The sequence below is a fragment of the Neoarius graeffei genome, chromosome 26, assembly GCF_027579695.1.
Source record: "Neoarius graeffei isolate fNeoGra1 chromosome 26, fNeoGra1.pri, whole genome shotgun sequence".
Classification (NCBI taxonomy): Eukaryota; Metazoa; Chordata; class Actinopteri; order Siluriformes; family Ariidae; genus Neoarius; species Neoarius graeffei.
In genome coordinates, this window is record NC_083594.1 from 2,417,484 (window position 1) to 2,652,337 (window position 234,854).

The 234,854-nt window shown below is 41.6% G+C and overlaps 11 protein-coding genes and 1 pseudogene across 19 annotated transcripts; 6 read left to right on the forward strand and 6 right to left on the reverse strand.

The window, feature by feature from the left end:
- Window positions 1-6,859: 6,859 nt before the first annotated feature.
- Window positions 6,860-17,608, reverse strand: LOC132873921 (uncharacterized; annotated as a pseudogene).
- Window positions 17,609-47,372: 29,764 nt separating this feature from the next.
- Window positions 47,373-55,731, reverse strand: LOC132874471 (nuclear receptor subfamily 4 group A member 1-like). Its single transcript, XM_060910670.1, has 7 exons — window positions 55,629-55,731; window positions 52,075-52,916; window positions 51,727-51,856; window positions 50,206-50,360; window positions 49,890-50,092; window positions 49,608-49,786; window positions 47,373-48,049 (listed from the first exon to the last, which is right to left on the reverse strand). Exons 2-7 carry the CDS (start codon window positions 52,906-52,908, stop codon window positions 47,790-47,792), a joined length of 1,761 nt encoding a protein of 586 aa, XP_060766653.1. The 5' UTR covers window positions 52,909-52,916; window positions 55,629-55,731; the 3' UTR covers window positions 47,373-47,789.
- A 15,789-nt stretch (window positions 55,732-71,520) lies between these two features.
- On the forward strand, window positions 71,521-76,021 carry nabp2 (nucleic acid binding protein 2). Its single transcript, XM_060909895.1, has 6 exons — window positions 71,521-71,945; window positions 72,308-72,446; window positions 72,704-72,775; window positions 73,659-73,734; window positions 73,817-73,874; window positions 73,982-76,021. The coding sequence occupies exons 1-6, from the start codon at window positions 71,867-71,869 to the stop codon at window positions 74,134-74,136; spliced, it is 579 nt and encodes a 192-aa protein (XP_060765878.1). The 5' UTR covers window positions 71,521-71,866; the 3' UTR covers window positions 74,137-76,021.
- A 1,125-nt stretch (window positions 76,022-77,146) lies between these two features.
- ankrd52b (ankyrin repeat domain 52b) lies at window positions 77,147-115,567 on the reverse strand. 3 transcript variants are annotated; one of them, XM_060910052.1, is made up of 29 exons: window positions 115,134-115,567; window positions 114,066-114,149; window positions 113,837-113,915; window positions 111,245-111,315; window positions 110,964-111,167; window positions 110,794-110,881; window positions 110,192-110,334; window positions 109,272-109,484; window positions 108,712-108,790; window positions 107,330-107,444; window positions 107,132-107,214; window positions 104,575-104,692; window positions 104,393-104,461; window positions 102,755-102,895; window positions 102,133-102,192; window positions 101,985-102,035; window positions 101,756-101,867; window positions 100,644-100,715; window positions 100,238-100,439; window positions 98,196-98,283; window positions 97,963-98,080; window positions 97,334-97,553; window positions 93,650-93,737; window positions 93,462-93,545; window positions 92,984-93,129; window positions 92,770-92,852; window positions 86,951-87,033; window positions 86,775-86,866; window positions 77,147-86,594 (listed from the first exon to the last, which is right to left on the reverse strand). In XM_060910052.1, the coding sequence occupies exons 1-29, from the start codon at window positions 115,158-115,160 to the stop codon at window positions 86,395-86,397; spliced, it is 3,213 nt and encodes a 1,070-aa protein (XP_060766035.1). In that variant the 5' UTR covers window positions 115,161-115,567; the 3' UTR covers window positions 77,147-86,394. The 3 variants fall into 3 exon arrangements, with proteins under 3 accessions (XP_060766035.1, XP_060766036.1, XP_060766037.1); XM_060910053.1 differs by lacking the exon at window positions 102,133-102,192; XM_060910054.1 differs by lacking the exon at window positions 100,644-100,715.
- Window positions 115,568-116,911: 1,344 nt separating this feature from the next.
- Window positions 116,912-125,210, forward strand: LOC132874123 (coenzyme Q-binding protein COQ10 homolog B, mitochondrial-like). The gene is made up of 5 exons (XM_060910055.1): window positions 116,912-118,287; window positions 118,937-119,083; window positions 122,073-122,265; window positions 122,825-122,926; window positions 124,461-125,210. Exons 1-5 carry the CDS (start codon window positions 118,199-118,201, stop codon window positions 124,626-124,628), a joined length of 699 nt encoding a protein of 232 aa, XP_060766038.1. The 5' UTR covers window positions 116,912-118,198; the 3' UTR covers window positions 124,629-125,210.
- A 756-nt stretch (window positions 125,211-125,966) lies between these two features.
- Window positions 125,967-132,493, reverse strand: cnpy2 (canopy FGF signaling regulator 2). Of its 2 annotated transcripts, XM_060910571.1 has the most exons (6): window positions 132,390-132,493; window positions 132,125-132,233; window positions 128,955-129,070; window positions 128,646-128,843; window positions 128,320-128,416; window positions 125,967-126,574 (listed from the first exon to the last, which is right to left on the reverse strand). In XM_060910571.1, exons 1-6 carry the CDS (start codon window positions 132,462-132,464, stop codon window positions 126,531-126,533), a joined length of 639 nt encoding a protein of 212 aa, XP_060766554.1. In that variant the 5' UTR covers window positions 132,465-132,493; the 3' UTR covers window positions 125,967-126,530. The 2 variants fall into 2 exon arrangements, with proteins under 2 accessions (XP_060766554.1, XP_060766555.1); XM_060910572.1 differs by lacking the exons at window positions 132,125-132,233; window positions 132,390-132,493 and adding an exon at window positions 129,269-132,116.
- Window positions 132,494-138,912: 6,419 nt separating this feature from the next.
- On the forward strand, window positions 138,913-155,059 carry LOC132874421 (LETM1 domain-containing protein 1-like). The gene is made up of 9 exons (XM_060910593.1): window positions 138,913-139,310; window positions 140,000-140,118; window positions 140,738-140,853; window positions 142,657-142,739; window positions 147,081-147,264; window positions 148,216-148,317; window positions 151,580-151,732; window positions 152,169-152,265; window positions 154,273-155,059. Exons 1-9 carry the CDS (start codon window positions 139,240-139,242, stop codon window positions 154,341-154,343), a joined length of 996 nt encoding a protein of 331 aa, XP_060766576.1. The 5' UTR covers window positions 138,913-139,239; the 3' UTR covers window positions 154,344-155,059.
- Window positions 155,060-157,786: 2,727 nt separating this feature from the next.
- Window positions 157,787-164,971, forward strand: zgc:113184 (uncharacterized protein LOC553745 homolog). 4 transcript variants are annotated; one of them, XM_060910765.1, is made up of 6 exons: window positions 157,789-157,923; window positions 161,766-161,853; window positions 162,023-162,230; window positions 162,821-162,985; window positions 163,622-163,812; window positions 164,269-164,971. In XM_060910765.1, exons 3-6 carry the CDS (start codon window positions 162,119-162,121, stop codon window positions 164,440-164,442), a joined length of 642 nt encoding a protein of 213 aa, XP_060766748.1. In that variant the 5' UTR covers window positions 157,789-157,923; window positions 161,766-161,853; window positions 162,023-162,118; the 3' UTR covers window positions 164,443-164,971. The 4 variants fall into 4 exon arrangements, with proteins under 4 accessions (XP_060766750.1, XP_060766748.1, XP_060766747.1 ...); XM_060910766.1 differs by lacking the exon at window positions 157,789-157,923 and adding an exon at window positions 157,948-158,185; XM_060910767.1 differs by lacking the exon at window positions 161,766-161,853 and having other exon boundaries at window positions 157,787-157,923; window positions 162,821-162,976.
- A 6,174-nt stretch (window positions 164,972-171,145) lies between these two features.
- nab2 (NGFI-A binding protein 2 (EGR1 binding protein 2)) lies at window positions 171,146-186,924 on the reverse strand. Its single transcript, XM_060909902.1, has 7 exons — window positions 186,552-186,924; window positions 182,818-183,717; window positions 181,489-181,622; window positions 181,001-181,070; window positions 180,611-180,740; window positions 178,863-179,048; window positions 171,146-171,995 (listed from the first exon to the last, which is right to left on the reverse strand). Exons 2-7 carry the CDS (start codon window positions 183,694-183,696, stop codon window positions 171,910-171,912), a joined length of 1,485 nt encoding a protein of 494 aa, XP_060765885.1. The 5' UTR covers window positions 183,697-183,717; window positions 186,552-186,924; the 3' UTR covers window positions 171,146-171,909.
- A 5,041-nt stretch (window positions 186,925-191,965) lies between these two features.
- dnajc14 (DnaJ (Hsp40) homolog, subfamily C, member 14) lies at window positions 191,966-202,393 on the forward strand. Of its 3 annotated transcripts, none has more exons than XM_060909809.1 (8): window positions 191,966-192,021; window positions 194,606-195,905; window positions 195,995-196,093; window positions 196,364-196,470; window positions 196,557-196,676; window positions 196,876-197,036; window positions 197,206-197,308; window positions 199,174-202,393. In XM_060909809.1, exons 2-8 carry the CDS (start codon window positions 194,847-194,849, stop codon window positions 199,445-199,447), a joined length of 1,923 nt encoding a protein of 640 aa, XP_060765792.1. In that variant the 5' UTR covers window positions 191,966-192,021; window positions 194,606-194,846; the 3' UTR covers window positions 199,448-202,393. The 3 variants fall into 3 exon arrangements, with proteins under 3 accessions (XP_060765792.1, XP_060765794.1, XP_060765793.1); XM_060909811.1 differs by having other exon boundaries at window positions 191,987-192,037; XM_060909810.1 differs by having other exon boundaries at window positions 192,000-192,129.
- A 4,373-nt stretch (window positions 202,394-206,766) lies between these two features.
- Window positions 206,767-212,613, forward strand: mrto4 (MRT4 homolog, ribosome maturation factor). The gene is made up of 8 exons (XM_060910451.1): window positions 206,767-206,830; window positions 207,202-207,260; window positions 207,801-207,904; window positions 208,006-208,087; window positions 208,176-208,243; window positions 209,700-209,851; window positions 210,317-210,393; window positions 212,120-212,613. Exons 1-8 carry the CDS (start codon window positions 206,803-206,805, stop codon window positions 212,267-212,269), a joined length of 720 nt encoding a protein of 239 aa, XP_060766434.1. The 5' UTR covers window positions 206,767-206,802; the 3' UTR covers window positions 212,270-212,613.
- Window positions 212,335-222,383, reverse strand: LOC132874342 (aflatoxin B1 aldehyde reductase member 2-like). The gene is made up of 7 exons (XM_060910450.1): window positions 222,083-222,383; window positions 218,217-218,404; window positions 217,657-217,761; window positions 217,462-217,558; window positions 217,071-217,170; window positions 213,878-214,007; window positions 212,335-212,917 (listed from the first exon to the last, which is right to left on the reverse strand). The coding sequence occupies exons 1-7, from the start codon at window positions 222,282-222,284 to the stop codon at window positions 212,756-212,758; spliced, it is 984 nt and encodes a 327-aa protein (XP_060766433.1). The 5' UTR covers window positions 222,285-222,383; the 3' UTR covers window positions 212,335-212,755.
- Between the last annotated feature and the right edge of the window lie 12,471 nt (window positions 222,384-234,854).

Consider the following 234,854-nt stretch of genomic DNA (forward strand, 5'->3'; position numbering starts at 1 on the left):
CAAAGCAATAAAAAAGGCCCACAGCTCCAGATCACTGAATCAAATGGGAAGGTCTTTGTATCAGGGATCACTTCTGAAAGTCACTTAGATTTAAAAAATAATGAAATTCTCCTGCATGTCTTTGGACTGTGGGGGAAACCGGAGCACCCGGAGGAAACCCACGGGGAGAACATGCAAACTCCGCACAGAAAGGCCCTCGCCGGCCACGGGGCTCGAACCCGGACCTTCTTGCTGTGAGGCGACAGCGCTAACCACTACACCGCCCCAAAATAATTAAATTATCTAAAAAAAAAATCCAACAATTTTTTTAAAGTGAGCTTGCAGGTCTTTCTGCTTTGTTCGAACCCAACTGTATGTTTGCTCTCATTTAAAAAAAAAAAACTTAAAGGGTTCTCTGGTGTGTCTGTATGAGGGAACCCTTAAAGGTTCAGCCGAGAACTCTTTGTTCTTTTTTTTTATTATTATTAAGTTAAGAACCGGTGGCACGGTGGTGTAGTGGTTAGCGCTGTCGCCTCACAGCAAGAAGGTCCTGAGTTCGAGCCCCGGGGCCGGCGAGGGCCTTTCTGTGCGGAGTTTGCATGTTCTCCCCGTGTCCGCGTGGGTTTCCTCCGGGTGCTCCGGTTTCCCCCACAGTCCAAAGACATGCAGGTTAGGTTAACTGGTGACTCTAAATTGAGCGTAGGTGTGAATGTGAGTGTGAATGGTTGTCTGTGTCTATGTGTCAGCCCTGTGATGACCTGGCGACTTGTCCAGGGTGAACCCCGCCTTTCACCCGTAGTCAGCTGGGATAGGCTCCAGCTTGCCTGCGACCCTGTAGAAGGATAAAGCGGCTAGAGATAATGAGATGAGATGAGAAGTTAAGAACCTTAACGGGCACATCTTGGGTAAATTCAGGAGCAAGATCAATGTAATTCTCCTATTTTATATTAAACTTTGGTCAAATATCTGTCACATTTTGCATTTTGTGCAATTTTTTTTTACCTTGAGCAATACCAGAAAAATTCAGTTGAAATCAAGCCATTTGAGGCGAATTGGTCCGCCTCTGAAAAAACTTGCCATTTGGATTTCCCGGTAAACATTGATTTTCGTGACGTCACGTGCGGGACGCCTCCTTCTGAATCCTACGTCAGCGCTGGTTTGTTTATGAGAATACAAACCTGGTGATTTTCTGCAAATTTCTTCAACGTTATCACGTAATTATTAAAATGGTTAACAGATGTATGGTAGGAGGGTGTAGCAACACCAATCTTGATGGGATTAGTACTCATCGTTTTCCAAAAAACCGGACAATGAGAGAGAAATGGGAACGTTTCGTGCGAGGCACGTGGAAAAACTGGCAGCATGCAACAGGCCACAGCATCATATGTGGGGCTCACTTCATAAAGCCTGATGACTTTGAGAATTATTTGCAGTGGGAAATGGGATTCAAGAAGCAACTTGATCTGAAAAAAGACACAGTTCCATCTGTTAGAATGCCCAAAGCAGCACCGTCTCCATTTGTGTCAACGTCACCAAAGGAGCCAGCCATGTTCGTCTCCCCTGACAGAAGGGGAAGTGCCACATCCACTGAGGCCCTCGAAGCTAAGGACCAAGCAGGGATCAAGGACCAAGGTTCTTCAAACTTTTAGAGCTGAGAAAAAGACCAAGAAAATCGGCAATTCACAAGTCGACTGTTGCCAGGGTAAGAAATAAGAGAGACTATACTCTAAATTAGGTGTTCCTGTGTTTGTCTCTCAGCCTGCTGGTGCTTCCGCACGTGACGTCACAAATCTGGCTCCAGACTCCCTTGGGATTTTTCCAAACGTGTTTTGTTATTTTATTTTTTTCTGCTGTAGACAGATGGCCTTGTGCAAAATTACCCTTCTGGATGAGTGTGTAAAGGGACATACTTTCATATAAAAAAAAACCCCACAAAATTGGTCCAGAATATGCACTTTAAACTAAAGAACCAAAAGCCCCCTGAAGAACCTTTTATTTAAAATGATGATGATGTCTAACTGAAAAAGATTTTCTCTCCAGAAAATGATCTAAATGTTTACAAATTTAAAGCAACACTAAGAGACCAAAAATTAAATGTACCTCATGTTAAAGTGTAAATAAAACCTGCGTCTGGAGGCTACAAGAACAATATCATCGCTGTTTTGAACATTTAACGCACTTCGACTGAAAATTTAAAGTCTTTTTTTGGAACTAAACTGCAGTGGGGTTTCAGTGGTTGAGGTTTGTGTGGATGTAAATAGAAACTTTAACCCTCAGCTGCTCGGTTCATTTGGATTTCTGTTCCAACATGTGCTGAATTTCAGCCCTGAGTCACCAGCAGTCACTTTTCTGATTAAAGTTATGTTTAACATTAACAAAATGCTAAATCACTGATTTTGCTGTAAATTCAGCTGAACGTTAAGCTTGCTGTAAATAAGAATTCTTGGCCTAATGGTTTCCATGAAGCTTGAAAATCAATAGATACCGATGAAATTATTTATGGACATCCTGATAGAGATCCCGATGGTGATGATGTCCCGATGGAGATCCCGATGGAGAGGGAGATCCCGATGGAGAGGGCCTCCCAATGGAGATCTCGATGGTGAGGGTGTCCCGATGGAGATCCCGATGGCGAGGGCATCCTGAAGGAGATCCCGATGGCAAGGGCGTCCCGATGGAGATCCCAATGGCGAGGGCGTCCCGAAGGAGATCCGGATGGCAAGGGCGTCCCAAAGGAGATCCCGATGGCGAGGGCGTCCTGATGGAGATCCTGATGACGAGGGTGTCCCGATGGAGAACCCAATGGTGAGGGCATCCTGACGGAGATCCCGATGGAGAGGGCCTACTGACGGAGATCCCGATGGCGAGGGCGTCCCGATGGAGATCCCGATGGCGAGGGCATCCTGATGGAGAACCCAATGGTGAGGGCGTCCTGATGGAGATCCTGATGGAGAGGGCCTACTGATGGAGATCCCGATGATGAAGGCATCCCGATGGAGAGCCCGATGGCAAGGGCATCCCGATGGAGATCCCGATGACAAGGGCGTCCCGATGGAGATCCTGATAGCGAGGGCCTCCCGATGGTGAGGGCCTCCTGATGGAGCTCTTGATGGTGATGGCCTCCCGATGGTGAGGGCCTCCCGATGGAGATCCCGATGGTGATGGCGTCCCGATGGAGATCCCGATGGTGATGGCATCCCGATGGTGAGGGCATTCCAATGGAGATCCCAATGGTGAGGGCGTCCCAACGGAGATCCCAATGGTGAGGTCATCCCGATGGTGAGGGCAACCCGACGGAGAGCCAGATGGAGAGGGCCTACTGATGAACAGATGAACAAGCTAAACCAACTGTCTGCTAGCTGCACAGAATTTTCACTCAGGGTCCACTACATCGAGACTATGTCTGTTCCCCGAGCTCAACAAAAAAGTAGAAATATTCAGAGAGTTTGTTCCAGTAACCTAATCAATATAAAATTAGATCATACGGACTGTACAGCCGCTGCTAGCACCTTTGATCTAAAGGTGGGGCTATTAATTATTAGATCTCTTACATCTAAAGCGCTAATGGTTAATGAACTCATTACTGATCAGGAGTTTAATGTACTGTGTTTAACTGAAACATGGATTAAGCCAAATTAATATATACATATATATATTAAATGAAGCGAGTCCTCCTGGATACAGTTATATACACCAGCCTCGTCAAACTGGCAGAGGAGGAGGCGTTGCGGTTATTTATAATGATTATCTAGGTGTAACACAAAAACCTGGTTATAAATTTAATACATTTGAAGTTCTTCATACTAAAATAATGTATGTAGCCTCGAAAAATAGGTCTACCCAGTTAATTCCGTTACTTATTATTTACAGGCCCCCGGGGCCATATTCTGAGTTTCTTTCTGAATTTGCAGATTTTATCTCAGATAAGAAAAGACCTCGGAGTGATTATTGACCCCAGTCTTTCATTCAAAACTCACATTGATAACATCACCTGGATAGTTTTCTTTCATCTCATAAATATTGCTAAGATAAGAAATGTAATGTCACTACATGACGCAGAAAAACTAGTTCATGCTTTCGTTACCTCCAGGTTGGATTATTGTAATGCCTTACTGTCTGGATGTTCCAATAAGTGCATAAACAAGCTCCAGTTAGTTCAAAATGCAGCAGCAAGAGTCCTTACTAGAACTAGAAAATATGACCCCATCACCCCTGTCTTATCCACACTGCATTGGCTCCCAATCAAATTTCATACTGATTATAAAATACTACTATTGACCTTTAAAGCACTGAATGGTCTCGCACCACAGTACCTGAGTGAACTTCTGGTCCTCTATGACCTGCCATGCCTACTTAGATCAAAAGGTGCAGGCTATCTGCTGGTACCTCATATAGTGAAGGCTACATCAGAGGGCGGAGCCTTTTCTTACAAAACCTCACAGTTATGGAACAGCCTTCCAAGTAATGTTCGGGAATCAGACACAGTCTCAGAGTTTAAGTCTCGGCTGAAAACATATCTGTTTAGTCAAGCCTTGTGTTAATGGTGTTTATGAGGTAAAGGTGTAGATCTGGAGGATCCTCAGACAGAGTGTTTTGGTAAACTGGGATGAATGGATGCTGTCAGTCCCCACTCGCTTGCTCACTCGAGTTTGTTGACGGTGTAGTGGCTGCTGCTTTATGTCCCGGGGCCCCTCATGCCTGTGTTACCTTCTGGCTCTCCCCTTTTAGTTATGCTGTCATAGTTAGTTGCCGGAGTCCCTGCTTGTACTCAGTGCAATATGTATACTGTTCCTACTTATTGAGGTGACATGGGGCATACCTAACAACCTGTGTTTTCTCTCTCTCTCTCTCTCTCTCTCTCTCTCTCTCTCCCCCCCCAAATCTGTCCCTCTGAGTTACATGTCGGTCCTGGGATCGAGATGCTGAACCTCTTCTGCTCCTCGAACCTGCCTGATCCATCCTGGTGCCCTGTGTCTGGTTGGAGCCTCATCACATCGCTCCTGTGGAGGATGGCTCCATGTGGACAGTTGAAAGTCACACCTGGAGGACGCTCTGGACTCTTACAGTAATGCTTTTATGGCTAAGGACTACAGTTGACTTGCTAACTTTAGGACTGCAGTTGTCATGAACAGTTTTGCTTCAAGTTTCCATCAATGAAGTTTTATAACATCAATTAAACTGATTTCATGTTAAAACTGTTAATGTTATAGTCATGTTGTCTGTTGTTGCCCAAAGGAGGATGGGTTCCCTTTTGAGTCTGGTTCCTCTTGAGGTTTCTTCCTCATGTCGTCTGAGGGAGTTTTTCCTTGCCACCATCGCCACAGGCGTGCTCATTGAAGATAGATTAGGGATAAAATTAGCTCATGTTTTAAGTCATTCAAATTCTGTTAAGCTGCTTTGCAACAATGTTTATTGTTAAAAGCACTATACAAATAAACTTGACTTGACTTGACTGACGGATGGTGAGGGCATCCCGATGGAGATCCCAATGGTGAGGGCGTCCCGATGGAGATCCCGATGGAGATCCCGATGGTGAGGGTGTCCCGACGGAGATCCCAATGGTGAGGGCATCCCGATGGAGATCCTGATGGCAAGGGCGTCCCGATGGAGAGCCCAATGGCGAGGGCGTCCCGATGGCGAATCCGATGCCGAGGGCGTCCTGATGGAGATACTGATGGCGAGGGCATCCTGATGGCGAGGGCCTCCTGATGGAGATCTTGATGGCGATGGCCTCCTGACAGAGAGCCCGATGGTGAGGGCATCCTGATGGAGATCCCGATGGAGAGGGCATCCTGGCAGAGATACTGATGGAGAGGGCCTACTGAAGGAGATCCCGATGGTGAAGGCGTCCCGATGGAGATCCTGATGGTGAGGGCATCCCAAGGGAGATCCCAATGGCGAGGGCGTCCCGATGGAGATCCCGATGGTGAGGGCATCCTGATGGAGATCTTGATAGTGAGGGCATCCCGATGGAGAGCCCGATGGCGAGGGCATCCTGATGGAGAGCCCGATGGAGAGGGCATCCTGATGGAGATCCTGATGGAGAGGTCGTCCTGGCGGAGATCCTGATGGAGAGGGCCTACTGATGGAGATCCCGATGGTGAAGGCGTCCCAATGGAGATCCCGATGGTGAAGGCATCCCGATGGTGAGGGCATCCTGATGGAGATCCCGATGGCGAGGGCATCCCAATGGAGAGGGCGTCTCGATGGAGATCCCGATGGCGAGGGTGTCCCGGTGGAGAGGGCATCCCAATGGTGATCCTGATGGTGAGGGCGTCCCGATGGTGATCCCGATGGCAAGGGCGTCTCGATGGAGATCTTGATGGCGAGGGCCTCCTGATGGAGTGCCCGATGGCGAGGGTCTCCCAATGGAGAGCCCGATGGCGAGGGCGTCCTGATGGAAATCCTGATGGAGATCCCGACGGTGAGGGTGTCCTGATGGAGAGGGTGTCCCAATGGCGAGGGCATCCCGATGGAGAGCCTGATGGCGAGGGCGTCCCAATGCAGAGGGCGTCCCAATGCAGAGGGTGTCCCGATGGAGAGGGCTTCCTGATGGAGATCCCAATAGTGAGGGCATCCCGATGGAGAGGGCATCCTGATGGTGAGGGCCTCCTGATGGAGATCCTGATGGTGAGGGCGTCCTGATGGAGATCCCGATGGTGAGAGCCTCCCAATGGAGATCCTGATGGAGAGTGGTTATCATTAGCCCCATTTCAAAGTGGATTTTTTTATCCCTTCTTCTTGGTGTTGTGGTTTCTTGAATAAAATGGTTCAGGATTGAATTGTTGTGATCTTTGTTCCTGAAACCTGAATTCTTCTTCATGGTGTGATTTTGCTCTGAAAAAGACATGTATGATGCTCAGCGTGGTTTGGAGTGTGACTACAGTGCCAGTTTCCCAGAGGCGTCCAGAGAGTGTGTCCGTAAGTGCTGGGAATATGACTGGGAGGACAAGATTTAAAATTCCTAAAAAAAAAATTGTTAATGCTTTAATTGCCTAAACTCACAGGGCAAACCGTGCTTGGCTATGAACACTTGGGCGTGAGGTACGAGGAGGGTCAGATGTTCATGCCCTCGTGCAGGTAGCTGTGCCGCTGTGTGGACAGCGGTGTCCCCTGTGTCCCTCTGTGCCTCAAGGATCTGAATACACCAAACTGCCAACACCCGAGACTGGTGCACATGCTGGGTCACTGCTGCCGAGAGTGGGTGTGTGACGGCACTGAGAATGACATCATGCTGAGAAACACTGCAGGTATTCAAACACATGAAATACTGCATGCATGAAATAACCCCTGTGCTCTCAGGTGGTCGAACGGCACGGCCCTGAAGAGCGCTAATAAACCAAAAGAGGATCGTTATCTTTTCCTTGTTGACTTGTGGCTTTGTTTGAGTAATAAATCTTTTGAGAGAAGCACCCTGGCTTCAAGCCACAGGAATCCACACAGAGTCACAAACTGTTTAATTCTCCTGTCATGTTCATTCTTTAGCCAGAAGTGTCACATTGACCAGGTTGACTCTTCAGCAAAATATAATTTAAAGCAATAGTTTGTGCAAAAATCAGCCAAATGTAGTGAAGGCGTGATCAGTTTGTAGTGAATATTTCTTCAGGCTAATGTAGCTAATAACATGAACTAAATTTAGTTAAAAGTTGAATTCTGCTGCAGCGTCTCTATATGATGAGTCCTGACACTTGCTTTGTCCTCGATCTAAAACCAAAGCTGCTGTCCACATGATTAAACATAGAAAATGACATACTTTCATTTCCTTAAAGTTTGCGATACAGAGTGCACTGTGGTCTCTGCAACCTCCTTTGTGCTCGTTTGTAAGGGGAAAGAAGCATGGCCAGTTTATTTAGTTAATAAATTTAACAATCTAACAGCCATATGTAGATGAGGCGTTTTAGCATAAAGGTGTGCTGTTAAATATTATGCAAACTAAAATAAAAGTCGGGCGGCATGGTGGTGTAGTGGTTAGCGCTGTCGCCTCACAGCAAGAAGGTCCGGGTTCGAGCCCCGTGGCCGGCGAGGGCCTTTCTGTGCGGAGTTTGCATGTTCTCCCCGTGTCCGCGTGGGTTTCCTCCGGGTGCTCCGGTTTCCCCCACAGTCCAAAGACATGCAGGTTAGGTTAACTGGTGACTCTAAATTGAGCGTAGGTGTGAATGTGAGTGTGAATGGTTGTCTGTGTCTATGTGTCAGCCCTGTGATGACCTGGCGACTTGTCCAGGGTGAACCCCGCCTTTCGCCCGTAGTCAGCTGGGATAGGCTCCAGCTTGCCTGCGACCCTGTAGAACAGGATAAAGCGGCTACAGATAATGAGATGAGATGAAAATAAAAGTCTGACTTCTTTTTAACAGATAAATATCTGCTATAGACATAAAGTTTTCTGTAAGGAGATGTTTATGGAATAATAATGGAAGGAGTTGCCAGTGTCAGCCAGGGCTGGAGTCAAGACCATCGAAACCGAGACCAAGCCAAGACCAAGACCAGAGTATGCCAAAATTGAGACAAGATCAAGACTTTTAGGGATTGAGATCAAGTTAAGACCAAGAGCAAGACAGAACTCAATTTCAGACATATTGTATTTTGTGAGTATTATACAGGGGAATGGTGAGTAATTTATTAGCTGAGAATGCACCAGAAGCCACCAGAAAGCATGTAAATTTAAAAATTTCGGGGGGGGGGGGACGCTCCCAGACTCCCCTGGCATCTTTAGGACGTCTTTGGTGTGCCGTGGTGGTTTTGCTGCCACAAATTCCAGAGCCACCTACTACTTTTTTTTTAGCCGTTACTTCAGATTTTCTGGAGAACCCTGCTTCATGGAGCTCAGCATTGTCATGCTGGAACATGAATTTCCATGGAAATCCTGGAAGAGTATGGAGGAGAACAACTTTTTATATGTTAAAAGTTAAAGTCCTTCCCGCACCATGTGGCGCATCGGGCGGCGCCAATCTCCGTTTCCGCAGCCCTCGGCCTCTCGCCTATTACATAGCTAGGGTTACAGCGGGGGACTAGTCCTCTGGTAACCATGAGAGTTTAACTCCCCACTTGCATTTGTATTGCAGCGTGCCATGGTAGTAGGTACCATTTTTATGATGGTCTTTGGTATGACCCAACCATGAATAGAACTCACGATCTCCCGATCAAGAGGCGGACACGCTACCACTAGGCCACTAGTCGGTGACTTTTTATATGTGTCTGGGCTAAAGATCTGGGGATCAGAACACTGCAAAGTAGATGGCGGTAGACGGATCTAAGTGCTGGAAGAGTGTTTATTAGCAGGCGTGATATTTACAAAAACAAAACAGAAAGCAGAATCATAAAGTAGAGTATTTAAACAGTGTTATAAACATGGCTCGAAACAAACGTGACAGTGATAATGATGATACTTCGCAACGCCTCTGTGAAAACAGCGTCCATATCTATCCGTATTTTCTGATCTCGCTCAAGTCAGTATCAGGTGTTTCCCATAATGACTGGGTCCCAAGAGTGTGCACCACACGCTCTGTGAATGAGCACAGCTGCTCGAGCTGCACCAGACTCAAGCGTGCAAAGGCGTGACAGTCAAGTGTTGACCTGCTATGTGACCACAACTTTTAGGTCACGTGTATATTGCCATGCATCACCACCAAAATGCCTCAATTTATCGATAACCCATCGCAAAGCCTCGCGAGCTGTAGTGTGACTGTAGCTTAAAGACGTGGATGTGACGTCGGATGCAATCAAGCAATTGTACCCTATAAGAAGTAAAAATTTGCTTCAACTTGGAAAAAAAATTCATGGCTCACTAGATGGCACTTTATGACCCATTAATGGGATGTGGCCCAGTGGTTGAGAAACACTGGACACATACTGGCATATTGGGGCACAACATTAATATATAATGGGACACGTCCATGCTGAAAAGTACGTGGTGTTAGTGTGGCCTGTGTAGGGAACAGTGTGAGGTTTGTGATGGTGTAATGAGCGCAAGATGGCGGCGCGTCAGGACGCAGCGGCTTACAGCTCTCCTTTCAAGTGCACGTTTTTGTATTTTTTGTGTGTTATAACTGTTTGTTTCGCGTCACCTACGGACTTCAACACAAGATACACCCATATGGATCTGATAGACATCGGCATTCGGCAAGAAATGATCATTTCAAACGACTTTCATCGCGCTTACAACATTCCGGAGGAGATAGCGAGGGCACCGGGGTCTCCGTGGATTGTTATCGGGTCTGGCAGACGAAAGAGGTGGAGACGCGAGAGGAAGCAAAAACGGGGCTGCAGAGCGGGCCTGCTGAACAAGCTCAGGAAACAGCCACTCAAACCTCCGCTACCAAGCCTCTATCTTTCCAATGCTAGATCCCTGGTACACAAAACGGACGACTTGGAATTACAGCTTGCTGGTAACCGCTACATTCGTGAATGCTGTGCAATCATTATAACGGAGACATGGCTACAACCGCTGATCCCCGATGCTTCGGTGCAGCTAGCAGGCCGCACGCTACACAGATGGGACAGGAATAGCGACTCCGGGAAAAACAGAGGAGGGGGGCTCTGCGTTTACGTGAATGAAGGTTGGTGCAACAACAGTACAATCTTAGACAAGCATTGTTCTCCTGACCTAGAGTTCATGTCTGTAAGATGCCGACCCTTCTTTCTGCCGAGGGAGCTAGCAGCTGTTATCATCACTGCAGTCTACATACCACCGGACGCTAACGTCAAAACCGCTCTCTCTCTGCTCGCAAACAACGTTAACAACCACCAGCGAGCCTACCCAAACGGCGCGCACATCATTGCAGGAGACTTCAATAAGGCAAACCTCAAAACGGTGTTGCCTAAATTTTACCAACATGTGAAGTGTGCAACGAGGGGAGTAAATACTCTGGACCATGTTTATTCCAACCTTAAACATGCCTACAGAGCTATTCCCCTCCCCCACCTCGGACAGTCTGACCATCTCTCCCTGTTCCTACCCCCCGCATACACCCCCCTCAGCCGGCAATCAAAGCCACAAAGATGGACAATTACCACCTGGCCTGATGACGCCCTCCCCCGACTCCAGGACTGCTTTGAACGAACACAGTGGGAAGTTTTCCATCATGACGACCTGGCCACATACACGGATGCAGTGCTAGCTTACATCAAGCACTGCATTGACACGGTCACCGTGGTAAAGACCATTCGGGTGTTCCCGAATGAGAAACCATGGATGACTGGCCAGGTCCGTGCACTCCTACGTGCCCGGGATGCAGCCTTCAGATCCGGCGACTGAGCGCTATACAGTAGGACTCGGGCCGACCTGAAGAAAGGCATCAGCGCAGCCAAAGTGGACCACAGGAGAAGGATTGAGGAGCAGCTGACAAGCCCCAGGCAGCTGTGGCAGGGCATTCAGGCAATAACAAACTACAGGGGCTGTGCTGTGTCAGCCGGGGACTCAGATGCGGCACTTGCGGAGGAGCTGAACAGCTTCTTCGCCCGCTTTGAAGCTCAGGCGCAGCACACAGCCAAACCACCCCCTGGACCATCTCCCCAGCTCCCACTACAGCTCACACTTCCCCCCAGCACTCCACCCCAACCCCCACTTCAACCGACAGCAATCACTGGCACTCCCCCGCTCACTCTGAAGGTCGAGCCTGAGGATGTGAGACGGGTGCTCCGGGCCGTAAACCCCAGGAAGGCAACTGGCCCGGATGGCGTACCAGGGAAGGTGCTCAAGGCCTGTACTGACCAACTTGCACAGGTCTTCACAGACATCTTCAACAGGTCACTGGAACAAGCCATCATCCCGACCTGTTTGAAGTCTGCCACCATCATCCCGGTCCCCAAAAAGTCACCCACAGCCAGCCTCAACGACTACCGCCCCATAGCACTCACCCCCGTCATAACGAAGTGCTTTGAGAAACTGGTCTTGCACCACATAAAAACCTGTCTCCCCCCCACCCTGGACCCCCACCAGTTTGCATACAGGCCTAACAGATCGACTGAGGATGCAATAGCCACTGCTCTCCACTCTGTGCTGAGCCATCTGGAGAGACAAGGGAGCTATGTCAGAATGCTCTTCATCGACTACAGCTCAGCTTTCAACACCATAATACCAGACATCCTGATCCCCAAGCTAACCAGCCTGGGGCTCCCATCATCCACCTGCTCCTGGATCAAAGACTTTCTAATCAACCGACCCCAACAGGTGAAGCTGGGCCGCCACCTTTCATCTGCCCGCACCCTCAGCACTGGCTCACCGCAGGGCTGCGTGCTGAGCCCACTCCTGTACTCGCTCTACACATACGACTGCAGCGCAACCCACCCAGAGAACATCATCGTCAAATTCGCTGACGACACAACAGTGGTGGGGATGATAACAGGGGGGAACGAGGAGGTCTACAGAGATGAGGTCCTGAACCTGGAGAGGTGGTGTGCAACCAACAACTTAGCACTGAACATCTCTAAGACAAAGGAACTCATCCTGGACTTCCGGCGGAACAGCGCTACCCCTGCCCCCCTGTATATCAATGGCGAGTGTGTTGAGCGAGTGCAGACCTTCAAATTCCTGGGTGTCCACATCTCTGCTGACCTCTCCTGGTCAACCAACACGTCAGCCCTGGTCAAGAAGGCCCAGCAGCGGCTACACTACCTCAGAGTGCTCAAGAGGGAGCAACTGAGCACAAGCCTGCTGGTGACCTTCTACCGCTCCACCATAGAGAGTCTGCTGACCTACGCAGTGTCAGTGTGACACTCTAGCTGCACAGTGGCTGACAGGAAGAGGCTGCAGAGGGTGACCAACACTGCACAAAGGATCATCGGCAGCCTTCTGCCTTCCTTAACTGACATCTACAACTCTAGATGTCTGAACAGAGCAAAAAACATCATAAGGGACATCACCCACCCTGGCTTCCATCTGTTCAACCTGCTACCCTCTGGCAGGCGATACAGGTCCATACCGGCCAGAACAAACAGACTCAGGGACAGCTTCTTTCCTAAAGCAGTCACCATACTCAACTCCAGTCTGCACTGAGGAACTGGTGCTTTGAGAACTGGCCTACCTGTGAACTGTTCAAAAGGTAACTTTGTGTATGCGTGTGTGTGTGTGTGTGTGTGTGTGTGTGTGTGTGTGTGTGTTGCATCATGTCTTTTTGCACTGTCAATACAAATGTCACCTTATCACTGAATGCTGCTATCACTAGCCACTTTACTTATACTACTGGAGTATTGATGCCAATATACTTAAACTGTATATATATATATATATATATATATATATATATATATATATATATATATATATATATATAAAATCTCCTTCTCACCCCCGGCGGGGGGGTGGTATCCATGTCATCCTCAAGCTCGGGTCCTCTACCAGAGGCCTGGGAGTTTGAGGGTTCTGCGCAGTATCTTCGATGTTCCTAGGACTGCGCTCTTCTGGACTGAGGCTTCAGATGTTGTTCCTGGGATTTGCTGGAGCCACTCTCCCAGTTTGGGGGTTACTGCCCCAAGTGCCCCCACTACCACGGGGACCACGCAACCCTTGACCTTCCACATCCGTTCCAGCTGCTCTTTCAACCCTTGATACTTCTCAAGTTTCTCATGTTCCTTCTTCCTGATGTTGGCGTCAGCTGGGATCGCCACATCTATCACCACCACCCTCTTCTGCTCTTTGTCCACCACCACTATGTCCGGTTGGTTAGCCAGGATCTGTTTGTCAGTCTGGAAGCTGAAGTCCCACAGAACCTTGGCCCTGTTGTTCTCAGCCACCTTCTGTGGTATGGCCCATTGGGACTTGGGTACTTCTATTCCATACTGGTTGCAGATGTTCCTGTATACTATCCCAGCCACTTGGTTGTGCCTCTCCATGTACGCTGATCCAGCTAGCATCTTACACCCTGCTACTATGTGCTGGACTGTTTCAGGGGCTTCTTTGCACAGTCTGCATCTTGGGTCTGATCTACTCTGGTAGATCCTGGCCTCTATGGCTCTTGTGCTTATGGCCTGTTCTTGTGCTGCCATGATTAGTGCCTCTGTGCTGTCTGTCAGTCCTGCATTATCCAGCCACTGGTAGGATTTCCTGATATCAGCCACTTCCTCTATCTGACGGTGGTACATGCCATGTAGGGGTTTGTCTCTCCAGGTTGTCTGTTCCTCCTCCTCCTCTGCACTCTCATCAGGGTTCTGCTGCCTGAGACATTCACTTAGCAGTTCATCCTTTGGGACCATCTTTCTGATGTATTCTCGGATTTTCGATGTTTCATCCTGGACCGTGGTCTTGATGCTCACTAGCCCTCGGCCTCCCTCTTTCCGCTTAGTGTATAGTCTCATATATATATGTATGTATATATGAATGTATATATATATATATATATATATATATATATATATATATATATATATATATATATATATATATATATATATATATATACTGTAATTATAATGCCAATATACTTGAACTGTAATTATAATGTTACACATGGTTGCACACCACTGGATGCTGCTACTATCAGCCACTTTACTTGCCCTTAAGGTTTTATCTACTGTGCTTTCTCTTGGGTGTATTCTCCATGCAGGACCTATACAAATGTGTCTGTATATAGTAGCTAGTAGTTCAATAGTAGTTTTTGTATTTTGTATATTGTACATACCTTTTCTTTTTATTCTATGTGTGTGCACTTTATGGAGCAGCTCTGAATCTCGTCATACTTTGTGTGATGACAATAAAGGCTTTCTATTCTATTCTATTCTATTCTATTCTATTCTATTCTATTCTATTCTAATGAGCCAGTGTGAGTTCGCATGTTCGATTTGATAGCAGTGATTAGTCATACTTCTCAGGTCAGAGTGAAGAATAAATAAATAAATAAATAACTGTAGGATATATAACTCTACGTTGGTGTGTGGTGAGGTGGTTGTGAGGATGATTATGTCGTTCCAGAACCCATAAACCCGACCAGCGATGTCTGATGATGTCTTCACACTGAACTCGTAGCTGTGGTCTGGCCCCAGGTTGGTGAGTTTAATAGCGTAACTTGAGCAGGTCAGGGAGATGATCTCTCTGGCTTCAGTTTCATTTGTCATATTGATGAGTTTCTCACAAACCTCAGATTCCTGATCCAGTTTATGCTGCTCCTGTCCAGCAATGTACCAATGAGGAACCACTGAATCACAAAAGGCTCAGGTTTGCTCTCTGATAAACATCACCAGGCTTCTTGGCCTTCAGTCCCAGCTAAAACTTTGCAACCTTTTCCTTTCCAGCTCGGGGATCAGGCTGTGTTTGACATGGAGCTTCCTGGGAATCAGTGCTGCATTATAGTCTTCAGCCACATGGTGGAGCTTGAGGATCTTCTCCAAGCATGAAGGACATACCAACTTTTTGATCCAAGAGTTCCTCTTGGGGGCGGCACGGTGGTGTAGTGGTTAGCGCTGTCGCCTAAACAGCAAGAAGGTCCGGGTTCGAGCCCCGTGGCCGGCGAGGGCCTTTCTGTGCGGAGTTTGCATGTTCTCCCCGTGTCCGCGTGGGTTTCCTCCGGGTGCTCCGGTTTCCCCCACAGTCCAAAGACATGCAGGTTAGGTTAACTGGTGACTCTAAATTGACCGTAGGTGTGAATGTGAGTGTGAATGGTTGTCTGTGTCTATGTGTCAGCCCTGTGATGACCTGGCAACTTGTCCAGGGTGTACCCCGCCTTTCGTCCGTAGTCAGCTGGGATAGGCTCCAGCTTGCCTGCGACCCTGTAGAAGGATAAAGCGGCTACAGATAATGAGATGAGATGAGATGAGATGAGATGAGATGAGATGAATTCCTCTTGTCCCTGATTAGCTCAGCATACAGCATCTCAAGCAGCTCCAGCTGGACCTTCACCTGGCTGCTGCTGTCCCTCTTGACATGCTGGAACCTTGATACATTAATAAAGAGTATAACAGTGGAGTTGGTGGTTGCTGAGCTGAGGGATGTCCTGCTAAATCACCATGATGGAGGAGGAAGACTTCTTGAGGAGCCCCAGCTTTTAGTAGTTGGTCTGGAGCTGATCAGGATTCAGTCTTGTGCTGAGAAGATTGATTATATTGCTCTCAGGGCTGAAAGGAGCATGTCTTATCAACACTTTGACTGCAACAAGGACTAGTCATTAGTGTCTCCTGTTCTGTCTGATCTACAGCTCTTTGTCAAAGATGTTGAGACATCTGTGGTATCTGTGCTGATGTTTCTTTTCCTATCTGCAGGTAACAGTGCAGTCGGGCTCTAACGCCATCACACTGCTGTAAAGAAAAAAAAGTAAAGGTTTATTGGGGAAAAAAGTGTTAATTTATATTCTACCACAGTGCTGCTGAATTTTGGATTGTGTTTGGTCAGAAGGTGTTGATTTATTTTCTATAAGAGTAGCTCTGACAGTAGTTCTGGTTGTTATTATTTCTATAGTAACAGCTCATTCATAGGGACTTGTGCAGGACATGCCACATAAAAGGGTTAAAAACCATGTAAACACTGATGTGGTGAAGTTTTCTGTAAGAAATGTTTATTTAACATTGATGGAAGGAGTCTCCAGTGTCAGTGCTGTGAAAAATCTGATGTAAAGCTGTAAGTTTTCTGTCTTGCACTTTCTATAACATGATAAACTGCATTCTTTCTTTTTTCTTTTTCTTTGTCTTATTACCCTCCTAAGAGGGGAAAATGAGAGGCTGATCGAGGGAGTGATTGTTTCTAGGTGCTGTGAGCGAGAACAGGAACTTGCTTTGCTGATGTTCCGTAATATTACATGTAGTTATAAACAACTAAAAAAGTATAATGTGTCGTTGTTCTGGAGAAAATTAACATTACTGTTCTGTGAGCATCGCACTTCATATCTGAGCAAGAACAGATTACAATGAGAAATGGAGAAATGGAAATTATGATCTCAAGAAACTATATTTTTGGAAAAAAGCTTTTGGAAACTATTTTTTTTTCTTTTGAAGGACTACTTCCCTGTTTGGTGAAACAACCCAGATTGTCAGGGGCAAGGGATCCTAAATGTGTTGTGGTGTGAGCAGAGCCGGTTCAGACCTCCATGGGGCCCTAGGCAAAATTCTGCTAAGGGGCCCTCTTAACTGAACCCCAAAATGTTCAACAGTCGCACCTGACACTCAGTGCTTCCACTCATCCCCCCTTTAAACATATTGCACTAGTGTCGCCACCTGTTGGTCTAACTCAAAATAAATACAGACCAAATCAAATCAAACTAAATGTGTAACAAATTACTCACCATTAAAAATGTCCCTTTCTGCACTTTCTGGATGCAAAATCATCAATAATGTCGTCATATGATATTTGCTTCCCCACATCATGGTTGATGCTCATGATGGCCAAACCACTCAGACGTTCCTGGGACATGGAAGATCTCAGATAGTTTTTGATCATTTTTAACTTGCTGAAGCTCCTCTCAGCTGAGGCAACTGTCACAGGCAGAGTGACAGCAATTCTCAGGGCTATCCAAAGGTTAGGATAGAGTTCCTCCAGATTTTTCTCACAAAGGAAAGAAAGCAGCTCAAAGGCAGTCATATTAGCTGATGGTAGGTCAGGTAAATTCTTGATTTCGTTTGCCAGATCAACTCCACTGATGTCACAGTCTTGGTTGAAGGTCAGAGTTTTCTCAAGTTCCATACACTGAGCCTTTAAGGAGTCACTGGACATCTGACATGCAGTGCTGAAGTTCAGCACTACTCCGTATTTAGTCTTCACCTCAGAGCATTTTTTAAGGATTTTCCACTAGGAGACCAACTGGTCTGGGCAATACAATCACAGGCCCCAGAGTCCATGCGGCTGCACCGCTGCGGCATATTCTGTGATGCAAAATGGTTCACCAATCACCATACAGACAAACACACTACAGTGACTACACAGCTATCAAGAGCAATTACCAAGCACAAATGTTATGTCAAAGACACTCAAAGTTACACAGTAATGACATCGGATTCTGACATCAGCCGTCTCAGTGACCAAATTTTAGTTTTGTTTTTCTTCACCAACATGATCTTGTGTGTGTATCTTATAACATAGATCTTCGTTTTCCTTGTTAAATGTATACTTACATGGTACTTGGTTAATTAATTGCAACTGATTGAACCAAATGATAAGACATAACTTGGTTTAAAATTTGGTCTCCCAGTGAAGCTGGTCTGGCCACTGGGAGACCATTTGGACTTCACAATAGCATCCATTGATGAACGATTTGAAACTCTGAACCAGGTGAAGCAGAGCATTTTTTAACATAGTTACTGGGAGACCATTTGGTCTCCCAGTAACTATGTTAAAAAATGCTCTGCTTCACCTGGTTCAGAGTTTCAAATCATTCATCAATGGATGCTATTGTGGAGTCAACCACAATGTTGAAGAGGTAAAATATAGATAAGGCTACTATTAATTCAGCTCCATCAAATTGGCTGCACTTGTTTTACCTTCAGATACTGTACTTAAAATGTAGGTGATTTAGATTATTATTTAGCCTATTTAGCACCATTGTCATATTTCACGAGTTTTATTTATTCACTAATATATCTGCATCTATATTTGCCTGTGGGCTATCCAAACAAACAAAATTCAATCTTAGTAAATATTTATCCATTACTTTCCATTTTGTATAAGTGCAGGTGTAACTACACTCAGAACGATTGATATAACACTTAAATTGTAGAAGCCAGCAAGACGCACACGGAGACCGTCCGGGGTTCACCCAGGGCTCACCGCCCTGTTATGTAGGTCAAACACCGACTAGCCCCGTCCCTCCCACCCGGAGAGGAGAGTTACCTGACTGCTGTTCCCGCTGTTCATTTCCATGCAGTTTCTTTTTCCTTTTTTCACTCCCCGAGGGATAACTCCGCTTCATCTTGCTAGGTTGATGCACATGCACTGGGAATCTGACGTGCGCGAGCAGCGCAACGGACGGTCACGTCGTCACGTTTTTTTTTTTTTCCCCATGGGGCCTCTATGAGTTTGCGGGGCCCTACGCAACGTGCGTAGTGTGCGTATTGGGTGAACTGGTACTGGGTGTGAGGTTTTATGACCCAGAGAACTTTTTCGTCTTCTTGCAGCTGTCCCCATTAGGGGCTGCCACAGCAGATAATGTCCCTCCACCTCCTCCTGTCCTCTGTATCTTTTTCTGTCGCACCAGCTGTCCTCATGTGCTCCTTCACCACATCCATAAATCTCATCTTTGGTCTTCTTTTTTTTTTTCTTCTACCTGGCAACTCCCTTTCCAGCATATCTCCCAGACAAATAAGTGGATAAGATAAGATACGCGATGGGAAGATGATGGTGAACAAAATGAATAAGAAGTCTGTTTTCACTTCATCCTTTCTTTACTTTTAAAAGAGGTCATGTGATTCTTTATGTTTTCAGATTAATTTATATTTTGAGTCCCTCAGTGATTCAGTGCTTGATTGACGATGTGTTAAGGGATATGCTCGGGCACTTTGTGATCAATGACATTTTCAGTTTTTTCTCCTGGATGCTATCCCCTGCTGAGCAGAAATATGATATGGGTGATCCTGAGTGATTGACTGTGAAACTGGCATTGGCTAGAGGGCGCCACATATTCATTTGTGGTCTTCACAGATCACAAGAACCTGGAGTAGCTCAGAACAGCTAAACACCTAAACCCCAAACAAGCTCACTGGTCCTGGTTTTTCCACAAGATTCCTTGACATAACACCCTGGATCCAGAACCTATTCTGCTTCCCTCATGCTTTATTCAAGCCATCATTACATTACAGGCATTTAGCAGGCACTCTTATCCAGAGCAATGTACAACATACCCAGAGCAGCCCGAAGACCAGTTGGGGGTTAAGTGCTTTATTCAAGTGCACTTCAGCCATTCCTGCTGGTCCAGGGAATCGAACCAGCGACCTTTTGGTCCCAAAGCTGCTTGTCTAACCTTTAGGCTTCTCCATGGGAGATTGATCAAGAAATTGCTAACACCTCCAAATGCAGACTGCCAACTGCATTCTCCTCTAATTGCACTTTCGGGCCTTCTCATCTTCATGCCAATCTCCTCACCTGGCTGTACACCATGTTACTTATCAGCTATGCCAGGACCTAACCTACATACCATCTTCTCAGAAGTAAGTACTTTTAGCCAAGCATGCTGACTGATATCCACTGCTACATAGCTTCCTGTACAGATGGTGCCCAAGCTAAGGTGGCACGCGCTTTCCCCATAGGGAAACTCACACTGCTACCTCCTCCACAGCACCCCACTCACACCCACCACTAGATCTTCACCGATCTCTCAAAATATCAGGGTAACACCGTTATTCAAGTTATCATTGATTGATAGGTTCTCATGGTTTCTACAGCTGATCAATTGCTAATGTTAATTTGCATTAATTTGAATAAACTTGAGCAAAAAAAAAGTCACAATAACGTCCGTAAAGTGAACAGTGTACATAAATAATAAAATATAAGCCATAAATAGTCATAAGCAATGTGGGTTTTTTTTAAATGAACTGTCTCTCACGGAATAACGTTAATAAATAGCCGTGTTGCTGTTGATATATTACCCTTAGGAAGAGTTCTTGAAAATCCCATTCTGCTCTTCTAGGTCACGGTGACCTGAAATAATATCAGCAGCACAATGTGTTAATCCAAAGATGGACACACACTCCAACTCCAGCACTTGCAAATGGCTTTATTGATTTCATGTGATGGTGACTATTTCTGTCTGCTGGCTAATGGATGTGGTTAACAGACTAATAGTGGATGGAGACACACTTATATCCTCAGGCCTGTCCTTCTGACTGCAATGATTAAATATGAGACCTTGAAGGAACACAGTGCACTTATAGGAGAGTCCTTCTGGAAAACTGGGGTGGAGATATGGGCTGGAACATGGCTACAGAGGGTCATGGGGACATGGGGATATGGGGTAGAGTGTGTGAGTGTCCCAAGTATTTTAGCATGTGCCAAGTGGATCATAAAATCATAATAATGAGTGCATTCATTCAGAACGTGTTGAGTCCGTCTCCAAAGCTAAAAGTTTCTTCATACCGGTAGTTTTTGTGCATTTTTTTGCTCTGGATACAAACAAATTTATTCCTTTCAATGAGTTTCTGCGATTTTATCTACGGATTATGCCGTAAAATCACTTTCTTATTTCAATTTCACACCAATTTAATGGATATTTTGTATTGAAGGACAGCGATCTGAGACATCCATAAATTCGCACAAATAAGACTAGCCAATCAATGAGAACAAAAGTAATGGTGCCCTATAAAAGGAAAGAGAGGTTGTGTGTGTGTTAGCTGACACACTACAATGGCTGAGCTGATTCCTGGAAGATTTTAGCACTTGCCACTCTTTAGTCATCATTTTGTCATTCTTCAGCTCTCTTTGCCTTTTATGGAGTTTTGTGAGTGTGGTTAAATGTAAATCAGCTGTGCTGTGTTGGTAATTCACTCCTGAATGGTTTTTATCATCGAATGCACAAAGAAAATCAGAGAAGCAGTAAATCTGGCAGAAATTATTTGGTTTGGCCTATGAAAACTTTTATACACCTTTTATTCTGATTTAAGATAACTATAAATGGTTTGGTAAATGTTTGGAAAACATCACTGAGTGAGCTGACCCAAACCAGACTACAATCTCTACTAAGTCTGCTAATCCAATTCATCATTCCCTCGTAGATTAATTATTTCATAAAAGCGGCTAATATAACAATAAGGTCACAATATAGCAGCAATATACTCACCGGGCACTTTATTAGGAACACCCATACATACACTTGCTGTTTTCTGCAGTTCTTTAATCAGCCAATCCCTTGACAGCAGCACAATGCATAAAATCATGCAGATACAAATCAAGAGCTTCAGTTAATCCATCCATCCATTATCCATAGCCACTTATCCTGTTCAAGGTCGCAGGCAAGCTGGAGCCTATCCCAGCTGACTATGGGGTGAAAGGCGGGGTACACCCTGGACAAGTTGCCAGGTCATCACAGGGCTGACACATAGACACAGACAACCATTCACACTCACATTCACACCTCATAGAGCACCACATAGAGATGCCCCCGGGGGTGGTAGTGCGTAGCCACCCTTACAGGCTACCCAAACACAAAAAAAAGGTGGTTCGGGAAGAACTTGAGACCATGCTCGAAATGGGCATCGTCAAGGAGTCCCACAGTGACTGGAGCAGCCCAGTGGTCTTGGTACCCAAGGCCGACGGGTCGGTCCGGTTCTGTGTGGACTATAGAAAAGTCAACGCGGTGTCTAAATTCAACGTGTACCCAATGCCTCGTATTGATGAGCTGCTCGATCGACTCGGCACTGCTCGCTTTTATTCGACACTGGATTTGACGAAGGGATATTGGCAGATCCCCTTGACTCCACTATCCCGAGAGAAAACGGCCTTTTCCACACCGTTTGGTTTACACCAATTCGTCACACTTCCGTTTGAGCTGTTTGGGGCACCCGCTACGTTTCAGCGGCTGATGGACAGGGTCCTCCGCCCCCACGCCACCTATGCGGCCACTTATCTTGACGACATTATCGTCTATAGCAATGACTGGCTGAGGCACCTCGAACATCTAAGGGCCGTCCTTAGGTCGCTGAGGCAAGCAGGGCTCACAGCCAACCCGAAGAAGTGTGCGATTGGGCGGGTGGAAGTACGGTATCTGGGCTTCCACTTGGGCAACGGGCAGGTGCGTCCCCAAATTAACAAGACAGCAGCAATTGCGGCCTGCCCGAGGCCCAAGACCAAAAAGGGGGTGAGACAGTTCCTGGGGCTGGCTGGCTATTATCGTAGGTTTATACCTAATTATTCGGACATCACCAGCCCGCTGACTGATCTCACTAAAAAGGGGGCACCAGATCCGGTCCAGTGGACGGAGCAATGCCAGCGGACTTTTTCTGAGGTAAAGGCTGTACTGTGTGGGGGGCCACTTTTACACTCCCCTGACTTTTCTCTCCCCTTTATGTTGCAGACCGATGCATCGGACAGAGGGCTGGGGGCAGTTTTGTCCCAGGAGGTGGAGGGGGAGGACCGCCCCGTCCTGTACATCAGCAGGAAGTTGTCGGTGCGTGAGGGGCGCTACAACACCATAGAGAAGGAGTGTCTGGCCATCAAGTGGGCGGTCCTCGCCCTCCGTTACTACTCCGCTGGGGCGCCCTTTCACCCTCTGTTCGGACCATGCGCCCCTCCAGTGGCTCCACCACATGAAGGATGCCAACGCGCGGATCACCCATTAGTATCTGGCACTCCAACCCTTTAATTTCAAGGTGGTCCACAGGCCAGGGGCGCAGATGGTCGTGGCAGACTTCCTCTCCCGTCAAGGGGGGGGGAGTCGGCTGCAGGCCGGACGGCCGCCCGGCCTGAGTCGGGCGGTGGGGGCATGTGGCAGCGGGGGCGTGGTCAAGCGCCAGTCTGTGACAGGAGGGTGGAGTCAGGGAAAGTAAGTGGCAGAGTCACTACACCTGACATCAATTAACCTGTGTTTGTGTGTGTCTTCCCAGTGACCGCGCCCTATTTAAAGAGGGAGAGCAGAGAGCAGAGGAGAGCTCATCCCCGAACAAGACGCCAGTCGTGTGTGCGTCTGTGTGAAAGGAGTGTTAGACTGAAAAGTATAGCAATAAAAGCGCTTGTTGAACCTGATCTCTGTCCTGCCGTCCTCTGTGCTCCACCCACCAACACTGAACCGCTACAATATCAAATGTTGAAACTGAGAAATTTATTGTTTTTTGAAAAATTTACGCTCATTTTGAATTTGATGTCAGCAACACATTTCAAAAAAGTTGGGACGGGGCAACAAAAGACTGGAAAAGTTGTTCAATGCTAAAAAAAACTAATTAGGTTCATTGGCAACAGGTCAGTAAGATGATTAGGTACAAAAAGAGCATCCCAGAGAGGCGGAGTCTCTCAGAAGTAAAGATGGGGCGGGGTTCACTGCTCTGTGAAAGACTGCATGGGCAAACAGTGCAACAATTAAAGAATAATGAAACATTCTCAGTGTAAAATTGCAAAGAATTTGTGGATCACATCATCTATGGTCCATAATATCATTAAAAGATTCAGAGAATCTGGAGAAATCTCTGTATGCAAGAGACAAGGCTGAAAATTGACATTGGGTGCCTGTGATCTTCAGGCCCTCAGGAGACACTGCATTAAAAGCAGACATGTGTCTGTAGTGGAAATCACTGTATGGGCTCAGGAACACTTCAGAAAACCATCGTCTGTGAAAACACTTCATTACTGCATCCACAAATGCAAGTTAAAACCAGATATAAATGTAGCGGTTCTCATAGAAGGGGGGAGCACAGAAGATGGCAGGACAGAGTTCAGGTTGGTACAGCGTTTTTTTATTGCCACACTTTTCAGTGAAACAACTGTTTTAAATCCACCAACACACAATCAGCGTCTCGTTGGGGGAAGAACTCCCTCTGCTCTTGCTCTCCCTCCTTAAGTAGGGCGCGGTCACTGGGAAGACAGCCCCCGCTGCCACATACCCCCACCGCCCGACTCAGGCCGGGCGGCCATCTGGCCTGCAGCCAACTCCCCTCCCCCCCTGATGGGAGAGGAAGTCTGCCATGACCATCTGCGCCCCCGGCCTGTGGATCACCTTGAAATTGAAGGGTTGGAGTGCCAGATACCAACGGGTGATCCGCGCGTTGGCATCCTTCATGCGGTGGAGCCACTGGAGGGGCGCGTGGTCCGAACAGAGGGTGAAAGGGCGCCCCAGCAGGTAGTAACAGAGGGCGAGGACCGCCCACTTGATTGCTAAGCACTCTTTTTCAATGGTGCTGTAGCGCCCCTCACACACCAACAGCTTCCTGCTGATGTACAAGACTGGGCGGTCCTCCCCCTCCACTTCCTGGGAAAGAACAGCCCCCAGCCCTCTGTCTGACGCATCCGTCTGTAACATAAAGGGGAGAGAAAAGTCAGGGGAGTGTAAAAGTGGCCCCCCACACAGTGCAGCCTTTACCTCAGAAAAAGCCCGCTGGCATTGCTCCGTCCACTGGACCGGATCTGGTGCCCCCTTTTTAGTCAGATCAGTCAGCGGGCTGGTGACATCCAAATAATTAGGTATAAACCTATGATAATAGCCAGCCAGCCCCAGGAACTGTCTCACCCCCTTTTTAGTCTTGGGCCTCGGGCAGGCCGCAATTGCTGCTGTCTTGTTAATTTGGGGACGCACCTGCCCATTGCCCAAGTGGAAGCCCAGATACCGTACTTCCACCCGCCCAATCACACACTTCTTCAGGTTGGCTGTGAGACCTGCTCGCCTCAGCGACCTAAGGACGGCCCTCAGACGTTCGAGGTGCCTCAGCCAGTCATTACTATAGACAATAATGTCGTCGAGGTAGGTGGCCGCATAGGTGGCATGGGGGAGGAGGACCCTGTCCATCAGCCACTGAAACGTAGCGGGAAGTCATGGCCTAATGGTTAGAGAAACAGCTTTGGGACCAAAAGGTTGCTGGTTCAATTCCCCAGACAAGCAGGATTGACTTAAGTGCCCTTGAGCAAGGCACCTAACCCCCAACTGCTCTGGCAAGAGTGGTGGCGTACCTTGTGTCTGATTAGCCAAAGAAAAACTGATGATGTGATCATCAGTTCGGGCATTGAACCCGACCAACTGAAGCAGGCACCCCAAACAGCCCAAAAGGAAGTGTGACAAATTGGTGTAAGCCAAACGGTGTGGAAAAGGCCGTTTTTTCTCAGGATAGTGGAGTCAAGGGGATCTGCCAATATCCCTTTGCTAAATCCAGTGTCGAATAAAAGCAAGCCGTGCCTAGTCGATCGAGCAGCTCATCAATACGAGGCATTGGGTACGCGTCGAATTTAGACACCGCGTTGACTTTTCTATAGTCCACACAGAACCGGACCGACCCGTCGGCCTTGGGTACCAAGACCACCGGGCTGCTCCAATCACTGTGGGACTCCTCGATGATGCCCATTTTGAGCATGGCCTCGAGTTCTTCCCGAACCACTTTTTTCTTGTGTTCGGGTAGCCTGTAAGGGCGGCTACGCACTACCACCCCCGGGGGCATCTCAATGTGGTGCTCTATGAGGTTGGTGTGGCCGGGCAGGGGTGAGAACACGTCCGAAAACTCGGTCTGCAACTGGGCAACCTCCGTGAGTTGGGTCAGGGAGAGGTGGTCTCCACAGGGGACCGGAGAGGTATGTGATGCTAATGTTCCCTTTTGAACCTCCGGCCCCAGCTCCGCCTTCTCCAGAACCACTGACACCAATGTCATGGGGACCTCCTCATTCCAGAGTTTGAGCAGATTGAGGTGGTAAATCTGTAGCGCCCCACCACTGTCCGTTCGCCTCACCTCATAGTCAATGTCCCCGACTCGCCGTGTGACCTCAAAGGGTCCTTGCCACTTGGTGACTAATTTGGAGCTCGATGTGGGCAACAGTACGAGTACTTTATCTCCTGGTGCGAACTCTCTAAGGTGCGTACCCTTGTCGTACAGGCGGGTTTGCCGTTCTTGGGCCTGCCGCAAATTCTCCTGGGTTAGGTGTGTGAGTGTGTGGAGTTTTGCATGCAGGTCAATAATGTACTGAACTTCATTTTTACTTGGTGAAGGTCCCTCCTCCCAATTTTCTCGCAGCACATCTAAAATGCCACTCGGCTTATGCCCATATAATAATTCAAACGGGGAGAACCCCGTGGAGGCTTGGGGGACCTCTCGCACTGAAAACAGCAAGGGTTCGAGCCATTTATCCCAGTTATGTGCCTCCTCACTTACAAATTTTCTAATTATATTTTTGAGGGTGCGATTGAACCATTCAACTAAACCGTCCGTTTGTGGGTGATACACGCTGGTGCGGATCGGCTTAATACCTAATAATCCATACAGTTTGTTCAGTGTTCGTGACATAAACGAGGTGCCTTGATCAGTCAGAATCTCTTTCGGGATTCCCACTCGGGAGATGACGCGGAAGAGCGCCTCCACAATACTGCATGCTGAGATATTGCGGAGAGGCACTGCTTCCGGGTGACGCGTTGCATAGTCCACCAGAACTAATATAAAGCGGTACCCTCGTGCTGACCGATCTAATGGCCCAATGAGATCCATCCCAATTCTTTCGAACGGGGTCTCGATTAATGGTAGCGGCGCAAAAGCGCTTTTGGAATGTCCGCTGGATTTACTAACTGGCATTCGCGGCACGCCATACACCACCTAGGGACATCACCGCGAATCCCCGGCCAATAGAATCGGGCCATTATTCGGGCTAGTGTCTTATCCTGCCCCAAGTGTCCAGCCATGGGATTAAATTGAGCCACCTGGAATACCAATTCCCAGCGGCTTTTTGGAATCAAAAGCTGTGTGATTTGCTCTTTTGTCTGAGTGTCCTGCATCACTCGGTATAATCTATCTTTCATAATAGAAAAATAGGGGAAGGACGGGGTGGCATTCGGCGGGAGCATTTGACCATCGTTTACTCTCACTTGGTCAAACGCATGCCGCAGAGTCTTGTCTCGCGACTGCTCTAACAGGAAATCCACCAGGGATTCCTCGAAAGAGGGAGGAGGAGTCTGTGGCTCCTCACTCTGATGCAGGGATGACGTAGATGGCTCTGTGACAGCTGCTCCCGCCAAGGCGACACCAGGACCTCCCCCTGCTGAATTATGGCAGGACCCACTCCTCGCTAAATGACTCATCAACTCCCCGAATCCCGGCCAATCAGTCCCCAAAATTATCGAGTGGGTGAGGCGAGGATTAACCGCCGCCTTTACTATAAATTTTTCCCCTCGGAAAAAAATGTGGACCGACACCAAAGGGTAGCTGTGAACATCCCCGTGCACACACAACACCTTCACCCCCTGTGCTCCCCCCAGTGCCTCGTCTTGCACCAGGCTTTGGTGAATTGAGGTTTGATTACAACCAGAATCCACCAATGCCTGATATGTATGCCCTTGAATACTCACCGGTATGCGATACGCTCCAGCCCGATCGAGGGTGGCTCCTGGCGTGTCGGGGATCCGAACCACCGCGCCCACCTCCATTACCGTGCACTGCTGTTGGAGGTGGCCCGGCTCCCCGCAGCGCCAGCAAACCGGCCCGGGCTTCCTCTCCGCACCGGTGTTCTGAGGCTCACTCACCTGAGGGGGGGAGAGACAGACACAGAATGGAGAAACGGGAGGGCACCGCGGGTGCGGCGGGCCAGCTGGGGTGGTGCCGGCCCCCGCCTCCGCGGTGGGGGAATGGGGCGAGGATGGGACACAGGAGGAGAGGGAGAGAGAGAGAGAGGAGAGAAGAGAAGAGAAGAGAAGAGAAGAGAAGAGAAGAGAAGAGAAGAGAAGAGAAGAGAAGAGGCTGTCTGCTGTCCTGCCGCTGGGACAGCCGCCAAATGGTTCTCCACCAGCTCGATGGCCTGATCCAGCGATGCCGGGCAGTGGCACTGGACCCACTCTGCAGTTCCTGCTGGCAAGCGTGCGATGAACTGTTCCAGTACCACCTGGTCGATGATCCCCTCGGCGTCGCAGTTGTCGGCCCTCAACTACCGCCAGCAGGCATCCCGGAGTTGCTGGCCAAATGCGAACAGCCGGCTGACTTCCTCCAAGCGCAAAGCGCGGAAGCGCTGACGCTGCTGCTTGGGGGTGCGCCCCACACGCTGGAGGATGGCCCGGCGAAGGTCCGCATAGGCCAGCTGGCGGTCGGCGGGGAGCTGTAGCACGGCCAGCTGCGCCTCTCCCATTAGTAGGGGGAGGAGGCGCGCTGCGCGCTGATCCATCTGCCACCCCGAGGTCTCCTCGACTTGCTCAAAGAGTGTGATGAATGCCTCAGAGTCGTCCTGCGGGCCCATCTTTGTTAGGGTGAGGGGGGACGGGCCCGTGGTGGGAGCATTGGTAGACCCCGCCGATGCAAGGAGGTGCCGGAACGCCTGACGATCTTCTTGCTGGGCCAACACCAGGGCCTCGAACCGCTGTTCCTGCTCCTTACGGAGGGTGACTAGCGCCTGGTGCTGGCTTTGCTGGGCCGTGGCGAGGGCGTGGACCAGGTCGGCGAATGGGGAGGACTCCATGGGGCTGTTCGGCTTCTGCGCTCCAGATATTCCCAGGTTTCAGCACCACTGTAGTGGTTCTCATAGAAGGGGGGAGCACAGAAGACGGCAGGACAGAGTTCAGGTTGGTACAGCGTTTTTTTATTGCCACACTTTTCAGTGAAACAACTGTTTTAAATCCACCGACACACACAATCGGCGTCTCGTTGGGGGAACAGTTCCCTCTGCTCTCGCTCTCCCTCCTTAAGTAGGGCACAATCACTGGGAAGACACACAAACACAGGTTATTTGACCTCAGGTGTAGTGATTCTGCCACTTACCTTCCCTGACTCCGCCCTCCTGTCACAGACCGGCGCTTGACCATGCCCCCGCTGCCACAATAAACAATGTCCAGAAACCCCGCCCCCTTCTCTGGGCCCAAGCTCTTTTACAATGGACTGAGGCGAAGTGGAAAACTGTCTCGAGGTCTGACAAATCAAAAGTAGAAATTCTTTTTAGAAATCATGGACACCACGTCCTCCAGGCTAAAGAGGAGAGGGACCATCCGGCTTGTTATCAGTGCACAGCTCAAAAGCCAGCATCTGTGATGGTATGAGGGGGCATTAGTGCACATGACATGGGTAGCTTGTACATCTGGGAAGGCATCATTAATGCTGAATGATATTTTTTTTCTCTCCGTGCTTCCATGGAAGGCGGTCGCATTTTCTGCTCTCTCTCTCCCTCCTTTTTTCCCTGCTTGTGCTTCTGTGTCTTGTCTCGTCTACTGTACTTTTTGAAGAGACTCTCCCTGCATTACTTTCTAAACTAAAAAAAGCATGGAATTGATCAACTGGTCTCCTAACGAAATTGACACAGTTTTCTTGACGAGAAGCCTGGGTTCGGGGGAACCTGTCTGTCCTGCCGGAACGTTTACGGCTGGTTACACGATGGACGCATGGGAGCGGTGGCGGGTCGTGTGCCTGGCGATTCTTTCTGTGGAGGACATTGAAGATATCTACCTATTCGGAACCATGATTACAGGACTTTTGCTGATTGGATTAGGCATTGCCCTGGTATATCGAGGAAATCAGACAACGGTGACAGCTGTTCAAAGCCCCACAAAGCTGCCCGATATGATTGGAGTGGTGGGCAAAGCTGTTGGCACATGGACTGTGGACATTCAGAACTTTAACCACAAAATGGTTGTTATCTCGGAGCAGCTTTCAGCTTTGCAAGGAATACGTTTTTCGGAGATCAATTTGAATTTGAATAGAATGGACGGAATGGACAGATATGGACGAGCAGTGTGTACGTGCAAAGACTGCGTCTGGAAAGACCAAACAATTTATATCTTATCGACATTCGGCTCCCTGAGACAGCACTGGCCTTGGTTCAGGCCGTTGCTAAGGCAACATTTCCCCCTGAAGGTCACTGCTGGGAGACACTCTCGCATTCCTTCTCTAATTTTCCGTGGTCGCCATTTTTACCCCCAGTGTGACAAGCGGGTGCGTGACCAGCACCTTCATGGCTGCAGGAGCGGACGGCTGCTTGGTTGCGCTGGATTACCTCCTCCCCCCTCAAGTCCCGTGTTTAAAGTGTACTTGTGTTGTTGTGTGCTTATGTGCAAAGGTTTTTTAAATGTTCCCACACTGTCCTTCTGACAGGAGCATAGTGGGGGGTGTTCTTTTTTTCCTTATCTCTCCTCATGTTGTGTTTCCTTTTTATCTTCATTCCTGTCTTCCTGTCCTGTCTACCCTATGTCAATTGTATGTTGTATATGTACGGACAGGTTGACGGCTAATTTCGCTGGTACATGTGACTAGTGACAATAAAGAGCATCATCATCATCATTATCAAACACATTGCAGAGCAATATGCTGCCATCCAGACTAAATCTTTTTTTATGGAAGGCCTTCCTTCTTTCAGCAGGACAACGCCAAACCACTTTCTGCACTTATTAAAACTGCATGGCTCCATAGTAAAAGAGTCTGGGTGCTAAACTGGCCTGCTGCAGTCCAGACCTGTCTCCCATTTAAAACATTTGGTGCATTATGAACCGCAAAATATGACAAAGGAAACCTCAAACTGTTGAGCAACTGAAATTATATGTCAGGGAAGAATGGGACAACATTTCTCTTTCAAAACTACAGCAATTGGTCTACTCAGGTCCCAAACATTTATAGTGTTGTTAAAAGTAGAGGTGATGCAGCACAGTGGTAAACATGCCCCGTCCCAACTTTTCTGAAACATTTTTGAAGGCACCAAATTCAAAATGAGCATATATTTTTCAAAAAGCAATAACATTTCTCAGTTTCAACATTTGATATGTTGTCTTTGTACTATTTTCAATGAAATATAGGGTTTCCATAATTTGCAAATTATTGCAATCTTTTTCATTTACAGTTTACACAGCGTCCCAACTTTTTTTTGAATTGAGGTAGTAATTATAATTAATAAGAATAAAGAACAAACACTGAATTAGAAGGGATGTCCAAACTTTTGATGGGAATTGTACAGTGGTGCTTGAAAGTTTGTGAACCCTTTAGAATTTTCTGTTTCTGCATAAATATGACCTAAAACATCATCAGATTTTCACACAAGTCCTAAAAAGTAGATAAAGAGAACCCAGTTAAACAAATGAGACAAAAATATTATACTCGGTCATTTATTTATTGAGGAAAATGATCCAATATTACATATCTGTGAGTGGCAAAAGTATGTGAACCTTTGCTTTCAGTATCTGGTGTGACCCTCTTGTGCAGCAATAACTGCAACTAAACATTTCCGGTAACTGTTGATCAGTCCTGCACATCGGCTTGGAGGAATTTTAGCCCATTCCTCCGTACAGAACAGCTTCAACTCTGGGATGTTGGTGGGTTTCCTCACATGAACTGATCGCTTCAGATCCTTCCACAACATTTCCATTGGATTAAGGTCAGGACTTTGACTTGGCCATTCCGAAACATTAACTTTATTCTTCTTTAACCATTCTTTGGTAGAACGACTTGTGTGCTTAGGGTCATTGTCTTGCTGCGTGACCCACCTTCAGAGCCGGTTCAGACCTCCATGGGGCCCTAGGCAAAATTCTGCTAAGGGGCCCTCTTAACTGAACCCCAAAATGTTCAACAGTCGCACCTGACACCCAGTGCTTCCACTTATCCCCCTTTAAACATATTGCACTAGTGTCGCCACCTGTTGGTCTAACTCAAAATAAATATAGACGAAATCAGACCAAATCAAATCGAACTAAATGTGTAACAAATTACTCACCATTAAAAATGTCCCTTTCTGCACTTTCTGGATGCAAAATCATCAATAATGTCGTCATATGATATTTGCTTCCCCACATCATGGTTGATGCTCATGATGGCCAAACCACTCAGACGTTCCTGGGACATGGAAGATCTCAGATAGTTTTTGATCATTTTTAACTTGCTGAAGCTCCTCTCAGCTGAGGCAACTGTCACAGGCAGAGTGACAGCAATTCTCAGGGCTATCCAAAGGTTAGGATAGAGTTCCTCCAGATTTTTCTCACAAAGGAAAGAAAGCAGCTCAAAGGCAGTCATATTAGCTGATGGTAGGTCAGGTAAATTCTTGATTTCGTTTGCCAGATCAACTCCACTGATGTCACAGTCTTGGTTGAAGGTCAGAGTTTTCTCAAGTTCCATACACTGAGCCTTTAAGGAGTCACTGGACATCTGACATGCAGTGCTAAAGTTCAGCACTACTCCATATTTAGTCTTCACCTCAGAGCATTTTTTAAGGATTTTCCACTAGGAGACCAACTGGTCCGGGCAATACAATCACAGGCCCCAGAGTCCATGCGGCTGCACCGCTGCGGCATATTCTGTGATGCAAAATGGTTCACCAATCACCATACAGACAAACACACTACAGTGACTACACAGCTATCAAGAGCAATTACCAAGCACAAATGTTATGTCAAAGACACTCAAAGTTGCACAGTAATGACATCGGATTCTGACATCAGCCATCTCGGAAACCAAATTTTAGTTTTGTTTTTCTTCACCAACATGATCTTGTGTGTATATCTTATAACATAGATCTTCATTTTCCTTGTTAAATGTATACTTACATGGTACTTGGTTAATTAATTGCAACTGATTGAACCAAATGATAAGACATAACTTGGTTTAAAATTTGGTCTCCCAGTGAAGCTGGTTTGGCATTGACTAGGAGACCAAATCTGGCCACTGGGAGACCATTTGGTCTCCCAGTAACTATGTTAAAAATGCTCTGCTTCACCTGGTTCAGAGTTTCAAATCATTCATCAATGGATGCTATTGTGGAGTCAACCACAATGTTGAAGAAGTAAAATATAGATAAGGCTACTATTAATTCAGCTCCATCAAATTGGCTGCACTTGTTTTACCTTCAGATACTGTACTTAAAATGTAGGTGATTTAGATTATTCAGAAACAGTCCAAAGGACTGTTTCTGAAGAAGGCGGGAGATTCTCGTCGAAACTGTTAACGAGGTAACAAGCTTAAAAAAAAAAATCCTTGTCTAAGAAATAAACTTAAAATATCTGATTTAGATTATTATTTAGCCTATTTAGCACCATTGTCATATTTCACGAGTTTTATTTATTCACTAATATATCTGCATCTATATTTGCCTGTGGGCTATCCAAGCAAACAAAATTCAATCTTAGTAAATATTTATCCATTACTTTCCATTTTGTATAAGTGCAGTTGTAACTACACTCAGAACGATTGATATAACACTTAAATTGTAGAAGCCAGCAAGACGCACACGGAGACCGTCCGGGGTTCACCCAGGGCTCACTGCCCTGTTATGTAGGTCAAACACCGACTAGCCCCGTCCCTCCCACCCGGAGAGGAGAGTTACCTGACTGCTGTTCCTGCTGTTCATTTTCATGCAGTTTCTTTTTCCTTTTTTCACTCCCCAAGGGATAACTCCGCTTCATCTTGCTAGGTTGATGCACATGCACTGGGAATCTGACGTGCGCGAGCAGTGCAACGGATGGTCACGTCGTCACGTTTTTTTTTTTCCCCACGGGGCCTCTATGAGTTTGCAGGGCCCTACACAACATGCGTAGTGTGCGTATTGGGTGAACCGGTACTGCCCACCTTCTCTTGAGATTCAGTTCATGGACAGATGTCCTGACATTTTCCTTTAGAATTCGCCGCTATAATTCACAATTCATTGTTCCATCAGTGATGGCAAGCCGTCCTGGCCCAGATGCAGCAAAACAGGCCCAAACCATGATACTACCACCACCATGTTTCACAGATGGGATATGGTTCTTATGCTGGAATGCAGTGTTTTCCTTTCTCCAAACATAAGGCTTCTCATTTAAACCAAAAAGTTCTAGTTTGGTCTCATCCGTTCATAAAACATTTTTCCAATAGCCTTCTGGCTCGTCCACGTGATCTTTAGCAAACTGCAGACGAGCAGCAATGTTCTTTTTGGAGAGCAGTGGCTTTCTCCTTGCAACTCTGCCATGCATACCATTGTTGTTCAGTGTTCTCCTGATGGTGGACTCATGAACATTAACATAATGTGAGAGAGGCCTTCAGTTGCTTAGAAGTTACCCTGGGGTCCTTTGTGACCTCGCCGACTATTACACGCCTTGCTCTTGGAGTGATCTTTGTTGGTCGACCACTCCTGGGGAGGGTAACAATAGTCTTGAATTTCCTCCATTTGTACACAATCTGTCTGACTGTGGATTGGTGGAGTCCAAACTCTTTAGAGATGGTTTTGTAACCTTTTCCAGCCTGAAGAGCATCAACAACGCTTTTTTTTTTAGGTCCTCAGAAATCTCCTTTGTTCGTGCCATGATACATTTCCACAAACATGTGTTGTGAAGATCAGACTTTGATAGATCCCTGTTCTTTAAATAAAACAGGGTGCCCACTCACACCTGATTGTCATCCCATTGATTGAAAACACCTGACTCTAATTTCACCTTCAAATTAACTGCTAATCCTAGAGGTTCACATACTTTTGCCACTCACAGATATGTAATATTGGATCATTTTCCACAATAAATAAATGACCAAGTATAATACTTTTGTCTCATTAGTTTAACTGGGTTCTCTTTATCTACTTTTAGGACTTGTGTGAAAATCTGATGTTGTTTTAGGTCATATTTATGCAGAAATATAGAAAATTCTAAAGGGTTCACAAACTTTCAAGCACCACTGTATATCATCATCACCATCCTCATTATCATCACACAAACCCCTGGCTATGATTCAAAGACTGCACTTTGAGAATCAACACTTGAGAACAGGGCCGCTGACAGCTTTGGCTGGGCCAGGGACAAAATGCTCTGAATGGGCCCCCCCAACAACCCCCCCACCCCCGGGCCAACCCACACACACACCCACCTCTCTTATCCCAGTCTCTACTCACTCCAACCCTTAAATGACAGGTATTCAAAAACCATTCAACCGGTCAACAACCATTTCATTTTAGCATTTCAACATTTTTACAGTTTTAACATTTTAACATTTCCTTAGTCTGCAACTATTCAGGTGCGAAGTGCAATGCGCCGGACTTTTGTTGTGCGTGCGTGCGTACTGTCCAGTGTGAAAAGCAGAGAAGAACACACCGCTCGAGAAACGGCGGGATATGATTGCGGGCTAATGTGAATATTCTTAGCTTCAATCAGATATATGAAACACAATGTTATTAAGCCGTTGTGGTTATGAAATGATTCAATGCCCTGTGCGTTTGATATGGTGTTCAGTGTGACTTGCTCTCCCCTCGTTTGTAACATGAATTGCGTGCCACGCGTGCCTTGGTTGGGGTTACTTTACGGGGCTGGAAAAAGTTGTCTGTGTCTTCAGCTGCCCCACTGCCTTTGCTAGTACCTGCTGCATCATCCAAATCTTTTTTAAAATATTTATGCAGTGAGCCCCTGAGTCTCTTGGTTTCTTCCTCGCTTTTCTTTTCTTTTCTGTGCTCCTGACTTGTGCATGTTGGCAAATGGCACACACGCTGATTGTCGAAGCGCTATGATCGAACGATGTCATTTTTTTCCCCTTAATCAGAGTCAGACCAAACCATTTTTGCATTAGGGGTGGTAGGGGTTCTTGACGCCTTTTTCAAAGACAATAAAGGCAAAAGATCTAGAAATAATTTATTGAATGCAAATATAGCACATTTCTCCCCCAAATCAACACATTTTGAAATGAAATAAAATAATCGCAACTTCATGAGAGCCCAGTTCTGGGCCCCCCCCCCCATTCCCATACCGTTTGTGTCCCCCCCCCCCCCCCCCCCGTCGGCGGCGGGCCTGCTTGAGAACACCACAGAGTCTCTTTAGTCCTGTACAGCAATATTACTTTTTTTTTTCAAAAAATTATGATAAATGTCTCACCTTTCCAGGTTGTTGATTTTATCTGCATGAATAAGTCATGTCATTTTTTTATGACAAGGTAACAAAAAAAAATTTTCCTTCTAATCAATACAGCCAACTGCTGGCTTTAAGCTTCAGTGTGGCTTGTTTTTTTCTGGAGAAATGCATATTAAATATAGAAGATATAACATTTCTCATGTTTGTTTTGGTTGTGAAACTGGCACAAAGAGTTGCATTTTTTGGAATACTATTTTTTGTTGTATAATTCTCGTAAGTAAAAATAATCAGAAGTTTTTTGAATCTGAATTTCTGGGGGGGTTGTGTGGTTTTGGATCTGCTGTGTTGATGTTTGATGACGTTGTACCATGGAATAAAAAAGATACCAGACACTGGCATGGTAAACATTTTTAAAGGTTTTCTATTACAACAAAATCAAAAGGGAAAAAAAAAATCCAAACTAGCCATAGCCTTCAAAGAGTTAATGCATGCCATATTTTCCATACTTTAGAATCTTTCTTGAATGTTCTCAAGTGGAATTCAAGAACTGGATGTTTTCCCATGAGGGGGTTTGGGGCTGGTGAGAAAGTCTTTGGGCTGGACGCCTGGCTGTTTGCTGAAACCCAATCTATCCCTTCACTAGCCTTAGAAATGTCCCACTCTCATCTTCTCTGTCTGAACAGGAGGGAAGTTTCCAATACAGCCACGGTTGGGCGAGTGTGTGTCGTCTCGGTATTGTTCCTGAGGGTATACAGAGGAAATTAGTGTAATATTATCTCGCATCATGATGCAGCTTGATGTGAGAAGCCATAATGGCACGCATGACACCTGGAATGTTTACTTTATTCCAATTTTACATGAGATTTGTAGATACCCATTTCATGCCAAAGTGAAGAAGGTCACCATTTCCGCCATGAAAACGTCACACTGTCTTTTGGCATGGATTGCTACTTCATGTGTGGTCTCCTGACTGAAGAAAATGAACAGCCGATTTGGTATATAGTGCACTGGTGGGTCAGGCAGCTGGTGAAGGTGTGTGCCAACTAATTTATCAACCGAACTGTGAGAGCAGCGCTCAGGTTACAGAGGTTTCCAGGCTGTGACAATAGCCAGGGCTAAAAATATCCATCCAGACATAGGGTTTTCCACTTGCCTCCTCTTCTGCCTTCTACAATGTAGCCGGAGCGATCAAGCACACAAAAATGCATGCCAGCATGCACGTATGAATGTAATGTCAAGGATTACGTGACCACAGAAACCCATGCAGTCACGTTGTGTATAATAAAACACGTTATCATGTGTACGTGTCACACACACTTATACACCAACATCAAACAAGACCAATTCTTTTCTTTCAGCTGTACGTGACAAGCCTTCAGAAATGAAAACCAGGCATTAGGTATGCATGAGACGAAACAAATAGGTGATACGAGGTGCAATAATATAAATATTGTAACTTTAGTTTGATTTTAGAGACAGCTAATTGTGCGCTGGTGTCGAGGAGCTGAGGATGGATGGGACAGAAAGTGGTGTTTTGATTTTTAGATGATAGATTTAGCAAGTTTTCAATTGTAATTGGAGTTTTAGGCCAATTTTAGTCATGAAACACCAAGAATAGCTTTTTCTAGTGACAATCATGTAACACGGGCCAGGTTTACATCACATCAGTGTTTCATGGTAATGCAAAGTCAGAGCTGACATTATTTGTGATGCTCAGGCCAACATGTCTACCTTGATGAACCTTTCAGCCAGTTTGCTATGACATACTTCCTGCTCGCCTCTGAGCTCCTAGTATTATAGACTCAACTCTGTCCTAATTTACCTCGTACCTTGTTGACAGACAGCATTACACTATGACTCAAAACCACAAACTCTCCACTAATCCTGTTGCTTGGGGTATCCCTCAGGGCTCTCCTCTGAGTCTGATCCTTTTCATAATTGACAGAGTTCATGTCAAGGCCTTGGTTCTTAATTACATCATGTATTTGTTGTCTAATTTTCTGGGGTGAAGCTAGTGTTCTTTTTTTTTTGTCCTTTTCAGAAAAAAAAACCCAGACATAGACGCAGCACAAAATGAGTTCCTGTAATCCTTACAGTCATTACCATCTTCTTTCACAATGGAAATATTTTGCATGTCATCTTTGTTAACATGACTGAGACTGTTAAGATTTGAGTCCAGAATTGTTACAAAACGCTGCAATGAAAGATCCCACACTACAGGATGTAAATTCTTCATGGAATTCATTTCTGTCTAAGATTTAATGCTAACTGATGATCAGTTGCAAGATGTGGAGTTCATTGATAGTGTACTATATCATGTATGTATTGTTTTATTTTTACCATATTTCAGTTCCATGAAGCTCTTTACAAAATAAAAATATTGTGGATGAATGAACGTTAGTAAAACATATCACTGACAGTATCATATTGCTAATGTTAGTGAGCCATATTTCCAGTTTATTGAGAGTGGAGTGAGAATGACGGGTGTTTTTATTTTTTTCATCAGAGCGAGAAGCTGCTGGTCGAAGAGAAGGAATAAAAAGCCATGCAAATGTGAAGTTAAACACGAGAGTCTGTCAAATTAGCTTTGATTGCATAGTGAATATAGTTTGTTTGATTCCACTGCAGTTCAGTTTTTTAGAACATACAAAGGTTCTCATAAACAATGTTCAGCTTGGCCACTTTTGTTGTTGTTGTTGTTGTTGTTGTAAAGTTAATCTGAAAATGCTACACCTGGAAACACCTGGAAGTATGAAAAGAGTCCATTCATGTATGTTTATTCATGCCAGTAGAATTCTACTGAATCTCTCTCGAACCTTTCTGGCCTTGGTTTTATTAAAATGTTTTAATTGTTGATTCATCTTAGAAAGTTGTAACCAAACTAAATAAAAACAGAATTTGACTATTTGCAAATCATGGAAACTCTATATTTCATTGTAAATATTACTATGACAGCATATCAAATGTTGAAACTGCGAAATTTTATTGTGTTTTGAAAAATATCTGCTCATTTTGAATTTATTGCCAGCAACACATTTAAAAAAAGTTTTGATGGGGCAACAAAAGACTGTAAAAGTTGTACAATATTTTTAAAAAAACAACAGCAACTAATTAGGTTAATTGACAACAGGTCAGTAAGATGATTGGGTATAAAAAGAGCATCCCAGAGAGGCAGAGTCTCTCAGAAGTAAAGATGGGGCGGGGTTCACCACTCTGTGAAAGACTGCGTGGGCAAACAGTGCAATAATTTAAGAATAACATTCCTCAATGTAAAACTGCAAAGAATTCTGGAATCACATCATCTCTGGTCCATAATATTAAAAGATTCAGAGAATCTGGAGAAATCTCTGTATGCGAGAGACAAGGCTGAAAACTGACATTGGATGCCTGTGATCTTCAGGCCCTCAGGAGACACTGCATTAAAAGCAGACATGTGTCTGTAGTGGAAATCACTGTACGGGCTCAGGAACACTTCAGAAAACCATCGTCTGTGAAAACACTTCATTACTGCATCCACAAACGCAAGTTAAAACCAGATATAAACAACATCCAGAAACCCCGCCCCTTTCTCTGGGCCTGAGCTCTTTTACGATGGACTGAGGCGAAGTGGAAAACTGTCCCGAGGTCTGACGAATCAAAAGTAGAAATTCTTTTTAGAAATCATGGACTCCACGTCCTCCAGGCTAAAGAGGAGAGGGACCATCCGGCTTGTTATCAGTGCACAGTTCAAAAGCCAGCATCTGTGATGGTATGAGGGGGCGTTAGTGCACATGACATGGGTAGCTTGTACATCTGGGAAGGCATCATTAATGCTGAATGATATAAACACGTTTCAGAGCAATATGCTGCCATCCAGACTAAATCTTTTTCAGGGAAGGCCTTCCTTCTTTCAGCAAGACAACGCCAAACCGCTTTCTACACATATTACAACTGCATGGCTCCATAGTAAAAGAGTCTGGGTGCTAAACTGGCTTGCTGCAGTCCAGACCTATCTCCCATCTAAAACATTTGGCATGGGGGTGTCGCGACTCAGGTGGATAAGGCGCCATACCATAAATCCGGGGACCTGGGTTTGATTCCGACCTGAGGTCATTTCCCGATCTCTCCCACTCATTTCCTGTCTCTACGCTGTCCTATCCAATAAAGGTGAAAAAAGCCCCCAAAAAAACTTTTAAAAAAAAATTTGGCGCATTAAGAAGCGCAAAATACAACAAAGGAAACCTCGAACTGTTGAGCAACTGAAATTGTATATCAGGCAAGAATGGGGCAACATTTCTCTTTCAGAACTACAGCAACTGGTCTCCTCAGGTCCCAAATGTTTACAGAGTGTTGTTAAAAGTAGAGGTGATGCAACACAGTGGTAAACACGCCCCGTCCCAACTTTTCTGAAACATGTTGATGGTATCGAATTCAAAATGAGCATATATTTTTCAAAAAACAATAAAATTTCTCACTTTGAACATTTGATATGTTGCCTTTGTGTTATTTTCAATGAAATACTGGATTTCTCATCTCATCTCATTATCTCTAGCCGCTTTATCCTGTTCTACAGGGTCGCAGGCGAGCTGGAGCCTATCCCAGCTGACTACGGGCGAAAGGCGGGGTTCACCCTGGACAAGTCGCCAGGTCATCACAGGGCTGACACATAGACACAGACAACCATTCACACTCACATTCACACCTACGGTCAATTTAGAGTCACCAGTTAACCTAACCTGCATGTCTTTGGACTGTGGGGGAAACCGGAGCACCCGGAGGAAACCCACGCGGACACGGGGAGAACATGCAAACTCCACACAGAAAGGCCCTCGCCGGCCACGGGGCTCGAACCCGGACCTTCTTGCTGTGAGGTGACAGCGCTAACCACTACACCACTGTGTCGCCAAGTGTCCATCATTGGAATACAAATTGTTTTGAGGAGATTTGTGGCCTTCTTGCCTTGAGATGATCATTATTTCCCATGCTTGTCCTTGTGTACTTCTGTTTCTGTCATGTTACCCGATGTTTACACTACCAAGTAATAAGTTGCTTGTTTCACTTGAAGTTTGTCTTGTGTATGTGTGTGTGTGTGTGGGGGGGGGAGCAACAGCTATTTTTGTCACTTGTAGGCGTGGCCTGTCCAGATATAGAAGCTATATATAACTTCTGAAGTAGTTAAACACAAATGTAATCAGTGTGGATTTGTTAATCAGTTTGAAAATTGTTTGATTTGCTTGACTTTGGACGAGCTTTGTTCTCAAATTAGCAAAGCAATGATAATGTGTCTCTTTGTATATACATTTAACAAATGGCAGGGTAAGATGAAACCATGATTTGTTTTTCTTCCATTGTTTTTGGGGTCAAACAGTAAATGATGTCCCGTGAAGGACTCATGTCCCATCAGCAGTGAATTTCTCCTACTTTGGGCCCAGTGTTACTGGAGTCCACTGTAAACCTGATGAGAATACACAAAAGGCCCTACTGAAGATGAATGAAACAGTAAATGAGACTCTAATTGCATATAGAAAATAAAGTTGTGAGTGGGGAGCTGACAAAAAGTCTGACCTCACACACCATTCAATTGATTCGAGAAACCATTCAAGCCAGTCATTTGGATTGTAACTAATTTGCACAGAGTTGAGAAAATATAATTTTTTAAAAAATGTTGCTAAAATCGGCGGCACGGTGGTGTAGTGGTTAGCGCTGTCGCCTCACAGCAAGAAGGTCCTGGGTTCGAGCCCCGGGGCCGGCGAGGGCCTTTCTGTGTGGAGTTTGCATGTTCTCCCCGTGTCCGCGTGGGTTTCCTCCGGGTGCTCCGGTTTCCCCCACAGTCCAAAGACATGCAGGTTAGGTTAACTGGTGACTCTAAATTGAGCGTAGGTGTGAATGTGAGTGTGAATGGTTGTCTGTGTCTATGTGTCAGCCCTGTGATGACCTGGTGACTTGTCCAGGGTGTACCCCGCCTTTCGCCCGTAGTCAGCTGGGATAGGATCCAGCTCGCCCGCGACCCTGTAGAAGGATAAAGCGGCTAGAGATAATGAGATGAGATGTTGCTAAAATCAAGTCATAGTGTTGTGCAAATATATAGAAAATGAATGTCAGTTGCTGGTAGGAACACCTGGGGTTATTTGTCCTGCTGGTTGAATGGAACAGTAAAGCAACCTTGAGTTTGAAAGGAAAATTGGATTAGGTATTTCAACGCTGTCCAAATAAAGATACTATCCAGGCACTTTTTTGTTTTCCAAAATACAAGTGATGTCGATGACATCTAAAAGGTCCAAGCTGTCTTTGGGGCCCAATCATATATCCTAATGATGTTCCTGTAAAATTGTGTTCTTCTAAGTAAAGGTAAAAAGGTGCACTCATGATCCTACCACCCTAGCACAAGCCTCAGGGTAAGCCATAACCTAATGGTTAGAGAAGCAGCTTTGGAACCAAAAGGTTGCCAGCTCGATTCCCTTGACCAGCAGGAATGACTAAAGTGTGCTTGAGCAAGGCACCTAACCCCCAACTGCTCTGGTTATGTTGTACGTTGCTCTGGATAAGAATGTCTGCTATTAATGTAATCAGTACCTTATAACCCTAGGGTTTGTTTGTTTGTTTTGGGGGGGTTCACATTCTGAGAGTGAATAAACTCCTCTTCCTTCCAAGCCCTGGATGAATCAGACTTGACTTGATATCCAACCAAACATGTGAATATATCAGAACATCTTGCTTAATTTGGTCACGCTTATAATTCTATTTAATCAAGACAAGCTTTCAGTCTGTACACCCTGTAGACAGAGGATTTGAGATACAGTCTGATAATGTTCCTGTTTTTTGTGCTTAACAGATTTGTTTTAATCTCACTGATGTCATGTCCATCTAATATCCATGCACTTGCTTGCTATCAGGTTCTGGGTGGAGTCATGGCCAGACATTTAAGCACTAAGGTGTGAGGGAATTAAAGTCATGAACTCCATCACCCAAAACCCCAGAAGACTCCATAATCATCATCTAGTTGTCAGATTGCTGACTGAACCATCTATTGCATAGCCATCACTATTCCACACCTTCGTGCCTTTGCCACATCTTGAACCAAGTCCATAACTAGGACTAAGATCTGGACTACATCATAAGTATTTGTTATAGGTAGGGTACTGAGAAGACATGAGAAGCCACAACACCACCTGGACCTGGAAAAAAATCGCTTGTTTTCTCCATGTTCTACTACATGGGTGACATCTGGAAATATGTGCCTCCAAAACACCATCTTAGAAGCAGAACCTCAATCAGCTGATGCACTATTGACCTCACCAGAGTTACAGGATCCTTGCAGCTTGTCTAGAGTTGCCAGCTGTGGAAGGCCATGGGAAACAAATCGCAAGTCATTTTGACGCTTAGCTAGCCTGGACAGCCTGCGAGACCAAATGCTACAGATTTTAGAATTTTCAACTGATACTAAAAACTTTAATGCACTTTGTTCAGTGACATATTTGCATAATGTGGTCAGTAACCAAGTCAGTCTAATTATATAACAGGAGTCTTATACTTCACCATAGCATAGTGTCATGCTATTAGGTTAAGTGTTTATTAAGTGTGCAAAGTATTGTGTTTCTGAGATCGGCTGTTACGGTAATTATATACAGCTTCTTGACATTCTGTCTCTGCTAAGAGAATTATGTGAGAAGGTATTCTTGCAGAGCTTTTGCTTGGTTTATCTTCATCAAATGAATCTGTTTTCATGACTAATGTACAGAAATGTAAGATTGCTATGCAGCAATAATACACCAGAAAATATATAAAATGGTGAGTAAGATGCTCATTAGAAGATTGCTAGAACTCTTGGAAAGACTTGGGAAGATTTGTGAAGATGGGAAAATTAGTGAGCTATTAACTTTTCCTTCTCTTCTGCATTGGTACCATCTAAGGCAGAAATAAGTGATAGGGACTAAGTGCCTTGACTTTTAAGATGCTTGACTATTCTGGGACATGACATGGATAGTGGAGATCAGGACTGGTCAGTGTCAGAATGGTTCCAGGGTGGTACAGTACCTTGATCTGTTGCTAACCATTGATACTGTTTCTCGCCCCACTGTAGCCAAATATAATGCAATAAATGCAAAATAACGAACACCCTGCAGTACTATAAGGTTTCAGGAACAACAGTCATCTGAGATGATCATCGTTCCAGGGATGATTCCTAACCGGTTGGACCTGAGATTAGAAAATTGTCTAAACAGTTCCCTGTTTCAATACTCTTCATCCTTGTTCACTGTTAGAAATAGGGGTACAATAGGAGTCCATTTCTGTCCCCCAAGGTACAATCTACACTAATGTACCCCCTTGGGCTCATTATTTAGAGCCAAAAAGGGACATATATGGTCCCAAGCAATATATAAAGGGTACAGTACAAATAAGTACCTTAGAGGGTACTGATCCAGTGACAAGCCATTGTACCCCTAAAGGTACAATAATGTACTTTATTTTCTGAGAGTGTTCTTGTGTTCTGTAGAAAAGAAAAAAGGGTTCCTCATGGGTTCTTTGAATACTTAAGGATACTTATCATCATTGATCTGATCGGATTTGACTTAGTTTCTAAGAGCAATGTTCGTTTCCGGAGCATATATCCAAAACTATTCATAATACAGATTTGAAACTTGGTATACATGTTAACAAGGTGATGTAGATGTGCCTTTTCATACTAAGAAATTTGAGAAATTTTAATTTTTTATGTTTCCATGGAAACAATTTCAGACTTAGTCTCTCAGGTTAGTCTTAGGGGTCGGTTTTGTTTCTGGAGCAGAACTTGAAAACTATGAGTGGTATGGTCTTGAAAGTTGGTATATGTGTTGATTAAGTAATGTATATGTGCCCTTTGATACTAAGAAATGTGAGAAATGTTCATTTTTAGCTCACCTGGACCAAAGGTCTGGTGGTCTTATGCCATGGGCTGCTGAGGTCAGTGTAAAGAGGTTGGGTTGGTTTCCTGCAATGTGACAAATAATATCTTGAAACTTGGTATATAGTTGGTATATAGGGTGGGGGATATAGATGACTCTGTCTTTTTGTTTTTCTTTTTATAGCAGCCACATGCTAATTTGCCCTAATTACTATATCTCACCCTAAGAGTCATAACTTTTCAAACACCCCTTAGTTTGAGATTAAATCTAGTTCCTGTACCCAATTTGTCATAGATTTTTATGCATCCTGACTTGTGTGAATTCTGATTTTGACATGTCGTAGGGATGAAATTTACCATCCGTTCCCACATCAACAAAACACCCAGCGTTGAATTAACACCTGCCCAATTGATTTAACTGTTAATTTTGTGTCCAGGAGCATGAATATAAACACTCTGGGTGTTAATGGAACATTGCTCTGTTCCCTGTGAGGCTGTATGAGGCAGTGCTGGAACGCTGCATGATAAAGCCTAACTCAGCAAAGCACATTGCCAGAGCTGGTTCAGCTGTTCAGGAACTAATATCAAATTTTATTTCTGAGTGTTCTTCCAAGTTTACAGCTTATGCGGTGCACATGAGCAAGGGGATCGTTTACCACAGAGCTCACACTTGCTTGGATAACTCCGGCTCACTGCTCCTGGCCCCAGAACCCCTGCTCCGGTGGTTTTTTTTCCATTGTGCCTGCCAAAGATCAAAAAATAAATGTGGATAACTCCAATGTGTTCTGGCTGGCAATGTGGTTTTGATCAGATTTACTCTCAGCATTGCAATTTATTGACGTCAGCCAAAGCCTGTTTAATGTTGTATTTAGGACCTTACCAGTAACATAAAACATAAATATTCCTTTTATTAAAAATTACAAAATTAATAACAAACAGGCCTTTTCTTAACAAGACCGTCAATGAGGGCATATTCTCACTCCAGCCCCGTCTAGTCCAGAAGAAACAATCTAAAGTGGGCCACCTTGCACAATAAATGTTGTAAGCTACGGTACAGTATATACACTATATACAAGCTATATATAGAAGCGATATCCACCCTAGGAATACCAACCTATTTACCAGAAAGAATCCAAAACAGCGAGGAATTGACCGAGAAGAAGCAATTTTTGTTGAACTGCTCATTAAGGCTTAATTAGTCCATAACTTCATTAATAATTGTAATGAAGCAAATCTGGGTAGAAGTTATATGCACCCTAGGTTCCCCTACCTTCATGCCAGAAAGAATCAAAATTAGTGAAGAATTGAAGGAGAAGAAGCGATTTGTGTGGAAACTGCTCATTAGGGCTTAATTACTCCATATCTTCATTATTAATTGCCATTATGCAAATTTGTGTAGAAGCTTATGCAACCCAGGCAGACCTCCCTTCCTGCCAAAAAGAATAAAAATCCATGAAGAATTGAGAGACAAGCAATTTTTGTGAAATGTGGATAACGCTGGATGGACGACGGACAAAACATGAGGGCATAAACTCATTGCTTGTCAGCCGGATGAGATAATAAACTTTTATGAACATTTGTTCCGCCTCCATTTGCTTCTCTTTTCTTTATCTTTCAGCATTCTGTAAAAAGAGAGTTTCGATTTCTTGTTAAATCTATTTGTACAGTCACTCATCCAACAACTTTAACATTTTAGATGTTTGTTTGTGTGGTATTAGAGCTGTTACTTCTGCCTACGGTGAAGTCACATGTATTCCTGCTATTGTTTATTATTATTATTGCACATTTTTGCTATTGTACTGTCTAAACAACGCAATCATAGCTAAGAAAAACTAAAAGATTACGCAGCCTGATAATCGCAATCCATTTATTTCGATTCAATTTGTCATAAATTTGTCGCACGATTTATCATCACTCAATATATTGCCCCATACCTACAACTGTTACAAAGCACTGACACTGGAGAATCTTTCCAAAAATGTTATGTAAATATCTCTATGTATCAATGATTTTACAAGTTTTTTAAATCTGTTTACAATTATTAGTGATAGAGAAGCGTCCACTGTACACGTCCCTGTGAATGAGCTGTTACTATAGAAATGATAACGCATTAATTAGAATGAGAGCATTAATATAAACCAGTTATAGTGCTAAACAGAACAGTGCTTTTGAAGCAATCGTTGTCTCAACATTTAATCTAAAATAAATTTCAGTCGTTTGACAACAGCTGTAAAAAAAGGCTTTTACTTTTTTGCTTTCTGGGAAAATAATCAATAATAACAAATATAAAATCAACATCATGTGTTGACAAAGAAACTTTGTATAAAATCCTGCTGATGCTAAAATCTACATCAAAATCATTCACCAAATATCAAGATATTTGCATAGAAATAACGTCAAAGCATAAACACACACACACACACACACACACACACACTAATTAAAGTATAGAAAATGCCCTCTGATGTTCTCCAACATATAAAAATATTTCATATATGATATAAGGAACGGAGTGTTTTCCTTGCAGTTCTCAGGAGAACACTATTAGAAAAAGTCACATCGATAAGAACGGCAGTCTGTAAGTGTTCACTGAAAAACGTTTATCTTCCAGAAATGTTGTGGATTTCTGTCTTGTCAAGTATTGCTGTTTTGCCCATGAGTTCTCACAGGGTTTCTTTCGCCACTCAGAATGGAAGCGCATCCATGAAGATTTTCTCCACGATGGGTGGAGGAGGAACCAGGTCCTCCAGCTTCAAGTAAAAGATCCGCTGCAGACCCTGTGTGCACAAAGTCCTCAGTTCTGGCAGTTTGCTCAGCAAACGAGACATGCACGGCTGAGATCTGCTCTGGTCTGTGCTGCTGCTGGTGATGTGGGTTCTTAGGCAGGAGATCAAGCAGTTTTGAAGCTCTTCCACACGTTTGGGTTCCTTTAGACCATGGCGATCTGGAGAGATCATGAGAGAGTGTTAAAACATGTCAAAGATGAAGATTGAATAAAGATTTATGGTTTTTAAAAAAAAAAAAAAAGTTCCTCAAAAGTTCTTTAGAAGGTTCTCATGTGAAAAGGTTCTGCCTGGAACACTTTCTGACAGAGAAACCTGATGTTGTAAGCCGGGTAACCTTAAGGCCAATTTATGCTGACAACGCAGTCCTCGCAGATGGCGTTGCAGATGGCGTCTGCGTAGCCCCCCCCTTCACAGACGCTCTGCGCGCACCTCCCAAAAATTGTGACCACCGCAGAAGCCTCGCAGACAAGAGAGCTCCGATTGGTCCACTCTACATCCGCTGTACACGCACTTCCGCTTCCCTACTTTCCTGGTTTGGTTTGTTTTCACTACCGCCATTTTTAAAAACACGAGCGAAGATGGAGCAGCACAAAGAGCGGTTGATCGAGGAAGTACGTACATCTATACGACTCCAGTTCTAGTCATTATAAGTAACTGGAGGATAAACACTCCACTAACCACACCCACCAACTACTCCTAGCGATTTCGTGACTTCGCGCTCCCTTGCGTTGTGGCGGTGAATAACATCGCGCACGCCTATTACTCCCCGCTCAACGATAAATTACAACTGTCTGCGAAAAGCTATCTGCGAAAGCCTTGTCGCAAGAGCATGAAGAGGCCCTTATATTTGGGTTCCCTCATAGGATCAAACCAAAGAACACTTTAGAGTCCCAGATGGAACTTTTTTTTTTTTTTTTAACAGTACACACTATAAATTAGTTCTAGCCTTCTAAAGGGCCTTTATTTGGAACCCTTTATTCTGAGTGTTGCATAGAACTTATAAGGGTACTCTCAATGAGCAAAGCAGAGAACCCTTTAATGTGCCAGATAGAAGATAATTTTTGTTCCGAGAGTGTACATTATGGTTGGTTCTAGATTTCTAAAGATGCTCTATCTTGGAATCACTTCCAAAAATAGAAATCCTCTTTTCCAGATGCTGGATAGAACCTATAACTGTTTTACTGATGGGCAAACTGAAAAACCCTTTTGGACACCAGAAGGAACCTTTTATTTTGCTAGATGTGTATCATTGCTTGCAGGTTTCTAAAGAGGTTCTATTTGGAATTTTTCTGAAAGGAAACCCTTGTTCTGGGTTTTAGAAAGAACCCATAAGAGTTCTTGCACAAGGAGAAGAATCCTTTAGGGTGCCAGATGGAACCTTTTTAAGAATGTACATTATGGGTTGGTTTTAGCTTTCTAAAGGGCTTTTTTGTTGGAAACTTCTCTGAAGGAGAAACCCTCTATTGGGTTTTGCATAGAACTTAAAGGTTCCCCTAATGGGTAAAGCAAAGAACCCTTTAAAGTGCCAGAGGAAGCCTTTTTTCTTATACACCATGATTAGGTTTAACTTTCTAAAATGAGCTGTTTTGGAACCTTTTAAAAAGCTAGGAACTGATTATCCAAGGAACCCATGAGGAACCCATTTGAGTGTGTATTTTGGTAAAATATGTGACCAAACAAGTTTTATGGTGATTTTTTTCATCATATTTTTCTCACCTGTGATGATGATGAGTGCTGCTAAGCAGGAGAATGATGTTATGTCCAGGCTCATGCGATGAAGACTCTGGGAGAAGTCCATGATAGAATCAATCCAATCTCCAAAAGCTCGCACACACTGTGAGCGGTGCAGCACTACACCATTACAGAATATCAGTTTGTGTTCCCTGGGATTCGATCTGCAAGAACACAATGAGAAGAGAACATCATATACAGTCCAGATCTCTGCTCACAAGCCAAAAAAAAAAAAACGCTTCAGGGTATCCTTGTGGAGATCCTTACCTGTACGCTAGTCTCAGTATGAAGAGCTCAACAAATGCAGCTTCCAGAAGGAGCTCCTGGTCCTCACGGCAGAAGGTGTGGAACCCAGGAATAGCCTCAGCCCATTTCTGGATAACCTCCATGGTCCCGGTGAGGAGATCATAAAACTGCTTGATGTCATTGGCATCCACCTTTGCAGATAGGTTCTTCACATCTTCCTGGTACTGAATATTGAAAAGAAACAAATGTGTGTGAGTTATTTAATAGTGGAACCATTGCTTTAGAGTATGGAGGAGTTTCTCATGTTCTTGAAGAATGGGATGTTCAGTTTCCTTACTTTGGAGTAATCCAGTTTTGCCAGCGCAGGATTGGAATCGATATGAGCCCTTACAAGCGAGGTGGTAATATTCACAGGAGTCACATTATCCGGAAGGTTCTTGGGCTTTGATGGAAGACGTCCTCTTCGACCTTTAAGACTGTCTGTTCTCACCACTAAGAACATGGACGAGACAGAAGGTTATCAGCATGATATCCTCCATGTGTTCAAGTGCTAAAACATTTTATTATCAAACAGAATAGTTCTTAAAACATTTTAGGAGTGTAAACTATGTTTGGTTCTATGCATTCTCAAAGAACTAGATTTGTAACCTTTTCTGAAGACCCCCTTATGGTGCCAGATCTCCCCCCCCCCCCCCAAGAGTGTACATCATGTTTGGTTCTAGCTTTCTAAACAGGCTCTGTTCTCAAAGCAGAACTTTCTGTCCTAGGTTCTTTGTAGACCCTATAAGAGCTTTCTTGATGGACAGGGAACAGAAACTTTTCAACAGGCAAGAACGTTGTTTTAATAGAGTGCATTATAGTTGAGTTCTAATTTTCTTACAGAGGTCTCTTTGGAATTGAAAGGGATCTGAAAGGGGTTCAGGGCTGTGCATAGAATCAATATGGTTCTACAGCTGGGCAAAGGTAAGAACCATTTAAGGTGCTGAATAAACTTTTTTCTGAGAACATACATTATGGTTGGTTCTAATTTTCTAAACAGGCTCCATTTCAAACTTTTCCTGAGAAAGAAACCCAGTCTTCTGAGTTCTGTATAGAACATATGTGGTTTCTCCTGATGATGAAAGTGAATGATTGTTTAGTTTTGGAATTATTTATTTCTCTTAACGTACATTGTCATTGGTTCTACTTTTTTTAAAATGACTATTTAGAACATATAAAGGTTCCCAAGTTTACTGCAAGCTGGCCTAATGGTTAGCGTGTCCGTCTCTTGATCAGGAGATCATGAGTTGTACTCGCCATTGGGTCATACCAAAGACCATCATAAAAATGGTACATACTGTCATCTGGTGAGGTGCCACAATACAGATGTGAGTAGGGAGTCAAACTCTCATGGTTACCAGAGGACCAGCCCCCCACTATAACCCTAGCTGTACAGGTGAGAGGCTGAGGGCTATGGAAGCGGAGATCGGTGCCACCCTATACGCTTCAAGGGCCTGGTTAGTGCTGGGATGGGAGACTGCCTGGGAAGACCAGGTCCTGCATGGGAGGGACTTATGACTGCCATCTGGTGAGGCACCGCAATACAGATGTGTGTTGGGAGTTAAACTCTCGAGGTTACCAGAGGACCAGCCCCGCACTGTAACCCTAGCTATGTAATAGGCGAAAGGCTGAGGGCTACTGAAACAGAGATCGGCACTGCCCGATGTCCCTTGTGGCATGGGAAGGACTTAAAGGTTCCCATAATGGACAAAGCCAAAAATCAAGAGTATACATTATGGTTGGTTGTAACTTTCTCAAGAGGCTATATTTGAAACATTTTGTGAAAGGTGATTAGCTGGCATGCTTAATCCATATTTACCTTCTTTGACCATTCCTACTGCGAGACACTTCTGAAAACGGCAAAACTGGCATCGGTTCCGCCGTCGCTTGTCAACCGGACAGTCCTTATTAGCGAGGCAGACATATTTTGCATTCTTCTGAACAGTGCGCTGTAAAAGAACCCACAATCAAAAAAAACCTTATAGGTACTTCTTAGGAGCAGATAAACCTTACAGGACAAACAGAACCAAGAGTGCAAGAAGGAATCTTGGACAACTTCTAAAAAACGTATTCAGAGTCTTTGGAGTCATCCACAACCCCTCCCCCTTCTTTTTTCCATGGTACCCCTGGTTAGAAGAATATTTTGGTGATTCATTAAGCAACTCACCTTGAAGAACCCTTTGCATCCTTCACAGGTACGAACTCCGTAGTGCTGACAGGAAGCACTGTCCCCGCACACTGCACAGTGTCCTTCATTGGGATTTCGTGGTTTTGAAGATGGGTGAGCCGCGACCCTTTCGACCTGGAGTACTCGATTGTCCAAGCACCCATGCTCAAGGTCCAGGGATGGGAAATGCAATGGAGAAGGTTGATGAAGTTGACCAAAAGTGTCCTTGTCGCCAAGTTGTAGTTGGTGATCCTGGATCGGGGACGGCTGCTCAACTGGAGTGTTGAATGTAAAGAAAGAAGCCTGCTGGTGTAGAGTTGTGACATCGGATGGCCAAGACATGGAAGAAAATGAACTGAAGGCGCTTTCCCAGGTTGAAACGGGATGGTTTTGGAAGCCTGGGGTGGAAGGTGAGGAAGTTGCTGAAAGCGGGCTTCCGTAATAGTCAGATCCACATGAGGACAAACTTTCATCCAGACTACTGAAGGTGAAGGCTCCTGGGTAGCAGCCATACACCTGGATATCATCAAGCTTGAAAGGAGACTGAAAACCACATGGGTTTGAACTTTCAACTAATGCATTGTGGATGTCGCTGTGTGCATTTGTGTTCATGTCGGCCGAGACAGAAGCGGTGAACTGGCAAGAAAAGGTGTCGATCTCACCAGAATGGCCCACTAGAGTGTTGATGCTGGGCAGGGACGGTGGGGAAAGCTGCTCCCTTGGGATGCTGAGGGCCATGCCTGACTTGTTGGAGAGTCCTGAATTGAGAAAATCAGGGCTGAAGTGGTTGCTTTCATAAGACAGGGGTCCACACTGGGTCTCAACGCAAGGCATCGCTGTGGCTGCAAATAGAGAGTGATCATTAGGATCAACTGTCATAATAATGAACCTATCCAAACATTTGCTTACATGATCTGTCAGCACATCCCCATTTCATATGTGCGAGTTCTGCTTCAAAGGTGTCTTAGCACCTCGAAGTGGCAGTGAGCCCAAATCCCTGACTCCCAAGCTACCACTGTAGTGAAACACTGCACCTGAATTTCCAAGGAAGTTCTGCGTAATCAATATTCTTGCTGAAAGAAGGTTCATTACCAAGCCATTAATGCACACACTCCTGGTCATGTACAACTCGCAGCATTTGGGAGTTTGTGAGAATTGGGTTTCAGATACAGACAGCATGTAAGCCAGCAGAGAGAAGGTGCGAAGGCCAACGTAGGCTGTTGGAGCCCGGGTAAATGTCCACTGGGACATCGCAGTTTTGTTTATCTGTGAATGGTTGATGCTTTATAACTGAGTAATACATTAGAGGGCTTTATTTTTATTCTAGCTGTGTTAAAGCATAGAGTCGAATGAAATATGGTTGTCCACGGCCTTGGTGCAATACGTATATTTTAACATTAACATGTAACAGTATAGTTACTATAAAAACACTACGACTACAACATGTTAGGAAACAAAAACAAAAAAAACCATAGATGATATTTTTTACAGTGACAATAATAGAAACACAAACACCTGTTGTCATACTGTATGTATATTCATATGTACTATACAGTACGTCAAAAGTTTGTACAACCCTACTCGACTCATTCATCTGTGTTTCAGTATTGTGACTATTCTCTATATTGTAGAACACTACTGAAAACATCAAAACTATGAAATAACATCTGGAGCATATATGGAATTATGTGGTAAACAAAAAAAAAAAGTGTTAAAAACAAACAAAAAAAATGTTTGATATTTTAGATTCTTCAGCGTATCCAGCATTTCCCCTGATGATGCTTTGTACACTATTGGCATTATCTAACCAGCTTTGTGAGGGACTCCCCTGGAATGCTTTTCAATTAACAGGTGTGTCTCTTCAAAAGTTAATTAGTGGACAAGTTTCTTACCTCTTAATGCATTTGAGATCAAACAGTGAACAGTAAATAATAAAAATAAAAATAATAAAATAGCCCTATTCCATCCACAACTGTCATAATCCATACATATTCTATCAAGAACTGAACAATTAAGTAAAGAGAAATGACATCCATCATTATTTTAAGACAGGAAGTTACTTTAAGTGAATAAAAATAAAGAATTAGAAGGCGTGTCCAAACTTTTGACTGATACTGTATATAATGTAACAAAATATTGCAAATAAATGCATCACTGTTCTTTTTTTTAAGTATCACAAGTATTGTTACTCATTGAATTATTTATTTATTTCTCATGGATTAATTTTTCTTCCTGGCTCTTAAATATTCAAATACTTGACTTTTATGAAAAGCTAATATTGAATGAAAGGGTTTTTGATACAATGCAAATATATCTCCTTTTTGCATTAACTAGCAACTGATCAATAAGGAAACTAATAAACTCTATTCAGAAGTAAAGTAAAAACAGAGACCAGTGGGTTATCATAAGAATATACTACGTTATAGTTTATCTAATTAATATCAATAGAGTTTCTTTAACCCTATATGTTTGCTATTTTAGGCCACCAATGTAAATGTTCTGACCTCTAAGGAGGGCACTCACATCACATGGCTGTGAACTTGTATGGAATGTTAAGTGTCTGATACTTAAACACATAATAAATTGTGCACAAGCATGAAGCTGTAAAGGCATGCAGTACCCCTTTGCTGCCATCTTTAGGGCCAGTGATCATCATCATCATAAAGCCCTGGAGGGGGGATGAAACATTTTCTCCTGTGAATCTGGGAGGCTAATTAATCACAGGATTCGATATCAACTTGCATGATTTGCTTCCACATTCATAAAGTACATAAATATTCATTTAGCTGAAGTCAGAACTGCACTATAAGTCAACAGTTAATGTTTGATGCTGAGATATAAATAATAATAGGAGGAATATTCTCAAGAGAGTTTAGTTTTGTGTCAGAAGGCACTAATTTGTTAGTGAGGTAAAGTGTTCAGTTTGGTTTAATAACTGCTAGAAAATAAAGAAACATTTATATAATAATAATAATAATAATAATAATAATAATAATAATAAATTTTAGATTTATTGGTTTCAGCATCAGAAGCACTTTTTCTTGCAGAGAGGAAGGACTTCTGTCCTCCAAAGCGTCCTGTTTTTCTGGAAACTTTTTACGCTGTTTACCTTTTACTACATCTGCTCTGTGCAGATATAACTACTAAACTATATACTGTATATAAAATATACTTTTGAAGAAGAATCCAGAAGTGAACCGAAGTGTCATACCTTCATGAAACAAAGTCTATAAAGTTTCCAGAGAGAGGTTTAACAAGTTTCCCTTTTGGATAGGATTTTTTTTTTTAAGTATGATTTGTTTTTACATATATTATGCATATTGGCAGCAATCTGATCATGTAACTGATCAGATGAGCTAAAAATAGTCATATGAATGCAATAAATTAGAAATAAATTAGATGAAATACAAATACATGATTTGTACAAGTACAAATAATGATTACTAGATAGTTTTGTCCAAACTAAGAGACAGAGAGAGAGGTAAACCTCTAACAAAAACTGACACGCCTACTCCAGTCTGCAATAATAATAATAATAATAATAATAAACCTACCTTGATAAATATACCCGTACAGTATGTGTATAAATCAGTGTTTATTCCCACACAGAGCCGGAGAAGTCAGTGCGCTCCACACTCCTGTCTCCTCTCCCCTCTCTCTCTGTCTCTCTCTCCGCGCTTCTCCTGCACACCTGACCAATATATTTTGCCGTGACGTCGCCCCGGAGGCGTGGCACCACCATATAAGGAATGTAAGCTCAACGGGGTTTCCGGATAAAGAGCCAATCCGGTGCGTCGCGCCGTGCGTAGGCCCACGCGCTCTTTGACGCAAACGCGTTACCGGGATTCCATTGACGCAATTGCAGAGAGCGGAACCGCGCGCGAGCTAAAAATAGACACTCGAGCCGCCGCTTTTCAGTGGCTCTGAAAACAACAAAGGCGCAGTGACGTCATCACGCAAAGACGAGCCGGAAATAGAGGACTTGGGCGCTTTTAAACACATTCACGATTTACATTTATATGTATAGCAGCACCGTTTACGTCTTATAAAAAAAGTTTTTTTATTATCATTTGTTTGTTTGTTTGTTTGTTTGTTTGTTTTTAGTAAGATGAGTTTGAAATTTTATATCCAGTGTTATATATTTTATGTTTATATTTTATTATGAGTTGTCGAATCAGAAAACTGAAGAAATATTTACAAAGCAATATTTATACAACAAATTTATAATGCAATAATATTTAGATAGCATTATAAATAAATTATATACATATATACACACAGTCTATAGTATTGATTTATTCATTATTAAAATGGCATTGTATAAAAATGATCTCATCTCATTATCTCTAGCCGCTTTATCCTTCTACAGGGTCGCAGGCGAGCTGGAGCCTATCCCAGCTGACTACGGGCGAAAGGCGGGGTACACCCTGGACAAGTCGCCAGGTCATCACAGGGCTGACACATAGACACAGACAACCATTCACACTCACATTCACACCTACGCTCAATTTAGAGTCACCAGTTAACCTAACCTGCATGTCTTTGGACTGTGGGGGAAACCGGAGCACCCGGAGGAAACCCACGCGGACACGGGGAGAACATGCAAACTCCACACAGAAAGGCCCTCGCCGGCCACGGGGCTCGAACCCGGACCTTCTTGCTGTGAGGCGACAGCGCTAACCACTACACCACCGCGCCGCCCATGTATAAAAATGATATAATAACATAATAATAAATGAATAACAAGACGAGGGCCTTTCTGTGTGGAGTTTGCATGTTCTCCCCGTGTCCGCGTGGGTTTCCTCCGGGTGCTCCGGTTTCCCCCACAGTCCAAAGACATGCAGGTTAGGTTAACTGGTGACTCTAAATTGAGCGTAGGTGTGAGTGTGAATGGTTGTCTGTGTCTATGTGTCAGCCCTGTGATGACCTGGCGACTTGTCCAGGGTGAACCCCGCCTTTCGCCCGTAGTCAGCTGGGATAGGATCCAGCTTGCCTGCGACCCTGCACAGGATAAGTCAAGTCAAGTCAACTTTATTGTCAAATATGCTATACATGCTCGACATACAGCACAGATGAAATTTCAGTCCTCTCTGACCCATGGTGCAAACAGGCAATGCAATAAATAAAAAATAGAATAATTGAAATAAACAATATAAACAGTATAAACACTCTAGATAAGAAATAGACATAGACTAAACACTCATACACACACACACACACACACACACACACACACACACACACACACACATAAATTGGAGCAAAAGGACATAAAATAAACAGTCAAGGGCACTTGAGGTATAGCAGGTAAACATGAAATAAGCAGTATAAACAATAAACTAATAGCTGTTAAGGTGAGGTAGTGCGGAATAGTGCAAATAAGCGAGGTAAAGTGAAATGTTCAGTCCCTGAGTTCAGTGTGTGAATGAATGTTGAGAGTGTGTGTGTTGGAGGGGGGACTGTGAGGGTGACATGTCAGATGCTGAAGGGGGGGCAGGGGGGTGTGCGGGCAGAATCTGTGGCAGGGGGCAGAGGGGGGAGGAGGGGCAGAACAGGGAGGGAGTTGAGCCTCCTGACCGCCTGGTGAAAGAATAAGCGGTTACGGATAATGGATGGATAAAGTACAAGCACTTATTTCCACTGTGATCCAAAAGGAGTTACACGATCAACATGGGCACAAAACTTAGAGTATAACAAGTGGGGTTAAAAATTATATAGTCAACAAAATAAAAATAAAAGTACAATAAGTAAATGCAGAAGACTCCTGAGAACAATAACTATTGATTAACAATTCTTTAGCCTATTACATTCTTTAACTCTATTATTGTCTGCAGCTGATTTTCAATCCAATTTCTCTATTGAAGTGGCTGTTTCAGATGAACACAAACCCTCTTTGAGTTATACACTAGTAAAGCTCATAAGACGCTGAAATTTGTATTTCGACCTGAGTTCATTCAAAGGTAAAGATGGTTGAGTCGGTGTGAACTGGTTGAGTGAAGTAGAGACTCAGTGATTAAGGCTTTGAGCTACAGATCAGAAGCTCATGAGTTCAAATCCTAACACTGCCAAGCTGTCATGGTTAAGTGTCACACTAAACCTTTGAATGCTCACGTGTCGCCTGGATAAAGACGTCAGTCACATGACCAAATGTAGTGGATTATATTTTATTTTAAATGTACAGTTTATTTCTGGGAACATTATAAAGTGATACAGTGTTACAGTACAGTACTTATACTACAAATATATTACAGAATTTTACTGTGAATATCTTTTATCCCTTCTCTTATGGAAATCTATGACTCCCGCCTCACCCGCAAAGCCATCAGGATTGCAGGTGACCCCACCCACCCATCTCACAGCCTCTTCCGTCTGCTGCCGTCGGGGAGGAGACTGCGGAGTCTCTGGGCCAAAACCAGTAGGCTCAAGGACAATTTCTTTCACCAGGCAGTCAGGAGGCTCAACTCCCTCCCTGTTCTGCCCCTCCTCCCCCCTCTGCCCCCTAGCTGCCCCAGATTCTGCCCGCACACCCCCCTGCCCCCCCTTCAGCATCTGACATCATGTCACCCTCATAGTCCCCCCCCAACACACACACACACACACACACACACACACACACACACACACACTCTCTCTCTCTCAACATTCATTCACACACTGAACTCAGGGACTGCACATTTCACTTTACCTCGCTCATTTGCACTATTCTGCACTACCTCACCTTAACAGCTATTAGTTTATTGTTTATACTGCTCATTTCATGTTTACCTGCTATACCTCAAGTGCCCTTGACTGTTTATGTCCTTTTGCTCCAATTTATGTGTGTGTGTGTGTGTGTGTGTATGAGTAGTTTAGTCTATGTCTATTTCTTATCTAGTGTCATGGTCCTACCTGTGGTTTTCCTCTCTTCAGGTAACAATTCCACTCCTCTCCACTCAGTATTACCTGCCACGCCTGCATACTCCTCCTCTTATTAACTTTCAGTAGCTGTCATTGGCTGTTGCCTATCACCTGCTCCTCCTCTGTGGGTATTTAAACTGCAGTCCTCCCAAGCTTCAGTGTCAGATTGTCTTCAAGGCATCGACTCCGTCAACTCTTCAGTCCTGGTAACCTGACCCTGCATTTCTGTCCCTAATCTTGCTACCTGATCTGTGACTCTGTGTTCCAGCCTGTTCCCTAACTCCTGCCCGTTGTGCTGTCCTGTCTGTCTGCTGAGGGACTGCTTGCTGGGAGACTGCCTGAAACCCAAGTGCTGTCAGCTTACAGCCATGCTACTCTGACAATGCCTGATCCTATCTGATCTCAGCTGCTAAGCAGGGTTGAGCCTGGTTAGTACTTGGATGGGAGACTGCAGACATCACCACCATGCTCCCACCAGTCATTCCTGCCTCTCTGGCCACTGAACTTCACACATGCACATCTTCCCAACTCCCTTTCCCCTGCTATCAATAAAACTCAACATTTAACTTGCGCTCTTGGGTCCTTGTCTGTTTATCCTGACAGAACGATCTGACCATCATGGACCCAGTGCCCTCCCTGACCAGCATGGTGATTGAGCCTGAAATGACTGCCCTGCAGCGACTGGAACAGACAGAGGGAGACATAAACTGGATGTCCAGCGACATTGCATCTCTGCTCCAGCTTAACCAGCAGCAACAACTGTTTCAGCAGCAGCTAACCCAGGTCCTGCAAGTACTCACCAACTTCACCACTCCATCTGCTCATGTTCCTCCTGCTCTGGGACCAGGAACTGAAGATCGGTAATCTGGAACATTTCAGTGGTGACCCAAACCAGGTCTGGCCATTCCTGACCAGCTGCTGTATCCAGTTCTCTCTGCAGCCCAGGACCTTCTTGATGGAGGGAGCCAAGGTGGGGTACGTCATCACTCACCTGACTGGCTGGGCTCGGCTGTGGGGGACAGCAGAATTCGACCGGCAGACCCCGGCCTTCGCCGAGGAGATGTTAAAGGTGTTCGACCTGGGCTTGTCAAAAACAGAGGCATCACAAGCACTGATGAGTATCCGTCAGGGCAACCGGATGGTGGTGGACTACTCCATCGACTTTCGTACCCTGGCAAGGCGCAGTTTGTGGAACATGGTGGCGCTAGTGGATGCCTTCCTCCACAGTTTGGCGGACTACGTCAAGGACGAGCTCGTTTCCCATGAGCAACACTCGATGAGGCCATTGCCCTTGCTGTGCGCATCGATCATCGTATCCAGATCTGTAGACGAGAGAAGGGGCGTCCTAGTCAACCTGCCACCCGCACTCGGGGGGGAGTCTTCCGCTGCCCAGTTCCTGCCTGTCATGCCCCAAAGCTGACATAATCAGTCTGAGCCCATGGAGATCGGCTGTGCCTCCCTCTCCCCTGAGGAATGACAGCGCCGCCTAACCTCCATCCGTAAACCCCTGCTTCAGCTCCGCCTTCAGCTTCCCGACACCACTTGTGCCCTGACCGCCCTGGTGGACTCTGGAGCCGAAGCCAACATCATGGATACAGAGTTCGCACGGCAGCTGGGTGTGGGACTCCACCCGTTCCTGTACGAGCGCTGGGTGGACATCGTCTCGGCACAGTTACACACATCACAGCCCCCCGTGACCATGCTGCTGTCAGGAAACCACCAGGAGTCCATCCAGTTCCACCTCCTACACTCACCCAGCCAACCACTCATCCTAGGGTACGCATGGCTCCGTCTACACAACCCCCAACTTGACTGGGAGACTGGCACCATACGAGAGTGGGGAAGGGGCTGCCATCAGACCTGCTTGAAGGGAGCTGTCCTGCCAGCCAACCAGGAGACCACCAGCTCCACCCCCAACATATCCAAGGTTCCTGTCTGCTATCACCACCTGAGAGAGGTGTTCAACAAGTCCAAGGCCACGTCGTTGCCCCCACACTGACCATACGACTGCACCATCGACCTCCTGCCAGGCACCGCACCCCCTAAGGGCCGTCTCTACTCCCTGTCAGCCCCGGAAAGAAAGGCCATGGAGGACTACATAAACGACTCTCTGGCCGCTGGCCTAATCCGTCCATCGTCCTCTCCTGCCGGAGCTGGATTTTTCTTCGTGGGAAAGAAGGATGGTTCTCTTCGCCCATGCATAGATTACCGGGGCTTGAACGACATTACGGTTAAGAACCGCTACCCTCTGCCACTACTCTCCTCCGCCTTTGAACTGCTGCAAGGGGCCACAGTGTTCACCAAGCTAGATCTCCGGAACACTTACTATCTGGTGCGAGTGAGAGAAGGCGACGAGTGGAAGACTGCGTTCAACACCCTGATGGGACATTATGAATATCTGGTCATGCCATTCGGTCTCACCAATGCCCCCGCAGTGTTCCAGGTGCTGGTAAACGACATCCTTAGAGACATGCTCAATAAGTTCATTTTCGTTTACTTGGACGATATTTTGATCTTCTCAAAAACCCTGTCTGAACACACCCACCACATCCAGTTGGTTCTGTGCTGCCTGCTTGAAAATTCATTGTTTGTGAAAGCAGAGAAGTGCGAGTTCCACGGTCAGTCTGTCTCGTTCCTGGGATATGTGGTGACCGAGGGCAGCATTCAAATGGACCCTGCGAAGGTGTCGGCAGTGACGTCGTGGCTGGTTCCAGAGAGGCGTAAGAAACTGCAGCAGTTCCTGGGGTTCGCCAACTTCTATAGGAGGTTCATCCGGGGCTACAGCACCGTGGCAGCCCCACTCACCGCACTGACCAGCATCAAACAGCCCTTCCAATGGACTGCAGCAGCTGACAAAGCCTTTGAAACCCTCAAGGCCCATTTCACTTCAGCTCCCATCCTCCGGATGCCTGACGCCGAGCGGCAGTTTGTGGTGGAGGTAGATGCTTCAGATGTGGGAGTTGGGGCAGTGCTTTCCCAGCGAGCAGCAGAGGATGGAAAAATGCACCCCTGTGCCTTCTACTCCCAAAGACTGACCCCAGCAGAAAGCAACTACAACATCGGCAATTGTGAGCTACTGGCTGTCAAGCTCGCCCTCGAGGAGTGGTGCCACTGGTTGGAGGGGTCCAAGGTTCCATTTGTGGTCTGGACAGACCACAAAAACCTGGAATATATCCGGACAGCCAGGAGGCTAAACTCCCGCCAGCGCCGGTGGTCACTATTCTTCACCCGATTCAACTTTGTCCTTTCCTACTGTCCTGGCTCCCGCAACATCAAGCCCGATGCACTCTCCCAGATGTTTCAGAGGGATGAGGCATCCAAGGAGGAATTAACACCCATCCTCCCAAGCCCCTGTGTCATTGCTGCCCTGACCTGGGAGGAGCAGGTTCGAGAGGCCATCAGGGACCAGCCAGGCCCCAGCGCTTGCCCCTCCAACCGTCTCTATGTCCCAGCCAACCTGAGGTCTCAGGTGATTCAATGGGGACATGACTCCCGCCTGGCCTGTCATCCCGGGGTCACACGCTCCCTCCATCTGCTGTCTCAGCGATTCTGGTGGCTGTCGATGAGGAAGGACATCCAGGACTTTGTGAGAGCCTGCCCCACTTGCAACCAGCACAAGTCCCCTAGTCAGCCCCCAGCCGGGTTACTCCAGCCCCTGCCAGTACCCATGCGTCCCTGGTCCCATGTCTCCCTGGACTTTGTTACTGGTCTTCCTCCATCGGAAGGTAATATGATCATCCTCACCATTGTGGACCGCTTCAGTAAGATGACCCACTTTGTGCCTCTCCCAAAACTGCCAACTGTGAAGGAGACTGCCCAGGTCGTCTTAGAACATGTCTTTCGGGTCCACGGCCTGCCCAGGGATATCGTTTCTGACCGGGGACTGCAGTTCTCCGCCAGTTTCTGGAGGGAATTCTGCCACCTCCTCGGGGCCACTGCCAGTCTGTCATCCAGGTTTCACCCACAGTCAAATGGCCAAACGGAGCACATGAATCAGGAACTGGAGAAGGCACTTAGGTGTGTGGCTTCATGCAACCCCCACACCTGGGCTCAACATCTGCTCTGGGTGGAATATGCCCACAACTCCCTCACCAGCTCTGCCACCGGACTCTCCCCCTTCCAGTGTGTGTATGGCTATCAACCACCTCTGTTTGCCAGCCAGGAGGGAGAAGCCACCTGCCCGTCTGCTCTCGCCTACGCCCGGCGCTGCCGCCACACATGGGCCCAGGCCCGCACCGCACTCCTGAAGTCCAGTACCAGCTATGCTATTGGGGTTAACCGGCGGAGGACCCCTGCACCCGTTTACCATGTCGGCCAGAAGGTATGGTTGTCTGCTCGAGACCTACCACTACGGGTGGAGTCATGCAAATTGGCGCCTTGCTACATCGGACCCTTTCCCGTACAGAAGGTCATCAGTCCCACGGCAGTTCGGCTGCTGCTGCCCAAGACCATGAGGATACATCCCACCTTCCACGTCTCCAAACTCAAACCGGTACACGAGAGCCCCCTGGTCCCGGCAACACCGCCGCCTCCTCCTCCATGCTTCATTGATGGTGGACCAGTCTACATGGTCCGGCAACTGCTCCGCTCTCGACGAAGGGGTAGGGGCATCCAATACTTGGTAGACTGGGAGGGTTATGGTCCTGAGGAGAGGGCATGGGTCCCCGCTGGAAGGATTTTGGATCCGGCCCTCATCGCCGACTTCTATCGCCTACACCCTGACCAGCCCTCCATCCGATGGGGTCGACGTAGGGGTTCTTACCATACGGAGCCACTTCCGGACCCTGCCACCACCCCTGCTCCAGCATCTGAGTCTTCCGACAGTGAAGATGGTGTGGAGGCTATGGACACTGACTGGTCAGAGGAATTCTGACCCTCCACCGGTATTCCCCCTCCTCCCGCCTGTCTTGGTGGGTCTGCGCCTAGGGACTTCCGGAGCCGTCCCTTGAGGGGGGGGGGTTCCTGTCATGGTCCTACCTGTGGTTTTCCTCTCTTCAGGTAACAATTCCACTCCTCTCCACTCAGTATTACCTGCCACGCCCGCATACTCCTCCTCTTATTAACTTTCAGTAGCTGTCATTGGCTGTTGCCTATCACCTGCTCCTCCTCTGTGGGTATTTAAACTGCAGTCCTCCCAAGCTTCAGTGTCAGATCGTCTTCAAGGCATCGACTCGTCAACTCTTCAGTCCTGGTAACCTGACCCTGCATTTCTGTCCCTAATCTTGCTACCTGATCTGTGACTCTGTGTTCCAGCCTGTTCCCTAACTCCTGCCTGTTGTGCTGTCCTGTCTGTCTGCTGAGGGACTGCTTGCTGGGAGACTGCCTGAAACCCAAGTGCTGTCAGCTTACAGCCATGCTACTCTGACAACGCCTGATCCTGTCTGATCTCAGCTGCTAAGCAGGTTTGAGCCTGGTTAGTACTTGGATGGGAGACTGCAGACATCTGCAGACATCACCAGCCATCCCTGCCTCTTAGTCCTCCGACCACTGAACTTCACACACGCACATCCTCCCTTTCCCCTGCTGTCAATAAAGCTCAACATTTAACTTGCACTCTTGGGTCCTCGTCTGTTTATCCCGACATCTGGAGTGTTAAAACTGTTTATATTGTTTATTTCAGTTATTCTGTTTTTATTTATTGCATTGCCTGTTTGCACCGTGGGTCAGAGAGGACTGAAATTTCATCTGTGCTGTATGTCGAGCATGTATAGCATATTTGACAATAAAGTTGACTTGACTTACTGTAAATGTGCTCAGTTTGTAACTCTGCTGTCAATAAATTACTGTAAATTTTACAATTTTTCCAAACTCTTTTTTTCCCTTATAAAATTTACAAATGTTTCAGGTGTTTATAAACAAACATATGCTCTTAGATAATGTAGCTCCTTTAAGGGGTCCTCATTTATCCCTTCTTTCTTTATCAGAAAGTCTTCCAAGGACAAAAGTCTCATAGAAACATTCATAAACATTTTTACTACTTGTTTTACTCATACTAAATTGAAGCATTTATTTCTAAAGAAATTGATTTATTTTTCTGCCAGTAAGCCAATTTCAAGTAGGAAATACTACAAATAACAAAGACATTAGATTCATCACTGATTCATAATTTATAAATTGTTGAATACTCTCATGAAGGTTATTCTTTTTTTCAAGACTTAAGGAATCCAAGCGGAGATCCAGATTTTATTTGCCCCACAGCACTGCTGAATTCTGGATTCTGATTGGTCAGAAGGTGTTGATTAATTGATTAATTAAAGTTGTTGAGAGAAGCTGGTGAAGGAATGACTGTTTAATGTAAGTGAGAAAAGGAATGAACTCACTCATTGGCATGAGAGGGATACAAGACTTTGTGGAGTGCTGTTATAGGACAATCATCAACTCCAGGATGGTAATAGGCTAACTCTTCACAGCCATGTGACCATATGAGCTATTCACTCAGAGATATTTTTGGTGTTTGTTCCTTCAGGAGTGATGTTTTCATTCAGGATCCTGACAGAGCTCGTGGTCTGCAGCCAGTTTCAGGCATCATCTGTTCTCCCGAGCATTTTGGAGTTCTTCTCCAGGCAGCTCTACCCAGATCCTGTATCCATGAACTAATTACCCCCCCAATTCTTCACAGGGCATCTCCACACTGGGAAACAGAAGATGGGGGGGGGAGGTGGTGGTATGGAGTTATTTTTAAAGCGCAGTGAGAAAACCCAGGAGAGATTCCATGTAATCGCACTTTACAAACATACATACACACGTTTCCTTGGTGGCGCGCGGGTTTAAGGTTGTCTTCTAAACAGAGCTGGTCAGCTGCTTGATCTCTGAACAGCCATTACACTGACAAGCTCCAGATATCCAGAGATGAGCTGCTCTCCATGACTTGATCTCATCAGGGCTGCGTGGTATTGTTTGCATTGAGCTGTCAGCACTTTCCTAAGCAAGCAGGCCAACATGAGTGTGTGTGAGTGAGTGTTTGAGTGAGTGTGTGTGTGTGTGTGTGTGGGGGGGGGGGGGGGGGGGGAGGAGGAATGGCACAGCAGCTGTCTTGTCCTCAGAGAGCTGCAAGGTTGCATATACATGCTTCAGACAACTGCAAAGTCAAACGTTCAATATTTTTAGTCTTTTACTGTACTACCATATTGCCTGGACTATAAAACACTTTTAATTCTTTTTCATTTCTTTATTATATTTCCCTCAGCATGACATTGTGATCTGCTTATTTTTACAACACATTCATACAAACAAACAGTAAACTTTAATGGTTAAAGAAAATAAAATCACATGAGTCAAATCAAACCTAACCATATTGTCATGGTTATAAGAAATTTTTTTTGTGAATACATGATACAGTAACATGGATAAAATGCATTAGTGTTCTGCTCTCAAGTTTATTTAAAGTGATGTGCATAAGTGCATAAGTTTTCTCCCTTTCCACATTTTGTAGTGCTACAACCTGGAAATGAAATGGACTTAACTGGGATTTTATGTCATAAATCTATAGAAAATATTTCATAATATTATAATGGCAGAAAATTGATATGGGCTGCAATTTTTTTTTTCCAAATACACAAAGTAAAAGTGATGATTGCATAAATATCCCCCCCCCCCCCCCCCCCCCCCCCCCCCCCCCCCCCGCTGAGAAAGATGCTAAGGCACCTTTTCTTTTAAGTCAGATGAATTTCTAGTCATATGGAAAGTGGATTTATTCCATTAACTGCTAGTTGAAATGACAATTTTTTTTGTTCATCACTTCTGTTTCTTCTTTATTACTCATAATGGCATACAAAATGATTTTCAGAATGAAAAAAGTTTCAGACTTTTCTGCATATGTGTATGAAATTACAGTACAGGTATTACATTGCAGTAGTTACAGTTGTGGTATTATTAAAGCTCTTATTCTGCTGCTTTTCAGCTTTACAGAGACAATGCAGGTGTCACATGCAGTATTCACATCCACCATTGGTTTACAGTGACACAATCTGATCTACACAAAGGGACATGCTGAGTGGTGTAAATAATTACGTGCAATAGTCAGTACAATGACACTGAAAGATGAGACATTCAGCAAATATATGAGAATACTGAAGCAGAAATGCAAGTCAGGAAATTATATTTTGAATTAAATTTGCTCTCAGAAATGTGTTTATTCTGTTTTCTTTTTTTTTTAGTTAACAAAGTATATATTGCTCACGCTGATTATTGGGACAGAGTTCAGAGGAGACTCTGAGGACATCACTCAAATATTCGTATTTTCTGTGTTATTATATACTTTTTTAAAATTAAATCCATTTGCACTGCAATTTTAACATTGAACACTGTCACAAAGCAGCTTTACAGAAATCCAGATTTAGATCCTTCATTAGCAAATCAAACTTTGCACTTTTTGACATCTCATGGATGCTGTAAGTAAAAAAAAAGAAAAAAAAGTAAATTATTGTCACCAATTTTAAACAGCTAAAAAACTGAAGATAACTAATTTTGAACTAATTTAAATTGAAACTAATTTAAGTAGACATAGCCAAAACTTAAGCAAACATCAGTAGTTTTAGTTTCACTTGTAAAACTATATATATATATATAAAAGAAAATGCTAAATATACAGTATGTAAAAATTATTTGACATATTCTCACTGTCTAATTAAGATGTTTACAGAAATATATATATATATATATATATATATATATATATATATATATATATATATATATATATATATATATATATATATAAAATCTTTGAACCACATGTAAAAATCACCTAACAGAATTGAATAGAATATCACTCTCATGTCCAGCTGTATTTGGGGTGACTTCAGAAACCTGTTTCAGTGAATAACATACAGTCTGACATTCATTTTAAAACATATTGGTCAGTTGAGATTTTATAGGTTTTATAGATTCGAAGCTCTCTTCATAATCAACAGCTCCATTTCAGTGTTCAGGGTGTGGCATGGAAATAAGTCTACCGTTGCTCTTGTCTATGCTGAAATATGCAAAACAAGAAGACTTTCCACAAAGCTGATGTAGAAGGATTTTCCCCTTTTACTTTTATAAATACTTATATTTTAGTAAATTTAACTGAGCATCTGCTGGCTTGTTCCAAACGATATCTCACTATACTTGTACTGTGACAGTAAAGGCGTCTTTTATCTTGTATCTTGAAATGTGTTATGCCAAGCATGTTAGCTTCTGAAGTCGATGCTAGTCTAATCTGGCATTAGCAAAGAAATCAGGCCAACTTAGTCGTTAATGTTAATGTATTCGTGAAAATTAATTCAAAATGCTTTTTCAAATGAATGCTTACTTATTGAAACATTTTACTGTGGTAGGGCCCAGAGCGCTCATCTTCATAGTTTAACACTGCAGTATGTTGGATTATCTATATTCAAACACACACACAGCTAGCTGTTTCATCACATCACTCCTGTGGAGGACAGCTCCATACAGACAATCAAAAGACACACTTAGAAGATGGCTCTGGACACTTACAGTTTTGATACAATGGTTTCAGACTACAATCACCATGATAACTTTAGGACTGCAGTTGGCATGAACAGTTTTGCACTCAAGTCTCCATCAGTTGATGAACAGTTGATAACTTCAACAAAACAGACTGTTAAACTATCATGAATTTCCTGGTTACACAGTTGTACTTTGTGACGCTGTAGGACACAGTTATAGAAGTGAGTTACAGTGGTGCTTGAAAGTTTGTGAACCCTTTAGGATTTTCTATATTTCTGCATAAATATGACCTAAAACATCATCAGATTTTCACACAAGTCCTAAAAGTAAATAAAGAGAACCCAGTTAAACAAATGAGACAAAAATATTATACTTGGTCATTTATTTATTGAGGAAAATGATCCAATATTACATATCTGTCAGTGGCAAAAGTATGTGAACCTTTGCTTTCAGTATCTGATGTGACCCCCTTGTGCAGCAATAACTGCAACTAAATGCTTCCAGTAACTGTTGATCAGTCCTGCACACCGGCTTGGAGGAATTTTAGTCCATTCCTCCATACAGAACAGCTTCAACTCTGGGATGTTGGTGGGTTTCCTCACATGAACTGCTCGCTTCAGGTCCTTCTGCAACATTTCGATTGGCTTAAGGTCAGGACTTTGACTTGGCCATTCTAAAACATTAACTTTATTCTTCTTTAACCATTCTTTGGTAGAACAACTTGTGTGCTTAGGGTCGTTGTCTTGCTGCATGACCCACCTTCTCTTGAGATTCAGTTCATGGACAGATGTCCTGACATTTTCCTTTAGAATTCGCTGGTATAATTCAGAATTCATTGTTCCATCAATGATGACAAGCCGTCCTGGCCCAGATGCAGCAAAACAGGCCCAAACCATGATACTACCACCACTATGTTTCACAGATGGGATAAGGTTCTTATGCTGGAATGCAGTGTTTTCCTTTCTCCAAACATAACGCTTCTCGTTTAAACCAAAAAGTTCTAGTTTGGTCTCATCCGTCCACAAAACATTTTTCCAATAGCCTTCTGGCTTGTCCACATGATCTTTAGCAAACTGCAGATGAGCAGCAATGTTCTTTTTGGAGAGCAGTGGCTTTCTCCTTGCAACCCTGCCATGCACACCATTGTTGTTCAGTGTTCTCCTGATGGTGGACTCATGAACATTAACATTAGCCAATGTGAGAGAGGCCTTCAGTTGCTTAGAAGTTACCCTGGGGTCCTTTGTGACCTCGCTGACTATTGCACGCCTTGCTCTTGGAGTGATCTTTGTTGGTCAACCACTCCTGGAGAGGGTATCAATGGTCTTGAATTTCCTCCATTTGTACACAATCTGTCTGACTGTGGATTGGTGGAGTCCAAACTCTTTAGAGATGGTTTTGTAACCTTTTCCAGCCTGATGAGCATCAACAACGCTTTTTCTGAGGTCCTCAGAAATCTCCTTTGTTCGTGCCATGATACACTTCCACAAACATGTGTTGTGAAGATCAGACTTTGATAGATCCCTGTTCTTTAAATAAAACAGGGTGCCCACTCACATGTGATTGTCATCCCATTGATTGAAAACACCTGACTCTAATTTCACCTTCAAATTAACTGCTAATCCTAGAGGTTCACATACTTTTGCCACTGACAGATATGTAACATTGGATCATTTTCCTCAACAAATAAATGACCAAGTATAATATTTTTGTCTCATTTGTTTAACTGGGTTCTCTTTATCTACTTTTAGGACTTGTGTGAAAATCTGATGATGTTTTAAGTCATATTTATGCAGAAATATAGAAAACTCTAAAGGGTTCACAAACTTTCAAGCACCACTGTATATATAATCACCCTATCTGTTATCACCCAGATGAGGATGGGTTCCCTTTTGAGTCTGGTTCCTCTCAAGGTTTCTTCCTCTTGTCATCTGAAAGAGTTTTTCCTCAACACCATCACCTCAGGCTTGCTCATCAGGGATAAATAATTTATTAGGGATAATATTAGCTCGTGTTTAAAGTCTTTAATTTTCTGTAAAGCTGCTTTGTGGCAATGTCTCTTGTTAAACGCACTATACAAATAAACTGACTTGACTTGTAGTGCTAAGAACACTATGTAGCATGTGAAGGTCATGTCCAGTGACAAAGTGGCATGATTCTTGACAGTTGTTTCATTGATGAACCTGACTAGGTGCTAAACTAAACCCTTAATATCTGGATGAGAGAAGAAATGACCTTCAAGATTTGTACTCTGAAGGTCTGAATAAAAGGGGGAAAAGTAATTTTTTCTGGTTGGGAAATGTAATTCAGTAAGAGTACAAGCATTCAGTTTAAATAATACTAAAGTATAAATGCACCAAAATAACATGATGAAGGAGGGGGGCACGGTGATGTAGTGGTTAGCACTATCACCTCACAGCAAGAAGGTTCTAGGTTTGAGCCCAGCGGCCGATGGAGATCTTTCTGTGTGGAGTTTGCATGTTCTCTCCGTGTCTGCGTGGGTTTACTCCAGGTGCTCTGGTTTATCCCACAGTTCAAAGACATGCAGTTAGGTTGTACTTTGGCTACTGTAAATTGCCCATAGGTGTGAATGTGTGTGTGTGAGTGTGCGGAAAGGAACCAGCCACCCTACTGCTGTAATTCTGGCCAAGTCAACCAAACATGGTTCGCCTCAAGCCTGGATCGGGTTCGGCAGTTACGACAATAGTGATGAAGAGCTTTTAGTTCAGTACTGTCCGTCCCTATATATGCGTAACTTTGTCTCTCACACACACCACCATGTCAGTGTCACTACTACACTCAGAATAAACCGTGACCAGCAGCATCATATCTGCTCACTGAGGCTCATTAGTATGGTAGATGGGAGCCAATACTTTGTGCATAACATAAAGGCTTGCAGTCAGTAAATGAACACACAGGAAGTGTCCTATATGGTGTATACTGTGATTCAGATATTCTTTAACATATATTTATATAAGTTAAAGTAGCCTATATGCAGTATACAGTGTGTCAAAGGCAATGTTTGTGGACTTTATTAGCGAGTCGCGTCATTTCCTCCTTTCAGAACCGAACGTCAGAGAACGTGACGTTGACGTAAGCGCGTCGCGTTATGATTGCGTCATCACGTACGGAAGAGGTGCAAAACAAAATGTTAGCCGTTAGCCTAGAGCTGTGCTACTTAACTCTCTTCGCCTTATTATGAATTTATCACACAAAAATTCACTGTGAATAACTTGGCTTTATCTAGCATCAACAGGATAAATAAACCGATTTTTGTTTATTTTGAATTAGCTAGTTATGGAGAAGGTAGCCTAGTTTATCCGAGCCTAGCCGTGGTGGTGGCCATAAGTTTGTGTGTGTGTGTGTGTGAGAGAGAGAGAGAGAGAGAGAGACATGTCTGTTTTCACGGCCAGGGATTTTAATTAAATTTCTATTAAAACTTTGAGAAATGACCACAGAGACGTTTGTGAAGGACATCAAACCCGGACTGAAGAATTTAAATGTCATCTTCATCGTCCTGGAGACAGGTTTATATCAATCACAGTGTATTTACTTTATATTTAATAGGAATTGTGTGATTAAATATGAATAATATGCTTGTACATGTTATAGTAGGGCCTAGAACTTATAATAAATTCATTAATTCATTCATGAATGTATTTAGCATACAATTGTAGGTGTTATTGAGCTCATCACTGCTATAAATGTCTTTGACAGCTCATAAATGTCTAATTGCTTAATAAACAGGTTTTATTACATTATTAAGAGATTTATTTGATTAAAATAATGGCACTAAAGGTGAAATAATATAGTGCTCATTTTTAAGTGCACATCTATCTATTTATCTGTCTGTCTGTCTGTCTGTCTGTCTATCTATCTATCTATCTAGGAAGGGTCACCAAAACCAAAGATGGCCATGAGGTACGCACCTGTAAGGTAGCTGATAAGACGGGCAGCATCAGCATATCAGTGTGGGATGAAGTCGGAGCTCTCATTCAGACCGGAGACATCCTCCGACTGACCAAAGGGTGAGATTTCTCTTCAAACGCTTTCAGTGTTCCCCAGTGACGTCAGCACAACACACAACCACTCACACGTTCTTACAAGAATAAACAGCAACCAACAAATTGGCACCACAATCAAATACCAAACACATCACAGATATTTGAGTGTAAACGTGTCAAATGTGTTTCAATGTGGTGCTTGTCTTTAATGTAATTCAGCAAGTTCTGTTTGTCTGCACTGATTAATCACCAGTTTGTCTCTGTGTGTGTTTTCCTTACAGCTATGCGTCAGTTTTTAAAGGCTGTCTCACTCTGTACACAGGAAGAGGAGGAGAGCTGCAGAAGATTGGAGAGTAAGACTTGCATGTGATTCAATAAAGCACTCGGTATTTGGACATCTCATTAGAGACGCTGCTTTACTTTTCAGTGCTGCTGATGTCTTAGTACAGTTTAATATTATAATATCAGTTTACTTATTTTGGATTGCTGTATAAATGTTATATAATAACAGTAATAATACCTCAAGTAGAAGCTCATTATGTAAGGAATAAAACATTCCATATGGTGCTGTTACAGGAAAATAATCAGCGTGATGAAGCAGAGTTACTGTCACCAAGCTGCAGTTGATTATGTTCCTATAACACCACATCCCCAAGTGTTTATTCCTCTTATACTGCAGCACTTTTCCAATAATTAACTTTTTTTTAAATTAAAGAACGTGATAGTTTTTATCCAGTTAGAGTTACGTTTAATGTCAGTGAAACAGTCATTCCCTCACCATCCTCCTTCTCTCTCTTCAAGTTAATACTTTAAAAAAATGCAGCTTGTTGTATTTTGTTACCAAAAAAACTGTAAAGAAGTGTAAACTCTTCCGTGGAGCGTCTGCTGTGTAAGTCCCTATGAATGAACCGTTACTATAGAAACGATAACATATTAGAGTGAGCGCATTAACATAAATCTGTGACGCTGTCAGAGTGACGATATTAATCAACACCTTGTGACCAATCAAAATCCAGAATTCAGCAAATACAAATTGTAACATGAACAGGACAAACACTAAACTATCGCAGCCCTACCACACCAGTAGAGGGCACTGAAGGGACATTCCACCAGAGACAGCGCTAGCTTGATGAGAGAGAAAGAAATCGACATTAATGTGTGATTATTTTTGGAGGGGAGTGTGCTGTTATTATTCATGTTGTGTAAATTTCCAAAGTTGTGTTTTTAATTTTCCAGATTTTGCATGGTGTATTCCGAAGTGCCAAACTTTAGTGAGCCGAACCCAGAATATTTGGCCCTGATGAACAAGACGGTATGTTTGATTTGTCCCTTTAAATGCTAAGTACTGTGTTATAACATTGTTGTAGTAATGAAGTGTTAATGTTGCATCATAGGGACTTAATGAGCAAGGAAACAACACAAACAACAACAACGGTTCCTCGAGTGCTGCAGGTGAGTTTCTCTTCTTCTGTCTTTACTCCAATTAGCGTGAGTTTATTGGACGAAATCTAATTTTAAAAAAAAAGTGTTAACAACTCAGAAATGCGAAATGTATTCAGGTGCTGATGCCACTAACGGTAACGGAGTGACATGTCCAAGCTCAGCGAGCGCGCAGCCGAGCGGCCGAGGGAATGTCGGGAACGCCAACAGAAACTCCGCCTCTGGAAGTGCAGTGAGTAACGGGAAGGAGACACGACGTTCTGCTAAAAGATGATCGCAGCTGTATGTGTGTCCAAGTGGGATTTAATTCTCTTCATCAGCCAAGAGTGAATTGATTCATGAGATGATTCTTCAGCATGTATCTGTGCCGTGAATGTGTCCTAAACAGCATATGATCTTTATCTGTTTCCGCTAAAAGACAGGGTTTTTTTCTGTAATATTTTTTGGTCCGATACGAGATGGCTGACTGGACCTGGAGAACACAATGAGCGTTCTGAAAGTTATTTGGATTTCAGATTTCAAACTTGCATTGATATCTCCAACCATAAATCTGTGTATTAGGGCTGCAAACACTAATCTCTCTCTCTCACACACACACACACACATTTTTCTTCATCTGAACACTTTTACATATGTATTTTTTTTAAGTATTAGTTTTTTAAATTAATACATCCTGTTCTTAATTATGATTTTTTTTTTGCAAATAATTTTTTTTTGTTTAAACACTTTTTTTGAAAAATATTTTTAACAGAATGTTTTTTTTTTTTTATACAACATCTGACTTGTACTTATTTTTAGGGTTTTTTTTTCAAATACAGAAACGTTTTTCTTTAACACTTTTACCAAACTATATTGATTAGAATTCAAGGTATTTTTAATTAATATAAATTCAGTTATCTTTCATACGATGCATCGTTTTATATTGGGGTTTTTTTAGTAAATAATTATTTCCCCTCATTTTTAACACTATTTTCCAAACAAATGCGACAAAATTAAAGATATTTTAATTAACACATTTTTTTTGCAAATAAAATAATTGCACTTGGTCATTTTTAACACGTATATTAAGTGTTAAAATCAATTATTTTGTTTTATTACTATACTAACAGAATTAGAGATATTTAATCATTAAAACATCTGCTTTAATAATAATAATAATAATAATGTTCGCCCGTAGTCAGCTGGGATAGGCTCCAGCTTGCCTGCGACCCTGTAGAACAGGATAAAGCGGCTACAGATAATGAGATGAGATGATAATAATAATAATAATGCATCGGGGGTTTTTTTCCAAATAAGTTTTCCTTCATTTTAACACTAGTGTCTGTAACAGCATTTAATTAATAAAACTTACTTTATTAGAGCTATAATTAAAGTCTTTCCTGTTTTCGTGTCCTCGTTCCTCTTGCAGCGTGTTTCATGAATTCGCCGACTTTCTTCCTTAACTGTGATGAAAGTAAACGTTTATATGGAAACTCAGTGGGGTTTTTTGTTGTTTTTTTGGGCGACGGGGGTCATTTTGTTCATGTTCTGATGTGTAAAACTCCTAATATGACTGATTTAAGAGAACTTTATTCCAGCACTGTTCTCTCTCTCTCTCTCTCTCTCTCACACACACACACACACACACACACACACACACAGACAGAGTGAAGCGACGTTAATAAAATCAGAACCATGCTGTTATGAAGGAAAAGAGAATTTTATATTTCAGGCTGTTCTACATTTAATGACAATTTTATTCTGTAACTTGTTTAGCTTTTTAAGATATAATTATATTAATGTGCTGTTTGTTTGTTTACATTATGTACACTTCAGCACAGTTACATTATGTTTCTCACGCACAGGCTGCCGGATTGGATCAACTCAAACTGAATCATAACTTGAAACAGAAATATCTGTAATATTCACTGTTCCTGTGTGTGATTATAATAGAGAATATACACATAATTCTCAGATGTAGTTATGATTAAAAAACAGCAAATGTGTTGGTGGCTCCAGTCTGCCAACTCTGAGCTTAAAAACCACAACTGTTTTTTTAATATTCCCTATGTTGTTTTTTTGTTTTGTTTTTTTCCAGTTCATGTTAAAAATGTCAAAGCAGCGTCCTGAGAACTGCAGGAGATGTTCATGGTGAATAAAAAAAGAAAATATATTTTTAACATTTTATGAATCTTGTCTTTTTTTATTAATGTGTGTGAAATTATGACATGATATAAACAAGTGAAGTATTTGAAAAAATAAATATATTTTTAAATTTAAATTTTTTTTTTTTTACATCAGAAAATCAAACACATCATGGAGAAATCCAGATTATATGAATATGCAAATTGTAAAGGCACACCCCACCCCTTCACACAATATTTAATGACCTGTATTTGCATACTTGGCCATGATTGGCTCTTATATTTTGTGATGCAACAACATTCCAGTGTCACATGTTCATGATTAAATATTTAAAAGCTGTACAGAATTGTTTTGTACCAAAAAGAGAATAACCTCATCAGACGTTGGTGAAGTGATGAGAATAAACCACGAGGACTTGGAGTTGATTAAGCACCAACGCTTTATTTAAATCGATTCCAAGCCACAGGACAAAACTCATCATCTGCATGACATGGTATAAAAACACACATTAATGCTGCTGTAAGAAACACTGCAGTGTGCAGTTAATAACAGGGTTACTTCACTTATTAAACACGTCTGAGTTTCTGCGATCAGCACACCACACCAATCAACAAGTTTCATTTTGTAGAAAGTTCACTCTTAAAGAAAAATGAACTGGTGCGTGTGTGTAAGGCTGCAGTGTAAAATTAAAGCTTACATTAAAAGGTTTTTCCAAGTGAACAAGCGAGACATCATCAGGAGCTGAATTTGCTTTTACAGAATCGTTTCGTGTGAAGTGAATCAGTGTGTTTTCACTCACGCAGTGTTCCGTGGGTTTGACGACCTGAACCCTGGTGTGTTCTCCTCCTCTATGCGCTTCTTTAATCGGGTTTGAGGAGGGTGATTTGGATCTGGGGCGGCACGGTGGTGTAGTGGTTAGCGCTGTCGCCTCACAGCAAGAAGGTCCGGGTTCGAGCCCCGTGGCCGGCGAGGGCCTTTCTGTGTGGAGTTTGCATGTTCTCCCCGTGTCCGCGTGGGTTTCCTCCGGGTGCTCCGGTTTCCCCCACAGTCCAAAGACATGCAGGTTAGGTTAACTGGTGACTCTAAATTGAGCGTAGGTGTGAATGTGAGTGTGAATGGTTGTCTGTGTCTATGTGTCAGCCCTGTGATGACCTGGCGACTTGTCCAGGGTGTACCCCGCCTTTCGCCCGTAGTCAGCTGGGATAGGCTCCAGCTTGCCTGCGACCCTGTAGAACAGGATAAAGCGGCTACAGATAATGAGATGAGAATGAGAGATGAGATTTGGATCTGCTTCTGAATGAATCCTAGTGAGAAAACGATTCGACTCTGAATCGACTCACCTGCAGGAAGTGAATCAAACATGCAGTGTGTTGTGGAGATTTTGACGGATGAACAAAACAAAGACAATAAACACCGCAGATGTGACACACACAATGTTTGAAACTTGGGTGAATTTTGTGATTTCGACACACACACACTTCATTTTGTTTGCTTCTATTTTTCCATCGCTGAATTTCTGACTAAAGAAGGAAAGAATTTTAACAAGGCCATTCTCAGCCCTTCACTAAACGGCTAGTTAAAGTAACCTGACTAGCAAACGAATCAAAAGCACCGACTCAGACTCTATAATCTGATGTCTTTATTTGATTAGCTGTGTTCCCTTGGGGGTGGTACCGAGCCTTACGATTGGCTGTGCGCCCTTGGGGGCGGTGCTTGGCTCTTCTCGGTCCCTCCTCTCTCACTCTGCGCGTTCACGCTACACGTTTAAGGCAAATTCCTTAAAAATAAATCTCATCCAAAATACAAAACAAAGCATTTTATTGCCGTAAACTAATTCTTCAAGTAAAGAGGGACACAAAACATGCACGGAGGTAAACGCGGGATTTTAACCTTCAGAAATCAAGTGTTTAAGGGACACGTTTTCATTTGTAAACTTTTTCTGTCCTTAAAGCCGCATGCGCATCAGATTTTTATTTTCCAAACTTTTTAAATCTAAACAGAGGAGCTGTGTTTCTTCTTCTCTTTGAAATGTTTCTGATGTGAAACACTCAGGAAACTGAAGTAGCTGCTGAAATAAATTTCTCTATTTACTTGCTCGTGTGTTTAGAAAAAAATGCAAAAAAAAGTCCATGCTGGATTAAATAAATGAATAAATCAATAATAAATCCTGCATGTTATTCCTAATGCATGTAGCACAATGTCTCTTCTTCACCCATTTTTTTAAAACTTTTATCTCAGTAATTAATTAACAATGCCCATCCATTGAACGCTGGATGAATTTCCACCAGAAGCTCAGTGATTGGCGCATCGATTTAAAAAAAAAATCTCCACCAATCAGAAACAGAGCTCAGTAAAGCCCCGCCTTCAGCTCCATAGATGAAGAAACAGGCAGTGTGAGATGTTGCCATAGCAACAACAAGCACTATGAGTTTTCTATTGATACAGAATAGGCATAAAAATGTTGCTAAATTAATTTGCTCTTTTTTCCCTGGATATTCATGTAAGATTGCACAAACTGTATTAAAGAATCCAGCAGCTGCGTTATTTTCTGTTTTTGGAACATATATAATTAATGTCTTACTAATTATCGACACATTCCTACATTACACTACTACACTGGGAATAATTGAGAATAAAGAGAGGAAATAATTCCTGAGCTTGACTTTTAAACATGTCCCACTGTGCACAGAGGGGAAAAAACAAATCGAACAGAAACTCACACATTTTATTAACCGTTTCCTGTTCTAGTGCAAATTTCAGCCGGGTAAGTGTGGCACTTTTTAGCTTCATGTCAGACGTTTCTGTTTGAATGTGGCTCAGTGGAGACGTCTAGACGTTTACAAGTCCCATCCTACACACACCTGCTGCTTTTTAATCCATCACTACACCTTTGCTTTTTTTTGGCAACTCGTTAAAGGCAGTGCAAAGTCATGTGTACGTCGTGCAACCACACCGCCGACTACACCGCTACATCGGACTACACCTAATTATTCACACACACACACACACACACACACCCATCCACACCCAGAGTGAAACACACACGGTGAAGATCCAGGTCCTCTCTGAACTCTTACAACAATCCAACACACGCACTGATATAGCGATTACAGACCCATGGATAAAAGTGCGCAAAAAGAAATGACTGTTTTAGGAATCAAAGTGGAATTTATTTTCAGTTAGTTTACCTATTTATATGACTTATTTTTTTTTTAAATTGAAAATCAGCTCCTCACACTCGCCTCTTCGTCAGGACCGTCAAACGTTTGACATCGGTTATTTGTTATTCTTTATTTTAATTATGTTTATTTTCATTCTACTTTTATATTTTGCATTGCATATGCACTTTATATTTTATTTCGTATTTTACATATATTTCTTTTTATATTAGTAAGCATAGTTTGGTCGGGTATACAAAATAAGAATTTCATTACCCAATAATAACCGCTGTGTCTGTTATTGTGTATATGACAAATAAACATCTTGAATCATTTAAGTGCTTTTCTGACAAGTTAATTTTTTTTTAATTTGGAAGAAAAAGCATTTTTTAAAAAAGACAGGAAACTTTTTAAAAGCAGTCACTTCCTGTCTGATTGTAGAAAACTTATAACATCAGTCTCTGGGGTGAGTGTGAAAGCAGCCTTACGGATGTCACTAATCCCCTTTTCAGTGATTCCATCATTATTTGTTCTTCAGATTTGTAATATTTGTCTGTTTTAATCATCTCTGTTGGACGATAACAACATGCTGCTTATGAACTCTAAAGCAGTACACCAGGACCTGACTTTATAGTTTGTTAGAAAAAATTAGACAATTTTCAAACTTGTAAGTTTTTAATTTGTAAACTTAAAATGAGGGGCTGAGCCCAGGAGCTGTGATGGATCCAAATCCGACGTCTTTCAGAAGATCAACAGACGTGCTAATCTTTTCTTTTTTTCAATATCACAAGATAATAACTTTTATCATTCAAATTATTTTTATGCCATTTTGATTGGCTGAGCGAACTGCAAATAACTGCCTACAAATAATACGCACAAATAATACCTGCTAACACGGCTCAATTTCTTTATCATTTGACTCATTGCGTGAACTTTATAATCAGTATTTCAAAAAAATTTGAATGATAAAACAATTATTGAACTCGGTTTTCACAAAATATCATGATTTGTTAGTATCTGCCTTCGGCATCAGTAAATAATTAATTGCTTGCTTGCCAATAATAAATTACGATATTTTATTCAACCTCGTCCAATAATTGCTTAGGAGCCTTCATCATCATCGGGTGGAAAAACAGCTTCAGTATCTTGCTGGTGAACAGAATGATCTGATGTCCTTGATCGAGGATCTCAAATTTGACTAAGAATAAATAAATTGTTCTTTACGCTGCCTACCCAGGTGACTTCCTGCTAAATAAAATGGCACGTCAGCACGTATCTGTGTGTGGACTTAAAAACATGAAATATCTAATTGAAACTGGTATCTCTGACAGTTTCAGGTCGCTACCTGGCTTGTTGATGAGTTTTACTCAGACATCGATCATATAAAAGGCTTGATGCTGAGTTCCTCATGTCGGGGAATCAATTTGACCACGAAGCATGCAACATTTTACTCTAATCCATCTCTACTTTCACATTAACACGTTCACACTCAACAAACTCTCACATCACTGTTCATTTCTTACAAAAGTGCACCAACATTCTCATTTTCCAATGATGTGCTGGAGTAAACGCTTGAGGCTGGGCGATACGATACAATGATATGATACTGATCTTGTGATACAATAACATCTCAGTGACTAAGTATCGTTATTATCATCATCAGGTGTCTGTGACTTTATAGACCTTTTGTGATTTGCTGTAAAACCTAACTGGACATTAAAGACAGTTTCATTTCCTGAAATATTTAAATTTATAAAAATTCTGGACAAAAATATCTCAACCCTACAGTTAGCAAAACCTGCGCAAAACTCTTCATCGCAATACACACTGTGTATCATGAACCTGTCCTGAAGTATTGTGGTGTAATATTTTTAACCGTATCACCTGCCTTTAGTCCTCAGTTTACCAACATTCAGCTTAATTGTTTATTAAATATGCGCAAAATAGGCCTTAAAATGATCTTACTAGTTTTGGATAATTATAGAAACTCAGTGTAAAAAATAATAATAACACTTAAAGCAACAGAAACTAAAACACATTACAAAATGACAGTGATACTTATAGACGATACAGCAGCTTTTAGCTATTTTTAACTTTAATCCGAAGCTCAGAAAGCTGGACAGGCCACGCCCACTCGTTTCATCCTGACTCATTTCGACGCAGTGTAAATCTGTGACCCTGTGCCATTTTAGCATTCTACAGAGCATTGATACTATCGATACAATGTAAGTACTGATTATTTCTCCTTCGTACGTGTGAAGTTGAGGTATAATGAGCTGAGAAATATCAAGCAGTAAAAATAGTGCAGTAGTGTATCGTGTAGTAAATAGTGCACCAAAAATACAATACACCAAAAAATAAAGCATAGAAGGCTTTTGTGTAACTTGATGTAGAAGGGAAAGGGTCAGAGCCAGCAGAGGGCGCTATATTTTTATGCAAATAAGAAAAAAATGAAATCTGCGCTCCTTTTGTTTACTTCAAATGCCGTTTCTTGCGATAAACACTCACTTAGGGCTCCAAGATCGACAAGGGGGTGCCATAAGTTTTTAAAATTGATATGCGGGGGGGGGAGCACACTTGTCATCCATTTGGTGAAACGGTTTACATATCTGGCAGTTGTAGGGCGCCCCCTTGTGGTGTGGCAAAATTAGTTAACGCAAATGATGAACAGCAAACGAGGACAAACATGAAAAAAATGATTTAAAAAAATTAATGCTTAAAAATGTAATTGAATTTGTTGCATTTCTTGAAATGGGAAAAGCTACTGGCGAGCGAGCTTGTAGCTACGGTGAGCTAGTTTTTAGCATCCTGTTCAGCTGATGTTTTACTGTTTACTAAAATGTGCTTTTTTTCTTTTCCCAAAGTTAAAATTTTTAAAGCAAGTTCTGTTTAGTGCAAAACGTCAGAGTTTGGTTTGAGATGTGTTGACTCCAAAGTGTAGTGTGTACCATGCAGTGTGTGTGTATTTGAAAAACAACGAAAGAAAAGAAAAGGAAAGATGGAGTTGGTTTTGGAGAAGCCCTTGAGTAGATAAATGAGTGCAGTATGTTGTCAGAGCATTCAGTCGTACTGTAATGAGAGGAAAAACACCCAAGCACACACACTCGAACACGCTAATGCATACTTATAACGTTTATATTAAAAGCCCTTTAAATGCCGATTGTCAAGGATTCAATTAAAAAGTCATTTTAAAGCAAAACAATATGGAGGCAAATGAACTAAGGAACTCTTACTGACTGATAATTTAAAAAAAAATGTGTAATTGAGCATGGTTCTCATGCTTGTCTGAAATTTGGTGGAAAACTTGAACATGTCGTGTTTCTTGAAACTTGCTGAGTGAAATATTCTGTAGTGATGTTTAGTGCAAAAACGTCTCTTAATGCACAAAATCAGTGTGAGAATCCGTGCTACTGGGAATTTTCATCTTTCAGGAATTTATTTGAGACTCCTGATGTTGAGATACATGTTTGTGTACGCATTTACACACTACACAATAACTAACACACACAAATACTGGGTTTGCTACCTTTACGAGGTACAGTATTTATATAAATATGTGTGTTATTGCACATAGCTGAATATAAATAACAGTATTCCTAACTCTAATGAAAGACAAATAAAATGAGTCCCAGGAACTTTAGAGAATTAAAAAACGTGAACGTAAACAGTGCATTTTCGATATATATTATAGTATTTTCACCAATCACTTGTGTCATGTGCCTTGTTGAAACACACGTTTGCACACATGCAGACAGTTTGCACTGCTGTTTAATCAACATTTCCAGCCTTTATCCTCTTGAAATATTTTTGGACAAAATTCTGGTATCACCCCGAATAAATGGGTCGTTCTAGAATTCGGGGTACATTTCATGTCTCCGAGATAAACCTTTTGTTATTTTCCACAAAAGAAATCTTTAATGAATCAGTTTTTAACAATAATGTAAATTATGACAAAGTTTCACCAACAGTGATGTTTGTTGTACATTTTAGACTCAATCTATCCATAAAACATTAACTAAATGACTCCCACCCCTCCCCCGACATTACTGGCTGTCTTCGACTCCTGATTCATTCATTCAACTCCAATAAACAGGAAGTGATTCAGTCAAACAGTCTGGTTTTTTGGGGTTTATTCTATTAACTGTTATAAAATCAATTGCAGTTTTAACAGAAAGCCTATTTTCTGTATCATGTGAAATTTCAGTCATAAAAAATATTTTTTATCCGTCCCAATGTTCTTGTCAACTCTATTACAAAGCTGCATAAAATCCACAAAGACTTTTAATCTACAAAGATGCATGACATCTGCATCGAGTGATGCCACTTTCTGTGGCGGGAAGCTTCAGAAAGGCAGTGAGGTACGTTCTGTTTCTTCTCTCATTAATTTGAACAAAATGTTGAAGATACACGAACAGGAGATTAATGATTCGTCAACTCTGTTATTGTGATACTGGAGTGAATCTCTCACTCTTTTTTTTAAACAATAACATGATTAAAATGCATACAATTCTGTTTTTATACATGCTGTGTGGTAGCTAGTTTGAGATTAGAAATGTGGAGTTAAGACACAAAATGGTGGAAGATGTCAACTCTGTTACCATCAGTTCTATTAATGGATAACCCAGGTTAACAATAAATTTTTTGAATACTTAAAGTCTTACAGGTTAAAATTTCCCCACCAAAGGATGAATAAAATTTGTCTTATCTTAAGGTTTGAAAATACTTGTAATGTTAAATTTGAAATGTGTTCTATGACAATAAAAAATTTAGTGGAAAAAATATGATTCAAATTTTTTTGTTTTCTTTCAACATTTGAAATGTACCCACAATTATAGAATGGGCCAAATATGTGTAAATGATGTTCGCTATTAACTTGTTTAATGTTCACCGAGTCGATCAGACTGACTGATAGATTTTATTTCACATCGGTGAACTCAAAACATGGTCCGTTTACCCAAGGACGCCACATTAGCAAAACTTCCAAGCGGGAAGGTCGAGTGGAGACGAGATCGCCGGCTGAAACATTACTAATGTGAGATAAGGAAAGGGGCGGGGCTTCCAAAGGGGTGTTAGAATAACTAGACAACTGTCAGTCATTCCAGATTCACGTCAAACGGCTCACTGTTGTGTCCAGGATTTGATTTGAGCTGAGAAAGGACTCACTGAATGTGGCTCAGTGAATCGGTGTGCGTGTGTGTGTGTAAGAGTCATGATTCAAGGCGTGTCTCAGGTGATGTTCACCTTTAAGTAAGCTCACTCCTCTGCAGATCGCAGAAAAGTTCATCATTTATACTGTTAGCATGGACTCAGCATGCTCACAGAGACACACTCGGGGTTTTGTGGTCAAATTTTCTTTTCGTTCTCATGACCAGTGTTGGCACTTCTGTTATAGAATGACAGCACACACACTTTTCTTCACGATTTTTCTGATTTTTCGAAACACTATAAACACTGCTGCTGTGTGCAAACGTTTTCTCTGTCGTCTGTGCAAATATCCCAGTTTTTCTGATCTCAGAAAAACTGTTCAGAAATTCGAGGTAATGTGTCATCTTTTGGACAATTATTGCTCATAAACAAACAAAATTAAAACAAAACAAAACAAAAAAATACAAATCAAGAAAGGCAGCATGATTATAGCAGCGAACCTGAAACACAAAAAATCATTTAGTGTCTTGTTTTAGCAAGTCACAATTTACCGAAAACCTTCACACCAGGGCTGGCCCGAAGAACCCAACACTCGAATATTCATTCGTTACGTTTTTACGTTATTAGTTTCTCTATTTAGCGCTACTTAGACATCAGACACAGGTGTGTTCAGATGCATCCCTGAATTAATCCCTCAGTTAATCTATGACAAACGAATAAAATACGGCGAATAAACATTTTTTTCAACCAAATCAAGTGTTATTGCTTTAAAAAGCTGCAGGACAGAAAACATGGTGTGGCGCGCAGAGCCCTGAAAATGTACGGCTCTCATGAAGTAGGATATTTTTAAGTTTGCTGAAAGTAAACAGGTGATATGTTTTTAGTTAAACGACAGCTTATACGGAATTTTGCAACATCAGACGCAACATCTCGCTTATTTGTTTAGGATCACGTTATTGATGTTGTTTGTGCAATAATAAACAATAAATAAATAAATAGAATCTCAGTTCATTTGTGCTATCACACGCACACACATCATATACGCCCCCTAATGGATATATTTTGAACTGCAGTAAGAAAGCTCTATATCTATTATATTAAATTGTATTAAATAGCACATAAATACTTGTGAGACTTTTGAGTATGAAACCTGTAAAATGCTGTTCGGGTCAGCCCGACTTCACAAACACGTCAGGTATCTCCTGGAGGAAAAGAAGTGCAAAGCATGGCATTAACCAGTAAATAAATAAAGAATGAGGCCATTTGAACCTAATGAACTGTGTGTGTGTGTGTGTGTGTGTGTGTGTGTGTGTGTGTGTGTGTGTGTGTGTGTGTGTGTGTATGGACGTTTTCCTCTCATTTCATTACAAAAATCTCAGGAGATTAAAATTAAAGAGGTTAAAACAGTGTAACAGACAGTAAGGGCACACTCATCACAAGCAGAGGCACTGGACATCGCTAAAACATCTGGAGATATTTCAAGAAATTTAAAAAGAAATTAAACAGTCACGGTTAACCTTCTGAAGTTGCAGTTATCAGCGTCTCAGTCAGACGTCAAACATCAAATAATAAGGAATAAATGATCTCTGGAGAAAACGTGACTTCAGTGGGCATCTTGGATGTGTGAGCCAATAGAAAACAAGAGGGCGGAGTTATGGTCTCTTTAAATGTTAGCTCGTCCTCACAGCAGACTTTTCCCTTGCGATTTTTTTTATCGCTTGATTTTTATTCAGAGAAAATATCTGAGACGATGCAGAGAGACTCTGTGCTACAGCGAGTGATTAGTGATGACTGCGACTTCAGAATTATTGTGTTTGTAGAAATGTTTAGACAACCTTCAGCCTTCCATCTCAGGTAAAAAAAAAAAAAATATCTCAGATTAAATGCTGTTTTCAGTGTGCTGAGGTGAGAAAGAGCAAATATTTGCATATGCACAGGTCTGTTTGTTGAAATGTACTCCCCCGACACACACACACACACACACACACACACACACACACACACACACACACACACACACACACAGGTACATTCCTGGCTTTCGAACATGGCTGTAGGTTGTATAGATGGTATACAGGTGTGAGAAATGTGTGTGTGTGTGTGTCTCAGCTGTCGAGCCCTACGGTGCCGTGGCGCTCCTTGCTGTAGCCGTTTGGTAAAGGATGATGGTTGGCAGCGATGCTGCAGTGCTTTAACATGCTGATGCCGGCGTCTTTAAGAGGAAAAGGCTTCATGGTGGAGAGGATCAGCGCCAGACACTCGGCCACATCTTTGTTCGGGGCGCACGCCAACGCCGGGGTGCAACCTAACACAGTTACACAATACATTAATAATTAAAAAAAAAAGAAACACAGCTTGTCAGTGTTACAGAAAAATGTCCTGAAGATTCCAGAAAACTGAAAGTCACAGCTTTCCCTCTAATTATTATTATTATTACTCATGTAATCAGAATCAGGCTGAAGCACTTCTTGTCAGGAGTACTAACCTTCTTCATCTACAGCCAGTACTGTAGCACCTCGACTCAGGAGCACCTCCACCACGGTGGCCAGACCATTCCGCGCTGCGATATGGAGCGGCCTAGCACAAGAGGTAAAAGTGAGAAGGAATCGCTCAGGTCACAACGCTGCTCAATATGCGCCGGATGTGTTTGTGAGCGCTTACATCTGCAGTGCGCTGTTCGTCGCATTGATGAGGGAAGGATCTTCGATTTCAGCCAGAATCAGCAGTGCACACATCTCATGACTCTGCAGTAAGAAAGAAAATAAATATCATTATTATATTTTATCCACAGTCACTGGATATGAGCAATTGCACGCTCAGATTGGCTACTCTACTACTAGGATATCAGCTCATATACTGTGAGTAGAGAAAAGCAAAAAGGCAGCCCGTGTTGCTGAACCAACTGAGGACGAAATAAAAACTCTACTCGAAAACAAAACCCCAAAAAATAAAAAGCAACAAAATATGGAATAAAAGTATTTGATGGTAAGAATTTATCTTTTTTATTTTTCAAGAATTATTATTATCGCATTTTTCACAAATTGCTCCTGCCATTTCACTGGTTTGTTTACATTCTAAGCGGAAATGATTTTGTCGGATGTTTTGTATAAAGTATTTATTTATTGAATTTGCAAAAAATACAAATAAAAATGCTCTGTTTCTCAAAATCCAGTGAATGTGGAGAGAATAAAACAGTTATTCCACTCAATCTCATCGTACATGGATTATAGACAACTCAGAGCTACGCGCCTCGTCGCCTGTCAGCTCATGTACGACTTCATTTTGTGGAATAACTGTTCAATATTTAACCACACAGGATTCTTCCACAAAACACCCAAAGCATCTAATATATGACCTTAACAAATAAAAAAGAGGCTCAGTTCAGACGAGTCGTCAGTTAGTTAATAAATTAGTTTTTGTATTGAAGGGAAAGCAGCAGCAGCTCAAACTTCTCAGGATTCTCAGATCTCAGATTCTACTGGGCAAAATAAAAGTAAATAAATAAAGACTGTCAGGTTTTTCTACCGATCTTTCAATTCATCTGAAAGGGTCAGGAGGAAGGAGGAAGTGAAAGAACAGAAAAGCAATAAATAAAAAGCAGTGCCGGAAAAAAAACTTTAATATAAAATATTAAAACATAACAATTTAACAAATAATAAAATGTCTAAAAAATAAGGAATGTAAAAATAACATGGAAAATAATAAAAGCGATTGAGTTACTTAAGTGATGGAACCTGATGAATATTTGATGGCTGTCTTTCGCATTTTTAGAGCATGTAAACAAAATCTGCTTCACCACAGCACTCGTTAATAATTCTGTCTGTCTCTCAGTCCGTCTTTGTCTTCTGTCTTTCTCTCACCGTATGCTTTTCTGTCTGTCTCTCTGTCTACATACAGTGGGGCAAAAAAGTATTTAGTCAGTCACCAATTGTGCAAGTTCTCCCACTTAAAAAGATGAGAGAGGCCTGTAATTTTCATCATAGGTACACTTCAACTATGAGAGACAAAATGAGAAAAAAAAAATCCAGGAAAATCACATTGTCTGATTTTTAAAGAATTTATTTGCAAATTATGGTGGAAAATAAGTATTTGGTCAATAACAAAAGTTCATCTCAATACTTTGTTATAGAGATCTTGCAGTCACGTGACCGGAAAGTACACAACCGCCATCGTGTCGGTCAAAAACACCGCTGAATACTGCTGCACTCGTGTACAGAATGGATCGATTTCAACCGACGGACTACACGGCTCATTTTTCTAATGAACAGATAACTAGATATATGTCTAAAATAAACGACCTACAGATTTGTGACCCTTATGGCTTTCCGGACGGAGTTTTCACGACCGGATTTTGAACTGCCAGCGGAATACCCAGACGTGTATAATGATCTCATTAACTTTCCCTCGCTGTTCAGTGGTGAAGCACTGCGTGCTTATAAATCTCTGGACAGTTACAGTGGGGAAAACAAGTATTTGATCCCTTGCTGATTTTGTTGGTTTACCCACTAAGAAAGACTTGATCAGTCTGTAATTTTAATGGTAGGTGTATTCTAACATGTGGAGACAGAATATCAAAAAGAAAATCCAGAAAATAACTTTTAAATATCTATATTAATTTATTTGTATTTTATTGAGAAAAAGAAGTATTTGATCCCCTAGTAACCATCAAGAGTTCTTGTTAATACAGACAAGTTAGACTCTCCAAATTACCTTGTCACCTAAACTGAAGACACCTGATATCACTAATGACTTGTATAAAAGCCACCTGGCCACAGAATCAATCAGTTTGTCAGACTCCAAACTCTCCAACATGGGAAAGACTAAAGAGCTTTCTGTGGATTTAAGGGAGAAGATTGTAGACCTGCACAAGACCGGTATGGGCTACAAAACCATTAGCAAGAAGCTGGTCGTTAAGGTGACAACTGTTGGTGCAATTGTACGCAAGTACAAGACTCACAACATGATCATCAATCGATCTAGGTCTGGGGCTCCAAACAAGATCTCACCTCGTGGGGTTTCCAGGATCATGAGAATGGTGAGAAATAGACCTAATACAACACGGGCAGAGTTAGTGGATGATCTTAAAGCAGCTGGGATCACAGTCACCAAGCAAACAGTTGGTAAAACTTTACACTGCAATGGTCTAACATCTTGCAGTGCTCGCAAAGTACCCCTGCTTAAGAAAGCACATGTGCAGGCCCGCCTGAACTTTGCCAATGAACATCTGAATGACTTGGAGAGTGACTGGGAGAAGGTGTTATGGTCAGATGAGACCAAAATTGAGCTCTTTGGCATCAATTCAACCCGTCGTGTCTGGAGGGAGAGACATGCTGCTTATGACCCCAAGAACACCATCCCCACTGTCAAGCATGGAGGTGGTAACATTATGCTTTGGGGGTGTTTTTCTGCACAGGGCACAGGGCTACTTCACCGTATCAATGGGAGGATGGACGGAGCCATGTACCGTAAAATCCTAAGTGAAAACCTCCTTCCCTCTGCCAGGAAGCTTAAAATGGGTCGTGGATGGGTCTTCCAGCAGGATAATGACCCAAAGCATACAGCCAAGGCAACCAAGGAATGGCTGAAGAAGAAATATATCAAGGTCATGGAGTGGCCCAGCCAGTCTCCGGACCTGAATCCTATAGAAAATCTATGGAGAGAGCTGAAGCTCAGAGTTGCCAAGCGACTGCCCGGGCAACGAAGGAGTGGCTTCGTAAGAAGCATTTCAAGGTCCTGGAGTGGCCTAGCCAGTCTCCAGATCTCAACCCCATAGAAAATCTTTGGAGGGAGTTGAAAGTCCGTGTTGCCCAACAATCTTGATGATTTAGAGGTCATTTGCAAAGAAGAGTGGACCAAAATTCCTCCTAATATGTGCAGAAACCTGGTCATCAACTACAAAAAACGTCTGACCTCTGTGCTTGCTAATAAGGGGTTTGCCACAAAGTACTAAGTCCTTTTGGCAAGAGGGTTCAAATACTTATTTTCCTCAATAAAATGCAAATAAATTAATACAAATTCTTTAAAGTCGATTTCTTGATTTTCTTTGTGATATTCTGTCTCAGCATGTTAGACTACACCTACCATTAATATTACAGACTGATCGAGTCTTTATTAGTGGCCAAACCAACAAAATCAGCAAGGGATCAAATACTTGTTTTCCCCACTGTATCTTTACAGAAATTCAGGATTTGTCAGCGACTCAGATGTGGCATCTTGTAAACAAGAAAATTATCCTCACTGGATGGGTAAGTCACCTTAAGTATTGAGTATAGCACTGACCAGCCGATTATAGAATAAGGTAATTCCAAATCGTCCGTGTTGTTTACATGGATCTGGCGTTGGAGAGGTAGAGGCTTGGCAGTGGAGGTTTGAGTAGCTGTTTTCTGAGCTTAGTCAACAGGCCGGCTCTGCCTGTAGCCTCGCTTTTGCTTCGGCTCCCGGCGCTGCCTCCTTCGCTTTGCTTCCGATAACAATCCACGGAGACCCCGCTGGTCTCGCAATCTGGTCTCGTCCGGAATGGGGTTTTTTTTGTTTTTTTTCTCGTCCGGAATGTTGTGCATGCGATGGAAATCGCTACAAACCGTCATTTTCTGCTGGAAACCAATGTCCAGTAAGTCCATACGGTTGTAGTGGATATTGAAGTCCGGTACAGACGAACAACACGCAAAAATACACACAAAAAACATAAAAAACGTGCACAGGTAGGGAGAGCTTGTAGCCGCAGCCGTTGTAGTAGAATTGTATATAGTAGGGTTTTCCAGAAGAAAAGGTAGAAGTAAAAGCAGAAGTAGAACCAGAAGTAGAAGGCGGAATATGGCATTTGACCGACACGATGGCGTATGTCACAATCTGGATCGGCTGTGACGTCACATGCAAGATCTCTATATACCCTTTGTTGGCAATGACAGAGGCCAAATGTTTTCTGTAAGTCTTCACAAGGTTTTCACACATTGTTGCTGGTATTTTGGCCCATTCCTCCATGCAGATCTCCTCTAGAGCAGTGATGTTTTGGGGCTGTCGCTGGGCAACACGGACTTTCAACTCCCTCCAAAGATTTTCTATGGGGTTGAGATCTGGAGACTGGCTAGGCCACTCCAGGACCTTGAAATGCTTCTTACGAAGCCACTCCTTCGTTGCCCGGGCAGTGTGTTTGGGATCATTGTCATGCTGAAAGACCCAGCCACGTTTCATCTTCAATGCCCTCGCTGATGGAAGGAGGTTTTCACTCAAAATCTCACGATACATGGCCCCATTCATTCTTTCCTTTACACGGATCAGTCGTCCTGGTCCCTTTGCAGAAAAACAGCCCCAAAGCATGATGTTTCCACCCCCATGCTTCACAGTAGGTATGGTGTTCTTTGGATGCAACTCAGCATTCTTTCTCCTCCAAACACGACAAGTTGAGTTTTTACCAAAAAGTTCTATTTTGGTTTCATCTGACCATATGACATTCTCCCAGTCCTCTTCTGGATCATCCAAATGCTCTCTAGCAAACTTCAGACGGGCCTGGACATGTACTGGCTTAAGCAGGGGGACACGTCTGGCACTGCAGGATTTGAGTCCCTGGCAGCGTAGTGTGTTACTGATGGTAGCCTTTGTTACTTTGGTCCCAGCTCTCTGCAGGTCATTCACTAGGTCCCCCCGTGTGGTTCTGGGATTTTTGCTCACCGTTCTTGTGATCATTTTGACCCCACGGGGTGAGATCTTGCGTGGAGCCCCAGATCGAGGGAGATTATCAGTGGTCTTGTATGTCTTCCATTTTCTAATAATTAATCCCACAGTTGATTTCTTCACACCAAGCTGCTTACCTATTGCAGATTCAGTCTTCCCAGCCTGGTGCAGGTCTACAATTTTGTTTCTGGTGTCCTTTGACAGCTCTTTGGTCTTGGCCATAGTGGAGTTTGGAGTGTGACTGTTTGAGGTTGTGGACAGGTGTCTTTTATACTGATAACGAGTTCAAACAGGTGCCATTAATACAGGTAACGAGTGGAGGACAGAGGAGCCTCTTAAAGAAGAAGTTACAGGTCTGTGAGAGCCAGAAATCTTGCTTGTTTGTAGGTGACCAAATACTTATTTTACTGAGGAATTTACCAATTAATTCATTAAAAATCCTACAATGTGATTTCCTGGATTCTTTCCCCCCATTCTGTCTCTCATAGTTGAAGTGTACCTATGATGAAAATTACAGGCCTCTCTCATCTTTTTAAGTGGGAGAACTTGCACAATTGGTGGCTGACTAAATACTTTTTTGCCCCACTGTATCTATCATCTGTACATCTGTCTGTCTGTGTCACACTTTAATGATTCTGTCTGTCTGTCTGCGTGCTTGTTTGTCTATCTGTCTCTCCATCTATATGTCCTCTTTGTTTGTCTCTCTGTCTTTCTTTGTTTGTCTGACTCTGTGTTCATCTGTCTCTGTTTCGGTCCATCTGTGTGTATATATTAGTGTGTGTGTGTGTGTGTGTGTGTGTGTGTATTACTCTGCTGCAGGCCAGGTGTAGTGCTGTGTTGTTGTTGATGTCCAGTAGTGACAAGTCTGCTTTGGCCTGCTGGAGGAGGATTTCTACAACACACACACACACACACACACACACACACACACACACACACACACACACACAATAATACTGTATAAACTGCTGTGATGTTGCTCTCTGAACAGAGGTGAACATGAGTAATGGAGTCTCTCTGTACCAACAGCAGACGTCTGGCCGTTCTCAGCAGCCACCATCAGAGCCGAACGTCCTTCATAATCCACCGAGTTGACCTCTGACCCCCAGAACAGAGCCAGCTGCAACCCGGACACTTTCTCTGACTGAGCTGCTGCATGCAGTGGAGTTCTGTTCACAAAAACACAAGCACACACAGTGATATGCGTCACTATTTTGATATTAATGACCTTAAATAATCAGTATCCGGTCACTGGCTGTATATCTAACAATAGAACAGTAGAACAATATTTTGTGTTCTGAGTTTCACAATATATCGCATAATCAATTATCAGTACATTCCTAAAATCTTTATGCTTTAGAATCAGGGATTAAATTAAAAGCAAATTTGGTTCACATTTGTTACTTTTCCCAGGACGTCTGAAGCTCTGAGGTGAACACACACACACACACACACACACACACACACACACACACACACACACACACACACGTCTCCCCACCTTCCTTTAGCGTCTCTGAGGTTGATGATTTCGGTGCCCATCGTTTTTACCAGCAGCTCAGCAGCAGCATCGTGGCCTTTCATTCTGCACCAACAACCAACACACCGAGTAGTTCTTTGCTTTTTATTTTGGCTCATATTTCTCTTCAAAAATGATAAACTGCAGATAATCAGATGTTAAATACTCACAGTGCACAGTGCAGGGGGGTGAAGGGGTTCCCTTCCTGGATACTTAAAGGTTTATATTCAAGTAAAATTTCCAAACAATGGTTGTGCCCTGAAAATATAATTAAAAGATATTTAAACATTCTTTTACATTCGCTTCATGTAATTTCATCAAACTAAAGTACAATATATTAATATCATCTATAGAGTACATTTCTATTGCAATTATACCTCTCTGTGCAACCTAATTACAGTGCAATATATATTTCAATATATCCATTACAGTGGGCGGCACGGTGGTGTAGTGGTTAGCGCTGTCGCCTCACAGCAAGAAGGTCCGGGTTCGAGTCCCGTGGCCGGCGAGGGCCTTTCTGTGCGGAGTTTGCATGTTCTCCCCGTGTCCGCGTGGGTTTCCTCCGGGTGCTCCGGTTTCCCCCACAGTCCAAAGACATGCAGGTTAGGTTAACCGGTGACTCTAAATTGAGCGTAGGTGTGAATGTGAGTGTGAATGGTTGTCTGTGTCTATGTGTCAGCCCTGTGATGACCTGGCGACTTGTCCAGGGTGAACCCCGCCTTTCGCCCGTAGTCAGCTGGGATAGGATCCAGCTCGCCTGCGACCCTGTAGAACAGGATAAAGTGGCTACAGATAATGAGATGAGATGAGATCCATTACAGTGCAAAATATTTAATTTTTTTGTGTATGTGCAAGATATTTATACATATTCTGTGTATTGTATATTCTACAGTGTATACTGTATATATTACAGGTATATATATATATATATATATATATATTAGGGTGCATCAGTTGCCCTCACTTTCATAAAATCTGATGCATTTTTGTTTGGGTGTTCCTTTTCACCAATAAAGACATCCTGTAAAATGTTTTGACCATATTCAAAAGTCTAATGGTGGCACCATGAGGTTCATTTTTTGCCAAAAAAGGCTTATTTTATGTTTTCGCGTAAGGTTTGAATCACAATGTTGGACTCCATTTATTGATTTCTTGTGAGCCAGAGATGATGTTAAGAACCTTTGCAAGGGATTGAGAAGCATTAATGTGATTCATAATACATTTGTATTGTTTAAAAGTAGTTGAACAATGATTCAATGAACAGCTAAAACTCAAACTGTGCTTGATAATATATTTAGAATATGTACTAAAAATGTGTATCTAAGATATTTGGTATACTCTATAAGGTGCCATAATGTTTCATGAAAAGTGATCAAAATTTTGTCATAAAAGTCATAAAATAGCAGCTTTTTCCATAACTTTGAGCTCCTGGTGCCACCATTAAACTTTTGAATTTTGTCAAAATATTTCACCCAGTGTGTTTTCTTACCAAAAGGAACATAAAAACAAAAATGCATCATGATTGGAGGAACTTTTCATTTTTAGGGGGCAACTGATGCACCCTAATATATATATATATTAGAACTCAATGGAAATGTGGAAGACAACCCTAGAGGCCAACTCAAAACTCATTGTCCAAGTCAACATCAAGTGCGGCATATACCAAGGAGATGCGCTATCACCACTGCTGTTCTGCATAGGCCTGAACCCCCTCAGTCAGATCATCACGAAGAGCGGCTACGGGTACCGATTCCGTAGTGGGGCAACAATCAGCCACCTGCTCTACATGGATGACATCAAGCTGTATGCCAGGAACGAGCGAGAAATAGACTCGCTGATCCACACCACCCGGATCTACAGCGATGACATAGGGATGTCATTCGGATTGGACAAGTGTGGCCGGATGGTCTCAAAGAGAGGCAAGATGATCTGGACTGAGGGGATTGACCTACGAGAGGGCAACATAGGTGATATCCAAGACAGCTACAAGTACCTTGGCATCCCACAGGCTAATGGAAACCATGAAGAAGCCACAAGGAAGTCAACCACAGCCAAATACCTCCAGAGAGTAAGGCAGGTCCTGAAAAGTCAGCTGAATGGTAAGAACAAGGTCCGAGCCATCAACATGTACGCACTACCAGTCATCAGATACCCCGCTGGTATCATAAACTGGCCAAAGGAGGAGATAGAAGCCACAGATATCAAGACTAGAAAGCTCCTCACCATGCATGGAGGGTTCCACCCCAAGTCCAGCACCCTGAGACTATACACTAAGCGGAAAGAGGGAGGCCGAGGTCTAGTGAGCATCAAGACCACTGTCCAGGATGAAACATCGAAAATCCAAGAATACATCAGAAAGATGGCCCCAAAGGATGAACTGCTAAGTGAATGTCTCAGGCAGCAGAACCCTGATGAGAGTGCGGAGTAGGAGGAGGAACAGACAACCTGGAGAGACAAACCCCTACATGGCATGTACCACCGTCAGATAGAGGAAGTGGCTGATATCAAGAAATCCTACCAGTGACTGGATAATGCAGGACTGACAGACAGCACAGAGGCACTAATCATGGCAGCACAAGAACAGGCCATAAGCACAAGAGCCATAGAGGCCAGGATCTACCAGAGTAGATCAGACCCAAGATGCAGACTGTGCAAAGAAGCCACTGAAACAGTCCAGCACATAGTAGCGGGGTGTAAGATGCTAGCTGGATCAGCATACATGGAGAGGCACAACCAAGTGGCTGGGATAGTATACAGGAACATCTGCAACCAGTATGGAATAGAAGTACCCAAGTCCCAATGGGCCATACCACAGAAGGTGGCTGAGAACAACAGGGCCAAGGTTCTGTGGGACTTCAGCTTCCAGACTGACAAACAGATCCTGGCTAACCAACCGGACATAGTGGTGGTGGACAAAGAGCAGAAGAGGGTGGTGGTGATAGATGTGGCGATCCCAGCTGACGCCAACATCAGGAAGAAGGAACATGAGAAACTTGAGAAGTATCAAGGGTTGAAAGAGCAGCTGGAACGGATGTGGAAGGTCAAGGGTTGCATGGTCCCCGTGGTAGTGGGGGCACTTGGGGCAGTAACCCCCAAACTGGGAGAGTGGCTCCAGCAAATCCCAGGAACAACATCTGAAGCCTCAGTCCAGAAGAGCGCAGTACTAGGAACATCGAAGATACTGCGCAGAACCCTCAAACTCCCAGGCCTCTGGTAGAGGACCCGAGCTTGAGGATGACATGGATACCACCCCCCTGCCGGGGGTGAGAAGGAGATTTTTATATATATATATATATATATATATATATATATATATATATATATATATATATATATTAGTCTGTATATTGTATATATTCTGCAGAGCACTCCATCACATTTTAATTTTTTTTAAATTCTATTTATTACATTCTATTTTACTCCCTTTCCTTTTATTAGTTGTCTCCCCCCCAACTATCTTCACGACCTACAGAGCATTGCACTGCATGTTGTACTCTGTATGATTGTGTATGTGACAAATAAATTTTAATTTGAAATACTAAAATACAAAAAAATGCATTATCATTATTATTTACCTAGAAATATTTTGTTATGAACATTATTATTATTAGTAGTAATAGTAGTAGTAGTAATAACATATAACTTAATAATCTGAAGGTTGTTATTGGAGTAATTAGAAATAATATTCATTCAACAGGATTTTTGATTAGAGATCATTTTATTTATTTTTCTGCATACAAATGCTCCAGATGAAGTTGTATTGACTCAATGTGTTGAATAGGCTCTGTGTGTGTGTGTGTGTGTGTGTGTGTGTGTGTGTGTGTGTGTGTGTGTGTGTGTGTGTGTGTGTGTACCATGGTAAGCAGCCCAGTGAGCAGGTGTGAATCTGCTGTAGTCCAGTAGAGAGTCCAGAGGGTCGGACTGAGCCGTGGCGGTGAGGAGGAGCTGCAGGAGCTCGGTGTGACCACATGAGGCAGCAAAGTGCACAGAGCTCCGCCCCCGAATGTCCCGACACAGAGGGGAGGCTGAGTGATCTAACAACGCTGACACACACTCCACACTGCCCAGCACCGCCTTCAACACACACACACACACACACACACACACACACACACACACACACACACACACATATCACTGAACATCAAGTGAATATGAGACGCCATTTTATCACTGCACCAATCATCAGACCTCGTGTCACCAGAAATCCAGAATATTCTATCAACAACCCATCCTTTAACAAAGGTTTCAGCTGAACAGTGTTTTGTATCATCTTAAGATCAGTACCAAAAAGAACTAATAATACTAGGGCCGGCATCACATGACATCACACACACGGGCGCCATTTTATAAAATCAGAATCGTTTGTTTGTTGTTATTGTTTGTTGTCACTGGCACCGCTCTGGTTCTGTCTCAAGTTGGTGAAGAATACAACTGTATTTGGGGCGGTTTTAAATATGAACACACACACGCGCACACTAACCGCTCTGTGTAGTGCGGTGTGACTGCGTCTGTCCCCTGCGTCAGGTTTACTTCCTCTCTCGAGCAGCATGTGCACGCAGTCGACGTGTCCGCCCAGCGTGGCCAACATCAGAGCCGTCCTGCACACAAACCACACAGTCAACACGCTGAAGATAAACACAAACACTAAAGACCTTCGAGAGGAGGAGTATTTACAGTCTGGGAAGCACTATCGTGCTGGTGAGTGGTACTTACTGCCCCTGCGCGTCTGTGAGGTCGATGAGGTCATCTCTGTCTGCTCGGCTCAACAGCGAGTACAAACAGTCAGTGTGTCCTCTGGCAGCTGTGAGAGGACAAAAACACAACACTGTTACACACACATGACCGAGTCCGAAAATACACAATACACAACTACAACCCCGATTCCAAAAAGTTGGGACAAAGTACAAATTGTAAATAAAAATGGAATGCAATGATGTGGAAGTTTCAAAATTCCATATTTTATTCAGAATAGAACATAGATGACATATCAAATGTTTAAACTGAGAAAATGTATCATTTAAAGAGAAAAATGAGGTGATTTTAAATTTCATGACAACAACACATCTCAAAAAAGTTGGGACAAGGCCATGTTTCCCACTGTGAGACATCCCCTTTTCTCTTTACAACAGTCTGTAAACGTCTGGGGACTGAGGAGACAAGTTGCTCAAGTTTAGGGATAGGAATGTTAACCCATTCTTCTCTAATGTAGGATTCTAGTTGCTCAACTGTCTTAGGTCTTTTTTGTCGTAGCTTCCGTTTTATGATGCGCCAAATGTTTTCTATGGGTGAAAGATCTGGACTGCAGGCTGGCCAGTTCAGTACCCGGACCCTTCTTCTACGCAGCCATGATGCTGTAATTGATGCAGTATGTGGTTTGGCATTGTCATGTTGGAAAATGCAAGGTCTTCCCTGAAAGAGACGTCATCTGGATGGGAGCATATGTTGCTCTAGAACCTGGATATACCTTTCAGCATTGATGGTGTCTTTCCAGATGTGTAAGCTGCCCATGCCACACGCACTAATGCAACCCCATACCATCAGAGATGCAGGCTTCTGAACTGAGCGCCGAGAACAACTCGGGTCGTCCTTCTCCTCTTTAGTCCGAATGACACGGCGTCCCTGATTTCCATAAAGAACTTCAAATTTTGATTCGTCTGACCACAGAACAGTTTTCCACTTTGCCACAGTACATTTTAAATGAGCCTTGGCCCAGAGAAGACGTCTGCGCTTCTGGATCATGTTTAGATACGGCTTCTTCTTTGAACTATAGAGTTTTAGCTGGCAACGGCGGATGGCACGGTGAATTGTGTTCACAGATAATGTTCTCTGGAAATATTCCTGAGCCCATTTTGTGATTTCCAATACAGAAGCATGCCTGTATGTGATGCAGTGTCGTCTAAGGGCCCGAAGATCACGGGCACCCAGTATGGTTTTCCGGCCTTGACCCTTACGCACAGAGATTCTTCCAGATTCTCTGAATCTTTTGATGATATTATGCACTGTAGATGATATGTTCAAACTCTTTGCAATTTTACACTGTCGAACTCCTTTCTGATATTGCTCCACTATTTGTCGGTGCAGAATTAGGGGGATTGGTGATCCTCTTCCCATCTTTACTTCTGAGAGCCGCTGCCACTCCAAGATGCTCTTTTTATACCCAGTCATGTTAATGACCTATTGCCAATTGACCTAATGAGTTGCAATTTGGTCCTCCAGCTGTTCCTTTTTTGTACCTTTACCTTTCCAGCCTCTTATTGCCCCTGTCCCAACTTTTTTGAGATGTGTTGCTGTCATGAAATTTCAAATGAGCCAATATTTGCCATGAAATTTTAAAATGTCTCACTTTCGACATTTGATATGTTGTCTATGTTCTATTGTGAATACAATATCAGTTTTTGAGATTTGTAAATTATTGCATTCCGTTTTTATTTATAATTTGTACTTTGTCCCAACTTTTTTGGAATCGGGGTTGTATACTATCTGACAAACTACACAACTGGGATAAAATGCCTCCATGTGCATCCAAATGTGTTGTAGGTCAATCTGTATACACAATAACTTTTTTACACTTTTATACACAATTTTTGAAATCTCACAACTCTAAGTCCTCCGTGGTCTTTTTTTTCCTCTTGCTTGACCCCGGATTGGTCACTCTGATGTCACTAAACATTTTTCTGAAAACTTTTTTTCAAGTTTGTACGCTGTGTAACGAAGAAGATGCAGCACTTTTTAACCCTTAAACCTGAAAGTCGAACCTGCTCCGTGAAGCGGTGTCTGTTTTCCGGCGTGTTCTCGGGTGCAGCACGAAGCTCCGTGTGACAGAAGAACCTCCACGCAAGACAGAGAACCCTTCCGAGCAGCCAGATACAGAGGGGTGTGTCCTGCGCTGTCCCGGACGTCCACACACACCAGCGTCTCAGAGAGGAGCTGCACCGCCTCACACTGACCGTTACACACCTCCAAAAACACAGATCAGCGATATCAGACATCATCAACCATCCAGCTTCATCCTACTGAGTGACAGCATGCAAAACGTTTACGAACCCACACTACAACACTCAAAATACGATGGATTTGCTTCAAAGAGCAGAGCGTTTTCAGATTCAGTGTGAACGAGAAGTCAAAATGAATCTAAAAAAAATGCTATAAACAGACACTTACAGCGAGGTGCAAAGGGCTTACGGGGAAACTGCTTTCCACATCTCCCACACAGTTAAAGGACATTTCTAAGAGCTACGTTTAAGAAAAGAAACAGATCGGTCACTGAATTAAATAAATCACTTCATAAAACACAGCAAAGAAAAATCTGTTATATTTTAACATTTCACTTCATCACCGTTCTGTCTAGATTACAACTGCACTCGCATTTTTATCTTGGGATTGTTTTTCAACATGCTTCTCTAATGTATGTGAATTAAAAAAATATATATATTAATTAAACAATTAATCAATCAATCAATCAATCAATCAATCAATCAATTAATTAATTAATTAAAGCTCTATTTCTTTAATTTTCAAAAGAGATTATTGATTTTTAACTCAAATTACTGTATTACTGCTGTAATACACGGCTGACTAACATATTTAACAGTTATTCCATGAAATCGAGTCGTACATGAGCTGATAGCTGACGAGGTGCGTAGCACTGAGTTGTCTATAAGCCGTGTACGATGAGACTGAGTGGAATGACTGTTTTATTCTATCCACATTCACTGGATTTTAAGAAACAGAGCATTTTTATTTTTTTAAAATTCGATAAATAAAAACTTCATACAAAACGTCCGACAAAATAATTTCTGCTTAGAATGTAAACAAGCCGGTGAAATCACAGGAGCAATTTGTGAAAAATGCGATAATAATAATTCTTGAAAAATAAAATATGTTGTGACCATCAAATGCTTTTATTCCATATTTTGTTGCTTTTTTTATATTTTGGGTTTTGTTTGCGAGTAGAGTTTTTATTTCGTCCTCGGTTGGTTCAGCAACACGCGCCGCCTTTTTGTTTTTCTCTACTCACAGTATATGAGCTGATATCCTAGTAGTAGAGTAGCCAATCAGAGCGCACAATTGCTCATATCCAGTGAATGTGGACAGAATAATGATAAACATCAGTATTGTGATAAATTATATCATGACACACTTTTCTGAAATACTGCAAAGAGCATGATAAATTTTGTGTATTTGAAGATACATCTTTTAAAATAATGATTAAAAATTGACTGGAAGTAGCTGATTTGATGTTAAAATGTTGTCCTGAATCGTGTAAAACGCACCAGTTCCAGGTTGTGTTTGTTGCCGTAGGCGGCTGCATAGTGAACAGGACTGAAGCCTTTCGTGTCTCTGAGTCCTGGATCAGCTCCGTTATCCAGCAGATACTCTAAACACCTACACACACACACACACACACACACACACACACACACAGAGCGTGTTCACTGAGCTCCTGCTGGATTGCTGCGTTACTCAGCAAATTATTCCAGAAAAATAAAATCGGTCACCTACAGCAGGGCCTCTTTATCTCGCATATCGCCCTGATGATTATCAGCGTCGACTCTGGAGGAAAAGAAACACACAAAATCCCAATTTTTATCAATTCATAAAATTCATAGCTGTAAATTTAGAACTGCAGAAAAAAAAAAATCACACATACAAGCGAACTTCATCAATGAACTTAAGTTGCTTGTTCTTGTAGCATTTACCAAAATTCACTCTGGAACAAATGAAAAAAAAAATTTTTTTTTAAATTAATTAATTCATTCATTGGTTAAAATTATTTAATTATTAATTACAATTTTAAGTTAATTGAATTAATTAATTTCATTATGTATAATAATTTTAATGTAATTTAAACATCAACGAATAATTTGTTCATTTGCTTTTTGGTATGATTATAATATTACTCCCATTTATATTTTAACTGTAATCTTTGTTATGCTTTTAAAAAATGCTAAATGCAAAAACTAATGAAAGCAAGTCTACTTTTTAAACATGACATGACTACAAAACCAAGCTGGCAATAAATGAATTCAATTAAAACAAGATACAAAAACGATGATATTTTATGGTTTGCATAAGACTTTAGGTAAAAAAAAGACACCTTTATGATCCAAATAATCATCAAAATTTTACCTCTTTCTCTCTTTTAACTCTTTAGTGAGAGATCATTAATTAATGAATTATTAAACCGGTTGTATTAACTAAATGCCTCTTAAGTTAAACTGGACAATTATATTTATGGTTTGTGTTCCTGTGTGTTAGTGCGTGTACCGTACCTGCGGAAGGTGTGTGAGGCGGCGGCGCAGTGCAGGGGGCTGCATCCGTTCAGGTCGAGCTCGTTCACCTCGGCGCCGGAGCTCACTAACGCTACAGTGCACTGGTACGTCCCGTTAGCTGCTGCGTAGTGCAGAGGAGTTCTGAAGAGACACAAATTGAACACACTAAACATTTTATACCTGTTATAACCTTTCACACTTTAGCAAGCTTTAACTCTTCATTTAATTCACTAATTAGCTATAGTTCATGGTATATTGTATATTAATGTTAAAGTCTTGAGATGTGCACATTACACTCTATCGTTTCTATAGTAACAGCTCATTCGCAGGGACTTGTACGCTGGGCGTTCCACATAAACGGATTTGTAATGTTTCGACATCTTCGTGACAGAAATAAAAACAAAAACCTCCTTTTTGTGGTTTCTCACTTTTTTTGTCTTGTTAACTTTAAAGGAACAGTCCACCGTACTTCCATAATGAAATATGCTCTAACCTGAATTGAGACGAGCTGCTCCGTACCTCTCCGAGCTTTGCGCGACCTCCCAGTCAGTCAGACGCAGTCAGACGCGCTGTCACTCCTGTTAGCAATGTAGCTAGGCTCAGTATGGCCAACGGTATTTTTTGGGGCTGTAGTTAGATGCGACCAAACTCTTCCGCGTTTTTCCTGTTTACATAGGTTTATATGACCAGTGATATGAAACAAGTTCAGTTACACAAATTGAAACGTAGCGATTTTCTATGCTATGGAAAGTGCGCACTATAATGACAGGCGTACTAACACCTTCTGCGCGCTTCGACAGCGCACTGATACGGAGCTCAGATATCAATGCGCTGTCGAAGCGCGCAGAAGGTGTTAGTACGCCTGTCATTATAGTGCGCACTTTCCATAGCATAGAAAATCGCTACGTTTCAATTTGTGTAACTGAACTTGTTTCATATCACTGGTCATATAAACCTATGTAAACAGGAAAAACGCGGAAGAGTTTGGTCGCATCTAACTACAGCCCCAAAAAATACCGTTGGCCATACTGAGCCTAGCTACATTGCTAACAGGAGTGACAGCGCGTCTGACTGCGTCTGACTGACTGGGAGGTCGCGCAAAGCTCGGAGAGGTACGGAGCAGCTCGTCTCAATTCAGATAAGAGCATATTTCATTATGAAAGTACGGTGGACTGTTCCTTTAAGAGAGAGAAACGAGAGGCTGGTGAGCGAGCGACTGTTTATAGCTGCTATAACGTAAGAGAGAACAGGAACTAGCTCACTTCACTGATACATAAACAGTATGGAGTGTTTCAGAGTGTAGAAATAAATTAAAGGTGCATTAAGCAAAATCTGACATTAAATATTGTGCATTTACTGTTTCCTTGTCAGTACTTTATTTTTTTTTTTTTTTGGAGACAGAATGATGTTTTGCTTACATGAGAATTACCTGGCTGTGCAGTGCTCTTGCTGATTTCAGAATGACATTAGGCGTGTCTATAAAATGACTGACAGGAGGCCCATCCAAACATAATCAAGTGCTACGGCCCGAAAAGCAGTTTTCCAAATGGGTTTTCTAAGCCAATATTCTGCACATGTTTCCAGGTTAGTTGTACTTGAAAAAAAATTTACTATTGCATCTTTAATTAAATAATTTACCTTCCCATGATGTCCGTCTTGGTCAAGTCAGCACCGCTGCTCAACAGCAAGTTCAGACATTCCACATTTCTGCCCAACAAATCAAATCATCAGCCATCACACTAACAAGTTATTATTACTGTAAAATGTTTTCCTGAGTTATAACTGTGTATGTTGAGGGTTGTGAGGTTGTGATGTCGTACCCTCCCGAGGCAGCAGCATGTAAACAGGTCCTCCCCAGACTGTCCGGGGTGTTTATATCGAACCCCGCAGACAGGACATGCTCATTACTCAAAGACAAAACAATACTGAACAACTGACCTGCAACACACACACACGCACAGTAATCAGACACTTTAACATAATACAAGTGTTTAATTAAAAATACAGCATGCTCCTAAAGTTTACACATCGACAGTGAATTAAACATATAAAATGCATCGGAATTTTAGTTCCAAGATTTAAAATTTGAATACATTTGAATATTAATGAGGATAATATTTACTTGAGACTACATCTGCAGCGAAAATAATCAGTAGCTACACTTTGGACGCATCTCACAGGCAGAGGTGGGTCAAGTCAGGGAACACGTTATGGTTATTCTGTTGCATGTGCTTAAGTAACTTTTTCCAATATACTGTACTTATAAGAGTAATTTCAATGCATAATGTTTTTCACTCTTACTCGAGTACAGTTACTATTTAAAAATGTCCTTATACTGTTACATTAGACTACACACTTCCTACTTTTAATTGATTCATTAAGTTATTTTTACACACACACACACACACACACACACACACACACACACACACACACACACACACACACCTTCTGCAACGTTGACTGCTTTGATACATGGAGTTTGAACAGAAAAATAGAGAAATACACTAGGAATAGGACTGTGTTACCTTTTAAGAGTTTAAACAGTGTTGTGACTTTGGTTTCAAAAGATTGTGAAAAAATGGAAGCTGCGTTATTTTGTAAATGTTAAATTTATTATTAGTGGATTTTGTTTAAATTAGAAATATGATATAGGACTCTAATGACCAGATTTTATGTTGCACTTATTAGACAAGCACTTCCAGTACAACCTGGGGGGCAGCTGGGGGTTCGGTGCCTTGCCTCAAGGGCATTTCAGCCATTCCTGCTGGCCCAGGGAATCAAACCAGCAACCTTTTGGTCCCAAAACTGCTTCTCTAACCATTAGGCCATGGCTTCCTCCATAACTGATATTCTGATACATATAAATGTAAGACATTCAAATACTTTTACTTCTATCGGAGTCATTATTATTATTATTATTATTATGTAACAGTACTTTTACTTGAATAGTTTTTGCTGACTCTACCCACCTCTGATCACAGGCCAAAATCATACCATTTAATTTCATTTTATCAATAAAACTCAATGTGTCAGATTTGTTTTCAGCCTCTGTGGAAATGCTGAATTTAGTCAAACTTATTTAATATTTCTAATTATTAGACAATCATAAAAACAAATATAAGATTACTGAGCCTATTTCTAGACATTCTTATTAACTTTAAGTAAATATTTTACTCTATTTCATAATAATTGCCTCGATTTTACACATGTATTTTTAGAAAGACGCAAAATCATTTGTGAATAGAACAGGAATGTCTAAAATGTCTAGAAAATGTATTTCTTCTTACCATAATCCAATAAAGAGAAATATTTTCTAAATATCTTAAAATATTTAAGATATTTTCTCGATATCATTTTGAAATATAATTTTTGCAGTGTGTTATCAGTTTTAGGAGACAGCCTTTGTTAATGTTCAATATAAAAGTATACAAATTAATTGATTCGTTAATTAAACTATGTAAAAATAATGTTATTTTGATAAATCACACACTTATTCAGAGCCCTTTTGGCAAATATGTGAAATTCCTTAGAAAATATCAAAATATTTTTTTACTTTTATGTAAATATTGTATATTGTTTAAATGTGAAATTTGAAAAAGGTTCCTACAGAGATATAATAGCATGAAGTAGACAGAATAGAATAGAATAGAATAGAATAGAATAGAATAGAATAGAATAGCCCCTTATCCTCACACTCTCACACTCCTGGTTAAATCATGAGATGATGCAATGAAGGCGCTTGTAACTGATTAGTTCCACATGTACACTACCGTTCAAAAGTTTGGGGTCACTTTGAAATGTCCTTATTTTTGAAAGAAAAGCACTGTTCTTTTCAATGAAGATCACTTTAAACTAATCAGAAATCCACTCTATACATTGCTAATGTGGTAAATGACTATTCTAGCTGCAAATGTCTGGTTTTTGGTGCAATATCTCCATAGGTGTATAGAGGCCCATTTCCAGCAACTCTCACTCCAGTGTTCTAATGGTACAATGTGTTTGCTCATTGCCTCAGAAGGCTAATGGATGATTAGAAAACCCTTGTACAATCATGTTAGCACAGCTGAAAACAGTTGAGCTCTTTAGAGAAGCTATAAAACTGACCTTCCTTTGAGCAGATTGAGTTTCTGGAGCATCACATTTGTGGGGTCGATTAAATGCTCAAAATGGCCAGAAAAATGTCTCGACTATATTTTCTATTCATTTTACAACTTATGGTGGGAAATAAAAGTGTGACTTTTCATGGAAAACACAAAATTGTCTGGGTGATCCAAAACTTTTGAACGGTACGTCCTTTTCAGAACTGTCTTTCCAGATGTTTGTGACTCACAGTGACTCATAGTCTGGAAACTATGCACCTATTAAATTGTTTACCTGAGGAGAGTAACTTTCGACAGCAGTCTGAAAACCCGTAGAGCACGGCCAAGTGCAGAGGAAACATCCCGTGAATCCCCCGTCTGAAAAAATAAATACAGAAAAGAGTCCATGGTAAATAATAGTGTCACACGTTTCATTCATTGCTAAGCGGAGTACAAGTGTTAAAAGTGGACTGGGTGCTTGTGTGTGTGTTACCTGGCTGTGTCAGCACCGTTAGTCATTAGTGTACTGATGAGCAGCTCATGGCCGTGCTTAGCAGCAATGTGAAGAGGAGTATTGCCATATTTATCCACACAGTCTATATCCCCACCTAAAACACAATATACACTCACTGGCCACTTTATAAGGAACACCCCGACATCCACCTGCTGTTTTCTGCAGTTCTCTAATCAGCTGATTCCTCGACAGCAGTACGATGCATCAAATCCCGCAGATACAAATCAAGAGCTTCAGTTAATGTTTACAATGTTCAAACATCAGAATGGGAAAAATTGTGATCTCAAAGTGTGACTTTCTATCACTGTGGTATGGGTGTTGGTTGGAGCCAGATGGACTGGTTAGAGTATTTCAGAAATTGCTGATCTCCTGGGGTTTTCACACACAACAGTCTCGAGAGTTTACACAGAATGGTGCAGAAAACAAAAAACATCATCGAGTGAGTGAGCGACAGTTCTGTGGGTGGAAACAAACCCAAGAGAGGGTCAGGGGAACATGGACAGATTGGTTCGAGGTTTTCTTTTTGGCCAGGAAGGATATAGTAACTCATATAATCACTCTTTACAACCGTGGTGAGCAGAAAAGCATCTCAGCATGCAACAGCAGAACAGAAGAACACACTGGGTTCCACTCCTGCAGCCAAGAACAGGGATCTTAGAATCAACAACAACGTGGTCGGTGAGAGTGTGTGTGTGTGTGTGTGTGTGTGTGTGTGTGTGTGTGTGTGTGTGTGTCCGATATGAAGAATAACTTAGACTCCCTCCATCATTTTTGTTATTTTGTTTCTAAAAAGAAAAGCATAAGCACTTTGTCTTATTCGACATGAAGAGAAATTTATCACTGATGGTGGCAAATTAATTTTTTGCAAGAACACATCCTTATCTTCATATCCAGTTCAACTTTATTTTCACCATGAAAATATTACTCATGTGGTTTAAACTGCTTTTTGTCTGTTTATTTAAATTGAAAAAAAATGTAAATCTTATTTAGCATTAGAAAATATTTTATATTATATTATACTGTACATTATTTTATGTATCATATACTTGTTAGATATATAAATTCAACCAATCACACAATGTATTGTCAAAAGTTTTTCTGTAGATTTCTACAAGCTACATTTACTCATAAAATGTGAACAAAAGCAGAAATGTTGTCAAGATGTTTCTATGTTTCTGGAATTTTCTTGTCATGTATCAACAGGCCAGATCTCCTCACTGTCCTGGGAAAGAGCTGAGAACGTGAAAGAAGGAAACCTGGGAAATGATTCGCTGGTCATGTTCAAGGATTTATGCGTGAAAGAGTATTAAAGAGTATTATCGAGTAATGATTAAAGAGTATTATCGAGTATTAAGTTGTACCATTTTGAATAAGGATCTGGGATCGAGTGAAGCGCCCGTGAACAGCGGCCATGTGCAAAGGGCTCCTCCCCTCCTTAGTCTGAAAAATAGAAATAATCACAAATAAGTAATGTTATATATACATTCGCAACATTAATATCCCAGTAATAAAGAATGTATTTTTTAAAAATGCATTATATTGTCATTAATCATCAGTGCACACTAACACTATTTAAAATGATACTGGATATAGATGTAAATTACAAATGTTTATAATATTTTCGAAAAAATTAGAATGTTTCCTAAAACTATATCAGAACAACATATCAGCAGAAATTTTTTTTTTAATTAAATCAATTTAAATAATCAGGACAGTAGATAAAAATTCAACATGCAAAAATTTTAAGGAATTAAAACAGTTAAAATGTGATTACACTATTTCTAACAGCTCCACTGAGACTAGATTTTATTTTCAGACAGCATGAATTTTAAAATGTGAATCTCTGAACTGTGAAATAAAACTAACCTGAACTTCAGGGAGTTTAATTCAAAATAAATAACTGGTGAAGTTTAGTTCCGACCTGCATGTTGACGTCGGCTCCGTTGTTGACGAGCAGCTCGAGACACAGCGCTCCGTTCGTAGACACAGCGGCCAGGTGAAGTGGAGTGATGCCTCTGGCGTTAGGCTGGTTAACGTTAGCGCCGCGGTTCACTAGCTCGTTAGCCACAGCCTCCTGACCGTTATAACACGCCATGTGCAGAGATGTGTTCCCAAACGCATTCGCCTCGTCCATCTGGTGGTGGGGGGGAGGAGGAGAGAAATTTTTGTTTTACAGTCATTTCATCAAAATAACTTCATAATAAATGTTTATTAATATTCTCGTTAGAGTCTTATCCAAATCTGTAACACTGATGAAGCTCCTCATATAAACTGAACGAACAATTACAGCTACTGAAGCGATCAAAACTTTCATCATGTAAATAACATTCTATTAGAGGAGAAACAATATGATAAAGCCATGCTATGATATATTAATATGTCATAATTATATCACAATACAGAAGTGCAAGCAGTCCGTTATTTAGCTATAGAATCTGCCGGAATATTGTTCTTCAGGACATTTTTTAAAGGTGCAATTAGTCATTTTAAAATTTATTTGTAGACCACTGCATAATTTCAGAGCTCTCAGAAAAACTGTCATTTATAATCATTCTCTGTGATGAATCTTGCTCATTTCTTTATTTATTTAACGTGTTTGCAATTTCTGGCCCTGAAATTAATTGCACTCTGTGCATTGTTTCTTAAAAGGCAACACATAAAGCATATCTAGTTTCAGTAGAGAGGAAAAATAACACAGGAAGATGAGTTAAAGTTCAATGCAAATACATTTCACCTGACACTAAACTTTACATACTGCTGTTTTAAAGATCATCATTTAAACATCAGTAGAAAAAAGGGCAGAAACTTTTTTCAAAAACCGGTCGAATCTGTGGTTTTTACCTCAGCGCCGAGGTGGAGCAGGTGCTTGACGATGTCGACATGGCCGCTGAGAGCAGCTACGTGGAGAGGTGTGTAACCCTGTTTATCTCTGCACGCCACATCCACACTGTAAGACAGCAAGAGCTTCACAATCTCCAAATATCCTGCAAAAATTAAAACAAGGCATTGTGTTTCAGCGTGAAGCTCGTCGACGTTAACAATTTCTGAGTTTTCAGAGGTGCTTTAACATTTAACCTCCATCCATCATATGCTTTTATCCTACAAGAAGCAACTGCAAGGCAGACAGAACGTACAGTACATTAGAGACAAGCGAGAAAAACCAAGATGGAGGACAAAGTGCTGGTGAAAAACGTATTAGTGTCTTGGTGTTTGTGTGCAAATATGAGGAGATTTATGAGCAACATTTAACTGCTATTAATCTTTTGACATTGCAATGCATTAAAAAATATCCATGTAATACAGATAACAAGCTAGACTAGTTAGTCATCACTTTGACTAATGAGTTTTCATTTTCTGCTTAAAAAAATGAAAAAAAAAAAAACCACAAAAAAAACAAGAGTGACAAAACAAAACAACAGAGACGAGTGGAGAAGCTGAGATACCGAGGTAAGCGGCCCAGTGCAGAGGCTGTCGCTCTTTATTATCCCTCACACTCGGGTTGGCACCTTTGCTCAGGAGCAACATTACCATCTGAGGAACAAAAAACATGGAGAATGGTAGCCTACAGCTCGAAGGATCTTCAAAACAGAAAGTATTTTGGCATATGTGTGACCTCTTTGTCGCCGCTGTAGGCTGCGTGGTGCAGAGCTGTTCTTCCGTTCTGATCTGCGACATCCATAGTGCTCATCAGAGGCAGCAGAACTTCAGTGCACCTCACCGCTCGGTTCGAGGAGGCCACATGAAGTGGCGTCTGACCGCCGAGCCGACTCCTGGACTCAACCTCTGACCCCTGACTCAGCAGCAACCCAACTGCCCTCTAAACAGAACAAAAATAATCACATGCAGGAAAAGGAGAGGATATGATTAATACAATAAAGACAGAAATGTTCTCACATCGTTCCTGGAAGCTGCGGCCCGATGCAGTGGAGTCAGACCTGCTTGGTCCTTAGCATTAACATGAGCACCTGAAACAAGAGAAGAACATTATTATCAGAAAGACTGGTTCTACTCAGGTTCTCTCCTCCTGAGGAACTCCACCAGCTTCCCAAAAACCTGTGATCTGGTTTGAGCCAGCTTGTTAAAATGTTGTTTATTAACAAGAGCATTAATAATAGTTATAAACGTCATCATTTCTTTTATTCTGTTGTAGAAAACATTCTATTAGACATTCACCGTCCACTTTAGTGGGAACACCTGGACCAATCAGCCAATCACATATCAGCAGCATCATGCCATAAAATCATGCACATACAGGTCAAGAGATTAACTTAATGCTCAACTCAGATAACAGAATGGGGGAAAAACCTCAAAGATCTCAGTGACTTTCAGTTTGACTGTAATATGCTTGTTGGTGCCAGACAGTTCGATCTCCTGCAGTTTTCATAAACCACAGTCCCTAGAGTTTATACAAAATGGTGTAAACATATCCAGTGAGTGGCAGGTCTGCAGGCCTTGTTGATGAAAGAGGTCAGAGAAGAATGGCCAGACTGATTCGAGCTAACAGGAAGGATACAGATAACTAGAGGACAGATAGATAACTTATATCAGCCATTTTACCATTCCAGTCTATCTTTATACAGTATTAAAATGTCTGGACCAAAAGAGTGGAACAAATTGCCTCTTCCAATTAAACGCATTACATCTGCTTCTCTCTTCAAATCTAAACTTAAATCCTACCTTCTACATGACCGACCCATTCACACACTGCTTTGATTTAATATACGTTCACCACCATGTTCCATTTCCAATGCCATGTCTGATGCGTTTACGTTTTCTTGTCTCTCGGGATAGAACAAGCCCCAAAGGGTTTTATTCCTGCCATTTAACCATACTGTATAGACCCCTTCGCAGTAAACGTCATTCATACGTAAGCGGAAATTGCGCGCGCAGCCTGGACCCAAAAAAGACTCAGAAATGCCTAGTTGTTGTGTTGTCGGGTGTCAGAATCGTAGCAGTGATGGGGTTAAAATGTACAGAATTCTAGCAGGGTCTCACCCATTCCAAAAAAATCGCCGACGTCTATGGCTACAAGCCATCAAACATGTAGACTGGGATGAAAGCACCATCAAAAATGCAGCGCCCACTTCATCACAGGTAAGATCAGGCTATTTATTATATCTTTCTTTTTTATTCTTTCTAGTCTTCGTTTATTGATGTAGCAAAATACTTTGGTAACGTTTGTCTGATTAGCTGGGTCATATAGTTACACAATGTAATGAATATTGTTAGCATGTTAACTTAGCTTAGCATGCAATTTTGTTTGTAGGAGAGGTCTCGCTTGACTCAAGCAGTCCAGGTTTTGTGCCATCATTATTTGTGTATGCCGAAAATCACAATTTTAAAGCAAGGATGGAAAGGTAAAATTGTGTGCCCTCACTCTAAATGCCAACTTACGCTGACTGCTCTAACCTAGCTCCCGCCCCGTTCAGTTTCATTTCTGCTCTCTGCCTCTCACTTTTTATGCAGCTCTGATTTCTCTTAGCTGCACTCTTTACACTATCATTCCTTTCATGCCATTACCTCCTGCAAATTGCTGTTTAGTGTTGGTATTTGCTGTTGTAGCTAAAGCCACATTGCCATCACATCACTGGCATAATTTGATTAAAACAATTTCAGTGTAAAACACGTTCTGTACATGCCCGCACATAACATAATCATATGCGTCTAAAGACTTGTAGGCACGAAGTTTTTCGTGGGTGTACACTGAAGTCTTGTCAATAAGGTACGAGTATATATCTGGCCATTGTATACCAGGGAACTTACTAACATCGTCCGTCCACTCTTTAATTAAATACGGATCCGGTAGGCGATGTCCACTTGTTAGAGTTAACTTATTTATGTAGCATTCTCGATCTTGTAACGACAATTGTTTTGCATAATCTGACAGCTCATAATGCCGGTCTATGGGCAGCGCCATTGTTTCTGGGTCCAGGCTGCGCGCGCATCCTGGCAACGGTCGGTTTGTTTACAAACATGCGAAGAGGTCTGTATCACTTGGACTTTCAATATTTTTTTTTTGTATTATTGATATTCATGGAGTGCAATCCTATAATTTACTTTGGTGAATAAATCAAATCAAATAACCACTCTTTACAACCATGGTAACCAGAAGAGCATCACAAAATGCACAAAACATTGAATCTTGAGGTGGATGGGCTACAAGAGCAGAAGACCTCATCGGGTTCCACTCCACCAGCCATGAAAAGGAATCTCAGGGTACAGTAAGCACCGAAACTGGACAAGTGAAGATCGGAAACCCGTCACCTGATTCACTCTTTTATTCTCTCATACACCACTTGTTCATCTGCACTGAAAATCAGTTTTAAACACAGACTCAGGAACACAGCTTCCTGATGACTTTGAAGGGAGAATCTTGAATAAAAGTTGCGTATGGTTCACAAGTACTAACATGCTCGTGCTATCATTTGTTTCAAAGACACTGATTTACATAAAATACAGAAATAATGTCAGGTGCTGGAGTCGTACCTGACTTGATGAGAAGGTCCATGATGCGAACATCACCCAAAAAAGCAGCAGCATGCAGAGGGGAGCGAAGGTCTTGGTCCTGCAACAATAATTTACAGTATGTCTGAAGACCATCTGTGATCATTTTAGTAAAACAAAAGATAATAAAGGGTTCATTCATTCATAAATAAAAGTGCTGTTCACACAGAAAGTTCATTCACTTAAACAGGATTTTCATACGTTCACCTACCAGTGCATTGACATCATCTTTCTTGTGCAATAAAAACTTCACCTCTTCTACATTTCGACTGAATATCGCCTGGACTAGTGGGGTCTGGGAGACAAAACAAACAAACAAACAAACAAACAAGTGTGCTTAAATCACAGATCTATCAGAAAACCAAAATTGTTAACTTCCTGGCATTATTGACATCAAATTACAATCGAATTTAACAGCTTTTACATTTATCTATGTGCTTCGGATCTTCACATAGATTATAAATAGCACTGCAATAGGATTAAATAAAGCAACTGATTATTTATTTTTTATATAAAATAAATGCGCGTACATGAACAAAATAAACACAACAAAATAGTGCTTCCTGTATTACAGAATTTTCCTTAATAATGGGGCAGATGAGAAACAAAAATAATTAATGTAACTGGTTTAATTAATAATATAATAATTAATAATATAAAGCACTTAATAAAGCTAGCTCAGCTAATAAGTGTAGTTTAACTTCATACGTAAATCCAATAACTTCAGAAATTTGAGTTTGCGTCAACCACGTAAACAAACTATTTATTTATTTAGCCGAATACATAAATACAGGCTGGCTATATGCTAACTAGCATGTTAGTTTCGTGTTTTAATATTTTTGCCGATCATTTAAACGGCACAATTTAGAAACTGAAATAAATATTGCACAGGAACGTCATATATTTATAACATAATAATAGCATTAATAATAACATAGCGTTAGCTTTCATCTGCTAATGGTTAGCTAACACAGCTAGCTAACGTTATACAGTATATGTACATACAGGAACATTAGCTGTTTAGCTAGCCTAGCCTAACTGCACAGCTTTCACCAAAAGTGTTCGCATTATTTGCGTCGTTTGTTTAAATAAACAGCTAAAGAGCTGCACGATAAACAGAGTCCGTTTTTAAGAAATGAGAAGGAAATAATATAAAGATCTGGTGAAGTCTGGATTACAGGCCACTAGTTGTGTAATAGTGAAGCTAAATGCTAACCGATAGCTCAGCTAAAGAAGTGCTGATGTTTGTTAAATGTTTATTTAGTGTTTTATTCCGTACCTGCTGTGTGATGTTTAAAATCCCCATCTCTCTCTCTCTCTCTCTCTCCAGAATCAGTTCATCTCTCTCTCTCCAGAATCAGTTCATCTCTCTCTCTCTCTCTCTCTCCAGAATCAGTTCATCTCTCTCTCTCTCTCTCTCTCCAGAATCAGTTCATCTCTCTCTCTCTCTCTCTCTCTCCAGTATCAGTTCATCTCTCTCTCTCTCTCTCTCTCTCTCCAGAATCAGTTCATCTCTCTCTCTCTCTCTCTCTCTCTCTCTCTCTCCAGAATCAGTTCATCTCTCTCTCTACAGAATCAGTTCATCTCTCTCTCTCTCCAGAATCAGTTCATCTCTCTTTATCTCTCTCCAGAATCAGTTCATCTCTCTCTCTCTCTACAGAATCAGTTCATCTCTCTCTCTCTCTCTCCAGAATCAGTTCATCTCTCTCTCCAGAATCAGTTCATCTCTCTCTCTCTCTCTCTCTCTCTCTCCAGAATCAGTTCATATCTCTTTATCTCTCTCCAGAATCAGTTCATCTCTCTCTCTCTCTCACACACACACACACACCCGGGACCGCCTACCTAATAAAACATGTAAAATACAGTAAAATTAATGATATACTAAACTACTATATGACCAAATGTTTGTGGACCCCATGCTCCTGTAGCTGAATGAACACAAACAGGCACAAAATCTCGTGGAAAGCCTTCCCAGAAAAGTGGAGTTTACCATAACAGTAACAGTAAAAAACAACTCATGGTTTTGGAATGAGAGGGAGTTTGGCTACACAAAACCACTTTAATAGGAACTTGTTGTTGATTCTAAGATCCCTGTTCTTGGCTGCAGGAGTGGAACCCAGTGTGTTCTTCTTTCTGCTGTTGCATGCTGAGATGCTTTTCTGCTCACCACGGTTGTAAAGAGTGATTATATGAGTTACTATATCCTTCCTGGCCAAAAAAAAAAGCTCGAACCAATCTGTCCATGTTCCTCTGACCCTCTCTTGGGTTTGTTTCCACCCACAGAACTGTCGCTCACTCACTCGATGTTTTTTGTTTTCTGCACCATTCTGTGTAAACTCTAGAGACTTTTGTGTGTGAAAACCCCAGGAGATCAGCAGTTTCTGAAATACTCAAACCAACACCCATACCACAGTGAAAGTAAGTCACACTTTGAGATCACAGTTTTTCCCATTCTGATGTTTGAACATTGTGAACATTAACTGAAGCTCTTGATTTGTATCTGTGGGATTTTATATTTTATGCATTGTGCTGCTGTCAAGGGATTGGCTGATTGGATAACTGCATAAAACAGCAGGTGGATGTATGAGTGTTCCTGATAAAGTGGCCAGGTGAGTGTACATTGATAATGCATAATATGTGTATGTATAATAACATATCTATCATGTATGCTCATGTAGATATTTGAGTATATAAAGAGCAAACATCAGTAGAACAAAGCAAACACTGCACACGTTTTTTTAATGATTCCTCAGAGCCCATTGGTTGTAATTTTCCTCTGTATTTGTATGAATGGAATACCTCTTTATGTAATATCTGGCAACCTTCGGCTCTGCACTACCCATTATCCAGACTCTTCACAAATTAATATTTTACTTTTAAGCTCATAATTATTCTTACTTAAATGCAATATGTACTCCAAACATGTCTACATCTTTTATATACCTATTAATCCAAACATTAACTTTTTATTTTACGTGATTTTGTATATATTTGGAGATGTTACGCAATTATTAGGCTGGGTTTCTTGGTTCAATTTGGCAACCCGGGTCATGACGCCTCTTGCTGATAACATTCCGCTGTCAAATGAATGTGTTCTTCATTTTCTGACTGTTTTTCTTTCGTTTTTAGTGCCGTGAGATACAGTTGACAAGTTTGAAAACGCGGTTGTTGGGTAAAATACGGTTTAAACGTCGTCTTTATGCGAGAATACAAACTATTTCAGATCTTTAATCAGCGGAGAGTTTATTCGGCACGACCCCGTTAGCTTGCTAGCGGTTAGCACTGCGGTACCTCAGCCGGTCGCTGACCGCGAGCCCGCTATGACTTTAGGTAGCAGCGGCGAAACGTCACTTTTAAAGCGGCTATAACATGGTCGTTGGGAGCCAAAGAATCCGACCGTGTTGTGAGTGAATCCGTGTTATAACAGTGTGGAAAATCTGGCAGTAGAAAACATTCTGTGAGCTTTTTTTAAAAAAAGATAAACCAGTTCCCTGAAGAAATCGCAAAAACTATGATCGTTTTCACCATGCTGATAACTCTTTTTTTCATTTGTTGACTGTCAATGTAATTAATAAAATATTTTGCTGCCTGTGACATCCGTTCGCGTCTGCCGCACTGAGAACTCTCACTCACGCGCTTCTGCGCTCCGAGACATTCTGTTTAGTTTTCATGTACTCCTTGTAAAATGATGTTTCTGTAAAGAAATAACAGAACCCGCTTTCTCAGCGGATCCACTCGAACTCGCCACCTTGTGAAAGCTCCGCTCTAACGAACAGCAGTAAATATGAAGGCCCGTAGAAAACTATCCAATCACGTGAAGAATAAAACTTAAAAACAATTCCAATTGGCTGCTAAAAAAGAAGGCGAGTCCAGGGCCAAATCTTGAATCCGCCAATAAAAACGCAGCCTCAGGTCACCTGATCTTTAAAAGTTTGTGTAGCCACATACACACTCATTCAGCCGGTGCCCCGAAGGGCGGAAGTATACCGGAAGTATTGGTGTTCACATAAAATTTAAATAAATGCAGTTTAAAAACGGGTTAAAATATTTAGATGGATACATGCTTAAGTAGGATGAGTAAACAATTTTGACTGAATAAATACTTTTGCTTCATTAATTTATGTTTAATATCACGTCATCTGGATAATTGGAAGGGGGCGTGGCGCCACAGCGCCCCCTATTGGCCAGCCGCTCCGAGTCTGAGACTGTGAACCAGATTCGTTGTACTCTGCAATGACAGTCAAGGAGCTCTGATGCCATGGTTTATTGAGATTAATTAGCCGGTTAGCTTGCAGTAACTGTTTGTCAGTGATTGTTCGGTTTAGAAACGGGGAGCGTTATTAAATGGCAGGTTGGATGAGCGCGCGCAGGTCGTGCAGCCGAGCGGCATTGGGTTTCCGAGCGGCACTGCGAGAATCCAGCGCGCGCGTCAGGTGAGCGAAGAGCTGCGCATGCGCACTGAATTCATTCCATGGGTTAAGTGGGGGCAACTAATAATAATAATAATAATAATAATAAATCTATTAAAGAAAACACACCTTTTATCCCACAAGTTTTTTAAAAAATTCTGATCGAATGTTGTGTCCAACTATAGAATGAAAATCATTTACATGGAGTTAAAATACAGATTCAAAACTTTGTGTAGTTTTATTCAAACTGAGGTTCGGGTAAAATTGGCATTATTTATTATTTGTGCCTTAGCTTTAGATTTATTAATAAACAACTTCTTATAAGACATACATCAGTGTAACCTATTTAATTTAAATGTATTAATCAGTTAATATTATTAGAATTACAATAACTTAATAACGACTATAACATTAGTAATACTGATCGATATAGAGCTAAATAAATTCAAATTTATGTAATATTATAATAATTGTAACAATAATATAGTGCATCAGTTATATTTATAATAATCGCTCAATAATAGCTATAACAACTTTGTCAGTAGTAGCTGGAACCATTAATTTCGAGATTAAATTAAATATATTTGTTCAACAATCCCATTCTGTTTATGAACATATATCAGAACTAATACTTTGTACACCATGTGGATGACAATTTTCACTTCCTTCACAGGTATCTCACAGTGTGTGCAGTCTTACTGAGGAAACCTCAACACTGGACGCAGTGCTGGAACCAAACGACAACCTCAGCAGCTCTCACTCGAAGTTTCATCAGCCTCCCAAACAAGAGGAAGCAGTACTCAGAGCGACGCATCATGGGGTCTGATCGATTATATCTCATGATATTTATATTACATCACCCATCACACTCTGTATAAACTAATCCTTGGTTATTCTTTTGATCAGTGGTGTTTGAATGCACATGCACACCTTCGTTCTTCATCACATTGTCGTTTCAGTGCTTTCACAAAAGCACTGAAATGTATTTATTAGTGTGCTTGCTCAGGCACAGAGCAGCCGAAGGCCAAAGGCAAGCACACTATTGTTCTTCTTAAGTTTACTTATTCTGCCTTATTCCAACACGTTTTTTGGATCCACTACTCCTCCGAGGGCGTTTGAGATAGAGACACTGTTCCAACTCTGAGACGTCTGGCCCGAAGTGGTGTAGTGTGCTTGTATACAGCTTTTGGATCAACGCGCCCGTTCTCTTGTTCTTGTCATTTTTCTTTTGTTTTTTTTCCCATAGAGAATGAATAGGGCTCATGAATCGAATCGTCCTACTCGGACATGCTCCATCGCAGAATAAGTAAACTTAAGAAGAACGATAGTGTGCTTGCCTTTGGCCTTCGGCTGCTGTGTGCTTGAGCAAGCACACTAATGAATGGTGTTTGAGGATAAAAACTTTCACTCTCCATCAATTTTTTTAACCAAGTGACCAAACTTCAAGAAACTTCACTTGATGCCTCAGGCCAAGTCCCCGCGCAGATCCATCCCCTCATCTGAGACCTGCACTCGTCTTTTCCTTGGTTTTCACGCATCTCTTTTTACCTCCATAGGCTTCCATTGATTTTTGGCCCCATTCAAATGAATGGAGTTTTGCTCAGTAACACTTCAGCACACATCCACCAAACTTCATACGGCACCTCAGGCCAAATCACCATCACACACATGATATCGGTTCTGACCCGCACTCGGCTTTCTCTCGCCTTTCATCCGTCCATTTTTTCTCCATTTTGCCGCTAATCAGTGGAGGCTTGACTGAGTCGTTCCTCCCTTCCCCCGTAGGTGATGATGCATTTGGCAAGGATCTGCTCATCTGAGACTTTGACAGCAAATCAACTTCAACTCAATGGCCACTTTATTAGGAATACTTACACGCACACACGATAGCAATTAGCATATAAGCGTTCACATGTTACCATGCTAGCTGTTAGCATGTTACCCATTACGATATCATGCCTGCTGTTAGCTCGCAAGTTGTTAGCATGTTCGCCATGAGCATGTTATCATGAGAGCTGTTAACATGTTAGGATTAGCATGGTAGCATGCAGAGTTCGCATGTTTGCTGTTAGCGAGTTCGCCTGAGCATGTTAACATGCTAACTGTTAGCTGTTAGCATGTCACCCTCAGCGTGTTAGCATGCTAAAAGTTAACATACTAGCCATTAGCATGTTAGCCTGTTAGCTGTTAGCTATCAGCATCTCATCTCATCTCATCTCATTATCTGTAGCCACTTTATCCTGTTCTACAGGGTCGCAGGCGAGCTGCAGCCTATCCCAGTTGACTACGGGCGAAAGGCGGGGTTCACCCTGGACAAGTCGCCAGGTCATCACAGGGCTGACACATAGACACAGACAACCATTCACACTCACATTCACACCTACGCTCAATTTAGAGTCACCAGTTAACCTAACCTGCATGTCTTTGGACTGTGGGGGAAACCGGAGCACCCGGAGGAAACCCACGCGGACACGGGGAGAACATGCAAACTCCACACAGAAAGGCCCTCGCCGGCCACGGGGCTCGAACCCGGACCTTCTTGCTGTGAGGTGACAGCGCTAACCACTACACCACCGTGCCGCCCAGCTATCAGCATATTAGCCTTAAAGTGTTAGAATTTTAACAAATAGCATGTTAGCATGTTATCTATTAGCATGTTAGCATTAACATGTTACCATGCTAACTTTTAGCATGTTAGTATGCTGTTAGCATGTTAGTATGCTAACTGTTAGCATGCTAGTTGTTAACATGTTGGCATTAGCATGTTGGCATTAGCATGTTGGCATGCTAGCTTTTAGCATGCTAGCATGATAGCTGTTCTGCTACAGCTCAGCAAGCACACTTTGCATTTTCTCTGTGGAAATGCAGTCTAGTTTAATTTACAAAGCATAGGTACGTGCTGATAATCAGTCATACAATATATTATAATTTTTAACACACAATGGGATTATCAATGAAACTGGATTTGAACAAATTAATGTGTAAATGTTTGGAGGAGCATTTACACAAGAAACGTCAGTGTTCATGAAAATCCTTTTAGTTGGAAAAAAATAGTTTGTGTCCTATGCTTCACTCCTGAGTTTGTATAAATTTTCCATATAAGGATACACAGTAATGTGAACCTCGACTGTTTGACTACAACTCGCTGTTCAATAAGGACAAAAGTAATGGAGCAATAGTGTTGTAATACTGGAAGCCTTAGTGCACGCACTTAGTCACCATTTTGTCATTTTCAGCTCTCTGAGCTTTGCCTTTTATGGAGTTTTGTAGGCGTGAATAAATATCAACACACTTGGTCATTTACAGCAGATTGGCATTTTTCAAGATGCACACATGAAAACGAAAAAACGAAACTTTTGTAAATCTGCTGGGGATTTTTTTGTTTGGTTTGGCCATTAAATCATTTACACACAACTCTAAAACAATATAAATAACTAAGGCCCAACATTATTACCACTATCTTTGAAAAAAATTGACCCTTCCTCTGCGTTCAGTTCAGATCTAGGCTATTGTTTGCACTTTGTGGTAAAGTTTCTCTTCTACAAGTCCTTATTTTGGACAAATTTATTCGAGAACAATCCCATAATTCTGTTCTCCAAATATCACTCTCAAATGAGACAGTTTTCAAGATGTGTAGGTATTTTGTAGCGCAATATACAGATTGTTATTCTTATCCTTGCCATGTTTTTACCACACTTCCAGTCATATTATTCATAATTCATCTTGTCATTTTTCACATTCATAAGTATTACCCATCATGTTTTTTTTCAGTCTTGAGTATTTGACTGTTGTTTATTTTCCTGATTAAGATACTCGATGCAGGAGATGTATGACGTCGTAGCCAACGTCGACGATTACAAACACTTTGTTCCGTGGTGTAAAAAGTCCCAGACCGTAGTGAAGAGAGCGGGCCATGCTAAAGCACAGCTGGAGGTGGGGTTTCCTCCAGTGGTGGAGAGGTACACGTCCATGATCACCCAAGTTCGCCCGCATCTCGTCAAAGTATGTTCACACAATCAAAAGCATATCTAAGTACTGACTTTTATCAGTTTCCTAATTTTCTAAACTGTTTGTAACACACCCTCGTTGACTCCAGTCACGACTCAAATCACGAGTGTTCACAAACAAGTGGAACAGCAGGTTGTTCTCCAGAGGTGCACATGAAGCCATTTTGAAGTTCCTGTATCTTCATCTGACCTTAAAAATCGTAAAATTATCACATAAATAAATAAACTTAATCTATCTTTACAAAAACTTAATCTTAGTAATTATCTAGCAATGGAAAGGCATCAGCCGTGATGTTAAAGTAGCACTTTATCCACCATTTTGTTTCATAACCAGAAATTAAATTGCATCATATCATAAAAATTTCGAACAGAAGTTAGAAACAGAGGAATGGAACGGTATCCACGCCCATGATGAGGGTGTGTTAGAAACAGAACTGAAACACCCCCCCAAGTTGTCATGTCTTTGACACTTCTTGATTTTGGTCATTCTTAGCATTTTTCGGTAAGTGAGTGCAGTTTTCTGAAGCACGCTCCGTTCATGTTTCTCTCTCCAGGCCGTTTGTTCAGATGGAAAACTTTTCAATCACTTAGAGACGATATGGCGGTTCAGCCCAGGCATTCCCGGATATCCCAGGACCTGCACAGTGGATTTTTCTGTAAGTGCCTTCTGATTTGAGCTGGTGCACCGATACACAGCATCGTGAACGTACACTACCATTCAAAAGTTTGGGGTCACTTTGAAATGTCCTTATTTTTGAAAGAAAAGCACTGTTCTTTTCAATGAAGATCACTTTAAACTAATCAGAAATCCACTCTATACATTGCTAATGTGGTAAATGACTATTCTAGCTGCAAATGTCTGGTTTTTGGTGCAATATCTCCATAGGTGTATAGAGGCCCATTTCCAGCAACTCTCACTCCAGTGTTCTAATGGTACAATGTGTTTGCTCATTGCCTCAGAAGGCTAATGGATGATTAGAAAACCCTTGTACAATCATGTTAGCACAGCTGAAAACAGTTGAGCTCTTTAGAGAAGCTATAAAACTGACCTTCCTTTGAGCAGATTGAGTTTCTGGAGCATCACATTTGTGGGGTCGATTAAATGCTCAAAATGGCCAGAAAAATGTCTCGACTATATTTTCTATTCATTTTACAACTTATGGTGGGAAATAAAAGTGTGACTTTTCATGGAAAACACAAAATTGTCTGGGTGACCCCAAATTTTTGAACGGTAGTGTAACCGAAAGGTGTGAATGGATGGAAACTCCAGTCACTTCAGACTTTATAAAACCAATATTTTATAATTAAATTATTTTAAAATGAATTAAAGGAAATCTGAATGGAATATGTAGCGATGATGAACACTTGGTATCAAAGTGTTATTGCATCATAAAATATAAGAGCCAATCATCATCCTGGGTTTGGGATGAGGGAGTGTTCCTTATTTGCATATTCATACAATCCTGATGAGTATTATAATAATAATGTCCGTGATTTGGTCCATTTTCAAGCTGTTTAATTACTTTTTTGTAGCACCAACACTTTCAAACAGTGTAACAAGTTTAAATCAAGTTTACAAATAATCATGTATAATTAATCATATGTTAAACAGCGATGACTGGAAATAAACCTGAGTTTGGTTTTTTTTGCATGTGTAAATGCGACTGCCTTTTAATCTACTACATCACAAAAATATAATCTGTACAACATGAAGAGTTAACTTTATATTTTATCTTAATTTTGTGACACTACGTCAAATTAACCTGCTACTGTAACTGTAAAAACTGCTCATCTGAAGTCAGTCTTAATTAACATAAATTAAATGGTTACGTAATTGTTGATTGACTTTAATGCAGTTACTTCCAGTCACCGTAGCCATCTTTATACTCCCGTACTATTACCATGGTAACTACCTGTACAGTACACTTCATCTCCAAGATCGGCAACATTTTAAAGTGTGTCCTGTTGGGAAAGCAGCATAAAGACTCATAAGGACTGTTGTGTTTAATTAAGGGTCGTTATTATATTCGCATTTGCGCCATTTTGGACATATCCCATAATTCCATTTACCAGATGAGAGTATTGCAAATGCTAATGCATACAATATTAGGCAAGTTGTGTGATTTAAGAGTATTTAATTCTTAAATCAAACTTGTAGAATGAATTTTCTTTTTCTTTCCCCTTGTCTAGATCTCATTCGAGTTCCGCTCGGTTCTGCACTCGCAGCTCGCCACCATGTTCTTCGATGAGGTGGTGAAGCAGATGGTGGCAGCGTTCAGGAGCCGAGCCGGGAAACTCTACGGCCCTGAAACTCGCATCCCCAGAGAACTCATGTTCCATGAAGTGCATCAGACATGAAACGGCAGCAGCGAGCATGCCACACACACGAGAGACGAGTTTATTTTTTGTTCTGTATGGACATCACTACCTTTTTAGGTCTTGACACGGAAACATTGTATCGGAGAGCAAGAACGTTTGAGCTGGAGGGCAGGGTTCTGAGTTTTCTAAACCTCTTCTCAGGCAGAAAATTCATGATTTGTTAAAATAGTAATTAAAATAATTTGGGGGTTAATTCTGAAGCAGCGAGCATTCTATCACAGTAGACTTGATAAGACTTGTTTTAACGCCAATAATGTTACGTTCCATCCTGGATTATTTATTGCACCAAACTGTTAAACAGTCGAATGCTGTAGTTACTGTAAAGTGCAGTTTGCTGGAATTGGAAGAATAAAGATTTTGTTCCAGTTTCACTCTCAGCCTGACTGAGAAAGCAGGCAATATGGCGAACGCACCATATCACCGTACTTGAGATTTTTGCAATGCAGAGCACACATCACTGGAGATGGAACGGTGTATCGTATGGCATCATGTTATTTATCACGATACTGATAGTCATGTCATCATAGCACCCAGCCCTGGTCTATATATTTAAAATAAAAAAAACCCATTATTTATAAATAAATAAATAAATCTATATTAACTTTGATTTCAATGAACTCATTCTGTGCTTCTGATCAGTCTCGTTACATCAGAAATAGTTTCCATATTATGAACTACAAACTTTTTCCTAATGTGGCTGTTTGCATCACGTTTCGAGAACATCTCATCTCATCATCTGAAGCCGCTTTATCCTGTTCTACAGGGTCGCAGGCGAGCTGGATCCTATCCCAGCTGACTACGGGTGAAAGGCGGGGTTCACCCTGGACAAGTCGCCAGGTCATCACAGGGCTGACACATAGACACAGACAACCATTCACACTCACATTCACACCTACGCTCAATTTAGAGTCACCAGTTAACCTAACCTGCATGTCTTTGGACTGTGGGGGAAACCGGAGCACCCGGAGGAAACCCACGCGGACACGGGGAGAACATGCAAACTCCACACAGAAAGGCCCTCGCCGGCCCCGGGGCTCGAACCCGGACCTTCTTGCTGTGAGGCGACAGCGCTAACCACTACACCACCGTGCAGCCCGTTTCAAGAACATTAAATGAATAAAAGCATTGATTCGATAAGGTTACATGCAACATATTCAGCTTTTGTTAGATTTCTCTGAGAAAACACTGACGTCACTTTTTATTTTTTCCTCCCCAAGTCAACCCTGACACCAGTGTTGATGGAGATCAGCAGCTAATTTTTTAAAAATGCAAAAGATGTTCTTGAAAATCTGTGAAAGGCAGTAAAGACTCAAACTGTTCTTTGTGAAAACATGTTTATCAAAAAAGACAAGTGACAGAAAGGTCAGACAGGAAACACAAGAGCATTAATTTATACAAAATTTGTGGCTCCAGATGGGAAAAAAGTGTCACAAAACAGGGACGGAGACATGAGTGACCTTAAATAACGGAATAAAAATAAAACCAAAACATGAGTTTTACATCCTGCATATGATGACTATTTTAATGCTGTTAGACAACTGGACAGAAAAACAGACAGTCGATCAGACAGAAGGAATTCCTCAGGACGGCTTTGTGGCTCATGACACAAACACACACGCGCGTAAACTGTGTGTGGATGGTCACATGTTCTCCTCAAGGCAGTTTCAGCATCATGATCAGACCAGCATCAGTGTGAGCTGTGCGTTTACAATGCTGAAGCTGAACACACACACACACACACTCCACAAAATCAGATACATCAAGTGAATATCTGAAGCCTGTTCCAATTAAATCTGAAATGTCTCCGTTTAATCTGTGCTACAAGCTCAAATGTAATCCCACTGCATGTGATGTGATCTTCAAATATCACTGAGTGTGATGTTAAAGCTCATCGTGAGGTATCTTCAGCGCGTGGTCACACAGATCTGCAAACAGAATAGACATTAAATTAGACCACATTTTTGTTCACATCAGAACTATGAGTCTCAGAGAAAATCACAGTTAAAGCTGTAATTTTGTTCTCATTCAGTTCATGTTGTTCTTGTGGACACAATCCGGGGGGGGCCCACCCTGAATCACTGGTGACCTTATAACAGCTACATGAACCGCTTCCACTTTATGAAGTGGGCGGGGCTAATCTTAGGCAGAGTTTGTATAAACTCCACCCTCAGTCAAGCAAATCAATCACAAGGTGTAAATTACACGTCTCGCCCACATTTTCTCAAAACCATTCCTGCTAAAATGGTAGAAACAAAAGTGAATCAAACGAACAGACGACCCTGAGTGTGAAAGTGAGCGAAAGTCAACCAAGCAAACAAAAGCTGATCCAGAGAATGAGTCACCCAAGTGAACCAAAGCCTCGCCATTAAATTAAATCTGACTAAACAAGCAAGTGAACGAAAGGCAAATCAAATCAATCACAACTGAACTGAACCCTACAAGAGAAAACCAGCGCTGCAAATAAAACAAAAACAACCGACTGAACAAGTCGACCCGTGGGTGGCAAATACTGACCCGTTAAACACAAACCGACCCACTGAACCCAATCAACAGGAACCAATTCAATGAAAGAAAGCCAACCAAAGAAACTAAACTAAACAAACCGCTCTAAACAAAAGCCAACACAGCAAACGAAAGCTAACCCAACAAGCGAAAACCTAACTATCGAACAAGTGTCAAAATGACACAAAGCCATTATGCACATGGTGCTGATCACACCGAAGCGACAGCTGCTCCACTCACAGCTGTTCGACACACTCAAGTGTGTAAACGGAGTGAATATTAAGTCGGCGCGTTTACTCAGAGGCGTGTGTATAAACATGATGATCGTTATCTGATACTGAATATATTTTCTCAAAACAGTAGCATTAATTCTGCGCTGTATTGAAAGCAGAGATGTCCTCCTGTCTCTCTTACACACACACACACACGTCAGGGATCGGATCAGATCTCGAAACGAGGAAGGGTTTATCTACAAATTCCTCACTAATTTTTCCTTTCCATTTTCTGTAGTCTGAGGTTTAAGCTCATCCTTTTTAATCACAATTTATGTTTTAAAAACGCATCAGGAGCACATCATGTCTATATTTTAAACTGATTTGGGCAAGCACTTAAGAAATGAAAATAAACATTGTGCTAAACTGATCATTTTCACCACGACGCTGAAGCAGCGCTACATCACTGAGACATGTTCCACACTGGGGACCAACACATGTCCTGAGAGAGAGAGAGAGAGACAGAACGCTCCAGAACACAGTGTACACGTCTCAAAACAACAAACGTCTATCTGCTGTTTATAGTTCACAACCATCCCAGCCACCTCATATTATTTTATCAATCTGATTTCAGTGTGTGTTTGCTGAAGTCTTGGAAAGTTCAGAAACTTTTACTGGACGTGTTCTGAGACATGTTACCTTATTAACTTCAAAAAGCACAATCTTTCTCCTCTCTTTTTGAAGTTAAGAAGGCTGGACTCTCACCGCCAGTCCAAATACAAATTTTTGCATATCCGATCTGAATCCGATCTTTGGTAAAATCATTACAAATGAGACGGAGACTTTCACTACATCTCTTCATGTAAAAAAGTTTAAAATGGCATGTAAAATCCCGACGGTAAAGAAAGTGTGTGAACAGAAGAAAAATGATTAAAGGTGCAGTAAGAAGTTCTGACCTGTTCTCTTGCTGCAGAGTTTGTCTTTAACGTTGTCCGTTTCATGAGCGAAGAATTCAATGATTTCATCCTCGTTCTGCTCCACGATCATTTCACACTGCAGGGTCACACACACACACTGACTACGTTTACTGGTGCACTGATTTTTTTTTTTTAAACACTAAACACAGTCACTGTAATTAACACAGATTGATATTTAGTGAGAACAGCTGCTAAATTACGATTATAAACAGAAATGTGAATAAAACAAGTTCTACTGAAGGACATAAGATCAGTGCTTTGTTGATGTCGAGCTCAAAGAAACCCATCAAAACAGACAAACTTACAGCGAACTTTAAGCTGGCCGTGACTCTCGAATCGTACGAGACGTTAGTAATGTCGGCGGGGCTGCCTTCACGTGCCATGAACCTCGTGTATGTCTTACGATTCGTAGCAGGATCCAAGGTTTCACCGTAATCCTTCATCTTCTCACACACACCCTCCATCAGCTCGAGGAGATGGCCTTCTGAACGCGCAAACGGAACCTGAAATAAAACACACACATTAAAGCTGATACACACACACACAGAGAGATGAGACAAGGTGAGGTGAAGGACAAAAACTAAACAGAGCGGAAGAAAGAAAAACAGATTTACGTCTTTAGTTGACTGGCTGCCGTCGGGATTGATCCTGAATGAACCAGTTTTGATCATTTTCTTGGGGTCGACCTGGGCGATGGCCCATTCCATCTCATCCACCAATGCTCTGCATGCTGTTAATGCGCACACACACAAAAAAGTTTTTTTTTCATGTATCAAAACCTAAGAGAAACACACTGAGTGATAGTTGATTATTTTCCAATTACAGCGTCCCCACATGTGAATTTTATTTCTCTTACACCACAGCAATTTGCCAATTACATTATTATTATTATGAAAATATAATCTATTACAAACAGTTTTTCCCTCACCAGCATCACTTTTTTCTCTCTTGAAGCTAATAAAAAAAGAACAAATGCAGTTTGTCATGTTACCAAAAACCACAAGCAGTGTAAACTCCTCTGTTGGAAAAATTTAAGTTACAGCTTCATTTCTGACTGTTACACAGAAATAAACACATTTCTCCTCACAGAAAACTTCACCACATCACTGACTACATGAAACAATAATGCATTCGAACAAGTGCATTAATATAGACCTGCACTACTGTCAGATCTGCTGTTATAGAGAATTAATCAACACCTTCTGACCAATCAGAGTCCAGAACTAAGAACGCTGTGGAATAAAGCAAAGGAGTACGTGATAAACAAATGGTCTCTAAAATTATTATTAAATAATTTAATCCAGATACAAACATTATTTTGGAAAAGTCAACGGAGCAAATTAATGATATTTGAGAATGATGTGTTGCTGATTAGTCACTAATTATTACTATTATTATTTTTTAAATTGAAGTTATATCTGATTAAATTTTGAGGAAAATAAGGAAAAGCAGCCAAGGATGAGATATAAACCCACTCCTGCAGGCTTTCCTCTCTGTGCTGCTCATATAGCACTCATGATGCGGATTATTGACCTGGGGGACTTTGTGTCTGATATCGAGGCATTAAACCAGTTTCTGAAGAACATCTGGACTTTTCTGAAAGCATCCAAGGTATCAGATCCACATACTTTGGTTATGCCCAAAACTGGAAACGTTCTGGGAGGAAGTGTTTGAAACACTTAATAAAGTATTTGGTGGAAATATTACAATGGACCCAATGGTGGCTCTACTAGGTCTATGGAGCACTTGCATGTGACGTCACAGCCGATCCAGATTGTGACAGACGCCATCTTGTCGGTCAAACGCCATATTCCGCCTTCTACTTCTGGTTCTACTTCTGCTTTTACTTCTACCTTTTCTTCTGGAAAACCCTACTATATACAATTCTACTACAACGGCTGCGGCTACAAGCTCTCCCTACCTGTGCACGTTTTTTATGTTTTTTGTGTGTATTTTTGCGTGTTGTTCGTCTGTACCGGACTTCAATATCCACTACAACCGTATGGACTTACTGGACATTGGTTTCCAGCAGAAAATGACGGTTTGTAGTGATTTCCATCGCATGCACAACATTCCAGACGAGAAAAAAAAAAAAAACATTCCGGACGAGATAGCGAGACCAGCGGGGTCTCCGTGGATTGTTATCGGAAGCAAAGCGAAGGAGGCGGTGCCGGGAGCGGAAGCAAAAGCGAGGCTGCAGAGCCGACCTGTTGACTAAGCTCAGAAAACAGCCACTCAAATCTCCACTGCTAAGCCTCTACCTCTCCAACGCCAGATCCATGTAAACAAGACGGACGATTTGGAATTACCTTATTCTATTCTATAATCGGCTGGTCAGTGCATCTAGTATCAGTACTAGTAATACTTAAGTGACTTACCCATCCAATGAGGATTCTTGTTTACAAGATGCCACATCTGAGTCGCTGACAAATCCTGAATTTCTGTAAAGATAACTGTCCAGAGATTTATAAGCACGCAGTGCTTCACCACTGAACAGCGAGGGAAAGTTAATGAGATAATTATACACGTCCGGGTATTCCGCTGGCAGTTCAAAATCCGGTCATGAAAACTCCGTCCGGAAAGCCATAAGGGTCACTAATCTGTAGATTGTTTATTTTAGACATATATCTAGTTATCTGTTCATTAGAAAAATGAGCCGTGTAGTCCGTCGGTTGAAATTGATCCATTCTGTACACGAGTGCAGCAGTATTCAGCGGTGTTTTTGACCGACAAGACGGCGGTTGTGTACTTTCCGGTCACATGACTGCAAGATCTCTATTACCAAGAGGCATCGAAGGAAGAGCCAAAAAATATATTTTACAGATAGATACTGCGAGCAACAGCAATTAAATGCATTACAGTAAGGTGGTTGAAGCCTGACCTTCCAACATACAACATGTGGATGGAAAAAATAAAGGAAATATATCAAATGGAACAAATAATATCTTCCCTGAGACTTCAAAAAGATATATTCACTAGAAGTTGGAGCCCTGCCATGGGTTTACTGTTATAGTGTGGAACCCATACAATATCAATCCGATCTGTATTATTAATTTATTTATCTTATTTTGTTTTATTCTATTTTGTTTTATATTTTTCTTTGTCATTATAGTCTCCGTCTCCCTTGCTGTATCATAGTTGTTACCATGTGTATTAAAAAACAGCAGTTATGATGATTCTGTATATATGTTTTTGAATGAAACTGAAATAAAAACTAAGTTTAAAAAAAAAAAAAGAAAGCATCCAAGGTATCACCAGTATTTTTATAAACTATATTCTTTTTTAGAAGAAGAAACCTTTATTTATTCGTCACATACACACTTCAAGCACAGTGAAATTCATCCTCTGCATTTAACCCATCTGAAACAGTGAAAACACACACACACACACCCAGAGCAGTGGGCAGCCACACCAGAGCGCCCGGGGAGCAGTCAGGGGTTCGGTACCTCGCTCAAGGGCACCTCAGCTCAAGGCCGCCCCACGTTAACCTAACTGCACGTCTTTGGACTGTGGGGGAAACCGGAGCACCCGGAGGAAACCCACGCAGACACGGGGAGAACATGCAAACTCCACACAGAAAGGCCCTCGCCGGCCACGGGGCTCGAACCCAGAACCTTCTTGCTGTGAGGCGACCGTGCTGCCCACCGTACATATTCTGACGTACTAGATTTTATTCCCCCCCAGTCTTTTGAATCTGATGCTACTGTTTGGGTGATGATTTCTCATCCAGCACAAAACATCCCTCAGCCCTGCTTTCACTCCAACCTCAACCTCATCCTCATACCTCCACACTTGATGTCCTGACTCTGCCTCTCCCCTCGCACCACCAGCACCAGGCTGAAGGACAGCAGAGCACACAGAGACAGGAAACACAGCAGTTTCACCATGTTCACCTGGAGAGAGCAGATCAAACCAGAGATAAAACCCTGCTGCAGCATCTCACACTCCATCCTGCCACACACACACCATCTCACAGCCTGAGCACATTAACTCACATCACAGCAAAACGCACACTCTCTGGAAAAGCCAGTCCTCAAATAAAAACTTACACTTTTATTGAACTTTATTGTATTTTCAGTCACCGTGATGCAGAAGCAGCTTTTCCACGCAGCTCCATAACACATCAACTGATGACGTGACCAAGCGGCCCGGGGCTGCCCCAACACATGCCTGAATGAAAACCTCTGAAGGACCCACACACACCAGCCTTTTACCGAACAGCTTTATAATAATAATAATAATAATATAGTGCCATTCTAAAAATCAGAGGTCGCTTGTAATAAATATTTAGTAGAACAGCATAGATTAAAAAGCACTATAGTAAATCATTTAATACATAGATTAAAAGATAATTTAATACATTTGATGTTGAAAGTAAGTTAAGAAATAGTTTCAGTTAAGAAAGTTTATTATTATTAGTAGTAGTAGAATTATTATTTGTAAATAAAAAAGAGCTTAAAATGTCTGAACACATTTGTATCTTAAATTAAAATTTGTAAAAAAAAATTTTTAATCATTAACCATATACATTCATAAACTTTTAAGGAGCAACAATCTCATCTTATCTCATTATCTGTAGCCGCTTTATCCTGTTCTACAGGGTCGCAGGCGAGCTGGATCCTATCCCAGCTGACTACGGGCGAAAGGCGGGGTTCACCCTGGACAAGTCGCCAGGTCATCACAGGGCTGACACATAGACACAGACAACCATTCACACTCACATTCACACCTACGCTCAATTTAGAGTCACCAGTTAACCTAACCTGCATGTCTTTGGACTGTGGGGGAAACCGGAGCACCCGGAGGAAACCCACGCGGACACGGGGAGAACATGCAAACTCCACACAGAAAGGCCCTCGCCGGCCCCGGGGCTCGAACCCAGGACCTTCTTAGGAGCAACAATGTCTCATTTAATATTCAAGATAATGCATCATTAACAGAAGAACTTATTCCCAACAGCGAATCATCTGAAATGCAGCATAAAGTTTTTTCGTCCCAAGACTACACTGAGTGCAGAATTATTAGGCAAGTGAGTATTTTGACCACAACATCCTTTTAATGCATGTTGTCCCACTCCAAGCTGTTTAGGCTTGAAAGCCTACTACCAATTAAGTATATCAGGTGCTGTGCATCTGTGTAATGAGAGGGGGTGTGGTCTAATGACATCAACACCCTATATCAGGTGTGCATAATTATTAGGCAACCTCTTTTCCTCTGGCAAAATGGGTCAGAAGAGAGATCTGACAGACTTTGAAAAGTATAAAATTGTGAGATGTCTTGCAGACGGATGCAGCACTCTTGAAATTGTGAAGATGTTGAAACGTGATCACCGAACAATCAAGCGTTTCATTGCAAATAGTCAACAGGGTTGAAAGAAGCATGTGGGGAAAAAAAGGCACAAAATAACTGCACATGATCTGCGGAAAATCAAGCGTGAAGCTAACAAGCAGCCATTAGCATCCAGTTCTGCCACATTCCAGAGTTGCAACATTCCTGGAGTGTCAAAGAGTACAAGGTGTGCAATACTGAGGGACATGGCCAAGGTAAGGAAGGCTGAAAAACGACCACCACTGAGTAAGGCACACAAGATAAAATGTCAAGACTGGGCCAAGAAATATCTTAAGACTGATTTTTCTAAGGTGCTGTGGTCTGATGAGATGAGAGTGACTCTTGATGGGCCAGATGGATGGGCCTGTGGCTGGATCAGTAATGGGCACAGAGCTCCACTCCGACTCAGACGCCAGCAAGGTGGAGGTGGAGTACTGCTATGGGCTGGTATCATCAAAGACGAGCTTGTTGGACCTTTTCGAGTTGAGGATGGACTCAAACTCAACTCCCAGACCTACTGCCAGTTCCTGGAAGAAACCTTCTTCAAGCAGTGGTATAGGAAAAAGTCAGCATCTTTCAAGAAGAACATGATTTTCATGCAGGATAATGCTCCATCTCATGCGTCCAAATACTCCACTGCGTGGCTAGCCAGTAAAGGTCTGAAAGGTGAAAAAAATAATGACATGGCCCCCTTGTTCACCTGACCTAAACCCCATAGAGAACCTGTGGTCCATTATAAAACGTGAGGTCTACAAAGAGGGAAAACAGTACACCTCTCTGAACAGCATCTGGGAGGCCGTGGTTGCTGCTGCACACAATGTTGGTCGTGAACAGATAAAGAAATTGACAGAATCTATGGATGGAAGGCTTTTGAGTGTCCTCATGAAGAAGGGTGGCTATATTGGTCACTGATTTGTTTTTGTTTTGTGTTTGAATGTCTGATATGTTTATTTGCAAATCTGGAGTTGTCATATCAGTGTACCTGGTGAAAATAAATAAGTGAAATGGCTACACATTTGGTTTTTATTAAGTTGCCTAATAATTCTGCACAGTGAAAGTTACCTGAACACATACATATTCTCCTAAAATGGCCAAAACTAAAAACGCCCCACTCTAACTTCCATACATATTCAGCTTTGATATTTATGAGTCTTTTTGGTTGATTGAGAACATAGTTGTTGTTCAATAATAAAACTAATCCTCAAAAATACAACTTGCCTAATAATTCTGCACTCCGTGTAATGTTGGCGAACGTTATGTCCCTTGTACCCAAGCTAACTGAAGTTCAAGAATTCATTCATCGAAATAACATATTCATCGCATTACTCACCGAAACCTGGTTAAAGGACTCAGTACCAAATAGCGTCATCAGCATTCCTGGATATACCATCATTCATAGAGACAGAGTTGCCAACAACCATGGTGGTGTGTGTGCCGATATCGATAACAACTGTAAGCACAAGGTTTTCGAAGACGAACTTATCTGTCGTCATGATCATGAAATTCTTTGGTTATACCTAAGACCAGCTCGTCTTCCTCAGGTTTTTCCAACCTTATTGTCGGCGTGGTATATCATCCTTCCAGAGCAGATGACAATCACTTTCGTGATCATTTGTTTCAATCCCTAACTTTGGCTGAGTCAGAATTTCCAAATTGTGCCCTCATTGTGGCTGGCGACTTCAATCGCCTTGACACAAAGACAAGACAGAGACACTTTCACCTCGGACAAGTAGTGAAAGAAGAAGAAACCTTTATTTGTTTCATGCACACTTCAAGCACAGTGAAATTCATCCTCTGCATTTAACCCATCTGAAGCAGTGAACACATGCGCACACACACACAGAGCAGCGGGCAGCCACACTACAGTGCCCGGGGAGCAGTCAGGGGCTAGGTAGCTTGCTCAAGGGCACTTCAGCCCAAAGCCGCCCCACATTAACCTAACTGCATGTCTTTGGACTGTGGGGGAAACCGGAGCACCCGGAGGAAACCCACGCAGACACGGGGAGAACATGCAAACTCCACACAGAAAGGCCCTCGCCGGCCACAGGGCTCGAACCCAGAACCTTCTTGCTGTGAGGCAACCGTGCTAACCACTACACCACCGTGCCGCCCCGTAAAGATGCCATACTTGATTATGTCCTTACCAACATGTACAAATTCTACGATATTCCAGTGACCTTGCCACCTTTTGGATTGTCTGACCACAATACTGTAATGGTACTGCCAAAGTTAAGGACTAAGGCCTTAAACAAATGAAAAGTCATTTACAGGCAGGACCGTAGAGCTAGTTGTATTGCCGCCATGGGTAGATAATTAGTCAGTGGATTGGTCAATATTATTTGCATCTTCTGTAAATTGTGAAGACCAATTACAGATATTTCAGGAAATAATCCATGTTGGTCTTGACCTGCTAATGCCTGTAAGGAAAATCTATGCGAACACAGCCGATCCTCCCCGGATGACTCAAAAGCTAAAGTCACTAATCATGAAAAGACAACGTGCGTTCTCCACTAATGGTGCAAATTCTACCTTGTTCAGATATTACAGGAATGCAGTGAATAGACAAAGAAAGGTGTGTAAGTCTGGTTTTTATGAGTCCAAAGTGAAACATATGAGAAGCCAAAATCCTAAAATCTGGTGGAAAGAGATCAGACATTTAGGTGGTATGAAAGAACTTTCTAGAGATCTTATTACGCAATTATCAAAGAAATGGAATCCCTTTCTCACTAAGAAATTGCAAATGCAATTGGCAGTGCATTCCTAGAGCCATTGGAGGAATACCGGCCATTCAAACCACTGAGCAAACTTCCCTTGGAGGAATGTCCAGTTTATCCCCATGTGTCTGAGTCAAGCGTTCTATCGCTGTTGTTAAAGTTAAACCCTTCAAAGTCCTCTGGTCCTGATGGAGTTCCTAATTGGTTTTTAAAGGAATTTGCTGATTTGCTAGCCTTTCCAATTAGTGTCATCTTGAACTCTTCATTTGAACAACAAAGTCTGCCCGCTTTGTGGAAGCAAGCTAACGTGTGTCTTCTTCGAAAGAAAAAGATCATTCAGAACTTGGGAAAAGATCTACGACCAATTTCATTAACATCGTGCATCTTGGGTGGCACGGTGGTGTAGTGGTTAGCGCTGTTGCCTCACAGCAAGAAGGTCCGGGTTCGAGCCCCATGGCCGGCGAGGGCCTTTCTGTGTGGAGTTTGCATGTTCTCCCCGTGTCCGCGTGGGTTTCCTCCGGGTGCTCCGGTTTCCCCCACAGTCCAAAGACATGCAGGTTAGGTTAACTGGTGACTCTAAATTGAGCGTAGGTGTGAATGTGAGTGTGAATGGTTGTCTGTGTCTATGTGTCAGCCCTGCGATGACCTGGCGACTTGTCCAGGGTGAACCCCGCCTTTCGCCCGTAGTCAGCTGGGATAGGCTCCAGCTCGCCTGCGACCCTGTAGAACAGGATAAAGCGGCTACAGATAATGAGATGAGATGAGATCGTGCATCTCAAAAGTCGCCGATGATATCATAGTGTCTGACTATGTTAAGCCTGCTGTTCTGAAAGTTATAGATTGTCATCAATATGGTGCAATACCTAAATCTTGTACCACGATTGCATTGCTGGACATGCTTCACAAATGGACACTTGAAACTGACGATAATGGGGCCACAGTGAGAACGATTCTCTTTGACTATAAGAAAACGTTCGATCTAATTGATCACAGCTTACTAATCCAGAAACTGCGCAAACTCGACCTGCCCAATAGCGCTGTGAATTGGATAATTGACTTCTTATGTGAACGCTTCCAAAGAATTAAGCTAGCAGATGATTGTTATTCTGAGTGGGGCTCCGTACCATCTGGAGTCCCTCAAGGGATAAAACTGGGACCTTGGCTCTTCCTTATTGCTATCAACGATCTTACAGTTAATAACTCTAACATGTGGAAATTTGTCGACGATACGATGATATTGGGGGCGGCACGGTGGTGTAGTGGTTAGCGCTGTCGCCTCACAGCAAGAAGGTCCTGGGTTCGAGCCCCGGGGCCGGCGAGGGCCTTTCTGTGTGGAGTTTGCATGTTCTCCCCGTGTCCGCGTGGGTTTCCTCCGGGTGCTCCGGTTTCCCCCACAGTCCAAAGACATGCAGGTTAGGTTAACTGGTGACTCTAAATTGACCATAGGTGTGAATGGTTGTCTGTGTCTATGTGTTAGCCCTGTGATGACCTGGCGACTTGTCCAGGGTGTACCCCGCCTTTCGCCCGTAGTCGGCTGGGATAGGATCCAGCTTGCCTGCGACCCTGTAGAAGGATAAAGCGGCTAGAGATAATGTGTGTGTGATGTGATGTGACGATGATATTGGAAACAATACCAAAGGGCCAAACAAGCAATGTGCAATCTATTGTTCACAAAGTATCTCACTGGTCTGATGTCAATAGATTCCAACTTAACTCAGAGAAATGCAAAGAACTTCGAATCTCTTTCTCTAAGAGCCAGCAAGAGTTTAGCAGTATTATCGTCAATGACAAGCCTCTTGAAGTGGTCAAAAGTGCAAAGCTTCTGGGTATAACAATTAGTAGTGATCTCTCATGGAATGAACATGTTAACGAAACCATCGAACGAGCATCGAAAAGGATTTATTTCCTGATACAACTGAAGAGGGCCAAAGTACCAGTCAACGAACTCAAAACCTATACATCATGCATTAGATCTGTACTGGACTATGCTGTGCCGGTCTTTCATTCTTCGTTACCCAAATACTTGACTGAGAAAATCGAACGAATACAGAAACGTGTGGTATCGATAATTTGTCCTAAACAAGAGTACGAAGGGGCATTGCAAGAACGTTTAGAAGAACATCATAAAGACATTTGCAAGTCAACATTTAATTCCATAACAAATGATAGACAGCATAAAAACTTTATGGTTTATTAATTGAATTGAAATTGATCAGGAAAATTTTATTGAATATTTGTATACATAATTAATATTTATTTACCATTATTTATGTAATACGCAATTCAGCCTGTTGGGGCTGCGATGTATTTGTTAATGAAGCATTTCTCATCTCATTTCTCAAATAAATAAAAAAGTAAACATAAGTGCTATCCATATACATAAAACCTATTATAATAATTAATAAAGATGTAATGTTTACTTCCAATTTGTTTGTTTGTGCTGCAAATTATTTTAATTTCTGACGTAATCCACTTCCGGTTGTAACACAACAGAACTGCAATGCATCAGACAGCCACTAGAGGGCGCGTTTTCAATAAACGGCTGTTATGGAGCGAAACGGCTAAATAAGGATTCGATGCTTGTTTCACTTTGACGTAGATAATACATTTAATAATTTACTAAACTAGATAAACTTTTAAAAGTTCTGTATTTTAGTTTGAAGGCGTTTTGTTGTTTCCAAATGGAAAAACGCCCATAAAGATACACGGCTGCACGGCCCCTTTGACTCTGCGCAAATCGGGTGCAGGTTGAGTAGCTCGAACGCTCCCGAGGGGGGAAAAAAAAGAATTCAGACGTTTCACTGTTCTGTCTTGGTGAATTAATCCAAATTTTGAAGAACACTTGCGCTTTTTAAACATGTTCCGACTTTGCAAACGAGCTGTTTTTATCCACGAGCAATGGACAGTGAAAGTCAACTTACAGTTCAGGTAATTTTTGAGTGTAAAATACAACATTTCCGGTCTCTGCATGCTCGTGCTGTGTATGGATGTTGGGAAGGCAGGATGCTGCGTTCATTAACATTAAACATTCACATAGGTTTACGAGTGCAGTTATAGTTCAGAAACCTAAGCTGACACTTTGCTGGTTGCTGAAGGATCATCATTATTCAAATGCTGTATATTCTTTAAAATTGTTTAAAAATGCAGAGCCTGTAACCAGAGGTGGAAAAACTGGATTGACAAAGTAAAAGTCCTGCTTAGGTTTTCCTTCTGCCTGTGCTCTCAACACAGGTGAGTTCACCAATTAGCTCATCAACCTGGCTGAGGGGATGTGGTCATTGGGATCAGCTGGTTCATTGAATTGGCTGGAGAAAAAATGTGGCAGGGTTTTTACTTTCTGCACCCGGGTTTTTCCACCTCTGCCTGTAACCTTGTCAGCCAAATAGTAAAATAGTATAATAATAATAATCCTTATTTAACATTGCATCTTTCATTTTGAGTCAAACTCTCAAATTACTTTGTATAAAAGATTACAAAATGAGACATGCATTAAAGCAATTTGCATAATACACTTTTGACAATGAGAAGTTTAAAAATATAAAAATTAAAAGAAAAAAAAAAAGAATCACAGTGAAGATGCCTGCTTGTTATTTACTTATTAATATTTTTCCTCCTAGCCCGTACTCGACGTCTCCAGTCAGACTGGGAGTTCTGCAGAAGGTGAATAAAAAGTGTGAGCGTTTCTTAGAGCAGCGATTTCCTCGCTTTTCCATCCTGTACCACACCCTGATGAAAGGTAAGAACGACCTGATCCTCGGCTGTGAAAGACTCTCCAGCTCAACATACAGGAATTACATTTAAAAAGAGGTTGTGATTCAGGGGTCACATAGTTCTAAACCATTCCTTACAGATCATGATGCATGATACGTGTCCTTTTTATTATATGTTATTCTATGACTTTTGATCCAGAATGATCAGAGCTGTCAGAATGTATTTCTGTCTTTGAATGGTGTCCGAATGTTGTTTATAATGTTTACAGGCAAGAAATTTGACATTTTAATGTCCAACGTGTCGTCTTCATTGTGACAGAATGACTTGTGTCAACCGAAAATAAAAGACTGGAAATAAAAATCTAAATTTCAGTACTTTATGAAGTGAGCACTTGTAGTGAACAGAAAGAAATTTGAGCTAGATATTACTGTATGTAAATAAATGGATGAATAATATTATAGTCTGATTAATATTCAAAAGGAAAAAATAATTAACCTGTAGACATTTTATGCAGAAAATATTCTGCATAAGAGTCAAATTGTCATGATTCAAACTGATGTGGAATATTTCTGTAGAGAAACTCCAGTACGTCACATCACGGCCCACATGTTTAAGTTTATTCTGATCTCTTTGTTAAATTACAGGATTTCAGCTCCTGTTTGAAGATGTGAAGGAAGTTAGTAGAATAAAGAGAAACATGTGGACTAAAAACCTCCACTACAGAGAGCTTCCTTATAGAGAAATGAAGAGGCTCATTCTGGTAAGTTCATGTTTCTCAGACACTTCGATACAAAGCAGTGAAAATATTCTGGATGTCTAAAGTCTCTGTCATGTTTAAAGGAACAGTCCACCGTATTTCCATAATGAATATGCTATTGTCTGAATTGAGACGAGCTGCTCCGTACCTATCCAAGCTTTGCGCGACCTCCCAGTCAGTCAGACGCAGTCAGACGCGCGGTCACTCCTGTTAGCAATGTAGCTAGGCTCAGTATGGCCAACGGTATTTTTTGGGGCTGTAGTTAGATGCGACCAAACTCTTCCGCGTTTTTCCTGTTTACATAGGTTTATATGACCAGTGATATGAAACAAGTTCAGTTACACAAATTGAAACGTGGCGATTTTCTATGCTATGGAAAGTGCGCACTATAATGACAGGCGTACTAACACCTTCTGCGCACTTCGACAGCGCATTGATATCTGAGCTCCGTATCAATGCGCTGCCGAAGCGCGCAGAAGGTGTTAGTACGCCTGTCATTATAGTGCGCACTTTCCATAGCATAGAAAATCGCCACGTTTCAATTTGTGTAACTGAACTTGTTTCATATCACTGCTCATATAAACCTATGTAAACAGGAAAAACGCGGAAGAGTTTGGTCGCATCTAACTACAGCCCCAAAAAATACCGTTGGCCATACTGAGCCTAGCTACATTGCTAACAGGAGTGACCGCGCGTCTGACTGCGTCTGACTGACTGGGAGGTCGCGCAAAGCTCAGAGAGGTACGGAGCAGCTCGTCTCAATTCAGATAAGAGCATATTTCATTATGGAAGTACGGTGGACTGTTCCTTTAAAGTGCATATTCTGGGCCAATTTCGGGTTTTTTTTTTTTATATATGAAAGTATGTCCCTTTACACACTCATCCAGAAGGGTAATTTTGCACAAGGCCATCTGTCTACAGCAGAAAAAAAATAAAAATTCAAAACGCTTCTGGAAAAATCCCAAGGGAGTCTGGGGCCAGATTCGTGACGTCACGTGCAGAAGCGCCAGCAGGCTGCGCGAGCTTTGCACGGTTTCAGTGCACAGCCTGTGTAGACCAAGCGCTCCCATTTCTCTCTCATTGTCCGGTCTTTTGGGAAACGATGAGTACTAATCCCATCATGATTGGTGTTGCTACACCCTCCTACGATACATCTGTTAACCATTTTAATAATTACGCAATAATGTTGAAGAAATTTGCAGAAAACCACCAGGTCGTTTTCTCATAAACAAACCAGCGCTGACGTAGGATTCAGAGGGAGGCGTCCCACACGCGATGTCACGAAAATCAATGTTTGCCGGGAAATCCAAGTTTTTTCAGAGGCGGACCAATTTGCCTCAAATGGCTTGATTTCAACTGAATTTTTCTGGTATTGCGCAAGGTAAAAAAATTGCAGAGAATGCAGAATGTGACAGATATTTGACCAAAGTTTAATATAAAATAGGAGAATTACATTGATCTTGCTCCTGAATTTACCCGTGATATGCACTTTAAATTATTAGTGAACCCCAGCGAACGTCCCTGATTATTAAAACTAGAGACGATACGATCCAGCATTTTATTTTCTGTATCATCTGATTCTGATGTGACCGGTGTGCTGAAGACAGTCGTCTAGTGGAGTGAAGTTTTACAGGATTTCAGTAAATTTCTTGTACTGTAGAAAAAAAGGTCTTTCCTTCATGTATGATCAGGATTTTCATTCATCCTGCTATAACAGATTTACTAGTAGCTATTTCACCTTTCTCACTCGTGCGCACACACACTGCTGATCCGTCTTCAGTGTTTTTGTTTTTCCCTCTGTTTCAGTTTCGACGCGACATGATTAAAGCCGTCCCACTGCTGGTGATCTCACTTCCTCCATTCGCCATCGGCTTTGTGCTCATCCTCATGTGAGTGAGTTTTTGGGATAATGATCCTCATTTATCAGTTTGTTTGTTTGTTTGTTTGTTTGTTTTTTAATTAAATATTTTCATAGCAATATAACAGATTTAAATTTACAACCAAATTTCAGGGATGTGTTTCATGATGATGATGATATGATGATGAAATGATAGACCGTTTATTTCAAAAACACTTTGCAGTCGAAAGACTGAATTACGTGAATATTTACACAAATATATATGCATTAAATATAAAATTTAAATATTATAATATGACAAGCGGCACGGTGGTGTAGTGGTTAGCGCTGTCGCCTCACAGCAAGAAGGTCCGGGTTCGAGCCCCGGGGCCGGCGAGGGCCTTTCTGTGCGGAGTTTGCATGTTCTCCCCGTGTCCGCGTGGGTTTCCTCCGGGTGCTCCGGTTTCCCCCACAGTCCAAAGACATGCAGGTTAGGTTAACTGGTGACTCTAAATTGAGCGTAGGTGTGAATGTGAGTGTGAATGGTTGTCTGTGTCTATGTGTCAGCCCTGTGATGACCTGGCGACTTGTCCAGGGTGTACCCCGCCTTTCGCCCGTAGTCAGCTGGGATAGGATCCAGCTTGCCTGCGACCCTGTAGAAGGATAAAGCGGCTAGAGATAATGAGATGAGATGAGATAATATGACAAAAGTTGAAAATAAAAATGAGACCATAAAAACTATATACAGTGACTAATGATAAAACTATCTCGGTATCTGTTGGTCTTGCAAACGGGCACAACAAACTTGCGATTGGATCTGAGATGATAATTCCGACGAGAACGATCCGGTAAAAGGTGACATAGTTTGTGGTCACCCTGCTCAATGTTGCTAAATAGTTCCTTGCACAATTGACTTCTTCTGTCATATAAAGATGGAAGGCCAGCTTTAACTAGGCCTTCACTGTAACTACAGGCAGGAAAAATTATGCGCAATGCGCGACGCTGAATGCGCTCAGTTTCATCCGAGAGATATAATGGTAGATTACAATGAAATACCTGGCATGCATATTCTAAAACTGATCTAATGACACTGCAATAGAACAAAACAAGGTCGCTGGGGGCTATTCCCGCGTGCTTAAGTTGTCTTAAGAGATAAAGTCTCTTGGCAGCTTTGGTTGTTATTGAGTCAATATGCGCTGACCATTTAAGATCACTGCTTATGGTCTGTGGTCATCCCACAGACGCGTTCATCACACAGCTGATCTCCATTTAATGACTTAAATTTCAACAAACTCATGTAGGATACAATACGAATATTTATTTCCAGACTAGCTGGATTTTCATCAAGGACACATTTCTTGTATAAAAGCCCCGTGAACAGTTTCTGAATAAACTCCTCATGAGGCTGATGGTGTGTGTACTGGGGTTTTATACTCTGTATACACTGCAGTATGGAGTTATCAGGGGTGTTCACTCAGAAGTGAGATGATTAGAAGAGATCAGAGATGGGAATCGCTCCACCTGCTTTCAGGGTCAGTTTGAAGATGAGAACGCTGTGAACAGGTTGGAAAGTGATTTGATGAAACAGATTTTTTTTTTTTTCCCCTCAAATATCAACCAAATTAAATCTATCTAACTCAGACACACTTCCATTATAAACACTGGTGTAGGTTAATGTGTCCCTGTTAAATTAAATAAAGACAGAAAGAACAAACAACCCATTTTGGACCATAAGTCCTGCATTTTTAATTTCTTGTTTTTTTATGCTGACTGATTTCAGACAGATTTGGCATTTATTCATAAATATATATTTTTTAATTCTTTCTCTTTTTGTCACATTTTTACTTTGTTTACGATCGAAGCTTTTTATGACAGAGAGAAGAACAGTAAAGTAAAGCAAGAGTTTCATGACTGCTCAGTGCTTATGAGAGTCTGAACCTGAAATTTATGGCAATTGTACAAGCCTTTGATCTTTTATCATAACTTTTATTGAAAAAAAATCTTGGTGTAGATTTCCTGCAGATCACATGATGTGCCTTCTGCTGATATTTATTTTAAAACTGAGTAAAAGAGTTCAGAAATTCCATACACAATATACTGTAAATACATCAGCGTTGCATTCAGAACATGAATATTGTTTCTAAGCTGAGCAGACACACAGCGATCAGACTAACGCACTGCTCCTATCTCTGGACTTCACACCCACAGTTCGTTAGATGCTGTGGTCTGTGATCTACACACAAACACACCCCTTGTTGGTTTCTAAAGAGCTTTGGATTAAAGGAGGCTTAAAATTTCAAGTCGGTTTTAGGTTTTTTTTGTTGTTGTTAATTTTAAGACTAGTCTTCAATAAATGAATGAATGAATGTGAGCACATTTAAGGGTGTTTTCACACTTGGTCCCTTTCAGCCATCTAACCGAACTCAGATCGATGACCTCAGCATTTTTTGCGCATATGCGAACACTCCAACCGTACCCAGACCCCTTTAAAGCGAACCGAACTGAGACCACCTCAGGAGGTGGTCTCAGTACGGTTCACTAAAAATCAACGGTACGGTTCGCCTAATCTGCACATTGTGAACAAAAAGCGCACCGGGTTCACTTCGCCTTTTTCACTGTAGTTTAACCTTCGTTTGCCATGGTTGGTCACGTGACTGTAGCAGGGAAACTCAACTTCCTTTTGGAACTTACCACAGCCGCTGGAATAAATTTATTTTCCTTAATCCGCACTCTTTTGATCAAAGAATACAGCAGGGCAAGCATGGCAGCAGACATTTTGATTCAAGAGAAAATTACCCAGAATTCCGTGCACTGGGGGTCTGAGGGTTCTAGAGGACCTGGTGTGAACAGAAAGAGGACTGAGGCCCCATCAAAGCTTAACTGGACCAGAAAGAGAACCCAGTCCTCTTTGTAATAAATTCACAGTGTGAACACAAAAAGAACCGAGTTCTTTTTCTGTTGGTCCACTTAAAGAGGACTGAGTCTGGTTCCTTTAAAGGGGACCAGGTGTGAAAACACCCTCAGTCCTCTTTAAGTGGACCAAAAAGTGGACCAACAGAAAAAGAACTCGGTTCTTTTTGTGTTCACACTGTGAATTTATTACAAAGAGGACTGGGTTCTCTTTCTGGTCCAGTTAAGCTTTGATGGGGCCTCAGTCCTCTTTCTGTTCACACCAGGTCCTCTAGAGCCCTCAGACCCCCAGTGCACGGAATTCTGGGTGATTTTCTCTTGAATCAAAATGTCTGCTGCCATGCTTGCCCTGCTGTATTCTTTGATCAAAATAGTGCGGATTAAGGAAAATAAATTTATTCCAGCGGCTGTGGTAAGTTCCAAAAGGAAGTTGAGTTTCCCTGCTACAGTCACGTGACCAACTACGGCAAACAAAGAAGGTAAACTACAGTGAAAAAGGCAAAGTGAACCCGGTGCGCTTTTTGTTCACAATGCGCAGATTAGGCGAACCGTACCGTTGATTTTTAGCGAACCGTACTGAGACCACCTCCTGAGGTGGTCTCAGTTCGGTTTGCTTTAAAGGGGTCTGGGTACGGTTGGAGTGTTCACATATGCGCAAAAAATGCTGAGTCATCGATCTGAGTTCGGTTAGATGGCTGAAAGGGACCAAGTGTGAAAACACCCTAAGTTTCAAGAGCTAGTATTTTTGAGTTTATTTTATTTTATCTGTTATTATTTTTACCTGGTGCACCTACACACATTTCACCACCAGATGTCGCCAGTGTGCGGTGTTTGGAGTTAAGTGTTTTGAAATTCGGAACGGGAACCTTCAGTGAGGTGGATCATTTGGTTCGGTTCACCAATAAGAATCGACTCCCAAACGTCTCATTGTCATTTTTTCATTCAAAACAGGAAATTTTTGCAGTATTTCGACTCGTTGATTTTCTTCTTTGCCAAACTCTGGCTGGAATTTATTGATTAATTCTTATTCTAGCTTTTACTTAGCAAAATATAATTACATCAAATGAATGTAAATAATTTAAAACAAACAGCTAATGAACAGCTCACATGGTGTAAAGAGATTTCAAAGGAAGCATTTGATTAATTTACACTTCAAGAGTAAAAGCATAGCTTACTTCTACAAACAAACAAATAAATAAAACACATGCAACCTAATTCTACAAACAAATAATTAATCAACTCCTTAAACACTGTATATGCAAGTCGGCTCTCAGTGTTCAAGTAAAAGAGTCGACTCAAAGAGCCGACTCGTTCCTGAAAGACACGTCAGCAGTTTAAAGCTTAATTAAAGCCACTTTTCTCTCATCAGTAAAAGAGCTTGATTCCTGAGTCACTGTTGTATGAGTCCATATGAATACACATCTTAATGAAGGTGCGAGAGTGTCTTCTGAAAGCCCTCACTTCATTTTATTTTCCTCTGCAGGTGTTTGTTTCCACGTCAGCTTTTGTTTCGACATTTCTGGACGCCACAGCAGCAGAGAAAGTTCCAGATGATTGACCACATAAAGCGTTCTCGGTGTCAGGCGAAGATCCTGCACAGCTTGGTGTTGATTGTGCCATATGTGAGCGTGTGGCATCGGAGGAACCTCCTCAACCTGTGCTCCAAGGTTCTGAGAGGGTTTTACTCGCTAAATATATTTTATAATATGCAACGATTTGAGGTTGTCCAGTTTTTAAGAATAAATCCTTGACTGAGGGATGTTTCTGTTTTCAACCACGGCATCGTATTCATGAGTAATGCAAAAAGGAAATAATAATTAATTATCGATATAGTTTTGAAAATGTGTTCTTATAAAGCGCTTGGGAGCTCTAGATGATTAGTTTGTAGCTGCATTTTAGCATTTGATCTGTATTTAAACATATATTGCAATATAAATAATGTATTTGGTTGTGATTCACATATATTTACTGATGAAGGAATTATATTTACAGTCATAATCAGATACAATACTTGCACTCCCCAGCCACTTTAATAGGAACTTGTTGATTGTAAGATCCCTGTTCTTGGCTGCAGGAGCGGAACCCAATGTGTTGTTCTTTCTGCTGTTGCATGCTGAGATGCTTTTCTGCTCACCACAGTTGTAAAGAGTGATTATATGAGTTACTATATCCTTCCTGGCAAAAAAAAAAAAAGCTCGAACCATTCTGGTCATTTTCCTCTGACCCTCGCTAATCAACAATGCGTTTGTTTCCACCCACAGAACTGTTTCTCGCTCACTCGATGTTTTTTATTTTTCGCACCATTCTAAAATAAAAATAATAAATTCTAAAATAAAAACATAAAAGGGACCAATATACATACGGTATATTTTATTGCTTTTCCATACAAGTAGGATTACTAGAATAGTCTTGATTATAGTATTTGATATTGGATTATATTTTTAATCAGTATTTGGTGATTTAATGCTCAGCACTACAATGAGATAAAGAAGTTAAATTAAAAAATAGAAAAGGCATTCGGGTTATGAAACTGCAATTTACTTCTAGTCCAGAAAATACAGCCATTGCAGATGAACTGTAACATCAAGGCAGAGCGTAATGTTTGATTTGTTCCACAGGTTCAGGCTGGGACACACCCAAGAGTCTCTGAGGTGCACGCTGTACGAGACCTCTTCAGGTCTCCTCCACTGGAAATGCAGTGTCTCAGTCCTCGTCATCTGGTCAGTAGATTTGCAGCGAGACTCTCACATGTGGCTTTTTAACACTGGATTCTTTTTACACTTCTGGCCAAAACGAGAGAAGAGTACACTCACAATCAGAATATTTTAAAATACTGAAGCAATTCATAAATCATGAATTATTAAAATGTTAGAAAATACATATCTATACTCCTCCGTGTCATGCTGTTTAAGGAAAATAATCGATATCAGGTTGGTGTGATAGAGCGGAGTTACTGTTACCATCCTGAAGTTGATTACTTTTCCATTTCAGCACTTCCTGAAGAGTTTTATTCCTCTAATACCATAGAAATTTGCCCAATATCTCAATTCTTTATTTATTAAAGAATGACGTATCATATTTTTTATTAGTTTATAGTTGCATTTAATGTCAGAGAGACAAGTGCCGCTTTTCCACTACAAACGCGGCTGAGCCGTGCCGTGTCGAGCTGAGTCGAGCTGAGCGGGGCTGTTGGAGTTGCATTTCGACTACAACCGCGCTGAACCGTGCTGGCTGGAAGTGGGTGGACACATTGGGTGGAGTTAGCGAAAGTGGGTGGACGTCACGTGATGTCGTTAAGCAGCGCAAACAGTGACATCAGTGACAGTGGCGGAACAAGTCAGAGCCGGGCCGGGGGCGGGGCAAATGACCGGGCCCTTTATTAAAGCTTATCATAACATCATTTTAGGCTACAAAATGTCCGCAACTGCGGTGTTTACCAATTTCAACACTACGGGGTGCAACTATGTTATTTAGTACATCAAGTCCTTCAAACGAACATGTAACTCAGAAACAAAAAACATTAGGATACTGTACATGGCTCATAATAAAACATCAATAGCCTATACTGCGCACATTATTTGAAGGGCATACGAATGAGCGCTCAGAGGTTGCAACGGTGACAGGAAGAGTCAGAAATAAAAGGAGGGCGGTGCAAACCTCACTGAATGCACTGTGTTTACCAATTTCAACACTCCGGGGTGCAACTATGTTATTTTGTACATTAAGTCCTTCAAACGAACATGTAACTCAGAAACAAAAAAACATTAGGCGACATACTGTACATGGCTCATAATAAAACATCAATAGCCTACTGCGCGCATTATTTGAAGGGCATACGGCGAGCCTTGCGCTCCGCGAACTCGTCCACGATGCTCTGTATGTCACTGATTCAGTTATCTTTTAAGCGGTAGTCTCACGACCCGGATAGTAAACAATAAACATGGAGGACATGGAGTCGTTAGTGTTGCTGGTCTTGGTGCTGTGGCTTGTTGTCACCGACAACGCCAACAGATACTGGCAAGAGCGTATAGATGAGGCGAGGCGCATAAGGCTTCAGAAATTCTTGTAATTCGTAATTCTCCTTCTTCCGGGTTTGCGGTGTTTACAGATCCCAGCGCGCTCGCGGGGCGTGTGTGGGCATGTGAGGACACTCCTCCTCACCAATCAGTGCACAGGGGAGTGTCTGCTCACGCCCCCAACCTCACTCGGCACGGCTTGGCTCGCTTCAGCCCTACTCCAAAACGGTGCGAGTTTTAGGGGCTAAGCAGGGCTGAAGCGAGCTGAGTCGTGCCGGTTTTTGGTAGTCGAAACGCGAGCCGTGTCGGGCTGAAGCGAGCTGAAGTGAGCTGAAAAAGGGTAGTGGAAAAGGGCCAAAGTTGGTTCCTGTTCTCTCTCACTTTTTGGACTTTCTCTAGAGAAACCTATGAAATCCTTAGAACAATCCTTGTTTTGTTTTTTTGAATCTCAGGCTAGGAAATTTTCTTATCTTTTATATTTAGTATTATAAGCTTAACAATTAGTATTTAGGATTTTTAATATTAGTAGAGTCTGTATATTTCGCTTTTATATCAGGTGAAGAGCCGTATTTGTGGAAACTCTGATATTAAACTGTTATTATTATTATTATTATTAGTAGTAGTAGTTATATAGCAGCTACAAACAGTCATTCCCTCACCAGCCTCTTTATTTTTTTCTCTCTCTCTTTAAGTTAATTAAAAAAAAAGAGATTGTCATGTTACTGAGAAACTGCAAAGATGTCAGAAAACTTAAAGCTAGACAGCCTTTCGATTTCATAAAATCAGTGAGGTTTAGTTCCGTCTGAAATGTGGTCAATGTTCATTTCTGTAATATTTCACAAAATATCAGGCCATTCTGTGGCTGGGAAGTTATTTAATTTGAGGGGATTAAAGCAAATAATGTGCATGAACTCGCTCGCTTTGGCGCAGTCAAGCAGACAGAGGAAGTCCGTGTGCGCATGCGCAGGTTTACCTCCTTCTTTTGGGTTTTATGGCAGCTGGCATCCACAGTGCTGCATTACTGCCATCTACAGGTTTACCTTTGAGCGTGCACTGACAGTTCCATCATTCTGTCACTAAACGAACAGCTGATCACGCCGAGGTGCTCGCTGAGCGCCCATATTTATTAGTTTGGTCCTGCGTTTCCTTTCCTTCATATAGAACATAACGTCTTTTCTTCTCACTTTCTTTCTGTTACTGTAGTCGCTCTTTCACGTTTCATTCGCACACTCACGTCCTCCGTTTTTCTCTCCTGTTTCAAATTTGTATCCCACAATGCCTTGCGTGAACGGGGAAAGCCCACCACGTGATGCATGACGTAGTATCTTGAATTGGGTCATGGTCAAGCAGGAAAAAAATAGTGGAGAATTTAGGCCCATGTGGCTTTAAATTCATTAATTGTTCCATTTTTAAAAAAACTAATAAAATTGGAAGTCTGCGATTCAAATTCAGTAGCTTTCAGTCATTAAACAAAAATAATTGGGTGTTGGGGAAAATTCTTTTTATGACCTACACTTGAAAAATCTGAAAGGAAGTCTAGCTTTAAAGTTACAGCTTTACCCTGTAGACTCCTTCCGTAAATGTTAAAGAAACGTCTCCTTGCAGGAAAATTCACCGTATCTGTGATTACACACGTTTCTCTTTTTTAAATAACATGGTTTTTAAAATGTTTTTGAAAGAGAAAAATGAATACAAGAATGCATGAATCAGAGGAATTGATTGATTGATTAATTGATTGATTGATTGATTTGAATATTGCTTCAAAGGAAACTGATGATTTCTGGGAAATTGCAAGGAATTAGGAGCAAGAAGATGAGCTCATCATTAGTAATATCATGATATAATGTTATAAACTAGAAAAAAATAAATTCCACTGTGAATTGATACAAAGCTGTAAAATTTAATCTTTTTGTCTTTCTCATTTTTATGCAACCTTTTTTGTTTGTTTTCTCTCTCTCTTATCCAGAGATTGTTAGGTTCTCAGTTCCCTGTAATCGTGTGGTTTCCCAGTTTCCTGGTGCGGAGGCGGCTGACCACCAAAGCTCTGGACCTGCTGTATCTGGACCGCGCCCTGCAGCATCTCGGGCTCAATCAGCTCACCGAGGAAGAAATGAGACAAGTCTGAACTTCTCGCTCTATTTCTACATAAACAGTCTGACATTTTCTGTATAAAAAGTTTTGGCACCCATAATTGACTCCTCAACAGGAGGAGCATTGTATTAGATTTAAACAGCTCTAAATCACATTGTTTATGATATTATGTAGCCGATGTAAATAAATCTTCCATTTGCTAGACCTCATCTCACACACACCAGGGTTTCTGCTTTAAATCAGTAAAGTGCACATTGATCTTGCAAAATTTTCATGACATTCTTTACACAGAAATGGAACAAAGGATATTATTTTAACATGGGTGCCAAAATTTTTTGCAAACAGCTGTATATTAATATACTTGGATTGCACTAGGTTTTTTTTTTGTTTGTTTTATAATTTTCTTCTGCATCACTGAGGAGACGTTTCTTTATTTGAGAGTAACTTTAATATTTGATGGCTAGGCATGTGACCTTCGAGGAGTGAACGCCAGTCAGCTGACCTCCAGTCAGTGTGAAGAGTGGCTTCGTCAGTGGCTCGAGCTCTCCACAAAGGTCAAAGGTCAGTCGTGTACAGTATGTGCTCTTTAACCATACAAAAATAGAGTCCAGCAACAACTGTTTCAAAGGTGTATTTGTAAATTGACTCGTTTATAACGAACATGCACTCCTTGTGGATTATGGGTAATACAGATAGTTCTAGTGCTTTCTAAAAATGGATGATGTTTCAGTGAGAATTACAAGAATTGTATTTTTAAAAAAAAGTCATGGGATACATAGAGGATATGAAGTTTATCTTCGAGTGGCAAATGTATATTTCCATAAATACAAAATGTTTTCAACATGAGAACATAAACTTCATATCTTTGCGTGACTGTGTAATATACTCCTATCAAGATTTTTTTTTAGCCCATTTAGTATACATTGAGTATACATTTTTATTCTAGCCCCATTCACTGGATATGAACAATCGCGTGCTCTGATTGGTTACTGTCCTACTAGGCTATTAGCTCATATACAATGTGTAGAGAAAACAAATGGCAGAGCGTGTTGCTGAAGCAACCAAGGACGAAATAAAAACTCTACTCGAAAACAAAACCCCAAAAAATAAAAAAGCAACAAAATATGGAATGAAAATATTTGATGGTAAGAATGTATCTTGTTTTATTTTTCAAGAATTATTATCGCATTTTTCACAAATTGCTTCTGTCATTTCGCCGGATTGTTTACATTCTAAGCGGAAATGATTTTGTCTGCTGTTTTGTATAAAGTTATTATTTATCGAATTTGCAAAAAATAAAAATGCTCTGTTTCTCAAAATCCAGTGAAGGTGGATAGAATAAAAGTCATTCCACTCAATCTTGTCGTACATGGATTATAGACAACTCGATGCTACGTGCCTCATCGGCTATCGGCTCATGTACGATTCGATTTTGTGGAATAATTGTTAAATATACAGTACATTTAGTCCAGGGGTTTTCAGTCTGCAGGCTTTCAGTCCACCTGAGTAGGAGCCACATCTGATTCCATTTGTTTCATCGATTCATTTTGGTCTCTGATCATCTCTCCAGCGTGCCTCCTGTTTATCTGGTGTGAAAGCCTGCAGCTCCACCCGCCCTGTGTGGATGAGATTGAAGGCTCGTTATTTCCTCAGTTCTCTCAGCCAAGTTCCTTTTTGAAATGTCCGCCCCATAAAAGGCTCATTACTCAACACGAGAGTCATTCAGCCAATAAAAGAGATGAATCAGTCAGAAAAACTTAAAAAGAATTAAACAAAAGTATTTTTCAGTAATCATTTCATGTGTTATACCGGCCACTATAAAAATGATTATTGCAAAGTACCTTTGTTTAATTCTTTTATTCCTTTTTTAAGTTTTTCTTTTGTACTTGTGTTGTACATTTTATTTTTAATCTTTTGGTGTATGTCAGGGTTGAAAATCACTTGGAGCTTCACTCTGTATTTTTCTCCTGTCACAAACCTTTTTTTTTTTTCTTCCCATGTTATTCTGTTATCTCATCTCATTATCTGTAGCCGCTTTATCCTGTTCTACAGGGTCGCAGGCGAGCTGGAGCCTATCCCAGCTGACTACGGGCGAAAGGCGGGGTTCACCCTGGACAAGTCGCCAGGTCATCACAGGGCTGACACATAGACACAGACAACCATTCACACTCACATTCACACCTACGCTCAATTTAGAGTCACCAGTTAACCTAACCTGCATGTCTTTGGACTGTGGGGGAAACCGGAGCACCCGGAGGAAACCCACGCGGACACGGGGAGAACATGCAAACTGCACACAGAAAGGCCCTCGCCGGCCACGGGGCTCGAACCCGGACCTTCTTGCTGTGAGGCGACAGCGCTAACCACTACACCACCATGCTGCCCCATGTGATGAATCAAATAAACTAAACTAACTCAGTCATTAAAAACCAAATCATTCAAGAATTAAATATATTTTACACCTGATGAAATGCACATGAGAAAATTCTTGCATGTTTAAATACTACAGCTTTATTCTGAAGTATTAGCTGATTTTCCTGAAGTCCTCCATTTGTTCTCACTCCACAGAATCAGAAACCTCTCTGTTACTGCACAGTATGACGCTGCTCACGTTCAATTACCCACCTGTGACCAAGTGAATGAAACACATCCTCATATCACATCTCCTTCCTCCTGTTTACTAAAGAACCTCTTCACCTCGACTCGCCTGATTCTTCACTTCGTTTACACACCTGCTTCTCTTTTTCCCCCCAGCAGAGCATTCCACGCACATTTCTGTTTAATGCTCACTGCCAAACCAGTTTGCAGCATTTACAGCCTAAATGTTTAAAGTCATTTGCATAAAGTGACTCACTTTAGGGTTATTTAAAGCACAATCTGTGCAGAAATTTTTGTTTTTGGAAACCGTATACAGAAGTATTTTTACAGCATTAACATTGTGTGGTGTATAGGGAATCCATGGCCTAATGGTTAGAGAAGCAGCTTTAGGACCAAAAGGTTGCTGGTTCAATTCTGTGGACCAACAGGAATGGCTGAAGTGCCCTTGAGCAAGGCACCCAACTGCACTGGGTGTGCTGTACGTCAGTCTGGACAAGAGCGTATGCTAAATGCCATTTAATGTATTTGTTTTGCACTTTATCATAATTATTCACGTTCATATCCAGTTTTGTACAGCTCCGACATGCCTGCTGCCTGTGATTACAATCCAACCTCGTATCTGTCCTTATTTAATCTCAGATTACTTCTTTTTGATTTCCATTTTGAATTGTTTTGAATTATTGGGATTTTTTTTGTAATAATTGTTATTTTTGTGTGGCCTTTTGAGGAAAAAAAAATAAAATCAGCTCAGAAGTCAGTGTGGTTTTTTTTTTTTTTTTTTTTTAATATATATTGCTTCTGTTAGAATTTGTTAAACACAAGTTAGCAAGCTATTGTTTTTAACATTTTTATATTTTAATATCATTTCCCAGCAGTACAGCACAAAGGTATCAAACTGCTTATGTACAAAAAACATTCTAGGTTCCCTGTTACATTTATTTATCTATTTATAAATATTGCTGTCTTTAGTGTTTACTCAGCACTTTCTAAATTACATTGTTCATTCCAGTGAGCAGCAGCAGCTCCTGTGAGTTCTTCTGATCAGGCTTCAAGAGATAATAGTGCTGTGATAACCCTGATGATGATGGAGCTGTTAGATGGACATGAGTAGAAATACTAGTATGTTAAAGAAAAAAAAAAGCTCATTGTCAAGTATTATTAAACAAAAATTCACTGAGGTTTTAACTGGAATGGATGTTTATTAGAAAAAGTTACAAAAATAATATATTTGTATTTTTGACCAAACCTCCTAAACAACATATATACATACATATACACACACATATATACAGTGCTCAGCGTAAATGAGTACATCCCTCCTCTCCATCCAGCATCCAGTCACTGAAAGAGGTCATTGTTGAAGGATGGAAAAAGATTGATGTTGCAAAATGTCGCCAACTTGTTCATTCCATGCCTAGAAGACTTGGTGCTGTCATTAAAATTCATGGAGGCCATACAAAGTACTACATGTAGTAGTTTTTGTTGTGGGGTGTACTCATTTTTGCACCACCCTAATTTGAGTAAAACTGAACAAATGTGTAATTTAAGTTATATTACTGACCTTACTTTCACATTATAAGTTAAACAGATGTTCTATTAAACTTTGTCTTGTCAACTTTTTGGAAATTGTGTTCACTGAGATATTGTTTAAAATGTTACTTTTCAAAGGGGGTGCACTCATTTATGCTGAGCACATATATACATATATATACACACACACACACACATATACATATATATATATATATATATATACACACAGAGTGGTGCTTGAAAGTTTGTAAACCCTTTAGAATGTTCTATATTTCTGCATAAATATGACCTAAAACATCATCAGATTTTCACACAAGTCCTAAAAGTAGATAAAGAGAACCCAGCCATTTAGTCATTTATTTACTTGGTCATTTATTTGAGGAAAATGATCCAATATTACATATCTGTGAGTGGCAAAAGTATGTGAACCTTTGCTTTCAGTATCTGGTGTGACCCCCTTGTGCAGCAATAACTGCAACTAAACGTTTGCGGTAACTGTTGATCAGTCCTGCACACCGGCTTGGAGGAATTTTAGCCCGTTCCTCCGTACAGAACAGCTTCAACTCTGGGATGTTGGTGGGTTTCCTCACATGAACTGCTCGCTTCAGGTCCTTCCACAACATTTCCATTAGATTAAGGTCAGGACTTTGACTTGGCCATTCCAAAACATTAACTTTATTCTTCTTTAACCATTCTTTGGTAGAACGACTTGTGTGCTTAGGGTCGTTGTCTTGCTGCATGACCCACCTTCTCTTGAGATTCAGTTCATGGACAGACGTCCTGACATTTTCCTTTAGAATTCGCTGGTATAATTCAGAATTCATTGTTCCATCAATGATGGCAAGCCGTCCTGGCCCAGATGCAGCAAAACAGGCCCAAACCATGATACCACCGCCACCATGTTTCACAGATGGGATAAGGTTCTTATACTGGAATGCAGTGTTTTCCTTTCTCCAAACATAACACTTCTCATTTAAACCAAAGTTCTATTTTGGTCTCATCCATCCACAGAAGATTTTTCCAATAGCCTCCTGGCTTGTCCACGTGATCTTTAGCAAACTGCAGACGAGCAGCAATGTTCTTTTTGGAGAGCAGTGGCTTTCTCCTTGCAACCCTGCCATGCACACCATTATTGTTCAGTGTTCTCCTGATGGTGGACTCATGAACATTAACATTAGCCAATGTGAGAGAGGCCTTCAGTTGCTTAGAAGTTACCCTGGGGTCCTTTGTGACCTCGCTGACTATTACACGCCTTGCTCTTGGAGTGGTCTTTGTTAGTCGACCACTCCTGGGGAGGGTAACAATGGTCTTGAATTTCCTCCATTTGTACACAATCTGTCTAACTGTGGACTGGTGGAGTCCAAACTCTTTAGAGATGGTTTTGTAACCTTTTCCAGCTTGATGAGCATCAACAATGCTTTTTCTGAGGTCCTCAGAAATCTCCTTTGTTCGTGCCATGATACACTTCCACAAACGTGTTGTGAAGATCAGACTTTGATAGATCCCTGTTCTTTAAATAAAACAGGGTGCCCACTCACACCTGATTGTCATTCCATTGATTGAAAACACCTGACTCTAATTTCACCTTCAAATTACTGCTAATCCTAAAGGTTCACATACTTTTGCCACTCACAGATATGTAATATTGGATCATTTCCCTCAATAAATAAATTACCAAGTATAATATTTTTGTCTCATTTGTTTAACTGGGTTCTCTTTATCTACTTTTAGGACTGGTGTGAAAATCTGATGATGTTTTAGGTCATATTTATGCAGAAATATAGAAAATTCTAAAGGGTTCACAAACTTTCAAGCACCACTGTGTGTGTGTGATATATCCCCCCCCCCCCCCCCCCCCCGCAAAAAAACAAAACAAAACACTGAAGTCAGAGTATGATTTAAGAATAGGCTGATGTGTCACGTGATCCAACTATTTGCGACCGTGTAGATTTCTCACTTCCTGATTTCACTTTCGGGAAGCGCGCGACTCCCGGAAATAAAAGCTCAGTAAATAAATCTCAGTGGTTTCACACACACACACACACACACACACGCTACTCCAAAGCCGAGCACAGGAGCTTCCTTTGGGTATGTAGAGCTTCACAAAGGACTCGAAGCAATAGATATTTGCTGTTTCAGAGTTTTAGGCTGAATGCTAACATTTTGGCTAATGTAGAACGAAGTCAGCTGTCGCCATGGTAACGCCGAAAAAAGCCGTTTACTACCGTGCTGTAAAGTATTTAAAGTATTTCTAAACCCTGATTGGAAACAGGAAGTACAGCTGATGGACTATTTCTATATAATAGTTCGCATGTTCGTGTAGCTGACTTGTTATTCCGCGTCCTGTTTAGTAAGTTAGTACAGTTTAAGTTTCTTTTACTTTTTTGACATCCAACATTTTAGTACAGTTTGCTTAGTATTCTGTTCTGCTTTTTAATCCAGTACCTTTGGGACTGTAATGTTTTTGTTTTGTTTTTCCTGCATACTGTTTGGTACAGTACTATGGATGGCCTGTTGTTTTGACATCTTGAGTAAAATTAAACCACAACAGTTTATGAAATCTAACTCCCAGTTGTCTGCGCATAATCATACTAGAAATAGTTTTGGTTCATTTCTTGTTGGTTCTTTGAGTAAAAATAGTTTCTACCATACTGGTGCTAAGTTATGGAATGACCTACCTGTTTCTGTTAAAATGTTAAGGAGTAAAGGTGATTTTTTTTTTTAAGAAAACTGTTGAAGAACATTTTTTTTATTACGTATAAAAAAAATTATATACGTATTTTATATATATATATTGTACGTATATATTGTATGTATATATTTATATACGTATTTTTATATATTTATATTTACGGTATATGTATTTTTATATACGTATTTTTTATTTTTATACGTATTTTTTACAAATATTTATATATGTATTTTTTATTACATTTTTTTATTACGTATTACTCATGTTCTTGTCTTTCCAATTATTGTATATGTTGTCAACTTATTTTTCTGTTGGCCAATGTACTTTGTTAATGTGCGTTTTGCTGGTTGTCTTTTTTTCCTTTCTTTTCTGAGGACCACAATGGAAATAAGTTTATTGCTTTTTTGTGTTATCCTTGGCAATGTATTGTTTATGTATTTTATATACAGTACATGTACATTTATTGCCAAATACACTACCGTTCAAAAGTTTGGGGTCACCCAGACAATTTTGTGTTTTCCATGAAAAGTCACACTTTTATTCACCACCATAAGTTGTAAAATGAATAGAAAATATAGTTGAGACATTTTTCTGGCCATTTTGAGCATTTAATCGACCCCACAAATGTGATGCTCCAGAAACTCAATCTGCTCAAAGGAAGGTCAGTTTTATAGCTTCTCTAAAGAGCTCAACTGTTTTCAGCTGTGCTAACATGATTGTACAAGGGTTTTCTAATCATCCATTACCCTTCTGAGGCAATGAGCAAACACATTGTACCATTAGAACACTGGAGTGAGAGTTGCTGGAAATGGGCCTCTATACACCTATGGAGATATTGCACCAAAAACCAGACATTTGCAGCTAGAATAGTCATTTACCACATTAGCAATGTATAGAGTGGATTTCTGATTAGTTTAAAGTGATCTTCATTGAAAAGAACAGTGCTTTTCTTTCAAAAATAAGCACATTTCAAAGTGACCCCAAACTTTTGAACGGTAGTGTAAATCCAATCAAACTTTTAAAACTGTGGCCTTGGATTAGTGTACCGTTTAAAAATACTTTTTTAGCAGACCAGCTTTGGGACTGTACTGTTTGACCTACTCTTAAGTGTGTTAGTATAAGTGTCCTCCTATTTCTATTACATATTGTTTATTACGGTGGTATAAATGACATGCGATTTGTGTACTACTTATTACAGCTGCCTAAGGACTGTACTTATTTTACTTACTAATTAGTACAGTAGTATATGTTATGTGGCATGCTTTCTTCTTAGCATACTATTTAGGACAGTAGATGGCATGTTGTTGTTTTTTTTGTGTGTGTGTTATACTACTGTATTTAACATGGCAGTATAAATGACCTGTCTTGTTTAGTATGATAGCATAGGTAGCATGCTTTTTTACTGTTTAGTATGGTAGTAGCTGTGATCATGGCCTGACTGGGATCTTGGGGGAAATCTGTCTGCAGATAGCATCATTAGTTTCACTTTTATGCAGAATAGTTTCAGAGAAGGTGAACTGGACAATGATGCAGTCTTCTTCAGTGTGGTATTACAGCCCCGATTCCAAAAAAGTTGGGACAAAGTACAAATTGTAAATAAAAACGGAATGCAATGATGTGGAAGTTTCAAAATTCCATATTTTATTCAGAATAGAACATAGATGACATATAAAATGTTTAAACTGAGAAAATGTATCATTTAAAGAGAAAAATTAGGTGATTTTAAATTTCATGCCAACAACACATCTCAAAAAAGTTGGGACAAAGCCATGTTTCCCACTGTGAGACATCCCCTTTTCTCTTTACAACAGTCTGTAAACGTCTGGGGACTGAGGAGACAAGTTGCTCAAGTTTAGGGATAGGAATGTTAACCCATTCTTGTCTAATGTAGGATTCTAGTTGCTCAACTGTCTTAGGTCTTTTTTGTCGTATCTTCCGTTTTATGATGCGCCAAATGTTTTCTATGGGTGAAAGATCTGGACTGCAGGCTGGCCAGTTCAGTACCCGGACCCTTCTTCTACGCAGCCGTGATGCTGTAATTGATGCAGTATGTGGTTTGGCATTGTCATGTTGGAAAATGCAAGGTCTTCCCTGAAAGAGACGTCGTCTGGATGGGAGCATATGTTGCTCTAGAACCTGGATATACCTTTCAGCATTGATGGTGTCTTTCCAGATGTGTAAGCTGCCCATGCCACACACACTAATGCAACCCCATACCATCAGAGATGCAGGCTTCTGAACTGAGCGCTGATAACAACTTGGGTCGCCCTTCTCCTCTTTAGTCCGAATGACACGGCGTCCCTGATTTCCATAAAGAACTTCAAATTTTGATTCGTCTGACCACAGAACAGTTTTCCACTTTGCCACAGTCCATTTTAAATGAGCCTTGGCCCAGAGAAGACGTCTGCGCTTCTGGGTCAGGTTTAGATACGGCTTCTTCTTTGAACTATCGAGTTTTAGCTGGCAACGGCGGATGGCACGGTGAATTGTGTTCACAGATAATGTTCTCTGGAAATATTCCTGAGCCCATTTTGTGATTTCCAATACAGAAGCATGCCTGTATGTGATGCAGTGCCGTCTAAGGGCCCGAAGATCACGGGCACCCAGTATGGTTTTCCGGCCTTGACCCTTACGCACAGAGATTCTTCCAGATTCTCTGAATCTTTTGATGATATTATGCACTGTAGATGATGATATGTTCAAACTCTTTGCAATTTTACACTGTCGAACTCCTTTCTGATATTGCTCCACTATTTGTCGGCGCAGAATTAGGGGGATTGGTGATCCTCTTCCCATCTTTACTTCTGAGAGCCGCTGCCACTCCAAGATGCTCTTTTTATACCCAGTCATGTTAATGACCTATTGCCAGTTGACCTAATGAGTTGCAATTTGGTCCTCCAGCTGTTCCTTTTTTGTACCTTTAACTTTTCCAGCCTCTTATTGCCCCTGTCCCAACTTTTTTGAGATGTGTTGCTGTCATGAAATTTCATATGAGCCAATATTTGCCATGAAATTTCAAAATGTCTCACTTTCGACATTTGATATGTTGTCTATGTTCTATTGTGAATACAATATCAGTTTTTGAGATTTGTAAATTATTGCATTCCGTTTTTATTTACAATTTGTACTTTGTCCCAACTTTTTTGGAATCAGGGTTGTATAAGTAGCCTGCTGTGTGCACTATTTAGTATTCTAGTGTAGGTGGCATGTCATTTTGACATTCTCTTTGTTGTTGTAGAAGAGATTACCGACTGTTACGATATACTGTTTAGTACAGCAGTATGAAACCTTCTGTGTGTTGTCCAACCTCTGAATAAAATCTGCAGGTGAATTAAGTTTGTGTTTCCTCCATAGGTGTAATTAATAAAAAGGACTAAAGCTGTTTATTATAGTGAGACAAACAGCTTCAGTACTGTTATCTGGCCAAATGACAATGATTTAACCTTACCCGCATGGTTCTTCCCTTTTCTCTTTTGCACCCTGTTCCTCTTCCAGGCCGAAACGGCTGAATGACTCGGTGTGACGAAGAGTGAGCAACACTAAAACAGGACACTGACTGTGAATGACAGTGAGACACACAGCGAGCGTGAGATGGAGGAAGCATACACAGCTTTGTATCAGGAGTTCCTCCGATTGCAGTTACTGTGTCTAAAACAGGCTAAAATGTTACAGCACCTGACCGAGGCACTGAGAAGACAACAAGGTGCATTCACGTCGACGACTCCGACATAGCGGCTGCTAATATAAACAAAGATCTGCTTTTCAGTGTGTTCAATACAGGATGTACAGCTGAAACAGTATAGTACTTACTGATAACGTAGGAGTAATTACACTTGACTGGAATAACAAGTGAAAAACTAATGTGAGGAAAAAAGTCTATATGACACAATATGAACTAATTAATCAGATTAATGTTTGGAGTTCAACTTAACAACGTTCTGACCATACTTCACTGATTAACCAGAATAATGTACAAAGTAAACAAGTAAAGCATCCAGTAATTCAAAAAGATACCATGTGATTCCCTGTTGTGCAAAGTTTTAGCTTTGGGAAATGGCACTGTGCCTCCTTCACTTGGACTGACAGACACAGAAACCACTCCTCCTTAATTAGGACACAGAGACCACTCCTCCTTAATTAGGACACAGAGACCACTCCTCCTTCAATGGCACGGACGCACAGAAGCCACACCTTCACTGGCACCAATACACAAAGACCACTCCTCCTTCACTGTGACTGATAAACAGAAGCTATGCCTCCTTGATTTTTAAACTCAGTCTCGTTCTCCCTCAGGTGTGGCTCCGGTCTTTAATGGGAATGTTGAAGATTTGTATTCTGAGCCAGTTCAGTACAGACATGATGGATTCACCTGTGCAGAAGGCCGAGCACAAGCGGCTCGTGCATACACCTGTGCGGCTCAAACACACACACCTGCTTTACACCCTGCAGGTATTACAGGTATCTATGACGTTTACAGTCATTACGCTGTCACGTGCGTTATTCTCTCGTATGAATATGTATGAAAGCAGTTCATTGTTTCAAAACTGAATGCAGATCGAGTTTGAAATTCAGATCTTAATCATTCTCCAAATCATCATGTTCTGTAAATAAACAATGAGAACACTGCAGCATTCAGGTCACAATGAAACGAGTCACAAGTCCTGTACCAGATTGGGTGTGCAGTCGATGTTATGGCTGTATAGACAGAATCTAAACTGATCCCAGATTCCTCAGAGAATAATAAAACAGTGAGATGAAGATCTAACTTTTGATTTTGCCACATTTTTTGCATATTCCTGTTATAATGTAATGTTGTGTGTATTGTGTTCGACATGTTTGTACTGGAATGACTGCAAAGTAGTGAACTGTGGAGAAGACTTTAGAGCACTATGGTGGTTAGATTTATTTTAAATCCAGTGTGTTGAATTAAATCCATAAAAGTCTTCTTGAGTCCCTGATAGCATGTGGGAAGGAGAGATGGAGAAAATGTGACACTGCTCTGTTGTTGGCATTATTTTATTCAAGAAACACACATGAAATTGCATTTATTTTTCATTGTTATGCTTTGTGTGTGGGGGGGGGTTTGGGTTTCAGGTGATTCTGTGGTTTCCCCACTTGCTGGAGATTTGAACAGACTGCACATGGAACCTGTGCAGGAGAAGGTGGAGATCAAGGGAGCGACGTCGGGGTCGGAACAGTGTAAGACGGAGGAGCACAGTATTTTGGATGAGTTACGACAGATTGAACAGCACTGGCACAGCAGCCAAACACACAAACAACAACGGGTAAACATCACCAGATCCTTTTTCTTTAATTTCACTTCCTACAAGTTCCTAACTAACAAATATCATCTTTGTGATAAAATGTTAGAAGCAGAATGAATTAAACACATATAGGGCTGTTATACAATGCGCCTCGTTTATTAATTATTCATTAAAGTGTGTGTGGAAATGTTCTTGTAGGCTACACAGAACCCTTAAAGATTCCATATTCAGCCTTTTTTTTGCATAAAAATACATTATCCAGTATCGACACGGCTACTAAAAAGATTCTTCGCTTTCTAAAATGTCTGTGCTTGAAAACCTCTCTGAAACAGAAACCTTCTGTTGTATGGCTCCACATAGAACCATTAAGAGTTCTATGTAAAAGAGGTCAAGCTTTTGGACTGTAGCATTGTAAATAGAACCTTTTAATGTTGTCCATTTCTGCATTAACTCTGTTCATGGTGCTGTGTGGTGCAGCGGCCGTGGTCATCATCGTTCCTGACCAGCGAGATGCTGAGTGATGCAGGTGGGATGCTGATGTCCCGCGTCACACTGCACTCTCAGGTGTGTGAGTTCTGCCATGCCGTGTTTCCCGGACACACCACTACCAGGGGAGATTTCCTTCGCCATCTCACTACACATATTTCTTGACATTTTACAGTAGCCTAAGAATGATGCGAACACTTCGTACATTATAGATGAGTCTGTTACATTTGGACATGGGACGGTTTATGTTAAAGGTTTTAATCCTGTGTGAGTAATTTAAATCATTTTATTTCAAGCATTATGTTTATTAATGCCTCTGTTATCTTTAAAAGAACAAAATAATCTGATTATTCAAATGTAAAATGCTAAATATCAGAAAGCTTAGCTAATTAGCTAAAACAGTTTTGCCAGTTTGAGTTGAATATTACATTATTAATTTATGTGTAGATTTACGTCATGTGTAGAAATAATGCTATCCTGCACTTATACTGAACTAATGTAAGTGTAAATACCAGAACAATTTCTTTCTGCACTAAACTAACACTGACACCACTGTATATCACACTATCAGTAGTTACTGTTGTTCAAGTGTTTCTGCTAAATACAAAAGTATTTCCTCTCTGTGTCTGCATTTAAACCCTGTGTACAGTCTGCACGTATTCAAATAATATACTGGATCTAATTATTGCTGTAATTCCCTGTAATCTCTTGCCTTATTCCAACCACAGTGTTACTGAGTTCTGGACTCTGATTGGTCAGAAGGTGTTGATAAATTCTCTATAACAGCAGCTCTGACTGTAGTGCAGCTGCAAATCACAGGTTTATACAGTGGTGCTTGAAAGTTTGTGAACCGTTTAGAATTTTCTATATTTCTGCCTAAATATGACCTAAAACATCATCAGATTTTCACACAAGTCCTAAAAGTAGATAAAGAGAACCCAGTTAAACAAATGAGACAAAAATATTATACTTGGTCATTTATTTATTGAGGGAAATGATCCAATATTACATATTTGTCCTTCCACAACATTTCGATTGGATTAAGGTCAGGACTTTGACTTGGCCATTCCAAAACATTAACTTTATTCTTCTTTAACCATTCTTTGGTACAACGACTTGTGTGCCTAGGGTCGTTGTCTTGCTGCATGACCCACCTTCTCTTGAGATTCAGGCCAAGTTTACATTAGACCGTATCTGTGTCGTTTTCTTCGCGGATGCACTGTCCGTTTACATTAAAACGCCTGGAAACGCCGGGAAACGGGAATCCGCCAGGGTCCATGTATTCAATCTAGATCGTGTCTGGTCCGGTGCTGTGTAAACATTGAGAATACGCGGATACGCTGTGCTGAGCTCTAGCTGGCGTCGTCATTGGACAACGTCACTGTGACATCCACCTTCCTGATTCGCTGGCGTTGGTCATGTGACGCGACTGCTGAAAAACGGCGCGGACTTCCGCCTTGTATCACCTTTCATTAAAGAGTATAAAAGTATGAAAATACTGCAAATACTGATGCAAATACTGCCCATTGTGTAGTTATGATTGTCTTTAGGCTTGCCATCCTTCCACTTGCAAGTGGTAAGTGATATGCGCTGGGATCACACACACAGCGGCTCAGTCCCGAATTACTGCTTGTGCATTTCACTCGCGCGCTCTGTGAGCTGCGCAGGGCCGGAGTGCACACCCTCCAGAGGGCACTCACTGTTCAGGGCGGAGTGATTTGGAGCGCAGGATGCCTGCGGAGCCGAGCATATCCGTGTATTGGTGTTGCTGTGTGCACGCAAATCGTGTATTGGTGTTGCTGTGTGCACACTAATCGTTTTAAAAACGTTAATCTGATGATCCGCTGATATGGTCTAATGTAAACCCCACCTCAGTTCACGGACAGACGTCCTGACATTTTCCTTTAGAATTCTCTGGTATAATTCAGAATTCATTGTTTCATCAATGATGGCAATCCGTCCTGGCCCAGATGCAGCAAAACAGGCCCAAACCATGATAATACCACCACCATGTTTCACAGATGGGATAAGGTTCTTATACTGGAATGCAGTGCTTTCCTTTCTCCAAACATAACGCTTCTCATTTAAACCAAAAAGTTCTATTTTGGTCTCATCCATCCACAAAACATTTTTCCAGTAGCCTTCTGGCTTGTCCACGTGATCTTTAGCAAACTGCAGACGAGCAGCAATGTTCTTTTTGGAGAGCAGTGGCTTTCTCCTTGCAACCCTGCCATGCACACCACTGTTGTTCAGTGTTCTCCTGATGGTGGACTCATGAACATTAACATTAGCCAATGTGAGAGAGGCCTTCAGTTGCTTAGAAGTTACCCTGGGGTCCTTTGTGACCTCGCCGACTATTACACGCCTTGCTCTTGGAGTGATCTTTGTTGGTCGACCACTCCTGGGGAGGGTAACAATGGTCTTGAATTTCCTCCATTTGCACACAATCTGTCTGACTGTGGATTGGTGGAGTTCAAACTCTTTAGAGATGGTTCTGTAACCTTTTCCAGCCTGATGGGCATCAACAATGCTTTTTGTGAGGTCCTCAGAAATCTCCTTTGTTCGTGTCATGATACACTTCCACAAACATGTGTTGTGAAGATCAGACTTTGATAGATCCCTGTTCTTTAAATAAAACAGGGTGCCCACTCACACCTGATTGTCATCCCATTGATTGAAAACACCTGACTCTAATTTCACCTTTAAATTAACTGCTAATCCTAGACGTTCACATACTTTTGCCACTCACAGATATGTAATATTGGATCATTTTCCTCAATAAATAAATGGCCAAGTATAATATTTTTGTCTCATTTGTTTAACTGGGTTCTCTTTATCTACTTTTAGGACTTGCGTGAAAATCTGATTATGTTTTAGGTCATATTTATGCAGAAACAGCCAATTCTAAAGGGTTCACAAACTTTCAAGCACCACTGTATTAATGCACTCATTCTAATACATTATCGTTTCTATAGCAACAGCTCAATCACAGGAACTCATACAGCAGAAGCTCTATGTGTAGTTTGCTTAATAAACGTGATGTTTATTTCTCATTTCTGGAAGGAGTCTCCAGTGTCAGCGCTTTGCAACATTCCAAGCATTAAGTTTTCCGATATCTTCAGGACAGAGGAGTTTATCCTTCTTTGCAGTTTCTCGGTAACATGTAACATTTTTTTTTTTTGCTGTATTAATTTCAAGAGAGAGAAAAAAAGAGGATGGTGAAGGAATGACTGTTTGTAGCTGCTATAACGTGAGAACAGGAACTTGTTTTGAGGATGTTCAACAACATAAAATATAACTATTTAACAATTATTCATTGAATATCGGTGAATAATAACAGAGAGAGATGAAATCGAGGTTATTATTCACCGATATTCCCTGAGCCTGAGGCGGATAACTGTTTTAGTATAAATACACGGGTGATTATTTTTTTAAGAACTTGTATTAAAAAATAATTAATTTCAGTCTTCAAAAGCAGCATGTAAATGTAATAACGGCTCAGCTCAGACTCGTCACTTATCTACGCCGAGTCACATAAAATACTTTGTTTTGAAATCGATAAAATACATCACAATGCCACCTTCCCTTTAAATAGCTTTAGACCAAACTTCATAGCATGTTTAGTGCTTTTAGGAACAGCATTTTCTTTCATCATTTGTAATTCTTCCTCACTTACGGTGATGAAGTGATCAGCCGCCATTTTGCCGAGTTGCTCAAGGTGATTACTGAGAAATAGTCTGAATCTCTCGACCAATCAGAGCACACGATTTCCTGTAATCCCTGCTGTATTTATACTATAAACAGATACAAAGTACAGTATGATGTTCTTTAGTTAATAGTAAACTGTAATGGTTGGCAAATTGCTGTAGTGTAGGAGGAATAAAACACTTGGGGAGATACTGTTGTCGGAAAATAATGAACTTTGGGTCTAACTCTGCTTTGTAACAAAACCCTATTGATTAGTTTCCTATAACAGCAAAACATGGAGTGTTTTGGGGTCCCCCCCCCCCCCCCCAAAGTTAGTTCATGCTTCCTGAGTTTTACTGAGCCCTGCATCATCCATGTTTTTAGCTCATTTAAAACTCATTTAAAAACTGTTAAGTCAATTGCTGAACATCAGGGTGAAGTGTAACGAAGCGGTGAAATAAAATGATTGAAATCATTTCCAAAGCACAGCATTTGTCCAGCAATGAACAGACGACATAATCCATTATGAACATACAGAAGAGGGATTAACATCACAGAGGATTAACATCAACATTAATAAACAGCTCTTTCTGTCATTTCTGCCAAATGTATACATATTGTGTGTTTTATGTGATAATTATACAGTGGATTGTGTTGTATATGGATTTTACCGTGTATTACCACAGTATTGGCCCATAGTGATGTTATTGAAAAACTAATCCTATCTATTACTTTCATAAACCAGTGTTATGAGTGGTGAATTACTAATGGGCTAATGTGTTTCAGTGTACTAACAGCTGAAATGTATTTGACTGACAAAACTTTTGCAGTGATGATGGGAAAGAATCATACTGCATGCACATATAAAAGAAGATCATCCTGTTGTCTGGTCCCCTTTAACTCCAGCACGGTCGTGACGTCACTCCAGGCCACTCAGGGAGCTCGCTATATTTAGAGCTGCATCTTCTGGTGAACAGAGATCTCACACGCCACAGCTTGGATGCTCAAAATTTCATCCTTCCCAGTTTTGTCATCTGTGATCACAATGACGCTGTATTTATCCCAGGTTAAGATGAACTTCCAGCTTCCTCTCAATATAACAGAGTGGTGCATAAAGCTGTTCACTCGACAGTGAAAATTCAGTTGATGTCAAGGTCAGGAATTTCAGTTTAAAATGAAAGGGTTTTTTTTTTTTTCATTTCACCACAAGATGTGTTTGGTGTGTGAAGTTTGCAAACTAGTCAGAGAAGATTATCGTCTCCAGTTCAGGGTCTAGTTGTAGTTGTATTAAATAATGTTACTGAGAAGTAATCCAGTGTCTGAAAAAATCATTTTCACTCAAATACTGGTTGAAAAGATGTCCAAGTCTGAAATGGACATCGTTCAATAAGATAATTCCATAGATGATGTATAGAGGTGGCGTGGCTTTCGAGGGAACATACTGTTTGTGATTGTTGCTATTTTTCTACTTTATATTGTGAACCAGTGTTGCATATTGTTCCCAAACTACCATGGGTTCTGCCATTTTGAGAAATGTGAGATCACAACACATCATGTAAGCCATAAATGAGAAAGATGAATCCAAGCGTTAAACAATAAAATACCATTTATTGAGAATATTAAAAAATAAATTATCTGATGCCAGTAAGACAACAATGATCTGTACTATGAGATGCCATAACACATACAACCTACCGGATGGATGATCCTGTCCTGATGACAAATAGGGATTTAAATCTAGATTGCTTTCTACCTTTAAAAAGTTTGAAAAATAACACAAACTAATATCCCGTACTTTTACTACAGCTCATATGCTTATATTCCGTGTAAGTTTAATATATTAGTGTTAAAATCATTTTAATTAAACCACAATTAAAAACCAGATTCCTTTAACCACTTTACGATATAGTTTTACACTCCGAGCGGCACGGAATCAGTGTCAGGACGTTATCACTGCATCGTGTCTTTTAAACTAATGTTACATGCTGTTAATCAGGAGACAGAAACGAACCTACAGTTACGGCTGCGTTACTGATGTGACAGCAACGAAAGTACGCTAGGTATTTACAAGAAATGTAAATCTCCTTCCTGCTCTTTTATGTCCAGAATTCAGCACAGTCTGGCGCAAAGTGTATTGTGGGTAATCTGTACCAGATTGTTTACATCATATCAACACTAACCTAATGCACTGTGAGATTTCTGAACATTATCTGTTATGCTTTTAGACATGATGACAAAGTGAGAAAACTCCCTAATGCACTATATAGTGGATTCAGAGGTGGGTTTGGAAAAGTATTTTCATGATCTGTGCCTGTCAGTACCAAGGAAGGGGGCATGGCCTCTGTGCCTGTTAGCCTATTACGGATCAATTTAAATTTTATATCTGTAAATCTGCTTTATGACTATGTCCATGGTTAAAAGCCTGATACAAATACAATTTTCCTGAATTGAAAGTTCGTCCCAGAGAAAGAGAAGTGTCACTCTCAGTAAAAGGTGTGGCCTTTGTTTATATCAGTCCTAATAAAGGAGGTGTGGCCTCTACTTGTGTCAGTCCTAATATGGGCTCAGTCAAAGAGGTGTGGCCTTTATTTTGTCAGTCCCAGTAAAGACGACATGGACTCTGTGTTACCCCTTTTCCACCAAATCAGTTCCAGGGCTGGTTCGGGGCCAGTGCTGGTGCTGGTTCACAACTCGTTCAACTTGCGAGCCAGCTGAGAACCAGTTTGCTTTTCCATAGCTCGCGGTGCTAAGGGAAGCTACGTCATTACGTTGCTGTATACGTCAGTTACGTCGTTGTATACGTCAGTTACGTCGCTACGTTTGCATAAACCTTGGCGTGAATATCGAAGCAAAAAAAACACGGAAGAAGCAGCAGCAACAACAAAAACAACAATAATAATAATGGATGACTTCGCGTTTGTACAGCTGCTGCTTCTCGTCGCTTAAAAATGGCGATCTTTCGCGGTCTTGTTATTGTTGTTGGTCTTAACAACTCCGCCCCCCCCCCGCTGACGTAAGCGGTTCTTTCCTCTGGCCCAGCAGAGAGTTGGTGCTAGCCTGGAACCGATTTTTCTGGCCCAGAGCCAGTTCTTTGTCAGTGGAAACAGAAAACCCAGTTCCAAACTAAGCACTGGCCCCGAACCAGCCCTGGAACTGCTTTGGTGGAAAAGGGGCATGTGTGTATCAGTCTCAGTAAAAAGGCGTGGCCTTTGTTTATGTCAGTCCTAAAAGAGGTGCGGTCTTTGTTTGTCAGTCCCAGTAAAGACAATATGGACTCTGTGTGTGTCAGTCTCAGAAAAAAGGCATGTCCTTTGTTTCGTCCCAGGGATGGAGGTGTGGTCTCTGTGCCTGTCAGTCCAATGAAAGGAGGTGTGGCCTCCGTGCCTGTCAGTCTCAGTGAAGGAGGTGTGGCTCCTGTGCCTGCCAGTCCAAAATCAGGAGGCGTGGCCTTTGGATCTGTCAGACCAGTAAAAATAGGTGTAGCCTCTGTGCCTAAGAAAAGTCAAATGTATTACTGCATTATTTCATTAGACTTGTCGTGTGTGTGTGTCCGCACGCACTGCTTTACACAGCTATTATTGTATTGCACTGCATTGTATTGCAGCAAAAACACCTCTACATTGTATGGTATGTAATCATGGATTTTTTAAATGTGTCTGTCATACAGCAGATCATTAATCTTGTATCGAGACACGCCCCCTGGGTGACCTGCAAATTCACTGAACTGTACAGAACTCAGACCACTCACAACCAAATCTGATCTACAACACACATCTTCATCCAGCCCGTGACTCACAGTAGAGGAACATTCTAACACTGGACCTGTGATGTGTTAACTACATAAGACAGTTTTGGGAAAGCGGGTGTGAAAATCTCCAGAGGGTTCGAGTCGTATGAGACCTGAGTTGAGCAGCAAGGCAACTTCTGGCTCCTGCTGGTTTCCCTTTACGGGTCGTCTTTGGTGCTGGCAGGGCTGCTGCTCTGGTGGGACGCGTTTAAGCCTCGTCTGTCTGATGCTCGGCCCTCCGGCTCTGCGGGGAGGAGAAGAAATTACTTTTACACATCGTTCTTTACATCCATCTTGTCGGAAACTGAAAATGAACAGAACAAAAAATGATGCAAGCTTGAAATGAGCACAGAACAAACTGCGAAAACAGAAAACGCCCAAAATGTCTATTTGAAGGGCATAAATTGTTTTTCTGTTGTTTGCGGTTCAGTGTAATCCTCCCTTCCCAGTAAAGCAGAGCTACTTGGTGTTCATTTGCCTGATTGGCTCTTTTAATAACGATTGCCTATTTTCAAGAAAATATTAAAGTTTCAGACTGACAGCTTTTACAATTTGTCTGCATGTTTAATCAAATAAAAGTTTTATAAAAGTTTATGGTGACCTTCAAAATAACTGTTCAGAGGCACAATATCTGTTTTTTTTTTTTTTACAAATTTCTATATATAAGAGTTTAATTAGGTATTTTTAATCGAGAAGCCGCCTCTCAATATCAGTCATCATGCTTAGCATCATCAGCTTTTAAATGTAAGCGCTATAAATATATCCTATTTCCATTTTTTTCTTTTCTTTCTCAAGACACATTTCTTGCCACTTATTATGAACCAAGAAAACATCATAAGAAGTGAAAGATGGTGACATGTAACTGTAAAGGTGTAATGGGGGTTTGGGGTTTTTTCTTCGCTCATTAGTCTTATCTTAGCTAATGCCTGCTCCGCTGATAATCAATAATAATAATAATACCTTAAAAGAAGATTAAGGTAATAATGACATTGAGCTGGTCCTCATAAGGCCACAAACATGAAGAATGTGTTTGTAAAAAGCAGCATAAATATGAACTATTAGTTTTATTGGCAGCACTGTGAGGATCATGTATTTTGATTTCTCCAGTACCTTCAACACAATCCTGCTGCAAGAGAAGCTCCTAAAGATGCAGGACGACACCTCTATGACTTCCTGGATTATTGACTACCTGACAGACAGAGCACAGTTTGTGCGACTGAGGGGATGTGTGTCTGAGCAAGTGGTTAGCAGCACAGGATCACCACAGAGAGACAGAACTGTACCATCACCTTTCCTCTTCTCATTGTATACCTCAGACTTCCAGTTCTGTCATTTGCAGAAAGTCTGAGACGATTCTGCAGTTGTGGGGTGTGTCAGTGGTGGACAAGAAACTGAATACAGAGAACTGGTGGACCACTTTGTGGCATGGTGTTAGAACAAGCACCTCCTCTTAAATGTGGCCAAAACAAAGGAGATAGTTATGGATTTTTGGAAGAGGACCAGGTTGAACACAGTGTACATTCTGGGAGAAGAGGTGGAGATGGAGGTGGTGGAGGGATACAGATACCTGGGTGTTGACCTGGACGACACACTGGACTGGAAATGCAACACTGAGGCTGTCTACAGGAAGGGACAGAGTAGACTTTAGTTCTTGAGGAAGCTAAAGTCCTTTAATGTATGCAGCAAGATGTTGCACAACTTTTACCAGTCTGTTGTTGTCAGTGGCGGCTGGTAGTCTTTCAAACAGGGGAGGCTGGTTGGTTACGATATTTCCAGATTTTAAAAGAAAAAAGAAAAAACACATCAATTTTGCCCATACTCGCCTCTGATCTGGCTGATTGTTGGCAGGGTCACAAACTGTGAAATAACAGGTTCTTTTGGCCCATTAGCCTACTGTCCAATATACATGATGGTGGTGTTGGGGGGGGTATATTTTAACATTTTATATTTTAAAATTGTGGCATGTTGTTTAAAAATTGATCATTATTGAAAGCAGCTCTTTGTCAGGAACCTCAGCAGTAACAGCAGAGTGTTCTGGAATAGGCACAAGCACTGACCTTGGGGAGCCAAACATAGAGCTGGGTGCCACACATTTCATTCAATGACACTTTCCCTATATTTTACTTATTTTGACTGAGAAATGTTTTATTGACAATTTTGATAACCCTTCACTTTTAATCCAGGTCTGTAGTGTGAAATGTTCTCGGCTGTGTTTTTGTTTAAAAATGTTTTCCAAATTGTAGCTGTGTTTAATTCATATCCAGAAAAATATATATTCCAATATAATATACTCAGCATAAACATTTTAAATAGATTCTATATTTTGGGTCCATCCATGACATATTACTAAAGTAGCCTATTTACTGTTGTTGATGTGGGTCACTTGCTGTTAGCCAATTCACTTTCTCGTACCAGGAGAGCTGAAAGGAACGAGTATTATTCCCTACCTTTTTCACCAAGTCAATTTGAGGCGTTGGTCTACCCTGCTCTTTAATTTAAATTTTTTCCTCGAAAGGAAGACTGGCAAATGGCTTCGCCAAAATTAAATCAGCAATGCTTGGCATCCGTGCGCAGCTTTCTTGCTAGCTGACTAGCCCCCTCAAGTTCAAGTTCAGTCACTCAAATAAACGAAATTTCTGGAACTAAGATAGCAAACTTGACAACACTATATTTACACTTTATTTACAATGAAAATATATACAAACTAAAAAAGCTGGTAGAAACCGTATGTAATGAATGAAATCGAAATGTAAGCTGATCTCTTACAATACACCACAGCACTTGCGAATCCGCATGGGACTGAACTGAAATTCACTGCTGCCTGTCTATATTTGAAACGAGCTGTCAATCAAAGAAAATATCCGGCCGCTTTCACCAATCACCAGTCTCCACGCGGAAACTGCCATGTCCCTCCCACTGTGAGGCTGGGAGTCCGTGGGCGGGCGTTTTTGCAGTATTTGTCCAATAATCGTCTTGCATTTTGATATTGAAAAGCGCATAGCTCCCAAATGCCATTGAAGTGCACTGAGGCTGGGCTGCATCGCGCTGTCACGAGGGAGAAAAACTCACGCACACATTAGGCGAACTGGGGAAAGTTATAACGGAATGATTTCGCACTGTAGTTGGGTTGAGCACATATATTTCTATGATTCTGGGTCTGAAATAGCAATGTTATAAGGTCGGCTATAACATAAGCCTAGCGCAATTCATCCTACACGATGTTCGTCATTTTTAGAGGAGGCTGAGCCTCCCTCGTTGTCTTAGAGCAATCGCCCGTGGTTGTTGTGAGTGTAATTTTCTCCGCACTGGGAGACGAGACTAAGGGTGTTTTCACACCTGGTCCCCTTTAAAGGAACCAGACTCAGTCCTCTTTAAGTGGACCAAAAAGTGGACCAACAGAAAAAGAACTCAGTTCTTTTTGTGTTCACACTGTGAATTTATTACAAAGAGGACTGGGTTCTCTTTCTGGTCCAGTTAAGCTTTGATGGGGCCTCAGTCCTCTTTCTGTTCACACCAGGTCCTCTAGAGCCCTCAGACCCCCAGTGCACGGAATTCTGGGTAATTTTCTCTTGAATCAAAATGTCTGCTGCCATGCTTGCCCTGCTGTATTCTTTGATCAAAATAGTGCGGATTAAGGAAAATAAATTTATTCCAGCGGCTGTGGTAAGTTCCAAAAGGAAGTTGAGTTTCCCTGCTACAGTCACGTGACCAACTACGGCAAATGAAGAAGGTGAAAAAGTGAAAAAGGCGAAGTGAACCCGGTCCGCTTTTTGTTCACAATGTGCAGATTAGGCGAACCGTACCGTTGATTTTTAGCGAACCGTACTGAGACCACCTCCTGAGGTGGTCTCAGTTTGGTTCGCTTTAAAGGGGTCTGGGTACGGTTGGAGTGTTCACATATGCGCAAAAAATGCTGAGTCATCGATCTGAGTTCGGTTAGATGGCTGAAAGGAACCAAGTGTGAAAACACCCTTAGTGTCTGAGTGGCATTGCACATGATACATTAAAATTTTTTTTTAATTTTGTATTATTTTTTAATTAATTTCTGCTTTATTCTATTATTTTATTTTCCACTATTTTAGTCTATTTCATTTCTAGTTGTCAAAGTAGTTTGTATAGAGATATATATATCTCATCTCATTACCTCTAGCCTTGTAAAAATTTTTAACCTACGTCATTATTTGTTTTGTGTAAAGATGTGTGTTTTGTGATTGTTGTGAATTTGCTGCTGCAACACTGCAATTTCACTTTGGGGATCAATCAATCAATCTAGCTAGCTGGCTAATTGACCAATTATTAGCCAAAAGAGCTGTTGTATCGGTGTGTAAATCAACACAAACACAAGCAGAGAGGAAAACTACGCGTGCAAACCCCAAACCCTGAATAATTACTTCTTAATAACCCTCCAGTCTTATAGTCTCCAGAAAGACAACAAAAAATCCAAAACATAGCATTTAGGAAAAGTACAAACAGTGCAGTTTGAAGATAGTTTAACAAACTTATTCTGTTTTTCTTTACTAGATGAGGACTGATAACTGTTAAAAAAGCAGAAAAATCAGATACAGCCATCGTGAAGAAAATAAAAAAACAAAACCTATGAAGTTTGAACAAACGCAGAATAAATCTCTGATCTGCTCCAGATAATCCTGACCTGCGTAAAACTACTGCAGGAATCATGTGGATGTTTTAGGTTGTTTTTGTTTTTAATTTTTCATTTTCACAAATTGTAGGGCGGTATTTAGAGCTGTCAATCAAACTTCTTTTCAGTGTTGAAAGTAAACCGAGCCAATCCAGGGATCTTGTGTAAGATGAGAATGTGGAAGAGAGAGAGGACGAGCGAGAGAGGTTTACAGAAGCAGGATGAGTGACAGTCACAGTGAAACGATGCCCTGGTGTTTTGTGTTTTATATTTTTGCATTCAGAGCGTGAAAGTAAGAGATATGAAGAAATTGAAGAAGGCATGTTACTGAGTTCATCTTTTCCTCATTAAGCTTAAGGGAGGAAAAGAGGAGGAAATAAAAGAGACTGCACCCTTCCCCTGCCCACGCATTTTATTTTTACTCCGTCTTTCTATGAGTCAATGCGACGCCCTTCTCACTCCGGCCCACTCGTTCGCCCCCACTCTCTCCTCATCCATCCATCCCGCCCTCTGCTCACACATTTCTCATGAGCTTTGACGTCAGAGAGGCAGGGGGGGAGCTCCAATTTACCGCCCACACGCTACTTCCTGTGGCCCCAGCCGCCCATGCAGCATTCTCTCTCTCTCTCTCTCTCTCTCTCTCTCTCTCTCACTCTCTCTCGCTGTCACTTCCTCCCCCCTCCACCCCATGGTGACATCGCATTACAAAGGCGTTTGCATCTCAGAGGCTGCAGTTTTAATGTAAGCACACACACATTAAAGCTCTCCCTGTTTCTGCTGAACAGTAGCCTGGAGAATTGCTATACCCAAAATAAAGCTATTTAAATAAGCCCTTTGCTGCTCAACCATCATTTCTCCTAACTTAAAAGTCACAAGAAATGTGGTAGAAAATGTCACGTTATGTAAAAATCTTTGTCTGATACCAAACTTGTGTCCTGTTTAACATCCAGCCAAGTCTGAACAAGAAAAGTAAGACAGAAATGTGATAAATCTCTTAAACAGAAGCTGAACTAACTGATCACACTCATGGGTGTGGTTTAATATTCTAATGAGCATGTGTGCATGACAGCCCTCTGTCTGAGACTCCGCCTATGACACTGCTGAGGATTGTTCAACCGTACCATGTACAAACTGACTGTGAAAGTATTAGTGACGACATTAAGTTAGCTTTCCTCACTTTGGCAATTTTCACATTTCAGTTCACTTTGCTTCCTAGCTTGATAGGTGAGGGTTTGTTTGTTTGTTTGTTTGTTTGTTTGTTTGTTTGTTTGTTTGTTTGTTTGTTTGTTTTTCTAAGTTTCTCCCGAATTTAGATGTGTCCAATTCCAAGCCACCAGACATGTCTCCCCTATCACACAACAGCTACCAACCAGGGAGGGCAAAGGTCATCACGTGCTTAAGATAAGATAAGATAAGATAAGATAAGATAAGATAAGATAAGATAAGATAAGATAAGATAAGATAAGATAAGATAAGATAAGATAGCCTTTTATTATCCCACAAGGGGAAATTTACATTGTTACAGCAGCAAAAGAGCAGCAAAATATAGAAAGAAAAAAAAGATAAGGCAGTGAAGGAGTAGTGCAAAAAGTACTAAGTATAAAAAAATATATATATAAAGAAATAAACTACAAATTTAAAGATAAAATTAACAAATTTGCATAAATTAACAGGTTTGCAGATATACAGTTAACATAAGTGTATTACACAGGTGGTATTGGACGTGTAAGTATTGCACAGGTATTATTACACAGGTGCTTCCTTCCTGACATGACGTCAACCTGCTTATCCAACATTATGCGACAGGGAAGTGCAATCTGCCCACATCCATACATATTAGCGCTCAGATGCCCATGATTAACGACTGTTGCTGTAATTGACAAAGGAGGTACAGAACACAACCCCTCCCACCCTGCCCTGAGAGTACGGCCAATTTTGTTCTCTTGATCTCCTGGCCGTGGATGGCTGCGACATCATCTGGGTTCAAACTAGTGACCTCTGGATGATAGAGCGAATGTTTTTCTGTCAATTTTCCATTGCTAATTTGATTTTGCTCACCAGGTTAACTTTCAAGCACCAGTTAATTTTGTTTACTCACTAACTGTATTCCTTTGCTAGGTTAACTTTCATTTTCATCTGCTTGTTTCCATTCTCTTGCTACGATAGCTTTCAGTCACTAGATTGCTTTTGTCATTCAGTTAGCAGTCACTCTCTCGTCCCTTTCCCTTCAGTCCATAATTTGCTAGTTTGCTTTTACTTGCTATGTTAGATTTTTTAAATCGCTAATCAACTGGCTATATTATCTTCGATTCCAAGTTAGCTTTGACTCACTGAGTTGAAGTTTTGAGGGTGGAGTAGACACAAGCTTTAATTAAGATTAGCCATGCCCACTCGATATTAAAATGGAATGTAAGAGACTCACTGGCTGTCTGTGAACCAAACAGAACTAATATCATGTAGAACAGAATTCACCTGAAGTCTGTCTCTTCTCTGACCCTAGGCTGACCTTGGCTGCGTGGTCACGTGACACCATTCTAGCCAATCGTAGGCCCTCGTCCATGAGCGTTTGCTGCATGAGCTGGCGACTCCAGGTGACAGGGCCGATGGTATCGGCGAGGGGACGGGGGGATGACGAGGGGAGGGAGTGAGGCCCTACATCTATCAGGACACACACACACGCACGCACACACACATACACATACACACACAGACAGAATGATGCTCACACACACACTGTAGTTCATCAACACGATTATTCTTCATCACAAACGGATGGTGGACATGATATTTACAAAAAAACAACATGAAATATAAAACAGTGACATGTCAGAGTCTGGCATAGAAGTTCTGAACATTAATTAGACATGTGCTGATAATTTGTTCTACAATTTATTACTGTTACCATGGAGACAACATACTAAGAATAAAAATAGTTCAAAGCAATTTGGTCATAATTTTATACCCTAATTTTTAAATGTGAGAGACTACAGGCTAAACGTTTCATTTCACAGAACGCACACCAGCACAAATACAGAGGAATTAGGCAGAAATAATTTTTTTTAGTTTTTAGTGCGCTGATGTTTTTAAAATGAATTTGGTTTCATTATATTTTTGTCTACAAGTGATTGAAATTAACACTTTCAATTTCATCACAGAAATTTTTCATCTCGTTTTGTTTTAATAGATTTCAGCAACAAATTTAAACCATATTAAAACTATTTCTAATGGCCCTGACAAAATTAAAACTGCTCTTGTGGTCCTAAAATGTTTTAAAAGTTCTTCTAACAGCTCTGACTGAATCTAAGAATCTCTAAAGTACTTCTCATGGTCCTGACCAAATTAAAAGCTTGTCTAAGCTTCCTGAGAGTATTAAAACTACTTCCAACAATCCCGGCAAAATTAAAACTAATTCTAAGTGTTGAATTCACAATGTATAGAAATGTACTGAACTGTAAAAATAATCTTTAATATAGGTATATTGATCTAATATTTCTTATTAGAATATTATAAAACAAATATAGACGACATGCAAAATTATTTGTGCATAAAATATTGAAATTTCAAACTCACACTTAGTAAAGATGTCAAGAAATAAGGTTAATTATCTTATATTTATTTTAGAACAATCTCATAATGAGAATTATTTGATAAATTTGCCTATATTCAAGATTTTTTTTAATATCCTATATCATAAATGGGGCGGCACGGTGGTGTAGTGGTTAGCGCTGTGGCCTCACAGCAAGAAGGTCCGGGTTCGAGCCCCGTGGCCGGCGAGGGCCTTTCTGTGCGGAGTTTGCATGTTCTCCCCGTGTCCGCGTGGGTTTCCTCCGGGTGCTCCGGTTTCCCCCACAGTCCAAAGACATGCAGGTTAGGTTAACTGGTGACTCTAAATTGAGCGTAGGTGTGAATGTGAGTGTGAATGGTTGTCTGTGTCTATGTGTCAGCCCTGTGATGACCTGGCGACTTGTCCAGGGTGTACCCCGCCTTTCACCCGTAGTCAGCTGGGATAGGATCCAGCTCGCCTGCGACCCTGTAGAACAGGATAAAGCGGCTACAGATAATGAGATGAGATGAGATATCATAAACGTTGTAAACAGTTATGATAAAAGATTAGACAGTTCCCACAAAATAATAAAAATCATATCAGCACATGCCTGGGCACAGCAGTGAACTATTCCTTCAATGTATTTTATTATGAGTGGAATACAGTGGGTTTTTACCGTGAGATAAACTGTCCAGACTTTCTCCTGACAGACTGTCGTCGTCTGCCGCTGACCTGAGGCTGCCCTGAATCGCTGTGTCAGCACTTTTCAATCCGCATATCGGGTTAATACTGTCTGAATCTGTGACCTGAAGAGAAAACACTCGTTAGTCAATCACAGGGTTTACATCATGGCTGGGCAATGTGACGATGCAATATTGATATCATGATAAATTACCAAAGGACATGAACTAGATGTTATTTTATGTTTTGGGAGACAGACTGCTAAAATGGCCTACTTAAAAATAAGGTAATTGATTACTTTTTTTTAGAACCTGGGTTTCATAATTTTAATAAATTGAGCAATAATAATATACAGTATTTATAATAGTAAGAGTATTAAACTAACCTCGAGTTTGATTCTTTTCGGAGCGTTGCTGTTGTCCATAAAGGAATTGGTACAGTCCTCAGGGTTGGTCCTAAAACAACAGAGCAGATTATTATTATTATTATTATTATTATTATTATTATTATTATTATTATTATTATTGTTGTTGTTGTTGTTGTATTTTTTAATAAGTTATCATGTGACAACCATTTCGATGTATAAAGGTTGTTGTTTTATATTAACCTGTTTTATGAACAAGTAAAAGCTGAGAAAAAAATTAGCATGTAGAGAAGAAAACATATTCCTGTATGAAGTTTAATAACAAATAAAAACATAAATTATCAGACACACAGCAACAGTGTTTCATGAATTTGGACCTCGTCTCGACTCACAGTAGAAACTTAAAAAGTTTTGAAGCAAGGTTAAAATTTGTTGTTGTTGTTGTTGTTGTTTAATTATCATGCTGATTTATTTTAATTTCATCATTCGATGGAACGGTAACCCCTGACCTGCTGTGTTTCAGCGTGGAGGTGTAGGCACATTCTCTCGCCACCTGCCGAGCCAGTGAGAAAAGCTCGACCCGTCTCAATAACAGCGCGTTGTCCCGGATGCAGAACTGCGCCGCTGCTTCGTTGATGATCATCTGAGCAGGAGAGATACAAACAATGACCTGTGTTTCTGTACGCATTACATCCATTGCAAAATCTGTGATAAATATCAGTTAGAGCTCTTCATGTTTTCAAACCTGATTTTTCTCACTGGTTGAAATAAAATCACTTATAAATAATTCGGACCTTCCCTTTAAATTAAACATTAAGTCTTTGATAATTTTATTCCAGGCCCACTGCAGGGTTTCAACAGCTGTAATGCGGTTTGAATTCTTTATTTTCAGTTTCCATGCACAAATTTAATCATCAGTTAGGTTTAAGCATTTTAATAAAAAGAAAATTAATAAAAATCTCTGAATCACAAATTATTATTATTATTATTATTATTATTATTATTATAAATAAATAGAGGATTATAGAATTACTGTACAGTTATTAAGCATCCAAGATAATATTTTGTTTTAAGATTATTCTTTTGGCTAATACATTACTATGTCTACACTTTAGATTTTTTTTTTATTTAAAAAATTAATAATAATAATAATAATAATAATAATAATAATAATATCTAGATTATATGAATATGCAAATTGGAATCACTCCCAAGTCATTAGCTTCATTTGCATATTAGGACCTGATTGGCTCTTATATTTAATGATCCAATAATTAACTCTGTCTGGTGTTCGGCTCAGTGTTGTGATATTTCTTCATACTTTAAAAATATTTTCATGAAGTAACTTTAGACTGACTTGTTAATGCTAGCTCCTACTTTTTATTCATCCCAGTATATCTTTAAGTTCCTTATGAAACTGATTTTTTTAAACAGCTATATTTTTAAGTCTCTGGTGTAGCTTGTGACATTTTTACAAAATGTCCACAGCATTCTCTTTATCTCAAATGTAGTTGATGAGCCGAGACATGTTTCCCGTCTGAAGTTTGCTTCTGTGTTGATAATTTAAAAAAAAGGTAGACTATAGCTACTGGAGCTACAGGATCAGCATCCTGGAAACAGCAACATGAAACAAAACCAGCATTTCAAACATGTAGCTCCGCCTTCAGACTTTAGGCCACACCTGTTACCCGAGTCTGACGTGCTGAGGAACAAAAGTGTTTAAATTGTAAAAAGACACAAGACATAACTTTATAGATAACAGTGTGTCAAAGACCACATCAGCAAACAACAAACATCTCCACAAAGGTGACTGAGGAGATGCCTAAGCAGGATCTTACCTCGTGGTGTGTCAGCTGCTTGCCCTCCCTCCTCTTGGAGTCAAAACGGCCGTAGATGAGGCTGTACTTGCGGATCTCCTCCTCTTTGCTCTTGTCATGTGGCTCCATGTTGAAAATGTGACCCACTGTCTTGGCCAGCTTCTTATTCAGCCTGAGAAGACTCTTCACCTCAGACGAGTCTGTGTGCGGGACTGTCCTGAACAGGCGCTCCACACTTTCCCCTACCGCCTTCACTGTGTCTGCATCCAGCTGTCCTCCAGGCCAAGGGGAGGAGGACGAGGAGGAAGACGTGGGAGGCGTCGAGGGACCTATGTTCCGGGAGTGGACCAAAAGAGGCAAAGGCGGACTGGGCTGGTCTTCCTCTGCTCCGACGCTCCCATCTAATTCCGGACTGAGCCAGTGAGGCTCCATGGGGGACAGTTTGTCCCTGTAAAGATGATGATCTGGAGGAAGTGGCGAGGCCTGGGAGCATGGGCTCCTCGGACTACCGTTATCTCGGAGCGGAGTCAGACAAGCTCCCTGATCTTCCCTGTCACATGGGGATGCTGGCTGGCCATTGCTTAAGGACTTCCTCGTGCCCACAATGCTGTCAATTTTAAAAAGCGGGATTCCTCCCATGGCTGAGGTCAGGGGTTGGTTGAAGACAGCAGGATTAGCAGCCCAGTCGCGCAGGGCTTTCTGCAAGCGCCGCACGTGCAGGGGCTTTGTAGCCATCCCAACCAGAGCCATGATCTCGAGGAATTCTTCTTCTCCAGCCTCACACAGCTGCTGCACATCATCACCGCCTTGCTGGATGAAGGTGTCGTAGTACATGAGCAGGTTGGCCCTCTGCAGCACACGGTACAGCTGCAGCTCACCCAGCGTCCGTGGCACCGACATCCTCCTGCTGCTGTGCTACAACTACATGGACACAACAACCAAAAGCAATGTCAGAATAAAAAAAACACAAAAATAGCAAAAAGCATTAGTGTTTCAGTAGCAATCCATTCTTGGATATAATTAGACAGGAAGTATGGAAGGCAGAATTCAATTTCATGTTAATAATGTCATAATTTGGGCTGCAGTCACCAACTTATTGCCCTAATTTACCCAGATTGATATTTGAGTATTCTCAACAATATACTAAGACAGACATTGTACTTTGATCAAATATGTAAAAATTGTCCACAGTTCCTGCTTTGACATCAACAAAAGAATTTCTTTTTTTTGGCACAAAAACGCTGATCAGTATGTTTTCTGTCTCAGCCTGGTTTCCATTGTAAATAAAATCTGAACTATGTCACTATATTTAAAGGAGGCATTTGTCATTTTTGGAGCCCTCTACTCCCTGAGAAATGAAATGCAACTACATTGAACAAACTATCAAGCCCCGTCCACACTTCTTCAATTCAGACTGTACATGCCTTATAAGTTGCTGCAAAGATGAGCAGCTGTTTCTGGCTGGGGATGCAGCTTATATCAGGGCCAGAAAGAAAGTGAAAGAGACTACAGATATCTACTGTATATGTTTTAATGGTTTGATTTTAACAAACTTTTTTGTTTGTTTGTTTGTTTGTTTGTTTGTTTGTTTGTTTAAATAAAATACAGTCAGAAAACTTCATATTTTCATGCTTCACATGTTATCCCCAAGTTATATGTTTTAATTGCTGGTAGGTGAAAGTGATATGATTATTATCTTTGGTCAACCCACGGCCCCACCCACTCCCTCGATGCCATTCCAGCTGCCCATGGCTTTAACCTTGAACATAATTTTAATTTGTGTGGGCTCAGTTAAAGGGCATATGTGAAGTCATGATTGATAATCTGTGGTTATTAGGAAAGTACAGTTCACCTGAAATCATAAAATTAGTCCTAAATTTTAAATACTGGATAATGCAGCGTTTTCTGTTTCGCTGTCATAATGCTGATCTCTACAGTGCTGGAATAAGTGATGGAATGGTGTGCTAATGTAAAAAATAATAACCAGGGTATTCAAGAGTCACTGGAGTTTATTAATATTATTTTAAACATCATCTCCTTTTCATCATTTATTATTTTTATTTTCAAAGAAACATTGTCTTCAAAAGTGCATTGCATACACAGCTAGAGCACACAAAAAGAAGAACAAAACATCAGCACCTTCCCCCATTTACACACACAGTACACAACAACCCACACACCCACATGACGTAGTTACCTCATTCTCACTGTTTTCTACATTTCTAAGAAAAATCCTGTAAATACGGCTAAATTTAGGAGGCAAACATTGGTGCTTATTTAACTTTAACCTCAAATAAATCTGTAATATCCATTAGTTTGCTGCATTCCAGTCCCTATAACTAGGACTTACATTTATACAATTTTGCAGTATGATGATGGCTGCATTGAAGCATGAAACATGTGAGTTGTGTCTTTGGAAACATGTCTGTTAGAACAGAACCCTTCTTCAGAAAGCAAAACACAGGGAAGGTGGTACAGATTGATCTTTGGAAGCAAGTAAAAGTTAAATATATCACCTTTAATCATGTATGTGACTCTGAATCAAATTCTTCTGCACATGAACAACTCTGTGTGATGCTTGAAGTGAGCTGGTCTTATGCCTAGGAGTATATTATCACTACTTATAACTATATAGAATAAAGATTTTTAATATTAGGGTTAATTAAGTGTCGCGACATGTATACGAATCACTGATTTGATTCTTTCAAGCTGTGTTTTGAATCATTTAATTCACTCCCTAGGGCTGCATCCTTAAATAATAATAGTTGTGAATCATTACATTTAGTCAGTACAGTACAGTGAAGTGTACAGTGAAGAAGGTGTGTGGCTTTTCTGATTCAAATAAAGCAGTTTACACATGAGTGTATGCAATTATTATACTTGACATTGGAAACATATCCTTATATAGTAATAAATGTGTTATAGCTTCATATGTTACGCATGTTATAACCCATATGTCCATTTAGCAAGATGTTCTTCGTTTAAATAAAAGTAAATTCAAGCTTCAGACATCACTGGAGCAAGTTGTAGCTGTATTCATGAGAAAAGCCCTGAGCAACCTAAAATATAAACCATGAGCAAAATAAAAAAATGTGTGCATTGTAATGTTTGATCTAATATTGCTTTTCATTTCTGTTGAATTGAATGTGTAAGATAGATAGATAGATAGATAGATAGATAGATAGATAGATAGATAGATAGATAGATAGATAGATAGATAGGTTGCATTTTTGTGTGGTCTCTTGCATGCCTGTTGTGTTTATACACACGACTGCAAAGCAAAATTCTTTTTAGGATCCCGAAAGATTACTGAATAAACCTGAACTGATGTTACAGTAGGAGAAACTAAAAACTGAGCTATTACAACAATGGGGAAAACAAACAAACAAACAAACAAACAAACAAACAAACAAACAAACAGCATTGTATATATTTCCTAATTATTTGCCCATTGTACAAGAAATGTATGTGAGAACAAACTTTTGCAAAATGTTGAGATATATACACTCTAAACAACACTTAAAATGTTTTTTGTTTGTTTTGTGTGTGTGTGGTTAAATTGAAACGCAGAGTCGTTCATAGGAATCGACTCGTGAGCAATAAATAAATAAATAAATGAATAAATGAATGAAAACACACCCAGCAATCCCCCAAACCCAAAAACAGACTCCACGGGTGTAAGATTTAATCGATTTAATTCGGGCTGGTGAGAAAATTTAAATATTCAGCAATATATGAGAAGTTGTTTGACTTACCCTGTGGGATTCCAGAAGAACCGATTCAGGATTCGGAACAAACAGACACTGGGATTTCTGAGCAGGTTTTCCCCCTCTCCTCACCACCTTTGGTGTTATTCTTTAGACCTCTCTGTCCCTTTGTTTACAAAATAAAACCGTGACGCTTCATGTTTGCGTCTAAAAGAAAATCTCCTCGACAGCAGCAGAGCAGTGTGTGTGTGTGTGTGTGTGTGTTAATTCTCCTGAATAAACTGCTGAACACGAGCGCTACGGGATCCGAGCATATTTATTTATAGGCTAGAAATAGAAATCCACTTTAAGGTAAACAATGAGAATAAAAGTGCTCGTCTCGGAGCGTTTCGAGTCCCTGCCTGGCTGCTTTTTGCTGGCAGTATCTGGGTTGTTAATGAGAGTCTTTTTGCTGCTGGTGTGGGCGAGAGAAATGTGGGGGCGGACTGCGGCACGCCATCTGACCGAAAAAGAGCTTTCCTCTCCCGGCTAAAGGCGCCTCACAACCGGGGGAGGGGAGGGGAGGGGGGGTGCACCGGGGTTCTCTCCGCGTCGTTTATTTTATTAATATGTGAATATTCAATTAAAACATGCACAATGATGTGAAAAACGGGATAAAAGCTAAAACATAAATAAATAAGACACGCTGAGGCGGAAAAGCTCATTCACAATCCGCTCATTACTGCATGTGGGCTGAATATTCAATACGCTCGCGGACGATAAAGAGCTGCAGCCGTTGCCATGGTGAGGAACGCCTCTGTGGGCGGGGCTAATCGAGTTCTTTCCGTGTGCGAAGATTCCACGCGTGACGCACGCTCGATTGGTGGGATTCCCCCATGACGTCCGCGCGACGCGCATGCGACGAAGGCTGTATACAGCAGCCTGACATCATTTAATAATAATAATAATAATAATAATAATAATAATAATATTTTGTCTTTCTTCATATAAGAAGGATTCTTATTTCTTCTCTACTTTTTCTTCTTCTCATTATTATTATTATTATTATTATTATTATTATTATTATTATTATTATTATCTTTGAGATGTAAACATCTTTATTATGTTGTAAGATAACAGCAGTGCAACACTGGAAGGCCCTTGAACGATTTTTCTTTTTTATTTCGTGTCTATTAAATTTTTAACAATATAATATTAAACACTGCATTCAATTACATTTTAATCTCTAATCAACTCGTCATAACTGTGAGTCACGGTGGAGTTTGTCAGCATTAGAGACACAAATAAATGTCTATTGTGATTCCATTTAAATTATCATGATATTGTTTTTATGTTATCAGACTGCACAGTCCTAGGTTAACTATAAATCTAGGCGAATTAGTGATCACCATTACAAGTCCATTTAACAAGATAAAATACCCAAGGAGTATGAATTCATGCCAAGTTAAACAAGTACATTTTTTAAACTCCTATGATGTTCTGAAGCATGCCTAATGTTCTCTTTTTAGTGTACTGGATTTTCACTGAAGCACATTCAGGTCAGAAAGGTTTGCTGCTGTCCAGTTGGATGCCCATCCTGCCAGGCCGATGGACAAGAAGTCTGGTGTTATATGCTCAATTAATTACATTTATTACTTTTAAAGAAAGAAAGAAAGAAAGAAAGAAAGAAAGAAAGAAAGAAAGAAAGAAAGAAAAGGTTCATGGTAATAGACACAAGGTTTGAATGAGTTAAAAAAAAAAAATATATATATATATATATATATATATATATATATATATATATATATATATATATATATATATATATACACACACACATACATACAGGAAAGTTTGAAAAGGTGTACAAATTTTTTTTACATATAGCTACTCTACAAAAATGCAAAAAGATGAAAACTCTTAGCCATGTTAAATTTGTGAAAAATACTGCATGTCTGGATAGTCTTATCCCAGGATAAGTACACAGGACGAGTAGTGACAGTATTTTAAAGTGTCCACAGCAAACCCAGTACCGTGTGCATGGAATATTTTGGTATATTTTATTGCTTATCATTAGATCATGGCCACATGTAAGTCAAATGGCTGATAATATAAAGTTGTAAAAGTGTACTGACAGTGGTAGGAGGATGTGTGGGAGGGTATATGTGGGTGTGGGTATCTACACATTAGTCATGGTAGTGTGTCACATAACCTGAAGAATATTCAAATGTTTGTCAGAGGTGCAATTTAATAAAGATTAGGGAGACGTTAGACGACACCTACACCACTGTGAAGAAGCGAGCATCACATAACCTACATCACACCGCACCGCAGACCCCATGTCTCACATTTGCTGTGGTGGTAGTTATTTTACATAGTGAATGTCAGGACCTTAACTACAATCCTTTTTTTTTTTTGTAAAATGCAGCCTAACAGAATAAATGACAAGAACATTAGAAAAGGCCAAATATGCTGTGGAAAATCCAAATGCCCCATCATGAACTTCATTATGTAGGATTGCTAAAGCAATTACTGTATTTCTAAATCATTTATGAATCATTTTCCAGTATTCTATTACAACTCTGATGGAACAGAGATGCTGGATGTTATTTTGTATGTAAATTGCATTTGTTTATTTTATATGCTTATTCTGGTTAATATGATGGCAATGTGACCTTGAGTCTATGAAATAAATAAAACTCAAGTAAAGGACAGATACTTCAAAATCAGACTTAAGAACAGTAACAAATTAATTATACATATTTTGCTACTTTCCACCTTGGGTTAATATTAACAGACACACCTCATAAGATGGCAGATTAAGAAACTCAATGCATGTTGTTTGTTTTTAATCAGTATTGTTGCTAATATCTTTAATTGGATTCAATTTGGCTATACTTGTTTGCAGTTTTGATTGAGAGAGAGAGAGAGAGAGAGAGAGAGAGAGAGATATTTTATTTGCCACTTGTACATGCACATACTGGCAGTATGGGTGTTTAGGATTTTTTTTTCTGCAAAGCTCTTAGTCATAAAATGTGCTAAAGTACAAAATAAATAACAGAAAAACACTACAAAGTGCAATAAGATGCCCACTGTAAAATACATTGAGACACATTTTGTAAAACACTGTGAAATAAATATATATATTGCTTTCATTTAAGAATATTACACTTTTGAGATTAAGTAGACATATTATTTTCCTTTTATTATGTGTTTTGCCATTAAAGAAAGAAAGCAAAGAAAAGAAAGCACAACTTTATTCATCACACCCTTGTGAAATTCCTCTCTGCATTTAACCCATCTGAAGCAGTGAACACACACATGCACACACACATGAGCAGTGAGCACACACACATACCCAGAGCAGTGGGCAGCCATGCTAACAGTGCCTGGGGAGCAGTTGGGAGTTAGGGGCCTCACTCAAGGGCACCTCAGCCCAAAGCCGTCCCATATTAACCTAATCTGACTGAATTATGAGTTATCACTTATGAGTGACAGTATTCAGGATTTAAGTAGCATTATGATCTAAATAATATATAAGAGGCTACGATGGCTCTCAGATTAGCTATTAGGCATTTTATGGTTTTGTTTTGAGCCGGTCAGAGGTTAGGTAATGTCATTATTAATTAGCAGAGTATCTCTAAAATTTTACTCATGTCCAAATCTGAATCTGTAATGTCAGTAATTTTTACATTCTGCACTTGCATGGAACTGGAAAGGTTATGCTGTAATGTAGTTTCTATAAAATGATAAGTAGAAATAACCTCAGATGATATACCTGTATATCCTGTCCGAATTGGCATGTTGGTACAGAGACCTTAATTATGTACAAATGTTGAAGTGCAAAGGTTAAAAAAATAAAAATCAATTTGTATTAGTATGAGGTGTGAAGAGTACATCTGTCCATCCATGTTCTTATCCAGTGTGTGTTGTGGGTGAGCTGAAGCCGATCCCAGTGACTTCGTGCAAGAGGCAGGGTACACATTGGGCAGGTCGCCAGTCTATCGCAGGGCGAACACAGAGTGACAGACAACCATTCACACTCACTTTCACACCTGTGGGTAATTTAAAGAGTAATCAGTCAATCTAATCCGCATGTCTTTGCACTGTGGGAGAAAACCAGAGTACCCAGAGGAAACCCATGCAAGCATGAGGAGAACATGCAAACTCCCCACAGAAAGGCCCCAGTGGACCAGGGGTTCAAACCCAGAACCGTATAGCTGGGAGGTGACAGTGGTAACCACGGCACCACCCTGTATAGTGTATGGAAATTCTGATATCCCATGTGAATCAATCATAATTACTCCAAACATCCTCCATCAACATTACTTATCACACATATGTCTGGATAAAAGGGCGGCACGGTGGTGTATATCTGTGACGAATCTCAGTCATCCAGGTACATAGTAATCTGTGGTTGGTTGAAGAGAGCAACTGGACTTGCTTGAAGATTCTTGAAAACGTTTCACCTCTCATCCTAAAGGCATCCTCAGTTCTGTCTGACTAATAGGGAGTATCCAGTATTTATCCTCTCATGGATCATCATAGAATCCGAATCAGAATGCTGATGGCTGCATTGTAGGTGGCTGATCACCCACCTCTGTTCAGTGATGATCGTTCCAGGTTGACAAAAATGAATGATCCTCTCTGGCTAAGATGTCTGCCAGTTTTCTGGAAGTCCTCTCATACTCCCGCACCAGTCGAAGGGATCTCATCCCAAAGTGCGTAGAAACATATCTGTGACGGTGGTGTAGTGGTTAGCGCTGCCGTCTCACAGCAAGAAGGTCCTGGGTTCGAGCCCCGTGGCCGGCGAGGGCCTTTCTGTGCGGAGTTTGCATGTTCTCCCCGTGTCCGCATGGGTTTCCTCCGGGTGCTCCGGTTTCCCCCACAGTCCAAAGACATGCAGGTTAGGTTAACTGGTGACTCTAAATTGAGCGTAGGTGTGAATGTGAGTGTGAATGGTTGTCTGTGTCTATGTGTCAGCCCTGTGATGACCTGGCGACTTGTCCAGGGTGAACCCCGCCTTTCGCCCATAGTCAGCTGGGATAGGCTCCAGCTTGCCTGCGACCCTGTAGAACAGGATAAAGCGGCTACAGATAATGAGATGAGATGAGATGTCTGGATAAACTAATCCTGTCAGAATCGGACTGTCCACCACCTGCTCGTGCTGCAAGTCAAAAGACCACAACAATTCGCTGATTTCTAGGAGAGATCCTATATTAAAAAACCTTTCCCCCCAAAAAAATATATTAATATTAATTATCAGGATCACAGCTCTGAGTGCTGACTTTTCATTTTGATTTAGACAATACTTTATTCATTATCTTAATAATTTTTATTTCCACTAACATATTAGGACCACACAGACATTTAGGAGGATTTTTGAAGCTTTTTGACGTTTAAACTTAATCAACTATCTCTAAACTTTTCTTTTCTAACGGTCCGGAAAGGGTTACAACTCAGAGCGGAAGTAGTTCTCTTACCCCGGAAGTGAATAGCGTCGAAAAAAAGAGAGAAACAACAAGGACAGCGACGTCAGGTAGCGAGTTGGCTAAGTATAAAATCAGTTTTTCTGATTATGAAATTGTCCAGAAGAAGATTTTACAACATGTTTCTGAAAGTTTGGATTAAATATTAGTCTTAAAGTGTAAGTGTTTATTTTAATGATCCTGTAAAAGTCGCAATGTTTGTGCTGAAATTGCAGTCTGGCCAATGAGGAGTGCTGTCATGGCACTTCGGGTTGTTGGGTTTTTTTTAAATAATAATAATAATAATAGGAAACTTTATGTATTTAGAGCGAATTGTTATGGTTGTGCAAATGCGTAAAAGGTAAACGTTGACGTTATTTGTGGCAGTAAACCAACAGCAGATTGATATGCAGCTCAATATCATCACAAACCTGCAGTACGACCAAAACAAACATGAAGGCGGAAGAGAAAATCACAACAATACAAAGAGGAAAGTGCAATAATATCAATACCCACAAGCACAGAGATGAACATCAGGTCTATTCCTGTCGTGCATGCAAATATTCGCTCATATTTAACTTCATGTTTGGATCATTGCCACTCGAAAGCAGCAGCACCATCAGACTGTAACTCGTCTCGTTGCTGAGTTTTGTTTCTGTATTCAGTTTGTAAATGTGAAGGAAAATCCTGTCCGAATGGAAGTGTGATGGAGTGATGATGTGATCCACTCGCTCCCTTTAGAGGAGTGTGTGTGTGTTTCACAATTTGGAAAGTCTGATTGTGTTGGCAGAATGTCAGGTGTTGAAATGTTTCCACAGAGCTGCTGGAACAAATGATATGAAGTTAGATTCCTGTGAATAGAAATGTGAATTTTGCATTCAAAAATTTTGAAGTCTGATTGAATTTCGTGGTGTGCAGAGTACACTGAATTTTAAGCTTGTAGGTGTGTGAGTGCCTGAATGTGTGAAATTCAAAATGAAGAAGGAGGAGAAGCCTTTTCTTTTGTCACATGCACGCTCAAGCACAGCAGAATTCCTCCTCTGCATTTAACCCATCTAAAACAGTGAAAACACACACAGCAGCGGGCAACTATGCTGCAGCACCCAGGGAGCGGTTGGGGGTTCGGTGCTTTGCTCAAGGGCACTTCAGCCATGATACAGAGGGAGGGGAAAGTGCTATTCATTCGCTCAACTCCTCTCACATTTTTTTTTGCTGGTTCCAGGAATCAAACCGATGACACTTTGGGCCTAAAGTGCAAAAATCCCAGTGGCTAGATGTGCTAAGCTAATAGAGACATACCCCAAGAGACTTGCAGCTGTAATTGCAGCAAAAGGTGGCTCTATAAAGTATTGACTTGGGGGGTGAATACCTATGAGCACTCCAGATTTCTGTTTAGGGGCGGCACGGTGGTGTAGTGGTTAGCACGGTTGCCTCACAGCAAGAAGGTTCCGGGTTTGAACCCAGCGGCCGGCGAGGGCCTTTCTGTGCAGAGTTTGCATGTTCTCCCCGTATCCGCGTGGGTTTCCTCCGGGTGCTCCGGTTTCCCCCACAGTCCAAAGACATGCAGTTAGGTTAACGTGGGGTGGCCTTGGGCTGAAGTGCCCTCGAGCAAGGTACCGAACCCCTGACTGCTCCCCCGGGTGCTCTAGTGTGGCTGCCCACTGCTCTGGGTGCGTGTGTTCACTGCTTCAGATGGGTTAAATGCAGAGGATGAATTTCACTGTGCTTGAAGTGTGCATGTGACAAATAAAGGTTTCTTCTTCTTCTAAAGCTGCTTCTCTAGCCTGAGTACAAGTCTAATCAATTTGTATTTAAAAAAAAAAAGAATTAAAGGCACAATTTATACACCAAGGCAACTCAAAGTGCTTCACACTGGCAAAGTGACAGAATAAAATGCATATAAAGAGTAAATAAGATAAAATAAGGTTGAAAGAAAAAGTGTAATTCTGTCTGTGGATTAATTCACATTGTTAGAATCACTGTCAAGGTAAAATCCGGTTTATTATCCAGCAGGCAAATGCAGTCGAACATAGAACAAAGTAAAAAGGCTATCATGTGTGAAAACGATCTTTATTTCATTATTCTAGTGTCATTATCAATCAAAATACAGAAATATCATCATCTTTCAGCTGCTCCCATTAGGGATTGCCACAGATCTGCATATTTGATTTGGCGTACGTTTTACACCGGATGCCCTTCCTGGTGCAACCCTCCCCAGTCTATCTGGGCTTGGGACCAGTACTGAGTATGTACTGGTTTGTGCAGCCCCAGTGACTGGGTATTTGACATAAGCTGCATGAACTGTGGGGGAAACTGGAGCATTCGGAGGAAACCCATGCAAACTCCACACAGTGAGGTTCGAACCCAGAACCTTCTTGCTGTGAGGCGACAGTGCTAACCACTGCACTACCATCTAGATCATGCCACAAGTGTTGTGTTTTAAACTGTTTAGAGACCTCAGCCTTGGAAAGGAGGGTTTAAATACAAAAGTTTTATCAATTTCTGTTCACATAAGTGTTATAGTAAAAAAATAATAATTTTTAAAAATATTTTTATGTATTGACCGATTCTGCTCTGAACTGCACCAAAATCTGATCTAAATTAATTTTGGTGACTCATGAGTGACCACTCTGTTTTGTTTGGTTCTGTTTCCAGGATTCATGGCATAATTCTGTCCAAATTAATCTGTGTGCCATAATGGACTGGATCAGTAATGTAAGTTATCAAGGTATCATGGCTAAGCTTGTCTTGAGCGTGTTATGCAGTGCTTAGCATCAGAACTTCCAAATTACTGTGCTAACCTGAGCCAGACATTTATTCATCCTCTTGGAGATTAGCAGATTGTGTGACGGGAAACGATGGACCCCTGAGCTTCTTCTGTTTCGGCTTTTTGAGAATGACAGACGTCATGGATGATCCAGAAGAGTTGAGCACCGGGATGCGTCCAGATGATGGATCAGCGAGTGAGAAAGTATGCGAGGAGACTGCGCCGAGTCTGTCAGAGGAAGTGGAAACATCACAGGAGGTGCTGGAGGATCCGAACTCTGAGTCCCACAGTGCGAAACAGCAAGAGGAATTGGAGAAGGTGGAAGAGAGCGGATATGCAAGGACGAATGGGGGTACGGATCAGCTGGAAGAAGACGGGAATGGTGTGTTTGATGAAATGGATGATGAGAAAGACGGTTGTAGGAATGCCACCGGAAAGGATGCATCTGGATCTCGGGGGAAGAAAGCAAAGTCGAGAAAAAGCAGCTCAGGTGATCAGTTTTCATCCTGGATGTCGTCTTCGTCCTTTTCCTCATCCTCCGGAGCAAGCAGACATAAACAGATCCGCCGGAGGAACCACCACCATCACAACCAGGGCCGCCTGAGAAGACAAACGGGCTTCCAGCTTATGGCAGCGTTCCGAGATTTCCTGTCTGAATCCGTCAGCCCGTGGAGTATATCCTGCATCCACATGGTGGTGGACCTGATTGTGTCTCTGACCCACCACTGCGGAGTCGTCGTCGAATCCGGAGCAATTGCACTTTATGACCTTGGCATGTTCATGCTCTTTAAGGTCACCGATGTCCCGGGAATGAAGCAGGATTTAAGACGAGTTGTGGATCGGACCCGGAGTTCGGGTGCAGCTCTGGCAGGCTGGGTTTGTAAATCCACGAGCTCTACACGCCGTGTGCTGGTTTCTGCTTTCAGTCTCATTAGTGGCGTAGTGTTCCTAAGTGCCGGGGTTGTGAGGAGTGTTGTGGAGAAGCTGGGTGGAGAAAGAGGCAGGCGATGGTGGCTCAGCCTTCAGAACTGCTGGATACTGAAGAAAGGAGTCGCGCTTATGGGCAGGATTAGAGGATGGCTGTGGAAACGTGGCTCCACACACATGACAGGGAATCCAGAGTCTCCATCCAGGACAGAGAGGAGTCAGCCTGGACAGGAGCTCGAGAGACTGCTGGCGTTGGCACAGGTAATGTTCATGTGCTCCTATTCCTGCGGATTGTTTATCATACGATGCACAGCAATATTCAATGAAAATGAATCAACGACCTCGTGCAGATCCCTGAAGATGAGCTGGACCCGTTTAACGTGTTGGGTGTGAACACGCACGCCACAGAGTCGGAGCTTAAGCGGGCCTATAGACAGCTGGCTGTACAGGTGAATAAATCAACACTTTATACACGCTTGCATTCTTATTCGTGATTGAAACAAGCAGTGTTAATGAGCGACTGATTAACCGTTAACCAACAAATTACACAATTTAGATCAATTCTGTTCCTGAAAATGTTTATAGTGTCTCCTCACTAGTTAATGGCAGTGTTTAGGGGCGTGGCTTTGTAGTGAACACTGAAGAAAGGGGCCTCATTGTTGGAACCTCCAAAATGGCATACTGCACCTTTAAAGCTCTAACTGCTGCTGTACATTTAGGTCCATCCAGATAAGAACAAGCACCCTCGAGCCGGCGAGGCCTTTAAAGTCCTTCGAGCAGCGTGGGACATCGTGAGCAACCCTGAGACCCGGCGCGAGTACGAGCTGTGAGTGCATCTTTACGGAATAAGAGTATCCTCGATTTTAAAGATGCTCATAACTCTGACGCCACAACATGATTTTTTTCTTTTAGGAAGCGAATGGCAGCGTCAGAGCTCTCCAAATCGATGAACGAGTTCCTGACAAAGCTGCAGGACGACCTGAAAGAGGCCATGAACACCATGATGTGCACCAAGTGTGAGGGAAAACATAAGTACGGCATTTTAAAACAAATTCCACAACAACACTGAGAAATGAGATGAGGGTTAAATCCAGAATTCTGCCCCTCAGTAATAAATGTGTGACTTTCATCAAAAATGTTGGCTTTTCATTCTTCATATCAGTGAAATCAGCAAGCAGCATGTTAACTTTGTGTTTTTATTCCATCGCTCTGTCTCGGTTTTGTCCTGCAGGCGGTTTGAGATGGATCGTGAGCCCCATGAAGCACGTTTCTGTGCTGAGTGTAATAAACAGCACAGTGCGGAGGAGGGAGACCTGTGGGCGGAGTCCAGCATGCTCGGTCTGAAGATCACCTACTTCGCCTTCATGGACGGCAAAGTCTACGACATTACTGGTATTTGGGTTTACACTGTTGCTGATATCACTGACTGCGTACATGTTGTTGTGCTTTTGTGTGTGTGTGTGTGTGTGCGTGCGTGCGTGCCAACCCAGCTCAGGATAAATAAAGTTTAAATGTTTGGTTTTTTTTGTATTGAATTGTACTGATGTGTGTTCTCCCACAGAGTGGGCGGGTTGCCAGCGAATAGGAATCTCCCCCGACACACACCGCGTCCCCTATCACATCTCTTTTGGCTCCAAAAGTAACAGTAGCTCCAACCGCCACAGGTAACAACCTTTATGCTTCACTAGTAATGAACAGCTACTGTATGGCAGAAACATGTAAAGCAGCCAGAAGTTTAATGAAACAATTTTTTGTGTGAAATGACTCGCTACTGAGTCTGACAAACAGGAGGCCACACCTCCTTCACTGGGACAGACACCCACAGGCCACGCCTCTTTCACTGAGACACACCCACAGGCCACGCCTCTTTCACTGAGACACACACACAGGCCACGCCTCTTTCACTGAGACACACACAGAGGCCACGCCTCTTTCACTGAGACACACACAGGCCACACCTCTTTCACTGACACACACACAGGCCACACCTCTTTCACTGACACACACACAGGCCACACCTCTTTCACTGACACACACACAGGCCACACCTCTTTCACTGACACACACACAGGCCACACCTCTTTCACTGACACACAGGCCACGCCTCTCTCACTGAGACACACACACAGGCCACGCCTCTCTCACTGAGACACACACACAGGCCACGCCTCTCTCACTGAGACACACACACAGGCCACGCCTCTCTCACTGAGACACACACAGGCCACGCCTCTCTCACTGAGACACACACACAGGCCACGCCTCTCTCACTGAGACACACACAGGCCACGCCTCTCTCACTGAGAGACACACACACAGGCCACGCCTCTCTCACTGAGAGACACACACACAGGCCACGCCTCTTTCACTGAGACACACACACAGGCCACGCCTCTTTCACTGAGACACACACACAGGCCGCCTCTCTCACTGAGACACACACACACAGGCCACGCCTCTCTCACTGAGACACACACACACAGGCCACGCCCCTCTCCCTGAGACACACACACACACAGGCCACGCCTCTCTCCCTGAGACACACACACACAGGCCACGCCTCTCTCACTGAGACACACACAGAGGCCACGCCTCTCTCACTGAGACACACACACAGGCCACGCCTCTCTCACTGAGACACACACACAGGCCACGCCTCTCTCACTGAGACACACACAGGCCACGCCTCTCTCATTGAGACACACACACAGGCCACGCCTCTCTCACTGAGACACACACACAGGCCACGCCTCTCTCACTGAGACACACACAGGCCACGCCTCTCTCACTGAGACACACACACAGGCCACGCCTCTCTCACTGAGACACACACACAGGCCACGCCTCTCTCACTGAGACACACAGGCCACGCCTCTCTCACTGAGACACACAGGCCACGCCTCTCTCACTGAGACACACACAGGCCACGCCTCTCTCACTGAGACACACACAGGCCACGCCTCTCTCACTGAGACACACACACAGGCCACGCCTCTCTCACTGAGACACACACACAGGCCACGCCTCTCTCACTGAGACACACGCACAGGCCACGCCTCTCTCACTGAGACACACGCACAGGCCACGCCTCTCTCACTGAGACACACGCACAGGCCACGCCTCTCTCACTGAGACACACGCACAGGCCACGCCTCTCTCACTGAGACACACGCACAGGCCACGCCTCTCTCACTGAGACACACGCACAGGCCACGCCTCTCTCACTGAGACACACGCACAGGCCACGCCTCTCTCACTGAGACACACGCACAGGCCACGCCTCTCACTGAGACACACGCACAGGCCACGCCTCTCACTGAGACACACGCACAGGCCACGCCTCTCTCACTGAGAGACACGCACAGGCCACGCCTCTCTCACTGAGAGACACACGCACAGGCCACGCCTCTCTCACTGAGAGATACACGCACAGGCCACGCCTCTCTCACTGAGAGACACACGCACAGGCCACGCCTCCTTCACCAGCTTATATGCATAAGCAAAACAACATTTCCTCTCTCTCTCTCAGATCTCCCTCAGGCCATACCCCAGCTCCAGGCTCTCCCTCTGACCTGCACGATTTCTTCAGCCGTATTTTCCAGGGTGCACCGGGCAGCGATGCCTCACCCAACGGTGGATTTTTCTCACCAGGATCCACCCCGAATCACCCCGGGGGGGCCAGCTCAGGACCGCCTCCTCAGTCTGGCTTTTTTACGCAGCGAGGAGAGACGGGCGAGAGCTGGAGTGATGGAGGAAAAGGACAGCGTAGGAGGAAAAAAGCACGCAAGCCTTTTCAGCGCTGAGCGCCAGCACAATGAGCTATGATGGCCACGGAGTAGACAACGGACTGAGGCGCCACCTGTGTTCTGTTCTCGACAGACACCAGACAGGTCGAAGGAAAGAACGGAGGGGTCTGTGATTGTGCACGAGGTCATCTCTGTGCCAACAGGAAATCAAGGAGATGACAGTTTGTGGAAGAAAAATGAAACAATATCAAAGTGGTTTTTTTTTTTAAATGAGCTCATCCATGCAGAAAAACAATTGCCCATGGCTTTTTTTTTTAATTTGTTTTGCTTCCTGTCATTCAGGTAGCCTTTCTCAATGAAGACTGTGTCATTTTTTTGTGTCAGTGTTTTACGATTCTTCTTAACAGTCGGCCATGAAGACACCTCAGGGATGATCAGATGGTCTGCAAGGGCAGAAAGACACACACAGCTTGTAACGCCACCACGACGATCGTCCGTAGTGTTTCAGTTTCATTCATACTTGAATTTATTTTGCGATATCTGTTTTTAAAGTATGAGTTTTGCCTTGTTTGAAGCAGAGGTTAGACGTGAGGTGCAGAGAAATGTCCTTAAACCTCCGCTAACATTTATTATTGGATTATAAAGAGTCAAAATATTGTTTTGTTTTTTTGTTTGTTTGAAATGAAGTCTTCTAAAACCAAAACTGGCATTTTTCTAAATTATCAAATGACAAATTAAAGCAAGAGTTCAACTAAAAATACTCCACAATTTCTCACTGACCAGGAAAGTAGTCAATCAGCTAAGGCATGTTTGATGTCTGGAATTTGCTTCTTTAACCAGTGCTTACTCTTGTAACAGAACAAAGCAACAGGCAACAAGTGAGATGTTCTTGAAAGACTCTACAGAAGGCAGTCATGGGCCGTGTCCTACTTTGGACCGCCCTGCATAGGGTTCATCACTTCAGAACAGCTTGTGACCTTTGCATGGGTGACATCCAAAACCACTACTTTAGTTCTTTCCTGCTTTTAGTTTCCACTTTGTGTTACAATTTCACGCTCAGAAAATGGAAAAAAATAACCAGTGGCTTTATTTTTTAAACAAAGGCAACATGATAATGCTTGTAAACTTTATAACCACGTAGAAGTGATAAGCTGATAGGCCACGCCCACAAGAGACTGCCTAGTGTGAACACAGGATTAGTTTAAACTTTAAGGATAACGTAGCTACTGTGCCAAGTAATGATAGTTTGTCTCATCCAGATCTCCAATCCATAAATGAAAATTGTAAATGAGGCTCAATACAAAGACGAATTATAACTTTTTTTTTAAAACGAAATGAAACATTTCATCGCCTGACAGATGTATTTGCACTTTTTTGGGTGAAACAGATTTCCATTAATCGTTAAATCTGAACTTGTCTTGGCTGAATGACTGCATTTAGGTTAAGAGGGACATTGTGGATGTTTCGTTTTTTGGTGAAAACACTCATGACACTGCATCATGACTTTCTGAAAATTTATGCCTGGGAAGGGAAAAAAACTAAAGCCCTCTCCACTTGTTTGGAACGAACTGAAGTAAACGAAGCACTTTGAAAGAGAGGTGAAAGTAGAGGTGTGTGTGTTGGAAATGAGCACAGAAAAGTCACGTGAAAAAGAATGACAGCGTGCGTTAATATTCAGTGCTCAGTGACGTAGCCAACGTGTTTATTCATTCATCTTCAGCAAATGTGTTATTCTGGTCAAAATAATTTGTCCATATAATTAAATAAAGTAGGTCAGAGTAAGATTTCCTTCGTTCACACACACACCTCGGAAAGAGTTACGCTAATCGAGATGGTTTCTACATTTCTTTCATTTCACATTTTTCTCAAAGTAACCAATGATGTTAATATTATCGCTGAAACAGAACTGTGCTCGAATTCCATATCATTCAAATCCTGAGAAAAAAAACAAAATCTTCACTATGATTCTCATGAGACAGTCACTTTAGAGTCACGTCACACAGACACAGGTAGTGCACGCGCTAACAGAATACGTGACTGGTTTTATTTTAATACTGTGATGTGTTTTGAGGAAACTGTGTCCAGATTGATGAATATTAATGAGCCTGATTAGCCTTAAACAAATGAAGCAGTTCTGTTTAAGAGATACAGCATGTGTGTTGGTCCTCCATGTCTTCGTTGCACTGTCACGTCTCCTACAGAGTGAGACCGTACAGAACGTGCTGGAGATTAGACATGTGCCAATACAGTAGATCGCAAAAATATTGGTATTAAGGTCACTGCGTTGTTGTCCCACCCAGGGTGCGTAAGGACAGAGCGGTTTAGGTACCAAACGTTCCTTATTGAGTTTAAGAAAGCTTAACAAAATCCTGGTGGTTATGATGTCATATGATTAAGCCCTGCTCTCACTGACGCTAATTAACGCCTGTCATGGTGGTACAGTGTTGTGCTAATACCATAAAAGGATAAAAATTTTGGAAAGAATTTGTGATGGAAATGTTTATTCACTGCACGTGTTTAATCTCAACTCTGGGTCTGAATACCGTCGAGATTTTTGTCATGTTTATTAAATTGGATTTTATTTTAGCTTGGATGTCGAGTTGTAGCTGAATTTTTTTATCGTTAACGTTGCACAGTGTGTTTTGTAAAACAGTGTTTGATTTGATTTTTTTAAAAAAGTTGATTAATTTCATGTACAATTTGATTTGCTCTGATGGCAGTGTGAATGCTTTACTTTATATCCGACTGTAACCAGCGCGCCTGATGATGGCGCCATGGATCCGGATCACAGAACGTCCCAGAACAAGAAATTAATTTAAACCCGTATGCAAAAAGATTTATAGAATTTTAAAAAAGTCTCAGACAATCATTATAATAATAATAAATAAATAAATGGTGCGGGACACTTTTGGAGTCTTGAAGGCTTATTTCATTTCATCCAGTTCTCATAATGATTCATTGCTGCTTATTTTCATTGTTTCATATTAAAGTTGATTTCTGTAACTTCAAAGTCTCTTGTCATAATGTTTTACTTTTTTTTTTCAGTTTAATCGTAACAGCATATCATTGTGGAAACTGACGTGCTACTAACACTTCATGGAGAAATCAGGCAGCGATGCAGCAGCGCTTTAGTCTTTTAGTCTGCACATTGCTGGAAAATAGTGAGTGAGATGTTTTCAGGGGTGTTGTGTTCTTATAATCTATAAAGATCTCTATGTAACAGTAATGACCGAAGATTCATTTTGTATGAATACAAGTGTAATTTAAAAAAAAATCATTAATAAGTTCACATCAAGAAGTAAAGTAGGTTTCCTCATTTTCTTTGAAATAAGCTATGAGTGGTTTAATAAGTGTTCAGTATCACACTGTTTTAGCATTAGTGAGGAAAGAGCTGTTCAGATGGATCTGTTTTTCACACTGTGAATAGTCAAGAAGAAATGATAAAAGTGGCTTTTTGAAATTATAGTTCGTTATATTTGCTCTGGTGGAGCCGGGAATGGAAGTGAAGTGGACTTGAAGTTCCCTCTAAAACACTCACTATACATACAGGAATCATATTTTAAAAAGGTCTACATATGATGTCTAGTTTATAGTGAAGAATCTGGATGTGTTTGTGTAAATATTTTATTTAGGAGAAAGCTGTGCAGTGTGAAATAATCATCCATAACTGTTCACACACTAAAACCGCACACTGCTGCCACCTAGTGGCCATTCACAGAACTGCACTGTTTAACAGGCAGGAGTCCATTTACTACACACACACTTCACCTCACTGACAGCTCATTAACACTCCTCTTCACCTGTTTCTGTTACTTTTTGGCAGGTTGCAATATTTTTAAGGGCACTATTACCACTTTACTGACACTCAGGACAAAGTCCTGTCTCTGTGCGTTATAAATAATATTTATTACACACTACACATGCTACTACACCTAAATTAATTGTAATTTTAAAGAATGCTACTTTGTACTCTGTTTTATATATATATATATATATATATATATATATATATATATATATGTAGAGAACTGCTCAAACACTACAGCTGTACACAGGGGCGCCGCCAGAAATTTTGGGCCCCATGAAAGATTAGAATCTTGGGCCCCCCAACTTTGCCCACCCTCGTCACAATTGCACTATTGTCATTATTTGACTTTTGATAGCCCATGGACCTTGAGTTTGTGACTTTGTTATTACATTTTATGTATTAACCTACCAGGGACTAGATGAAAACTGGTCAGTGACTAATTCTGGTGCATTTACAATCACAAATGAAAATTCAAGATTTTGCCACATGCCTTCTTGTGCTAGGACAATTGGTAGTGAAATGTGTGATGTGACTGCTAATAAATCACAGAAAAAGTTTTCTACCCAGCATCAAAATACCTATGGAAATCCCATGGATTGTTATGTGTTAGGTAGAAAGCTGTGTGTACTGTTCTGCAAAAAGGGAATATGTTCAAAGCAAAGTGTGTCTAGACAGAAATTTGAGCGTAACATTCCACACATGTAACCATGTCAAACACTTGACTGGTGTCCGTTATTAGCAACACTTTAATCTAGCAAACTGTATATGGCGCTCGCTCATTAAAAACTTCAGTCCTAAAGCATTTATGGGTTGTATTGCTGCTTACCTCCTTCTCCAAAGGGGGGTTCAGTGGTTTGGTAGGGCGGAGGTCCCCCTGAGGCTGAATCTGTGCATATTTAGGGCACCCCATTAGTTATGAAACTGGTTATTAGCACTAGTTATTAGCACCAGCATAACGTAATATTTCATCTTGTTTATCACACAAGTCAGTTCAGTTATTAAAATGGAAAAAATGTCACTGTACAAACTGTAAAAGTGTTCTCTTGATAGGCTAATCCAACCACGTTCATACTGTTCATTTACCATTCGCTAATATTTTGAACACACGTGAGCGATAGCTACCTTTCTTTGGGAAAAACTGAGTGACCAGTTGCCTGTCTCTCCGGTCCCTCTCAGCTTTCAGCTGCCTTTCTTTACGTTTTTGACAGCCACTCTTCATATTTAGCGATCATAGACTGTACGCACTCCACTGCTGGCTGGCTGGCTGGCTGCTGCACCGCGACACAGCAGCAAGTAGCGTTGCACTGATCAGCACACAGATTTAACGCATCGCGCTTCTACCAGAACTGGACCGTACCATTTCGCAAAAGGGGGAGGGTTAGATGACAATATGTTGAAGAACTCAAGAAATAGACAACCTTGTTCAATTAGCTCATTTTACCAGATGGAATATTGCATTGTTGTTATTTCAAAAGTCTTATTAAAATCATTAAAAGCATATTATCAGCCTCTTAAAGGGCCCCATGGCAGTGCTGGGCCCCTAGAATTGTTCTAACCTTTCCCCCCCTGGCGGCGCCCATGGCTGTACACACCTATTATTCACTTGTTCACATATTCCAGTGTTTACAGTTAGGATCTGCATTTTACTTACATACTAACTGGGCACGGTGGTGTAGTGGTTAGCGCTGTCGCCTCACAGCAAGAAGGTCCTGGGTTCGAGCCCCGTGGCCGGCGAGGGCCTTTCTGTGCGGAGTTTGCATGTTCTCCCCGTGTCCACGTGGGTTTCCTCCGGGTGCTCCGGTTTCCCCCACAGTCCAAAGACATGCAGGTTAGGTTAACTGGTGACTCTAAATTGACTGTAGGTGTGAATGTGAGTGTGAATGGTTGTCTGTGTCTATGTGTCAGCCCTGTGATGACCTGGCGACTTGTCCAGGGTGTACCCCGCCTTTCGCCCGTAGTCAGCTGGGATAGGCTCCAGCTTGCCTGCAACCCTGTAGAACAGGATAAAGCGGCTAGAGATAATGAGATGAGACTAACTGGGCATGCACACCTTATATACTAATATATTCTGCATATTCTGTATACAGGGCCGGCTCTAGGTCTTTGGCTGCCCTAGGCGAGATTGAGTTTTGGTGCCCCCCCCCCCAAGAAAAAAAACCCTCTAATAACATCTAAATAACACTTTAATCTAATCACTCTATTCTATTACTATTAAACAATGTACGGTGCATGGACAATAAACAAGAAGTCATTTTTATCTTTTTCATTATTGTTATTATTGTTATCATTATTCACATAAAGTGTCACAAAGTAAAATGGCCACACAAATTCAATACATATCTCCATATAATGGGCAAAAACTCTTCCGCACCCTGTTCAAAGTGTAGTGCATGGACAATAAACAAGAAATTATTTTTAGTTTCTTTTTTGCTATTAAAAGTTAAGTAATCTCTGAAGAATTAACAAATTAAATGAATAAAAAATTCTACAATTCTAAATTGTGCAAACTTAAGCACCCTGTTAGGACATCAATGGGCTGTATTTTCAAACAAAAGTGCTATTATGGGTACTTTGTTATTGAAGTAACATTACAATGGGACTCGTCTGGTCTTCCTAATGGCAAATTCCTTGATAATATCATCAAATGATATTTCTCTTGAGATCTCTTGGTTGATGCTCATCAGACGTTCTTGACTCATTGTTGACCTTAAGTATGTCTTCAGCAGTTTTAATTTTGAAAAGCTTCTTTCAGCAGAAGCTACTGTCACAGGTAGTGCAACAGCAGAGGTAAGGAGTGCGTATTTCTACATCCCCAGCCGCATCAGAGGTGTTGTAAAAAAGGTTTTCAACCTTTCATGAGCCAGGGCGCACTTTTTTCAATGAAAAAATCTCAAGGCACATCACCAATAGAAAATGTTGACTGAAACTAAAACGCTGTTGCCAATATTTACAATATACAGTCATTCTATAATTTTCCACGGTACACTTGGTGATCTCTCACGGCACACTAGTGTTCCGCGGTGCTAGAGTTCAGCAGCACAGTGGTTGAAAACACTACACCACTGATGCACTTGGTATAACATCTCCATTCAATAACTCCATCTCTCCTTTTTCGTGGGGTTTTGGACGCCCTTGGCGCCCCTGGGCACACTTTGCCTGTATATATGGCTATATAAACATTAGTATTTGTGTATAATCTTTCCCCCTCTTTCCTCTCTCCTCCCCTTTATCTTCTCATGTATATTTTTATATTGCACAGCTGTAGAGTACCTGAACCTCTCAACAAGCATTTCAAGACATACAATGAATTATTCAATGTGTACAATTATTGTCACTGATATTTTGTGCACATTACAAATACACTTGAAACAAAAAAAACTTTAATGATAATTTTAAATCTGAGAAATGCCTAGGTGCTAATTTTGATATCTTTTATTTTGTGTATTTATCGGAAATATATTGAAAAAAGGAAAAAAAGAAAGATCACATTGATTGCAAACAGCAGAGCAGTCGCCAGGGGGCAGCAGAGGCGTAACTATTGTTTGCAACTCCGTCTTAAACAAGCGTCGAAGAAGAAAAGGAAGCCGAGAGCAACGTGAGAGCCATGCCGAAATCAAAGAGGGATAAAAAAGGTAGGAAAAACACTAAATAGATTTATGTCGTTGTTTTTGTAACTTGGGTTTGTCATGTAGCGTCGTATCAGTTATTATATCATCTGAATAACTTATCTAATTAAATATAAGCATTAAAAGAGGAATGTAGTTTCATAACCAGCTAACGAGCTAAAGCTAACATTCAGTCCCAGATCCATGATGAAGTGGAAATAATGTGGCTTCTTACTGCGCTTAGGATTCAGGTTTGGGGAACTTAGTGAAATAAACGCTTCTAGTGTTTACTGTATGTTTATTGTCAGTCCTGAGAATGAAGTCCAGCTGGAGAAATTAATTCTATGAAAAATAAATCAGTTAAGCAGTAACTGAGGGCTTTCTGTCTGTGCCAACAGTCTCTCTGACCAAAACAGTCAAGAAGGGATTGGAAAGGAAGCAGCACCTGATTGAGGAGGTCAGTATCTTTATTTTTTTTTTAAATTAATTATTATTAATAATCTCATCTCATTATCTGTAGCCGCTTTATCCTGTTCTACAGGGTCGCAGGCGAGCTGGAGCCTATCCCAGCTGACTACGGGCGAAAGGCGGGGTACACCCTGGACAAGTCGCCAGGTCATCACAGGGCTGACACATAGACACAGACAACCATTCACACTCACATTCACACCTACGCTCAATTTAGAGTCACCAGTTAACCTAACCTGCATGTCTTTGGACTGTGGGGGAAACCGGAGCACCCGGAAGAAACCCACGCGGACACGGGGAGAACATGCAAACTCCGCACAGAAAGGCCCTCGCCGGCCATGGGGCTCGAACCCGGACCTTCTTACTGTGAGGCGACAGCGCTAACCACTACACCACCGTGCCGCCCTGAACGAGCTGCTGTTACAAAAAATTAATCAACATCTTTTTGACTAATCACACTCCAGAACTCAGCAGCAGTGTGAGATGAATGAATGAATTTTAATCCGTGTCTCTGGATCTCCTGCTTCAGCTGCAGAAATGCGTCGACACGTACAGGTACGTGTTCATCTTCTCGGTGGAAAACATGAGGAACAGCAAACTGAAAGACGTCAGAACAGCGTGGAAACACAGCCGGTGAGCGAGAGAGAGCGGGAGAGAGAAAACATACCTACAGCATACTACTCAATCTGGCAACCCTGTCAGTGTTGTTCTGATCTTTTCTCTCATCATTAAAGGTTCTTTTTCGGCAAGAACAAGGTGATGATGGTTGCACTTGGGAAAGGACCGACAGATGAATACAAGGATAATTTGCACAAGGTACCTCATCATTTATTTTGGTAATTTAGCAGATTGGAATGGATTGCAGCAGATTTGAGTTTTGGATGGTTTGCGTCGTCTGTCGTAGGTGAGCAAGTTCCTCCGAGGGGAAGTGGGAGTCCTGTTTACCAACAAAACGAAAGAGGATGTACAAGAGTAAGTAAAAGAGTGGTGATTTATTTCTTCCTTTAATAAACAGAAAGAGGCTACACGCATGCTGAGTGTGATTGACAGGGCTCTCTCTGCATGTCCTGCCTGGATGCACAGATTGCACGATTGGTCAAACTCTCCAAGGGGCGGAGCCTCATAACCAGCTGCCAATCAGTAAATTAGGAATGAACATTACAGATGAAGCTGTAAAATACACTACGTTCAGACTGCAACCTGAAACGACCCATATCCGATTTGTTGTGAAATCCGATTTTTTTGTTAGGCCGTTCACATTACCAATTATATGAGACTTGTATGCGATCTCCAGTATGAACGGAAAACGACCCAAAAGTGTCCCGCATGCGCAAATTGACACGTAATAAGCACATCTACGTAATACGTAAACAAAAAAAAAGCGCACTCTTCAAGTTTGCAAGTAAGGCATGGAGATGAGGCGAGACCTGGCGATGTGGTTTTTGTGGCGGCGGAACTCGCACAATAATCTGATTAATGTGGGCAGCAGACTAATGAGACCGAAGGTGTCAAATTACTGGAAATTTCCAGAACAATCTTATAATCTTGTAATACAGGATGGTTTAAGTTATAAATCAGTTATAGAAACTGTTTTATTTAATCAGATTTAATCAGGCTAACAGATAAACATCCAGGTCCCTCCCAAATCCACCATTAGCTTGATCAATTCTATAAAAGTCTATTTAAATTCTGAAAACTGTACAAATGTTGTTGTTTCCCACCAAAGAGGCGGGATTAGCCAACGCAGAATAGTGACGTTTGTCTCTTGTTGATGACGTGTAGGTCGCATGAATGCGACCTGTCCGGTCAGACTGCAGTCGCATGTGAAAATAACGGATATGCATCGGAATTAGGACCACATATCCAAGCAGCCTGGGTCGCATGTGAAAAAAATCGGATCTGTGTCGTTCAGATTGTCAATGACAATCGGATACAGGTCGCATATGGGCAAAAAAATCGGATATGGGTCGTTTCAGGGTGCAGTCTGAACGTAGTCATAAAGTTCTGCTCTGTGGGATTATTTGAGTTTATTTCTGAAACCTGGAGTTTATCAGTCAGGCTCGTTAGCTCGCTGTTACTTGCCACTTAAAATGGGCGACATGACGCCAACCTAACAATGACCTGATTTTAGAAAAGTCTCTCGATGCTTGTACTTATGAGAAGAGACCAGAAATTAAACTAGAGGGTGATGTTTTAAGTCAAAAGTCAGATTTTTTTTTTAAAATCCTGTCGTGGTACAGTAACATCAATGATCTGTTTATTATCCAACATTTCTATTGGATTAAGGTCGGGACTTGGCCTTTCAAAAACATGAATTTTATTCTTCTTTAGTCATTCTTTGTTAAACGACAACCCTAAGTGCACAAATCCACTCTGAGTGCCGTCACGTACCTCACACTGATCCTCATTGTTGATGTCTTTTAATCAGGTATTTCAACAGCTTCAAAGAGCTGGATTATGCTCGAGCAGGGAATGTGGCACAGATGGCGGTGACACTTGACGAGGGGCCGCTGGAACAGTTCTCCCACTCCATGGAGCCTCAGCTAAGACAGTTAGGACTGCCCACAGCGCTTAAAAAAGGTAACGACGCCCAGATACCAGCTTACGAACCTCACTGATCAGACTCGTCTTTAAAAATACATCACTGAAGGTTTACGCTGATCACGGCACACATCAGTGCTGATGTTTTAGGGTGAGGAAGGACCACAGTGACTCTCAGTGACTGGTTTACGAACTGGTGGGGAGGGAATGAATTCTTCTGATTCATTAATAAAAGAAATTCTAATCGTTGAAAACTGACTGTAATGTAAGAGGAATTAGACACTTCAGGTCATGTGGTTATTGGAAAATAATCAGTGATGGGGTTGTAACAGTAACTCCGCTTCATCACACCATTCCAGTGCTGATTATTTTCCTAGAATAGCACCACCCAGTGTTATTTCTTACTGATAGGACAGTGTTAGTAGAGCAGCTTCTCTTGAGCAATAAATCCCTCTAATAAACAGATGTGAGATGTTGTTCTTTCTTTATGAAATCTTTCTGCAGGAGTCGTTACGTTATTAAAGGACTATGAAGTGTGTAAAGAAGGAGACACGCTCACTCCTGAACAAGCCCGTATTCTGGTGAGTCGGCTTTTTACACCATGTGTAATTTCACTGAGGGAGAAAGTGGAAACGTGTGCACGGCCGTGAAGCTGCAATACGCTGCGTTCAGGAACAATTCGGTTTAAACCGCTACCAAATATAACGTAGATCATGTGAGCGAGAATCATCTTACATATGTAAGATAAATGTATCACTTGGTGAAGCTCTGAGTAATGCTGTTGTATTTAACAATTCACTGAAGTCGGTGTAATTATTTTTAAATAATATTGGCTGGCTTTTTTTGTGTGTGGTTTATCAGATATATTCCATTCAGCTAGCATGATATTGAATGTGGGCTGCACGGTGGTGTAGTGGTTAACGCTGTCGCCTCACAGCAAGAAGGTCCTGGGTTCGAGCCCCGTGGCTGGCGAGGGCCTTTCTGTGCGGAGTTTGCATGTTCTCCCCGTGTCCGCGTGGGTTTCCTCCGGGTGCTCCGGTTTCCCCCACAGTCCAAAGACATGCAGGTTAGGTTAACTGGTGACTCTAAATTGAGCGTAGGTGTGAATGTGGGTGTGAATGGTTGTGTGTCTATGTGTCAGCCCTGTGATGACCTGGCGACTTGTCCAGGGTGAACCCCGCCTTTCGCCCGTAGTCAGCTGGGATAGGCTCCAGCTCGCCTGCGACCCTGTAGAACAGGATAAAGCGGCTACAGATAATGAGATGAGATATTGAATGAGTCGAAGACAAGCAGCTGAATGGAATATATCTGATGGACCACAAAAAAAAAAAAAAGCCAGCCAATTATACATACACGTTCCTTTCAGGTGTTCAGCGCGTCTTTCTCTTTCAAACTCTTCCGTATTTAACGACGCAAACCTGGCAGCCATGTTTGTTTACAAATTGCCAGTCACTCACTAGTGTGGAAGTCTTATGTTTCCGACGTGTGACGTCATGTCGTCTTGACAACCATGCAATATGGTAAACCATATTCAACACTCGTTCTCCATTGGGTAGAGTGACGTAATACACGTAGAAGAAGCGATATGCTAAAATACTGCATGCTATCAAATGCTAGAAGGGAATAGAACACGTTTTTATTCCATCAAAAAAGTGTCCTGTATGGATAAGTCATCAATATTCACAGAACCTGAGGTGGATAATTGTTTTAGTATAAATACACAGGTGATCATAAAACAATTTCAGTCTTTAAAAGTGGGATGTAAATGTAATAAGTTTGCAGCGCAGACTGGTCACTGATCTACGCCGAGTCACATAAAATACTTTTGTTTTGAAATCGATAAAATAAATCACAATCCCACCTTCCCTTTGAATAGTTTTAGACCAAACTTGTAATTCTTTCTCACTTACAGTGATGAAGCGATCGGCCGCCATTTTGCCGAGTCGCTCGAGGTGATTATCGAGAAATAGTCCGAATCTCTCGACCAATCAGCAAGCACGATTTTCTATGATCACCTGCATAATTAGACTAATTTTGTTTATTACCTGGTAACATTGACATGCAAACTTTTCTTTCAAATGCATCAATAACTGAAGCAGGTGGCGGTGCGGTTTAGAGAAGCAGACTGTGGAACTGAGATTTATTTTTAGACTGAAGATAAAAACAAGTTACTTTTTTTTCCCCTATAAAACAAACAGCTGAAGGTTTTGGTGTGAGAATTTTAAGCTGATTAAACTCGGCCGTTTGCGCGCTGGTGACCTCGTGAACTTTATGCTTTAATCGTATTTCATCATGAATTCCTTTCAGAAACTGTTCGGGATCGAGATGGCTGAATTCAAAGTGACTGTAAAGTGCATGTGGAACTCAGAGACTGGAGATTTCACACTGCTAGCGGAAGGTGATGAAGAGGCTGAGCAGGAAAAAGATGACGACGACGACGATGAGGACAGTTCGTGAAAAGAAATGATGGACAATAGACTTTTCACATGGACGTGTTTTAGCTTGCAAAATCAGGATACATATTTGTGCAAATTTTTATTCAGCGTGTTATGTAATTCCTGACCCAAATGTTTTATACGACTGATCCATACAGTTGTTCGAGCCTTTCAACGTCCCAAATAATATACTACATGACAAGATGACTTACTTACTTTAGGTGTGCTGAGATGGGATTACATGTTTAATCTTTATATTTAAAAAATAAAAAAACCCTAATTGTTTACCAGTGACATCAAAAATAAGTGCTAAATTACAAAAAATTCCAAATTCAGCTTGAATTATTAAACATGAATAGAATCAAAGGCATTTCTGGTCAAGTCCCTGTAGATTATAACTCCCTTTTTATAGAATATAGCTCAGGGGTTAATAAGGTTATAGTAGATGGTCCTCGTTTACAGGTGTAACTCGAGGTGTCTGCAGTTTCCCCTCAGGTCCGTCACATCTCTAGCGGAAGTAGTTAGGACATTCGTGAGTCACTAAATCCCAGCCACGGTTAAAAGCGTCCACCACTTCCTGCTTTAGAGGACCTTCTTCAGTTGCTGCTAAATTCACCAGGAGCTGCTCCATGGTGGACATCCCGATGATCACGGCATCTCCATGTTCACCCTGAGACACACACCGGCATAATTACGGAAAATATAACAACTCGGCTCATGCAGTTGAGGTGATTTGGCCCATTTTCTCCCAGATACGTTATTTACACACAATGCAAGTTGCTGCAGACTTTACAATTTTAGCAAATCATGTTAGAACAGGATGTGTTTCAAAATGTACACAAGTTATTTGCTAAAACAATGAATTCTGCAGTTAAAGACTTCATGAAGGATAATTGATGCCATTCTTCCGTAGTGCCAGTGTTAGGATCACAGAGTGCTGATCCAGGCTCAGTCCTACAGGTTCAACTGCATACAGATAATATATAAATTTAGGCACTGGCTAAAAGCGGAGCTCCCATCTGTTTCTGGGTTATAGAATTTTCTTAGATCATAGCCAGCCTCTTGTTTTATTTCTTTGCCGGCTATAACGCTGGCCACTAGACGGTGTCTAGGACTGGTAATTACTAACACACTGGCATGGTTAGCATTGGTTAGCACTGTTGCCTCAAAGCAAGAAGGTCCTGGGTTCGTCCTGGATGGATGGTATGGTGGAGGCATGCACAGGACCGAAACCATCAGAACACAACTCGATGAGTTTCTTTGTATCCACGCTATGCCTATGGGGCTACGCTAAAACTGAGTGCAAAAGTTTGTATCCCCTTAGGACATCATAAAAACAGAAACTGCAATCTCTATGCAGCTACGCAAGTGGTCGTCGTGTATGTTAATAAAAAAAAAAAAAAACACCTTTGCTTCGGTCTTATATTTTGAATAGTTACAGAATTCACCCATATTAAATTTTTAACTTGGAATTTTTTTTTTGGGTAGATAAATTATTAAAGGTCCCTTGTCATCCTCCACATTCAAAAACCATCAGCTAGAATGCAAATCTTCTCACTCCATGCACACACGTAGAGACTCCGAGATCATTATCCATGGAATGTTCTACACTCGGTTCAGGAGCTCGTACCTTGAGCTGAGAGTGATGATACATCCAGCGTATAGCGGCTGAAGTTAAGCTCGGCTTCTCAGCACCATACGCCGTGTCGAGGCCCTTCAGGACGCCTTCTATAGCGTCGAAATTGCTCCTTTTCCAATACCTAAAAGATTCAGATTAAGAGAATGGGGGGGAAAATAAACAACTAATCAAACACCTAATCTGTTTATGGTTTAGTGCAGAAATAAAAACCAAACTGAACTGGATTTATTGATCAATTACAGCAAAAAGGTAAAGTGGTCTTGTAAAACCACAAAAACAAACAAGAATGACAGTTAAATGGAGTTCGCCCACAAAACTAACAGCTTAACAATATTGTGTCACAAGCTAAATATGAGGGGTGTAACAATTGGACAATTAAATATAAAATCTACTGTGATCAATTAGAATGGATTCGAAATGAATTAAAAAGAGACCAGTGTATTTTAAAATAATCATCTCATATTGAAAAACTGATAAGTAATTTAAAAGGCTAGCAAGGTGATTTGCCCTGAACTCTGATACTTAACCATTCCTTCTCTACGTTCTCATCATTCTCGAATTAACAGCAGGCCGACTCCAGACCCTGAACAAAGTTGGGGACACATCGATTTGGAGGCGACTAAATCAAATCATACAATAGATAATACAACCCCGATTCCAAAAAAGTTGGAACAAAGTACAAATTGTAAATAAAAACGGAATGCAATGATGTGGAAGTTTCAAAATTCCATATTTTATTCAGAATAGAACATAGATGACATATCAAATGTTTAAACTGAGAAAATGTATCATTTAAAGAGAAAAATTAGGTGATTTTAAATTTCATGACAACAACACATCTCAAAAAAGTTGGGACAAGGCCATGTTTCCCACTGTGAGACAGCCCCTTTTCTCTTTACAACAGTCTGTAAACGTCTGGGGACTGAGGAGACAAGTTGCTCAAGTTTAGGGATAGGAATGTTAACCCATTCTTGTCTAATGTAGGATTCTAGTTGCTCAACTGTCTTAGGTCTTTTTTGTCGTATCTTCCGTTTTATGATGCGCCAAATGTTTTCTATGGGTGAAAGATCTGGACTGCAGGCTGGCCAGTTCAGTACCCGGACCCTTCTTCTACACAGCCATGATGCTGTAATTGATGCAGTATGTGGTTTGGCATTGTCATGGTGGAAAATGCAAGGTCTTCCCTGAAAGAGACGTCGTCTGGATGGGAGCATATGTTGCTCTAGAACCTGGATATACCTTTCAGCATTGATGGTGTCTTTCCAGATGTGTAAGCTGCCCATGCCACACGCACTAATGCAACCCCATACCATCAGAGATGCAGGCTTCTGAACTGAGCGCTGATGACAACTCGGGTCGTCCTTCTCCTCTTTAGTCCGAATGGCACGGCGTCCCTCATTTCCATAAAGAACTTCACATTTTGATTCGTCTGACCACAGAACAGTTTTCCACTTTGCCACAGTCCATTTTAAATGAGCCTTGGCCCAGAGAAGACGTCTGCGCTTCTGGATCAGGTTTAGATACGGCTTCTTCTTTGAACTATAGAGTTTTAGCTGGCAACGGCGGATGGCACGGTGAATTGTGTTCACAGATAATGTTCTCTGGAAATATTCCTGAGCCCATTTTGTGATTTCCAATACAGAAGCATGCCTGTATGTGATGCAGTGCCGTCTAAGGGCCCGAAGATCACGGGCACCCAGTATGGTTTTCCGGCCTTGACCCTTACGCACAGAGATTCTTCCAGATTCTCTGAATCTTTTGATGATATTATGCACTGTAGATGATGATATGTTCAAACTCTGCAATTTTACACTGTCGAACTCCTTTCTGATATTGCTCCACTATTTGTCGGCGCAGAATTAGGGGGATTGGTGATCCTCTTCCCATCTTTACTTCTGAGAGCTGCTGCCACTCCAAGATGCTCTTTTTATACCCAGTCATGTTAATGACCTATTGCCAATTGACCTAATGAGTTGCAATTTGGTCCTCCAGCTGTTCCTTTTTTGTACCTTTAACTTTTCCAGCCTCTTATTGCCCCTGTCCCAACTTTTTTGAGATGTGTTGCTGTCATGAAATTTCAAATGAGCCAATATTTGGCATGAAATTTCAAAATGTCTCACTTTCGACATTTGATATGTTGTCTGTTCTATTGTGAATACAATATCAGTTTTTGAGATTTGTAAATTATTGCATTCCGTTTTTATTTACAATTTGTACTTTGTCCCAACTTTTTTGGAATCGGGGTTGTATTAAATTGCTGCGTTATGAGTTGATATTGAAACTGCACTGTACTCTGTAGAAGTCTGAGGTTTACACCCCAAATAAATAAACCATTCCCAAGATTATACACAAATGTACCGCTTTACTACAGCAACAAATACGTTAAACTAATAACTGCGTTACTGTTCACCAGTGGCATCGTCTTCACTCGCTAATTTATCAGACATTTACCCGGTTCTGGTACCACATCGTCCACCAATCTCTGCTTTAAAGACAGGTCATAAAGTCTGAGTTTTTATATGAATTTATTCATGTGGTGCCAAAAAACAAAAAAAAAAGCCCCTGACCAAAACACCAGGGAATCTCTGATTGCCGTTAATCTATAGATGTGAACATAAAGCAGATGATTTGATTTTTTTTGCCTTTATCCTGGTTCAAGCATCCCTCGAACCCTGAGTCCAAACTATTAAACACTGCATTTCAGATACTGGGGCGGCACGGTGGTGTAGTGGTTAGCGCTGTCGCCTCACAGCAAGAAGGTCCTGGGTTCGAGCCCCGTGGCCGGCGAGGGCCTTTCTGTGTGGAGTTTGCATGTTCTCCCCGTGTCCGCGTGGGTTTCCTCCGGGTGCTCCGGTTTCCCCCACAGTCCAAAGACATGCAGGTTAGGTTAACTGGTGACTTTAAATTGACCGTAGGTGTGAATGTGGGTGTGAATGGTTGTCTGTGTCTATGTGTCAGCCCTGTGATGACCTGGCGACTTGTCCAGGGTGAACCCCGCCTTTCGCCCGTAGTCAGCTGGGATAGGATCCAGCTCGCCTGCGACCCTGTAGAACAGGATAAAGCGGCTACAGATAATGAGATGAGATTTAAGATACTCAGTACAACTCAGAGTTAAGGACTTCTAGAAGAAATAAATTCCACAAAATGTCAGAAATAAGAAATAGGAACAGGTCTGATGGTTTACCTGTCTCTGTAAACAGCAGCCCATGTATTTCCAAAGAAGCGTCCTGAAGGCTCAGCACCATCTTTATCCTCGTACTGGTATTTTCCCGTAAGCAGGCCTCCTGATTAAAGATTCCAGGGTATTTAAGTCACAGTGTCTCATTTCAAAAGACTTTACTCCAACAGGAAATACATTTTCACATGTATAACGTTTACAGTCAATTGTACAATTATGCTAGTAGTGTCTAGAAACAACGCTGCTCGTCACAGTGAGAACAGTGAAGCATGGTGGTGGTAGCATCACGTGGGATTACTTTTTATATCGGGGGGGCACACATATGACTTGTCACTTGCTAGTGTAAACAAACGCAGGGTAAAAGATGATCCAAAAACACATCGTTATGCCAACGTACCTGCCAGGAGATTGTATGCATAGAAACGCATACCGAAGTGTCGCAGACATGGCAGCAGTTCCGTCTCCACTTGTCGCGTGATAGCGTTGTACATGCCCTTTAATGAAGACGCACAATCAAAACTCGCTTTAAGCTCTATGAAAAGGAACACGCGTGAGTAATAAATCAGAGAACAATGCAAGCACTTCGATTCACCTGGTAGACGGTGGGAAGGACCCAGCTGTTGTGTTTGCAGATGGAGTGGATTTCAGCTACTTCCCACGAGGTGTAGTTGGATAAGCCGAACTCTTTAAACTTTCCCTAGCAATAGAGAAGGTCAAAAGTTTGATCAGTGCGCTGTAGGTGGTGGGTGTGGCCTACACCAAAAAGGTTTTATTAAATGGACCCTACCCTAACGCCATTGGAAACAGTGTGTGTGTGTGTGGGGGGGGGGGGGGGGGGGGGGGGGAGGGGAGTGAATTCTGGCTCTAAGAGTTCCTCAAACTCAGCTACATCATGCCAGTTCAGACCTCCAGATGGGACTTGTTTAAAAACTAGCACATTAGCAAAATAATAATTTATTATTATTATTATTACTACCACGGTGTCCAATACACTCCCATGTTAATAAATATAAACTGGCAGCTCCTACAGCTTTTTTAGTAGGTCCTGTGGGTGATTTATTACTTGGTGGTGACATTTGCTCGGCATATTAGAGCAGAACGTTTTCCTGGAGCCTGGATGTAGAAGTTCGCAGTCATGCTGCACTGCTCTACCTCTTTGTACAGCTCATTGCAGGTTCTCAGCGTGTCCAGGATAGGGTTCTCATGGTCTGGAGCATGTAAGTAGAAAATGTCGATGCTTTGAGCGCGCAGCCTCTTCAGCGACGTCTCCAGTTGAGAGCGCACGCTCTCCGGCTTCAGCGTCTTACCATCCCAGGGGTTCGCTTTGGTGGAAATTCGAACTAAAACAAAGCATGAAAATTCAGCCTGTTTCAATCGGACAGATTTTAATTACATTAATCACACAATGACCACGATTCTCAAAAACTCAGTCCAGAAACCCAAGACGGACATCTAATCGGTCAGTAATTTTATTTTTAAATGATGGTGGAGATCACTTAACTAGAGCAGCAATGATTATTCAGTACACTTTTATGAGTTTGATAATAATGATGGTGTATAAGTGCCCAACAGAGCCGCAGGGTGGTAAAGTGTTCCTGGGATATACACCAGATCCCCCGTGACTCTGACCAGGACAAAGTGCTGATGAAAAGTGATGCAATTTTACTGCGATCACGTGACATTTTCACTGCACACAGGCCAACTGTGTTCAACAAATTATATCATCACTTCTGTAAAATATAAGGATGTGAGGAAGCCAGATTTAAAAAAACAAAACAAAAAAAACCCCAACCCCGTCTGGCCGAGTGAAGCACCACTCAGTGCTGTGTGCAAGAAAACAGCAAGTCTTTCCGGAGAGATAAATTAATTACAGTCAAAGTTAACTGTTCATCCAGAGGTACTGATTATAAAGGACAACCTGAGCTCATAAGACTTCTGGAACAGTGAAAAAGGAGACAGTGATTACAAGATGGGGAACTAAACCGTTTACACAGTCACCTGTGCTGGGAGTGGTGTATAACATCACAATTCATTCGGTCATGCAAAAAAAAAAAAAAGATTTTAAGTTTGGGACGACCCCCATGTGTGGGTGAATGCAGGAGGAGGACTTCATGTTCCTCCACCATGTCCCACAACAAGATATTCAGCAAAACACAAACGAGATTCTACACTCGTGAAAAACTGCTTCTTTCATGGAAAACTTTGTGGTTCAAAGATAAACCTTAAAGACTTGTGATATGTCAAATCACGCAAATAACATATCAGTGGTGGGTTTCCCAAGAGCATCTTAACGAGGAGAGAGTGAGTGAGCGAGAGCATTCGTTGTACTGCTGGCTCTTCCATTTAACGACAATCTTTGTGCTGCGATGCTTTTGGGAAACTCAGGCCAGTTGTTATTCGTGTACTTGATATACGACCAACACTGGCGGCACGGTGCTGTAGTGGTTACAGCTGTCGCCTCACAGCAAGAAGGTTCTGGGGTTTGAGCCCCGTGGCCGGCGAGGGCCTTTCTGTGTGGAGTTTGCATGTTCTCCCCGTGTCCGCGTGGGTTTCCTCCGGGTGCTCCGGTTTCCCCCACAGTCCAAAGACATGCGGTTAGGTTAATGTGGGATGGCCTCGGGCCGAGGTGCCATTGAGGCAGGCACAGAACTCCCAACTGCTCCCTGTGCGCTGTTAGCATGGCTGCCCTCTGCTCTGTGTGTTCACTGCTTCAGATGGGTTAAATGCAGAGAGGAATTTCACAAGTGTGTGATGAATAAAATTGTGCTTTATTCATCAAAAAATGAAAATTTTTTGATGAATAAAGCACAACTTTATTCATAAAGTTATTCACAACTTTATTAAGTTATATTCAAAAATTATGGACTGGAAACCAGTGAAATGGCATCATTGCCACGTATTAAGGAAACACAACCTTTTCACTTTTGAAAATTTTATTAATTTTAGTACTCTTAGATTCCTTTTTAAATGTCTAAATAACATGTCTACACTGTTTTCTGAAGTGGCCATCAGGTGTCGGAGCTCTCCTAGAGCGGTCACACGAGCTTCCGCCTATGGTGACTGTCTAGTCCCAAGATGTAAGACTTCTTTCTGCCAGTCTGCTCTCTCTGTAACGGGGGCTAAACTTTGGAACTCTCTACCCACTGAGCTCAAACTAGAAACCAATATAAAATGTTTTAAACAAAGGACTTAAACAATGGTTAAAATCTACACAACAGTGTTCACATTAATGCTCTTAACAGATTAATTGCTTGATCATATTGCCTTTGTTTTGTAGCGTCTATATGAACCAAATATTGAAAAATGCTTGCATTTTCTTTTTTTTTCTTGATTGTTTTTCCCTTTTCCTATTCTTTATATTTCATTTGTTCTGTCTTTTCAAAGCCTCCTGTGGACTGGTGTTGCGAATTAGCACTTGTGCTAAAACACTCAAACAATGCATCTGGTTTGTCCAATGTAATTGCTATGTCCACATCAAACAAACATTTAAATAAATAAAACATCAAAATTCTCTCTTTTCTTGAAGGATGTGTTGTAGGAAAGTAAATGCAAAAGACTACCGATTGATCATCTGCATCTAAAAGGATAAACACTAAATGTTTAGATGTTACACCTGAACCTCTGCCATGTTTTAGTCCTTTAACTCACTTGTGTATATCCTCGGATATTTATGCTGCGTTCATGTGCTATGGGAAGATGATATTTTCCAGTTGGGAAGTGGTATTTACCAGTGTGTTGTGTTCACATGCTTTTGTTGTTGTTGACAAATTAAAGATGGTGGACCAGATTCAGAATCAGGCCTGTTATTTGGCTAAAACAATTATAGATTGCCTTGTTCATCAGCTGCAGCAGGAATATGAGTTATCAAAAGTCAAAAGGTAAATAATGCTGAATATTTCCTGATCATGACAAGTAGAGATTTTCTTAACACATTGAATGCCACGCAGTTTTTGGAAATTTGGCTGTAGCCACAATGAGAGTAGCCAGTATCTAGATCATTGTTGGCGTTCTTTGGACAGCCACAGAATATTTTGTATTAGGCTATAATATACATATTATTATAATAATATAATATACATAACATGACTCGTTTAAAAGGTGAGAGTCAGCTTTCCGTAGGTGAAAACCACTCCTTTCTTGGTTCATAAGCTAGTCTTGTACCGCTCGCCGCCATGTTGAAAAGGTTAAAGTTCATCTCATCTCGGCAACTCGTGTATCAAAATTTTCTACGAGTTGCCCAGTGGAAAATACCACAAGAGGGGGCGTTCATGTGTGCTTTCCATGTCGGCGTTTGGTATTTACCATAATTCCCATAGCACATGAACGCACCATAACCTCATGCTACATGCTTACAACCGACCCCAGTCTCCCCTATCCGACAGTGTGTGTGTTCCTGTATGAATGTGTGCTTTAGAGTCTCATCTCATTATCTCTAGCCGCTTTATCCTGTTCTACAGGGTCGCAGGCGAGCTGGATCCTATCCCAGCTGACTACGGGCGAAAGGCGGGGTTCACCCTGGACAAGTCGCCAGGTCATCACAGGGCTGACACATAGACACAGACAAACATTCACACTCACATTCACACCTACGCTCAATTTAGAGTCACCAGTTAACCTAACCTGCATGTCTTTGGACTGTGGGGGAAACCGGAGCACCCGGAGGAAACCCACGCGGACACGGGGAGAACATGCAAACTCCACACAGAAAGGCCCTCGCCGGCCCCGGGGCTCGAACCCGGACCTTCTTGCTGTGAGGCGACAGCGCTAACCACTACACCACCTGCTTTAGTCATGTCAGTAATATCGAGGCCATTTCAACACCATGCTGAAAGAGCTTTTTACTAAACTATGTTTTAATGCTACTTTTAATATTGCAAAACATTTAGAAATTATAATGATAAACTTTAAAAGCAGTGGATAGGTTTTTATAATGATTATTTTACTTTAGGCTTCACTGAAGCGTTATTTATTTATTTATTTGCTTCCTGTGCTGAAAGCGCTGCTCTGCTGCCCCCTACCTGCCGGAGGAAGCTGCATCGCCCCGATCAGAGTCTCCGCCTCCCCGTCTGTGTACATGAACGCGCTGTCCAGCTCGCTGTGCCCGCGCTCCAAAAACACCCTCACCATCTTCGCGCTCGTGTCCGCGTCCGCGCGCCCCCCGAACGCCGTGGAGCCCAGAACCGTGGCTGGGATTCTGCGTGGGCTTTGACCCAATGACATGCTGACAAACTGCTCTGAACAATAAAGTTTGAGTGTCGAACCGAGCCCCTTTTCTTCGTCTTCTGTCGATTTATTGGCGGTTAGCAATCGATGTGTATTACCGCCATCTACCGGGCTGAGGTGTGATCTCAAGGGATATTAAATTGCAGACTGATTATTAAAATAAATAAATTCTGTTTGCTAGTTGAGTGTCCTTTAAATCCTGTGTTAGAGCTGTTACTCCTGATTGTGTGAATGGCTGACTTAAGTTGTCTATAGTTACAGGTTTCCTCAATGCCCTCCCCATCTTCTCTCTTTCACTGGAATACTGTGTACAGTGTATAAGAACATGCTCAACCGTTTCTACTTCTCCACAGTGTGCACAGGCCCCAGACTGATGTTTCCCTATTGTATACAACCCACTATTTAGACTTGTGTGTCCTATCCTCAGCCTCGTGAACCAAACCTCCTCCTGCTGTTTCAGTTCACCACCCCTTCTAATCACCACCTCCTTTTGTAAATTATATAGATGCCTTCCTTTCTCCTCTGTATTCCATCTCTCCTGCCACATTTTGTTGATGTTGTCTTTAATTATTACTTTAATTTCTGCCTTGCTTAATGGGACTTCTAACTCAACCTCATTTGCCTTGATGGCCTCTTTGGCCATTTTATCCACTTTCTCATTACCCTCAACCCCCTTATGAGCTGGAACCCATGTGAACTGAATAAAAGTTTTATGTTGATTAATCTTAAATACAAGATGGTTAATTTCATCCAAGAGGTCTTGTCGGCATGTAGATTTTCCACTCTGGAGACTATTTAAGGAAAACGTAGAATCTGAACAAATAACTGCCTTACTAGGCTTCACCTCCTCCACCCACTGCAGGGCCAGTATAATAGCCATCATTTCTGCTGAAAAAATTGACAAGTGATCTGACATCCTTTTCCCAATACTTATATTGTAGCTGGGGATGAATACTGCTGCTCCTGTCTTACCAGTTTCGTCTTTAGAAGCATCTGTATATATCTGTGTCGTATCATCATACATTACTTCTAAGTACTGCTGTACATTCTGATAAAAACCTCTGGATTTTGCAATCTCCTTAGTTTCCAAATTTACAATAGGGAAATAAAATAACCAAGGGGGAATGATTGACCTTGTAATTGTTTTGCAAAGAGGAATGTCAATGATCCTCAATTGATCTGCCTGCTGATTACCATCCCACCCAAAACTGCGTACGGGTCGACCATACTCCCAGCATTCCCTTAGTACCTGTTTGGTCGGGTGATTGTCTTCATGACCCTGTAGGTTTAGCCAGTATGACACTGATAATTTCAGTCGCCTGAGGTCCAGTGGCATCTCCCCTACTTCCACCTGAAGTGCTGGGACTGGAGAGGTCCTGAAGGCACCACAGCATATACGGAGGGCTTTGGCTTGTATCTTGTTTAGCTCTAACAAGGAAGACTTGGCTGCTGAATTATATGCTATACATCCATAATCCAATACTGGTCGGATTAGGGCACTATAAATTCTTTTCAAGGATGTGCTTGATGCCCCCCAGTCATTCCCTGCTAAGCATTTCAGAATATTAATTCCCTTTTTTACATTTGTCTATAACCTTTTGAATATGAACTTTAAAAGAAAGTTTGATATCGAACCATACACCAAGGTATCTTAAATTATCTGTTTGCTTGAGTGGCTGCCCATACAACCTGAGGTCCACTGTAGGGTTACCCTTTTCTTTGAGAAACATATAACTTGTGTCTTTTCAACAGATAAATGAAACCCCCACTCATGTGACCATCTTTCAACCTCGTTTATAGCTATTTGCATTCTGTTCCTCAGACTATCAGAATTTCGACCCCTCACCCACAGTGCTCCATCATCTGCATAAAGTGCTCTACTGATTCCGGAGTCAATATTGTTAAAAACATCATTAATCATTATATTAAATAGAATTGGGCTGCAGACGCTACCCTGTGGGGTACCATTTTCTATAGAGTAGATTTTTGAATGGCTCGCTCCAACTCCTACCTCTATAGTTCTATTCCTTAAAAAATCTCTAATCCAATTGAACATTTTACCTTCTATTCCCATTTTATTCAATTTAAGTAAAAGACCCTCTTTCCAGAGCATATCATATGCTTTTTCAATATCAAAGAACGTTGCCAAGACTGTCTCCTTGTTTGCTTGAGCTTTCCTAATTTCATTTTCTAGGCAGATTATTGGATCCATAGTAGTACGTCCATTTCTAAATCCACTTTGATGTGGAGAGAAAAGACTTCTTTTTTCAATCTCGTATACTAACCTCTTAGTTATCATCCTTTCCATCAACCTGCAAAGATTAGATGTTAGTGCTATAGGCCTATAGCTTTTGACCTCTGCTTTATCTTTACCTGGTTTAGCTATAGGTACCACTACTGAATGTTTCCAGCTAGAGGGCAGCTTACCTTGCTCCCAAATTTTATTATATAACTTTAAAATCACACTTTTAGTCACATCAGATAATTGTTCAATCATTTTATAACAAATTCTATCTTTACCTGGAGAAGTATTTTTAACACCCACTAACACTCTTTTCAGTTCAAATAATGTAAAATTCTTATCAAGTGCACTCTCACATATCTTTCTTTCCTAATAAGTTTCCATTATCTTCAATCGTTTTTGTTCTCCATAGTAACTCTTCATTTGATAAGTTTTTAGAGCTATGCACTTTAACAAAGGCCCTAGCAAGCATCTCTGCTTTTTCATCATTATTTACCGCTTCACCATCACTATCTTTAATTACTGGTAAAGAGAAATCCCTTCTTATTCCTCCCATCTTTCTGATCATTCCCCATACCTCAGTGACCTTAACTTCTGATCCAATAGTATTACAGAAACTCCTCCAGTAATTCCTCTTAGTTTCCCTTATTACCACTGGCGGCTCGTTAATAGGGGCGATTTGGGCGACGCACTCCCAAACAGGGAGGGAGATTTTTTTTTTTAATCACTCCTACTACCATGGCAACAGTAATGTCATTGTCCAATCAGGCTAAGGTCGCGCCTGGTGTAGCCACGCCCTTTTGGGGCGATTTCTGTCAGGTTCAGATTTGCCCCAAAATCTCCCATTGACACTAATAGTACGTACGTTTTTTTCGAAAATCATGCTCCCAATGCATTTTCTATTAGGTTTTATGTGCTCGCACAAACAGCGTGCTTACGTCATACGCCTGTTGCGCCGCGCAAGTGTTGCCAGATTGGGGGGTTTTAAGTGCATTTTAGCGGATTTTGAACATAATTTTGGGCTGGAAAACGCAACTTGCGTGGGAAATGTGTGAACATTCTATGAAGAAGATGGCGAGTGTTGAGTGCAACAATACGATAGCGTATCTGAAAGAAGTTCCCTTTAGTCGTCGTACCAATGAGGAGAAAACGGCAATCAAACAGCTAGGACCTCCTAGACCGAATTTAAACATCAAGCAAGCGTCTACGAAAGGGGAGAAGACCGACTCAAGAGGTTTTAACAAGAACTGGTACCACCGGAAAACTTGGCTAGCTGGCTGTGATGTAGCTCTTTTTTGCTACCCTTGCATTCTCTTCCACTCTGGAAGTAGCACAGCAGACGGTACAGTGATATCTGATATTTGAATTTACTAGGCAAAAGGTTTGTGTGCGTGTGTGTGTGTGTGTTACCAATGGCAGTTGTTTTACCAGTGGCAGTTTAACATTGCCATGCTTGGAATATTTCAGTAGCCTCAAGTTCTCTCTGACTTGGTGTAAATTAAGCATATTTTCAGTTTTTATATATTGTACAGTATGTGTTCATTGGAGCCAGCAGCACCTTACCTTTTTTCAAACTTGTTAAGCCAAGTTGCACTGACTACAAAACCTTGTGTAACCTTGTGTGTGTATAGCTAAATAACTAAAGCCTTTTGTGTTCATTGACATGCTTGTAATACTTTAAATTTCCTTTTAAGGCATGGCTTTCTGGAGGAATTCTTGGGAAAAAACTGCAGAATTTATTTAGAATTATTTGTTGTTAAAATGGTGCAATTCCATATTAAAAAAAACACATAATTAAGCTGCACATGTTTGTTTGATGGTTATGCTTTTCTTCATCTTTTTCAAAACTTAAATAAACACTTGTTTTGGATTTATATCCTGCCACTTTAATTGCATTCTTTAGAATGAAGAAATTAGAATATGTTTATAATTAAGAATTTGTGTCTACTTATTATAGAATACTGGAAAAATATGAGAAAATAAATGAGTAATGTAATATTAATTGATTGTGATGCCAAATGTTTTGCTTTGAAGGCTTCACAATGAATCTTCCTTAGTTTTAGCCTGGCAAGCCAGACTAAATGTGAATATTTGCCACTCGTAGGCAAAAATATTTTTGGCCGCTAGGCGGGTGGGTCTAGTTTACTAGGCTACCTTAGTTTGCCACCTTTAACTTGTTCAGTGTTGCCACCTAGTGGAGAGAAGAGATATTGTCTATATTGATATCTGAATTTACCAGGCAAAAACAAGTTCGGCCAATTGATTTGCTACCTAGGTCAATTTACTTCAGTCCTGTGGACATTTATGGTCCGTGTAGACATAACGGGGGAAAATTGCCCCCCCTGAAAAAAAATTCAGGAGCCGCCACTGCTTATTACTCTTTTAGCTTGAGACTGTGCCTTTTTATATAGTATTAAATTATTGAAGGAATGATTTGATTTCACCCTTCTGAATGCTTTATTTCTAGCTTTGACCGCTTTTTTACATTCATCTGACCACCATGGCACCATTTTCTTTTCCCTTATCCCAGAAGACTCACCCAGAACCTCCTCTGCTGACTCATATAATATATTTGCGATTATGGAATTTACTAATTCAACATCATCGCTTAAGTTTGACATATTCTCCATAAGTTTGCCACTTGCCTTCATGCTATATAGCCCCCAATTAGCCTCTCTCATTTTCCATCTTGGGTACCAGTTTTCTTCCAAATTAACATTCTGCTCTTGTATCTTGGTCCAAATTGGGTAATGATCACTTCCTAATGGGTTATTATTAAGAACTTCCCACTGACTGACTCCTGCTATTCGTTCTGAAAGTAAGGTAAGGTCAAGTGCTGATGCTGTTCCATGTACTAGATCAAACCTAGTGCCTGTTCCATCATTTAAACAGACTAGATTGTGGTTATCCATAAACTCCTCAATAGTACTCCCATTATCATCTGTTCTTTTGCTTCCCCATAATGTGTTATAAGCATTGAAGTCTCCACATAAAATATTTCTACAATCTAAAAAATCTCTTCTAATCTTTTGGCAAGGGTTATAGAAGTTAATTATTTTAAACTTAGTTCTACCCACCCATACTTCCACTGATATTGCTTCAATTTCTTTATTTATATTTTGTGCTTTGTAATTAAGTCCCTGTTGAATAAATGTGGCTACTCCCCCACCTGTTCCTAGGCTTCTATCTTTGCGTACTGCTACGGTACATATCCATAGATTATAAAGTCAAGTGATGGCTTTAACCATGTTTCTTGGATACAAATGATATTTGGTTTAACCTGCTGTTCTTCAATAAAATGTTTAAATTCTTGCCCATTCGCAATTAAATTCCTGGCATTCCACTGTAATATGGACAGTACCATTATAAAACACCACCACATGATTGCTGACTTTCAGACACTCTGGTTGCTAATACTGCATTTACAGACTCAACGGATAATTCCCCTATATCAAGGTACTTTTCTGCTGCTCTTGCGATAATCTTTATTCTCTCTGTTCTCAGCATTTTATCACCTAAAAAACATTTCCAAACTAAGAGGACTTATGTCAAAAAATGATCTGGAAAAACTTATACATGCCTTCATCTCTAGTAAGGTTGACTACTGCAATGGCCTTTTCACAGGCCTGCCAAAAAAGACCATCAAACGACTTCAGCTGGTTCAAAATGCAGCGGCGAGGGTTCTCACACGAACAAAAAGAACAGAGCACATTACTCCAATTCTAAGGTCCCTTCACTGGCTTCCAGTAAGCTACAGAATTGACTTTAAAGCATTGCTGCTGGTGTACAAATCTCTAAATGGTACAGGGCCCAATTACCTCTCTGATATGTTGCAGCGGCCTAACCCAATCAGATCTACCAGATCGCAGCAGAAAAATTTACTGGTAAAACCTGTTGTTAAAACAAAGTGTGGTGAAGCAGCTTTTAGCTACTATGCAGTACGGAACCAACTCCCAGAGGACATCAAAAATGCTCCTGCTGTTGGCAGCTTCAAATCTAGACTAAAGACCAAGCTGTTCTCAGATGCTTTCTGCTCACTGATAAATATCATCTTTACATGTTTTAAACTTTACTTAACTTTTACAGTCTCTGCATGTTTTAAACTTTACTTAACTTTTATTCTATTTTATTCTGCTGTTTTTTTTACTGAACTTTTACTTCATTTTATTTTATTTCTACTATTGTTTAATTCTTATTTTTTTCTCTCTTCTTCCCCATTTATTTTATGTAATTTTATTTTCTATTGTTTACTGTTTTGCTTTTACCTCTGTAAAGCACATTGAACTGCCACTGTGTATGAAATGCGCTATAGAAATAAACTTGCCTTCTGCTATCTGTCTGTGCTGAGCAATTGATAACTTCCACTGTGAAGGCAACAAACTTTTTCTTCTCCACAATCAAGGTGTCTTCAGAAATTTTATAATTCAAAGGTTGTGCAGCTCTTTGAGTAGGAGGTTGAGACACAGACACTGCTTTAGCATCAGATTGTACTTTGCTATCTACCTTTTTGATTGCATCAGCATAGGTAAGCTTCTCCTTCACCCTTATGTTTTGAATCCGTACTGCTCTTTTATGGGCCTCACATCCTTTATAAGCAGCGCTGTGCTCCCCTCCACAGTTACAGCACTTTATTTTAGTTCCTACAGCACACTTGCCATATTCATGTTCCCCCCACACTTAGCACACCTGGCTTTAGCCCTACAGGCTGCAGCAATATGCCCAAACCTTTGGCATTTAAAACACCTTGTTGGTGGAGGAATGTATGATCGTACTGCATAACTGACATACCCAATCTTAACTCTTTCCGGTAATCGCTCTTCGTCCAGAGCTATCATAACTGACAAACTAGGACTTGTAACTCCATCTCTTGTAATAGGCAAACGGTTCACCTTGGTTATTTTAACCCCTTTCATGTTAACTCGGATCTGTTCCTCTGTCACCTCAGTAGATACTCCAGATATCACATCCATACACTTCCCTTTTTCCTCCCACACTTGCGGCTTTATCGCTTTCCCCAATAGTGTTTTACACTAGAGGTCTGCGCGGGACAGAATTTTCAGTCCCGCCCGCTCCCGCATTGTGCAGTCCCGCTCCCGCCTGCTCCCGCAAAGAATTATGATTTTCAGTCACGCTCCCGCCTGCCATATTTTATCCCGCTCCCGCCCGCAAATCCCGCATGATGCAGACGTTCGCGTTATTTCTCACAAAAGTTCTTGTCATTGGCTTGGGGAATTAAAGGTGGAGTACGAGATTTTTTTCAGGAGTATTTTTTACCATATTGCTTGAAAAGCTCCTCACACCCATGTTGCAAGCAGTACAATAGAAGGTTTGACCCAAAAACGAAATATTTTAATCCAGTCTACAGTGTAAAATAAAGGAAAAACGCCATCCAATCCTATCGAGGTACCACCTCAAAATGATTGGATACTGACACGTCAATCAGACTGAAGCCCGCGACCCCAAAACCCCCACCCACCCCCGCCCCTACAGTATGTGCAGGGACCACTCCAGGTGAACTAAGCCATTTCAAAGCAACGCATAGATAGCCTACCATACTAGCCCATTTTATCTAGATACCGGACTACAATAATTACATAACACTATGGCAGAACAGACGCACACAACTGGTCAAAAAAGAAAACGAAAATCTGTATTCGAAAAGGCAACTGCCAGGAAACTTTATAAAAAAGGACGACTCAAGACCAGAGTGAACATTGGCGCAGCGTTTGACCACTGGCGGCGACTCAAACAACAAAAAGGACTTCAAACCGATGCAATGGTGGCCCTGTTTCTACTCGATAGGTAAGATAACATTATGTATTTATTACATTTTCAATGTGCATTCATGTGCTTTGGAGGCGCGGGTAGGGAGGGGGGTGGAGACACGGGGGGAGGGGGAGGAGGGGTGGAGACGCGGGGGGTGGGAGCATGGCGAGGGCGGGCGTGTTTCTTTTCAAAATATGGCTTGCGGGAACCGTTATTCCAAAATCTCGTACTCCACCTTTAAACATGCGGAGCTTAGCTAAGCTCTCCACTGACCGATCCTTCACCTAGCACACGTAGCCGAGGGTGCGCGTTGCCAGGCGGCATGCGCAGCTGAGGCTTTACAGAGATACCCAACACACCTACCAACATCTACAGTGGATATTAAGAATATTATACATTGCACATAGCTTATATGTCACTCCTCACATTTACATTCTAGGAAATACAAGTAGGCCTATAAGAAATTAATATAATTTAAAGACACAGCGTGATGGTGCCCCGCCCCCTACTTTGAGTGGATTTGAGCATAAATATCTACAGCGCACGTTCAGGGGTGCGTTTCCCAAACAACCAACCAAGTTAGCATTAAACCAATATGGTACGATGCAAGTTTGAACTAACTAACATCCAAAAAACGACTGTTTCCCAAAGCTGTAGTACCAACTTGGTCTGAACCAAGTTGATTTGAACCAACACAGTTCAAACCACGATGTTTGCAGATGTGTTCGGATGGTCTCGTTTATTGTCGGAATTCAGAGAAACAACCCGAAGTTGGCTGACAGTGCGAGCGGCATTTCACCATTAAATGACCGTTAAGCCAAATTTGGTGCGTCCATAATCTTCCCCTGATGCTTGCAACTTGGTGTAGATGTTCATTTAGACTAATATAAAATTGCAATACCTCTCATTTGGAAGTCATGTGTAAACAAAAGGCAGCTCCATAAATTAAAGCATCATATACTAGTTTTGGCTATAAGGCTATTTGCCCTGATTAAAAATAGCTAAGCAAACTGCTGTGAGATGGCACAGAGAACGTTATGTAGATCTACATGTTGTGTATTTATAGGTGGCATTGTTAGGTTTATTGTAAGTTTATTGTTTAGACTCTGACATTCTGCTGACACATTCCAAGTTGAGCGCTGCATGCGCTCATGATTGACAGCTCTCGCTTTGCGCACTCGCACTCCCACTTCCGAGAATGAACAGGTGAATGTGCATTCTCTTTGCGCACTCGCACTCCCACTTTCTTTTTAAAGCAGCACTTACTTCTGAAGCACTGTGAGCTTCACTAGAGGAGCTCTGCTCTTCTGCCATGATCGGAGATCTCAAACACGGAAGAGCGGAAAGGAATCGGAAACGTACGTGAGATTAGACCACATCCGCAAATTTAGGCATCTTAAAATGTTTTTATTAATGCCAAATAAAATATCCAGCACAAATTATATATGATAATTAATAATTTATAAATTTTATTTTAAACACGTTTTTAGTTAGCGGGACTGCAGCTTATCACGTCTCCCGCCTGCTCCTGCATTGTGCACTCCCCCTCCCGCCCGCGCCCGCAATGAGCTTTCAAAATTTGTCCCGTGCCGCACTGCTTTGCGTTGGGTCCTGCGGGAGTGCAGGGCTCTATTTTACACTTCATTAACTCCTGCTGCTGGTCTCTATCCCTACACACCAGGGGCGTATCACCCGCGGGAGATGCGCATGTTTCATCCCCCCCACTTTTGTTGAAACACAATTTCATCCCCCGCACTTTTGTCAGATTAAAATGACATGATTATGAAAATTATACAGCTACTATAAAATGTGTAACAAGGAAGTAAACTATTGCCATAACATTAGACAAAAAACAGCCATGCAACGGACTCAAAACAGTTTTTCTCACCTGACCAATCAGCAGTTGCATGAATATAATAGCCAGTTTGCGTAGCATGCCGAAAGCGCTCAATAATACAGTATCTGTCTGCAGAGCCAACACCAGTTTTACCGTTCCTGAGTCACCGTTCCAGGTTTGACGTCGCATGCGGTGCTTACTGTGCCTGGCTCTGCAGACAGACCCTTCTCAAAGCGCTTGCGATGCCGTCGTTCAAACAGTTGTCCCAGGCGCCATGCCCTAAAAGATTGTGTTAATAGTAGTTACTAGTTGTAAAGTCAGTTGAGGCAAGTTTTTTATTACGAGTGTGTGTGTGTTTGTACCAAGTCTACTTTTCATGCATTATAACTACTTATCACTTTTTAGAAGAGTTTTTCAATTGCGATTTAAAGGCATTTCAAATCGAATGAATGTTCAATAATTGTTGTACAGTAATGTTATTTGGCCATTAAGTGTTTGTTGTATGTGTAGTCTATTGCATCATTTTCAAATTTTATGCATTAAACCTGATGTAATGCATGATGCAAACAAGTTTTGCACACGAGTTTGAATAATTAAAGACATTAAAAGCAGGAACTGCCCCGTCTTATTTGAATGCTATACGAAAGAGGTCCTTCCAGGATGCTGCGCTTCTCCAACATGAACTGATTAGCCATGCCTCCTGCTCACACAAAGCGATCCCAGTCCAAACTGTTATGCATGATGGTGTATGATCTATACACTGTGTATGACTTCTTGGGCTATGTGAAGTTTTTGGTTTTGTTTATATCAGTGTATACCAGTGTAGGCAGCAATACTGACATCTCTGTTATAGAACAGTATCCTGTTACCTAGAATTATCACTCAATACTTTTTGCCTTCACTTACTGAATAATTACATAGCCCTGGCAGTAACAACACCAAAACCCAACATGATAGATCTCTGCATGAAATGCAGAACTTGGCTGGAGTCAACTGGATTTACAGGCTTTCTGCTGTCCTCCCTTTCATTTGCATCCATGGACCATGGGGATGAAAAAGTTCCATATCGGTCATTGACAGTACATCACAGTGTACACGCCGGGCGTGTATATAGCCATAAACCGATTTCTAACGATATGGCTTCCCCATTCCAGAACACCCCCACTTTTGGAAAGCTTGATACGCCCCTGCTACACACAACCATCAAATTGCCATCTCTTAAAGTTTTGACTATTTGTACTTCACCTACTAGCTTGTATACTGCCTCGCTAAGTTTTAAATGATTTAGAGTACACGGGGATTGGAATCTAAGGATAACTTTTATTTCATTTCTTTTACCTTCTTCTCTTCATCGGGTTCTAGTTCTTTCCTTTTCTTACTTCCTCAATTGACCCTCTGCCATTCTCTTGAGTATGTATTTCTCTCATTGTAGTCGCCTGACGCTAGATCATCACCTTCATCTGCCTCCTCAATCTCCTCCATCTCACTCACTTCCTGCAAATCCCGGATCACACCTCACCCCGTCCGCCTTCCACCCGGATTCCACCGAGCAGGTTGCCTGCTCCCCCCGAGCCCCTTTTACTGCCTTCAGCAGCATATCAGCAAAGCGCGTCACAGTCGTGCCGTAAACAAGGGGCAAAGGACGTAAAGTCAGCGTAAAGGGACCGTAGCAAAAGTTCCAACTCAGAATATCAACGCAAATGGTTAGAACAGAAAACGTGCATATTTTGGATGTTTAACTCTTTGACTATTAAGATGTCACTTGTCAACGCCGAGTCACATAAAATACTTTGTTTTGAAATCTCATCTCATTATCTCTAGCCACTTTATCCTGTTCTACAGGGTCGCAGGCAAGCTGGATCCTATCCCAGCTGACTACGGGCGAAAGGCGGGGTTCACCCTGGACAAGTCGCCAGGTCATCACAGGGCTGACACATAGACACAGACAACCATTCACACTCACATTCACACCTACGGTCAATTTAGAGTCACCAGTTAACCTAACCTGCATGTCTTTGGACTGTGGGGGAAACCGGAGCACCCGGAGGAAACCCACGCGGACACGGGGAGAACATGCAAACTCCGCACAGAAAGGCCCTCGCCGGCCACGGGGCTCAAACCCGGACCTTCTTGCTGTGAGGCGACAGCGCTAACCACTACACCACCGCGCCGCCCTATTATTATTATTATTATTATTATTATTCATACACGTTCCTTTCAGGTGTTCAACACATCTTTCTCTTTCAAACTCTTCCGTGTTTAACGACACAAACCTGGCAGCCATGTTTGTTTACAAATTGCCAGTCACTCACTAGTGTGGAAGTCTTATGTTTCTGACGTGTGACGTCATTGTCTTGACAACCATGCAATATGGTAAACCATATTCAACACTCGTTCTCCATTGGGTAGAGTGATGTAATACACGTAGGAGAAGCGATATGCTAAAATACTGCATGCTATCTGTTACGTTTGAAAACGTGTAGTGAATAAAATGAAGCACACGGAACACAGCGGGTGAAGTTTAACTCCTCGTGTTTACTTACTAGAACCCCGAACCCCGGGCAAGACCCAAGCAACAGAACACAACATACTTAGACATAACACAATGCTTTAAGCATAATCGAACTGGCCTGAACCGGACATAACATTTCCCCCCCTCCTACTGAATTTCAAGCATGAAATGTAGATTCAAAGTTCAAAGTCCTCCAAGTATGCAGGACGG

Excerpts from the sequence above, each read along its gene's own strand:
- LOC132874123 (XM_060910055.1), top strand. The coding sequence starts at position 118,199 with ATGGCAGGTTGGATGAGCGCGCGCAGGTCGTGCAGCCGAGCGGCATTG. Across the intron at positions 118,288-118,936 it reads GAATCCAGCGCGCGCGTCAG|GTATCTCACAGTGTGTGCAG; the intron begins GTGAGCGAAGAG and ends CTTCCTTCACAG. Across the intron at positions 119,084-122,072 it reads TCAGAGCGACGCATCATGGG|ATACTCGATGCAGGAGATGT; the intron begins GTCTGATCGATT and ends TTCCTGATTAAG.
- cnpy2 (XM_060910571.1), bottom strand. The coding sequence starts at position 132,464 with ATGTGTTATGGAGCTGCGTGGAAAAGCTGCTTCTGCATCACGGTGACT. Across the intron at positions 128,417-128,645 it reads CGGCCAGCTTAAAGTTCGCT|TGTGAAATGATCGTGGAGCA; the intron begins GTAAGTTTGTCT and ends GTGACCCTGCAG. Across the intron at positions 126,575-128,319 it reads ACTCTGCAGCAAGAGAACAG|ATCTGTGTGACCACGCGCTG; the intron begins GTCAGAACTTCT and ends TTCTGTTTGCAG.
- LOC132874421 (XM_060910593.1), top strand. The coding sequence starts at position 139,240 with ATGTTCCGACTTTGCAAACGAGCTGTTTTTATCCACGAGCAATGGACA. Across the intron at positions 140,119-140,737 it reads GTACCACACCCTGATGAAAG|GATTTCAGCTCCTGTTTGAA; the intron begins GTAAGAACGACC and ends GTTAAATTACAG. Across the intron at positions 147,265-148,215 it reads TCCTCAACCTGTGCTCCAAG|GTTCAGGCTGGGACACACCC; the intron begins GTTCTGAGAGGG and ends TTTGTTCCACAG.
- ankrd52b (XM_060910052.1), bottom strand. The coding sequence starts at position 115,160 with ATGGGGATTTTAAACATCACACAGCAG. Across the intron at positions 111,168-111,244 it reads CCGCAGCTTCCAGGAACGAT|AGGGCAGTTGGGTTGCTGCT; the intron begins GTGAGAACATTT and ends TGTTCTGTTTAG. Across the intron at positions 97,554-97,962 it reads ACACCGCACTACACAGAGCG|GCGGTGCTGGGCAGTGTGGA; the intron begins GTTAGTGTGCGC and ends TGTGTGTTGAAG.
- zgc:113184 (XM_060910765.1), top strand. The coding sequence starts at position 162,119 with ATGGAGGAAGCATACACAGCTTTGTATCAGGAGTTCCTCCGATTGCAG. Across the intron at positions 162,231-162,820 it reads GGCACTGAGAAGACAACAAG|GTGTGGCTCCGGTCTTTAAT; the intron begins GTGCATTCACGT and ends GTTCTCCCTCAG. Across the intron at positions 163,813-164,268 it reads AAACACACAAACAACAACGG|CGGCCGTGGTCATCATCGTT; the intron begins GTAAACATCACC and ends TGTGTGGTGCAG.
- LOC132874471 (XM_060910670.1), bottom strand. The coding sequence starts at position 52,908 with ATGCCTTGCGTTGAGACCCAGTGTGGACCCCTGTCTTATGAAAGCAAC. Across the intron at positions 50,361-51,726 it reads AGTAGGAATGGTCAAAGAAG|TGGTGAGAACAGACAGTCTT; the intron begins GTAAATATGGAT and ends CCATGTTCTTAG. Across the intron at positions 49,787-49,889 it reads ATACTGAGACTAGCGTACAG|ATCGAATCCCAGGGAACACA; the intron begins GTAAGGATCTCC and ends GTGTTCTTGCAG.
- nabp2 (XM_060909895.1), top strand. The coding sequence starts at position 71,867 with ATGACCACAGAGACGTTTGTGAAGGACATCAAACCCGGACTGAAGAAT. Across the intron at positions 72,776-73,658 it reads GAGCTGCAGAAGATTGGAGA|ATTTTGCATGGTGTATTCCG; the intron begins GTAAGACTTGCA and ends TTAATTTTCCAG. Across the intron at positions 73,875-73,981 it reads CGGTTCCTCGAGTGCTGCAG|GTGCTGATGCCACTAACGGT; the intron begins GTGAGTTTCTCT and ends AAATGTATTCAG.
- nab2 (XM_060909902.1), bottom strand. The coding sequence starts at position 183,696 with ATGTCGGTGCCACGGACGCTGGGTGAGCTGCAGCTGTACCGTGTGCTG. Across the intron at positions 180,741-181,000 it reads CGAAAAGAATCAAACTCGAG|GTCACAGATTCAGACAGTAT; the intron begins GTTAGTTTAATA and ends TTTTCTCTTCAG. Across the intron at positions 179,049-180,610 it reads TCTGGACAGTTTATCTCACG|ATGTAGGGCCTCACTCCCTC; the intron begins GTAAAAACCCAC and ends GTGTCCTGATAG.
- mrto4 (XM_060910451.1), top strand. The coding sequence starts at position 206,803 with ATGCCGAAATCAAAGAGGGATAAAAAAG. Across the intron at positions 208,088-208,175 it reads ACAAGGATAATTTGCACAAG|GTGAGCAAGTTCCTCCGAGG; the intron begins GTACCTCATCAT and ends CGTCTGTCGTAG. Across the intron at positions 210,394-212,119 it reads CTGAACAAGCCCGTATTCTG|AAACTGTTCGGGATCGAGAT; the intron begins GTGAGTCGGCTT and ends AATTCCTTTCAG.
- LOC132874342 (XM_060910450.1), bottom strand. The coding sequence starts at position 222,284 with ATGTCATTGGGTCAAAGCCCACGCAGAATCCCAGCCACGGTTCTGGGC. Across the intron at positions 218,405-222,082 it reads GATGCAGCTTCCTCCGGCAG|TTCGAATTTCCACCAAAGCG; the intron begins GTAGGGGGCAGC and ends GCTTTGTTTTAG. Across the intron at positions 217,171-217,461 it reads TGCATACAATCTCCTGGCAG|GAGGCCTGCTTACGGGAAAA; the intron begins GTACGTTGGCAT and ends ATCTTTAATCAG.
- dnajc14 (XM_060909809.1), top strand. The coding sequence starts at position 194,847 with ATGACAGACGTCATGGATGATCCAGAAGAGTTGAGCACCGGGATGCGT. Across the intron at positions 196,094-196,363 it reads ATAGACAGCTGGCTGTACAG|GTCCATCCAGATAAGAACAA; the intron begins GTGAATAAATCA and ends CTGTACATTTAG. Across the intron at positions 196,677-196,875 it reads AAGTGTGAGGGAAAACATAA|GCGGTTTGAGATGGATCGTG; the intron begins GTACGGCATTTT and ends TTTGTCCTGCAG.